The sequence below is a fragment of the Mustela lutreola genome, chromosome 9 (assembly GCF_030435805.1).
Source record: "Mustela lutreola isolate mMusLut2 chromosome 9, mMusLut2.pri, whole genome shotgun sequence".
Lineage (NCBI taxonomy): Eukaryota > Metazoa > Chordata > Mammalia > Carnivora > Mustelidae > Mustela > Mustela lutreola.
In genome coordinates this window covers 16246628-16509931 of record NC_081298.1, presented here as the reverse complement: position 1 = coordinate 16509931, position 263304 = coordinate 16246628, and the positions used below count along the sequence as shown (strand labels likewise).

The following is a 263304-nucleotide window of genomic DNA, read 5'->3' as shown; positions in this document are numbered from 1 at the left end:
TGATGTCATGCTTTTGGACCTGCTGTTCCCTCCGCCTAGAAGGCCCTTCCCTGCATCATCTCCCTGGTACTCACACTGGCCCTTAAGGCATCTCTGGGAAACTTTGGCTGAGAGCCCATTGCTGATTGGGAAAAAAAAGTGTGTGTGGGGGGTTGCTTTCCCCATCTGCCTTTCATCAGCCTGAGAAGCTGGGGAAACCTGGCCACATGCTCATCGCTGGCTCAGGGCTGAGGTCAGTGTCAGTACTGAAGAGGGGAGGCTGGGGCCTGGGGTGAGTTTGTGATGTCTGGAAATTGTGGAGTGACGCTCTGCCCTGCATCTCCTTTCAATTCCAGTGAAGAAGATGACCTCTTGTCCTCGGGATGACTTTACCCTTAGCCCCACGGGACCTTTAGGATCAGTTTCCCCATCTAAACAGTGGCTTCCATTTCAGCTCTGTTGAGGGCCAGAAGCAGTCAGACATTTTAGCTGCAAATCTCTTAATCTGAGCACAGTTTCAGGGGAAGCTTGAACCATTCAACATTCGTCCAACAAGTGAACTGGCTATGCTCAGCTTACAGTAGATGTGGTCTGCTCCCTCATGAAGTTTACAGTCTGGTGCGAATGACTGGACAAAGAGAAGAGCAGTAAAGGACCTGGAGATGCAGCAGTGGCCTCCAGCTCCCCAGCCCCTCCCTGGCCCAGAGCGGTGGGCCGTCCTCCAGTGAGGAGCAGAGAATCAGGGGGAAGACATCTTGGGCCGTGGTGTCTCACTTACCCATAGGGAAAGCCTAGTAATATAACCACTGTTTTATGCCCATCTTACACACCAAGAAACGAAGGCTCAGTGAAGGCAAAGATCCTGTGTAGGGAAGCAAGGAGGAGTGACTGCCACGTTGGAGCCTTCTGTCTTCTTGCTGTGGCACAGGATACCACTAGCCATTTATTTATTTATTTATTTATTTATTTATTTATTTACTTATTTATTTATTTATTAAAGATTTTATTTATTTATTTGACAGACAGAGATCACAAGTAGGCAGAGAGGCAGGCAGAGAGAGAGAGAGAGAGAGGGAAGCAGGCTTCCTGCAGAGCAGAGAGCCCGATGCGGGGCTCGATCCCAGGACCCTGAGATCATGACCCGAGCCGAAGGTAGCAGCCCAAACCACTGAGCCACCCAGGCGCCCCCCACTAGCCATTTAAATTTAAAATTTAAAAATTCAGGAGCACCTAGCTGGCTCAGTCAGTGGAGCATGTGACTCCTAATCTTGGGGTGGTGAGTTCAAGCCCCAAATTGGGTGTAGAGACGACTTAAAAAATCTTAAAAATAAAATAAAATTTAGAAATTCAGTCATAAGTAGCACAAACCACATTTTAGAAGCTCAGAAGCCACCTGTGACTGGCGGCTGTCATATTGGCAGATATAAACATTTCCATCATTACAGAAAGAAAATTGTTAGTGCTGCTCAAACTACAGCCCGTGAGCCAAATCTCACCCACTGCTTGTTTTTATAAATAAAGTTTTATTGGGGCACAGCCACACTACTCATTTGTGTACTGCCTATGGCTACAGTTTGCAAAAGCTCTATCAGACACCGCTGCTCTGGAGCAGGGGGTCAGCCATCTACCAACACTGGGCCAAACTCGGCCCCGACTGTTTTTTCTATAAATAAAGTTTTATTGGAACACAATCCTGCATATTTGTTTACATATTGCTTTTGACTGTTCTCTAGACTACAGAGGCAGAGTTTAGTGATTGTGACAGAGATCCTGTGGCCCACATCTGAAAATAATGACTATCCTTGCCCTTGACCGAAAAAAGTTTGCCAGCCCCTCCTGTAGAGGCATTCTCACAGCACAATCTTACAATCACTGGTCTAGAACTGGTTCTCAAATTGTGGTCTTCGGACCAGTGGGATCAGCGTCCCCTGGCAATGTGTCAGAAATGCAGAGTCTCGGGCCCTCCCCTGGACCTACCCAGTCAGAAACGGTGGAGGTGGGGCCCAGGAATCTGTGTTTGAACCAGCCTCCCAGGTGAATCTGACGCACACTCAAGTTGAAAACCACCAACCTAAAACACCCATGATAAATGTGCGGATGTGACAGGCACAGTAGAGGTGCCAGTGGGCTCTCGTGGGAACACAACCATTGGAAAGTTCTCAGCCAAATGATAGCCCTTGTGCAGCAAGGCCTTTGACGTCCCGTCGATGAGGCCACAGCAGCCGGGAGAGGGCCCCACAGTAGCCACCCATGCCAGTGTCCAGGCCCCACTGCCGGGAGGTCCACCTTCCCCCCGAGTTGTCAGCACATTTGGAGCTGTCTCTACACATAAATTCATGGGCCAGCTGTCTCTTTTAATCTGGTTGCAAGACGAAACCATTAATAGATGTCAGACACATTGGCAATGATCTCTTCATTAATAATTTCCTCCTTTCTGAAGAAAAAAAATTAGTAACAAGCAACCATCAATAATTCAAAAATACAAGTTAACCTTTCTATTAGCGAGTGGCTTTGCACACATCACGGACTCTCTCAGAGCCAGTAGTTCTGGCCTGAATAGTGTTCTATGGCACAAACATTAGTATGCGTTAATGCTGTCTGTCAAGACACGCAAATATAAACAACCCAAATGCAACTTAGAAACCATGAGTAGTTTTCAAGTGTAACCTCGTGATCCAGCCGTTTTGTTCCGTGAAAACATGCATTATCCAATAATACGGCTGTGTCCAAAAGCGGGACTTCAGGAAGGAATCGTTTTCAGCTTGAGGCACTGGTGGTTAGAAAGATTTCCCTTGAGCTGAACCAACACTCCCACTCTGTAAATCTCCTCCCTTTGCAGTTGGCTCCTCTCTCTGGGAACACATGGGAAGAGCCTGGACCCACTTCCAGGGGACTCATTTGGACGCTGGTGTGCTCTAGGTTAACATTCTCGATTCCTTACACGCGGCTGCTTCCTATATGATTACTGGTCTCCCGCCATCTGGTTCCTCTCCCTGGACATGCTGTATTTTGTGTAACACCCCTCTTTGGGGTGAGGCCTCACACCTGCCCACATTCCCCACGCCTCCGCTTACCGCCCAGGTGACCACGAACTCGTCACTCTCCCTCTCCAGTTCTGTTTCCCCATCTGTGAAATTGGGGTGATTATTCCCACCTCGCCGAGCCGAGTGAGAATTACATGAGTTAATGGATGTGAAAACATCTAGAATAGGACCTGGCCCACTCAAGAGATCATTTCCTTTCCTTTATTTCCTACTTGCAAGTCTTGAACTAACATACCACCCCAGCCTTGATTCCAGGCCAACTATTACAGACACCTGGTCGGCAACACAGCACGGACAGCCAGCTGCTTCGCCCGCGGGCCCAAACACCAGCGCACGGTCCAGACTACTGGCAAGTAGACCTACGTGCTTGGGATGCCCTGGATTTAATGCAAGGACCAAATCACTCTGTCTGCCTAAGTGGGATCTGCCAAACAGCTGTTTCTTTTAATTAAAAAATATATATACAAAACAACACTAAGTGATGTGTGCCACGTACCCACCACGGATGATTTGTCTCTAACCTGCGTCCAGCCTCATGTTGAGCAGTGGGGTGCCAAGATACCACAGCCCCTCCCACAGGAGCCCACGATCAGCCCACATGGGGAGGTCGCACCAGCCCACTGGGGACAGGGTAGTTCGTGTCAAGGTCTGGACATCGATCCTGATTAAGATATGGCTCCAGGCTTGACCTCCTCCTTCCAGCAGTGTAGTTCTCTGACGCCACAGAAAAGCCACATGCCCTGGAGCTACACAGGAGCACTAAGGTCCCCAGACTCTCAGCCCCTCCAGACACAGGTTCAGGAGGCTGCAGGCAGGGATGGGCTCACCAGGGGGAGGCGGAGCGAACCTGTTGCTTTTCTGCCCTGCCACAAGACTGACTCACATTTCAGCCAGCCCCTCTCTACATCCAGTCTCATCCTCCCAACCCACCAACACGAAGCAGCCAGAGCCACTGTTCAAGGACACCACCACCCCACTGTCTTGCCCCTCAGCAGCTTCACGCCATTCATGAATGCCCCATCACCCTCGGAATCAAGTTCAAAATCCTAAACATGGCCAACGAGACCTTCCACTGGCTGGATTTAGCCTGCCTTTCTCAGCCCACCTTAACTTTAATTCACTCGAAACTTGCCCCACATGGAGTCCTCACCAGATAGAAGAGGAAAGAAGGGCATCCTGGGTCCCAGGGACAGGGACTGCTCAGAGTTACGGAAGAGTCTACACATTCAGAGAGGTTGGGATGGGCCAAAAGGGTCAAGGTCTTAGGAGCAGTGGCTCCCTCTGTCCTAACTCCATGACATGCACCCTCTACTCCAGGCCCCTTGGGGCTTTTGTGTGTGTCATTCCTTCTCTCTGGAGTGCCAAATTCCAAATCCTAATCTTCCCGTCTCCCTATCTAGGCCTCCAAATCTTCAGCACTCAGCTTCGGGCAGGTATGTAGTGGGCAGGGAAGAATTCGTTAGCTCTGATCCCATGGCACCATTGTCAGAGCTGCCTTCTCAATGCGGGTGGCAGCATCTGGGACTCCTAGGACTGTCTTATACACGGCCGTGCCCTCCAAGCCAAGCCCTGGCATGCATACAGTAAGCACTCAATAGATGCTGGCAGAGACCAAATTTGCCTGCGAGGGTAAAAGAGGAGCTCAGGATGAGTGGTTTTCAGACACGGAGGTTCACTGGCCCATCTATCAATCTGTACAAGAAAGCTGGTCATCAGAAGAGCCGGAACAAGATTCACAGGAGCTCAAGGTGAGATGTGTCCCAGGTGACATTTCCCAACTGTCCCTGATCTTAGGAACCACTAGAGCTCTACTATTCAATCACCGCCCAACTGATGAACCCAAAACTTGAGGAAAGAGCTTGGAAGTTTTCTCTTTTATCAGGTGGTTCATGGGGTGGGGTCGCATGGAAGGTCTTCGCAAGGTCATCTGTCCCGGCCAGCATGAAAGCAGTAGGGTCTACGTGGTGGTCAGACTGCTGGTAGCACTTGGTCCAGGCTCCGAACCGCCACAGGCCTGTCACTGGCAGAAAAGATCCAGAAGTAAAGCTCTACAGGCTTGACGGGCCTGCCTGCTCACCGTCCAGAGCCTCCTCCAGATGGGGCCCAAGTCCCAGGAACAACGGATGCCAGACTTCTGAGAAAAAAAAAAAAAAAACAAAAAAAAAAACACAAAAAAAAAAAACGGCACCAAGAGTTTTGAAACAGAAAGGGTACAAAAAGAGAGTTTCATTTTTTAAAGAAATGTTTTAAACTTCCTCCAGACCTGATGTTGATGGGACGGGGTTCATCAGAAGCCTTGATTTTTAATAAACTTTCATGTTTCTCTGCATTGCCCTCCCTTAGGAGTATTCCTTATTTGCTTGTTTATTATGTTTTGTGATCATCTGGGCTGGGTAGTTTACTCTCATTCATTTCTTATTTTATCAGTGTATTTGGAGAAAGTACTCGGGACCTCCCACCCACCATCAAAACAAGGCCCCTGATGGTAGCAGAACTTCGGCCGCTGGAGTCCAGCCTTTGGGTGCTACCCCAGTCAAAGCAGGTTGGTCGGAGGGACTTTGTGGGGAGATTCCAGAGACTGGTCATTCCTGGGCTCCTACAGGACAGCCAGGTTTCTGTGGCAACGGTTCTCAATACCTCTGCCGGTTAGCATCACCTGCGGCACCTTCCTTCAGCCTTGGTGTTATTTGAACTGGAGCCAGGCAATGGTATTTTTTAAATCTCCCTAGTATTTCCACTAAGAACCACTGCCAGGGCTCCTCCCTTGGAGTCTCCCCACCCCTGGGTGGGTGAGATATGAATCATCTAAAAAAAAATTGAGGGTGGGGGACTGGGCAGGGGTGACCCAGAGCTCTACCCCCCTTCATATTCTTAAACCCTTACAAAAATGCCCCACTGTCTTGCCCATCTCGAGGAATCCCCGCACGCAAGGAAAGGATCATCACAGATGAGAGATGGGTAAGTGGACAGCACACTTCTCAACATGGGTCCCCGGGACACACCCACTCCAGAGCCACTCTGGGGAGCCATTCGTTCATTCCTCATGCAGCTGACTCAGAATCCCTTTTAATTTGCACACCAGGGGATTCTAGGGCACATGAAGCTTGTGGAAGGCTGATGCAGTGTTAGGAAGGAGGGAAGTTGAAGCCTCCAGGTACAGCTCTGAGCCTACTGAGGCTGGGTCTGCATCTTGCCCATTTTTGTGTCTCTGAAACCTATAAGAGCTTGGAGGATGAATACTGAGTCTAGAACATAAACACACATTGTATTGCAGGAAAAAACTTTTTCTTACAAATGACACATCTAGCTTAAACAAGCTTAAGAGAGGGGCACCTGGGTGGCTCAGTGGGTTAAAGCCTCTGCCTTCGGCTCAGGTCATGATCCCAGGGTCCTGGGATCAGGCCCCGCATCGGGCTCTCTGCTCAGCAGGGAGCCTGCTTCCTCCTCTCCCTCTGCCTGCTTCTCTGCCTACTTGTGATCTCTATCTATCAAATAAATAAATAAAATCTTAAAAAAAAAAAAAAAGCTTAAGAGAAAAAAGGAATCCAGTGGCTTATTGGGGTGAGCAATCCATGAGCACCTTCAGGCACAGCTGCATCCAGGTGTTCAGCTACCTCTTTGTCTCTATCTCTCAGTGGTGTTTCTGTCAGTGGGCAGTCAGGGAAACTGGGCAATAACCACTCCATATATACTCTCATGGCTAGCATCATCAGAAAAGGGGTGGCGGGAAGAACCTTCTGCAACCCTCCTACCAAACTCTAGTGAAGACCCTGGCTGATTTGGGTCACATCCATTTCCTGAAACAATTGATTTGACCAGGGAAGTGGTAAAGAGGGCGGTATTGTAATTGGCCAGCATTGGCCATTTGTCTACCCCTCCATATAGGGGATGGTCACCATAACTGACAGCCCCATGAAGACCAAACGGAGTGGGGAAGGAGTGTTTTCTCTACAGGATGTTGGGCAGTCAGGTAACCTCGGTCCACCTCCCAATGTTCATAAACCCCCTTAATAAGTGGTCTGCAGACCCAACTACTTACCCAGGGTCTGCCCTCTGCTTAACCTCCTTCTCCACTCCCTCTGACACTCCATTCAACCCCGGGTCCCCACGGAGACCCTGTGAGTTTTACACAACCTGCCCTTCTTCTGTACTAAGGCCTAAGTGTTAGCCTCAAAATATTTTCAACCAGCGAGCTACTCCACAGCCAATCCCGTGGAATAAATACTAGTTCTTTCAGTTTCAGAAAAGGACAGCTGTTGAAGAAATATTTTACTCCACTGCACAAGAAGGGATTTCACCCAAAATGATAGCCACTAACTTCAGCCCCCAGAATCCCCTCGCCACCCCTGGAACCACGCTGGGTCACGGCAGAAGACTCCCCAGCGTCCCCGAGATCTTTCGTTGGCTTGACAGGCCAGACTGCACACGTTTATTCAAGCCATTCTCATGTCAGATAAAACATTGATAAATCATTATTTCTACAAGCTTAAAAAAAATGCTAATAACTCAAGGCAGAATAAGGGTGAGTTTGTTGAGATGCACGTGAAGAATGGAGGAGACAATCTTGGAATTTAAAACCACAGAAAATACCACCTGGGAACACAGAAATCATTTGTCTTATCTGGAAGCCTGTCTCCAGAGCAGCAAATTTAGGGATTGGTTTGAGGACAGAGTGTGCCCAGTGCCTTGGGGAGGGGGCTGAAGGGCGGGGGGCCAGAGGTGCTGCTTTACCCCAAAAATACCATTTATCACTGTCTGCCTCTGAAGCTTAACAATGGATAATCTTGAGGTTTTTTTCCCCTTTGGTGTTGCTTCTGCCTTTCTGAAATGTCTGAAGGTGCATGTACCATGGGCCAAGCCCCCAGCTGAAAGTCCCCCATGCAGGATCCAAGCTACAGTTCTCATTATTCCTAATGTACAGGGGAGGAAGGTAAGGCACGAGGAGGTGTGGTGGTTCAGGATGGATGCTGGTCTGAGGCTGTGTTTTCCTCTCAACCTGTCCTGGACCCTTTTAAAATCACCGTAATCACGTCTCCAGCCGTGAACCAAGAATGTTGGAATGAGCAGGGAACACCGAGCCCAGCCATTTCTAAACCCTTTTCATTTTACAGACATTTCAACAGAGCTTGGTAGTAAACAGAAAGAAATTCCGTTTAGCCAGAAGCCGGCTCCTTTGCAGTAAGTTCCCACCTAGGTTCTCCCCAGATCACGAGAATGTGCTGTTATAGTCTGGGTTGACTTTGTTTTCTGAAGCCTTCAGGGTTTTAAAAAAATTTTTCAGGCATTACCTACCCCAAAGAGGAACTGACAGGTGATAATAGAAACAATGTAGCCTAAAAAAGTCCCCAGATTAACAAAGGCGGATCCTCCTCCGTTCTCAGGTGGGTCAGGGCCTCTGCTTTGAAAGACCAGACTTCTGCATGATTCTTGTTTCCTGTGAGAAGAATATTAAGGGCCCATGAATGTTTCAAAATAGAAATGTATGGAATTTTGTGGCCTCTCAATAATCAGATTTCTCCCTCTGATAGGATTCAAAAAAAAAAAAAAAAAATCAGGAACTGACAAATGTTAAATACTTCCTTACTGCTGGTAATGCTTCCCCCCCCTTCCTTCTCCTGTAACTCTTCGAACATGAATTTATTTTCTATTTGAAAGCCAATCTCACTGGTTATTAGATATTCTCCCTGCTGTCACTATCAGTAAATTATTAAACAGCTGACCAAGCTTTGTTTTAAAATGATCCTCTTATGAAGCCCAGTGATCTATTTGCCATGAATACTGAATGGTGTCGCGGTCTCTAAGGACACGTGAATGATTCCTACTTACTACCTTTAGCAAAACGTGTGCGCAATTAGCAGCAAGCACTTGACTTGAATCCGTTACTGGAGATGCCCGTAGTTCAGATACATGGAGCTCCCTTCACGCCTTACACTGACTGGGAGAAGCAGTTACACCTCGAGGCTGCGTCAAGAAAGAGCACCCAGACTTCCCTTTTGTCACCCCTCACCTCCTTTCTTGTCCTGCCAGCTCTGAGCCTTGACGTACCTCTAGGGCTCTCTTCCTTACTTAAAGCAGCAGCTGGTTTTGACTGGGTTTCCACGTAAAGGAAAGAAACCAGGTGGGGATAAAATTAAAGAGTCTGTGTCTCCACTCCTTCATCTATAAAACGGAGATTACGATTCTGAGTGCATGGATCCTATAGTGTACACCATGCACTAGCACTGCGCCAGGCATATAGTAATAGCCCAGGGTCTCGTAGCTACGTTTTGGCCTGTTAATGCCTGCTTGAGTCCAGACTCCCGAAGCTGTGACAGAGACCCGTCTCAAATTCACTTAAGCCAAAGAGGAGAGGCACTGGCTTACTCGATCATACCGGGATATCGGAAGACAGAACCTGCTTCAAGTATTTACAACAGAGGGAATTTAATTTAAGGAATTGGCTATAGAGGGGATGCGGGACCTGAGAAACCAACAAGGGACAGGTACTTAACTCAGAAATACACAAGAGCAAGAAGCTACTCCCACTCTTAAGGCAGAGGGACAAAGGTACTAGAAGCCTCAGATTATGGTAATGCATGGACACTGGAACCATGGCAGCTGTGTCCAGAGGAAGCTAAAAGCAAGGCGGCTGCTTCTTTGCTTCTGGCCAAACCCAGCTGAAAACCAGCAGACACAGGAGCCCAGGAAAACACAACTCCCTGATTGTCTAACCTAGACTATGTGCTTTTAACCACCATAAAATAATGTCTCCCTTGTACAACCCCATGAATACCACCCCCACTGGTCCTTCCCTCCCCAGATGCTGTAACTGGTCCTTTTCTTGGTCATGAAGTATTTAAGGGGCCCCGGTCAAGTAGTTGGCCCTTCTATTGAGTCTACTTGCTGGGAATATTCACCAGATTTCTGGAAAGCCCCCCGAATCCAGTATGAAGTTGCCAGCCTTGGCATCCTGGATCTGAGTTTCAAAACACCCATTAGGGAGACATGACCAAGATGTCGTGGGACTCCAGGGTCAGAACATTGCGTCTTAGGGCTCAGCACTGGTTATTGGCTGGGTCAAGAAGGACCAGGTAAGTAACTCAAAAAAAGCGAGCACTGTTATTCATTCTGCTGCCACAGGAGTTTTTTTTTTTTAATTGAAAAGTGGATGCTTTATTTGGAAGCCAGGCTCAGCAAGGCCCAAGTGCCGAATCTAGTTTGGAGAAGTCAATCCGATATTTTAACTAATGATCATATCTTACAGCAGGCTCTGAAGGCAAAGAATGAGATATGCTGTGTCTTGTTAAGAAATCTACGAATGAAAGGGGTTTCTGTGGAGATTATGGAGTCAAGAGTCAGTGCTATCCATCTTCAAAGGGACTGGTTCACATAACAAATGCTCCTTCCGCAACTTCTGAATCCCAAAGCCACAAGTGAAAACACTTCCTATCTGTTGGAAAAGTATTCCAGTCTGCGGGATCAGACTCTTGATAAGGCAGTAATTACTAGAGCGAATTTCACAGATACAAAGGCATTTTGAAATTATTTTAATTATTCAAAAGCCTGATTAATTATCTAGCCTAAGGATCAGAGGCTATAGAAGGAGAAAACTGTATGGAAGCACTTACCATGACTGGGGAGGGGCAATTTCAACTGCCTTCAAACAGAGAGCTATTCTCTGTGACTTCGTAGCTACATCTTGGAGCCCCACAGTGCTCATAGAGGATGGACCGCTGGACTGGCCATTAAGATACCAGGCTTCAGGTCTGCTCCCAGCACCGACCCACTGCATCCTTGGCTAATTGCCTTCCCCTTATCAGAACTCTGTAAAATTAACAGGGGAAAAGATAGAGGGGGATACTATAGCTAGTCCCCGGGCCTCTGTCAAGTGCTGTATTCTATAGCAATATGAGATTTTTTTTTTTTTTTAAGTACAAACACCACTGGAATTTTTCCTGAGACAATATAAGTCCAAGGAAACTTTATGAGCATGGAAGGGCTCTGATCATATTCGAAGCTGAGAAAACAGTCAGACACCGGCTTGGGGTATACTCGGATGGGAAGAGATTAGATTAGGAGTGGGATAGCATGAGACTTGTCAAGGAGATGGGTGTGTCCTAAATCAATGTCTGCCTTTGGATGGAAAAAAAGTCCTCCCAGCCATGGAGTGTTTATTGAGCAGCTCACAGACACCTGGGGCCCTGTATGAGGTACTGTCTTCAAGGAGTTTCCTAGGGAAAGGATGCCTTGCTTAGATGGTAGCGCACTGACGGGTCTATTTGGATGATGATGTCAGAATATTCTGGAAACAGACATTATCCACTTTTACTGACACGGTAAGTCATGCCCCAAGCCTCTCTGCAGACACACTGGTGAGATTATCGCCTCAAGCACGCGCCCTGTGTGGGCTTGATGGCTTTCCTCACCTCCAGCCTAGCTCCCAACACTCACCCCTAGCTTTTGACCAGGGGTGAGTGTTGGCGATCCCATAATGTTTCCCACAGGAGAAATTTTCAATCAGCATTGGGACAGTTGATGGAAAGCTTTCCATTTGTTCCCCTGACGGTTCCTCTGACAACCCACAGAGAGTCTCTTCTTGTCTGTTTCTGAGAACACAGCACAGGGGTGAAGAGTATGAACCCTGGAGCTAGATTATCTGGTTTGAATCCTTGCTCTGCTGTCCCCTGGCTGCATGATCTTGGGCAAGTTAGGCAACTTCTCTGTGCCTCAGTTCCCTAGGTGTAAACAAACTTATTGTGATAAAGATTAAAGTGTCTGCATGCAGCGGATGTGATACAATGATATACAGACAAAAAGCTATGTTCCATCCTACAACTCTCTTCAACTATAGGATTCAGTTATCCCGTGTCTAAAATGGGACAATAATTCTTACGTATTTATTCAACAAATATTTGCTGAGGTCCTATTAAGTGCCAGTCATTGTTGTGGGAGCTTAAAATACCACACTAAATATAACAAAGTCCCTGACCTGAAAGAGTCTGCACTTTTGTGGGTGGAGGGGGCAGTCAGGTCAACCAAAAAAATGTGTGATGTGGAAAAAAATATAAAGCAGATGAATGTGGTGGTATGCACTTTTTAAGATACACTGGTCAGGGAAGAACTTTCTGAAGTAACAACATTTGAGCAGGGATCTGAGTCAATGGAACAAGTAATCTGAGGACAGAAGGTAGACTGAAGTCCTAGGGAAGAGCAAGTGCCAAGGGCCTGAGGCAGGACCAGGCATGACACAGGCAAGGAACAGCTATGAGACCACTGTGGCTGGAGAAAAAAAGGGGAAGAGAAAAGGGTAAGTGAGCTCGCCAGGGAGAGCTTAGAGCACACAGAGCTTCATAGACCAGGTCAGAACACACAGAGTATCCTAAATGTGCCTGGAAGCCATCAGAGGAATTTGAGGGAAGGATGACAAGTTCTGACACATACACAAATTACCACTCTGCAGGACAGAATGTGATGCACTGAGAAGAGACAAGAAGTGTCCAAGAATTTAGAGGAGAGGGGTTATTTCTGACTCCAGAGAGCAAGATAAGCTTCAAGGAGCTGAGAAGATGTTAAGTGGGAGGAAGCCAGTATTTCCCATCAAGGTGAACCTGTAGCCATGATACGTGTGGGAGGAAGCTGTTAATCTGTTTGTTCCTTCACTTCTCAGTGCAGTGTCCTGTATTCAGCTCTGATGACACAGAGATGACTGCCACCCAGCTTGGGCCTGCCTTCGATGAGTGCACAGCATAGGCCCAATGGAGAGGAGAGAGGACACAGGTGTTCATTCCTCTGACGCTACTAAGACTCTGGGCTTTGGTGGCCTCCAAGACTGAATGAGGTGCTGATCATGTCCCCACACTCTAACGGACTGGCAGGTATTTTTCCCACAGGACACGACCTGATGATACTCCCCCTGGTGGAGGCAGCTCCATCGCCAAACCCATTTCACAGATAATGCAGTCATCTTCAAGAAAACCTAAAATCCATTTGGCTACCATTACAGTACCAAGCTCCTTACCACGGCTCACTGTCCCAAAGGAAAACAAACAAACAAACAAAAAACGAAAAAAACAAAAGTTAAAATCCATCCTGAGACAAAAAGTGGTCCCAAAGAACAGGCCGTGTAGCTTCAGCACTAATCAAGCTCTTGGAGGTCCCAGTGAAAACTCTGCCGAGTGTTTCACAATAATTAAGTAATCTAATCTTCGAAATGGTCTGCCACCCTGCACATCCAGACATGTCTCCCAGGGCTCGCCAGCAGGATTCAGTCCCGGCCCCCCGCAGTGGTGGCTTGCTCAGTAACTCGCTGTGTCTCGGCCAAGCTCCTTCCTGTCTTCCTTTCCCTTTCATCTACCTTTACCTCCCAACTAACTTCTTGCTCTTCAATTCATGTCTCCAGGTCTGCTCCTGATAGATGAAGATTAAGATACTGCCAAGGGAAGGAGGAATAGGAAGTACCATATTATTATCCTTATTTGGCAGCTGGGAAAACTGAAACAGAGAGGTTAAATAATCTGCCCAAGGCCACAGAGCTGGTAAGCAGCAGAAAGATCCTGGCTCAAACCCAGCCAACCAGGTTCCAAAATCTGTGCAATTACCTCTGACACGCTGCTGCTTCTTGCTGGGGGAACAACCCAGACCACTGAGCACCTGCCTCATTTACTTGATTTTGTAAGACACGCAGGTTGGTGAGCTACACAGATTCATCTATAATCTCCTCTTTGGAGATCCAGCATGTAATTTGGAAGTGTGTTTGAGAAGGTAGTTGATGTTATTTTCAATGCAGCGGCAGCCACACAGTGATCCATCTGCCAGCTCTCTTTGACAGAGAATTGATCTCCCAGGTCAGGAAGCAAACCTCAATTTACGTAGGATGCACCTGGAATGCGCCCTCTTAGTAACACACGGTAGATAAAGCAGAGTCAATGACAGTTCTTGTCAATGAGTTTGTTATGGCAAGAGGCTCTTTGGGCTGAGGACCACTGCTGACACTCCAGATGTGCGCCTTTTTTTTTTTTTTTTTTTTTTTTTGGTATGATAAACACGTTGCCTGTGCCTTTTAGCCCCACTTGTCAATTTCTTGACGTTTCCAAGTCCTCTTTTGATCCAAGCATCTCCATCCAATGGCACAAAGGCAAAATGAGCACTTACTTGGTTCCCAAGGCCATCAACCATTCTTTTTCCTTCAAACTAGATCTCTCTGATTTTTCAATTTTGTTTCATGTCTGGATGAGTAATTTCAGAACCGGGAGGTTGGTGAAGTCTGAGCTTCCTCACTCAGGATTTCTTGCCTTTGCACAAAAAGAAAAGCCCATTGTAGCAAATTGTCTGTGTGATTCATTTGTTGCAGGCACTGACGAAAAAAAATTTTTTTCTTTAAAGACATTTGTAAGATCCTGGACCATTATGGTAGGAAATAACCCCCCAGAAAGTGAGACAGGCAAGATGCAAAAAATTTAATATTAGATTTATTTTGTCATTAGAACGCTTATCCCTTCTGCTTTTTGGGCAAAGTTTGAGATAAAGAGGATGAAAAATTGAGGAATGGAAGATCTGATCAAAACCGCCTCTTCTGGCCTCAAGATTAATGTTTTCAAAACACAAATTTACTTTCTTATGGCAAAGTTTTCTGTTCTTTATTCATGCCTTTAAAAATTAAAAATCATGGGCGCCTGGGTGGCTCAGTGGGTTAAGCCGCTGCCTTCGGCTCAGGTCATGATCTCAGGGTCCTGGGATCGAGTCCCGCATCGGGCTCTCTGCTCGGCAGGGAGCCTGCTTCCTCCTCTCTCTCTCTGCCTGCCTCTCTGCCTATTTGTAATCTCTGTCTGTCAAATAAAATAAATAAAATCTTTAAAAAGTGAAAAAAAAAATTAAAAATCATGTGGCTGGTTTCTCCCTGCTTCTCATACAAGATTTTCATGCTCAACCAACAGATAGAACTAAGTTTGTTGTTGTTGTTGTTGTTTTGTTGTTGTTTTTAAAGAAAGTAGAGAGGGAAGAGGAAGGAGGGGAAATGGGAAGAGAGAGGGAGACAGGAAAGAAAAATAGTACGTGGAGGACATTCTTTCGATTCCAGCCTGTAACTACCTCATTGGCCATCCGCAATGAAAATGCAACAGACGTTATCCAATGCCTCACTTAACTTCATCTGCGTGAATTCAATCTTTTAATGCATTCATTCCATCATCTCAGCTACAGAAGGACGGTGGCTTTGGTCAAGAAAAAGAGTCTCCTAGTTGGCTTCATTCAGTATATATATACCTTGAAGCTCTTCCTCAGAGCCTCACTGAGGATGTTATAGAGCATAACGTAGCCTCACACTGCCGGACTCTTGAGAGGCTAGGTTATGCTCTATAACAACCACCCCAAGTCTCAGAGACTTGAAACAATACAACTTGATTTCTTACTTATATGATATCTACCTGCTGCAGAAATATACTAGGACCTCCAGTCTGCACTGTCCTCAGTCAGGGGCCCAGGCTGATGGAGGTTCTATTTCTGTCCTTCAATGGTTGCTAAAGCAGGAAGCAGGGTACTCCTGCACTGGCTCTTAAACATCCCACCCAGAAGGGATGCAAGTCACTCTGCTCACATTTCATTGGCCAAAACAAGTCATGTGGTCACAATTTAGTTCAAGGGGGTAGAAAAACACAGCCCTACGATGTGCCCACAAGAGAGGGCAACCCAAAATATTTCGTGAGTATCTAATGCCAACCATACATGCAACTCTTTTTTAAGCATTTTTTTAGGTTTTTATTTAAATTCCAGTTAGTTAACATACAATGTAACCTACAAGCCTTGATACGGTGGAACTCATTGTCTTTAAAGATGGTGATACCAAAACCATTTTTAAGCAGTTCCCCAGGAGAGGAACAAATTAAATGCTGCAAGTTCAAAGAAGATTGGGAAGCCAGGCCTTACAAAACAAGCAGGATTTTTACAGGTAGAGATGAGAAATGGGGCTTTTTAAAAGTGCAAAGAAGAGCAGGGCGAGGGTGAGATCACTAGAACGTGAGTTATGTCAAAAGAATGAGTGGTTTGTGTTGCTGTTAAGTAGTCTGTGTTTAGAAATTCGTAAGATCGGGGCGCCTGGGTGGCTCAGTGGGTTAAGCCGCTGCCTTCAGCTCAGGTCATGGTCTCAGGGTCCTGGGATCAAGCCCCGCATCGGGCTCTCTGCTCAGCAGGGAGCCTGCTTCCCTCTCTCTCTCTCTCTGCCTGCCTCTCCATCTACTTGTGATCTCTGTCAAATAAATAAATAAAATCTTAAAAAAAAAAAAAAAAGAAATTCTAAGATTTAAGAAAAGGGGCGGGGTCAGCTCCTGGACAAACAGCGCATCAGGCTAGCGAGGCTGAACTTCTTTCAGAAGACTGGGCTATCTAGCACACTCATTCATTCATTCACTCACTCACTCATTCATTCATTCATTCAATATGTACAAGCGACGATCATACCAGGCTCTGATGATGTAGCAGCAAGATAATGAGAATGGAAAACAGAGAATGACTTTGGTAAAGATTTTGAAAGGAGAACTGAAAGAATGGAGAAAATTGACGAAGGGTGAATTTATGAGGCTGGGAGTAGAGGCCAAAGGTGACCCTGGAGGCAGAGTACGTGTTAGAGCCAAGCACCCAGAGAACTCAGGAAGAATGGAAGTGGAGAAGATGGGGCTAATGGATCACAGGATGAGCTGGATTCGGGGTGCCAAAGAGCCACACAGAGGGGCATGCCCGCCCAGCCACGTGTCTGCCCGGCCGTGAGACAGGAGGGAGCCCTCTAGTGGACACTCTTGGAGAGCAGCCTAATTCTTTCACCCTGTTACCTGGTCTGTGGGACTCTGCCCTGGTGTTGGGTGGGGGTTTCATCCTCTGGCCTTTGCCTCTGATGGCCCGTATCTGTGACCCTCTAGAAGACTGTCTTTGGGCTCCTGGAATCACTCTGCACATGGACACACACACAGAGATGGGGTGTATGGACCCGGGTGTTTATGTCTCCCTGGAGTAGACCTCAGTCAGTGACTGGCTGGTAGAGGAGAGGAAAAGCCCAGTTTTCCGGACAGCTATGGGGCGTGCCTTCTGCTCCAGCATTCCCAATGAGATTGGGAAGAAAGCTCTCCTCTGTGGACTTTTGCCTGAAATCACATCTTAGGTCCTTCCCTGGCCCACTTCCCCTACTCTCACTGATTTCTCCTGGGAGCAGTTCCTTAATAAATCACTTCCAAAGAAATACCTGTCTCAGGGTCTGCTTCTGGAGAGCTAAGCCTACAGCTAGCACCTGTAGTGTGCTAGGCCCTTTGAATAGAACACAACCTAGGTTGTCAAAGGTCACCGTCTGCGGGGGAAGCAAGTGTCTGCATTGATGATTTCAGTACAGTGTGTGAAGGGGCTATAAGACAGAGATGCTGGGAGGCCGTGGGGAGGTATGAAAATCAAGTCAAGGAAGGCATCATAAAGGAGGTGACCCCTAGACTAGATCTTAAAGGAGGAACATAATTCTGCTAAGAGAAAAATAGGGAAGGGCAATATAAGCAGGGGGAATACTAAAACAAAGTCAGCAGGCATGAAAGGGATGGGGAAATGAGGTGTAGGGAAGCTTCCAGTGGTCTTCTGTTACTGGAGCATAAAGGACAGAAGAGACAGTGGTGGGCAGAGGCCACAGATGACCCGGGAACCACCTCGGGGGTAGGATTTAGGCAAGAGAAGCCAGTCTGGCCATTAAGAAAGTAGTCATGGAGGGAGGACACAAGGTCTTTAGGCTGTCCTCCTGGTTCATAGTGCTGTCCCAGGGGCAGCTCTCACAAAGCCTAGTCCCCATCCCAGTGGCACTTAACTGCACCCCCCAACTTCTCATCATTGATACTGTGACCTACAAAATAGGGAAAAATGGAATAAACAGAAACTACCTGGCACTTGTCTGGGAAACTTTTTTTTTTTTTTTTTTAAAGTTTAGGTTTTCTCAGATGCAGAATCAGACAAGGATTTGAGCAGCTAGAATTCATTGGGGAGGTGTAGAAAGTACCAGTAGAGGCACAGGGTAGTGAGACCGGAAAGGTGAGGCAGCCAGTACAGGGCGTGTTATCAACATGACCCCTGCGGGCAACCAGAGCCAGATTTCAGGGGAGCTCTGGGAAATGAGGCGGGACACACACCTGGGTTTTCCTACTCCAAGATCAAGGTAGCTGGGGTATTTGTACCCCCAACTCCCATTAATCCTGGCTTAAAGGCTGCTCCCAAGGAGTGTGAATTCCCTGGAAGGGAGCAAAATGCCAGCAGGCAACAAAATGCAGGTGCAGACCATTGGAAGTCAGGTCACTGTCCCCCTGACGTGGTAAGTGGCGGGCGGAGGTTGCGCAGGACACCACAGTGGGCACTGCACTCTGCGCTTCTTGCTCCCCTCCCTGGTTATGGAGGAGAAACACTCCTAGGGATCTAATTTCCCCCCTTTCTCCTCTGCATGAAGGTTAGAAGAAGAGTCAGAAAGAATCACCAGTCAAAAGGGGGACTATATCAATCCAGAAACCATTCAAGTGTCATTGTCCCTAACCTATTCGGGGCTGGCATATCTGCCAATTGGCACAGATTCATTTCCTCACTCCATAAAGCAAGTGAGCAAAAGAGAAAACTATCTCATAATAACCCTCTACAAAGTCGAAGCATAATTTGACTTTGGAATTATAAAGAATCTCCTGGTTCTTTTCACCTGAAAACGCTAGCATAAAGTTGCTTTTAACACACCACACTCTACCAGCGCAGTGACATGTACTTTTTCTTTTTTTTTTTTTTTTTAAGATTTTATTTATTTATTTGACAGAGAGAAATCACAAGTACACTGAGAGGCAGGCAGAGAGAGAGAGAGGGAAGCAGGCTCCCTGCTGAGCAGAGAGCCCGATGCGGGACTCGATCCCAGGACCCCGAGATCATGACCTGAGCCGAAGGCAGCAGCTTAACCCACTGAGCCACCCAGGCGCCCAGCGACATGTACTTTTTCAAAGGCCACTGCCATGAGGAAACCGAGACTCTCTTTTTAAGTCCATCGGTTTACAAACTGCTGTGGGGCCTAGGAGCTCTGCAAGGGTGTCTGAGGCAGAGAGGAAGTGGGGAGGAAGAGTCTGTTCCTGCTCTGTGTCCCCGTCTTCGTTTGGGTCCCCCTCTACCCTGAAGCGGAGCCTGAGACAAGGATCCAAGTTTGGGAGGCAATCCCAGGAACCACCAGCAGGGGAGTGAGGAAGGATTAAAGAGAAGGGAGTGCAGCAAATACAAGATGTTAACAATGCAGTTACCACTGTGGGCACCAGAGGCTCGCACCTCCTGGGGCACTCTGGGAGCCAGTGCAGATAACACACTCACCTGAGGAATGAGGGACCTAAGGTAAAAATACCCCGGCTCCCAACAGTCATGGGTTGAGGCCAGCTGGTGGTACGTGTTAATTTGCTAGAACATCAGAGACTCCGGCAGCCTGGGAAAGCCCTGGGGGGAAGTGGGGAGGGAAAGGTGTGCTGCCTGCTGGAACTCGGTGGAATGAACTGACCCTGTGAGGGCAAGGGAGCATGAAGGAGGCAGCAATGGCCTGGGATCCAACCATCTACTACTCTTACTTCTCTAAGAAGAAAGGCTTACACCTTACCTGTTCCTTATATCCGGGTGTTAGGCTGTTAAATGCAATTACAGAAATAAGCTAACACAAACAAGTTCTAAAACCTCGGGTCTGATCCAATGCATGTATTTTATGAACAAGGACACAGAGGCCCAGGAAAGAGTGTGCGGCTCCCCGACATGAGCGGGGACCAGACTGAGGTCTCCTGAGCCACAGACCAGGCCTCCCACCACACTGCACTAATTTCAGCCAAAGCCCATTTTGCTGCTGTTTCATTTTTCCCAATTCCATTTCTTCACATTATCCTCGCTCTCCGCGAACGCCCCTGTGACCTCGGCTGGACTGTTTCTCAGCACCAGCCACTCTGAGATCTCTGCTAGTCATATATAATGCCATTCTCTTTCCATCTTTATCCAGCTCCTTTGACAAAACCTTTTGTACATTTGCAAACAGTGACCAAAAATAGAACCAGAGCACTGATGTTGGCACAACCACTTTGGAATTAAATGTAAATACTCCGTCACTGGGGGAACATGCTGGGCTGATAAAACAGCTTCTGCAAATACAATATCAAGGGGTCTGTTTCTAATACAGCTGCCTGTTGTCTTTCATGTTTGAAGATTATTCAAAAGCCTTGGGCTGCTTCATACATTAATACGTGGATGTCTTAATTTATAAAACCATCCTGCATCCTGTTAATCTCCACATAATGAGTACCTGGAACTCTTTTCTAGCACATGATAAGTGCTCATAAACGTTTGAAAAATGAATGAAGAGTAAGAAAATCATGGGCTCCAGACGCTATGCCTTATTCTCAAACAGAAATTGAAAGACCAACTGTAGGAATTTTCATGTGAGCTCTGAATCACAGTGATATGCTACAAAACATTGATCATGGCTTCCTTGCCAGAGTTTTCTTGAAGTATACTCACAAAAAATAATAAATAAGTCATTCAGTTATTAAATACGTATTCATTCAGTGCCACTTCTTCGTTGGGCACTGGAATAGAAGAATGAGAAGTGAAGGGAGGGGTGGGAAGACTCTTCTTTCTTGAATAGTGCAGACCAGGCAGACTATTGATCAAGTAGTCACAAAAATTAAAGGAAAATTGGCAACTGTGATAAGTGATTAAGGTGGCTTTAAAAATAATGTCTGCAGGGGCCCCTGGATGGCTCAGTCAGTTAAGCATCTGACCCTTGATTTTGGCTCAGGTCATGATTTCAGGGTCATGTGATCAAGCCCCATGTTGGGCTCCACACTCAGTGTGGAGCCTGCTTAAGATTCTCTCTCTCCCTCTCCCTCTCCCCCGCCCCTCCCCACCTCCACCAGCATATGCACACACACTCTCTCTGTCCATTACTTGCTCTGGGGGAAACCAGCTGATAGAGGGAGTATCCATTTGATCCAGTACTGAAGCCTTCCAAGCAGCCATGTGAGTGATCCTGGAAGCAGATTCTCCATCTCCATTTGAGCCTTCAGATGACTGCAGCCCTGGCCAACAACCTGACTATAAACTCAGGAGACTCCTAAGCCCAAACCACCAGCTAAGCTACTCCCATATGCCTGAAGCATAGAAACTGTGAGATAAAAATGTTTGCTATTTTAAGTGCTAAAGTTGGAGTAATCTATTACATAGTACTAGGTAACTAACATGAAAGATGTGTAAGATGTACAAAGTGTGAAGTAGAAGGTAGATATCCACCTGGGAAGTCAGGAAGAGCTTCTCTTAAGAAGTGATTAAGTAAAAGAGGAGCAAGAAGGCTGGGAAGAATAACCCAGGGAAGGGCAGGGACATGTGCAAAGACCAAGAGGTAGGAAAGGACATAAGTTGGAAGGGATGGAAGAGACCAGACTAACTACAGCATGGAGATCAAATGGGAGAGTGATTTATAATGAAACTGACATGGTGGAGGGACCCATCCATGGAAAGCCTTGAGACATTTGTCAAGGACTTTGGTCTTTATCAGGACAGCAGTGGGAAGCCTTTGAATGGTTTCAAACAGGGAGATGACTTGATCAGACTTGTGTTTCTTTCATGTCCTTTCAACTGTTACTTCTTCTCATGACATTCAGCTGACAGCTTCCTCTCCCAGGACATGTTTTGATTTCCACATAGACTTTCTGCAAATAATGGAAATTATATAGGCTTAAAAAAACCTGCTCATAATTTTCAGTGCTAACTTCATGCTAACCATCATCCTATACCAGTGGGTTTAGTCAGCTCTGAGAGGGTGAAATGGAGGTCTGGCACACACAGGTAGTGGAGGGCCCCCTTCAAGGTCATTTCCAAAAATCATGTGCCATTGTTAGTGTGTAGGTGCACACGTGCCTTTTTCAGCAAAAAGATATAGGGTTTTTTTCATGCTTTCAAGGAGATCAGGGTTCCCTACAAAAGAGATTATAATAAGGATTTAGAATCAGTGAATTACTGAGCAAGGGTTCTCGGGGAAGTTTCTAAGGAGAGGCAAGGGACAAGAGCCCAGCAAGAATGCGACCTCATGTCATGAGGAGCCCTGGCCTGATCTACAGGGGGTCTCTGGAGCACAAACTGGACCACCAAGTTGTCCCCATCTTATGGCAAAGGGCAAGACTTTGGGAACCCCATGTCAGTCAGTCATTAGCTGTAGGTTGTTCCCATCAAGCAAGGATAATTGTCTGGGGAAAAGGTACAGTTTACCAGATAAAATGAAATATTCCTGTTTGCTAAATATGGCAACCTTGAGCAGGGGCAGCTGCGAGCTATTAGCAGCCAACACTTCCCGCAGCTGGGAGACGGATAAGTCAAGGGATCTTGGGAGGGTGCCCAAACAGGGTCTACCATAGTCTGTGACCCTGAAAAGATTTAGAGCTCTCCATCTGTAGGATGGCAGTGGTTGGGTGGTCAGTAATGTCCTGGGAAGCCATGATAAATCCTCACACCTAGAGGCCAGGATGGGGCCCCCAGAAACCAGGACACAGCTGCCTCCTGCTGGGATGCACATCCAACCGACTCAACTTTCCCGAGGAACACAAACCAAACCCAGAACTTGCAACTTAGCACAGCTCGGGAAGGAGCCACGGGCCTAAATCAACCACAGCATCATCAACCAAAGTTGCACATAATCCCCCAGCAGGACCTCTAGAAATTCACATGGTCAGGTCCCCCATATTCCTGTGAGTGTGGGTGGGGATACACAGTGGTGGTTAAAAGCAAAGACTCTGGAGCCTGATCATCCAGATTCAAACCCCAGTACCTGCACGTACCAACTGTGTAACTCTAGGCAAACTCCATGACCTCTCTGTAACCCAGTTTCTTCTCTGGTGAAACAGGGTGATTACAACAGTCCATCTTACAGGTCCGTACCAGGATACGATCAACTCAGTTAATTCATATAAAGTGCTTGAAACTGTGCCTGCCTCGGTGTAAGCATCAGCAAATGTTAATGATTACTGTGGTTATTTATCTATCAAAAAAAAAAGAAGGCAGAGACTTGAAAACTGAAGCTTTCCAAATCTGCTTCTTCCTCAGTTCCCAAAACATCCTTCACACAGACGGCACATGTTCTACGTGCGCCATCAATTGGTCCGCTGCCCGATGCTTGGCCATGAGCTTCCTGGGGCCAGATGTGTATCGTTTTCATCTTGGCGCAGTGCTATGGGCGCACTGTTGGGTCTGATAAATATTTGATCAGTGGATGCCGCTACTGCCAGAAATTCAACAAGGAGCCTGGCTGTCATTTGGGCCCTACCCAGACCCTTCCACTCCGCCCACCCTACAGCCCCTGGCAGGTGGGACCGCACGTTCAAAGTCCTGACTGTCACTCTCTGACCCTCAGTTTTCTAGACCATGTCCTGGGAACCAGGTGTAGAGAGAATCTCTGGCCACCATTTCTGGGTCCTCCCTCCATGCCAGGCACTGTACAGGACACTTCAACGTCACCTCCTCCTTTGGTCACCTCAACTGCTATGATCTGAGTATTTGCGTCTCTCCAAAATTCATAGGTTGAAATGCTAACCTCCCATGTGACAGGGTTAGGAGGTGGGGCCTTTGAGAGGTGCCTGGGTCATGGGGGTGGCGCCCCTGGGTCATGGGGGTGGTGCCCTTACAAAGAGGTGCCACAGGGCTTCCTGGCCCCTGCCACCATGTGAGGACACAGAGAGAAGTCAGAAGTCTGCAACCAGAGGAGGATCCCTCACTGGAACCTGACCGTGCTGGCCCCAAGCTGGCCTTGAGCATCCAGGCTCCAGAACGGAGAGAAAGAAGTGTCTGTTGTTCATAAGTCATCCAGCCCGAACAAACTAAGACAACAACCCTAGGCTCTCAATGACCCCCACCGTACGGAGGAAGAAACTATGGTTCAGCCACATAAGTAGCTGGTAGATTCTCTTAGTCCCAGGCCTGAGCCACAGCGCCTGGAGCGGGGTGAGGACCCAGAAATGGTGGCCAGAGAAAAGACACACTCTTGTCAATGCCAGCTGAGCTCCCTGAGATGTGATGGGCCAGGGAGGAAGCTGAACTCAGGAAGGGGGTGATGCCCTCGGCCAGCCACCCCCTAACTCACAGGAGAGCTCGTACTCTCCAAAGCTGGGCCCAGACTGAGAGAGGGGACAGGGCAACCCCTCAATGTCACAGGGATGCCATCCAGGGTGGTAGTAGGAGTACCAACAGTCTAACAGTGAGTACTGCTTGCAGAGTACTTGTTAAGTGCCAGGCTTGGCATGAAGCCCGTCTTGTTGGGTTCACCCAAAGTGGGTCCCGAGTCAAGGATCTGGGTGCAGGTAGTTTACTTGGGAGGTGATCCCAGGAAGCACAGTGAGAGAATAAGGAAAGAGACAGGGAAGGGAGGAAAGCCAGTTGAACAGGCACCTGGGATTCGGTCCACACTGGGGACAATTCGGGGAACTCTATGTTGCACACCTGAGAATGATTCCACTGGACAGTGAGATATATCCACCAACTCTAATCCCTCGTTGGCTGAGAGTCAATCCTGAAACATCACTCCCCTGCACTTCTCAGTGCCCTGTGTTGGAGCTAACCAGCCTCGTGTAGGAGAGGGTCTGACTGGGCAGAGAGGGTCACAGGTGCTGGAGGAAGAAGGCCACAGGCATGCTGGAACCACCCAGAAAACCTGCAGGGGGGACAAGAGGGTCAAGAGAATCACAGGAGGGCTCCAGAGTATCTGCTGCAGCACGGCCCATGGATTGCCCTGCCAGTCCAGGAGCCAGGCACCATTACTGTGCCCATTTTAGAGTTGAGACTCAACAAAATTAATGATTTTACTCAAGGTCACAGAGCTGATGGGCCAGGGCTGAATCCAGGGGACCAGTTCCAGAGACCGTGGTCTAGGGCATGATGAGACCCTGTCCCCTGGTCTGTGGACTCCCCAGCTGGTGCTCTTTTCACTCTACCTAGGAGGAAATAGCCACCTCCTTCAGCTCCAAGTCCTGAGTATTTTTCCACATACCACTCAGGTCACCAGCCTACAGTTTGGAGGGATAAAGGGCCTGGGTTTTGGTCACCCTGGAGAGGAAAGAGTTGGGGATTGACCTTTGTGCTAACCAATGCCAACTCCATTCTGCATTGCAGAAGGCCTCTTGAGTTGTTAGGGGAAGAAAAGTCTCCTCCATGTCACAAGACACCCTTGTGCATCATATCTCAGACAAAAGAATGGGATTCCCCCAGCTGCTCTCCAGCAGGAACGCAGGATATCAGTCCCCCAGCGCAGCAGAGCCACCGTAAGGCCAACAATCTCCTAGGTACACTCAACCATGCATTCTCCCAATGCCACCTTGCTTTGTAAAGTGTCAGCCACAACATGTAGACAGCTTTTCCATTTTTCTTGCCTCTTCTCTATTTATAGCATCACAAGGCACCTTAGGAGGTAGGCAGCGAAGGGGTCATAGCCACTCCCTGTACACACTCAGATCAGGACTGGCAATTAATGGCAGACACACATAGCTAAGCATGGCAGGAGGAGCCCTAAGACTAGAGTGGAGCCTCTGTTTCTTCATCTGTTAGCGGAAGCCATGCCCTTATCAAGCATACCCTTCACGGTTTGCAGAATTTTCAGGATGACCAGCAGAGTTAATGTCCCTACCTCCAGAAACTTCCTACTTGATTCCATCACATTTCCCTATTTCCTTCCCAGCACTCAACACAACTGTATTTATCCTTCTATGTGGGATGTCTATTGCCTGTCTCTTCTAGAGAATGTAAGCTCCATGATGGCAGAGTGCACATCAGACTTGTTAAGTCCGCCCCTCCCCCCACCGCCACCGCAGAGATGCAGCAGGACAGGAAGCCTGAGAGAGTCAAAGCATGAAACGTACTCAAGCCACCTTTGCTGGAGCATCCACAGGGATAACAGGAGAAGGAACGCAGCAGCTTCTAGGAGCAGAGACCAACCCTTAGCTGACAGCCAGCAAGGAAACAGAGATCTAACTCCTAGAGCGGCCAGCAACTGAATTCAGGGACAACCTGACTGAACTGGGACTTGGATTTATCCTCAGAGCCGCAGAAAGAACCACAGTCCTGCTGACATCTGGGTTTTGGCCTTGTCAACCTCTAAGCAGAAAACCCCACTGAGCCATGCTGCACCTGACTTCTGACCTACAGGACTGGGAAATCATACCTGTGTGTTCTTTTATGCTGCTAATTTTGTCACAGTTTGTTCCAGCAGCTGCCGAAATTGATGCAGGCAATGGTCATAATGCAGGCATAATAAATGTTTGGATGGATGGATGAACATAAAGGAATACACTTTTGAAGCTGAACTCAGAGGTTTTTTGATTTCTCACGTTTCGCTTCTTGTATTAGTCAGCTTCTGCCACATAACAAATAACTACAAGTATCAAGCAAACAGCAATAGGCATTTTTCTCTTGTTCACAACCAACAACTGCCCGAAGCACATTCTTTCTGGGTGAAAGGTAGGGGCACAAAAGGGCAAGATCACCCAGGTAAGCACATCTCAAGCCTCCACTGATATCACATCTCCTAACATCCCGTCAGCCAAAGCAAAGTGCATGGCCAAGCCCGAATCCTCAGAGCCAAGACCCCCAGGGAGGCACGTGGGATGCGAATATTTGTTGAACAACGATCACACTTCTGCACTGTACCATACAGAAGGGGTAATAGTAGTAGCAGTTAACATATTTCTCTAGTAATATTTGCTATAGCTGTGGAAGCATTTGGAAGGCACAATTACAGCATGGGACACAACAGTTTGAATGCCCTTTCCAGCCCTGATTAGCTCCGCAACCTTGGTCAACTACCTCCATCTCCCTGAGCTTCTGTTTTCTCATGCACACAAGGGAAATAACAGAGAGAGAGGTCCTTGGCACACAGTCAGCCCTCAAAACCATCCATTCTTCAGCCCTCCCAGAGTGCCTTCCGACTTATGCAGTAATGGGGACATACTAGGCAGGTGTGCCCTGAGATGATGTTGGTGGTGACAGATCCACCCAGGCAATGACTGAGGGTGATCTGTGATGTGTGTGTGTGTGTGTGTGTGTGTGTGTGTGAGTGTGAGAGACATGCTCCACTCAAACGCATCCCCACCCCTGCCCCATAGGCTCTTAACAAGGATTAAAAGGGATGCTGAAGAAGCCACAGAAACGTGTTATAAGCCTTGATTACAAAGAAAAAGTGATTTCCTTAAAGTATATCTTCCATCTACTGGAAAAAACCAGGCACCCAGGACGAAGGAGAAGCTCCCAGAACCGAGCGAACTGGAGTCTTCAGCACAAAGCACGCTCCTTCCCCAGCAAGCCTGATTGACAGGCCCAACAAAACCTGCCAGCAAAGTCCATCCATCGACTCACAGGGCACTCAGACCCAGTCCCAGTCACAGAGCCCACAGCCTGTCCTTGGAAATGGACGTAAATGGCGCCTTTTTGTTTAAGAGCAGTTTCTGTTATGGGCATAATACCTCCATTCGTTCCCCAGTTTGTATGTAAACATCTCAAAATAGGATTATTTTTAAAAGACCTTGGGACACAATTCTGTTTGACAGAGCTGCGGATGCCTGCTCTCCCTGGGGCAGGCTGTGCTCCCGTTTCCTTTCCAAGAGTACTCAGCAGTCATTCCAGGCAGAGAAGAGAATTTGTTCCCAAGTCGATCGGCCTGGAAGCCCAGTGACTCAGCTTCAAAGTCATGGGCCATTTGAGGGTCAGATGGCCAGTCATGTGATTTGTGACTGGGGCACCCATGGCCATTTTGCTCGTAAGGATGACTCATTTGCGGAAGCTACAAGTTTCCAAAGCCCTGGTCACTGACTTTAAGCTCATTTAATCCCGATATACTGGAGTTGGTTGTTAGAGCTCTTCAGGTGAGAAAACGTAGTCCCTGAAGTACTACAGACCTTCTCTGCCATTCCAGAACTGGTAGAGGGGACGCCCAAAGCCAGGTTCTCTGTCTTCGAACCCAGCACTCACTCTGCTACTTCCCCTAGTGACTCTCCCGGTGGGAAGTGATGCTTTCAGCACTAGACCCAGAATCAAGTGTTACCAGCCCAGAGCAGGACTTCAAGAAGTTCCTTCCTCTTGCCCTCTCCCAGAGCCTCCTCCCTCGTTTGTGTGTTTTCTTGGTTTGGTCAGTCCCCAGAAACAGACCTGAGTCGAGGATTGGAGGCAAGTAGTTCATTTGGGGAAAGGAAAAAATCCCCGTAGGAAAGCAGGGAAGAGAACTAGTGTATTAGTCATCTATCTTGGTATGCCAAATTGCCCCCAAACTTAGCAGCTTAAAAATAATAAACATTTATTGTCTTACAGTTTCTGGGGATCAGAAATCCAGGCACAGTGTGTTGGGTACCTCGGGCTTGAGATGTCTCATTTGAGGTTGCAAGTCAAGCTGTCGGCCAGGGCTGTGGTCTCCTTGAAAGACTCATCTGGGGAGGCATCTACTTCTGAGCTCCTTTGCACAGTTGCTGGCAGTCAGTTTCTCCCTGGCTGTTGGCCAGAGGTTTCCTTCAGTTTCTTGCCAGGGGGACCCCTCCACAGGGCAGCACATGACACGGCTTCCCTCACATCGAGTGAGAAAGCAAGAGAGGATATTCCCAAGCTGGAAACCAGCCTTCCTATAGCCTAATCTCAGAAGTGATGTCCATCCCTTCTGCCATATGTAAGTTGAATCCCACTTTAGAACTCCAGGAGGGGTTTCCAGAAGACTGTGAGTGCCAGGAGGTGGAGATCAGCTGGTCCTTGATGATCCTTGATCATCTCAGTCCTTGAGTAAGGTTCATTCTCCAGGGCTTGGTCCTACCTGTGAGCACAGAAGGCTTCTCTAGCTTCAGAGGATGCGCTCGGGAGAGGAGATGCAGACACTGGAGGGTGAGGCTGGGGTATTCCTATCATTGTTCCCCAGATCCCTCCCACTGCAGGTGCCGTAGAATTGGCTGCACCTTTTTTTTTTTTTAAGATTTTTTTTTTTTTTCGTTTCAGAGAGAGAGAATGCAAGTGGGGAGAGGAGCAGAGGGAAGGAACAAGCCGACTTTGCACAGAGCACAGAGCCCAACACAGGGCTTGATCTCATGACCCTGAGATCATGACCTGGGCCGAAACCGAGTAGGATGCTTAAACAACTCTGCCCCCCAGAAACCCCCTGGTGGCATCTCTTAACTAAAGGCCACAGCTATTGCCTAGTAGCCTTGCCCAGGGTGCTCCCCTCTCCAGGGATTTAAGACTTGCTTTCCCTTTTTGTGACAGACTACCAATAAAGGGCTTGTTATCAGAACACCTGCCGTATGGATTTAAGCTCCACTGAAAACCAGCATAGAACATGTTTCAGTTATCCCATGTGAGGGGAGGAGGGTCTGGGGTATTAACCAATTACCATCAATTACCATTTCCCAATTACCACTGGTCACTGACTGTGGGGGTGGGTTGTTAGCCAAGCCCAACAAAATGCAGCCTGAACCAGCCCAAATCACCCCTAATTCTAATAATCACTGCCTCCCCTTGCTCCTTCAGACCTGGGGTGAGAAGAGATCCCCCACAGTTGCTAGCTCATGAGTGCTGTACGATCTCTTCCTGGCTTCCCTGAACTATGCCTCCCAATTTGTAAACAACAGCTTCTTCATTAAACTCTCCTTAGTTGGGGCATCTGGGTGGCTCAGTGGGTTAAAGCCTCTGCATCTGATTCAGGTCATGATCCAAGGGTCTTGGGATCGAGTCCCGCATCAGGCTCTCTGCTGCTTCCCTTCTTCTCTCTCTGCCTGCCTCTCTGCCTACTTGTGATCTCTGTCAAATAAATAAATAAAATCTTTAAAACTCTTCTTAGTTAATCACGTCTGATGGAAGACTGAGCAGAGGACAACTCCGGAGACCTCTGACACATCTCCCAGCGTCACTCTGTTCATAAAGCAAAGTCTCCAAAGATTTCATTTTTGCTATTCCTGCCATGTCCCTTCACTTCATACCCTCCAAATTTTAAGATCCGGTTCTCTTGGCTCATTCCTCACGTTCCCTTCACAATCACAAAGAGAGCTAGCTCGTTTTTCACACCGCCTTCTCTATACTCCCCAAATTCTGGATCTTGATGATCCCCTTTTTGTGTGGTTTGGCATGTTTTCATCCATAATTTTTAGAAAGGCAGAGTCACTACAATATCTTTATTGCTTAAGGAAATGACCAGACCCCAATTCATCCTAACTTAAGAGAATTAAGCTAAACATGCATTCACGTCTGAAGAACTGTGCCAAAAAGAAAGAAAAGTTAAGATATGGTCACCAGCTTGGGTCAAAGTTCAGAAGCCAAGTGGTCGCTTAGCAACCAGTGCTCTGGGAAGGGAACCTGACAACTCAAACAACTTTTATTTTTGGTGTCTCTTGAATTTCACTTATCTACCAGTGCATGGAAACAGCCTCAAAATTAAGTAACCGTGGTCCCAAACAGAAGGGATATTAGAAATATTAAATAGGAAATATGGCATGGGCAGGAGCAATCAGAACAGACCCCAGGAGGTTTGCTGTACCAGGGAAACCAGCTGAATATAAACCTTGGGTCTGGATCACGTGTGTCCGACAGTCCCCAGAGCTCCCCATGAGCTCTCTTGCTGCCGGGCAATCTCTCTTCTCGGCGGGAGAGCAATCTGTTACCATCTTTGTGAAAGGCTTCATGATCTATGGGGAATTGTTTTTCTACAACTGAGGAGTAGTCTCTTGTTTCCTTCTTAGTTATAAGTAAATTTGGGTTATTTAGCCCAACATGATTTACTCCGCGAATATACTGTCACGGCGCTAAGGTTAATAATTCATTAGCAGATCTGTCTGAAATCACTTCCTTGTATTTGCTTCAATTCTAATGTGATCACAGGGCCCTCTGCTCCTTTCCCTCCCTCTCCCATCTCCAGCCCATCGAATCGCTTAGAAGATTTCTGTGTGAATGAGGCTTTGGGTCTCGAGGCCCAGGGCAGAGGGCATGGGTTGATTCCCAGGGGCTGGGGAATTTCATTTGTTCAGTCTCAGGACCCTGAGATTCCCAGGGGCTGGTCAGGGCTTAACGGAGCTAAAAATGATACCACATTTCCCAATCTTAATGCAGACAGTAAAGTGATTTTTGTTCTCACGATCTATTTTGAAAGGCCAGGTATAATTTCTATTCGATTTAGGAAACTTTTATGTGGCACTTACCAGGTGTCAGGTGTTCCTCCAAATGCATTTCAAATCTTAGCTAATTGAATCTTCCTGACACCCTCATGATGAGGTCCGTTCCTCATCTCATCTTGTAGATGGGGCACCGCGACACAGACAACTTGAGTAACCCTTAGGGTCACACAGCTGGTAAGTACAAGAGAGAATCTGAACCTGGCCTGATTCTTGAGCCTATGCTTTCTTTTCTTTTTTAAAAGATTTTATTTATTTATTTGACAGACAGAGATCACAAGTAGGCAGAGAGGCAGGCAGAGACAGAGAGAGGGGGAAGCAGGCTCCCCACTGAGCAGAGAGACCGGTGTGGGGCTCGATCCCAGGATCCTGGGGATCATGACCTGAGCTGAAGGCAGAGGCTTAACAACTGAGCCACCCAGGTGCCCCTGTAATCTTTTTTTTTTTTTTTTTAATGTTTACTTATTTTAAGTAATCTCTACACCCAAACTGGGGCTCGAGCTCACAATCCCAAGATCAAGAGTTGCAAGCTTCTCCTGGGCGCCTGGGGAGCTCAGTCAGTTAAGCGGCTGCCTTCAGCTCAGGTGGTGAGCCCTGAGTCCTGGGATGGAGCCCCAGATGGGGGTTCCTTACTCAGCGGGGTGCCTGCTTCTCCTTCTGCCTGCCCCTCCCCCTGCTTGTGCTTGCTCTCTCCCCACTCCCTGTGTCAAATAAATAAATATAATCTTAAAAAAAAAAAAAAGAGAGTTTCATACTCCTCCAACTGAGCCAGCCAGGTGCCCCATGAATATGTAACTTTCTGTCCTTATTTGTTGCTTAGTTTAATCCACTTGGGATTTATTTTGGTAAATGGTATGAATTACATTGTTATAAAACAGATATACATATAATAAAGTTTCTCCAAATGGTTAACTAATTGTCTCACATAATTGGCTGAATAATCCATTACCTCCCCTACTTTGTTCTTAAACTTTTTTTTTTAAAGATTTATTTATTGGGGCACCTGGGTGGCTCAGTGGGTTAAGCCTCTGCCTTCAGCTCAGGTCATGATCCCAGGGGCCTGGGATCGAGTCCCGCATGGGGCTCTCTGCTCAGCGGGGAGCCTGCTTCTCCTCATCTCTCTCTCTGTCTGTCTCTCTGCCTATTTGTGATCTCTCTCTCTGCCAAATAAATAAATAAAATATTTAAAAAAATAATAAAAAATAAAGATTTATTTATTTATTTATTTATTTATTTGATGGGGGAAGAGGGACAGAGGGAGAAAAATCTTCAAGCAGATTCCCTGCTGAGAGAGGAATCCAACGCAGGGCTCAACTCTCAAAGTGGGGTTCAGTCTCAGGACCCTGAGATCACCACCTGAGCCAAAATCAAGAGTCAGATGCTTAATAGACTGAGCCACCCAGGTTCCTATAGTAAGCGATTTTTAGCTTTTAATTTGAAATAATTTTTTAAAGGTTTTATTTATATTTATTTATTTGTCAGAGAGAGAGAGAGAGAGAGCACACAAGCAGGCAAAGAGGCAGGCAGGCAGAGGTAGAGAGAGAAGCAGGCTCCCCGCTGAGCAAGGAGCCTGATGCGGGACTCAATCCCAGGACTCTGACATCATGACCTGAGCCAAAGACAGCGGCTTAACCGACTGAGCCACCCAGGCATCCCTGAATTTGAAATAATTTTAAACTTTCAGAAAATTTACAGAAATAGAATTGAGAATTCCCGTATACCCTTCACCGAGTTTCCCTTAAAGTTAGGAATTTACATAACCATAGTGTAATTACTGAAACCAGAAAATTAACATCCCCACGCTACAGTTAAATACTCTTTAGACCTTATTTGATTTTCCCCAGTTTACCCACGGCTATCGTTTTTCTAGCTCAGGATCCAATCCAAGATCCTATGTTGTTATTTAGTGTTCTTCAATCCGAGGACTCTTCGGGGTTTTTTTTGTCTTTGTGATCTTGACATTTTTGAAGGATACTGTCCAGCTATTTTTGTGGCGTGTCTCTTAATTTGGGTTTGCTTGATATTTTCTCATGATTAGGCTGCGGTTATGCATTTGAGGCAGAGAAGTGATGCTGTGCATCTTCTCGGGTGGCACATGTCGACCTGTCTCATTACAGGGAGTAAGCTTGATCACCTGGGTAAGCAGGTGCTGCCAGGTTCTTCATTGTAATGTTACTACTTTTTCTACTAGTGATTAATGAGCATTTTGTGGGGGAAATGCTGTGGGACCATGCAAATAATCTGTTTCGCACCATACTTTTGCTCGCTAATTTCAGCATCGATCGATGGCACTTGCCTGCAGTAATTTTTCCTGCCATGTTTGCCTACTGGCAATTTCCTGCTTCCATCCTTCTTTCTACATGTATTAATTGAAATTCCTCCACCAGGAAGAGCTGTCCCTTCTCCCTCAATAAGTACAATGATTTGTTTTGTATGGACTCATTAGTATTTATTCCATGGATTATAATCCAAATCTTAGAGTAAATTCTAATACACCATTTTTTTTTCTTTCTGGAATTACTATCCTGCTGCAGGAATATACTATCTTAATCATTCCAATTTTATAATACACATTAGAATCCGGACACTGCATTGAAATCTCCTTGTCATTTTTATTATTTTCCCAAAACTTCCTTGACTGTTTCCCCCTATTTATCTTTCCAGATGAGTTTTTAAATAATTTTGTCAAGTTTCACAATAAATTCCCAAGGGCACTGGGTTGAAATTGCATTCAATTTACTAACTAATTGGGGGGAAATTATTTTCCTTACAATAGTAAGTCTTTCCATCCAAAAACATAATATGCCTCTCCATTTATTTTTTTAAAGATCTTACTTACTTACTTGAGAGTGAGAGAGAGAGAGAGCATGCACACACACAAATGGCGGTAGAGGGGCAGAAGGAGAGGCAGAGAGAGAAGAGGCTCCCCACTGAGCAGGGAGCCCGACTGTGATTGCGGGGCTCGATCCCAGGACCCAGGGATTGTGACCCGAGCCAAAGGCAGAGGCGTAACCCACTGAGCCACCCAGTCGTCCCACCTCTCCATTTATTTAAACAGGCTTTCATATGCACCTGTGATGTTCAGGCATTTATATCATGTAAATGCACCTTCTAATTACGGAAATTTCTAGGGTTTGTTTTGTTTTCAAGAATGTTTTTTGTTTTTGTTTTTGTTTTTGTTTTTCAGTTTTTTACTGAACTCTCTGATTGGTTCTAAATTTTTAGATTATTTATTCTTCAACAATTATTTACTGAGTACCCACCATGTGCCAGGCACTGTTGTAAAAAAGAAAAGCTAATTTATTTTGGCCCTCACAGAGCCTAAATTCCAGAAGGTCAGGTAGACAAATGACAGAGAAAAAGTAAATGTTTACAAATAGCATTGTTATTTATAATAAGGCAGTGTTAATTTTTTTTTTTTTTTTTTTACAAAAGTGGCATAAGGAAATAAAAATGAAAGGATGGAGGCATTATTTTACACAAGGCATTTGGGAAAGCCTCTCTAAAGGAATGGGATTTGGGCACAGAGCTGAATAAAACTGAAGAATGAGCCAAGAAACCATATGGGTGAAGAGCATTCCAGATGGAGATAATAGCTTGTGCAAAGGTCCTGCGGCAGGAATTAGTTTGGCACATTTGAAGCCTAGGAAGCCCAGGGTGATAGGAACAGAGTGAGAGAGTATGGAGTGGTAGGGGATGAGGACAGAGAGGTGGGCAGAGGTTAAGTCCTGCTAGATCTTAAGGCTCTGGTAAGGAGTTATACTGCATACTGAGTGTGATGAGACACATGGAAGCAGAGATTCTAATAAAAAGGGTGTAGAAGTCATCCCAGTGAGAGAAGAAGCTGGGACCAGGGCTTTAGCTGTGGAATGGTCAGAAGTCAGATTTCAGATACATTCGAAAGATAGTGCTGGCAGGACTGCTAACAGATTGAATGGGGGGAGTGAGGAAAGGAAAGAGTAGTAGAAACGTAGACCATATCACATGGGTGGGGAGAAATTTCACACATCACATAATTATCTTCAAGGATCCAGACTCAGCCAACACTTCTATATAGTGAACATATAATGTTGTAGTTAATGTTCTTTGTTATTTAAAAAAAAAAAAAAAAAACGACAGGATCTGTTTTTTGTATCCTGTCTTTGGCCATAAAATCAGTCCACACACTCCCAGAGATAATCAATATAGCAACTGAATTATATGTCAAATACACTGTGATGTAACAGAGCAAACACGCACAGGTCTAGGAGCCAGGGCTCTGGGCAAAGTCGAACCTCTCCAGCAACCTCCCTTGGCTCAGTTTCCTCAAGTAAAATATAAGAATTTAATGGGGTCCTCTTGGAGGTTTCTCCCAGTTCAGGTGTTTTAGACTCTCCATGAACTGCATTCACACAGGGAACCCGAGTCAAGGACGACAACTTAGAATGGACAAGCAGGAGAGAGCAGCCCGGTTCTTACTGTTTTGCCCCAGGACACCCTGGGACTCCCCAAAGCCCAACTCTCCACTGTGGGAGCTCAGTATACAGAAGCTGCCTCACTTTTCCAGTTAACTGAGAGTTAACAGGTACATACAGGTCCCCAGTTCTCAACTGTATCATGCTTGTCAACCAACACTCTACTGAGCACATTATATTTTATCGATGACTCAAGTACCCTTCAGGCTCTGGAAGGAGCCTGAAGGTCATGATTATAATCTCTAATTAGCTTTGTTCTGGAGCTGCGTGGGAGGGCTGGTTAACCGGAAGTTTCGGGTACATAAGTCCTGGATAAAGAATGGTTGCCTCGATGGATTAAGAACAGATTTTGTTCATTTACTGAAGTGCTTGTTAATTGTGAATAATTACTGGAGGGTGTAGTGTAGCCATCACCTACACATATAAATAACCATTTGTACCATGACTCCAGGCTATTAATACTCTCCCAGGGCTGTTCTGATATAATGCTGGGAGAAGCGTGGGGCACACATCCTCTTTGTGAATTTCTATTTAGCCTGACTTCAGAGTATGCCAGGAGGGAAAAAAAAAAAAAAGACAAACACCACTGGGATCTAAGTTAACCTGAATTAGTCAAGGTTTGAGCAACTAACATCCATAATGAAAACCGCTTAAGGATAAGGTATTTTTGGAAGCCCCCCACCAAGGACTATAAACGAATTAAACTCTGTGATGCCTCAGATTCAAAGCAAAGCCCCCTGCTGTCTTCAAAGGCTTCTGCCTCACCAGCAAGGAGAAAGGGAGAGGGTGGTCCTGGTGTTTACTGACCCCCGTCCACCCTGCCTTCTCCTTGTCAAATGTTGGGTTCTGGGGTTTGGGAGTGAGTGAGCGAGTGGTACAGAGGAATAAGCAGAGACGGAGGGGGGCAGCTCAGACCCAACTGTCTCACCAAGTGACAGATTGTACATGTTCCCCCAAGAAAGTAAATTCACCCCAGTATATCCCTTGGACCCTACCGCATCATGCCTGACCCTTATGACCGTTCTCAGCTTCCTTACATCATCTTTGGGCTCTGCCTAGAACTCCTCCATCTGTCCAATGACCTTCCACAATAATACATGTTCTTGCCTAACTGAGTCATGTGTTAGATTGAACTGTGTCCCCAAAAAAGAGACGTTCAAGTATTAACCCCAGGTACCGAGGAATGTGACTTTATTTGGAAATAAGGTCTTTGTGAAATAATTAGTTCAGATCTAAGTTCACATTGGATTAAGGGGGCCCGGAAGTCAATATGAGTAGAGGCCTTATCAGAGAGAAGAAGACACACACACACACACACACACACACACACACACACACACACTGGGAGAAGGGCAAGCGACAACAGAGACAGAGACGGACGGATGCGTCTAGAAGCCAGGTGCGCCGACAGCCTCCAGAAGTCAGGAAAAGGCAAGGAAGGATCCTTCCCTAGAGCTTTCAGAGAGAACAGGCTCCTGCCAACACCTTGATTTCAGACTTCCAGCCTCCAAAGTCATGACAAATAAATTCTGTGTTAAGCCACCCAGTTTGGGGTAATTTATAGGGCAGCCCAGGAAACCAATACACTATATGATACAGACGGGCTCAAACTTTTCTGTTCAGCGCCTTTTCTTCAAATCAAAAATGTACAAGGAGCTCAGTCAGCTATTGGAAGAACTCTGATCAATGCGATGGGGCAGGGGGGTGCACAGGAATTCAGGCCCCCTCCTCGCTGCACCTCTAACCCCCAAGCTTGGCATGACTGGCATCCCCTCGGGCTCCATAAAGCACTGTCCCACCTGAGAAACCAGAAGGAAGGCACAGCACAGGTCTCTCCCGGATTTGAAAGTCAGCTCTCCCTACTCCTAACGTGCAGCCTTAATCTTTTAGGGCCTCAGTTTCCTAATCAGCAAAATCCAGATAAACCTCCTCCTCCATTTGGTCACTACCCAGTGGAAAGGAGACCTTGTTTTTGCAACACACCCATGCTGGGCCTATGGTAGGGGCTGAGCTGTGCACACACGCGCGCACACGTGTGTGCACACACACACACACACATTCCTATGTCAATGTCCTGAGCTCCAGGACCTCAGAATGTGACTCTATTCAGAGGCAACATTTTTAAAGTGGCAATTAAGTTAAAACGAGGTCACGAGAGGGACCCAGAAGGGCCAGTCTGCAGGCCAAAAGGAGAGGCCTCAGAAGAACCAGTCCTGCCCACATCTGAAACTCTGGTCTCCAGAATGGTGAGAAAAGCAGTTTCTGTTGTCTGAGCCCCCGCAGTCTGCGGCATTTTGTTATGTGAGTCCAAGTGCACTAACACAGCCTGGCACACGGAGGGCCCGCTAACTTCTCCTCCGTCCCTCTGTGCCAGATTCATGCCAAGTGCACTCCATCTATCACATTTGATTCATTCTAGACAGGCCTCCTTTCTCCATCCTGATGCCTTGCAGGTGTGCAGCCCCCAATCTGCCGAGGGCTTGACTAGAACGAAAGGCAGGAAGGGGAGGAATTTGCTTTCTGCTTAAGCCAAGACGTCCATCTTCTCCTGCCCTTGGACCTGGGTGTTCTTGATTCTCCAGCCTTTAGACACAGAGTGGGACTTGAGCTTGGCCCTCCAAGTCTCACCTTGGGAACTGGACTGAATTCCGGCTTCTCCAGCTTATAAATGGCACATCTTGGGACTTCTCTGCCTCCACAACCATGAAAGGCAATTCCTATAACAAATCTACCAATTTAGACAGATAGAGATATTCTGTTTGTTTTGTTTCTCTTGAGAACCACGATGAATAATAGCCACTTGAGGAACAAGCGAGTCCTAGCTTTTGTCTGCAAACCTTCCCTTAATACCTCCTGGTAAATTCTAAATATCCTACCATCAAAATTCGCAGAATGGGCAGCTCGGGGGAAAAAAAATCTTGAGGGCAGAGTTGAAAGCACTCTTCAAAGAATCACGGCATCATGAACCCTCTTGGGTAGCAGAGGACAAGATTATATGGAAAAATACAGACATCAAAGACGGAGTCAAAAAGCGATTCAGAGAAATTCAACTCTGAAGGTGGAAAAGTTTTAGGAAGAGCATCACCCATTTGATTTGCTTGTATTTTCCTTTTAATGTGAACAAACATGTGACACATGATGAAATCTGTGTCTATATGAGTTTAAAAGAGATCTTTCAATACATATAAAACAAAAATTCTAATGGAATCTAGATTTGTTGGCAGTATTTTTTTCTTCATAATGCATCAAGTAAAAGTGCAACTTGCAGTTAATAGTCAGGGGCTTTGGTTTGATGGAATATAGTATTATTTTCATTGCCAGGAGAACTTTGGGCTATAGATATGGTTGTCCCCATTTTACAGATGAGAAATGGGCTGAGAGTCTAGAGCTGCCCAGAGGCAACTAGAAGCTAATCGCCACTAGCCACATCAGGCCAGGCTTGCAGCCCAGCCTTGGACCTCCAGACCCTCGGCCCTGGTTACGGGTTCCACCTTTTAGGCTCATCTCAGCGGCCAACCCCTAAACCTGAATTCCAATCCTGAATCCAGCCTCAGGCAGGAAGTTACTGCCGGGTAGTGAAATTAGTTGGTTTTTCATGCATGTATAATGAATTCTTGGCAATAAATATGCCTTTATGGATGGCAGACTTATCCATTTTTATAGTGCAAAAGAAGAACCTGCCTAGTGTGTATTTCTAACAGGCACTGCCCCTCACACCTGCATAGGTAAATCACAGCAGCGAGAGACGGCAGGCCAGGAAGACCCCAGAAACCTGCGTTTCGAGACTCATAATCTTCACAGGCTCTAGGAGCCTGCAGTGCATGTGGGCAGCATCTACACAAAGCACTGGGGTGCGGACAGTTTACTGGACACAGGGCGGCTATTGTGTGGTCATAAAGATGGTGTTTTAGAGGATTAGTGTCGTCTGCAGGACTCCAGGCATGGAGTATCTAAGTAAACACGGAGCGTGAGGCTGGGAGAGGGAGGGGGGGGGAGACGCCATTCCCAGCCTGGCTTGGATGCAAGCATCCACAGAGCACTCTGCAAGGAAGCAAAAATCCTGGAGACAAACGCTCTGCAGCAGACTCTCAGGGAGGGCTTACGGAAACACAGACTGTGTGCGGGACTCCAACCCCAGAGAGTTCGACTCAGGAGGTCTGGGCTAGGTAGCCTGAGCTAGCCCCAGGCAGCCTGGACGTTAAGAGCACAGACTCTGGAGTCTGGTTGCCTGGATAACCTCTCAGGCCTCGGCTTCCTCATCTGCCAAATGGGGGTACAAAGAGTACCCAGAGGATAAGATTGTTAGGGTGGTTAAGTTGTTACAGGTAGAGTTTTCTCTGCTCAGTAATTGTGAAACTGAGTGATGGGTTGATGAGGGCTTATTGTACTATTATTTTCATGGGATTTTTTTTTCATGTTCTGTATAAATTTTTCTATAATAAGTAGTATTTTAAAAGGCTATGATGATACTCATACCCAACTTGGGGAATATTCAGTTCTATTCTCTGTATCCCCAACCTGCCCCCCACCTGCCCTGGCAAAAAGAAACATGGTAACAGACTTTCTAGAAACAAACACGCGTTTGAGAAGTGGGCATGAACCAACATAACAACATAACATAACATAAGGTAACGTAACATAACGTAACTGTTGAAGTAACTGCTTGTTTTACTTGCTTTGCATTTTATTTACTTCGAAAAATGAAGATTAGGGGAGGTGAGAGAGGTTTGCAAATGGACAAGACCTCTTGCTCCCTCTCTGTGCTCTTCTCCTGCTCTCTTCTTCGGCGACTCTCCCCCTTCTCCCCTCTCCCCCTCCTGCCCTCTCCCCCTCCCCCCCCCCCCCCCGGCTCTCATCCTCTCCCCATCTCCCTCGTATCTGCAGCACACGTGTGTCCGTGTGCCTACAGAAGGAAGCAGAACAGTTTCAGAACAGCAACTTCAGTTTTTACCTCTTCTGTTAGCACATTACTCGCAGCGTGTGTACACACAATTATTTCTGCGATTAGTCTTGTCGGGGAGAGGAAGCGCCCAGATTTGGATCAAACCCACCTGGGTTTCCATCCTGGCTTAGCCTCTCGCCAGTGTGTGGCTCTAGGTTAAGAGCCTCCTAGAGTCCTGGTCTGCTCATCTGGAAAATGCAGGGGACCTGTCTGGGCCCCTGAAACCAGGGCCTGACGCAAGGACAAAGGTCCTTGGAGAGGCAATCTTGGGGAGCTAGCAAGACACAGAGAAGGGGAGGCCAATAAAATGCATGTTTCCCAGTTGGTGCCCGAGGCCATAGGGCTCAGCTTTGTGAGAGACTCTAGGAAAGGCACAGGATGCCTCCCAGAACTATCCACAGGAAGAACGTCAGGCATTCATCCACCAGGTTCCAGTCCCCACTGGCGGAGTCCCCCACATTCAGGACCGCACCTGTATGTGGACTGAGGAATTGTACAGCTGAAGCAGGAGAGGGGCAAGACAAGCAGGGGGCACAGGGCTGCGGGACAGTCAGCATGCATGGGGGACAGTTGGTATGCATGGGGGACAGTCGATGTGCATGGGAATGTCCGTGCCTGGGGCTGAAATCCAAGGGGAGCCAAGTGAATGGGACAAGGACCCCAAAGTGACTGGGGAAGGCTTTAACAAGTGCAGAACGAATAAGAAGGACATAAGCTAAAGCCTATGATCCAGTTGGTCCACGACAGCCTCCTTCCCTTTTCCCTGTCACCTTGCTAGCCTGGGAGCCAGGACCCTCCTGGTCTCTGTCCTCATTCCTACCCTCCCCTGACTCTGAGCTCATAGCAGTGGCTCAGTAAATCTCTTTCCCACAGGTGTTATAAAGTTCCAAAAAGGTCTTCTCTCCTAAGGATGTCTTTGGCCATCCGTTTGTTCATTCTTTTCATTCCTTCAAAACACCATGCGGCACTCTATCAAATGCCCTGTGCTTGGGATAATAAACTCGTGATGTGTTAAACTGCTGTGATATTGGGACTTATTTGTTATAGCAGCAAGCATAATTCAAACTTTCACTGGGCCCATAACACACTCCCTGCCTAGTAAGAGAGAGGAGACATGTACCCAAGCCTCCTAGTGGATACAGGAGAGACAGGAGTTTCAGACACTGTAGGAGAGTTTCTCCTGGTGGCAGCTGGCTGTTCAGCCACGTTGCAGAACTGCCAGAAGCACCAGCCCTCACTGGATTGGTGCCACCTGTCACTCTGGGATCAGAGCAGGATTTCAAGAAGAACAGGCATTGTGGCTTGAGCCTCCATAGGGTGAGTAGGAACCACACCTGCAAAGAAGGGACAAGGCATTGCAGCCGGATGAAACAAAAGGAGAAAGATCCGGTGGATGGAAAATCAGAGCTGTGTGTGGAGCCGGAAGAGCCACCAGTGTTTAGTGAGCAGGAGCCAGAGGCCAGACATGGAGCTGAGAGTGTTACATCCCTTAGCTCACTTGACATCCCACAACTCCCTCATGAGGCAGGAACTATTATCTCATTTTATAAATAAAAAAAACTGCGTTCCAGAGATGTACAGTCACTTGCCAAAGTCACAGGAAGTGGCAGAGTCAGGATGTGAATCCAGACAGCCTGGCTCCAGATCCTGGGCTTTAAACTGCCCAGGGACCCTGGCCACAAACCCTACAGTTATCACAACACTTTACAGTTTGTAAAACTCCTCTGGACTTATCTGGTTTTGCCATGGCAACAGCAGCTGTTCCCATTTTACAGATGAAGGAACAGCACTAAAGGTCCTGGGATTCAGCAGGAATCACAGAGTAAGTAAGCACAGAGGCCAGGACTCAAACCTTGTCCTCCACCCCTGCCGAGGATGCAGCAGCAAGGAGTCTGCAAAGCTGTCTCTCTCCTCCTTGCTCTGCACGGGAGGTGAGGTGTCTATATTTAGATCATTACGAGGAGCTGCTGAGAGAGTGTCCTCAGGCTAGGCATTCGGCCTTACACACACATTCAGTGCGGATCCAGGAGAAGGCCAGGGATAAACGGGTGGGAGAAGGTCCTTGATTCCAAATAGAAATCGAGATGATCAAACACAGCCCAACCACAAACGGAGGGTGCAGGAGAGAAACCAGCTTTATCTCCAACCCTGTGTACTCAGAAGATTTTCCCGGAACCCAAGTCCCACCCAGGAAACTGCCATTTCATGCATTAGTTTATTTTTCCTGTGTACTTTGCAAGGCTCCATGTTTCACTGAGTCCTTATCGTTTTGGTCCAAAAGTTGGCAAAAGTTCAAATCCATTCAGACCATTGTAGGGCCTGGCTCGCAACAGGGACAAATGCTTGTGCACAGAGCAAAGATCCCACTGCCGGCCGCACTCAGGGAGGATGGAGTGTCTGGTGAGTCTGTTTGGTAGGGACGACCTGCTGTTCACCAAAATGCACACTCTCTTTCTGTGTGTCCCAACCAGGAACTACATTTCCCAGTTACCCTTGCAGCTAAGTGAGGTCATGTGACCAGTTCTTACCAATCGAGGATGAGCAAAAGTGATCTGTGTCTCTCACTAGGCCAGGCAGTTAAGAAACAGGTGGGTTTTTTCCCCTGGATGCAGACCCTGGTGAATGGTGGAGGCACAAGGTGGAAGGAACCAGAGTATCCCTAAGGAGAAAACACTTGTATTCGGTTACTAAAATGATTAGGGTTGTTTGTTATAGCAGCAAAAATAGGCTGAACTCATGTATCTCCCTTCCTGACACCTGGCAACTTCAGCTCCCCATGGAAGAAGGGTTGGAATCCTTGCTCCCTGAGGACAGCTGTAATCTTCAACTGCTCCCTGTTGTATGCTGGCCTGACACCACCACTGAGTTCCTGCCTCAGTTTCCCTGAATAGAACAACAGATTCCCCTTAAGACAAAGCTGACTTTGATCCCAGTCCATTTGGAACCAGCTGCTCAGACTTGGTCAACATCTTCCCACCCCATCTCTGGACTGAGACATGTTCAAAATGGACTATGGCCTCATGGCATAGGTGATGCTCACCTACCTCCCAATTCATGTGACCGCGCCCAGCAGCGCTGCTACTGAATTTTGCTCCTCGTTAACTGGAGCCTACAATCTCGAGCCCTACTGGTGGCTTGATACCAGACCCTAGAGCCCAAGAGTAGCATAAGAGGAAGAGTCCAGTACAGACTCTGAAAAGCCTGAAACCAAACCATAATTTTCAGGATAAAGTTTGTATTCCTCTGTTCATCCAAAAAGCCCACCTACTCATCTCAGTCCTCCCCATCTGCTGGCTCCCAACCTGCCTCCTCCATCAGCCTAGCCCACCTCAGCTCCTCCCAATGTGTGGAAATACATAGCACCCTACAGCTGTGGAATGCTTTCCCTGCCATCCCAAATGCCCTTCTGACTTTAAATGGGATTTCAGAGCCTGGCCAGGGATCACTGCTGGGTTTTTGCCTACTCAGAATCCCTTTCTCTTCTAGAAATATAAACCCATGGCGGGGAGCCTTACTAGAGGTTAATTACAGCCCACTCCACCACCTTCCCCACCAGAGCAGCAAACAAGAAATTATGCAGGGCTAATCCAGGAAACTAAATGTTTAATACCCACAGAGATCAGGCCTCTTTTCCTTTAGAAGCTGCCTGGAAGACAGAGCCTAGGGCCTTCTCTGATCATCTTGTCCCCACCCTATTCGAGAATGGAGCCAAGAAGGAGACCTCAGGAATGGGGTGAGAGATAAGACCCCGTGTCACTGTCTGCTGGTCAGAGCCCCTCTATCAGACCAGTGTATCCATCACAGGTGCTGTCTAAAACTGCAAACAGCTCGTACTTGAACCTTCCTTTTATAGCACTGCCCTTGGCCCAAAGAGACTCATTTTGCCAAGAAATTCTGAGGAGGTTATGTTTCCCATTCCAGAAGTAGGCACAGAGCCAATGCCTGCCTAATAGGGGAGTATAAAAGGCCAAGCATCTTGCCTGAGAATGGGCCCATTCTGTGATGGTTTTCATGCTCCAGAACTCTTCATGGGATCAGGCTGCAGCTAGACTCCAGCTGAAGCCACATTCTTCATTGGCTCATGTCTTGCTTACAGATGCACTCCCTTGCCATTCCTCCTGAGAGTACTCCCTCAATAAATAACATGCACAAGAATCCCCATTGCAAGCTCTGCTTCTAGGGTATCCAACCTGAGACTCTTCTGGATCAAGCCATGTCTGAAGTCAGACCATGGACTTCTAGCTCCAAGAGCCCACAAATTCACTTAAAACAAAACAAAAACAATGTTGTTTGGAACTGAGTTTCTGACAGTTGTATTTGACCTTGGAGACCTTTTAATTTGTTGAAAAAGAAACATTCGTGTAGCAATCCTTATTCTCAACCTCACCTTCATCATTAAACCAGAATGAGGAACACTTGCAGCGTGTTGGCTCCTGGAGACCCATGTGCCTATAGCCTGTGTAGGCAGACACCCCCACTCCCCACAAACCCGTGCTGCAAACAGAAACTGTCACACTTCCCCACCCATCTTGGGAACTTTATTCAGTGTGTGATTCTAAAAAGGGTTGCCAGATCAGGCCAGATTTCAACTGCAGTATAAAGGACCAACTGCTTAGTCTCTCTTTGGGCTGTGCTGAATACACATAATGCTTGTATTTGTAATAAATGTTTAGAGAAAACCCGCTTCAGTTCTCAGCTTTAGAGAGTTGCATGCCTTTCAAGGATTCTTGCATCTGACTGTTACAATGCAGAGACTGCTGGCTATTAGGATCTGTCTTGAAATCCTCCAAGAGGTTGGCACCGTGTAGTATTAGAAAATTATGGTGTTTTGCTGTGTCGCCACAAAAAGAAAGATTAAACACAAAGCTGGGCTTAATAAATAAAGTTGAAGGTTGCTGAGCAGAACAAGGGAGCCCACTCTTCATTCCTATGGCCAATACCTTGAAAAGCCCAGAATGAATTACAGACACCCCAAACTCCAGTTCTGGTGTCTTCAAGATGGGCTGTTACAAGTGTGACAAGGTTTTACTGTGTGTTCTGGATTTCATTTGGGGTCAGTTACAAATGACAGACTTCCCATTCAGCGTTATGTGCAGTAAAGTGACAGTGCACTATCCCACCAAATTCCTACGAAGTGGTGAAATCACTATTACCACCTCCATGTCACAGAGGCGAACCCCCACACACAGAGAGGTTGAGCAATGAGCTCAAGGTCACACTGCCAGTAAGCTGCAGAGCTGAGATTTTGACAGAGGCCTCTCAGAACCCAGAAGCCTGTGTTCATGCAACTCTACTGCCTCGTGCATCAAAGAGTATCCTGTGGATTTATTCTTTCTTTTCCTTAGAAGTTTGGTAACTTTAGGGATGCCTGGGCGGCTCAGTCGCTTAAGCGGCTGCCTTCGGCTCAGGTCATGATCCCAGGGTCCTGGGATCCAGCCCCGCATCAGGCTCCCTGCTTAGCGGAGAGTCTGCTTCTCGCTCTTCCTCTGCCTGCTGCTCTGCCTACTTGCACTCTGTGCATCCAGTAAATAAATAAATAATAAAATCGTTAAAAGAAGTCTGGTAACTTTGTACCAGGCACTGTGAATAAAGGTGACTCGTAGTAAAGATTTCCTTCTGAGATGACCCTTTGGAAGTCACAGTGCCCAGAGTCTCCATGGCCCAAATCTGATTCACTCTGCGGTCCCGGGCAGGATACACACCAGGGGGTGTCCCTATACGGTGTATGCTCACAGGCCTGGGGATCAGGCCCCAGCTGCCTCAGGACCACGATGGGCATGTGAGGCCCACAGTTCCTGCCACCCCCGTGACATCCCTCTCTAAGCCCTCACTCCCTCTTTTGTAAAATGGGGATGATAAGCCTTGCCGGGAGGGTCTGTTTTAAAAGTTAAAGAACATCATAAAACCATGAGAACTTAGCATTGGGTTTGGCACATACAAGCTGCTCAGTCATGTCTGTCTCTGAATCTGAATGGGTCCAACACAGTCAGTTTACAGATGAGAGCACTGAGGCCCAGGGAGGGGCAGGCACTTGCAATGGTCCCACCTTGAGTCTGATGAGAAGCTCTGCTATCTCAATGCCCAAGGATTCTTCCCTTTCATCCTGTGCCTACCATCCTGAATCAGGGGCTGAGTGGCCCTGTGTCTCCTAGGCCTCACTACAGGGTGTGTCCATACCTCCCTGGCAAGGAGCTCCACACACAGACCTCCCGCAGCTGGGGAAGTTGAGCCAGCAGAGTGGGGCAGGGGGCCTCCATTAGCAAGCATCTCCCCGACTTCTAGGGTAGAGGCTCCAACTGCCTCCTGCCATGTGACCAGCCTTACCTAACCCCCTTCAGCCTGAGCAGAGGGTAGGCACCCACGTGGGGCAGAGGAGACCGGAAGAAGGTATCCCCCACTAGGTAGAAGGAAGAGAAGGTGGCAGGCTGACTTCTCCAAGTGGCAGGGGCCAGTCAACAGAAACAAAACAGACCGCTTCACCTTGAAGCCCCAGATGTCCCATGAGACACACAGCCCTGGGCACCTCTTCTACATCCTTTTCTCAAACTAGCTTGTCCATGGATCTGAGCCCCAAGGGAGTCCCAGCCCTCAGCCCTGGCCGCCCAAGGGATGTTCACTAAACACACACCTTCCTGCTTTAGCTACACCCGCCGCTCTGCTCACCACCCTCCCTGCTCAGACCTAATCTTATTCCTGATTAAACCTTCTCTCCCTTCCATTTGAAAGGGTGTGCAGAGATGTGAATTTTGAAGTCCCGTATAAATATGTGCTTTAGAATTAAACTGGTTCAGCAATTCTTGACAATGATTTCTCGGAAATTAAGCCCAGACAATTTGTTTGGCTGGAGCTGAGCATCTGAAACAGGCACGACAGAAACGTGGTGAGTGTGCTGGGAGCCAGGGGGCCTCAGAACGGCAGCTCCTCGGACACATGCTGCCCCCTGGCAGCACTGGGGGCTAGTGCCAGCTGGGGGACCCGAATTCCACATGCCCTCTGTCTGCTATGCCACCACCCAACTTCTGGGCACCCACCAGGCACCAGCCCCAGCCCAGGCGCACTTCCCTTCGCTCTGAGAGGAGCCTGGAGCTCCAACAGGGGTCGTAAATTTGGGAAAGGGGAAGGGAGTGGAACTGACTTCCGTCTCCCCCGTGGAGGGGGCTCCCTGCTGCAGGAGACTTAAGAGGGACGAAGTCCTGATTCATGCCAGCCTCGAGAAAACACGACGCTAAATGGAAGAAGCCAGACAGAAAGTTCGTAATATGCATGATCGCACTGATACGAAATCTTGAGAAGAGGAAAACCTGGAGAGGGAAGCAGATCAGGGGTTGTCAGGGGCTGGGGGTGCGGAGGGAGAAGTGACTGCCAGTGGGGTTTCCATTCGGGATGATGAAAAGGTTTTGGAACTAGATAGAGGTAGACTGGTACAACATCGTGTATGTACTTAATGCCACCAATTTGTACACTTCAAAATGATTCATTTTAGATGTATTTTATTATGATTTTAAAAAGAACCGCACAGATCTCAAAAAGAACAGCAAGTATCCATCTTGCCCTGACTCCCCCGCCAGCCCTTAGAGAGCCTTAACTTTCTCCAGAACCTTTCTAAGCATCCCTGGACGGTGTTCTTGGCTGTCTTGCCGTTTCTGCCAATCCCCTCTTCTGGTATCAGGCTGGATGAAATGCCTTCTGCTGCTGCCAAGAGCTTTGGCGAACCCCACCTGGCTCTGGGGGACATCTGACGTGGAGAGGGGGCTGGCATCTGTAGAGAGAACCATCTCCTTTCATGCTTAGGGCATGAAAGCTATGGACTCATAGGATTTCCTAGTGGTCTTAGTATAGAGACCTTTCCAGAAAGCTTTGGAATGGCCCATGAGTGGGACCAGGGATCTGCTTAATGGTAGACACTGTGCTGGGCTCAGAAGCTCCCCTCTGGTTTGGTCCATCACCTCCAAGCCAGACCTGTGGATCTGGAACACATCTCCCCAAGGGCTCCTAGAAACTTTGTGTTGCTAGGACTCTGGCAGGCCTATCTGCCCGCCACCCGCCCCCATCCTCTGGATACATGCATCTGGTGCTTGCTTGCTTACCTCCAGTATACGGTTTAATCCTCAGGTATACATGAAGCACAGATAATGTCCATTTCATTGCTGGTGAAACTGAGGCCCAAAGAACAAGAAGTCCACAGGAAGTCAGTGCCTGGTCTGCCCAGCTTATCCCTGGATCCCACTGTCTCTAGGAGCTGGGCTCCCATCACTCAGCAGGGGGTGGCTGAGGCAGAGCTCTGCGTCACCAGGCGCCTCTCCCACCTGCCCGGGAGCTCTGAGAGGGCAGGCGGTAGCAAGGTTCACCTGGGAGCCCAAGGTCCATCACAGATCCTCTAAGGTGGAAACAGCAGTGAGCGTTGGCTCAGGTGAACGTGGAGCAAGCCGCATGGAGGCTGAGCAACAAGAACTGGTCTGGAAAATGACCACTGACCTGAATCTTTGCCCAGAACTTGAGATAAATGATGAGTGAACACGGATTGGGCACTGGGCATCTTACCTGACCTGCTTCATCTTTCTTCCTCTCTCTTTTTCTTCCCTCCCCCTTCTACCCCTCTCTTCCTCTCTCTCTGTCTTCTCTGTTAGGCTTTGGTCCTATATCACACACACACATAAAAATCCAACTTTTCGCAGAATTGTTACAGAACAAGACATTGACCTCAGTGGTCCCCTGTGTGCTCCCCACCCACCCCAACCTTGAGCAGTCAAACTGTTCTAAAAGGGGATGAAGAGTTGCTCGAGATCCTAGGATTCAGCCTTGAACTGCTAGGATTAATTTTCTCCCACACTCGTTGAATGACAGAATCAGGCTTTAGGAAGATCTTGCCAGGTTGGAGTGGTGGGCCAAATCTAACAATGGAGTTCACAAAGGAAAAGTACAAAACCCACACGGGGTTCACACAAGAAGTGACATTCAAGTGGATGCACAGCACGCCCGGACACCCGGAGTGTCTGACTTTATGCCGGGCCACACAAACACAAACATGGTGCTAAGACGAGACCCGTGGGAGGGCCCAGCTCCCACCAAGTGTTCACAGCCTGCTGAGTCCATTCTGTACTGCAAACCAGGGTCTTTCCAGAGGGGTTAGCCCCTCACTCTCTCTGGCAAATGTACCTGTGTCTCCTTTGATCACTTCTCCGCTTCTCGTGTCCTGTCTTCAGACTCCCAAGAAAGAAACAAGAAAAGGACCCCAGCCTTGACCCTCTCCCGCCACATGCGGCATAACCAAGCTGTCAGTTCTGCCTCCTGAACACATCCACTGCCTTCCCTCTCTGTCCTGCCCATCTCTCCCTTACCAGCCCCGGGAGCCTCTTACCTGGTCCTCAACGTCTCATTGTCCTTTCTTTATATTGTGTTGAACTCCCTTGTCGCATCCTCCAAACGTCACCTTGGCCCCACTGTGCATAGGATAAAATCCTAACAGCGCAGCCCGACACTCTCCTGCCCACCCTCCAGCCACCTGTCTGCCTCACCATGGCCCAGTCTCATGCCAGGCAATCCTTCTTTCTTCTTCAGCTTTTGAAGGTGTCACTTCCTCCGACCTTCCATTTCCCAACATATCACTCCTATTCACCCTTCAAAGCAGGTTTGGCCATCCCTTCCTCCGGGAAGATGCAGGCAATGTGGTCCCTCTGTTTTCCAGGCTCAAGAGCGCCCCAAATCATCCTTATCATGCCACCCTGGCCCTATGACTATGCCTGTCTCCTCCCCTGACAGCGAGATCTCTGGGGACAGGCTCTCAGTCTCAGTCCTCTCCTGAGCCCCAGGGCTGAGCACCGAGCCTCGTGTACAGTGCTCACCAGGACAAGGAGTGACAGATGAGTGCAGGGGTGCACACGTGCATGCAGGGTTGTAAACCATGTCAGTATGACTTCAAACCACCTCTGGCAACCTCTCACCCAGTGAGCAGAGGCTCCAGAATAGGCATGCGTTGGTATGAATCTGCCATTCCTTGGCTTGGCTTGGGTCCCCTCAAGCCTTCCAAGGTGTGGACAGCTCTCCGCATGGATAGGGATCCCAGGGTTTCAGGATATGTCTTTCTTCGTGCAGGGCCCTTACACCACTGACCTAGAGGAAGACCAGCTGTGTTGGATTTACCCAGAGACATTACGTGAGTCTACACCGAGAGACCTTTCCCGGAAGTTGTAGCAGGTAGAGTCCCCAGGAAGCAGACTCAGACAGAGACCAGCAAACACTCCTGGGATTTCTCCCCGAGGAAGGCAGCAAGATTGGGCAGAGGAGAAGCTGCCCTGTGACCAAAGTGTCAGCGACTCCATGGGGTGCTCCACCCAAAGTGGGCCCTTCTGAGTTGGCCTGAGCAGGGGAAGGGGGCCTGGCTTCCATATATGCGTGTCAGTGTGGCTGCCCCGGCAGGAGACATGACTTCCATCCATCCCGTCTCCCACAGAGAGACGAGGTTCCCATCAGCCCACGCGGTGCCACGCAGAGGACTGAGAGCCAGCAGTGTCCCCAGGGAAGGAAGTCCTTCGGTCCAGTGTGGGGATCTGGACAGCACACCAGAGCACTCTCCACAGCCCATGGGATTTTCCCAGAATTTCCAGAAGCCCTGCTGGGAGCCTGCCTGCACAGTACTCAGGGCCCACACTGTGGCACTAGATCCCATGTCCCAGCACAGTGTTCCCAACTGGCTCGCCCCTGGTCCACAGCTCTGCAGTTCTCTCCCAGGACCCTGCCTGGTCTCGGTCCCCTGGGCACTGGCAGGGCTCCCACAGGCAGGGGCAACCAGGTCCTGTGGCACCTCTGGGGTATATCCCATTTCCTCCCTCACCAGGCCTGTTGAGACTTAACACTGGTGTCAGCTCTGGCCGAGAGGGAGGGAGCAGACGATCTTTGGACGAGCAGGAGGCCTTGCAGGAGGGAGGCCTCTGCATCCCCTTCAGACACAGGAGCAGGGCTGGTGGCCACTTGCACACACTCAGGTGATTCAGGGAATCTGGCACTCAAGATCAGGGTGCATCAAATCGAATGTTCCTGTCACACGCCTCACGGTCGCATTCTTCCCTAACCAGGGCCTCAACAGAGCCCAGTGGACGGAACTAGGTTTGAAATACATCTTCTTCTACTCTCAAGATGAAGTGCAGGGTCCAGCCTTGGCTTTCTCTGCCTTCAGCCTTTAGAAGATGAGAGCTCCTTCCCTTATGACTGACAAGGGCCTCTGGCTTTCACGCTTCCATTTTAACGTCCATTAATCACTCCTAGTCTTCCCCTTTCTTTTTTTCAATGTGTCAGCTTAGCAATAGCTGCCCCATCCCTCTAAGTTTACAGAGACCTTGTGCCCCACTTCTCGAATGCCTGATACCTCATGCTGCCCAATGCTTCCCAGTCTTCAGCGCACCAACCCAGCTCACCACTGGTGAAATGTTTCCCGTTTCCCCTGCTGCCCATGTCAGGAGCTCTCTGTACTTGACTTCCCACAAAGGATGCAATCCTCATGGCCAGCTGGGTGGCAAGGGATCTGGCTCCAGAGTCTCATCTTAACACTGGCTTTGTCAGATCACTCCTCAAACCCACTATCCCAGTTTGGGTATCTCAAGAAGCAGACTCAGATGGAGAGGAGGGGACGGTCCTAATCCCAGTGTTCTCTGGTCTGTCTCCAGACCCTGGGTGTATTAGTTGAGATAATACTAGCTGCCGTAAAATATTTATACATAGTAGCTCAGACCTAATATAAATGTATTTCTCTTCACATAACGATTAAAGAGGAGTCTGGGCTCAGCAGATGGCTCTCCTCCGAGTGATGATTCAGGAACCCAGGCTCCTTTTCTCTTGTGGAGAGGAGCCATCTCCAACATGTAGCTTCCAAGACCTCCGTGCTTCCCATATGGCATAGATGGAGCAAGTATGGACAACACAGCTGGGAGGCATGTAGGGGCCTGTCCTGGAAGTGACACCCCATCACTCCAAACACATTCCACCAACTAGAAGAAGCTTAGGGCCACCCCCACCTGCTGGAGAAGTTGGGAAACATGAGCTAGCTATGTGCCCAGAAAGAAGAGGAAACGGGCCTGGCCAACAGCTGGCCACTTTTGAAAACATTTGAGAAATGGCAACTTTCCACTCGGATAGAAAACTAGGGAAATGTTAGAATGTCAGTCTGAGATTCATCAACTCCGCCAATGATGCTAAAGTCACGTGAAATCATACAAAGTCATTCCAGAACTCTTGATTTTAAATCCCAGCTTTCCTCTTTGCACTCCAGACCTTCTGGAACCCACAATCTTCTCTTAAGCTTCCCCCTAAAGCCTCCCCGAGTCTGCCCATCGCATGCCTGAGCAACATCAACTACAAATAGCTTATGTGAGATTTAGAACCAATGACAGAGAAGGAAGCAGGATGAAATTTTGGCTCCAGACCCAAGAAGCATGCTTATCTCCAGGAGAAAACCACAATGGCTTATTTCTTTACCTCTTCAGTCTCTTACAGGAGCTATGACAGTTTCTTACAATTTTTTTTTAAAGATTCAAACACTCCAAGGATCAGCAGTGGACAAGTTAATGAGAAATACAATTGTTGCTGTTAGAAGTAAAGAGCTGATCGTGGTGAAATGTGAGGAAATTATTGCATTTATCTAGGGTTTGTCAGTTTAAGTACAGGAAGTTAATGTTGGGGAAACACAAATGGTCTTTGAACCAAGTGAATAATGCAGCTGCTTCTTCCTGCCATTTTTTACAACTGTTATTAAATTAAATACGCATAAGTTCAAATGCCCCCAAGATAATGCGTTTCAGAATACCTTGTGGGAATAAGAGATGCCAATCTGAGCCTACATATTTAAATCTCTTTCCTCCTTCCTACCAATAGAAATGAATAAAGAATGTCTAGAAGTTTTGAAATGAATAAAGAAGTCTAGAAGTTTGATAAAAGGGAAGACTATCTCCACATTAGAAAGCAAGGACGGGTATTCTCAACACGCCGAAGTCATGTGGAAGGCCCATGGGATGCGGTGTAGGTGGCACCAGATTGAGGACTGAGGAGAACACTGGCCCACTCACAATTCAAAATAGGCAAGGGAAGAGCCCATCCAGAAAACAGGCAGTATAGATCTCTGCTAGACCAGGGGGACTGCTTTGTCCTCCCACCAAAAAGTAGTAAAAGCTCAGAGAGTGAGGGACTGGGGGGAAAAAAAGGTGAGAGACACATGGCAAGGGGCAGATCTGAACTTCGTGAGAGGTGTGGGGACGGCAACAAGTGTCGAGGAGGCCCCGAGCCCAGAGGCTCTCAGGCCCACATGCATCTCAGCACGCATTCCCTGGATGCCAGCCTGCCCTCCGGCCACCAGCACCCGCTGAGAACTCTCTCTGACCACAGGGCCAACTCTGTGAAGTGAACCGGAAGTAGCAGGCCCCGGGAAGTAGGCTTTATAAAAAAATGTGGGGCGCCTGGGTGGCTCAGTGGGTTCAAGCCTCTGCCTTCGGCTCAGGTCATGATCCCAGGGTCCTGGGATCAAGCCCCACATCGCATCGGGCTCTCTGCTCAGCGGGGAGCCTGCTTCCTCCTCTCTCTCTGCCTGCCTCTCTGCCTACTTGTGGTTTCTGTCTGTCAAATAAACAAAATCTTTAAAAAAAAAAAAAAATGCCCCAGCTCCCTCCCGTCTGAGGTGAGATAGATCTGAGGCACCTGCTCTCCCCGGGCTCCCAGAGTTCCCTGCTGGGGAGGAGCCGCAGGTGTCCCCGGAGGCAGCCTGCCCGGGGCTGGAGACCCAGACTAAGCAGAGTTAACCCAAACATTGTGAACGTGTAGCTGGTGGGTCAAACAGAGTGGGGCCACTGCCACAGCGGGGGTATTAGAGCAGGCAGTAGAGCCCATCGGGGATGTGGGCTGTTGTCTCAGCTAAGGTCAAACTAGTATGAACATAGGGAAGGATCCACCCAGATGGGAGGACACCCCTTTAAATGCTTCCGCCCTACTACACACACACACACACACACACACACACACACGTAACTAGAGTGCCTCTCTTTGGGAAATATTTGAGCAGAGAGAGACCTTCACAATATCTGACAGAATCCATCTCAGTCTTGGGCAAACATAAATCTCTCAAAGAATAAGAAAATAAAGAACTATCACCTACCGTAAAAAAAAAAAAAAAAAAACATTTTGAGGGGGAAAAAAAACAACATCCCAATCCTACAGAGTCTCTGCCAACGTTTTCCTGCATCTGCATTTGAGAAACCTTGAGGAACTCCCTCTTGAACAGATGCAATGAGATCCAAACACACATCACAAGATGTCAGCACAGGGGAAAACCCGGGTGAAGGGTCTGTGGGAACACTCCGTAACAGCTCTGCACCTTGACTGTAAATCTAAGACTGTTCCAGAATAAAACAAAAACAAGGCAAGACTAAATAAAACGAAGACTGCATCAATGAAACAAAAAGCTCCGAAGTCAGAAGGTACTTTCAGCAGGAAAAGCAAATACGATCATCAGAATATCTAAATGTAGTGGAGGCCAAACAATGGTTTGGATGCTGCCAAAATCCAGATTAGTCATTTGGAAGATCAGTGTGAGCAGTTTCCCCCAAACTCAGAAGAAAGGGACAAAAAGATAAATATGATGAGACAAGAGAGGAGAAATATAGAATGAGTCCTGGAGGCTCCATAAGCTCCCATTTGGAATTCTAGAAAGAGTGAACAGGACAGATGGAGGAGAGGCAATAATGAAGGAAATAACAGAAGGAAAATTCCCTCAACTGTAAGCAATGGACCCGCTCCCAGGGATGGTAAGGCAAGTGCTGGCGGGGAAACCTGCAGTGAGCCGTGCTGTGGACAGGCGCCAAAGCTCAGCCCCCAAGCCACACCTGAGCCTCTTGGCATCTGCCAGGTGGACATGGCAGAGAAGAAATTCGAAGGGCACTGGCTTGTCTGGGTTGCAACACAATAATCGAAGCTGTGGAAAAGTCCAAGATTCCTGGCATCACTCCCGATGACCTAAGCATTTGCAAAAGTCCAGAGCACACGAGGAGAACGTAAAGGAATCCTGCTGAGCATGGCTGGACCACTCTGGGAAAGGAACAGAGCTCGGGCAGCCTCGGAGGGGGTTTTCTTTGGGATGAGGATGGGAGATGAGGATTAGGTAGGTCCCAATGCTGTGTTTCCTCACACCCTTAAAATCTCCTTGCCTTCCAATGCCTGCCCCCTGCCCCGCCACCCCATCACTCTCCTTATCCAGGCCACAATGCTTAGAAGACTTTGGACTCATCCTGTGACCCCTCAGGCCTACTGGCTTCCAGAAGATGACTTTTCATGATTGGAGTCTCCCTCATATCTACCCTTTCCTCTCCATTCCCACAGCCTCAACCCAAGTCCGAGCCGTTGGACTATTCAACAATAACTCATGTGGTCTTCATGCTTCCAGGCTCTGAAACCCAACAGTCGATTACTGCCAACACTTGAGTCAAACCTGATGTTGCAAACTCAGATGCCCACAGGCGATGTAAATGTGTGAATCAAGCAGGGTTCACAATAGAGAGTGGTGAGGACTGTGGTAAACTGGAAAGCAAGTGCCCTGACTAAAGGAAACAGTCACTACTCCCCTCCAGCCCCTTGTTCCCCATGGGAATGTTGACCCAGCAAGGCTGGATCTTCCAGTTTTTAAAGAAAAATGAGAAATTCAGATTTTGTTGGTTAGAAAAAAAAAATCCTGGTTCTTAAAAGTTGCCCCTAGCAACCACCATTTTACTTTGTGTCTCTATGAATTTGACTACTCTAGGTACTCTGTATGAGTGCAATCATACAGTATTTGTCTTATTTTTAATATTTTATTTATTTGACAGAGAGAAATCACAACTAGGCAGAGAGGCAGGCAGAGAGAGAGGAGGAAGCAGGCTCCCTGCCGAGCAGAGAGCCCGATGTGGGGCTCGATCCCAGGACCCTGGGATCATGACCTTAGGCGAAGGCAGAGGCTTTAACCCACTGAGCCACCCAGGTGCCCCTTGTCTTTTTATGTCTGATTATCCAACTTAACATCATGTCTTCAAGGTTTATCCATGTTGTAGCAAGTGTCAGAATTTCCTCCCTTTGTAAGGCTGAACAATATTCCATTGTGTGGCTATTCTGCATTTTGTTTATCCGATCATCTATCAATGGACATTTTGGTTGTTTCCACATCTTGGTTATTGGGAATATTGCTATGAACATTTTTGTACAAATATCTGTTCAAGTCTTTCCTTTCAGTAGTCTGGGACATATACTCCGAAGTGGGAATTCTGGGTCACGTGGTAATTTAATGTTTAATTTTTTGAGGAACTTCCACATTGTTTTCCTGAATCATATGTTTTTTAAACAGTGAATTCTATGGTATGTAGATTATATCTCAATTGCCTTTTAAAGGTTTGAGCAATAAATGATGTGAAATGCTTTGAAAGGCAACTACCCAGGGCTCTTTAAAACATCAATGTCAAGAAAAATTAAAAAATGTAAGGGAAAAGTTGCAGATCAAGAGAGAGTAAGGAGACCTAATGACTACAACAAAAATCGGTGAGGGAACGAGGTGGACACTGGAGGTTAGGTCAACTATACCGAACACCAACCCTTTCTTTCCTACCTTCCTCTGCTATAAATGCTAGAAAGGAGTGAATGAGGGTGACTCAATTTCCCAGCCTCTCTTGTAGCTTGAGGTGTACCTGTGACACAGTTCTGGCCAGTGAAATATAAATGGAAACTTACTGACAATTTCTGGGAAAGCTTTTATTTTCATATCTCCCCTTTCTTTATGCCTGAGAACCCAGAGGTGAGAATAGAAATAGAACAGCCATCTTGTAACCACAGGTTAACAAGCTCAACAACAAAAGTACCAACATGTTAAGAACAGAGGAATGGCGGGGGAGGGGGGGCGCGTGGGTGGCTTGGTGGGTTAAGTCGCTGCCTTCGGCTCAGGTCATGATCTCAGGGTCCTGGGATCAAGCTCCGCATCCAGCTCTCTGCTTAGCAGGAAGCCTGTTTCCCTTCTCTCTGCCTGCCTCTCTGCCTGCTTGTGATCTCTCTCTCTCTCTCTGTGTCAACTAAATAAATAAAATCTTAAAAAAAAAAAAAAAAAAAAAGAACAGAGGAATGGAAATTCAGACCTGAGTCCTTGATGGTACCATAGGTCTGCCACACTAGCCCTGGACTAGTGTGACCTTTGGACATCTTGTTATGTGAGATTTTAAAAAACATAATAATAATCCTTCAAGCAAGTGATACAGAGTTTCCATTATTGGCAGCCTAGTGCATTCCCGAGTGTTACAGGAAGATTTCCAGAAAGATGGCCAATTGCTTAACTTCCCTATGCCTCAGTTTCCTCACTATAAAATAAGACTAATCCTGGGGATTTGATGAAGATACATCATAGGGTTGACATGAGGATGAAAGTAGTTACAACTTGTAAAGCACTTAGACAAGAGCTTACCTATAAAAAGGCAATAGCCTAATACATGCTCGCTGTTATGGTTATTATCATTATTACTACAGTAATGTTTTTATTACATAATGAGAGAATGTTCATGAAACCCCAATCTCTGAAGCCCACTGAATTGATCAAAAGGAGCCCAAAGCAGAGACGGAGTCTCTAGTGACAAACCGAAACAACGTCTATGAACCTGTTCTAGAGATGCTGGCTCGGGAGGTAGAGCCCAGACCATAGGGAGACACTGGGAGGCAGTGGGATTTTGTGGGTCAGAGCAAGGACCCTGGAATCAACTTCACTGGATTTTACTCCTTAATCTACCGTGTATTAGACTGAAACAAAGGGTAAGTCGCATAACCTTTATGAGTGTCTTTTTTCCTCACCTGTAAAACGATGATAAGAGTCGTCCCTAACTCAGCAAGTTGTTGAGATGATCAAATGAAGTGCATAGAGCCTGGCCTCTAGTTAGCACACCATGTTAGCCACCCCGAATCCATTAGCCGCTGCTGTCGCGGTTCTTGGTCCCATCCTCTCCAGAACCTTGAAACAGGTGTTGGATAAATACTTTGGTGGAATCTCAGTAGATGAATGGATGGGTAAATAGATTAGTGAACGGACAGACAGATGGTTCAATGGACGGATGGATGGACACTGTCTCTTGAGGTCAGGGAGCTGGTATGGAGAATCCCCTGTTAGTCTGATAAGGGTTAACAACCTCAGCGCACACACAGCCCCATTCGTTATAGAACCTGTCTGGACTCCCTCCTCTGCCCCCACAGAGTAAAAAAGATATCTCTGATTCACAGCTTCAGTGTACAGAGCACCCCCTTGAAAATCACTTCTTAACAAAACTCTGAAAGAAAAATACATCTTGCCACTGCCGTGAGAATTATAGGTTGTCAGCCGCCCAGCATTAGTGCAGATCCCTAGACTTTATTTATTTTTAATAACAAAGTTGCTGGGCCCTTCAATAATGGGGGCCATGCCATCTCGGAATCTCCTGACTGCTGTCTGACAGGGAAGGGGGCCACCTATACCGCCCTACCCCGAGCCCGCAGGCCAGCTCCACGCAGACAGCTCCATAAATCATAATTAGTTGCCACCTTCCAATGTGGGTGTGGAGGGTGACGGGCAGTGAAGCCCACACCAACCTCAGGCACAGAGACAAACCTCAGCTTGATTCACTGCAAGGTAATTACAGGGACTGTCAGAAGCTGGTGTCGGCTTTACTTTCTAGTCAAAGAAGCTGCAGGAACCTAAAAACTCCACATATTCAAAATAATCACTGAATTCCCACAGCGAATTTGTGGGTCCATCACTCACCAAATAAAGACGTCTGCAAAGTACTGTTTCTTTCGAATGGAACCAAAAAAACGGAGTTACTGCCTTTTCAATGATCTGCAAGAGGCGGGGCCGGGGGGGAACCTGGGTTTATTAAGCATCTACTATGCACTGTGCTCGACATTTTAAGTGCATTTCTCCACTTCAGTTGCCCCTCTTTGTGGGGCTGGCTGTACAGTTCCTCTCTTCCAGATGAGGAGACTGAGGTTGAGGAGTTAATTGGCCCAAGGCACAATGGTGAGAAGGGGATCTGTACCCATATTTGTATGACTCCAAAGCTGGTGTGACTATCCAGAAGCCCTCACTGGTCGTCTTGGGAGTTGATGCATCCTGCAGCTAGCCTGTTCCCTGTCTGACACGGACCTGCCCTCAATGGTGTCCGTTCCTGTAGATGCTCTGCCCCAGCCAAAAACAGATGCTTACGCTGAGCTGGTCAGGGCCTTGTTGCCCACACATCCAAGTGAGAAAGCTTCCAGATCACCTGTCTACACACCACGTCTGTGACTGGCTCCTTGAACCCTGTTCTAGGGTTTCACTCCAGCAGAGCAACAGCCAGACACCTCTACCTAGTTCATACCACTCCAAACCCTCAGGGCTGTCCCAGGCCTCCCTGGGCCCCCGATTCATGACCACAACATCTTTCTTCTCATCTCCCTGAAACATATTTATTGAGTGCCCTCTCTGAATCATACCCAATGCCAAGGTCTGTGGCTCCAGCAGTAAACAAGATGGCCACAGCAATAACCCTCATGGAGCTGTTAGTCGAGGGAAGGAGACAGACACTAAATAATCAGAGACCAAACATTTCCAGAATCATCTACTCAACACGCCAACAGCCCCACTGGATCTAACAGAGGAATCAGCACTGAGCAATCATCAGCCCATGCAAAGTCTCAGTTAACCATCTACAAGGGTCTATATGTTAAGAATTAATATTATTCCCAGTTTACAGATGGAGAAACTGAGTCCTGGGGAGACTGAGTAAGCTCAAGAGCTCACAGCTGACAAGTGGAGGAGGAGCCAGGGTATGAGCCCAGGCGGGGTATTACAGAGACTACCCTTAAGGATGCCCAGTGATGTGCCCTCGGACGATGGACTCAGGTAGCCAAAACCCTCATTTGTTTAAAAACAAGTTTAAAAAATAACTCACATGGAGGCTGGCACACTCATGCTAGCCAGACAGCATCTTTTAAAACAGCTTGTTTTTAACCATTCGACAGGTGTCTGGGTGGCTCTAGGCACAAATCAGGACTCATTTCTTTGCCAGGAGTGGGGAGCAGAGGCTGAGGATAGAGGACAAGCCCTCCCGATGGCCCTTGGCAGGCCCAATCCATCTGGCTGGCTGGTGTCCCTTGTGAGAGGCCCCAGCTGATGGCCCCTCTCCTCCCAAGCAGTGAGTGGGGCTGACCACTCAGTGCAGACAGCAAGCAATTGATTTCAGATCCCTCTCCCACTCTTTCTCTCCCTCTCTCTGGATCCCAGAAACCCATCAATTACCATGCACACGCAGCCCATTCGAAGGATGGATATTACCTTCTGCGCTCACAGCAGAGCTGCGCATCCCTATCCAAGCACAGATGGAAGACAAGGGCGTGGGGTTAATTGATCAAGCAGCACGGGCTCCTAGGCAAGGGCTGGCATAAAATGACTCGTTTCACAGATGCACAGGCCCCTTGCTCGCCAGTCTCCTGTGACTAAACCAGGTCACTAACATGCTTTTGAACAAACACACTCGAACTTACACATTCAGGTACATCTTATGTCCTCCAAAGTGGTCACCTTGGAACACCCCAGTCATCTTCCTCCGTCCTGCAAACATGTGTTAAATGTGAACCAGACACAAAGCAGGCAGTAGGGCTGGAAGACGGGGCCGGGGGTGGGGATGGGGGATTGTCACATACAACTCAGTGCAACTTAATTCATTTCAATCCATATTTCTTGAGCACCTACTGGGTACAAGGCCCCAGGGTAGACAATTAGAATGTGAAGGTGTGTCCTGCTATCAGGAGTAGGATAGACAAACAAAGCAGTGTCCTGAAGATGGCAGAGTGTGAGGAGGGCAAAAACTGGGGGGAGAGTAAGGAACAGGTTGGAGGACCATACAAGACAGATGGTGCTAAACGCTAGAGGTGGTAGTGGGTGTTAAGCTCAGAAAGGCAACAAATGTCAATAATTTTATTTTCTCTAAACTGATCTCGAGTCTCAGCTTACAGAGTTAGCAGGAAATTCATACTTGGGGTTCCCTTCTTGTCCCCCTGGATCCTGTGAAGGTCAAAGATCTTACATAGAGCCAACTCTGGAGATGTCCAGTTGTCATAGGTCCACACTGGCTGCCTTTGTTAGGGATATTGTCCAAGTCCTTGAACCCCAAGGAAACTTGGAAGTTCCTTGTTGACCGATAGCAATGCTGCCTCCATGCCATGCTGGGCTCAAGAAACTGCCCAGACTGGGACCCCCAATGCCAGGGACTCAGCCTCCTTAAAACGCCTTCATAGTCATCCCCTCTTGATCCTGTTACCTCCAGGAATTCCCTTCTCCTTACAGAATCCCAAACACCATGTCTTTCCTGCTCTTTGGGGATTTTCCCTCTCTCTTCCTATCTGTCTCTCTCCCTACCCACCCACTGTCTAGTTCTGTCCACTTGGTTCTATTTTATCCTCACCAAAGGCTTCTCTCCCTCCCCACTTGGCATAACCCCCTGTACTCAGTAAGCCTAGGTTTTTCACAATAACAAAATCAGGGAAGAGGCCCTTCTTTGGGCAACTTCTTTCATCCTACAACACAAGCCTTCCTCAGCAGGAAAGACAAAAGCCTCTTCACCTTAGAATAGGGAATGCAAGAACACAACACGAATTAATGTATTAAGTTATCCCATCTGTCAAAGGAAGACTCAGAAACGGAAGTATTTAGAAAAGGAAAAAAAAAATTTTTTTCTTGCAGAGAGCACAAGAGAGTCAGGCTTCAGAAGGATTGGCTCACCAAATACAAAACACAGCAATTATTTCAAGGAAAACGACTGCAAAATCACCTAGCTCACTGGGTCTGCATTAGTTGATGCATGACGTGAAAACAGCAACTTTCTCACATGCTTATCACATTCACAAAAGTATCTTCACAGATTGCAACAGCAGGAGCCAAGGACAAAACTGTCTTTGTCAGAGGGTCCAGAGTAAGGGAAATATTCAAGGATGTATCACGTTAGAGGCCCTAATATTTTGGGTTGGTCTCACGGTTTGTGAGTCTATAACTATTGGTTCAGGGTCTTTTTCCCCAGTGTATGTGAAGGACTGGATCACACTGGAAGCCAGGAAAAGTGGTTATTGTGGCTTCTGAAGACCATACAACCTAGAGAAAAAATGCAGTGGGGATCCAAATGAGTTGATCAGAGGAGATCATAAGAGAATGAGTATGGGACCTTAGAAGTGTGGGCAACTTGGGCAACTGGAAGAGATGGAGGGCACAGACACAGCGACACATTCACCCAGACAAGAGGCTAACACTGGGTGATGGGGGCTGTGAGGCGAGGCTGGAAGAGCTGGAGGAAGGTCAGACCGAGGACGGTGGCTGGGCTTCTCTGACAGCTCCGCTGTCCAGACTGTGCCAAGGATGGCAACTCTGTGCCAGCCCCCTTAAACCCTAAAACATTAGCCTGACCCTGAGGCCATTTAGTCCAAGGTTTTCCTACAGGTGAAGGGGAACTAAGGCCAGAGAGCCTGGGTGTGTCCTTACAGTCTCTTTAGCAATAGCACATTTGGCCTTCAGGTCAGGGGATTGAGGGGTGAGGGCGGCATGGGTTTTTGGAAAGAGTAAGAAGACATTTAGAGTCAGGTGTGGTTCATTAGGCAAGGACCCAGAGGAGCCAGGCCACTTCCTGCTAACAGGTCTGTAAAGTAACCTTAAAGGATAGAGACAGGAAGGAGAACAAATTTTGACCCTGTTAACAGCCACTAAAGGCCATTCCCAGGAGAGTCCAAACACTGGGAACAGACGATCAGAGCGTGGACACAGCCTCCGAAAAGGGTCAATCCTCATTTTGGCAGTTACACTCTGGGGTCTTCTTTTTCTTCTTACGCATTGCTTACTTCAATTAAAAAATAATAATCCATGCTCACTCTGAAACATGTAGATGATAAAGAAGGAAATGGAGCAAAAAGCAAGGCCCCTTTAATAGCTAAACCCAATCCCAGCCTCCTCCCCAAAGACAAACGACCTTAGCAATTTGGTGTCTACTTTTCCAGATGTTTGCACCGATCCCCCCATCTGTATGTATACAAACTCATTTAATGGAGGGTTTGCCTAGTCAAAGGGCATTACACAATATAATCTTCGGTTCTGCTTTTTCTCTACTGAACTTGGCATCACACGCATCTTTTCTTTCCTGTCATATACTTGTCCGCTTTCTTTCAAAAAGATGGAAGTTATAATGTGTGGGTGCCGCATAACCGATGTAAGTGTTCCTAATTAATGGGCATTTCGGTTATTTTCCAGTTTCTGACTAATGTCAATGATGCCACCACGTGCATCTACATTTTTTGTATATAGATATGCCTGTGTCCTACAGCGGCGATCCCTAGAAGTGAAATGCTGAACAGTGAATCTACTTCATACTCCGGCACAAGCACAGTATGAGAGGAAGGTTCATTTGGTTCTCCCCTCACTAAATAAGGAATTCATGAGCTCTTAAGAATATTTGTCAAAGGCGCCTGGCTGGCTCAGTTGATAGAACACGTAACTCCTGAGAGCAGGGTCAGGAGTCTGAGCCCCATGCTGGGTGTAAAAATTACTTTAAAAAGCATAAAAAATAGGGGCACCCAGCTCTTGATTTTGGCTCAGGTCATCATCTTGGGGTTCTGGGGCTGAGCCCCACATGGGGCTCTGTGCTCAGAAGGGAGTCTGCCTGAGGATTTTCTCTCCCTCTCGCTCTGCCCCCCGGCCCCCACTCACGCTGGTGCTCTCGCTCTCTCTCCAAAACAAATAAATCTTTTAAAAATAATAAAAATAAAAACCTTGGGCGCCTGGGTGGCTCAGAGGGTTAAGCCTCTGCCTTCGGCTCAGGTCATGGTCTCAGGGTCCTGGGATCGAGTCCCGCATCGGGCTCTCTGCTCAGCGGGGAGTCTGCTTCCTCCTCTCTCTCTCTCTGCCTGCCTCTCTGCCTACTTGTGATCTCTGTCTGTCAAATAAATAAATAAAATCTTTAAAAAAAAAAAAAAAGAAACATTTAATAAAAAAAATAAATAAAAATAAAAAAAACCTTCCTCAGTTTGATATGGGCCAAATAGCATCACATCACAATTTGTGCTCCTTTAATTATAAGGCTGAATTGATTTTTGTTTTAATTCTAGTATAATTAGCATACAGTGTTCTATTAGGTTCAGGCAACAATATAATGATTCAATAATTCTTTACATGTGGGTCTGTCGTTGTGCACGTCGGGTCCTCTGAGAAGCAGGTGGCAGGACAGGAGGAACGAGGAAGAGCCTTGCTGGGGGAAACGCCATGTAGGACAGAGGGAGGCGGGGAGCCGGGGGAGACAGGAGAGCCTTCGGAGCCACAGACAGGTGTCCCACTTGTGAAAAGAGAGGGGGAAGGAGGATCGTGAGGGATGACTCTCAGATCACAACGCTGCTCCGAGAAAGCCTCAAGCAGACCAGTGGCGAGTTTCCAAGGTGGCCTGGGTCAAGGACCCCACTGTGTTCTGTCACTGGCTGGAAACAGCCTCGGGAAAGCATGACCCAGCATGACTGCCATGGTGGATCCAAAGATGCTCTAGCTTACGGCTGTCAATCAGCCTTTTCTCCCCCATCGGAAGTTCTCCTGAAGGGGAGACTGACCAACCCCACCTCCACGGCCGCCACTAGAGTTGTTCTTAGAAGTTACCCGGCCATACCCTTGGCCTGATTTTCTGTGGTATCTCTGTGTTTTCATTACGGATCTGCAGAAATTCTTCACATGTTTGGTATAGCAGAGCTTGGTTGAATATGCTACAAGTATTCCCTCCTATTCTTTGTTTTAAATTGGACTCTGTGTTTCACCATATAGAAGGCTTCAAGTTTTTTAAAAAATTGTATAGTAAAATCTGTTAATTTTTTCCATTAATGCACCTGTGTCTTACTTGAGAATGCTATTTTTAATTTTTTAAGATTTTATTTGAGAGCGAGCGAGCAGGAGCTGGGGGAGGGGCAGACAGAGAGGGAGAGCAGACTCCCCACAGAGTAGGGAGCCCAACACTGGGCTTGATCCCAGGACCCTGGGATCATGACCTGAGCCAAAGGCAGACACTTAACTGACTAAGCCACCCACGCACTCCTAGAATGAGGTCTTCTTCTAGTAGAAAGAGAAAATGAGAGGATGGTGCCATCACTTTATCTCATATTTTTCTGGCTCCATGGTACCTAAGGGACATAAATTTAGTATAAATGATTATATTATGCACTGACCAGGCCTTGGTTGAGTTTGCTTGTCAGAACTTCTAGTTTTTTTTCTTTTACCACCTAACTATTACAGAATATATTTCTATATTACAAAATGTTTTGGAATCAATGGGCAGGCTCTATTTATTCAAGTCAAAGTCCACTTCTGAAAGAAAATCGCTGCAACCGAAGACATGGGCAAAACTCCGCATTCGAGAGAAGAAAGTGATGCTGCTTCCATGGTGGGTTGGGCCTCATGATGTGGGAGACCGCAGCTAGGAGCAAGGTATGCGAAGGGAGAAGAGGAGCCTGTGCTCAGAGTGCCCTCCTTCTACCCTCAGCCAGCTGGAGAGCCAGTTCTGAGGATGACGACCCATTCCGCACATACCTTGATTATTCCATCCAGCCTCCTTTTGGTTTTCTCCCTAGCAGCTCTCATAAGCTCTATCTGTTACATTTATGGCCTGGAAGCAGGGGTTTCCTGACTCTTTCATGGCTCCCGGATGGTCAGGTGGTTGTGGGACATCTGCTGACCACTATCTCACTTGGAGAGGGATTTGGGGAGAAAGGGTCCAGTTTATAAAACCACAGGAAGGAGGACCTTCCACTGCGCCACACTTACCTATTCTCTCTTATCTTCCAGTATCACTGTCCTCCTTCCAGGAGCCTCGAAGGAGACAGCCCAGCACGCCCCCGGATGCCCTCTACCACACCCATACTCCCTGGGCTTCTCCCAAGGCTCCAGCACTCCCCCAAGACCACAGCAATTAGCCCCAGACAATTATCAGTGATCCGGGACTGTCTCGATCTCACATTTTTATGTCAGGATGAATTTGGATTCTGAAGTTGATCTTATTGTGAGGGTTTTATGAGGGAAAGATTAAGTCGTCCTCTGATGTGTGCTTCATTAGGCCCCAAATCCTTGAAGAGTCATTAAAGCACCTTCTCATTGAAATGCTCTCAGTCTCAGCCTGATGGATATCTGCAGGAATAACCTCTCCATTATTTGGGAACTAAACTGGGTGGGAAGCTCTGCCAGATGTGATTTTGCAGCAGTACTTTGTGTCTGGCTCCTTTGTGGCTTGTGACCCTTCAAATCCATGAGTGTAACAACACCAGAGCCTGAGCCTGTTCTGTTTTTCCCAGGAAAAAAAACATTCCTGCCCTTCCTCTAAAGGGTCATGTTTGCCCTGAGTTGGCTTCACTCTCACCATGAACCCCCAGCTGCAGGTCTAGTCTGAGGCAGGTAGGGCTTAGTCCATGGTCATGGCACAGCCTGAGACCAGGATCAGGGCTCAGTCTAGAAATAGTTTCAGGCTCAGTCTGGGACCAGAATCAAGGCTCAGTGTAGGACTAGAGTCAGGGCTCGGTCTTAGATGAGGATCAGTGCTCAGTCCATTACCAGAATCAAAGCTAAGTCTGCAATCAGGGTCAGAGCTGTGTCTGGGTCCAGGATCAGGATCCAGTCTGCAGCCAAGATCAGGGTTCAGTCTGTTGCCAGGGTCAGGGCTGAGTCTATGACCTGATTAATAGCCCAGTCTGTGGCCAAGGGCTCACTGACTGACCCTGGCCTGGCATCAACCCCATCTCAGCTCAGCCAGCATTCAAGGATTTGACATCTTATCTGTGTACTCACTCTCAGTCTCAAATATTAGCCAGACCTACTCCCAGTCAAGCTGTGCCAACAGCCACCGAGAAATTCAAGCTACCTCCAGTGAGAGAAAGCAGACAGGGGTGTCTGCAGGTGACAATCTGTATCAGAGGCAACGTGGGGAAAAGCTGAGGCAGCACTATAATGGGTCTGGAATGGTAGCAGAAAAAGCCAATGTGACACCAGGACCTCAGCCTCAGAAGTCCAAGGCAAAGGCAAAGAGATCCTGCATTATTTCCAACCCTTTCCCAGAAAAACTTACCACTCATTCATCTTTCCGATTTCAGCAGCAGAAAGAGCCAGAATCTTTATGGAAGGGTCCATGCTGATGCCAAGTCTCTTTCTGATCATGGCTAAGAGGGGAGATGTTCTGCTTGGGATGAAGTAACCAGACTTGCTGGGTGGCCTTGCGTGAATCCGTCTTCCTCTCTGGGCTTCAGGACACTCCCCTGCAAGAGGAGGAGTTGGAGTGGCTTGTCTACCATGGCCCCTCAGTTCAGCCAGATGGGGAGAGACTGGGAAGGAAGAGCACTGGAAAGGTCCTAGGCAAGACAGTGAGCTTGGCAGGTCTAAGGACCCGGACTGAGCTTAGTGTGACTGGACACAGTATAGAGAAGACAGACCAGGGATGAAGGCAGAAAGAGAGATAGCGACTAAGCCCACAGGGCCTGGGTACAATGGAAGAGGGTCTGGTTTTTATCCTACAAGCAACGAGGAGCCTGCAGGGTTTTAGAGAGGAGAGCGAGCACCACAGGGCTGCATGTTAGAGTCCTAGCTCTGGGTGCTTGCTGTGTGAAGGAGGGATCAGAGGGGACAAAGGTGGAGACAGGGAGGAGACCCTGCAGTGGTCCGGACAAGAGATGCTGGAGGTCTGGGCTAGGGAGGGGGCAGAGGAAGTGGTGGCAGAGGGACACTTGAAGAGTATTCAGTGGGCAAAATCCACAAGACTTGATGGCAAGCAGATATGGGGGTGAGGGAGGGCTCAAGGGAAACAGGTGAATTCCAAGGCTCTGGCCTGTGTGAAGGAGGGATAGTAGTGAAACCCACTGACATGGGAAGACTGGAAGAGCAGGGTTAGTGCAGGAAAATGATAGTGAATTCCAATCTAGAATTGTTGAGTTCAAGATGCTCATGGGACTTCTAAGTGGAAGCATCTAAGAATGAATGAAGGACATAGGCCAGGAGTTCAGGTGAGCAACCTGGGCTGAAGACAGGAATTTGGGAGATGTGAGCCCTTACCCAGAGATAACATATAGGGAGAGAAGAGAAGGGGACCTGGGTAGAGTGTTGGGATACCCCAACATTTAAGGAACCAGCAGAGGGAGAGAAGTCAGCAAAGAACCCTGAGAAGGCAGAAGAGGATGTAGGGAAAACAAACTTGAAGAGGCGATGTATGTCTTGGAAGCTAGAGAGAGAATGAAATTGAATATGGACAAGAGGCAGGATGTGAGAACTCAAAGGATACAGTGACCACAGAGGCAATTAGTGACTCTTCGGAGAAAGTGATTTCTGGAGCCCTTCTAGGGACAGAAGCCAAACCGATACAGTAGAAGGATTGAGTAAGTGGACGTGGAGATTGGAAGTGTAGACAACTCTTTATTTTTTTTTTTATTTTATTATTTTTTTTTTTAGATTTTTTTTTTTTTTTATGTATTTGACAGCGAGAGATCACAAGTAGGCAGAGAGGCAGGCAGAGAGAGAGGAAGGGAAGCAGGCTCCCTGCTGAGCAGAGAGCCCGACGTGGGGCTCGATCCCAGGACCCTGAGATCATGACCTGAGCCGAAAGCAGCGGCTTAACCCACTGAGCCACCCAGGCGCCCTAGACAACTCTTTAGAAAGGTTTTCTCTGGAGGGGATGAGGTAGGATCATAGCTGGGGGAAGGCGCGGAATTTAAGGCAGAGAGGCGTGTTCTAAGCACAAGGGGACTTATGTGTGTATATGCTGGTGGGAAGGACCCACGGGAGGAGGAAATTAAAGGTACAGGAAAGAGAGCTGCTGGGGGAAAGAATGGGTCATTGAATGGCACTTACCATCTTACAAGTAACTTCCTATCCACTTCTGGTATTTAATTCTGTCAACCTGCCTGTGGCATCACATAACCATGCTCACTTCCTCACAGCACTTCCCACTGTCAGTAAATTATTTTAATTATTCTTTGGCTGTTTACTGACTCTTTCCAACAGATCTCAGCTCCTAGACTTTCCAGTCCCGGTCACTTCTTTCTTACCTTGCTTGATTTTTCATCATGCCCTTTACACTGCCTGATATTATATTACTTGTTTGTTATCGGTTTGGGTAACAAACCTACCTCCCCTACCAAAAATGTAAACTCCAGGGAAGGTGGGCCTAAGCCTGCCTTGTCTCCATTACACCCCAGCACCTAGCACAGTCCCAGATCATAGCAGGTACATAATCAATGCATGGGATGAACGACTGAATGAATGAATGAACCAATGATCTAAGAAAGGGTTCTGAGAACTACAAAGTACTGTTCAAAGTGAAGGACAGGGAGAAGAGCCTGATACCCGACAGACCTGTTCCATCTACCACATCCACAGTTCCATCTGAACTTCATAGCAACTTTTTGAGGTAGGAATGATTGGCCCCTTTTCAGAAATAAAGAAGCTGGGCTCCAAAGAGATTTTAAACACTGTCTGAAATCAAACGGCTAATATGTGCTGGCACCAGAATTGAAGGCCAGAATGCTGGGTTTGGTTTATTTGCTTTTCTGGAAATCCTGAGCTCATTTTCTGGCCCCCTACCCACAGCCTCTGGGGATGATCACAGATCCCTCCTTCCACCTGCGCTCTGGACTGCAGGCCTGGGAGTGGAGGCTGATCCAGTCCCATGTGTGCTCCAGAACCAGACCCCTGCCTGTAGCCATGCAGAAGGAGGGGAGCCCTCCACAGAGGGGTAGCTGGGGCTGAGTGCAAGGACAGTCAGGAGAGAGATTTGAGAGAGAATCTGGGCAGGACCCGATGGGCGTACGGATGTGGCGGCAAGAAAGAACAAGATACCCAACCTGGACTCCCAGGCTTCAGGCTCGGGGTGTAGGTGGCAGTGCTGAGATGTGGAGAAGGCTGAGATCCAAAGAAAGAGGAGCAAGTATGGGAAGGGAGGTGGTGGGAAGGGCACGGTCAGGCCTGTGGACATCCAGGTGATGGTGTCCAGTGTAAAGCTCAAGTCCAAGTTGGGAATGCTCATGGAGCCATCATGGTAGATACCTTCATGGAGGCCACATGGTGAAAGGGAGGGCCCAGGGTGGCTGGAAGGTCTGTGAACATGCTCAGAAGAGGGAGCCGTTGGTAAAACAGGAGGAGAGTGTCCCTCCTGAACTATGTAGCTGTGGAGACAAAAGACAAGACAAATGAGCTTTGCTGTGTGTTCGCGCAACAGAATATTTTGCAGCCTCCCTGGATAAACAAGCTGTCATCTACCACCAAACCCTCTATCAGCTGAAGCAGCTCAGGGAAAAGATAACACTGCAGGTTTGGATACTCCCAGCTGCTGTGCCTAATTACTACACAAGCAAACAAACCCAGAGATTTGGAGGCCAAGAGGGGCTTGCCTGTAGGGAGGAGGGACATTTCCCTACTCCCGGGGGATGGTTGGAAGATAAGCACAGACATTTATTGAGCACCTACTGTGTGCCAGACACTTGGCAATGTCATCTTACTTAATGCAGTATAAAAGGCATCATTCCCATTTTGCAGATGGGGAAACAGAGGCTCAGAGAGACCTGGCAATGCACCTAAGTTAAGAGTTTCACCCCGGCGTCTTCCCATTGCACTTCACAGCCTCCCTGGAGAAGGTCCAGGTCTGTTCCCTCCCACTTTCCCCAGTCTTCCAGAGTCAAGTCCAAATGCCCTGCTCCTGATTTCGCAGCTCTGTTTACTATTCTTTTCAAAAGATGTCTGTTTGCAAGAAGTAAAACTGTTGGATTCAGCAGCAGAGCAACAGGTATAAAGGAAACTGCCATGAAGAGCACGGACTTCAGCTCCCAGCACTACTGTATATTCACAGCGGATTTCTAAAACATCATTTGACATAGATGGTAATTCCAAGGGAACCCGTTGGCCTCTTTCCTCCTGCCCTGCCCTGGGCACATACGCCCAAGGTCAAACCAGGAAGAGGAAAGGAGGCTAGGGAGCTGCAGAAGAACCAGACTGCCCCTCAAGGAGACGTCAGCAGTCTTCTTCTGACTCAGGAGACAGACCAGCTCTCCCGTCTGACCTGAGATGGGAGAATGAGACTCAGAGAGGAGCAGTGAACAGAGTGTGAGAGAATTAGATCCCAAACCCCACCGTGATCTTCCCAAGACAACCTGCAGCTTCATAAGAAGCCAAGAAATCCATTTACAAGGAAGTTTTATATATGTATTACTAGTAAGATTTAAATTAATTTCTTTACTTCAGAAAAGGATCCCAACATGTATCCTCAAATGCAAATGTGAAAAGACCACATTTCTATAAAAAAGAGAATGACTATCTGAAGAGCAACCAGAAAGTTCCTAGCACTATCTGTCATCATTAATTTGCAGACTCTACACCAAACTCCAACCATACTGGTGTTCCCCTCCCCCCCCAGTCCCTTGAGATGCCCAGCCTTGTTCCTATTTCAGGGCTTTTTTGGTTGTTATTCTCTCTGCCTGGAACACACATCTCTAAGCTTATATGGCTAACAATCTTGTTGCTGGGATCTCAACTCAAATGTCACCTTTTCTGAGAAGCCTTCCTTGACTACCCTACCTCAGACAACCACAGTCACTTTCTATACCAGTGGATCCCAAACTTGAGCATGCATCAAATTCACCTGGAGGGCTTGAAATACACATTGCTGTGCCCCAGTCCCCAGAGCTGCTAATTCAATGGGTTTGAGAGCGTCCTGAGAATTTCTAGTTCTCCCAAGTTTTCAGGGTGTGTTAATGCTATTAGTCTAGGAGCAATATTTCGAGAGCCACTGTTCTATAACATCACTCTGTCTTGTGGTCTTCATAGTGTTTATCATAGTCTGAAATTATCTTGGTAATCTATTCAGTTACTTTACTATGGCCTTTCATGATTGGATACACCTGGGAGGCAGGTATCTGTTTGTGTGGTTTATTACAGTACGTCCAGTACCTAGAGCAAAGCCAAGTACATGGTAGATGCTCAATGAATATTTGTTGAATAAACAAGTTAGTGGATGGGTGGATGGATGGATGAACAGACTGACGGACGGATGATGGATGATATATGGATGAGGGATGGATAGATGGACGGATGATGGGTGATGTATGATTATGGATGGAAGGGTGATGGATGATGGATGGATGGATAGATAAGATGGGTGAATGAATGCATGGATGCTCACTTCAGCCTCTGCATTCCTGCTTCAGTACACACCATCTTTGTTCTACACCAAGTCGATCCACAGGTAAAACCAATCCCATTCTCGATTTCCAAGATCCCACTGATAAACGCAAGAATATGAAACAGTTTGCCAAAGATTTTGGAAGGCCATGGCCAGAAGGCACATACTACAAAACAGCAAACAACTGAAACTCCATTTAGGCATAGCTGATTTTAAAGGTCACTACAGTTACCCTATCATACCTAATGGACCAAATGGAAGCCATCTTGAAGGCTTCTCTCTCCTACACCTCCCCTCCTTGGCCTCCTCCTCCTCCTCCTGCTTGCTCTTTCCCTCCTCAAAAGATCTAAAAAAATAATCTTTCTCATTTTCCCATGTATAGCAGTTTAACCATGATTTTGGCATTGCTTAAGGATCCCAAGCAAACCAATACACCTCCCCTATCTTTAAACATTCCTGCATCTTTGAGACTCCTTCCTCTCCTCTAAGACTCATACGATCCCTCACATCACCTGACCATGCATGTCTGTCTCTTTGGCTAGTCAAGAGATTCAGACTAAGGATCCAAGTTCCAATTTAGTCTCTTCTCTGACAAGCTTTAATTTCATGATGCACTCGGGAAAAACATCAAATGTTGAATATCATGTGTAGCCAATGCCATCACAATATTCACCCCCAAAAGCCTTGCAAACTGTACAGCGTCCTATGAATACTACCCATTATTACTCTCCCTAGTTTATAACTCCTTTGAAAGGGAGACTCATAACTTACTTGTGTTTTCATCCATCCCTCCAATGCCTTACACACTGAAAATACTTTATAAATGCCTTAAGAGTTAAATAGCCTCTCGATGTCACACTAACAAGCATTTAAAGAGGGAGCAAAACACCTCCTTTTAAAACCTTCTTCTCCCTCCCATGGTGATCTATACTCTGATTTTATTTTCTCTGTTCTGAAAGCTCCACCTTAACCCACATGCAGAAATTAATCTGTTCACAGAGAGGTGAGTGCCTCCTGATGGCCCAGCCCAGATAACCAATCAGTGAAGTGTGAGAAGGCCTTGGTGAAAAATTAAGATCTTGAAACATTGTTTTTGATGCATTCAGCAAACTAATCCAGTGCCTCTCTGTTCAGAATTTGGTTTTGGCTGCTCTTCTGAAATTATTATCCCTAATTATTCAGAGTTTCCAGATGGGGGCTTCCTCTCAGAATCCTGGTCACCCACATCCCTGCAAATCCTCCCTTTCCCACCATGGGCAGGAGCCATCACTGACCAGACCACTTTCACATCTAGGCTCAAATACTGCCTTGGGATTACTTCATTTTTATTTTTACTTTTTATTATTTTTAGGGATTCCTTTTTTTTTTTTTTTTTTTAGGGATTCCTTAATTTTAAGAGACACTGAGGTGCCTCGCCAAGGAGCTGCCACAATCTGCAAGGCCCTAAAGGATGGACCATTTGCCTGCTGGGGGAAGAAGCAAGCAGGACTAAGCCAATTCCCACCCAGGAATAGACCCCAGACAACATGAAGGCCTGGACCAGCTGAGTGACGCTATGTCTAGAAACATCACCTCTGAGTCTCCCGGGCTCACAGCCATCGCTCAGAAGGGCACTACAGCTGTGCTTTGCTGGTTTGTTGCCAGAGTGTCCAGAATAATCAGAGGGTTTAGGAGCACCCCCGGGAGACTCTAACAAAAGTCATGAAAATGGCAAAAACTACCTTCTCTTGTCCAGCAGTAGCATCAGCAAAAACTGTGCAACTCCTTAAGAAATTTTCGGGGTCCCTATGAGACTAAATGTCTCTGGGAATGCTCTGTGCTGTCTCATGCTTTCTATAACTGGATTTCCTCTATAGAATTTAAATCTTTAACAGAAATACAGAGAAACTGTAACATTATAGGGGTCCATCGCAACCTTAGAGTGAGTCAGCTTCCCACTCTCAGGAAATGCCTTGATGCCCATGCCTGTTCTCATGTGTGGGGCTCGGAGAGCCTTCATTTTATGACAGTGAGCCTCACTCGGATTCTGAATCTTATCATACGATCCTTGGGGAAAGCAGGACCATATTCTCTGAATTGTCCTCTAGGTTTCCCTACTTCTAGATGATGTAAACATCCAGCTAAGAGGTTGGACACATATGCCTCGAATGATGGGGGACTGACCCACTTCCCCTTTCCTTCAGCAGCAGACACGCACCAAGAGAATAGACACTCTCTGTCCCAGGTCTCCCAGGGCAGGAGAGAAGTTGATGGCGGAGCTGCGAACTCAGTGATCTTTGCCTACCTTGTGAAGTTCAGTGCCACTGTCAACTGTTCACACAGTGAGCAAGAAAAGCCACTCTCAGAAGTAGAACGATTTGCTTTAAGTACCTCGTGGTCTTTAGTTACCCCAGAAGGAATAGAATCGACCCTACACTGTTGAGATATATCATATTGAAAATCTCTAGAGAATGGAAAATGCAACTCTGACTGACAATTTGGGACAAGTATTGCTGCCTGAAGTTTTTTCTGTCCTCCTCAAGGAGCATCACAAAATCCATTTGACTGGGTTTAATTTAGCATATGTGGAAGCAGATCTGGCCAATTCCCCAGCTCTATACTTCTCATGCCCTTGGTAGAGAGCCTACAGCGTCCTTAATGAGCTCTGAGTAGGAATCTGGCCCTGCACCCAGCAGAGAGCCATTCTCTCAGAAGGCTGAGGAGTTCCCAAGACATTCTGCCAACACTTCCCCTCAAGGTACTGTTTCAGTCAGACCAGGGAATTGATGTAAGAAACAACCCCAGTGTTGGTGACATCAGGATACAAGACAAGTCATTTGGGAGTTGTGGAAATTTCTCCTCTGAGTAGTCATTCAGAGACCCAGGATCCTTCCCTCTTGTGGCTCCACTCTCTCCTCAGTGCTGAGAGTTCTCCCCATTTATCCAGTGGATAGTAAAAGAGAGAGAATGTTGAAAATTGCACAGGAAATTTTTATGAAGCATGCTGGGAACTGGTCCTAAATAACTTCTGCCAACAATCCATTGGTCAGAACTCAGTCATATGATCTGGTCTAATTTCAAGGGAGCCTGGGAAATGTAGTCAATCTCCATACCCAGGAAGTAAAGGAATGCTACTGACCCCCACCTTATGTTGTCATGGAGTAGGGTCAGCTTCTTCTGAGCTGTGAGCTCCTCAAAAGGAGGATCTATATTTGCCTCTTGGACTCATGAACTCCACACTCTTGTAGGCATTTGAGTCTGTAATCTCTGTCTTGTTGTGTTTTCAAGTCTTCAATCACTTATTCCCTCAGTCAGTCAGTCAATCGGTCAGTCGGTCAGTCAGCAGATGTTTGCTGACTCCTTGTTCTGAGCCAGGATAGTGAGGATGAAAACAAGAGACAGCTCTATCCTCAAAGAGCTCAAAGTCTGAGGCAAATACAGAAACACATCACTGCAAATGTACGATGTTCTGTGGATCCCAGATTTGTTAAGTTTGTGCAGATAACCGTCAGTGTTTACACACATCCCCTTGGCATTCACCATTCCTGTACAAGGTGGTGGCTTCCCTATGTGCAAGCTAGAAGTGCTGGGAATAAATGTCCCCAGGAACAGCTTTCAACCAACAACTAGCCAAAGTAGCCAACATTAGCAGATAAACACCCCACCTCTCTAACCCCTCAGGTGGGATAACCATGCTGAATGTTCTAAACTGACAACCAGAAGTTCCCAGCGGCCAATGGCAGTAACCAGCTCAGGAAGGCAGTAAGGCAGCCTATCCATTCCCTTCCCTGTCCCACTGGCTTCCTCCCAGAAAAACTACTTGCACGCACACCCTTTTCTACTTGTGGGGGACAATCTAAGACATACCAGTAAACAAATGGGGCAGACAGACTTACAGGCCTTCAGAGTCTATTAACCTGAAATAGAAATTTAAATGGAAATTTAAATTAAAATGGAAATTGACTGCTGATTTGCCTGGAATGGACCAAGGGTATGTCCAAACAATTCACTAGCTTTTCTTTTAAAATAATCATAGGGGCGCCTGGGTGGCTCAGTGGGTTGGGCATCTGCCTTCAACTCGCGTCATGATCCCAGGGGACCTGGAATCAAGGCCTGCATCGGGCTCCCTGCTCAGCGGGGAGTCTTCTTCCCCCTCTCCCTCTGTCACTCCCCCTGCTTGTGTTCTCTCTCCTTTCTCAAGTAAATAAATAAAAACCATAACAATCAGGCTTAAATGAATGAAATATAATAATACTAAACATATTAATATGACATAATTAAGAGAATCAAGAACACACTGCCTGAGCCAAGGGCAGAGTTGGTGAGTCCCAGCTGCAGGAACTACTGAGGTTGTGTCCTTGTGGCCTCGCTGCACATTAAATCAACTCATGCAGTCCCTTGTACACAGGCCCCACAGCTGCACTGAACTTCCCTTCAACTCACTCTTCAGCTTTCTCTTCTTGAAAGAAGAAAGGCCTGTGAAAATCACGCAGCAGATGAGACCTCCAGAATCTTCTGGATATAAAATTCACATTATTTCATCAGCTCCTCCAGACTGGCCTTTGAGGAAGGCCGTATCATCTACCTCCCCTGTGGAGCAAAAGGGATTCAAGGGAGTCAGGGGACCTGTCCCTAATCATGTGACCCAAATCCACATGACTGGAAACCCCAACTACCACCTTCTCTTCAGCCTGTGTGTGTGTGTGTGTGTGTGTGTTCCTGCATCTACAGACTGGGATGAGAGTGTTAAGACCCAACCTCCAGTCCTAGAGAAGGAGTCACAGCAGGAATGGTCATTCAGCCTGCAGGTTGCTGCTTCCCTTTGGTCTGGAAGCTTCCCAGAGAGAAATCAAGGCAGAGTAGGCAGTGGGATAGCAGGACCAGAATTTGGAGCAGAAGAAACAAAGAGAAATCTTTTTTTTTTTTTTTTTTCCCAATCATGAGCAAAGGCTCAGGGAGCTAGGAATACCCAGGGGCAATTTAAAGGGGGTGTTTTTTAAAGAACCTGATAGAAGCTTGTGCTAATAGTTTGCACAGACAGCGAAAACAAAATCTCTTTATGCAATCTCATTATATGGTCACAGGTAGGTGAGGCCAACAATACAGGCCCCTACCTTTCTGGGCGACAAAAGGACTAACTGGCAACACACATAAAGGGCCAGCACGGGGCCTGGCTGGTTCTCAAGAATGGCTCAATAAATGTTTCACACTCCTCATGCCTTTCCCAGTTCTAGCTAATTAGAAGGTCCCCAGCCTGATTTTTCACTGCTAATGTTTGCCTTCCAGGATCCCATACTGCCTGCTTCTATCAAGAAGCTAAACCAATATTTCCAACCCATCAACACTTAAACACGAGGCCAATTTGTCCAATACACTGTCTATTTATTTTCCAGGCTGCAATCTTTATGATGCATATTCCTGAGGCAGTTAATTTGCTCTTGAATACATCTCTTTGTGTATTGGTTACCCATTTCATTAGCTGCGATATGGAGACTGGCTGGGACATGTGGGGGATTTTTCACTGAGTGAAAGAAGGTTTTTAATAAGCCCCATCATCGCTGGCTTTATGGTGCCATTTGATGAGCAACAAATGTATTCATTTGGCAGCTGCATTCCTTAATCAGGTATTCACTGGGTAACAGCATATATAAATATGGAGAAACACAGAATTTAGGGAGCTGAGTGCAGTCATTTTCCACAGGGATTGGAGCATTGTCTGTATTCACCATCAGTTTGCAGGCAAGAGCCTCTCCTGGCTGTGCATGGAATTCTGTCTACCAGCACGCCCTGCCCAGATCTAATTCACTGCCACCTATCAAGGGCGCTCACTCTCCGAGGGGCCAGATCTTCCAGAAGAACTTGTCCCCTCTCCCACATCAAATAAGTCCCCAGCATTTGGGCTTCTTTGACTAATGGTACTAAACCCTTCCTGTGGTTCCCACTTTGCTTGTGCTCAAAATGCCCCTTGGGATGCCTGGGTGGCTCGGTCGGTCAAGCAGCTGCCTTCAGCTCAGGTCATGATCCCAGGGTCTTGGCACCAAGCCTGGGGGTGGGGGTGGGAGTGCTCAGCAGGGAGTCTTCTACTCTCTCCCCCTCTGTCCCTCTCCCCTCACTTGTGCTCTCGCTCTCTCTCAAATAAATAAATAAAATCTTTCTTTTTTTTTTTTTATTTTTTTTTTTTTTAAAGATTTTATTTATTTATTTGACAGAGAGAAATCATAAGTAGACAGAGAGGCAGGCACACAGAGAGAGCGGGAAGCAGGCTCCCTGCTGAGCAGAGAGCCTGATGCGGGACTCGATCCCAGGACCCTGAGATCATGACCTGAGCCGAAGGCAGCGGCTTAACCCACTGAGCCACCCAGGCGCCCCTAAATAAAATCTTTCTTTAAATGTCTCCAGATTTAAAAGTTTCCAAAGTGGGCTAGTTCTTTTTTTAAACAGCTTTACTGAAGTATAATTGACAAATTAAAACTGTATATATTTAAGGTGCACAACTTGATGTGCCGATACACATATACATTGTGGAACAACCCCACATTCAGCTAATTACATACACATCACTTCAGAGGGTTACCATTTTCTTCTCTTTGGTGTGTGGTGAGACCACTTAAGACCTACTTAACAAATTTCAAGTACACAATATAGTGTTGCCATAGTACTGCACATTAGATCTCCAGAACTGGGCATGACTGAAACTTTGTATCCTTTGACCAACATCTCCCCATTTCCTCCTTTCCCCACCCTTGGCAACTAGCATTCTATTTTTTACTTCTAAGAATTTGGCTATTTTATATTCCACATATAAATGAGATCATACAATATTTCTTTCTCTGTCTTGTGTATTTCACTTAGCATAATATCCTCCAGGTTCATCCATGTTGTCAAAAATGGCAGGATTTCCTTCCTTTAAAAAAAAATCTTAAATCTTTTTTTAATTAACATATAACGTATTATTGGGGCACCTGGGTGGCTCAGTGGGTTAAGCCGCTGCCTTCGGCTCAGGTCATGATCCCAGGGTCCTGGGATCGAGTCCCACATCGGGCTCTCTGCTCAGCGGGGAGCCTGCTTCCCTCTCTCTCTCTCTGCCTGCCTCTCTGTCTACTTGTGATCTCTCTCTGTCAAATAAATAAATAAAATCTTTAAAAAAAAAAAACATATAACGTATTATTTGTTTCAGGGGTACAGGTCTGTGATTCATCAGTCTTTTTTTTTTTTTAAAGATTTTATTTATTTATTTGACAGAGAGAAATTACAAGTACACTGAGAGGCAGGCAGAGAGAGAGAGAAGGAAGCAGGCTCCCTGCTGAGCAGAGAGCCCGATGCGGGACTCGATCCCAGGACCCTGAGATCATGACCTGAGCCAAAGGCAGCGAGCGGCTTAACCCACTGAGCCACCCAGGTGCCCCTGTGATTCATCAGTCTTACACAATTCATAGTACTCACCATAACACATACCCTCCCCAATGTCCACCACCCAGTCACCCTATCCCTCCCACCACCCTCCCCTCCAGCAAGCCTCAGTTTGTTTCCTGAGAGTAAGAGTCTCTTATGGTTTGTCTCCCTCTCTGGTTTCATCTTGTTTCATTTCTCCCTCCCTTCCCCATGATCCTCTGTCTTGTTTCTCAAATTCCTTGTATCAGTGAGATCATATGATAATTGTCTTTTTCTGATTGACTTATTTCATTCAGCATAATACCCTCTAGTTCTCTCCATGTTGCTGCAAATGGAAAGATTTCAGTTTTTGTGATGATCTCCTTCCTTTTTAAGGCTGAAAACATAAATATATATATATCTATATACATATGTATGCATACATACACACACACTATTGGTATATACAAATGGAGAGAGAGAGAGAGAAAAGAGATCTCACAGCTTCTTTATCCATTCAGCCTCTGGCAGATATTAGCCTGTTTTCATATCTTGGCTACTGTGAATAATAATACAATAAATCTGGGAGTGAAGTTACCTCTTCGAGATCTTGATTTCAATTCCTTTGGATATATACCCAGAGGTGGGATTACTGGATCATATGCTGGTTCTACTTATATTTACAAAAAAAAATTTTTTTTGAGGAACCTCCCTGTTTTTCATGGTGTCTGCATCAATTTTCATTCCCACCAAGAGTATACACACAAGGGTTCCCTTCTTTACGCATCCTTATCAACACTTCTTGTTTCTTATCTTTTTTATAGTAGCCATGCTAACAGGCATGAGGTGTGTTTCTAGGAATTTCCTTTACTTTCCTTGGACCTGAGACAAAGGCCACTGGGTCACTCAGGAGGCTGAAGATCAGAAGAATGTGTATGTGTTGGGTGCCCCATTGATAAGGAAAGATAAGAGGCCCAGCTAGATTGTCGGGTTAGGACAACAACCCCCATTTGTGTGCTGTGTGTGTGGCACCTAGAACAGGGTCTGGCACTTATGCATTCTTAGCATAAGTTAAGGAAAGGATTAATCAATTAAGGGACTGTTCTGTGTCGTTACTTCCAGACTGTAAGTGAAATCTCCCAGATAGGCCAACCCAAGATGGCTTAGCAACCAGCAGACTTCCCTCCCCCTATTCAGGCCAACAGCAGCCTGAGACAACACCTTCACTCTGTGATCCCTGAGGGGAAAAGAGGGGTAAAGAAAGGCGAATGGAAAAGCCAAACGGAGCAGATGGAAGAAACCTACCTAAGCTGCTGGCAGCCAATGAATAAGGAAAACCAATCTCAGTTTGGAAAGGGGAATGTTTGTAAGGACTTGGCCAGGACTATAATGAAAGGAGGAATTGCATTAAATGTTGTGGAAATAATACAGATTTTTTTTCCTAGTATCTCGAACTGCCTGAACCTCTCATTACAGCCACGGGGTCAAAACAGGCTCCAGGGCGCCTGGGTGGCTCAGTGGGTTAAGCCGCTGCCTTCGGCTCAGGTCATGATCTCAGGGTCCTGGGATCGAGTCCCGCATCGGGCTCTCTGCTCGGCAGGGAGCCTGCTTCCTCCTCTCTCTGCCTGTTTCTCTGCCTACTTGTGATCTGTCTCTGTCAAAGAAATAAATAAAATAAATAAATAAATAAAAATAAAAATAAAAATAAATAATAATAAAATAAAAATTAAAAAAAAAAAAAAACAGGCTCCAGATCAGGGACAAGAAGGCTAGGATCTCTAACACATAGGTAGCTAGGAGACTCAAGGTGAGGCTAAGGGCTACAATAGGCTCAGCTGTGGATAGTCTTATGAAGAAGCCGGAGAACCTGCACTCTACACAGAAGTCAGAGAGCAGACAACAGGAGGGAAGATGTCACAACAGCACTGGGATTCTAGTGCATGGTCCTTGCTTAAAAAAGCAGGAAGGTAGGAATCAGGAAGTATCTATGTGGAGTGATAGACTAACAGCTCATCTCTTCCAAGGAAACTTCCCTGACATCCTCTCCAGAAATGAGTGCCCCTCACCAGCCTCCACAAGCCCTACACTTAGCTCTTCCTCACAACTGACAGCTTTCCTGGCCGCCTCAACCACTGAGATCTCCTTATGGGCAGGAACTACATCTCAAGGGATGTACAAAATAAAAGTGAAAAGGGAAGAGCCTGCCATTCAGGTTTTCTGTTTGGGGAAGGAAAAAAAAAAAATCACTCTGGAACCAAAGGACCAACTAGAGACCCACTGCTCAAAGTCGTGCTATTCCGAAGCCCAGCAGCACGGGTTACCTGGACCTGTTATAAGGCAGCATCTCAGGCTCTGCCCAGACCTCCTGAATCAGAGTCTGTGCAAGAACAAGATCCCCTGATGACTTAGATCTCATTATAACTGAAAAGCAATGGGCTAAAGAGCTGAAACTTGGGTCTTTGGGACTCTAAACTCATACCTCTCTGAACTCCCACATTTCCATGTTGCTTTGAAAGTCATACTGATATATGATATATATTGTCTGGTATCATTTCTCTTTATGCTCCCCCTGAATTGATGTGAACAAGGGAGGAAGAAAGTATTGTGAAGGAAAAGGGAAGTCATTAACAGGGTGCCCACTCCAAGCCCATCACAATGTTGGCAGCTGCCATGTGCATTCTCTTATTATATCACCAAAGCAAGCACAGAAGTCATAAGAATCATGGGTATCATTTTCCTGATGGAGTGAAATTGAGAATGGTTGAGCAACTTTACCAAGTTCACACAATTTGGACTTGTTTTGCTGCAAGAAGCAGACACCTCATGTTAACTCAAGCAAAGAGGAGTTATTATAAAGAAAGTAGATTACCCAGCATGCTAGGATAGAAAACACACCAAAACTAAATCTTATGGACAACAGTTCAGAGCGAGAGTATCTGTCTTTGTTTCTTGGGAACCCATCTTGCCCTTGAGATGGGGATTTTTGTGCAAGTGACTTGTTGAGGTGGCCCTCAGGAGAAAAAGAGAGAAGGAAGCAGGACAAGGAAGAATAAAGAAGAAAGCTAAGCAAGGATGTCATCTTAGGTGGAGACCAGCTTCAGCCTAATCTCTGAGGGAGCTCAACAGCATGAATGGAAAACACAAAGTTGGTTCCCTCTTGAGTAAAGGAAGCTGGCTTTTTTGACCCCATGTAAGTCAGTCATTGGCAGCTGGTGGCTGGGGGTGGAGAACTCGACTCTAGTATAAGGTTCTCTTTGCCCTATTCCATTCTCTCTGGCTCTGAAAGCATTCCTCCATTTGCCTACAAGTGCCCTCCACTGCCTTCTAACTCTGGTGTGTATATGACCTAAAAGGACCATTTTAGACCAAAAATGCCTTTTGACCAAAGGTTTCAGGTCCCATCCTCACTGCTCAAGCCTCTTAGCCAAATGTCTGAGAATGCAATCTGACCAGCCATCCAAGTCATGGGTCCCAGCCGACACATGGGGCACCCTTAAGTCACATGTCCACCCCAGCCCAATCAGCGGAGGCCTGGAATGACATAACCAAATGTGATCAAGAAAACTGGGGGATGAATGAATCTGTTCTTCTCAGAAAAGTTACAGATGAAACAGGCAGCAATGGAAATTTCTACAGCCTATTAGCTGGGATCCAAGTTCACATTTCTCAAGTTTGTAGTCCTGCCACATTACTTCCTTTTCACAGTGTAGCTATTCAGAACACTATTCAGCTATTCAGCTCCACCCAGCTTCAAATCCAAGCTCTACCACATGCTCATCATGAAATCTCGGGCAAGTTATTTAACTTCTCTGTGCCTCTGTTTCCTCATCTAGGAGGTAATAATAGGTTGTTAGGAGGATTAAATGAGTTAATATTTGTAAAATGCCCAGAGTAATTCTGGCACTTCATGAGTGTAACAGTAGTGGTTGCTAAATAAATGGGTATAATAAATGAATTTTTCAAACTCTTACAAGGAGGGAGAAGGAGCTGAACAGGAGTGGCCCTGTAGGGGAGAAGCTGGCCAGCGCTGCAGAGACTGTTGTCACATTGAAGTGTCTAGGATGGAGCCCTGGGAGACAGACAGGAATGTCACCATCATGGCTCAGACAAGAAAGACCTCGCTGTCCCCTTTCCAAGACATCAGTGCCATGGCAACTGGAGATGGCCTGGGGCAGGATGACTTGTCAAAGCTCACAAAGATCCTGGCGATAATAATGACCAATATTTCCAGCATCCTACTGTAGATGCTAGAGGTGCATGCTCCAGACTGAGTCTGTCCTTCCCTCCAAAACTCGTATGCCAAAGTCCTAAGCCCCAACTACCTTAGAATATGACCTTATTTGGAAACAGCGTCTTCACAGAAGTAATCCAGGTGAGATGCAGTCTTTCAGCTGGGTCTCAACCCAATAGGACCGGTGTCCTTCTAAGAAGGGGACATCTGAACACAGAGGCACAGAGGGAAGACAATCAGAAGAGCCACAGCGAGAAGGCAGGCATCCCCACACCAAGGGAGAGAGACCTGGAATAGATTCTCCCTCACAGACTCAGAAGAAACCAATCCTGCTGACACCTTGATCTCAGGCTTCCAGCCCTCAGAGCTGTGAGACACGCTGATGTTTAAATCACCCAAGTTGTGGTCCTTTCTTAGGCGCCCCAACAAACTAATCCAGTGTCTTCGTCTGCACTAAACACAGGCTAGGCACTTCCTCAGCCTCAGCTCAGTTAATCCTCTTATCCATTCTGTGAGGGAGAGGTTGTACTGTCCCACTTCCCAGGTGAGGAAACCAAAGCATGGGGCTCCAATCACCAGTTCATAAAAGGCAAACTCCTATCAGCCAGAACAACGCCGGGCACACAGGAGGCCCTCCCTGGGTTTTGTGGAGTCTTGTGACATGGTCATTAAACCAAAGGCCAAGCTGACAACTAATCCAACAAAGCTTTGAGGAGGAGTCAGTACTGTCCCCACTCTTGGGAAAATCAGCTATGAAGCCAGACCCCAGGGAGAAGCAGGTCTTGCCTAAACCCCTCACGTCACAGGCTCCAGGAAGCAGGAAGGCCATGAAGCCTCCTAGTGCTTCCTACTTCCTGGTTCCTGCCCCATCCTCCACTCTTTGCTTAACACTCCCTTTCTCGCCCATCCCGTGCAAAAGCCCTTGCTTTCTGAGAACCAGAGAATGCTCTTCCTTATCCCCCTGAAGGAGAAAGACATGTTGGAGGCTGCCTGTATTCCTGGCAGAAAGCTGCCTGCATCACACTAAAATAAACTCACTGACAACCCACTCTGGGCTTTCCTACATGGGTCACAGAATAGACGATGCCATCCCTTTGCCTGAGAAATGAGAAATCCATCAACAAAAGAGGCCCAGCAGAGGAAAGTCAGAGAAGAAAGGAGAGGTGGCTGCAGACACAAAACACACGCTGCTTTGTCTCCTAAATTACTTCTTTTAAGGTATACATGGGGAGTTCTTCTGATTATGGGGGGGGGGGAGTTAACTCGTAGAAAATTGGGAGAATACAATAAAAGCACAAAGAAGAAAATTTAAATCATCTACAATCCCAGCTCTTGAAGATAACCACTGTTTATGTAGAGGGAGAAAGGAATTGTTTGTATGAGTACACTGCTCCTGTTTTGCTTCCTGCTTTCTCATTTTCTATGTTGTAAAAATGTTTTCTGTGCTGAGTCAAAAGGTGCTATGTGTTCTCCAATATCCACTCTGCCATTCTCCTTTTATGAATGGAATCCTCCAAACTTTTTTTTAAGTTTTATTTTCACTTAAGTAATCTCACATCCAACATGGGGCTTAAACTCATGACCCCAAGAGATCAAGAGTCGCATGTTCCTCCAACTAAGCCAGCCAGGCACTCCCTTTTTTTTTTTTTTTTTTTTGTCCTTCAAACTTTTTAATGATTATCAGTATTTGTTTTAAGTTTTTATTTATTTACTTGACACAGAGAGAGAGAGAGAGCACATGCAGGGGGGGCAGCAGGCAGATGGAGAAGGAGGTTCCCTGTTGAGCAGAGAGCCCAACATAAGGCTCAAACCCAGGACCTGGGATCATGACCTGAGCCAAAGGCAGATCCTTAACAGACTAAGCTACACAGGTGCCCCTGATTGTCAGTAATTTTTTTATTTTATTTATTTTTTAAAAAATTTTAAAAATATTTATTTATTTGAGAGAGAGAGAGAGCATGAGAGGGGAGAAAGTCAGAGGGAGAAGCAGACTCCCCATGGAGCTGGGAGTCCCATGCGGGACCCAATCCCAGGACTCCAGGATCATGACCCAAGCCGAATGCCGTCGCTCAACCAACTGAGCCACCCAGGCGCCCAAGTCAGTAATTTTTTTAAACTACATTTCCCAGACTCCCTTGCAGCTAGAGGTAGCAATGTGACTGAGTTCTAGCCAATGGAAGGGATGCATATACTATTCCCAAATGTAGCACAGAAAGGGACATGCCCTCCATTGCTCTCTTTTGTCACTTTGACCTACTTCTCAGAGAATAAGGGTGACATGTGGACTGCCTTGGACCATATCTAGAGAGGGCAGAACAACAAGATAGAGGAAGGCTGGGTCCCTTACTGGCCTCACAGAGCAGAGCCACTGCAAAACCTGGACTAATCATCTCCAGACTACTACATGAAAGAGAAACTTCCATCTTATTTAATGCACTGTTAATTTGGGTGTGAATCTATATGCTAGTACATGTCTCTAGATCTTCCTCCACAGTATAGTTTAAATGGCTGCATGTTTTTCTACCATATGAATGTTCAGCATCAAAATTTATTGAATTAAAACAAAAGTTACTGAATTGAACTAATTATAAATTGTTGGGTCATTTGTGTTGCTTTCCAACTTTTCTTTGTATTAAATACCACTGCAATAAATATCCTTGTACAAAATATTCTTTGGGCATATTACTGATTATTTCTTAGGACATGATGATAGAGGCAGAACTCCTAAGTTAAATAATAAAAACTTAAAAAAATTTTTTTTTCTTTCAAGATTATTATGTATTTGTTGTAGGAAGATAACTTGATTGAACTTCTACATTAACTTCCTCTTATACAAATTTTATTTACACAGATCTGCAAGATTCACCCCATAGCTACTTTTAATTTTATCGCCCTCTCCCTCCAGTATATATAGGAAGGAGTACAAGCTCTGGAGTCAGGTTTCCTGGGTTCATGTGTGTATAATCTTGGGAGAATTACTTAATTTCTCTATATTCATGTTCCTCATTTTTGAAATAGAGTTTCTAAAAATGCCCACATTGTAAAGATATGAGAATTAAATGAATTAATATGGGGGACCATTTAGTGCCTGCCATATAGGAAGTAGGTCACTTACCATTAACTATTATTATTTTCATTCTTTCTAGAGTTCTTTATGACATTTGCTTTTCATTTAAAGATATATCTAGGGGCTTCTGAGTCAGCTTAGTCAGCTGAACATCCCACTTTTGATATAGGCTCATCAGGACATGATCTCAGGGTCATGGGATCAAACCCCTATTCAGGCTCTGCACTCAGCTCAGAGTCTGCTTCTCCCTCTCCCCCTGTTCTCACTCATTCTCTCTCTCTCTCTCTCAAATAAATAAATAAAATCTTTTTTAAAAGATATATTTAGATTTACGCAAGGTTTAAACTTTCCTATGGCCCACCAGTGAGAGCCCGAACTTTCCATTCTTTCATTTTTTAAAAGATTTTCTTTTTTGACAGAGAGATAGAGAGCACAAATAGGCAAAGAAGCAGGCAGAGGGAGAGGGAGAAGCAGGCTCCCCACTGAGCAGGGCGCCTGAGGTGGGGCTCAATCCCAAGACCCTGGGATCATGGCCTGAGCCAAAGGCAGATGCTTAATTGACTGGGGTACCTAGGCACCCCATTACTAGCTGTTGAATTTTCCATTCTTAAGGTGTTTGCTTCATACCTTGATATTTTGAAATGTATTTTCCAGCCTTTTTCCCCCAGAAAAGAAATATACAAGTAGTATAATCTCTGTCTCTGCATACCTAACAATATCTCTAAATTGTCTTCCAATACAAATGACCTCTTGCCTGGGCACAGAATTTTGGGGTAACTTCCTTCAAGGCTTTGACTCTGATTTTTTTCTCCTGCATGTAATTCTTTGAAGAAATTTGCAGTCAAGTCAGTCTGATTTTTCTCCCTTCATTTCTTTTTAAAATGTTTACCTTCAAGTATGCTTGTAAGATTGTTTCTTTATCCTTGAAATTTAAAATCTCTCCTGGCAGTGACTATGGGATGGCTTCTTTTTCTTATTTATATAGGAAGGCTTTCTATCTGTAGATTTAAATCTCCCTTTAGCTCTGTGGAGTTTCCTGTAACTGTACCTTTAGATACTGCTGCTATTGTGTGTCTTGCCGAAAAATAACAATGTTCTGTGTTTCCAATCTCTCTTTCATACCCTCCATATCCTTCATAGGCCCTCTGATCTCTTTCAACTCCTTGTGTTCTGGGAGGCTTCCCAGCCTCAAGGTCCATTGATTCCCTCTCCTAAATATTTCTTCAATCTGTCTACCTCTCTCCATCCCAACTACTCCCACACAATCAGATCTCTCTGCTTCTAGCCTGTACCTCTACAATTCATTCTCTAAGGAGCAGGGGAAAAACAAAAACAAAACCACAAGCATGTCTTTTAAAATATAAGTTAAATCATTCTTCCCTCTGCTTGTAACATCCTTCAGTGGACTGCACTTAGAATAAAATCCAGCCACCTCATGGCCTCCAACACACTGCATGATTTGGCTGTGTGGATTCTAAGGGCTGTCCACTAGCCTATCCAACTCTGATCTGTTGGGGTTGACAGCATTCTAGAATAGAGCTTGGAGTGTTGGCAGATGCTAAGAAGGTGGAACTTCTCTTATGGAATATGTCCAAGGCACAGCTATCGGGATGAAGATAAGAAATGGTGAAGATGCAGGACATGAGAACACAGTATGGAGGAATAAGGAGTCACAGTTTTGAAGGGCCAATAGGTCCTAATAAAGAGCATATTTATTGAGCACCTACTATAGACAAATACTGTTCTCTATATGGCCCATTTAATTTTTGCATCTTTATTAATTATGCCCTGTTTTGATATAGAAACAGAAGCTCAAAGGGGTGCCTGGGTGACTCAGCCAGTTAAGCAGCCAACTCTTCATCTCAGCCTAGGTCTCAATCTCAGGGTCCTGAGTTCGAGTCCTGTATTGGGCTCCACACTAGGCATGGAGCCTACTTTCAAAAATTCATTAATTAAAAAAGAAACAGAGGCTCTGAGAAGGTAAATAATTTGCCGGAGATCCCACGGCTAAGAAAACATGAGGCAAAGATAAAATTCAGGTCTGTGTGATTTCAAGGTTTCTGATGTTTCCCCATAACTTGTGGCCTCCCTAAAAGATGCATTCTAACACGGCCTCCGGAGATGGAGCCATGTGGAAGTGGAAGGCTTTAATAGGTCCTTGGTAATCATCCCCTTGCTCTGCTCCAGAGATCATCAGTCTTCATATTCAACTAGGCTAAATTTGGCTGAAGTAATAAACAGACCTCAAGATGGATGTATCAATCCTGGCTAGTGACTAGCTTCTTCCCTTGTCCCTTCCTATGCATCCACCACGCTTGTCACCAACTGTCCACCTAGCAGAAGGAGGCCTTTTGTCATCTGTTCTTTATGATTCCTGGAGATGGAAAAGCCAAGAGATGAAAGGAGCCTGAATTCCTCAATCATCACATGGGATCTCACCTATCAAATGCCCAACTGCTCTATGTCATAAGCAAAAACCAAAACTTTTATTGTTGAAAAGTCACTGAGATTTTGGAGTTGTTTGTTATAGCAACCAGCATTAATTACACTGACTAATACAAATAATAGCCCAAGTTTAAAAACTGAGGCTCCAAGAACCATGGTTGGTATTCAAGTCTGCCTCGTATCAAGTTCAAGACTCCCACCCCTATGGGCACCAGCCCCTAGTAACCTGGAGCTTCTCCCGGCTCAGGTTCCAGCTCTCTGGGGAACTCTAAGAAAGTCACTTCTTCTCTCTGGGCCTCAATTTTGCCATCTACAGAATGAAAGCTTCATCCTGGATGGTGGCATAGGGCACTTTGAAGGTAATTCTTCTTGTTGCCCACAGCCCAAATGCATCATTCCCCAAGGACTCTATGTAGAGTCACCACCCACAGTTTTTGGGTTCATTGCAAGAGGAGGTCAGAACTTTTTATTCTCCAAAAGAGTTATTCCAGCTGATTATGTAATCATCTACATTTAGAATGCCTTTACAGTAACCATGGCAACAATGGCATATGTGTATGTTTCAAACTTTGTTCCAAATCTGCTGATGAGGATAGAGAAATGGCTCTTTGTGTGGACCTTACAGAACCAAGCTGGTTCTGCTCCCTCCTCTGTGGGACTTAGCTTGGCTGTCGGCTGTGAGGAGCCAAGACCAGGAAGGGAAGGGCTTTCCTAATGGAGGTGACTAACAGCTAAGCTGAATTTTGCCAGATGATCTGAGGTGTTCCAGGCACAGAAGAAAGAGAGGGAACTCTGGTTGGAAGGTAGAGCATTTGCAAAGGCCTAGGGGATTGAAGTGCTTTGCTGTGTCCAGGAAACAAGAATATGGGTATTTCTCAGGCATACATAAGAAAAGAAGACAGTGGCAGAGGCTGGGAGATGGACCATTAAGGATTTTGTATGCCACGTTCAGGAATTTAGACTTGATTCTCAACCCACTCTCTCCCCACCCCATATCACCTCTAGACCTTTTGAGCCAGCATCTCCCAGGGTGGACCCAGGCATCCACAATTCTTAAGGCCTTTCCAACAGTATGGCCATCCCTCAAAAAATTAAAAATAGAATGACCATGTGATCCAAAAATCCTACTTGTGGGTATATATCCCAAACAATTGAATGCAGGGTCTCAAAGAGACATTTACACACTCATGCTCATAGCATTATTCACAACACCCAAGAAGCAGAAGCCACCTAAGTGTCCACTAAAGAATGGAAGGATATCATGACAACATGATCTATACATACAGTGGAATATTATTCAGCCTTAAAAAGGAAAGAAATTCTGACACAGGCTCCAACATGGATGAAAATATCCATCTGGAGGATAGGATGTTAAAATAAGTAACATACTTAGCAAAATTATTAAAATAAGTAACATAACCCAGTCACAGAAACACAAATATGGTATATTTCCACTTATATGAGGTAGTTAAAAGTAATCAGATTCACAGAGAAAGAAAGCAGAATGTGGCTGCTAGGGTCTGGGGAGGGGGACTAGAGAGTTGTTTAATGTTCACAGTTTTGGCTTCTCAAGATGAGAAAGTTCTGTATTTATACTGCACAACAATGTAAATATAATTAACATTATGAACTGTATACTTAAAAATGGTTAAGATGCTAAATTTTATCTTATGTGTTTTTAACACAATTTTAAAAAAATAAAAATTTTCCCAGCAAATCTGATGGCCAGCTGCTGGGAGCCTGGGGAAACACTGAGGGATTATGATTACGGGTGTTATGAGATCAAATCTACATTTCAGAAGGAGCAACCTGGCTGAAAACTGCAAAAGGGAGTCAGTCATACAAGCTAAAAGATGAAGGTAGAAGATATTGGGCCAAGAGAGACCCAGGTTCTGAAGTTCTGAATTGGGCCAGGAGTGGAGGGGAGAGCTGAGCGATGCCTTGTTTAATCAGGTTTCATTAACCCTATTTTACAGGTGAGAAAATGAGGTGCAAAATATTTACCTTGCAGCAGGTCAAGTAGAGAGGATTCATTTCTAGCTAAGTCTTGTTGGAAGCTCCTCTCCTATCCAAGAGGCACATCAAAAGGTGTATGTAAACTTCAGGAAAGAGAGACTCTCTTGCTGTAGGAAATGGCTGAAAGACCTCAAGGCCATGCCACCGGGACTTAGGCCAAGCCCCAAATGGGGAATATAGCCCTGAAAGTGAAAGATTTCTTGTGTCTAAAAGGCCCCTGGCGCCTGGAAGGCTGTTGCAAGCTTCAGGGATCACAGCTGCCTCCGATCTTGGCCAGAAGAGGCAACAAATGACAACAGGAACTCAGCCTCCCCTCAGGCCTCAAAGATATTTCACTCTCCCCTCTTACCTCAGGGCCTTTGCACCTACTCTTTTTCTGCAGGGAAATTCCTTTTATCTCCCACTTTCTTACATCTGCCTAACACTTATTCCTCTTCCCGATCTCAATTTTAATTGCAAAGAAGCATTCCTTCACACACACACACACACACACACACACACACACACAAAACCCAGATCAAGCCAGTGGTCCCCTCAGTCCCTTCTCATATTACCCTGTACTCCTACCATCCTAGTCAGTCCCTGTGGAGAAACATGGCACAGCTGGGCTAGGTAACCCAAGATTTTAAAGAGATCATTGACAAAGACAGGCCAAGGGGAAGGAAACATAGAGGCGCATGCAGTGTTACAAATCCAAAAACGGTGGAGTATCATTAACACCATGGCCTCCTGGGGAGGAAGCTGTACCAGAACCTGAGAGGTGAGTGGAGAGCTATGCCATTCAATAATGACACAGCCAAATCCCAGAGATGTGGGGGAAAAAATACCCCATTTCCCTCCCTCTAGTCTCTAGCCAGGCCCCTGTTGGCGGAGCCTCTAAAAGCAGACAACAGAAGAGCCAGAAATGCAATGATCAGCCTCCGGGGCACAGAGGAGGGTGGAGGGAAGAAGGTGGAGCATGGATCTGGAGAGGCAAATGGAAAGCATCCAGCACACCTGGTTCCACCTTATAATTAGGGGGATATGTACATATGATTATTGAAAACCAGACTGTCCCATTCAACCTTGAACTCCATGAGGGATTAGGTCACAACTATATTCCTAGCAGCTAGCATAGCACATGCACATAGAAGTCATCCACTAAGTATTTACAGGGTATGTGAATGAAAAAGTAAAGCTGAATGAATGAGTAAACTCCTCAGTATGAATATCAGACATTCAGTCACAGAGGGAAGGCCTTAGGATGGCTCAAGACCAGCCATTCCCCCTCAGACCCAGAAAGCTGGGGAGGAATGGTCATCACGGAGCTGCAGACATGACCTTCAGCTCCTTGTCACCCAGCCTAGGTTTAGCCCAATTTAAGGGCAGGGCCTGGAGTAGATCAGCTGCCCTAATGTACTATATTCTCCCCCAACTAACTCAGACCTAGACCCTACTATCCCAGATCCAGTGTGGGACCCCAGGGAAACCCAGTCCTATTGTTCACCAACTCCTCTGGCAGACCCTGTCCATCCCTCTGCCACATCTGACCCCTGCATTGTCCAACCGGATCGTCCTCAAGTCAACATGTCTCCTCCAATAGTGTAATTAGGAAAGGTTGCCTAAAACTGCTACCAACTGCCCACAACTTAGTCCTGTGGCCAGATTCTACCCCACCCCACCCCAACCCCAGGCCTTACCTAGACCAATCCCACTATCTTCCCTCTGGCTACTGTTAGAGTCAAATAATTTCAGATGGCAATTTCTACATAACATCTAACCAGTTAAGGTGGCCTGGGAGAGGAAGGCATCTGTAGGCTTTGCTCATAAGAGACGTTTCATGCCAGTGAGGTCTGGTTCTGCCTTCCTGTCATCTCCCTCTATATGGATAAGGATACCAAGTCCGCTATGTATGGATGTAAAAGTTGTTCACTGCACAAAGGTGCTCGGCTGAATGGAACAGTGAGCACTGAAATCCAGCCCATACTTCATTGGCCAAGATATGTACCTGGCATAAGCTGGGTCTACCCAAAGTAAGGAGGGCCTATTTCTAATTTGAACAAAAATGCCTATGGGCCAGGGGGCCACCCTGAAACAGATCCTATACAAAATCTAGGCAAAAGAGCTTGTACTCAACACATCTGGGGCCTGGAATAATCTCTATATATCTCTGAATTTCAGGAAGTCAGATGGCTTCAAGGCCAGTCCTTCCTATGGAAATTCATTACACAAAAAAGACCTTCTGGAGTAACAAAAGATATCATTGCAATTACATTTATCAAAAAAAAAAGCATGGCAATCAATGTCTCATGCACAGACTGTATTTCAAATGCCCTTAATCAATGGCTGTGCTAATTACACATTTATTGCAATTAATTTCATTTCAATTATGCCTTAATTACTAACCTTGAGTGAGATTGGGCAGCTCAGAGAATTCATGTCACCACAGAGCTAGGACCCAGAGATAAGTTGCCATCATCCTTCGATTGAAAGATGCTGTTCCGTTAAAAGTTGGTTTATTGGATCAAGGCCTTCTTTGGCGAAGGAGGGGGTGGTTTCTCCAGGGAGGCAATTCATAATGTGAGTCTGAAATTGAATGCAGGAAAGCAAGCAGCTGTGCTTACTAATTAACTGGAGCTGGTGTTTAATTTGCTTCTTATTGATGCCTGTTCCTCACTGGCTCGTTGGCTGTGGTCAGAGGATAAATGCCTTCAGAGTTCATGCTTTCGTGGGGTCCTCAGCCTCTGGCTCAATCCCACTTTCTTCTTCTCTTCCCTCCAAAGGGGGGCTCTTTCTTGCACCCCCCTCATATCTACAGGCTCAGCTCTACATTCCTGAGGCAGGGTGGAAGGCTGGGGCCCCTTGGCATCGATGGCCTGCCCATGGACCCCCAAGAAGAACACCATTCCAACAACCCAGATGGGGGTATTGGGAAGGAACTTGCCCTGTGGCAGAGCAGAAGCAGAACTCAGGCTCTGGAATCCCGTAGTCCTGGGTTCAAGTCTAGTTCTGATCATTCCCAGCTCTGTGGTCTTAAACAAACCATTTAATCTCTTGGGTCAAGGAAATGAAAAATCAAAGTGCCCAAAACACTTGGTAGGGGCTCGGAAATGTCAACTGCCTTCCACAATCAACCCATCTCTAGGGCTTAGAGCAAACCCACCTCTGGGACATTTGTTTCTAGGAGAGCAGATAGTTCCACAAAACATCTTTTTTAACCAGCTCAGGAGAAGGAACTGTGGAAATCTGCTAGTCTAGACCTTCATCTTAATGAGGGGGAAACTGAGAACAAAGAGGGGAAGCCAGAAGTCACACTGTGAGTGGATGCCAGAATTAGACTAGAACAAGGTTCACCTGATTCCCAATCTTAGAACTTCCCTACCACATGACAAGATAGCCTCTTCAGAAAGCCATCTGTCAGTATCTGGTAAAGACTGAGACCTAAATATCCTGTGTCTGTGCTCAAGGAGAGAGGTATAAAGATGTTTACTGCAGCTTTGTTTGTCTCCAGAAACACAAGTATGGACAACCTAAATATCCCTCAGTAGAGAAACGTGTGACAAAGTCACAGGCTGGGATACCGCAGCGCTGTTAAAATGTATGCACTTGGCCTATGTCATCCGCATGGATGAATTTCTAAAACTAAATGTTTAGATTTCTAAAAGATTTTATGTATTCATTTGAGAGTGAGAGCACAAGCAATGGGAGGGGCAGAGGGAGAGGGGGAGGCAGGCTCCCCACTGAGCAGGGAGCCCAACCTGGGGCTCAGTCCCAAGACCCTGAGATCATGACCAGAGCCGAAAGCAGACGTTTAACTAACTGAGCCACCCAGATGCCCCCAATGTTTGAATTTTTAAATTAAGCTTCAAAATATTTACAGCATGGTATCACTCATGTTAATTTTTTAAATTCACAAAGGCAAAGAGATATTAAAACATCAACAGGAGGGCACCTGGGTGGCTCAGTGGGTTAAGCCGCTGCCTTCGGCTCAGGTCATGATCTCAGGGTCCTGGGATCGAGTCCCGCATCGGGCTCTCTGCTCAGCAGGGAGCCTGCTTCCCCCTCTCTCTGCCTGCCTCTCTGCCTACTTGTGATCTCTCTCTCTGTCAAATAAATAAATAAATAAATAAAATTTTTTTAAAAAGAAAAATTTAAAGCAGGGCGCCTAGGTGGCTCAGTCAGTTAAGCGTCTGACTCTTCTTCAGCTCAGATTGTGATCTCAGGGTCATGAGATCACGCCCTGCAGGCTCTGTGCTGGGCAAGGAGCCTGCTTGGGATTTTCTCTCTCCCTTTACCTCTGGCCCCTACACTTGTGTACACATGTGCTCTCTCTCAAAAAAAAAAAAAAATATATATATATATATATGTGTGTGTGTGTGTGTGTGTGTGTGTACGTGTGTGTGTGTGTGTGCGTGTGTGTGTATGTGTTTGTGTGTGGCGGCTTGGTGGCTTGGTGGCTCAGGTCATGATCCCAGAGTCCTGGGATCAAGTCCCACATCAGGCTCCCTGCTCAATGGGGAGTCTGCTTCTCCCTCTCCCACTCCCCTCTACTCATGTACTCTGTCTCTCTCTCTCTCTCTCTCAAAAGAAATAAATAAAAACCTTAAAATATATACATGTATATATAAAATGATCAAATATTCAAGTGTGTTAATCTGAGGTGGTAGTTTCTTGTTTTTCTTACTTTCCAAATCCTTCATCCTGTTTTAAATATTTCATCACTACACTGAGAAAGTAAAATGATTTATGCTTTGATTATCACCCTTTACTAAGAACGGAGGCACTGAAATTTGTGATGGCTGCAGATTAACACTTAATGCCACCAGAGACAGGGTGATCATATGTCCCAGGAGGACAGGCTCCAAAAAGAGCTTGTAGGACATTGAAGGTATTCAACAAATATTAAGTGAATTGATTAATTCAAGAATTAAACTGTAGTGGCTACTCAACATTGCATTTTTCTCTCCTTTGCTTATAAAGGGTCATGGGAAAATCAGTACAATGGGCAGAGGGAGACAGAGATCAGTGACAAGCTCACTGCAGTTACTCAGAATCTAAACACTTGGAGAGGGATGATGGCGGCTGGAATCAGGGAGTGGTTAGTGGACACAGAGAGAAGCAGATTTCAAAGATGATTAGGAGGAAAAACTGGTAGGATGCACAGATGGAATATTTATGGGGCTGAGTTCCATCTTGGACACAATGCATTCAAGGAGCAACCCAACCTTCAAAGGGTACCATGCACTTTCAGTTCTCCTCCAGTTGAACTGGAGGGTGGTGGGCTCAGCCCTGCAGCAGGGCAGTGTAAATTGGCTTGATGCGCCAGAGGGCTCCCTGCCATCCATTCCTGGGTTTTCAGGAAGCCTCCAGTGACTCAAATATTAGTGTGCAGGCAGTCAGATGGGCAACAAGTTGGGCGGCAAGTTGGCCTAAGCACAGAGAGAGGAAGGTCTCTCCCTCTCACCTCTGCATTGTCAAACTTCTGACAATTTAAGTGGTCCCCTTAAGAATGTTCCCCAACTTCACCACTAGGCTTCCATCCTGACTGGGTCCCTAAGGACCCTGTCCATCATCTGCAGGACAGGGGTTGGTGCCAATTACATAAAAATATCGAAAGGGTTCCTGGCCCCTGAGCTCCTGAGGAAACGCTCTGCTCTGGCAGCACTGGCATCCAACTGACAGCCAACGTCTGCCTTCCTATCCCCTAAAAAGGAACATAGAGGAAAGCCCTTCTGTGAGTGGAAGCTTTGACAGTGCCAGTGAAAATTATGCAAAAAAATGATTATCATAATCAAAATCTTTGTGGGTCATGCTGGAAATGCCTTTTCTTAAAACATTAGCCTTGCTCTTGGGTCTCGTCCATTCTTTTTCTGTCTTCAAAAGTGTGGAAATTTCGGCTTTGTCCAGATGGACTCACGAACTCTGGGTGGCTACAAATGGATTTCCCAAAGGCTGTGCACAGTTGGTTTTCTTTCAGCTTTTCTTAATTTTCATTTATTTTTCTTCCATCCTCACCCTGGCATTGGGCCAGTGCTTTTGGGTTGAATAAATTTAAATGTCATTACTGATAATAGGAAAATCATGCCCACCTTTGAGCCATGTCACACAATACAGCTTTCCAGAAGAGGGGATGATAGGCCATTAACACCCCCCATCCTACTTATCGATAAATCCACCAGGCACCAGTACACCAAGTCCCAGTTCAAGTTGTGCACAACTCCAGGGTACCTCTCATCATCTCAATGACTCTTGCAAACTTCTCAAAAGTTTCTCAAAATGAATTGAATTTTCATTCAGTATCCAATTAAAAATAAGCTCATATCATGCATGAATTTGAAGCAGGAATTCTTTGCCTGGGTTCTACAGGTCGATGGAGAGAATTCAGTGATTTATGAACTTATTACTTTTTCTCCCACTAACCTCTGAAGTTTAATATTTTCTTCCATTTATGAATATAGGCAACAAGCCATAGTAGTATTAGAAGGACCTGGGATTTCACCAATTAAAACCATGGATTTTTTTCATATCACCTAACAGTCGCTATGTATTTCAGGTATTTTGAAATACTTACATCCAACACTACTTTAAACTCTCCACTAGGTTGATAGGTGAAGTGTTAATAGAGAATGCTTATCAAAAAATGGTTTTCTTAATAATTAGGTAACTATCTTTCTTTCTAAGTAGGCTCCCCACCCAGCGTGGAGCTTAATGTGGAGCTTAAATTTACAGCCCTGAGATCATGACCCAAGCTGAGATCAAGAGTCAGATACTTAGCTGACTGAACCACCCAGGCGCCCCTAGATAACTATCTTTCAATATAATTGGTTTCCTTTGGAATCCTGTGTATTTGTTATGCATTTAAAAACTCTTTTTTACTGAGCAGAGGTCCATAGGTCTCACCTGACTGTTGCCCGGGAGAGATCCAGAGCAAAGAACAAGTCTTGGAACTCTGCTTTGGAGGAGGAGAATAAGGAACAGGAGGGGAAAGTGTACGAACCCTGGATGGAGAAGCTGTTAATATGCCATCTTTTCCAGAGCTTACCCAAAGAAAAAGACATCTCAGGATCAAAGCAACAAGATGCCACCTCCCTTCGACCCTTCTTCCTAACACACTTCTCAAACTTCAGTCTCATGTGGTAAAGAATTTAGCTTTGGCCAAGGAGAGATCCTGGCCTCTGTTCCTGGCTCCTAGAAAATAACCTTCAAATCCTCAAAATTTCCTGAGAGACAGGAGTGAGAACTGGGGGGTGATTTGTTACGCGGCAACAGCTGACTGACATACCTCTGGATACTAGTGCATAACCCACTTGGCGGAACTTCCTACGTTCCCATCTTCTCTAAGTCAGCTCCCCAAAACTCAGCCCATGGCAGAAGCAAAGCTTGGGCCAGTTCCCAGTCCTCCCGCCTCCACCTTCCCTGTTTCTGTTTTGATTCTCATTAGCTGTGTGAGCTTGTGAAAAATATTTAATTCTGCTGAGCTTCACTTCTGTAGGGTTGTTGGGAATGCCGGGAACACAAACACACCTTCCTGCTTAAATGCTCTCTAGGACAATTCTCAGCATGTGGAGGGTGTTCAACAAATGGTAGTGGATCAGCCATTCCAAATAGATTCCTGAGAACTAGTATGAGCATCACTCAACCGAGGTGCTACAGAATGAGCCCAAAGCCAGGATGGATAGATGAAGGATATACAGGGATCTCACTGATGGATGGACGGATGGAGGGATGGATGAGTGGACAGACAGCTAAATGAGGATGTCTGTACCTCTGGAAGGATATGTAAATAGATGGCTGAATCATTTATGGACAAAGAATGGAGGCCCTCATCTCTGTGGACACCCAGCTACCTCACACTTGCTTCTTTTCCTCTCCCCCCCCCGCCCAGCTCCCACTCATTCCTCTCCTTCACAATCAACTCCTGGGTTTATTTTAAGTGTCCTATTGAACAAATCACAAAACCTAAATTGGCCGGTTGAGGGTTTCTAGCATTCTAATTGTGAAGCATGCTTCTGAATGACTTAGGAGCCGAGGGGAGCTTGAAAAAAGCCCAAGATCCTGAGAGAAAATGAGAAACATGACATTTTGAAAAGGAAGCCAATTTTCTTTAACTAAAACTGTTGCCTCTGTAAACCATATTATAAATCCAATAAATTCACATAATGCTATGGTAAGTCCTTTACAAAAGAGAGAGAGGGGAGGGGAGAGGAAGGAAGAGGATAAAAGATAGGAAATATATTGCAGAGATTTCCAAAGCCTGCCTCCCTCTAAAAACAATTGCTTTGAACCTTATCATAATTATTAAGAGTTAAACTACCTGGACTCAAACACAGGCTCCACCAATTCCAAGTGGTGTAACCTTGGGTAAATCACTTAGCCTCTCCATGCCTCGATTCCTTCATTTATAAAATGCAGATGATAATAATACCTGCTCCATTGGGTAGTTGTGAGGATTACAGAGAAAACATGGGTAAAGCTTTTAGAAATCTTACGGGTATGTGGTAAGTTCATGGCAAATGTGAGCAAATATTATTACTATGACTCCCACATACAATGGTCAAGCATACAGCAGCAGGCAGAACCTGGGTGACCTAGAGGCCTGCAGGAATACAAATAGGTTTAGTGCTGCTCTGAAGAGTCCTGGCACCCCCCACAGCTTCACATACTGACATTCTCTGTCCTGAGCACTGCCCCCATCCATGATCCTGACATTGGCTGCTCACAGGTCCAATCCCACGTGCCATGTAACCCAAGTACAGATGTGGGCTATCTGGTCCACTCTCCGCAGTGTCCTAGTGAAAGAAACAGTCCAGCAACCCAAAAAGTAATGTAAAGTACTTCAAGTATTTACTCAGCCTCTCTAAGAACTTCAAAAGGAGACATGTATTCTTAATCGATAACCACCATCTTCAAAACCTCCTTTTTACTGCCGCTTTCAATATCTCCCACGTAGCATCTCCCTGAAACTCACTCTCTTTCCTTCACTCACTCTCAACCTCCAGACCATGAGGCTTTTCTATTTCTTGCCCCTTCCATGTGTTCCCATATTAGCTCTTTACTGAGTCAACCACCTTAACCCTCTCACAGTTTTAGTGCCTTCTGTCCATTTCCTACTTCACCTGGATTCTAAACAACAAAGGTGAACTCAGGAGCTGACCAAGCAGGCCAGAATTCTTCCCTGTAAAATCAGGGAAAGTTAAAAATTACTGGCTCGGGGCACCTGGGTGGCTCAGTGGGTTAAAGCCTCTGCCTTCGGCTCAGGTCATGATCCCAGGGTCCTGGGATCGAGCCCCATATCAGGCTCTCTGCTCAGCAGGGAGCCTGCTTCCTCCATTCTCTCTGTCTGCCTCTCTTGCCTACTTGTGATCTCTGTCTGTCAAATAAATAAATAAAATATTTTTTAAAAATTACTGGCTCATAACCATTGTCTCTGCTACACCAAGTTTTCTGATATCTCCCTGCCTTTGCTCAAGCTATTTCCTCTGCCTAAAAGGCACATCACTTTTGAGATTTGGTTGGACTGGGATCTATGTTATGGGAGTGGGGGGAGTGGAGGCAAAAGGGGTGTGAGGTCCAGTTTGGACAGTTGGACTCACCTCTGGTCTGGTTTGGAAATGCAGAATGTGCTCCCATCTAGACTGGGTGACCTCTGAGCATCAGGTCCAGTGGACATAATGGCTAGTAAAGAGCAGGACTAACTGACCCAAAAAACTTAGATCTTATGCCATTTGGGACAAAAGAGCCCCACAGTGGGAACAGAAAGGAGGGCTGGGAAGTAGGCCAGCATTCACCCTAAATGTTGATAACTATCAACTGCCACTCACGAGTCTCTAGGAAGCAAGAACTCCAGACTCACAAGGGAGCACAAGATTCTCCAGACCAGCAGATCCTGGTAGTATCTCTGTACCCCAACTTCCACCCTGCAATGTGGGACATGGAACCCCTAGGCCAGACCTTTGGGAAAAAAACAAACCCTTAGATATCTCTTCTTACCCAGCAGTTTACAATTTTCAATGGACTTTTACCTTCGTCCGCATGACCCCATGAGACCATCAGGGGCGGAATCCCAGCTCTCACCGTAGCTCCAATGACTTTGAGCATGTCACCTCCCCTCTCTGAGGCTCCGTTTTCTTACCTGAAAAAAATGGGAGTATATTAGTCATGATCCACGAAGCTTTGCTGCATAAGAAACAAAATGCTCAAAAACCAATACCTTTACACCACACAATTTTCTTTCTTGTTCATAATAGCCAAGATAAGCCTGTGAGGAGCTCTGCTCAACACAGTCACACAGACTGACAGAGTCTCTACCATCTTGTAGCTGCACCATCTGGGACATGGGCATCTGTATTCGTATGGCAAGGGAAGAACTAGACCACTACCTCAGAAGTGACACGCATGACTCCCACTCATATTTTATTGGCTAGAACTAGTCACCTGGCTCTACCTAACCCCAAAGAAGCCAAGAAATACAAGAAAACAAATGGAGGGGCGCCTGGGTGGCTCGGTCCGTTAACGTCTGCCTTCAGCTCAGGTCATGATCCTGGAGTCCTGGGACGGAGTCCCATGTTGGGTTCCCTGCTCTGCAGAAAATCTGCTTCTTCCTCTCCCACTCCCCCTGCTTGTGTTCCCCCTCTAGCTGGCTCTCTGTCAAATAAATAAATAATACTAAAAAAAAAAAAAAAAAAAAAGAAGGGGGCGCCTGGGTGGCTCAGTGGGTTAAGCCGCTGCCTTCGGCTCAGGTCATGATCTCAGAGTCTTGGGATCGAGTCCCGCATCGGGCTCTCTGCTCAGCAGGGAGCCTGTTTCCTCCTCTCTCTCTCTGCCTGCCTCTCTGCCTACTTGTGATCTCTGTCAAATAAATAAATAAAATCTTAAAAAAAAAAAAAAAAAAAGAAGAAGAAGAAGAAGAAAGAAAACAAATGGAATGGAATGGAATCTTTGGTAACCAATACTGTCTCTGCCACAAAGTACAATACTAATCCCTCCCTCCCAAGGTGACCCACAGGATTAGATGAACAATTATATTGCAAAAGGACTTTTAACACTTAAACCCCGGGAAGACATGTATTGTGCAGCTTCTATCCGCTAGGTCTGGTGCTAAGTGCTGAGAATACCCTCATGGAGCTTACAGTCTAATGCATGAGACAGACAAAAATCAGAGAGCCACACCCGTGAGAGTGTAATGAAGCACTGAGACAGATGCCCTGAGAGAGGGATGCATAGTGATGTAACAGGGAGCCTGGAAGCATCCAGGGGCCCAGGGAGCGTTCTCTGAGGTCATTCTTGAGTTAATATCTGAAGCTGGAGCAGCCAACAGGTAGACAAGTAGTTAAAGAGAAGGTGGCTCAAAGAGCATTGTTAGCAGAAGGAGCAGTACAGACAAAGGCCCAGTGGCAGGAAAATCCCAGTATGCTTGGAAGACGAGAAAAAGCCCAAGAGGATTGAGTCCTGAGACCAAAGGGCAGGTCGGCATGAGGGGAAATCACTGAGTTCAGCAGAGGCCAGACCCTGCAGGCTGGGACAAGGATTTATTTATCCTCTATCACCAGATCGAAGTGTGGTAACAGTTATTATGCTCATCATTGTTACTTTGCAGAAGTAGAAACTGAAGCCCAGAGAGGCCAGGAGACCCAGTGGGAGTCCCGTGGCCATCAGAGGAAGAGCTAGAACTTTGATTCAAGTCCTAGCTAAAGTGTGGCCTCCCCCAAAGGCCTCAGAGCAATTCAGGACTAAAATCCTTCTCACCAGGGTTCCTGGGTGGCTCAGTGGGTTTAAGCCTCTGTTTTCAGCTCAGGTCATGATCCCAGGGTCCTGGGATCAAGCCCCACATCGGGCTCTCTGCTCCGCAGAGAGCATGCTTTCTCCTCTCTCTCCCTGCCTGCCTCTCTTGCCTACTTGTAATCTCCGTCTGTCAAATAAATAAATAAAATCTTTTTTAAAATAAATAAATAAATAAATAAATAAATAAAAAATCCTTCCCACCCATCATGAATAACACCAGTTCCCTCCTGGGGCTTATTCAACCTCCCAGTGTGGCACTGGCCAGGGCCTGGCCAGCCCCATGAAGGGCAGCTAGGTTGAGGCCAAGAGTTGGGCAAGAGGTTGCAGAGACCTCTGGCACTTTCCTTCTATCTCAGTTATACTGTTATTCCACCATGGGGCCTTGGGCAAGCAATGCTCCCTTTCCAGCCCTCAGTCCCCAGTCTCTGAAATGAAAACATTAAACCAGATGGTCTCTGAGGTCCCTTCCAGCAACAGGAGGCTTAGGTGTGTTTTCCAGTTTGGTAATGAAGGGGGAAAGTGAATAGGCTCCAAACCAGTCTTTATCTGGAGAACCGCAATTTGCCAAACAAGAAAATCAAAGGGAAATTGCAAAGATGATGAGGGATGAACCTTTTTTAGGAACAACAACCTAATCACAAGTCACTGCTAGAGAAGAAATGTCACAAAAACCTTGATTTGCAGTTTTAGGGAGCAGCGTGCCATGGGAGACAGGCAATTAACAACGTGAGAAGCTTCTCAGAGGCACAGATGAATCATGGAAGGCAGCGTCTATAGGCTGGAAAGGATGCCAGACAGCATGTGATCAAAATCCTAGTCTGATTCATAAAGTCCTTGTGGAGCTGCTCCACCAAGAAGCCAGTGCGAATCTTCCTGGACCACCTCTTGTAATGGGGATCTTCATACCCACTCCCCTTTTGGACAGTGTCCAGCATAATTCAATGCATGCAGCAAGAGCTCAGTATGTAATTCTGAATGAAAGCGTGAATGAATAGCTCTGGTGCTGCTCTAATATTGCTTCTGGTACTTTCACTGAGGAGTCCTGGTGTTACTCTCTGGAGCTCCCTTGGCCTCATGACTGCCCATCTTAGGAAGGGATCCCCCAAAGCAGATCCTGATTCTGGAGTGCTACTAAGAACCTCTAGTTGAAGAGTGGGGAATTGAGATAGAGAAAGGAAAGAAACTAATATGGGACATTAATTGACAGGTTAACACCGTGGGAAATTTTTGCTTAATCCTTCCAGGGAACCTCTAGGAGACAGTAGGGAACAGTGTGTGGGTGGATACACTCGCCACGTGGAGCTACCCAGGACTTGAAATGTGGCCCGTCCAAACAGAGATGTAGAGTAGATATAAAATACACACTGGATTTTAAAGACCTAGTATTTTATTTTTTTTTATTTAAAAAAAAAACTCATTTATTTAAAGACCAAATACTACTTGGACATAAAAATACCATCTTTTTTTTAATAAACATATAATATATTTTTATCCCCAGGGGCACAGGTCTGTGAATCGCCAGGTTTACACACTTCACAGCACTCACCAAAACACATACCCTCCCCAATGTCCATAACCCCACCCTCCTTTTTCCAACCCCCCTCCCCCCAGCAACCCTCAGTTTGTTTTGTGAGATTAAGAGTCACTTACGGTTTGTCTCCCTCCCAATCCCATCTTGTTTCTTTTTTTTTCTTTTTTTTTTTTTTTTAAATATTTTATTTATTTATTTGACAGACAGAGATCACAAGCAGGCAGAGAGGCAGGCAGAGAGAGAAGTGGAAGCAAGCTCCCTGCTGAGCAGAGAGCCCGATGTGGGGCTCGATCCCAGGACCCTGGGATCATGACCTGAGCCGAAAGCAGAGGCTTTAACCCACTGAGCCACCCAGGCACCCCCCATCTTGTTTCATTTATTCTTCTCCTACCCACTTAAGCCCCCATGTTGCATCACCACTTCCTCATATCAGGAAGATCATATGATAGTTGAAAGACCTAGTATTTTAAAAAGTAAAATACCTCATTAATGATTTTTATATCACTTACATATTGAAATGACAATATTTTGGATATATTGGGTTAAAATATAGTATTAAAATTGACCTTTCCTGTTTCTGTTTGCCTTAAAAGAACATATGTGGCTCACTCAGTTATGGTTCCCATTCTATTTCTATTATTCAATGCTGACGTGGAACATACCTTAGAGCTATTCCACTCTAGGGGTGAAGGAGCTCAAGTTCTACCCAACAATTTCCACGCATCATTGGTTGAGTGCTGCTTCCAAGGGTGTAATTTTCCCAGCGTTACCACTTACTCCATGCACCAAGCTTCTGCAGCCAGCAAAAGCCCTCCGGCGGAGTTGCAGGACCCTGCCATAGGAAGCCATCAGCATGCTCAAGGGTCTCGAGTACAGAGGACGCAGGCAGAAGACCAGCAGCCCCCACTGTGCAGCACCTTTCATCATAACTAATCTACACCCATAGGGAGCAATAAGCCAAGTTCCCTATTACACAGTTATTACTCCCTCTTGTTCATTCATTCATTCATTCATTCACTGAGAAGAGAAGCATCTGAGATATGGGGATGCTGGCACACCAAGCCTGCCCCCTCCTCACCAAGGTCTGATTTTATCAGTGCCTCTGAAGAGAAGAGAGGAGGAGACCCTCTGGATTGCTAGCAGAGCTCATTGAGGTGCTCAACCTTGTGCCTGGGATCAGGAAGGAGCAGAAAATGACCACAGAGGTGAGAGCAGGAGGGCTTGTCCCCAGATGGTGCCCTCCAACCCAGCCAAAGGGGAACCTGGTCTGACCAGCTCAAAGGTTTAACTGAATGAAACCAAAACATGTTCCATTCTCCAGAGAGCCTGGCATGATAGTGGTCAGGCATGGCTGGGGAGAGTGTGGCTTAACCTCCCTGTTGGTAGGGGATATACTGCTACTGCCAGGTTATGGGGATGGACGGCCAAACCCACAGCACTTGACATCAGGCGGATGTGACTGATGGCTGTTTGCTGACCATATATGCTCCCAGCCCAGGTGAGGAAGACACTGCATGCCATACTGGCTCATGGGCACCATACTGTGGAGCACAGTGAGCCCCTGAGGGCCGTGGGAGGCAGGCCTTTAATAGCAATGGAGTGAGGATGCCATTGGTTTCTTTGAATAATTCCACCATCTGGCAGGGGACTGAAACCTGCGACTCAGGGATAAGCAGGGACTGCACCCGGTCTCCTTGAAAAGGAGGGCTGTTCCGCAAAGGGACCCTACCTGTGGAAGCCGAGTGGAAAGGGGGATTTGCCATTAGGCCAGGCAAAGCTTCCCAGTTTCACCAGATGTGAAGACAACACACCACACTGTGCCTTAATCTTAGATGTTCTACCACAGAACGCACCCCAGGGATGATGACAGCAGAGGCCACAGAACTCATCTGGTCTGAATCTCAGAACCCTGCTCGTTAATACTCAGTGCTGCCCAAAGTGGGCTCACAGCTGTGCTTCGTCCAGCCTGAGGGGTGAGTGATGGAGACACCCATTCACTGCTGACCCTCCCGCCACCCCCTGAATCACCCAGCCCCAGCCAGGTCGAACATCCCTTCCCGCAGCTATCTGAATTCATCACTCTCCTTCCTATCTCCCGTATTTGATACAGACAGACATTAACACATCTGCCCTTTGCTCCTGGAAGAAAACAGACTCTGCAACCAAGACAATTAGTTTTGCCCTAAAGCACTGAACATGGAAGGAAGCTTGCTGTCAGTAATAAGGGTTCAACCTGGGACCCTCGCTTCCAGACCCCCACCTCCCATCCTTCGGTCTTGTTTGCTCCCGGTGACCTCACTCAGCCAATCAGAGGGCCGTGTCTGCTTTCTGCACTGGCCTTTCTCAACTTCTATAATCAATGCCTGGCTTGAGAGACCAGCTAGAGTGAAGCCACAGAGAGATGAACTTTGTTCCGCTCTTAATGTAGCTCAGGCATCCGGCTAATAATGAGCTTCAGCGCACTGCACCGCAGAGCAATGAGCCCCGGGAGGGCACGTGCGAGACCCTATGTGGTGACTGCTCTGCTTGGGTGGGAACTCCAAGCTGCCAGGGCTTGAAACTCACTCCAGCTCCCTCCTTCTAGCGGCATTCTGAAGGGCAGGTCCCACCCAGACCCTCAGGCCACAGTCCAGTGCTGATGGAGAGTGATGTCTGGGAGCCATCATCCACCCCTGAACCCCAAGCATCTGGAAGCATTCCTAGAGCATGACCAAATCCATGTTGTTTACCGGAATGCCCCTGCTGGTGAGCCTTATTAGATCCAATTTCCATCAGAAACTAGCAGTTAAGTCAGAGCTGCTGCTCTGGGCACCTGGGGACAATAACCCCACAGTCCAGAGGGGTTGAGAGAATCTATAAACAAGACACTAAAATTAGGATTCAGGTTCCTGGAGAAGCAAAGGATACTGCCAAAGCTTTGCCAGGAGTTATCTAGTGGGCAGGCAGCCTGCTGGGAACTTAGACCATGCTTTTGTCTCTGGGTTTGGGGTTTTTTCTGCCTCAGTCAGAAGTCACCTTCTCTTTGCTGGGCAGGTGGGAGGTGGGGGCAGTGCAGAGAGTGACCCAGCTGGCAGATGGGGGGACATTCTGATGACTAGTGTGAGGGCTGCCAAAGACTGGGTGCCTCAAACACAAATTGATTTCCTCCCATTTTGGAAAGTAGGAGTCCAAGATCAAGGTGTCAGCAAGGTTGATTTCTGCAGAGGCCTCTCTCCTTTGCTTGCAGACAGCCTCCTTCTCTCTCCCTCCGTGTGTGTGCATATCTGTGTCCTAATCTGTTAAGGACCAGTCCTAGCAGATTAAGGCCTCCGCCTATGACCTCATTTTTACCTTAATTGCCATTTTAAGGATCCTATCTCCAAATACAGTCAAATTCAGCATATAAATTGGGGACAGGAGGTACAATTCAGCCCATAAATGACCCATTCCCTTTCAAAGTCAGCAAGGTCAGTGTGCCTCGTATAGGGCAGGGTTTCCTTTTCCTAGGGACCAACAGCCCCCACCGTGGAGTAAAGAATCAAAAGAAGGGCCTCTGTGAAAACAGCCTAGAGAAGGAAGGGCAGCACCCAGAGAAGTAGAATGGGTACAGGGGAAGAGGAGGGGGCATTGGGATGGGGGTCACCAGGTCTTAACACGGATGTCACTTTATTTCCTTGGCAGTGTGCCCAGGAAGGAAGGACAGGCTATGAAGAAGCTTGCAAGGTAGCAGGATATTTAGTTTTAAGAAGAAAGGACAGGATCTCTTCGTCACCTCCCTGCAAAAGGAGGGAGGTGGCCCAAAGGAAACACTGGACATGTGGGTATAAAGCAGACAGAGGCATCTTTCAGGCACAGGGAAATGAAAACATTGTAGGCACTGAAGTCTTGGAGTAACCTGCGAGCGCAAGTAGCGACCTCCCTCAAAGTGTTCCATTTGGGCTGGACAAAAACTTAGAGAAGTTTTCCTGCTACTCTCAACTCCTGTGATGTATCAAATAAGAGACTTAGACTACATAATTGATCTCGCAGCCTGCCCTGTGGTCCTTCAGGCTTCTGTAACACCAGGCTGTCTCTTTCCACACTAGATGAATTTAGAGTAGCTAATGACACATAATTCTGGCATGGAATTCGTGACATCCATCCAAAATGTCCGAGCTACCTACTATATATTCGTAGTAGCTACTACTTCTGTAAATCAACAGATCTTTGTACACACGCACATTCACATGGACACACATACACATACGCTTACATGTATGCACAGACAGGCACACACACACAACAGCAGGACAGTTTATCTAAAAAGTATAAGAGAGGGGCGCCTGGGTGGCTCAGTTAAGTCTCTGCCTTCAGCTCAGGTCATGATCCCAGGGTCCTGGGATCAAGCCCTACATCGGGCTCTCTGCTCAGCAGGGAACCTGCTTCCTCCTCTCTCTGTGCCTGCCTCTCTGCCTACTTGTGATCTCTCTATCAAATAAATAAATCTTTTAAAAAATTGTTTTAAATAAAATAAAATAAAAATAAAAAGCGTAAAAGAACTTCTGAGCGCTGTCAAGAAATTAAGCCTCTTGGAAGAATTTGGCTCTTGGTCTATTAGGTCAGGAATAGGATATCACTCTATAACGGCGGGGTAGGCAGCATAATGCTCTCCCCTCCCCAACCCCCAAATGATCTCCACACCCTAATCCCCAGGCCCTATGAATATATATTCTCTGCTGAGGTAAGATTCACAGAACACAAAATTAACCCTTTCACAGTACACCGGTCAGTGGCATCGAGTGCATTCATGATCTTGTGTCCCCACCACTTGTAACTAGCTCCAAAACCACTCTGTCATCCAAACACAAACCCCGAGCCCATTAAGGCTCTCTTCACTCCTCACAGCCCCCAGCCCCACGCAGCCACTGATCTGCTTTCTGTCTCTATGGATTTACCTCCTTCTGGATATTTCACAGGAGTGAAATCAGGCAATGTGTGACCTTTCATGTCTGCTTTTTCTACTTAGGGCAGTGTTTCTGAGGTCCATCTACGTTGGGGCCCACAACAGTATTCCATTCCTTTATATGGCTGAGTAATATTCCATTGTACTGAAATCTTGAGTAAGAGGCTTCTCTTTCTCACTTTGAAGTGGGCTCTGAAATTATGAAACTGGTCTTAACTGGCTCTGATGGGGGTGTGGGAGCTAGTTGTGTTCAATGAGACTGCTGCCTGCCTCCCGCTCCAGCCCTGCACCCTCTGCCATGCAGCCGAAAGGACCTTCGTTGGGGGCAGCCCCTCTCCACCAGGAAGGCCCTCCCTCCACTGCCCCCACTTCCCTCCCAAATTGATGCCAATCCTGTAACTCCATGATTCTAGGGTCCTCGTGCTCAAAAATGAGGCAAAAGTGGTGGAAGGGCTGTGAGATCAGTGGTGACAAAGCTGCAATTTGCCTCAAGGCTGACCTTCCAGGAAGACAGGCTGAGAAATTGATGAGTCCATTTAAGCTTTCACACTGACACTTTTGGGGATCATAGCGCTTACTTACGAGGGAACTTATGTAACCAATGAGATATAAATAAGCACATTAAAGTATTCCTGCTCCAGCCCAGCTTAATGGCCAAGAAACTAATTGTCAGAAATTGGAAAGGCTCTGAAATAAATACGGCACTTCATGTCAAGTAGGGAACCTGGCCAAAGATGTCAGATTAAACGCAGGGATGCTGAGAGGATGCTTCCAGACAGCCAGTGAGCAGTTTTTTTCATTTCAGTCATTAGCTTTTCCACTTTCTCACATCCACCATTACTGAACAGTAACCAGCACCAGCATGATTTTGCCTCTGTCCAAGAGCAAGGAGGGGGAGTCAGAAACCCCAGGGTCCAGAGCTCATCCACCTGGCTTGTCCTCCCAGGGGCCAACGCCTCTATGGACAGGGGCATCTGACACCAGAACGTCATCCTCAAACACGGGTGTCACAGGCCAGCATTTGTAGGCTGGGTCCCCAGCTGTCAAGGCCAGCACCGGCCACCTCAGTCTTCCCCTCTCCTCCCCTGGCCCTGGGTCACCAGCCCCCTGGGCTCACTCCACCAGGGCAGCCCTCTCCTATCTTCAGTTTCCCCCCCTCCACAGATTCCTTCGTGCCACCATTCAGATGTGCTCATGCCCCCATCCAGACAGAAGCCCCCTGCCCTGGCTCTGCCTGTCCCCAAGCCACCATGCCCTCTCACCCCTTCCCCCACCACCAGTGGTCCGCATCTGATGCCCAGCTGTCCTGTCCTCCTCTAGGACCCCCAGCCTCTGGCTTCTGGTCATGCATCGCTCCTCCACAGAAAGATCTTTCTAAAGCACAACAGAACCCAACACCCTTCCCCTAAACCTTCCAATAGGCTCTAATCCCCAAGAGGAGGCCACGTCTCAAGCTGGGCATTCGAGGACCATCCGGACGTGGCCCTGCCCCCTTCATCTCTCAGCCAGCACACACCCTGCAGCACCTATGCCCACCCTTCTCAGGCTCCTCACCTGCTCACCCTCCCCAAACTGTCTCTCTCCCCCACTCACGCCCCTTCCCCTATTTCCTGCCTTCCCCCCTCCGAGCCTTGGCTTCCCTATCTGTAAAGGGGTGGGTTTGAACAAGCTAGTCCCCGAGGTGCCTCCCTCCTAGTTCTAAAAGGAAAATGCAGCACACACACCACTTACTCTTTGTTCTGAGTACCCAAGTGCTTTCCATGGAACACTCCAGAATAGTCAGAAAGGATCCCAACAGAAGCAGCAGGCATTCTCTCTCTCATGCTTTTTTCCCTCCATTACTTTCCATGTATTTCACCACCTCACGAACAAAAATAACCTGATTTGATTCCCTAAGGAAAAAACAGGCAGCTGAGAGTCAAATTAGTGTCCACTCTCAGAAAATCAGAACAAAAAGTAGAAAGGGCATGAAACAAAGTGTAGGAGACATCAGACCCAGAGATTGACAAGATAACTTAGCTCCTAGCTAAGTTATGGGGCCAGAGGGACTGGGGAAGTTGAGGCAGGAAGAAAGGTTTGCCCAAGTTTCACTATTGGGATCCTGTTCACAGGTATCATGAATCATATATTTTTAATTTTTTATTTTTTTTTAAAGATTTTGTATATTTATTTGGCAGACAGAGATCACAATCAGGCAGAGAGACAGGCAGAGACAGAGAGGAGGAAGTAGGCTTCCCGCTGAGCAAAGAGCCTGATACAGACCTCGATCCCAGGACCCTGGGATCATGACCTGAGCCAAAGGCAGAGGCTTTAACCCACTGAGCCACCCAGGCACCCCCACATATTTTTTAAAGCAACATAGATGCCTGTCGGTTCAATTCAGACATGCAACCACTCGTTCTTACTTACAGGCAAGAGTTCACCTGCCAGTGGGTGCTCTAATCCTCAAAATGTAAAGTGTTCAAGTCTTTATATTGGGGGAAGTGGTCCATTTACCTTATCTCTTGTTTGATCTTCAAATCAACACTGCTGGATGTCTGGGCCTTCTGGGGAGGAAGACGGATAAGAAGGTGTGCCTTGGGATCACCGAGGACAGGGACCCTAGCTTTTACCTCTGGGTAGTGAAAAGGACTTTTATTTCATCCTTTTGTCATATCTTAATTATCTGATTCTGTTTCAAACAACATACTCTAAAGTTGGCTTGAGCGTTTTGTTTTCTTTTGTTTTTTAACATACCCAGCGATGACAGAAGTTTTATTCCGCTGGCTGTTCGAGAAAACAAACCAACTCTGGAAGGCCAAATTACCTGTGGGTCATCGCCAGTGTGTTAAACTGTCTTTTATAACAACATCTACAAACTACGGCACACGAGCCAAATCCAGCCTACCATTTGTTTTTGTCAAGCCCACAAGCTTAGAATGCATCTATCTATCTATCATCTCTCTATTTATAAGTAGGCTCCACACCCAGCATGGGGCCCAACACAGGGCTTGAACTCACAACCCTGAGATCAAGCCCTGAGCTGAGATCAAGAGTTGGGCACTAAACCCACTGAGCCGTGCAGATGCCCCACTTTTTAGATTTTTTTAATGATGTTTTCAAATCCAAAGAAGACTGTTTAGTGACAGGTGAAAATTATATGAAATAGAAATTTTGGTGTTCACAAATAAAGTTTTATTGGAACACATCCATGCACAGGAGCTTACATAATGCCTATGGCTCCTTTTGCATTCCAACAGGAGTCTACATGGCCAGCGAAGCCAAATGGCGCTTTACAGAGCTTGTCAGCTCTAGCTCTAGGTTCCCACCTCCTGTGGTTTCAAGTATTCAAGAGTTAAGATTATATTAGAAAATGAAATTTTAATCAAACATCTGTGGAACCCTGAGTATATTCTTGAGGAACACTCTTTGAAAACATACTTAAGGATTTCATACAGTAATGTGGGCTTTTTAAAATCTTTTCCTCTTTAATTTTTTCGCTATGGAAAATTATAAACATATTCAACAGTACACAGAAAACATAATGAGCCCCCAAAGTGCCCACCACCCAGCTTCAACAATTATTGATTTATGGCTGATCTGGTTTCCACTATATCCCACCCACCTGCCCCTCCTGCATTATTTTGAAGCAAATCCCAAAGAGTATATAATTTCATCTGTAAGTATTATGTCACACACACTGTTTTAAAATTAAATTTTACAAGCAGGGAGACCACAACTAGCTGCATATAGTAAGGAGTTTGCTGCTAAAGAGTCATAAGTCTATGGGGGACTGAGAGAGGAGACACACTGTTTAATTGATTGAGAAATGTTTATCACTACCTGATCTTCCAACCAAACTCCGGGCTGGGTGACAGTCACCAGCCATCAGGAGAGGGCAGCTCCTCCTTCCCCCATCTATCATGATCAAGGGAAATAAACCGGACAGAGCTAGGGGCAAGGAAAGGGGGCTGCTTAATGTAATTCAAGACTGCAAAGGAGACAGACACGCTTTCAGCTTAATGAGTTTAGGGAAACCATGTGAGGACTGGCACAAGATGTACCCAGGCAGTGGGTAACATCTGGCTTCTCTTTCTCTTTAATAACCAGGGTCCACAAGACCTGGCCCATCATGCAACTAGACCCTTCCTTTCGTCTTCTTCCCCTCTGCCACCACCAGAACCCCAAAGACATCCCCCCTCCAAATTCCCCTATCCATATGAAGAAAGAGGAGAGCCACGTAGGGTGTCAGGAACGGAGGGGAGAGGCAGAGGTGTGAGTAGGAAGCTTCCCCAGGGGTCAGACCCAGCCGGTCAGTGTACCTGTATCCATGGGGACAAGTGAGCTGGATTAGGGATGTCACACTCGGACAGCCAGCTTTATATGTCGACTTGGCTTGGCTCAAATACCCAGTTTATTCAATCCATCACTAATCTAGATGTTGCTGTGGACGTGTTTTGTAGATGTGGTTAACATCTACCACCAGGTGACTTTCAGTAAAGGAGACTGTCCTGATGTGAGTGGGCCTCATCTAATCAACTGAGAGGCCTTCAGAGCAAAACTGAGGCTTCTCTGGGGAAAAAAGACATTCTGCCTTAAGACTGTGGCATGAGAGCACCTCGGTGGCTCAGTGGGTTAAAGCCTCTGCCTTCGGCTCAGGTCGTGATCCCAGGGTCCTGGGATCAAGCCCGAGTAGGGCTCTCTGCTCAGCAGGAAGCCTGCTTCTACCTCTCTCTCTGCCTGCCTCTCTGCCTATTTGTGATCTCTGTCTGTCAAACAAATTTAAAAAAAAAAAAAAAAAAAAAAAAAAAACAGACTGTGGCATGAGCTCCTGCCTGAGTCCCCAGCCTGCTGGCCTGTCACCCAGGTGCCTGACATGCTAGCCCCTGTGCTCATGTGCGCCAATTCCTTGAAATACATTTACACACATAAATATGCCTCTGGATGTAAGGATGAAGTGTTAGCTCATTTAAGCCTCACAACAACCCCAAGAGAATAGGTACTATTATTCCCACTGTACATGTACAGGTGAAGACGCTAAAATCCAGAGAGGCTGGGGTCACTGTGAACTTATAGAAAGAGCTGATGGAGCCTGGGAGCAAAGCTGAAGGAGGCATTTGTCGCTTCCTTGCAGACTTCCCTGAGGTAGAGTCCAGTTCACTCCACTGGACGCACTTGGAAAGGGGTGGACAAGAAGAAAACACCGAAAGCCAAAGCAGGTTGCACTTTCTGATGCTACTGCAGCAGCAGCAACAAAGCCCGGAGCAACCCCAATAAACTATCCCCTCGCAATTCCGTGTCGCCACAATAAACATTCTAATACAGCCCATCTTTCTATTTTCTCATTTACACAGTCCATCCCGATGTATCTTATTTACTCTGTGCTTCAGGACTTACTAATCCAATCGAAGATACCTGGATCAAGCCCTATGGCTGGGGGAGAGGGAGAGACGGTGCTCAAGACGTCCATAGAAGCGGGCAGATATTCCACGACACCCAGGGAATCTTTGAGGAGCCACATCCGATGGCCCTGAGACACGGTGGTTCCTCCCTGGACGGTCATCCGGCCTGCTTCTCCACTCCAGCTCCAGTCTGGGGCCCCCCAGCCATGCCCACGGATGCTTCCCCCTCCTCTCCCTTGAAACATGCTTGACTGTTTCTGTGATCCAAACACAAGCAGCCTGACAAGGTGCCGACCTGCCCTGAAATGCACGCAGCAAACCCACAGAGACAAGTCAGAGGAAGGAATCCTTGAGCAAGGCCAGCGGACGGAAGAGGATGGGGGTGGGGGTTGTTTTTCTAAATACCGGCCTGCCTGCTGGAGAGCCTCTGGAAGACATTCCAGCTTTCCAGAAACTAGAAGAGCTGGACGCCCTGGAAGAGAAGGAACTTGCTTCCTCAAGGGGAAGCCTCACCCACACATGATCTTCTAGCTCATAAGAAAAGCCCAGTTTAGGGGACACCCGGGGAACCCTAGCATGACACAGGTCACGGCGAACAATGGGAACGCAGCCCAGTAAGCCGAGGGCTCTCCTATTGGAGGGCTCTCCTGTTGGTGAGCTCACACGGGGGTGAGCATTGGTGAGCCGGCCACTGCCTCCCCACTAAGTGCTCACGTGGCCCTCACACCAGGAGGACTCCGGGAATCCTGGGACAACTGTCTCCTCAGCAGCCTTCTCTCTGGCTCCAGCTCTGCCTCCAAGCCCTCCCCACGGTCCACTTCCACCATGCCCTCTCTTCCGACCCACCCGGCATCCTCCTCTCTTGGACTGGACTCCCGCAACCCCCTGGATGGGCCCATCACAGCAATGGCCTCACATGGGTCTGTCAGCGGGAGGGTGTCCCAGGGAACCGGCACCTCCCTGGGCTCCCACCCCAGGCAAGCTGCACCTGAGGTCCTCCCTCCTCCTCCCTTCCTCTCTCCTCTTCACCCCCCCCCCACACCCCACATACACACACTCACAGGGTTTATTCTATCCCAGGCACCGCTCTAAGTGCAGGAGAAACAGGAATGAACAAGACAGACCCGGTCCAGACCCTTCGGACGATTCCAGTCTATTCATCCGTTCAGTCATCAAATACCGACAGAAAACCCACTACGCACGGAGCCCCGTCCTGGCGTTGGGGGTACAGAAGTGAACAAACACAACGGAAGCCCCTGCCCCCCTGGAGTTTACACTCTCGGTAAAACACTAAATAAATATTTACACAAATTACGACTTACAAATGTGTAGCTGCTGCAGGGCAGAGCTCAGGATGCTAAGAGAGCGTACAAAGACCTAACCTGCGGCCACTGGAGTGGCTCAGCCGGTGAATTGTCTGGCTCTTGGTTTCAGCGGAGGTCCTGATCTCATGGCCTGTGTGGAGCAGAGCATGGAGCCTGCTTGAAATTCCCTCTCACTTGGGTCCTCCCCTCCACTTCCGCCTTTCCTGCTCGCGCATGTGCGCAGGCGCCAATGCATGCGCATGCGCTCTCAGGAAGGAAGGAAGGAAGGAAGGAAGGAAGGAAGGAAGGAAGGAAGGAAGGAAGGAAGGAAGGAAGGAAGGAATCTAAACTGGTGACCCCTTAGGAACCACATTAACTGAGGCCTCATGGAGAAAGGGGACTCAGCTGGAAGGGTGAGGGTTAAGGAAGGGCATTCTCAGCAGAGATTGCAGAGATGCAATAAAGGCTAATTCAGAACCCAAGAAGACCAGGGTGAGGGAGAGAAGAGGCACACGGTAAAGCTCAAGGAGGGCAAGCCTCAGCTACCACCGAGGGCCTTGTGACTGGGGATCTGAGTCTACCCAGAGGGCCACAGGGAGCCACGGGGGAATCTGGAGCTTGATCAGATGTCTGTTTCTAAAACATGAGGCTGGCAGCTGGGCAGGAGGGTCAGATTGAAGGCGGAGAGGCAAGGGAGGAGCTACTGTGAGGCATGCAGGGGGATGGGGGTGAGGTGGGGAGGAGAAGGGTTAGGGTTCCAGGGAAGGCTGTGGAGGTAGAGGGGATGGACTGAGAGAAGCTGGGGAGGTAGGGTCCAGCAGAGAGAAAGAGGACTATATTCCCTGCTGGGTCTGCTGTGAAAAAGGACCACAGACCAGATAGTTCAAACCACAGAAGATCATCATCTCAGCTCTGGAGGCTGGAAGCCTAAATCGGGTGGTGGCCGATGTGGTGCCTTCTGAGGCTGTGAGGAACGCACCTGTTTCAGATCACGCTTCTCGGTCTGTGGATGGCCGTCCCAAGTTCACGTGACCTGTCTCCAAGTGTCCCCTTTTTATAAGGACATGGGACATACTGGATTAAGACCCACCCTAACGACTTCATTTTAGCTGTGTTAAAAAAACAAAATTCAAACAAGTCCATTTGAAGATCTAATTGGCTTTATTAAGAGCTTCATGAACCAGGCAGCATCCCACCTCCCAAGCAAAGAGAAACTCCAGGTTGTACAAAATAGAAGGTTTTTTTTTAAAGAAGGAGAGCAAAAGAAAAGAAAGAAGTGTTCCAGGCCAGGACATCATCTTTTCTTGGAGAAGGGAACCATGGTTTTTGTCTTGCAGATGACCTCAATGGTGCCCATCAGGAAATTTTAGATTGACAGCTAAATGGTCACATTACAAGGATCCACTGAAATTATGATTAAGTCTCGGTTTTCTGTCCTGGCGGGCCAAGGACTCCACTTGGGGCTTGTTTTCCTTTCTGAACCTAATTACTTTTCTCAAGACCCTATCCCAAATAAGGTCGCATTTTGCGGTAATGGAGAGTAGGACTTCAACATGAATTTCAGGAAGACCATTCAGCCCATAACCCTAAGAACAGTCTGGTAGGGAGTGAGTTTTCATGGCCTTTCATGTTTTTAGAGAGACTCAGGTTAAGGCAACTTTTGTTGTATATCTTTCAACTGTTTAGACTTGGTCTGATTGTTTGTTCATCTGAGGCCATGCTTTACAGAGAGAGGACCACGTGGTCTGAGAACCCCAGTCTCCAATGATGAAAATCCAACCCCACAGACATTCCTGCCCAACACCTCAGACAAGGGAGGAGCTAAAGGTTTGTTTGGGTTTTTTTTAAGATTTTATTTATTTATTTGATAGACAGAGATCACAAGTAGGCAGAGAGGCAGGCAGAGAGAGACAGAGAAGTAGAGCCCGACTCGGGACTCTATCCCAGGACCCTGGGATCATGACCTGAGAAGGCAGAGGCTTTAACCCACTGATCCACCCAGGCGCCTGGAGCTAAGGGTTTTTTCCACAAAATCAGGTTCACCTTTTGGTGGGTGTCAACCGAAAAGACAACAAACAAGCCAAAGATTAGGGAAAGGAATTTACTTGTCACAAGTAAAGGAGAACACGAGGGCTATTTCCCAAAGCAGTGTCTCCTTAACAACAAAACTGGAGAAGTTTTATGGTGGGGTGTATCCATATTCATGAAGGGGGTTGCCCAGGGGAGATTTCAGCAAAAGCCATCTTAAGGGGACAGAGTCCTGGTCAAAGTCATGAGCCTTGGCAAGGGTCAGTATCATCGATTCTCTGACTTTATCGGTATGTATCCGAATGCTCACATGGGGCTTACATCCTGCAAAGATGACTTGAGAGCATGCACTAGGTCATATTCTTGACTAGGTCTTGACTTCCGAGCCAGCACTGGAAGTTCCACCACTGACTTAGTGCCCCAGATATGATTAGGCTCTCTCTTGGCCTGATAGTGGTTGTTTGCTTTTAAACATTCTTTTGTTCCCCTAAAATCATTATCTTACTGGGGTTTATTCCTCTGTAATTTCAACATATCCCAGGAATTTTTGCAAGAAATGTGCTTTGGACAAGTTGTGCCGATCAGGCATCAATTACAAGATAGGCAGGGAGCTACAATGACTTTTTTTTTTTTTATGTCTTGAAAGCTTTCTCTTTCCAGGGACCTCCTAGCTCCTTCTGCTTACAGGCCAGGCTGGCTATGAAGCATGAAGCATGGACTATCTAAGCAGGGCGATGAGGAAGGCTAAGGAAGCACAGGAGATTGTCCATTTCTCCTGTCAGTTTTCCAGAATGTCTGAAACTTTACCTACAAGTCTGACTGTCTCCCCTCAGAGGTCCCCAAATCTGAGCCACTGTAATCCAGGGGACCTGCAAAAATACAGATTGTCTGGTCCTGCTCTTGGCGATTCTGTGGCAGGACCCCAGGACTGTATTTTTATCATGTGCCCCAGGAGACTTGGGTCTCTAATAGATGTGAAAGCTGCTGCCACACAGGCCCCTTCTTCCACTGAGCCTGAAGATAAACATGTACTCAGGGCTCTGTGGAACCCAGCGGTGTTGATCTGTGGGGGACTGGCAGAATTCCTAGCCCTTGATTATCCCACTAAATTGTCTCAAGACGGATTCTGATTTCCATTTCTATTCCTGCCTCTCAGCTCTGATTACTTCAGCAAGAGACTTTCAATTGCCCCATTCTTTTCTTTCTAAAAGAACAGCCTCTAACTTCAATTTAAATATATATATATATATATATATATATATATATATATATATATATATATATATGTCAGCTATTTCCTACGTTCTGGAAGCTTTGTGATTCCTACCTCAGGGAAGGGTTTAGGAAAAGATTTTATTTCTCCTCCTTTTGATTTCTTTAAGTCAACAGAGACAGCCTTCCATCACACTGATTGAAACTTTTTAATGTAGTTAGTTAGAGATGGCCACTGGTGAGTTACTCAGCCACCAATTTGGATTGGCCCCATGGTTGATGCTGGTGGTTCCCTGACTATGGACCTCCACACACCAAAGGCTTGGGGCAAGCCCTCCCAACTCCCCTCCTCTGGCTGAGGGTATAGGCAAGACCAGTGAGCAGAGCAAACCAGAAGTCCCAAGGAGGTCATATCCCCAGAAGGAGCCCTCAGCCAAGTGGCAGACCAGGGAATCAGAGGGCCAAAGTGCCATCTTTTCTCTTCTCCACTTGGATAACTCCAGGGTGTTTTCTACACTGGATCCTAGAGTTCCCCAGCTGAACTGAGTTCTGGTGGCTCACAGCGGTAACCTGCTTGAGGACACACCCCTTACTGACTTCCTTCCCTTGCCTGTCTCACTGCCTCTTACGAAGGGATTTCCTGGGCTCACCTCCCAAGAAAATGACTTGCACTCAAATCTTTGTCTCAGCCTTTCACCAAAAGGAACACAAAGCAAGATGGGCACTATCCTAAACTGTTCGCCCAGTGCTAGATCACGCTCTGCCTCAAGAACTCAAATCCTAGACTGCACTCTGTTCTGAATTTTATTACAGGATAAACATAATAGACCATAGCAGGTCTTTTCTGGCTGTGCTGAGTTCAATCCTGTAATTCGATCTGCGTGTTCCTCTGAGACATCAGACCAAATGGGACTTAAAGCTCAAATAAATGGTCAGCACCTGCAAACCGATTTCAACCAACGAAGACCAAAACAGAGCTTCTGGAGATGGGATTGTGAAGTGGTGTAAAATAGTCTGGCAGTTCCTGCAGAGATCAAAGTTACCCTATGAGCCAGCAGTTCCAGCCCAAGGTGTATACCCAAGAGAACTGAAAAGATATGTCCATATAAAACGTGTACACGAATGTTCATGGTGGTGATATTCATAATAGCCAAGAAGTAGAAACAACCCAAATACCCATCAACTCAGGTGATGAATGAGTAATATATGGTCTGCCCATACAATGGGATGAATGCCAGTCATCCAAAGAGGAGTGAAGTACTGGTCCATGCTACAATATGTATGAACCTTGCAAACATGGTGCTAGAGGAAAGCTAGAGTCACAAAAGTAAAAAAAAAAAAAAAAAAAATGGAATTTCATTCCATTTCTATGAAATGTCCAAAAGAAGCAGAGTCACAGAAAGGAAATGAGTAGTTACCAAAGCTGTATGAGAAGCAACTGCTAACAGGTACAGGGTTTCTTTGAGAAGTGATGAACATGTTCTAAAATTAGACAGTAGTGACAGTTGCACAACCGTTCTGTGAAAATGCTAAAAACCACTGAATTGTTTTACAAGCTGAATCTTTATTTTATGTGAATTATAATTAATAGAGTGATTATTTATTTAAGAAGGAGGTGTGTATTTCTGAAGTCCCTGTGAGTCTGGACTTCTATTTTTTTTTTTTTTACAACTTTCTAATTTTCCAGAAATATCTTTTCAAAGCCATATTACAACCTCAGAAGAACACGAAACTAAAAATCTGATTGTGAGTCTTGGGGTTGCAAAAGCTAAATTCCAAGCAGAGGCTGGATCTGTGAGCACTGGCAGGCAACAGCAGAAAGGACATGGGGCAGACACCTGCTGCTTCTGTGACCTCGGCAGGTGGTGCCTGATACAGGGTTTCAAAACATTAAATGCGACACCTTTATAGGAAATGACATCTCAGTGAGGCAGAAATGAGTCTTCCTAAAGTAACATTTGTGGGAGGAAGGTCGCTCACCCATTTGCTCATTCAAGGCATCTGAACCTAATTAAAATGTAATTAATTTCTACATCATGATGTTTAACCAACACTAAGTCTGTAAGATTTTCCCCATTTCAGAGAAGAGAAATAGTCTTAGAGAAATCAAATGAGTGACTCCAGGTCACTCAAAGAGAACCTGTATTGCTGGGGTTTGAACCCACACCTCCACCTGTACACCACGTGCACAGACAGAAGTCAGGCAACCTTCTGGCTGTGCTGATTGAATTGTAGGATTGAATTCAGCACGGCCAGTCAAGCTGGGATCAGCCCAAGGAATTCAAGGGAGCAAGGATGAGAGAAAAGTCAGGCCCCATCCAAAGCTGCTTCCTCCACCAGCAAGGGAGTGAGCATGGCCATCCAAGATAACCCTTGGAGGGAAGCGTAGAATGACTAAACATTCAGATTGGGATCAAAGAGCCCGACAGTTTCCCCCAGAATGCACACAATAGTCCTGCTCTGCAGGGATCATAAGTGTGTGCAGATGACATGACATGACTCACGAAGGCATACAGCTAGTATCTTGGAGGCGCAGGGGGCAGAATTCAAACCCAGGCCTATATGACTACAAGTCCTATGCCCTTTGCCCCTTGTTACCTATTTGGTAAACAACTTATAACAAAAAATTTTGTTGAATTTAGATGGGGATGGAAAGGACTAGAGCGTGGCCCCAAAGCTAGCAGTTGCTTTCCTTTCTTTTTTTTTTTTTATTATGTGAGTCACCATACAGTACATCATTAGTTTTTGATGTCGTGTTCCATGATTCATCGTTTGCATATAACACCCAGTGCTCCATGCAATACATGCCCTCCTTAATACCCATCACTGGGCTAACCCGTTCCCCCCACCCTCTGTTCTAAAACCCACAGTTTGTTTCCTGGAGTCCATAGTCTCTCATGGTTCATCTCCCCCTGTGGTTCCCGCCCTTCATTTTCCCCTTCCTTCTCCTAATGTCCTCCATGTTATTCCTTATGCTCCACAAATAAGTGAAACCATATGATAATTGACTCTCTCTGCTTGACATATTTTGCTTAGCAAAATCTCCTCCAATTCCATCCATGTCCATGCAAGTGGTGGGTATTCTTCCTTTCTGATGGCTGAGTACTATTCCATTGTATATATGGACCATATCCTTATCCATTCATCTGTCGAAGGGCATCTTGGCTCCTTCCACAGTCTGGCCATTGTGGACATTGCTGCTATGAACACTGGGGTGCATATGGCCCTTCTTTTCACCACATCTGTATCTTTGGGGTAAATACCCAGTAGTACAATTGCTAGGTCCTAGGGTAGCTCTATCTTTAACTTTTTGAGGAATTTCCACACTAGTTGCTTTTCAATCTGCAACTTCTGTTCTTAGCTATAAGGTGGAAATAAAACCCATGCCATTGAGCTACTATAAAGAGTAATGGGTTGACTGACCAACCTAAAGCACCTGACAGGTGCTTGGCACATAATAGGTAGCCTAAATGTTGACTCTTTCTCTTCCATAGGAAGGTTGGTGGTCTGAGGTCAACAGCCTCCCTCTCAGTATAAACAAAAAGAGAGGCATAGTTGGAGTGCTCATAAATGACAAGACAGGGTGGGTAGGGCCTTGGGGAATATCCAATCCTATCCAGTAGATGACAGCTTGGGAAACTGAGGCTCAGAGAGAGGCAAAAATTTGCCCATGGTAGTCCACCAAGATAGCTTAGTCAGTCGGAGGAAGAGCTATTCCATATTCCCAAGTTTTTTCCCTCAACTATGGTGAACAAAACTAATTTCTCCTCCAGTAATCCTTAGCAACACTTAATAAAAACACTTCCCTGGCATAAATGTTAAAATTGCCTAAATATGGCTAACTCTTGGATAATGCTGGTTAATCCTGGCTAATGTTAGATTCTCTAAAGCATCTTTTCCCATCAATAAACTTTTTTGTGGGAAACTCTCATTTGCCTTGTGTTTCTTATGGAAATGTGATTTGTACATACATCCTTTCTGCATAAATATTTAGCTCATCATTGTGCTGCACAAATTCCCTGCAAATTAGGTGGAAATCAGCCTCAGCTGACAGAAGCATCTATACTAATCCAGCAGAAAATCATTATTATTTAGAACTTATTAAGCCCCGGCAGTAAGTACTGGATGGGCCTAGGAACTTCAATAAATATTGAATGCAAATGTAAGCCAAATGCTTGGTCTGAGATTATTCTTGTAATTTCTACCTACCAGGTAACAGCAAAGGTTGAGGAAAGAAAACGGGCTGCAGCTTGGCTCTGTTCAATGCAAGCTATTTCAGCAAGAGCAAATCACTAAGTATACCTCCTCATCTATAAAATGGGTCCAACCATCCCTGTCTCATGGGGTTTTTTATTATAAAGACTACATGAGATATTATGCATCAAGTACCCTGCATGAGGCCTGGCACATAACAGATGTTCAATAAATGCTCATTTCTGACAAACTAATGAACCCCAAGTGGGTGAGATATGGAATAGCTCAGAAATGGGTAACTCACAAGTTGCTTACAATTGTACCCCGGCTCTGCACTACAAACATAATTGCTCCAATCTGAACTATTTGAAGGTTGCAGCTAATTCCACCAACATAATATAAAACTAAGTAGAGGACCAATTTCTAGATAGCTTGTAATATTTATACAAAGTGCATGCTTAGATTTTGTAGCCAATGCTGTCCCTGTCCTGTCCATACCCCTTGGATGTTTCATTGTGCCCCAGTGACTTCTATCTGTCTGTATCTCTGTGCCTGAGGGCTCTGGTTCCAGCATGGGGCAGGCCAGATGTGCCAAGGAATGGATATGCCCAGGAGCTGCCCTGAGCCAATGACTAGAGAAGGTGTATCAATACCCCAGATCCTTCACCTCTGTCATGGGAGTCACTGTGAGGCTTGTGTGCCCCCACGTAAACCATCACAGTTGAAGGCTCAGTAACACTGTATTGACTTTCCTTCCCTGCTTCACTCCCCCACCTGTGTGACCTCTACTTCCCAAGGAATGTTTCTTCACCTGAATCTTGTCTTACAGTCTAGAACTCTGAAGGAGTTTAAGACATGCCATCCCAAAATATGCTGCTCTGCCATATTGATGACTTTGAACACTTCTTATCAGACTTAGGATAAAGCCCCCAACTCCTTGCTTGAGCCCTTCACGGCCTTGAATAATCTGCCCCCCCACACACTTTGCTCTGCTGTTCCATCTCTCACAATTTCCTCTGATGGATTGAATCCTAAAAGTTCTCTTCTTGACCAATAATTTTTTAACAACTTCGGGGTCAGTTTTCTGTTCTTATTTTTCTATGGAGAACAGGTACAGATGAATGCAGTCAACAATTCATTAAAGCAGTGAAAGCAGATTTTATTCAGTACCCACAGACAGGAGCAGAAAGTGCTAAGCTCTATTCTGATTTGTGCAGAGGTGACTGGACATTACAAAGGGAGAATGAAAAAAGAAGGGGAGGGGGGAATGGTTGTGAAAACTTACAAAAAGTGGGAAGGGGATGTTGGTCCATGTGAAACCCACCTGAGTTTGCTAACCGGTGCCTACCAAAGTCAGCCTCCTGCTCTCCCACACAGGATGGGAGACAGGGGCCCTATCTTCAGAGATTGGCTGGAACAAACAGCAAATTTATTTGGCAGCCTTGGTTTTTCTCAGGCAGCCACTTTAAGGGGTCTAGGGTCATCCTAGGGATGTGGCCTTCAGGTGTTAGAAATTATGTTAGTGTTTGTTCAAATCTTTATGGGCCAAGGTTGAGGCCTAGTCAAGAAAAGGTCTCAAAGGAGTTTGGTTGGAACATGGTCAAGGAGAGAATCTTTGTCCATGACATTGAATGTCCATCTGTGCCAATCCTCCATTCCCACCCCAACTGTCCACATCTACCCCAACTCCCACCCTTCATCTTCCCAGGCCCTGGTCCAAAGCCTTCTCCATCAGGAGGAAGTCCTTCCCCCTCCAGGCCTCACTGGGGCACCTACAATGATAAGTATGAGATTAAGGGCAGTTCTTTTTATCTTTTTTAATAATCCGTAGGTTCTTGGGAACTAGAACTCTCTCCCACCCCCTGCAAGGCCTGGTGCACAACCCAACACACAGTAGGTACTCAGTGAATGTTTGTTGAGTTAATTAATGAAGCCCTCCAGTCTTAATCACAAATACATGGGATGCTTCCTTCAAACCACCACCCCCTCCCCCAGGGACCTGTGGTTGATTGGACAATTACTCCAGTGCTGGAACAAATCACCCTCAGGCGTTCGATAAAACTATTCAATGAATGTTGCTGACAAAGATGCTGATTGTGCTGCTTTGACCCCGAAAGTAATTACATGCACCAGCATCCATCTGCCGGTGAGGTGGCCTGGAAGGGGGTTCTAAATAAACTCAAAAGAGCACACATTGTCACCTCCCCAGGTTCACTATCACTTGTTAAAAATCAAACAGAGGGCAAGTCAGAGGTGAGATCTGCAAAGCAATCATCTCTCCAGGCCCCAGCCATGCACCCTCGATCACGTCCATCTCAGATACCGAACCCCACGAACCCCCTGCCCTCTGAGAAGTAAGCAGGCCAGTCCTGATCAAAAACTGCTCTACCCTGAGCCCATCACTATCACCTCCACACGCCAGGCACGCCAAGAAGCTGGAAGTCAGCCTTGATGCTTGTCTCTCTTCACCTACCCATCCATCATCCTCTTGTTCCACAAGCACCTGTTGCTCCTAATCGTGGAGAACTATTTGTGCTGGGTTTACACTAATGAACAAGACAGGCCTGGCCCCAGCCTTCATGGAGCTCACAGTCTGGAGAAGGAAATGGAAATTCACCAAATAGACACACAAATGTTCAATTTAAATTTAAATTAAACACACCTATTATTTGCAGGGTTCTTTGCCAGGGCCTAAAGGGGAGGAAGTTAGCATGGGGTGGGACGTTACTGACCAAGATACCTCATTGTTCCCCTTAGCTTGACTACACTCTAGACAGTCTCTTCCTGACTAGAGGTCCCTGACCTCTCTTTTCTCAAAGAGCGATGACTTGAGAAACCTTGCAATTGTAAGTTCTTTCCCTGCCCTTTTGGGATGTAAATCTTCTCCCAGACTCTTGCCAGTTTTACAACCCTGAAATATCTTTCTCAAGGACCTGGGTGCCATCCCTCAGAAATGAAATCATAAAGAAAGATAACGGCCCCGTCTCCCAGTCTCTGCGGGAGGACAGGAGACTAACACCAATGAGCAAACACAAATAAACCACTGCCCTCCACTACTGCTCCATTAGCTTAAAAACCCTCCTGTCTTTTGTTTCAGTTGACTTGAAGTCAGTCTCTCTCCCCTACTGCAATAGTCTTCAATAGGTCTTCCTTATCTCTTTAACTCCGTCCAGGGCTGTTTCTTTGGCATCATAGAGAAATGAATAAAATGCGGGTCCTTCCCCCAAAGAATTTAAGGTCTGATTAGGAAGAGAAGTCAAAATTTCCAAAATTGGGGCAAATTCTATAAAAGAAAAGCAGAGGAAGCCATGAGAGGTTGCAACAAGGGACAAGAATTCTAAGAAGGAGGGGAATCGAGAAAGAATTCTCTGAGTAGCGATATTTAAGCTGGGACACATGTTCTAGGCAAGGGGGATGAAGACACACCAAGGCCTTTGGATTAAACACTCAGCTGCAGATACACTGGGTCCCTGCCCCCATCAAGTCCTGTTGTATTTCCAAAGCACAGCTCTGACTGTGGGCTCCGTGAATCCCCAGAACCACCTGAAGGAAGTCCAGAGCTCTGAACTTCCCCAGCCTTGGGGCCAGCCGGCTTGACCTGGCTCCTCCTACCCCTCCAGCCACAGGAACAGAAGCTTCTCGGAGTTGACAGAGGAAGGGGCCTCTTACAGAGGCACCCTGACAACAACGCACAGCAGCGACAAGACTCTGTTCACACAGTTGGAAGTTCCAGTAGGAGGAAAAACTGTCCTCTCCTAGTGTACAAAAACCCAGTTATTTCACCTTATTCTGTGACACGGGACCTTACACAAGCAGAAAACACAAGATCAGTCACTGCTGAGTGTATTTCTGGAGTAGAAGACGTTCCTGGTACATGGCTGTGCCCTGGGACTTCACTAGCCCTCCAGCCCCTTCCTCCCCACCAGCCCCACTGCTCCTCCAACTCTTCTGATGGGGAAGGAGCATAAAGTTTCCCTCACCCTTGGGATAGAACTACAGTCTTAATGCTACCGCATTTGGACCCCCATGATCGCCTGACTTCTGCCTCTCCCCAGGACTCTTCAGGGAGCCCTCCTCAGAGAAGTCACCAAACAGGACACACCATGTTCTGCTGAGATGAGCTGGGCCCGTGCCCAGTTCACACAGCACAGAATTCCAAGGACCCGAGGCTAGAGCCCAGAGCTTGGGCTCATGTCTGGTGGTGACTGTACCTCCCTTAAATCTCCAGGAGCAGGGGGCTGGCTGGGAGGGCTGACTGGCCTGGAAGCTCCTCTGCAGGAAGGAAGGGGTGACTGATGTGCACAGCCCTTGTGACCTCCTGCACAGGTCCCCATGTCCCAGTCACTGTCGTGGACCGTCACCTATCAGATGGTCACCTCCTCCTTCTCCCTGGGGGCAACAAGAGACCTCTCGACCCCCCTGATCCTCCTTTTCCAGCTCTCTCACCCTCCCGGCCCTGAGCACAGGACTGTCTCGGTCAGACCTCCTTCCTGGGCCATGCTCTCCAACCCAGACCCAAAGCCTTAGCTCTTCATCCCCCAAATACCCTCCTTTCTTCACCTCTAGACCCAGTGCCTGCTTATGGCTCTGAGCTCTAGGCAAGGGCCCAAGCATTCAGCTCCTTCCCTGTCCAGGAGCTTCCTAAAGCCAGGCCAGAAGGCCCACAAGTGTCTTGGCAGAGACTCTTGCTTCTGTGATGAGCTCTATCTGCATCCCATCAAGGGCGATGTTACTGCAGAGATGGGAGCAGGGCTTTTTTCTTTGATCCAATTAAGCCACATGCTGACTATGATCCTTTCTTCACTATCTAAGGCAGCAGGTACCTTTCCAATTACTTCCCCTCTGCGGCAGCGGCTGCAGGCCAGCCACCAGCCAGGAGTGTCTGCGAGACAGAGATGAGACTGTGCAATCACAAGGGCCATGTGATGGGGGAGGGGATGGGCCCAGGAGGCAGAGCACTGACCAGGGAGCTCCAGAGATGAAGATCTTGCCAGGGGTGTGCAGCACAAGGTGGCCCAGGGCAAAGCGCCTCAGGGAGCCAGCTGAGATGTGATTTTATAACCCCTGGAACCTGAGAGAGTGAACTTAACTGGAAAAAAAAAAAAAAGATCTTTGTCCATATAATTACGCATCTTGAGATGAGATCATCCTGGATTACCCAGGGTGACCCTAAATCCAATGACAAGTATCCTTTTAAGAGGCTCACAGAGAGGAAAGGAAAAGGCCATGTGAAGTCAGAGGCGGAAGCTAGAAGGATGCAGCCATGGGCCAAGGAACACCAGCAGCCACCAGGAGCTGGGAGAGTCCAGGAAGGACGCCCCCCTGGAAACTTCAGAGGGAGCAAGGCCCTGCGGTACCTTGATTTCAGACTTCTGGCCTCGAGAACCATGAGACAAGAAATTTCTGTATTTTAAGCTACCCAATGTGTGATCGTTTGTTACAGCTACCCCCGGACACTGACATAGCCACCAACTCCCATCCCTTCTTGGCTAAGTGTTCCTCCTGGGGCCAAATCCCCAGCTTTTCCAGTCTTCACCACTAGGAGCAACCAGAGAAAGCCCTGCAGCCAGAGAAAGCCCTTGGGCTGAGAGACCCCTGTGCTTACAGTAGGAGGCCATCCTCAGAGCAGGAATTGCCTGCTGAAATGACAGGTGACTTCTCGGGTAGAGAGGGGTTGGGGTAAGGAGACGGGACACTGAGAGCCCCCGCACACGTGGCTGGATTTCGATCAGGGCCACCTTCTGGTCCACGTAACTGTTCTCCAAGGGGACCTCCCTCAGGAAGCAGGCTCCTCCTCAGAATCAGACCCACAGGTGGGAAAAGAAATTCACATGAGGATGTGTCCCCTGGGTGCCTACATCACATCACCTCCTTCCAATACAGAGGGCAGAATAATGGCCCCCAAAGATGTATGGTCCCAATCCCCAATATCACCATGAATTATGTGACCTCACATGGCCAGAGGGACTTTGCAGACGTGGTTACCTTGAGGGTCACAAAATGGAAGACTATCCCGGATTGCCAGGTGGGACCAGTGCAATCACAGGGTCCTTGCAAGTGAAAGAGGGAGGCAGGGGCAGGGGATTCAGAATCAGAAAGAGAAATGAAGATAATATCTTGCTGGCTCGGAAGGCACAGGACGGGGCAGGAGCCAAGAACTGCAGGCAGCCTCTAGCAGCTGGAACAGGCCAGAGAAAACTGTCTCTCCTACGACTTCTTCACACCTTGGTTTTAGCCCAGTGAGACCCATCTCTGACTTCTGGCCTCCAGACATGCAAGATCACAGCAGGTTGGAGCCAGTATCAGAGACGGGGCAGGAGCCAAGAACCGCAGGCAGCCTCTCCTAGCCCCTAGGAGCCTAGTCTGCTGGGCATCCCGCGTGTGATGCCCCAGACTCGGCAGGACACCCTTTCTGAGCTGTTGCTCTCCGCTGTGTCTCAGCATCTAGCAGAGTCCTCGGTGCATGGCGGGACACAGTCATTGCTTGCCTCTTTGGACGGAATTGTGTTGCATTGCTCTGTACACTTCATCATACCTCACAGTGTTCTGAACGGACTAATTGTTTTAAAATACTTGTCAGTTAAATGCTTGGTCAGTCGATAGGTTTTCAATTGAGTGAAACAAAACTGTTGCTCCTCGTGATTCACTTTGCTTCCTTCTGCCGAGTCAAGCCACCCACCTCTGAGCCCATTGCCTGAGAGAGGACACAGGATGTCCTGCCAGGTGAGCAGGGACAGAGACCCCTGCCTGGTCTGGGTCTCTACAAACCTGGCCCTTGGGGACAGAAACAAAATGTTTGAAAGGAACCTGGCCCAAATGTCCTTCTCCTCCCCACCTGCCAACAAGATAACTTCCCCTGGGACTGAGAGAGGGAAGACTGGCCAGATCCAGCAGGAGAAGGGTCCTGCTCCCCAGGGAGGCAGCAGGAGCCTGGGAAAGGAAGCCTGGAGGCGAGACCAGGCAGGAGCCCCTACGAGCCTAGTCTGCTGGGCATCCCGCGTGTGATGCGGTATTTAAGACAGAACAAGGCACACTTTGGGGAACATGCTGAGTGCTGTTGCGATTCTCATCAGAGCTGGGGACCAGACCAAACCCCAGGGGTGGAGGTTCCCTGAAGGGCAGAGGCATCTCCAGCATGACCCCAAAGCAGGAAATGAGGGGGTACACTAGGCCACCAAAGGCAGTCCTCTCCTGTTAAGGCTAAGGAGAAAATCTGGCTGGGATTCCAAGCCATATGGACACCTAGAGGGGCCAGCTGCTGGGGGCCGAAATGACCCCGCCCTGCAGGGACCAGCCACAAGCACCTAGCTGTCTCTAAGGTGGCACTTGGGTCAACGGACTGCAGGAACACCTGCTCTCATGGAAACCTCAGCCCCATGTCCTCAGACAAGGGAGTGAGGGGGAGGGGGCCCAGGAGGGAAGGAGGGGGAGCAGTGGTCATCAGCCACAAGCACATCCGGGCCTCCGGCTTCTCATGAAGGTCCCTGGCAGCAGCGCAGCCACAGTGACAAGGGTCTTGCCACACCCCTCCCCCCACACACAAGATGGCAGCAGAAGAGAAGAGGAGCCTTTGGAAAAAACAGAGGGACAATTTAGAGGGGCCTTGTTTTCAGCAGGAGGGACACTTGAGAGGGGCTTTGTTTTCAGCAGGAGGCCAAGAAAGGGCCTATGTCAGAATGATTTCCTTATCTGTGGGAGGGGTGATCTCATTTCACAGCACTGGAGAGAGGCTTTTGGGTTACAATTGGGATAAACCATCTTATGGGGGAGAAAAAAATGAGACTGAGTTTGAAGGTAAGAATAAGAAATATTTTTAAGTCAGGTATCATTAGCAAAACTGCACCAACTCAAAACACAGGAAAAATGAGCCCTCCCTCCCAGGGCCAACTGGTGTATTAAATGAGATATTGTGTACAAGGGACCCCCCCCACACACACACACACCCAGAGCCTTTTATACAGTCAGTATAACTAACAGGAGAGCATCATTTTTTTCACACACACCCCTTCACTCTATGGCCAAATTATTTCTGGTAATAATTGCGGAATAACCACTAATAGTCCTTACTTCCCTGACTTGTCCTTTAGTTTTAAAATCACTAACCACTGTCAACTTCCATAGAAAGGAAACATTGTGATGGTACATACGTTATTCAAATTCCGTTAAATATTTATTGTAGAAATTAAAATTTGCACTTGCCACGCAAAAATCTTCCCACTCACAGGGCACACCCCGTTTCCTCATTCTAAATCTTTTTTTTTTTTTTTTTTAGATTTTTATTTATTTATTTATTTCACAGAGATCACAAGCAGGCAGAGAGGCAAGGAAGAGAGAGAGAGGAGGAAACAGGCTCCCTGACAAGCAGAAAGCCCGATGTGGGGCTCAATACCAGGACCCTGAGATCACGACCCGAGCAGAAGGCAGAGGCTTTAACCACCTGAGCCACCCAGGCACCCCTCCTCATTCTAAATCTTAAACACGAATAAAAGCTCCCAGCGGTCCTACAGAATAGAAGAACCAGAGTCACTGAAGAACGTTTCATCATTTCATTACTAGGCTATCACTGCCGATAGTAAGCCAGCTGTTTAAATGCAAGAATGTGCATACCACAGGCATCAGAGGCCTGAACTGAGCCCAAAGCAAACTTCGATGATTCCGGGTCTTTGGAACTTAACCTCAAGAATGGATGCATGCAGGTGAGCCCATGGAAGTAGAGACATGACTATAACAGGGGCTTAATTGAATTGGCATCCTTGGCAAGCACAGTATTTAGGAAAGGGTGATTGAAACATGCTATTTGAAATGTACATGTACATTATTAAAACCCAACAGTGAGCAGAGCCATTGAGACAGTAGATCAACTGAGTATTTCAAGGTGAAGGAGAGCTTCACCATCACTACGACTTAGAATCCATTATCGTTGTTATCTTCACTACAGATAACACTGCCCGTTACTGCCCATACCCGGGGCAGCACAAATTTCATCCACTGTCAGTGGATGGAGCCCCCTTCATTCTTCGGAGAATTTCGTACTTCAAAAAGTGAAAATCTTCCCCATTTATTAAGTGTCTGCCCTTGCTTTAAGAGCTTGACATGTATCAACTCACTAACTATAAGCTGTCATATTCCCATTTTACAGACAACAACACTGAGGCGCTCAGAGGCTGAGCTATGGCATGTGGGAGTGCTTTGCATGCTGTAAGTGCTGGGGAAATAAGACTAGGGTTGGCAGTCAGAATAGTGAAGTTTTCATGCCTTTGGTCATGACGGTGGACCAAAAATATCAGGGAGAAAAAAGAAGGTAGATGTTTATGAGGCTGTTAACAACCTGGACAAAATTCCACAGCCGGATTCAACAGTGCCAACATTCTGTTACCAAAAGGGAGCCTGTGAAGACAGCAAACGGCGAGACCATGTTTCCCGATGCCAAGCAGCGAGCTGCCAGAGAAGCAGCTCAGCTCACAATCGGGGCAATTGTGAAGCTGCAGAGAAGTGGCCTCCGTGTTCCCCAGGCCCCCCGAAGCCCCACACCCCAGAGCAGGTTGCACAGGGATCGTTGGCTCTGTAGCATAGCCAGAGGAGGGAACTGTGAACAGCACGCGACCACAAAGCCGTCCACGGAGATGACAAACACAACCCCTGGGCTAAGTACAAGGTGATCTGGAAAATCCATGAGCCTCTCAATAGAGGCAGAGAAACAGAATAAAGCCGTTCTTTACGAAAGCACATTCCGTGCACACGTAGAGTGGGGCCTGGATGCTTCCATCTTGTCCCTCGTTGGCTTTCATTTATTGAATGCCAGGCCCCTACAGCCACTCTTTTCTGCCCACAGTGAGTACTGTGTAGAAGGCAGTTCCCCAGCACGACTGGGGTGCGGTGAGAGGCAGCCACAATGAGGACCAGAGCTGGGGGGCCCCGGGGTACCCACTGCTGACCCTGGGAGCAGCTGGATAGTCCTGGGGGTGGGGGTGGGGGTGGGGCCTCATCCTGGAAGGTCCCACAGACCACTCTTCCATCCAGCACTAGACTGGTCCCGAAACCTCTGCTTGCATCCTCCAAGGACAAGGCATTCGCTGCTGCTCAAGACAGCCCACGGACATCTCAGAAGGTGAGAAAACGCAGACTATTGCCCGAGTGCCCTCTGCTGCCCCCTGCCTCCATAGGCAAGCCACGCCTCTGCCTGGGAAGGTCTTTCCAAGGACGTCCTTGCTGAAGCAGCCTGTCACCCACCACCACCCATTCCCCCCCCAGTCAGAAAGAATCCTCCTTCTTCTGCGTGGTCCAACCTCCGTTCTCAGCACACACAGCTGTCTGCGTTCCAGCCTGTTTTACAACCATCTGCCTCCTCCATTTGACTATGAGGTCCTGGAAGGCAGAAACCTAGTTTTTCCCTTGACTCTTGACCCAAATAGATGCTTAAAAATCCATTTGTTAGGGGCGCCTGGGCGGCTCAGTGGGTTAAGCCTAGGTCATGATCTCGGGGTCCTGGGATGAAGCCCTGCATCGGGCTCTCTGCTCGGCAGGGAGCCTGCTTCCTGCTCTCTCTCTCTGCCTGTTTGTGACCTCTTTGGCACATAAATAAATAAAATCTTTTTAAAAATAAAAGAATAAAAAATAAAATTTAAAAAATAAAAATCCATTTGTTAAAAAATGCAGTTCTTTAACAACAATCACCCAGTTCCCTTGGCTTACTTGTACTTGCTCACACTCTCTCTCCTTCTCTCTCCCTCTCTCTCAGCTGCGTGAGGAAACCAGAAAGAGGGCCCTCACTTCTGTGCTGGACACGCCACCCCCCCACCCCCCCCACCCTGGGCAGCAGTCACCTCTCCCCTGCCACACCCTCATCCCAATCCCACTTCCAGTTTCCCTTGACCCCCCAGAGAAGGGGAGCTCAAAGCAACAGTTTTGGGATCTCAAGTCAGCTTTCCAACGTAATCCTCTGTTCCTTGGTTCTCAAACCTGACCATGCATTAGAATGCTCTGGGGGGCTGGTCATATCACAGATTGCTGGACCCCACCTTCAGAGTCTCCAGTGCCGTGGGTCTGGGACAGGACTTGAGAACTTGCCCTTCTAACAGGTCTTCAGACGCTGCTGATGCTGCTGGCCCAGGGATCTCACTTAGATTATAAGACTGTATCAGGGCGCCTGGGTGGCTCAGTGGGTTAAAGCCTCTGCCTTCAGCTCGGGTCATGATCCCACAGGGTCCTGGGATCGAGCCCCACATCAGGCTCTCTGCTCAACAGGGAGCCTGCTTCCTCCTCCGTCTCTCTCTCTGCCTGCCTCTCTGCCTACTTGTGATCTCTGTCTGTCAAATAAATAAAAAAAATCTTAAAAAAAAAAAAAAAGAACATCTCTTTCTTCACAAATGATGGTTATTTAAAAAAAAAAAAAAAAGACTGTATCATACGCATACCATTTCCACTCATCTAACCTTTCCACTTTAGCTAACCTGCTTGGATACCTCCAGCAACAAGATGCTCACTACTTGTCAAGTTCGACTACCCTATCTTTAGTTATTTCTTACACTGAGTGACTTGTCACCTCCTACCTGGGGTTGCCAAATAAAATAAAGGATGCCCAGTTAAATTTGAATTTCTGATAAACTATGGGTAACTTTTTAGTACAAGTTAAGTCCCATTCAAATACAGTTTTTTGGGGTTTGTTTGTTTGTTTGTTTTTGCTGGATCTGGCAACCCTATCCTCCTACCCATCAGATCTCCAGGTGCCTGCGCCAAATGCCTGGCAATCCTGAAGCAGCCCGATGAGCTCAATCTCAGGTGAATCCACTTCCTCCACTTCTCAAACACCGTTAAGCCAAAGCCAAAAGCAAACAGAGTCAGCCTCAGGAAATAACACCTGGCCAGAGCTGCGTTTGGAGCCTGGATCTTACAGCTGGTCCAGGGTCGGGTTGCTGTCAGGGGAATGACCTTCCACATGGGCTCCCCGCGTGGGGGTCTCCTTGCCTTTTTTTAAATATAATTTATTTTTGTTAACATATAATATATTATTTGTTTCGGGGGTACAGGTCTGTGATTCATCAGTCTTACACAGTTCATAGCACTCACCATAGCACATACGCTCCCCAATGCCCATCACCCAGCCACCCCATCCCTGCCACCCCATCCACTCCAGCAACCCTCAGTCTGTTGCCTGAGATTAAGAGTCTCTTACGGTTTGTCTCGCTCTCTGGTTTTGTCTTATTTCATCTTTTCCTCTCTTCCCCTATGATCCTCTGCCTTGTTTCTCAAATCCCACATTTGAAGCAGTTAGACCTTCATCCCGGAGCCTGAGCAGATTTCCAATACTGGGTCATCCATCCACAGCTACACTGTAGGCAAACATTCCAGCCTAGACTAAAACCTGCTCCTTCTGACTTCCAGGAGGCAGACTTCTCACTAATTCAAGAATCATTTACCCTGGGCGCCTGGGTGGCTCAGTGGGTTAAGCCGCTGCCTTCGGCTCAGGTCATGATCTCAGGGTCCTGGGATCGAGTCCCGCATAGGGCTCTCTGCTCAGCAGGGAGCCTGCTTCTCTCTCTCTCTCTCTCTCTCTGCCTGCCTCTCTGTCTACTTGTGATCTCTCTGTCAAATAAATAAATAAATCTTTAAAAAAAAAAAAAAAGAATCATTTACCCTGAGGTCACCCCAGGATCTAGCACAGGTGCTAGGTGGCAGAGGGGTCTTCCTGTGCTGTGCAAGTCTTACTACTTCAAAACCTCAAATGCCACGGATCAGAAGAGTCCTGCCCACTCTGAGATATCCCTCTTAGAGACCATCCAGGCCAGCGGCCTCAGAAGACACCAGAGAGAGAAAGAGAAGCACCCGAGCTCAAATCCAAGTTGACAGCAGAGCCAGAAAAGAATCTAAGCCTCCTGATCTCAGCTTGTCCTACCCTGCCAGGACTCCCTCCAACCAAAAGGGAGCTACTGGCAAATGAAAACCGCAGAGGTAGACCATTTTTCTCCCATGGAGCCAGCAACAATAAAAAATTCTGACAATATCAAGCGTTGGAGAGGATGTGGAAAAAATTGTACTCCCCTACACCGCTGGTGGGAATGTAAATCGTTAGGGCGACTTTGGAGAGCGATTGGCAATACCTAGGAAAATGGAAAGTGCACTTACTGTACAACATAATGATTCCACGGCTTGTGACATGCCCCAAAGAAACACTGCCACGTGTGCGGGCTGAGACCCAGGGCCTGGGTGCTTACTGTTGCGCTGTTTGTTACAGTGAAAAATTGAAAACAATCTAAATATGCAGCAAGGCGAAAAGAGAAACAAAACACAGCCTATCCACGTGACAGCATACCTTGCAGCAGTCAGAATGAATGGACTAGAGATAAATTTATCAACGAGAATAGAGGTCAAAAGTGCCCTTATGTGAAAAAAGCCAAGTGTAAAAGGACCCAGAGCAAATTTATGTAAATATTGAAATGCATTTGCACAAAATAACACCATGTATCTATTATTTATAATACATTATATATGTATATAAAAATAATGTTTCAAAACAATGTCTTTTAAAAGGCTTGCCCAGAAGGAAACACAGCTATTCATGAAAGCCAAGATAGAGGTGGCTTCTGGGAAAGGGACAAAGGACAAAATTTGAGGATGTCAATCAATGGCTGCTTCAACTTTGTAATGCTTTATCTTTTATTAAAAATACACTTGAAGTAAATATAACAAGATGTTCACAGCTATTATCCCAGCAGTGAGCACGCCAATTCATTACTTTCGTATTTTATTTTGTTCTAACATCTCAAAGAAAAATAAAACACTATTCTGAGGCAATGCTCTCTGCCCCCCACTCCCAGCCTACGAGAATGACCAAATTCAAGTTTCTCAGATTTCAATAATTCATGGCCTGAAGCAGGGCGTGAGTGCAGAACGGCTCCATCCTTAAGGGAAAACAGAAGAATGCATTCAGTGTGGGCTAAAATCTCCCTCCCTCCATCCTGACTAGAGATGACCTTGGTTGGGCCTGAGTGAAAGGGGAGAGGGTTTGATGTACTGGATGCTTCTCCCCATCTACTTTAGGGAGATGGAAGGAAACCCTCACCTGGTTCAATAATTTATCAGAACCTAAGCATGACGAAATGAAGAACCTTTCACGGACGGCATGAGCCCAGCAGCAGGTCTGTGAGACCACCATCTGGTGCGTGGGGGTAGGGGGCTCATGGCAGCTTGAAGATGGAAAACGGGAACCTGATCCTCAGTGATGGGAGGGATAAAACCCCAGGGAGCACACAAGATCACATGGGGAGCCCCTTACACATAGATCAGGTAGGTCTTGGGGGAGGGAAGGCAGGGACCTGGGCGGGGGGAGGGGGAAGGGGAGGGGAGTCCTGGGATGTTGCATTTCTATCAAGATCCCCATGTTACTGGTGTGGCTGGTCCACAGACCACACCTGGAATAGCGACATGTTGGTCACGCCAGCAAAACCCCACTTGGAAGACAAATTCACGGTTATGGAAATGAGAAAGTGGTTCTCTCTGGGATGGAGGAATGGAGCCTTGGGCTCGGCTACCAGCTGGCTACCACCTGCCCCCACTCAGGTCACCCCTGGCCATTGGACCACAATCACTGGCTCTTTGGGGCCTGGGTCCCAAACAGCTCTTGTTATTCTTATCCAAAAGAACTAATGCCTTCTCTGGCAAAGAGTTTCTGAAGGAAGCTGGGGAGACATAAGGGGAAGAGAATCTTTCCTGGAATGGGAAAGACTGGCCTGAGTTTCTAGCAGAGCCAGGTGGGAGCTATGTGACCCAAGGCCAACTAATTCATCCTTTGGGTCTCAGCGTCCTCATCTGTGAAATGGGGATAAAACGGCCACCTTTAAGAAGGAGGTGAAGATTAAATGAGCTCATATGAAGGAAGAGCAAGCCCAGCTCCCAGATGGGCACCCTTTGGTCTCTGCTTCCCAACTCCTCTACCCCATGGGGTGCGGTGGCACAGAGGGGGACAGACGTGAGTGATAACGCTTTCTCGTCGGGACTCTTCCTCCAGCTTCCATCTTCATGCTTTTGCTGCCCTTCTGCTTCCAGGAGAAGTGTGAAGGTCTCAAGTCCTATCAGCTGTTCTCGTGAGTCAGCCTTGGGCAGTGAGTGCAGAAATATCACAGGCAGAGCCTGTTCTGGTGACATTTCAAATCCACAGTATCTCTCACATCCCCTCACACGCTGTGTCTGGTCAGCATCCGTTGCTCAAAAACTTCATGGGGCATTTCTGTCTCTTTTTCAAGGGTTCTTACTCACTCCACTTCCCGTGGGATGGTGCTTGATGGTGGACAGAGCACTGGCCCATGCCTAATCATATTTAATCCCTCAGCAACCCTGCCAAGAGGGAAACTAATGCTCAAAAAGGTCAAATCGATTGCCCAAACGTACCCAGCTGGTTTATGGCAGTGACAGGATTTGAACCCAGACCTCTTGGGTCATGAGGAATTTAACTGACCACGTGAGTCACATAATGGTCACCACCCCCCCACTCCTGGCTTTCCCTGGCCTGACCTACCTTCCCTCTCTCCCAGACCTTTTCCCTGTGACCTCAGGAACCCCTCTTCAAAGCAAAGAAACTCAGCCCCATGCTCAACCACTCAGCAATAGCCCCTTTTGTCTCGGCTGAAGTTCTCTGTCCCCCAGAACTGCACATGCCCTGCAGCCCTCTCCCCTCCCCCACGTACACACACTTTAGGGTCCGAATCTGTGGTAAGCATCCTCGCTTCGCCTCACTGCCACTTCTGGGCCAGGCTTTCCCGCCCCAGGTAAAGCTGTTTCCTCAAGCTCTCTTTGCCCCTCCTTAACGCCATCCCTCATCCTGAAGACTCCCCCCCCCCAACCTCCTGACTCAGTCTCCCTCTCCACCCTAAGTCCTGGTCCCTTCTAGGGAAGAGTTTCTCATCCTTGGCACTATTGATCTTTGCAGCCAGAAAACTCTTCATTGTGGAGACAGCCCTGCAGGAAGTTTAGCTGCATCCCTGGCCTCTACCCACTTGATACTATAACATGCCCCCCCCAGTTATGACAACCAAAAATGTCTCTAGATATTGTCCAATGTCCTCCAGGGGGACAAAGTCACCCCCCAAGTGAGAACCACTGGTCTAGAGCAACACCAGCCTCTGGACCTCAGGTCCCGTGCCTGTGACCACTCCAATCCAAGCAACAGCCCTTTCACTCTGTTTCGTTCCTCTCCTGGCGCAGTCACCTGCCTTCTCCACTGCCCAGGACCACCCCGGGAAGCAAGGGCCCAGTGTGAGGATTGACCCGTCCATACCAACTCCAGTGAGGCTGCCTCCTTCCTAGCGCTTTCCCCCGATCTGTCATGAACTGCGATTTGTTCATCTCTCTTCCCATTGCCCACTAGGATACAAATTCCTTGAAAGCAAGAACCACCCTATTCTCTTCACTGTTCTATTCCTGACACCGGCAGAGGGACAGGTCCAGAAAACATTTATAGGGGGAAGAAGGAAGGAGTGGAAAGGAGAAAAGCTGGAGAAGAACGGAGGGAATCCCAAAGGGGAAAACACTGCAGAAGGCGGGAGGTATTGATCCGATATAGCAACAAGAGGCAAACGTGACATCTGCTCCTTGAAACAATCTGTAGCTAATAAAAGGGATAATGTATCTCTAGATTCACTGAGATGGAAATATCCCTAATAAAGCTGACTATTTATATGCCCATCTGTGTATTTATGCCCAGAGAAATAGTGGAAAGAATGCTCACCAAAAGGTTGAACATTTTTTTCTCTGAGTCGCGAGATTTCAGGGGGAATTTTGTTTTCCCTTTTACTTCAATTTCCTACAGTAAGAATTATCCTTAAAAAAAAAAAAAAAAGAATTAGTCTTCCCAGCAGAAAATTTAATAAATCATGTTTTCAAAGAATGTATTTTAAGATGGGAAAAATCTCCTGATAAAAGTTTAGGTGGGAACTGAGATATACAAAGAAATTGCTTACTGTACATCATCTACAGCCCAATCAGAACAGTTTTAATTTTTATATGGAAAGTACTAAAAAAAAAAGATCAGGAGGAACTCCACCATATTCCAACAATAGTGGTTCTGAAGTATAGGTGGCAGGAATAAGATCCCTTTATCATTTCTCCTTTATGTACATCTTTATTTTCCAAACCCTGTAGAGCAGTGCTGTGCAATATGGTAGGAAGTAATTATTGGCACTTGAAATGTGTCATGCATGATATGACTCAGGTCCTGAATTTTCTTTTTGACTTTATTAATTGGTATTAATTTTGCCAAAGCCTCACATGCCTAGTAGCTACTGTATTTGAGAGCCGAGCTTTAATGTGAGCAAATGTGTTTAATACTTAGAAAAAAGAGCACAAGATGTGACTCCCAGATTAATAAATAAAAACTCAGAACAGAAAATCCAAATGCTGCCCCAGTGTCTGGCCCAGTTCCAGCGGAATGCGGTGTTCTGCATCTGTTTATTATAAGATCTGAATGCCCCATCCAAACTTTCTTGGCAGATGTATCATTTTTTTACACTTTTTTAAAAAAACCGAAGGATGATTTCTTCATTTCTTATTCAGTATTTGAAAGTGAGGCAGAGTCAATGAACTCACACATATTGCAGAAACTGACTTCCTTAGACCTTAACAGAAGGTACTTAAGTGCACAGATGTTTGCTGGTTTTAAAAAGAGGCCTTTGCTGCGTCTGAGAAAACATTCTCCCTAATTTTTCGCTCAATTTGTTTTAAGTTGGTAATGAAATCTGTGAATCTGCGCTCCCTTTCTTCAGGAAAAATGGAATTTTGATCTCTTTTAAAAATCAGAACGCAAAGGGATAATGGAGAAATCAGTCTCAATGGCACATTTCATGTTCGTTTCAGAGCCGTGATGTAAACATGATGATGCTACGCTTTTGGGGTCTTTGAGATTTTTGCCACAAGCCTATAGCGGCTCAGGTGGATGGCTGCCTAATGCACGATTCTTGGGTAGACTTTTGTTAACAAATTGCATGTCTGCTCCTTTGAAATAAACTCATGAAGTTGTTAACGTCTTTGTACAAAGACTGCACCATTCTGCCTGCCCTGGGGAGAAAGACTTTGAACTCATCTCCCCGTGCTCTCCTGCAGTAAAGAGGAGAAGGAGGGACAGAAAGCTCCTATCAATGGTGCTTTCACCGTCCGCTAACTAGTCACAAGCCAGAGAGGGTCAAATAAGTGTCTCCTCATAGGGGCCGGAGTAGAGAACAGAGGAAGTGCTGCCTGGCCTCTAGTTTCACAAAATAAATAATAAAATAAAGCCCTGAACATTTGAGTTGCATTCACCATCTTAATGCATGGATTTCTGTAGATTTTGCATTCAAAGATGCAGGACAGGCTATTGAACAGCCAAAAAAAAAAAAAAAAGGTCCCCCAAATCTCACCACCCAGAGACAAAAACCATTCGCTTTTAGAAAGCATTCTTCCACATCTCTACTCCAACAGTCCCCAACTGGGGGCAGTTTTGTCCCCCAGGGGACATTTGGCAGCATCTAGAGACATATTTGGTTTTCATGACTAGGAGGGAGTGTTCTGGCATTTAGCGGGCAGAGGCCAGAGATGCTGCTAAACATCCTACAATGCATAGGACAGCCCCCCCCCCCTTTCACTCCACACAAAGAATTTTCCAGCTCAAATGTCAGTAGCACCAAGGCAGAGAAACCCTGCTATACGTGTACGGATGTGTAGCCCTGTGATCATTACATAATTGAGTTCACACTCTGCCGGCTATTTGCCATCCTGCAAGAACAGATGCATTGCTTGTGGTCAAGCACTGTCCATTCCCTAGAGAGGAACTCGTTTAATTTTTTACCAGAACTCTGTAAGAGAAGGGAATATTACAGATTTTATAGCTGGAGAGACTGAAGCTCAGATAGGTGAAGTGTCTTGCCCAAGGTTGCACAGCAGTTAGTCCTGGTGCTGAGTCACAAGTCCAGGACTAAGAGATTCCAAACCCCTCTTTTCCCACCAGCTACAGAATTATTCCCTTTTTCACCCCAGGATCCAGTTTACAAAGGACAACGAAGGATCTGAGAGTGAGACCCTTGAAACTCCCTTGCAGAGCCTAAGGAAGACAGGGCTTTAGTCTTCATGCATGCCATTCAAGTGATTATTATTTAAGTCCTCTCAGTAGTCTGGTTTGTATTTTCATCAATATGATCTGTCAAGAATTAGTGATCCGAAGGGGCACGTGCACCCAAATGTTTATAACAGCAATGTCTACAATAGCCAAACTATGGAAAGAACCTAGATGTCCATCAACAGATGAATGGATAAAGAAGATGTAGTATATATACACAATGGAATACTATGCAGCCATCAAAAGAAATGAAATCTTGCCATTTGCGACGACGTGGATGGAACTAGAGGGTATCATGCTTAGCGAAGTAAGTCAATCGGAGAGAGACAACTATCATATGATCTCCCTGATGTGAGGAAGTGGAGAGGCAACATGGGGGGTTAAGGGGGTAGGAGAAGAATAAATGAAACAAGATGGGATTGGGAGGGAGACAAATCATAAGTGACTCTTAATCTCACAAAACAAACTGAGGGTTGCTGGGGGGGAGGGGGGTTGGGAGAGGTGGGTGGGGTTATGGACATTGGGGAGGGTATGTGCTATGGTGAGTGCTGTTGAAGTGTTGAACCTGGCGATTAACAGACCTGTACCCCTGGGGATAAAAATATATTATATGTTTATAAAAAATAAAAAATTTTTTCGGGCGCCTGGGTGGCTCAGTGGGTTAAGCCTCTGCCTTCGGCTCAGGTCATGATCTCAGAGTTCTGGGATCAAGTCTCGCATCGGACTCTCTGCTCTGCAGGGAGCCTGCTTCCTCCTCCTCTCTCTCTCTCTCTCTCTCTACTCTTTCTCTCTCTCTCTCTGTGCCTACTTGTGCTCTCTCTCTGTCAAATAAATAAAATCTTTTTAAAAAAATTAAAAAATTTAAAAAAAAAGAACACTTTCAAGTTTCTCAATAACTGCTTTTCTGTTGCAGTTTCTGGTTGGCATTGCAACTTTGTTTCTGTATTTATTTATAAGCTACATTCCATCCATAGCTATTATTATCTTGGTTGTGGATTAAACCCTCCATCAGTTTATCAAGTGACCTTAGTCTCATTGTATTTCCCTTCTTCCTTTTTTTTTTCTTTTTGAGAGACAGAGAGAATGGGCAGGGGCAAGCAGGGTGGAGTAGGGCAGAACAAGGGAGAGAAAGAATCTTAAGCAGGTTCCACACCCAGCACAGAGCCTGATGCGGGACTCTGTCTCCCAACCCTGAGATCATAACCCAAGCCAAAATCAAGAGTCGGATGCTTAACTGACTGAGCCACCCAGAAGCCCCGAATTTCCTTCTTCTAATGGCAGTGTTGTGACCCCTGTCTTCTTTTTTGTCTGCATTCGGCTGGTGTATCTGTAATTATTGTACCTTATTTAATTTCAGGTATGTGCTTTGACATTGTATATGGTCAAATTCGGGTTGGGTTTACCCAATCGGAGAGTCATTGCCTTTTAATGTATGGAATCTTTTTTAATTTATAGGTACTTTTGTAACGGGTATCTTTGGTCTTAATTCCATTTTCTTGTTTTATATTTTATATGTTTCTGCTGCATCTCTTTTTTTCCTCCTTTTTCCTACTTCTAATTATTTTGGTAAACAGAATATTTGTAGTTTGCTGTGGTATGAGTGTTTGTGTCCCCTCAAAATTTATATATTGAAATCCTAATACCCGATGTGATGGCATTAGGAAGTAGGGCCAGCAGGGTAGAACCCCAGGGAATGGGATCAGCGCCCTGATAAAAGAGACTCCCCCACCATGTGAGGACACAGCAAGAAGTCTGCGTGCTCACAATCCAGAAGAGGCCCCTCACCAGAACCCAACCCTGCTGGCACCCTGATCTTGAACTTCACTTTCAGAACTTTAAGAAATAAATGTCTGTTGTTTATAAGCCATCCAGTCTGTGGCCTTTTGTTATAGCAGCCGGAACAGACTAAGACTCATCTTCTAATCTTTCCTACCTCCTGCTAATTTGATAAACAGAATGTTTTTAGTTCTGCTGGTGATTATTTTTATATCTTTAAATAACACGCTTTAACTTCCATGTCTGAAGATACTAAATTCAGAAACGAAAAAAATAGCAATTGACTCCCTTTCTGAGAGATTAGAAAATCCGTTTCCTCGTGTGTCCTCACTCTCTCTTCATGCCCCACTTCTGGTCTTCAGGGCTATGTTCTAGGTTGCCTCCTCTAGCACACTTACGGGGTTATTTTGTTAGGTACATTGTTTAAAAATTATAATAGCTACATTCTTATCAAAGTGTACTTAAAATTATATTTTATAGGGATGCCTGGGTGGCTTAGTCAGTTAATTGTCTGCCTTCGGCTCAGGTCATGATCCTAGGGTCAGGGGATCGAGTCCCGCATCTGGCTCCTTGCTCAGTGGGAAGCCTGTTTATCCCTCTCCCTCTGCCTGTAGGCCCCCTACTTGTGCTCCCTTTCTCTCTCAAATAAACAAAACCTTAAAAATATACATTTTATAAAATTATAAAATTTTCATAATTGTTCCACAGTCAATTAAATTTTACATAGAAATAGTTACCGAATATTACTACCAAACAATGCAACAGCTTTCCTTTCCAGGAATATACTATATGCTTTTCTCTCAAGTTCTTTGTTTCAATTCAACTCCTGGTTGTCCAAAGAACACTTTCAAGTATTTGCTTCCCACTCCCTCCCCACCCCCAACAAGGATATACAGATGATATACTTCCTAAACCCTTGCATATCTGAGTCACATGTAAATATCCACTGCCACGGGGCATTTCTGGCACCATCTATTTTTCTTTCAGTTGCTTTTAGTGCTTCATCTTCTTCCAGATTCTGGAACCCATTATCAGAGTTGAAGAGCTAAGGCCATCAGATTTTTGTTTTCTTTGAAGACTGCCTGCTTCTTCTGCCTGAATCTTTATTAGAGTTTTTCTTTATCCCCGAAATGCAACAGTTTCATCCCAATATGTGTCTATTGGGATTTTTTTATTCCCATTCAGTTTACTTAGCAACACCTTTTTTTAGTTGAAAATACCGATCTACCTTTGCTTTCAGAATGTTTTCTTCTATTTCCTTTTTAAATATTGTTTCAATGACACTTATTCTATTTCTTGCTGTCCAGGAGCACAAATGTCCCTATATCAGCTGTAGATTTCCTTCTCCAGATCTCATTGTGTGGGTCGGGATCAGGTCAGGAGATAAGAACCATGCCCATTACACAATGATAAACTCAAAATGGATGAAAGACCTTGATGTGAGACAGGAACCCATCAAAATCCTAGAGGGGAGCACATAGGCAGTAACCTCTTCAACATCTGCCACAATAACTTTTTTCAAGACACTTCTCTAAAGGCAAGGGAAACAAAAGCAAAAATGAACTTTTGGGACTTCATCAAGATCAAAAGCTTTTGCACAGCAAAGGAAACAGTCAACAAAACCAAGGGACAACCCACAGAATGGGAGAAAATATTTGCAAATGACATTACAGATAAAAGGCTGATATCCAAGATCTGTAAAGAACTTCTCAAACCAACACTGAAAAAACAAATAACCCAATCAAAAAATGGGCAGAACACTTGAAGAGATGCTTCTCCAAAGAAGATATACAAATGGCTAACAGACACATGAAAAAATGTTCAACATCACTAGCCATCACGGAAGTACAAATCAAAATCACAATGAGATACCACTTTATACCAGTTAGAATGGCAAAAATTAACAAAATATGAAACAAATAATGTTGGCAAGGATGTGGAGAAAGGAGAACCCTCTTACACTGTTGGTGGGAATGCTGGTACAAGCTGGTACAGCCACTCTGGAAAACAGTACAGAGGTTCCTCAAGATGTTAAAAATAGAGCTACCCTATGACCCAGAAATTGCTGGGTATTTACCTACTAGGTATTTACCCCAAAGATACAGATTTAGTGAAAATAAGGGGCACATGGACCCCCAGTGTTCAAAGTAGCAATGTCCACAATAGCCAAACTGTGGAAGGAGTTGAAATGCCCTTCAACAGATGAATGGATAAAGAAAATGTGGTCCATATATACAGTGGAATATTACACAGCATCAGAAAGGATGGAATACCCACCATTTGCACTGACATGGATGGAACTAGAGGGGATTATGTTAAGGGAAGTAAGTCAAGCAGAGAAGGATAATTATTATATGGTTTCACTCATATGTGAATCACAAGAAATAGCATGGAGAACAATAAGGGAAGGGAAGGAAATCTGAAGGAGGAGAAATCGGAGAAGGAGATGAACCATGAGACACTATGGACCCTGAGAAGCAAACTGAGGGTTTCAGATGGGAGGGGGGTTGAGGGATGGGATAATAGGGTGATGATGGGTATTAAGAAGAGCATGTGTTGTGATGAGCACTGGGTGTTATATACAAGGAATGAATCATGGAACACTACATCAAAAGCTAATGATGTTGCCATCACGATCAAAATTCCACCACATTTTTCAAAGAGCTGAAACAAACAATCCTAAAATTTGTATGGAACCAGAAGAGACCCCAAATTGCTAAGGAAATGTTGAAGAAGAAAAACAAAACTGGGGGTATCACATTGCCTAATTTCAAGCTTTACTGCAAAGCTGTGATCACCAAGACAGCATGGTACTGGCACAAAAACAGACACATAAACCAGTGGAACAGAGTAGAGAGCCCAGATATGGACCCTCAACTCTATGGTCAAATAATCTTCGACAAAGCAGGAAAAAAATATACAGTGGAAAAAAGACAGTCTTTTCAATAAATGGTGTTGGGAAAATTGGACAGCTAAGTGTAGAAGAATGAAACTCGACCATTCTCTTACACCATACACAAAAATAAACTCAAAATGGACAAAAGACCTCAACATCAGGCAGGAATCTATCAAAAGCCTAGAGGAGAACATGGGCAGTAATCTCTTCAACACTGGCCACAGCAATGCCTTTCAAGATACGTCTCCAAAGGCAAAGGAAACAAAAGCGAAAATGAAATTTTGGGACTTCATAAGGTAAAAATCTTCTGCACAGCAAAGGAAACAGTCGACAAAACAAAGAGGCAACCCACAGAACAGGAGAAGATATTCACAAATGACACTGCAGACAAAGGGCTGATATCCAAGATCTATGAAGAACAACTCAAACTCAACACACACAAAACAGATAATCACATCAAAAAATGGGCTGAAGACATGAACAGACACTTCTCCAAAGAAGACATACAAATGGCTAACAGACACATGAAAAAATGTTCATCATCATTAGCGATCAGAGAGATTCAAATCAAAACCACATTGAGATATCACCTTACACCAGTTAGAATGGCCAAAATTAATAAGAGAGTAAACAACATGTGTTGGAGAGGATGTGGAGAAAGGGGAACCCTCTTACACTGTTGGTGGGAATGCAAGTTGGTGCAACCACTTTGGAAAACAGTGTGGAGATTCCTTAAGAAATTAAAAATAGAGCTACCCTATGACCCTGCAATTGCACTACTGGGTATTTACCCCAAAGATACAGATGTAGTGCCCCAATGTTTATAGCAGCAATGGCCACAGTCACCAAACTGTGGAAAGAACCAAGATGCCCTTCATCAGACAAATGGATAAAGAAGATATGGTCCATATATACAATGGAGTATTATGCCTCCATCAGAAAGAATGAATACCCAACTTTTGTATCAACAGGGACGGGACTGGAAAAGATTATGCTGAGTGAAATAGGTCAAGCAGGGAGAGTCAATTATCATATGGTTTGTGGAGCATAAGGAATAACACAGAGGACATTGGGAGAAGGAAAGGAAAAGTGAATTGGGGGAAATCAGAGGGGGAGACAAACCATGAGAGACTGTGCACTCTGAGAAACAAACAGGGTTTTAGGGGGTTTTGGGTGAGCCTAGTGGTGGGTATTATGGAGGGCACATATTGCATGGAACACTGAGTGTGGTGTGTAAACAATGAATGCTGGAACACTGAAAAGAAATAAAATAAAATGAAATGAAAAATAAAAACCAATGATGTACTATATAGTGGCTAACTGAACATAATAAAAATTTTAAATAAATAAATAAAAAGAGTTATGCCTATTGCTTTAAGTAACTTAAAGTAAATAATTGTTAACTGATGTAAAAGAACTAACTACTTGAAAAGGCAAAAAGAGAATATTATATGCCTAGCAACTCTAGGGAGCAGCTACCAACCCGAGGGCTGGGGAAACAAAGGGAAGAAGTTGATATTATTAAAACTCGGAAGTTTAGAGGAAGGGCTCCACACAGCTGAAAATCAGCTCTCTGAGGAGCTGCCCCCCCTGGGCTGTGCTGGTATCTCTGAGCTCAGAGATGGAGCCCCTTGATGCTGGGACCAGACCTTATGTTTCCTGTGCTCTAACCCAAGCATGTGATGTCTCCTGCCAAGGCCTGGAACCGTGACAGGTCCCATGCAGGACACTTCGAGGCCTTGGTTCCCAACTTTGGTACACACTGAAATCATCTGGGGAATATTAAAAAGCACTGATGCATGGATCCTATCCCCTGAAATTCTGCATAATCAGGTCCAGGTGCTGCTGAGAATTGAGTTTTTAAAGCTCCCCAGATGATTCTAATGTGTAGCCAAAGTTGAGGACCAGTGGCCTAGAATTATCTACGCATAGTACCTATTACTGCCTCCGAGGAAAAGGATAAGACTCATGTTCACAGCACTGGTTTTATCACATCATGATAATCACCAAAGAAAGCTTTTTTAAACTGGCAATGCTCCTCTTCCCTGCCCCCGCCAGAGGTACTGATTTAATTAATTTGAGTTGGAGTCCACATTGGAATTTTTAAATCTCTAGGAGTTCTAATGTGCAGCCAGGATTTAGGTAGAAGAAAGACCCATCGTGCTTATTTCTCCTGAAGGGAGTTTTGATGGCTGGATAAGATATCATAATTTCTAACATCATGTAAGCATTGAGAATGCTAGGTTGGTGGGAGAAGTCTAACAATTAGATGACTATAATAGGGAACGTCTCCACCATGACAAGTCAGAAAGAGGGACAAACCCACACACATGCGCGCACACACAGTGGATAGGACAGCGTAGGAGATAATTATGAATGTAGGATGAAAAGATAAAAAGATAAGTCTCAACTTCCTTTAATGTAATTGTCAGTTAGCTTTGGCCCACGTTGCCCTGGGTCAGTGGTTCCTGGAGCAGTGGCAACAGCGTCACTTGCTATCTTTGTAGTTTCTGACTCTACTGAGTCAGAAACTGGAGGTAGGGCCTGGCCCTACTTTAATAAGACTTCTAGATGATTATCATTTCTCAAATTGGAGGTCCACTTTCCAAAGCAGTGACATCTGGAAGAGTCACTCAAGAAAAAACCAAAATGCCAAAAGGCTTGTGTCCTCCTATGTCCCAGGACCCCCTTCAGTAGACAACTACAGAGAGTAGCCCACCCTCTGTCTGATAGACCAACCGTATCACCATAGCAACATGGATGCTCCTGGTGGGTCTCAGACATTCACCATGAGAACAGTTTTTCTTAATAAACTGAAGAATTTGTACATAAAATCGGATTCCTGTGCCCTTTGTCCCTTTGCCTGCCTATGACAACTGGTGCTAGCTCTTCGGCTTTTCCTTTGGCATGCTGAGGACTTATTTTTATCTAATCCCACCTTATCCTCTCAAACTAGTTCAGAGTCCTTCCAGATTTTGACAACAGATCAGCTGATGGTCCTAGCTTTTGCCTACTGTTGTGAATTTTGTTCCTTTAGCAATGCTTTCATTAATGCCTCTGTCAAATTTGGATTTTAGAGGGCCACCTCAAACTGTTGACACTAATTGAGCTCAGAATAAAATAAAGCCCCTTATTTATTTTCCATGGGTAATTCTAAGACACATCTTCTCTGTGCATTTCAGCTGTTGGTACTTTATTTTTCTTTTAAGATTTTATTTGTTTATTTGATAGAGAGAGAGAGATCACAAGAAGGCAGAGAGGCAGGCAGAGAGAGAGGAGGAAGCAGACTCCCTGATGAGCAGAGACCCAGATGTGGGGCTCGGCCCCAGGACCCTGAGATCATGACCTGAGCCAAAGGCAGAGGCTGAACCCACTGAGCCACCCAGGCGCCCCCAGCTGTTGGTACTTTAGATCCAGGGATACAATCTCATAACATCTCAAGAGCTATTAGTATGTCATTATTTCTTGATTCAATTGTGATCAGCTACCAGACACTGTTCATGTTGGGGTGAGCCACTGTCCTGGTTTGCCTGGGATGGAGGAGTTTCCCAGGAAGCAGAACTTTCAGGACTAAACCCAGGAGAACCTCCCTGGAGCAGATTTCAACCAGTAAAAATAGGATCTGATGAATAAACCAGCAAACTTGTTTCTTGGTGGGTATGATAGGCAGCCTCCAAGATGGCTCCCAATGCCCCCACCTTTGGTATTCAGACCCTTGTGTGAGCTCCTCCCTTTGAGATCTAAAAGCCTGTTAAATAACGAATAGGTTACAAAAAGACTGAGACTTCCAACTTGCTGGCTTTCTCTCATTTTCTTCCTTGCTGTCTCTAAGAGAAGTCAATTGCCCTGCTAAAATGTACCCTATAAACAGGTCCACATGGCAAGGAACTTATGTCTCTAGACAATTGTTATGGATTGAATTGTACCTCCCCAGAAGATATGTTGAAGTCCTAATCTCTAGTACCTAAGAATGTGATTTTATTTGGAAATAGGGTCATTACAGATGTGATTAATTAGATGAGGTCATACTGGAGTAGGGGAGGTTCTTAATCCAATAGGACTGATGTCCTTATAAGAGAAAGGACACAAAAACAAAGACACACAAGAGGAGAAAATCATGTGAAGGTAGAGACAGGCTGTGGCTGTAAGCCAAGAAATACCAAGGCTTGCCAGCTATCACCAGAAGCATTACCATGTTATGTCAACTATATCGTGGATTTTTGTAACCTTCATTGGGTCCTTTGCACAAGCAATGCCTCTCACTATGTGTCCTCTCCATCATTGTCCCCCTCTACCCATTAATCCTTCAATTTCTCCTGGGTGACCAAACATCTAGGTTTACCTAGGCACAGGGGTTTCCTGAGACACAAAACTTTCAGCATTAAAACAGAGCAATCTCAAGCAAACTGGGATCAGTCAGTCACCCCAGCTGAGATGCCATTTTTCCCCAACAGCTGCTCAGAATCCAAGGACAACAGTCAAACATTAAACCTAGGAAGGCTCTTCCTGTTTCATTCTGCAGTATCTCTGCACTTTCTACCTCCATCAGCTTGTCACTGAGAGCTACAGTTAGTTAACAATGTATTGTAGACCAGAACTAATTGCAATCAATATTTTATTAATTCTCAAACAAAAGGTTGCCTTCAATTAACCAAGTGTGAAAAAAGTTGATTACAGTGGTTTGCACATATGCCCATAGTCACCATCACCAATTAGCAGGCTTGTGCCCCAAAAGCGCTCATTAGTGCATGGAATGATAACAGATCAACAAAAATAAACAGCCATGGTGCTGTGGCATGGTTTTTCTAAATTCCATCAGGGACAGGGAAAGAAACAGTATTATTTATGCAAGATTGTGAAAGCAAGCTTTACACATTATGACATGAAACACAACTACATTTTCAAGGTGTTTGCCAACTGTGCAATCCCCTATAGGAGACGTACCTTACCTGAGATGTTACCGTGTTTTACGTGCAGATGGTACACCATAAATGCTTGTTAAATAAAGTTGTTGAACCTTAGAGCTACAAAGGGTCTTGGAACTAATTCTGTGTGATCACAAGGCTCAGAAAAATGAAGTGACTTTGCCGGGGTAGCACAGCTGTGAAGTAGAACTAAAACCAGGGATTTATTCTAGAACAGGGGTTCTCAACCTCAGCACCGCTGACAGTTTGGGTTGGATAGTTCTTTTGTTTTTTAGACTTACTTATTCATTTACTTACTTGCTTATGAGAGAGAGAGGGAGAGGAGGTGCAGAGGGGGAGGGAGACAATCTCAAGCAGACTTCCCACTGGAACCCAATGCGGGGCTCAATCCCAGGACCCTGAGATCATGACCTGAGCCAAAATTAAAAGTTGGACCCTTAACTGAGCCACCCAGGTGCCCTGGGCTGGATAATTCTTTGTTGTGGGGAGCTGTCCTGGGCATTATGGGATGTTTAGCATCCTTGGCCTCCACCCACGAGATGCCCGTAGCAGCACCTCACCCAATCATGACAAACTGGATTATCTCCAGATATTGTTCCCTGGTTGGGGTGAGGGTGGGGGGAAAAGGGGAACAGAAATGCCCATATTCAAGGGGCGCCTGGGTGGCTCAGTGGGTTAAGCCGCTGCCTTCAGCTCAGGTCATGATCCCAGAATCCTGGGATCAAGCCCCTCATCGGGCTCTCTGCTCAGCAGGGAGCCCGCTTTCCCTTCTCTCTCTCTCTGCCTGCCTCTCTGCCTACTTGTGATCTTTCTCTGTCAAATAAATAAATAAAATCTTTAAAAAAAAAAAAAAAAAAAACCTCTGGCTTCGTCTCCCGCCATGATCCCAGGGTCCTGGGATTGAGCCCCGCATCAGGCTCTCTGCTCAGCAGGCAAACTGCTTCCCCCTCTCTCTGCCTGCCTCTCTGCCTACTTGTGATCTCTGCTTGTCAAATAAATAAATAAGATCTTAGAAAAGAAAGAAATGCCCTTATTTGAGAACCACTGTAAATGCAGACCTGTGGTTCTCAAAGTGGGATCCCCAAAGACTAGCATCAGCATCACTGGGAGCTTGTTAAAAATACAAATTTTGGGGTGCCTGGGTGGCTCAGTGGGTTAAGTCTCTGCCTTCGACTCAGGTCATGATCCCAGAGTCCTGGGATCAAGCCCCTCATTGGGCTCTCTGCTCAGGAGGGAGCCCGCTTCCCCTTCTCTCTCTGACTGCCTCTCTGCCTACTTGTGATCTCTCTGGGTGTCAAATAAATAAATAAAATCTTTTTAAAAATACAAATTTTGGGAGGCCACACTCTAGACCCACTGCATCTGAAACTCTGGGGGTGGGTCCCAGTAATAAGGCCTTCAGGTGGCTCTGATGCTCCCTCAAGATTGAGACAGTGGTGTCAAATGTGTTTGTCCCTATTTCATAGACAAGGAAACTGAGGGTGAAGAACTCCCATGCCTTGCCCAAGTTCTGATTTAGTCCTAACTTAGTAACAGCAAAAAGAGACTTGAACATCACTCAGTAAGGACATCAGGGACCACTGTTTCTGCTCCACTGCATCTCCTTAAAGACGGGCAGCAGGGGATGAGACTGGATTGGGACCCAGTCTGTCTCTTTCAGACCACGGACACCGCAAACTCAGGTCACCAGCCCCAGGCCCCTTTGTGGTGACTGTGGCCTTTGGGATCCGAGGCAACGAAGACAAGCGTCAGAGCCTGGAGAAGTGTATCAAACCTGACTAACTGTTCCCAGATCAAACTGAGCACCTGGGGAGCAAAGGCACTGACCAACATCTCCAGATCCTCTCTCCAGTGAGCATTCTGAACAAACTCTTAATGAAAAAATATTTCACCAACCCAGCTCACCCACAGTCTTTTGTGGGAGCCTTTACCCCATTCCTCTGGCTATTACAGAAGCAACCATTGCTTCTGTGACCTCACTCATCTTGCCCCAGCTGGGTACTTGACCTAAGTGGAATCCTTCCTTGGGACTGAGAATTGAACCCATCACTCCCCGATGGTTGAAACAGTGATATTTCAAGTTCTGGAGATATCAGGTTCCCTGTGTTCTACTACTACTACTATTACCAGCACAGAAGTGTCTTTCATTTACAACCAAAGAGACCTAACTCAAATAAGCAAGACTTAAAAACAAAAGAGAAAGTCCCTTTCACCACCAGGACTAACCCAGGGGAGGGTAACATTATGAACATTGTTCATAATATTCAGCATCACTGGGAGCTGAAAAACCAGAGCCATGCCAAAACCCTTGTCTCCAAAAGTTATCCTTGGACCTCACCCACACGCCCTGCAACAATAGCTCAGACTGACAGCAAAATTTCACATAGGAAGGAGGAAGGGAAAATACGAGTCAGTAGGACTAGAAGTTACAAAAGGATGGAGGCTCGTTCAATAGATGAGGAGGTGCAGGAGTGATGGAGAAATCAGAGGCAAAATATTTTTTGCAACAGCCACGACTCCAGACCTCCCTACTTCACTGGGGAACCCAAACTCACCCTACACACACACTTGATATGCACCTTTGTATAGCCAACAACAAAAAGTATTTGTGGCAGAGACATGACATCAATATTTTTTTTTTTTCTGGATGGCAGGACGAAGGAATGGATGGTGGGTGGATGGATGGATGGATGACAGACAAATGCTGAATGAGAGCATGTAAGTCCTCTAGAGTCAGAATTAGGAACACCCAGTTGAGGTGAGGCAATACCTCAGGCTGGTAGATCTATTAGCTGAGTGGAACAAGTGACTTTGAGTGGTGTAGAGAGAATACTGCTCGGGGAGACAAAAGCTCACCTTTCCCCTGATCTGCTGTGTGACTCTGACCCACTCCCTGCATCTCACCAAGCCTCATTTCCACATGTTCACATATACATAGGGCCATCCTAGCTCTCCCTCTTTCTGGTTCCTTCCATCTCCTAGATGTGAGGAATCTTCATGAGGTTGGGTGTCCCCAAACTGTTAAAGCAGAGCCATGTTCCAGGCCCTCTGCAGAGCAGGTTTCACTGCCCATCTGCCAGTCCTGTTTACAGAGTGACACCAAGATGGGTGGGCAGTTGGGAGGTCTCCAACTTCTCTGAGAACATCTCTGCAGATGCTTCTGTAAAGGGTGAGACGTGGGCCTTGTAGCAAGTGAGAAGTTTGGAGTGCTGCCATGCCATCCTGCCTGTCCCCACGCTCACCAGACAGGCACCATCCCCTGAATGCAAAGAACCAATAATTCCCCATGGGGGTTCTGGGTCCTTCCATGAGATGAGGGAGCCCTGTCCTGCCTTGGTGTCAAAGGATACATTCCTGGAACCATTGGAATGATGATGTCGATGGAAATGGTGCAACGCTACAGCCTCTGGGGTAGTGGTTCCCCTTTGCCCCATTTTGGGTGCTTCCTGCTGCTCACCGCCCAGGGCACTGTCAACTCTCCTTTTCCAAGAGGTTCCTGAGTCCCCATGTAACCAACAGGCTGACAGAAATGTATACTGAGGGGCTCAACATTCTACGTTCTCCCCTAAACCCAGCCAAGACGTCTTGGTGAAGATCATTAACAAACAATTTCCTTTTATCATCAGGCACTATGGCATAGGTGTTGTGCCAGGGTTCTTCCATTTAACACTCACAGTGACCATGCAGGAGGCAGTTTCTCTCCAATATAATACTGATGAGTAAACTGAGGCTCCGAGAGGGTGTTCACCGGCCCAAACCACATCGTGAGCCAGTGGCAGGACTGAGATGAGAATTTTAGTCCATACACAGAGCTTGTACCCTAATCACCGGGCCACACTGCTTCTCAGCATAGCCCGGATCTTAACACCAGAGACTCTCTGGCTGCTACCTCACCACACCCGCTGCAGTTCCGGGTCTCCATATCCCTCTGTTCACACCATTTCGTCTCCCGTAAATGCTCCAGGCTCTACTCTACTCATGGGTCCCCTCTGCCGTGAAGAGAGTCTAACCCTTCCAAGCCCCCAAGGTAAAGTGAACCCATCCATCCCACTTGCCCCCATCGACCCTGTAGGTCCTCTATCACCGGAAACACTCCCGCCAAGGTGTAGATGCCGATCTCAGCTTTCCGGCTCCTGGTTTCCAGGAAATAGGGTCCTTGTCTTACTCATTTCTATTTGCCCAGGATCTAGCTCAGTGTTTGGCACATGGACCCTCTCAGCAAATACTGAATGGAGAACCAAATGGACTGAAAAGCCTCATCAGAAATCCAATTTCGAGCTAGTCTGGAGAGCAAGCTCCTAGGGCAGGGGTGCCTGGCACACAGCATGTGCTTGCTTATGAAAACTTACCTCGTGATGAAGAAAAGGAAGGAAGGAATGATGAGCACAGCGGAGCATTTACGCACTGATTCATTGAATGTCTTCCTAAGCAACCGGATGCAATCATAGGATCTAGAAACGGAAACATCAGGTACTTCCTAGTAAACTGACCATTAACGCTAAGGTCCCTGTTACAGGCTGAATGTCTGAAACCCACCCCACCTCCAAATCAAATATGTTGAAATTCTAATCCCAATGTGATGGCATTTGGAACTGGGAGCCTTTGGGAGATGATTTGATCATGAGGGTGGAGATCTCATGAATAGAATTAGTGTCCTTGTAAGAAGAGAGCAGATTGCTAGCTAGTTCTTCTTCCACCACAAGAGGATACAGTGAGAAGTTGGCAGTCTTTGACCCAGAAGAGGCCCCTCACCAGAGCCTGACCGAGTTGGCACCGTGATCTCAGACTTCTCAGCCTCCACAACTGTGAGAAATAATTTCTGTTGTTTATACGCCACTCAGACTATGGCCCTTCATTACGGCAGCCCAAATGGACTGAACGGTCTCAGAGTAACTTTTTAAATCTTAAACCATCCTTCTGAGACAAGAGACCTTCAAAACGCAATAAGAAACTAAGCCTCAATTCAAAACCGAGACAATAAAAGGATATTAGTCCCTCACATTGCAAACAGGCTTGGCCTAATACTGGAGGGCTAATGAAATCCTCAAAATAAAATTTTAATATAGAAAGTCTTTTTAGAGTTGAGTTCTCCCAGACGGGGACCCTGAGACAAAGGTTTAAGTGCAAGCATTTTATTTGGGAGGCAACCCCAGGAGGCATCAGCAGGGGAGGGGGGCAGGAGGAAGGATGGAGGCCAATTAACAGTGGTTATCGGTCCAGTTACTACCGTGGCCAACTACAGCTTGATCCTACAGGGGACTCTGGGAGATAGTACAGACCCACTGAAGGGCAAAGGGAGCTGGGATAGTTATTGCCCAATCTCCATCTGCCAAGCCTGCTCCCAGGGGCATTAACTCCCCAGTGTTTCCACCCTGCCCGCGCATGCACCGGGGCTGAGGGATAGCCCCTGAGTAGGGAGCGGCCAGTTCCTGCAGGAGACAGCCCTCAGCGTACTCAGGAATGGCGAGCACCGAATGGGTGGGAATGAGTCACCGACAGTGTCTGTTACAAAGCCCAAGGGAAGAACTGAGCAAAGCAGCAGCATTGGTCTCCAACTGACTAAGAGGTATCAGAACCTAATGTAAACTAAGCCAGAAAAGTGGGGCCCTGAGACAAAAGCAAGCTCTGGGCAGAGGAGACGCTAGAACCTTCCATCTGTCTCTTCTCCTCTCTTTGGAAGATATATGTCTGCCTTTCATCTGGTCTCCCTCCCCAACCTGGAATCTATTTTCTTCTCAGTCTGAGCCTTTCTTCCTCTTCCCCCTCAATATCGTCCACCCACCCCTCCTGTCCCTATTTTTCCCATCTCTTAAGAGCCCATAACATGAAAGCAAAGTATCTTGCTTAATATTTGTTTACTTAGGAACAGTGAGTTTTATGTACACTGTTCTTAATTAAAATCTCAGCAAGTTTCTATTTGTGGATGGAGAGGCATTCTTCCCAAGAAGGGGGGCTTTCAAATCTTGGCATCTTCTTACCAAGGCACCCCCAGCACTTGGAATGAACACTTGGGATTCAGCCTTTCATTTGGGGCCCATGAAGCTATTCACGTTCTCAGCAACACCAATTATTGGCAATTTCACTGTGTGAGGGAAGTGAATTTCCTTCCAGACATGCTGTACTGGTGCTCCATCACTGCTTCATCTGTGTGGGTGGCCTGCGAGATAAATGCTCATCCAAAGTGTCAGGCAGGGTATCTACAGTAAAGCACTTGGTCTCCACCCAAACCATCGTCTGGAGTAACAGCTCTCCCCTGTCACTTTTGGGGGAGGGGGTCCCCTCTAAATGACTGCATCAAGAAAGAAAGTTTCCCATTGTCTTCCAGACCATCTTCTTCCCTTCCAATTCATTCTCTAGCTTTCTCTCCTCAAGATCACTCTGGTGTCATCACCTCCAAGAAGCCTTCCCTGGCTTCCTCAAGCTGGCAGGCATTCTCTCCTCTGTGCTCCCTGAACTTGGGACCACTTGCTTATGTGGCATGCCTCTGATGGTTTTGTCTGCTCACCAGGCTATGGACCCATAAAAGACAAGGGTCCCCATCCTGGTCAACTAGTCTCACTGGAAATTCAGCAGAGAGTACAAGTTTGGTAAATGTTGAATGGATGGATGGATGGATGAAATGAATGCTGGGACTTACTAGAGCCTGAGACCAACTGGCAGGAACTCTTGGGCTTATAGCCAGTGACCAATGTAAGGAATCCAGAGGTCAGGAAGCCCAGGGGATGGGTCAGGGGGCCAGAGGACTAAACCTCACCTATATGGAACCAGAATGTGCCCCTCCTGTTGATTTTACATATTGGGCTTCTGGAAATGGAGGTCCACTTCTTCAAAAAGTTGGAGAACTATGACTCTATAGTTCCAACCGCTGCTTTTTTTTAGAGGGAGGGTAGTTTAGAGCCTAGATTTACTGACTTCTGGTCCAGTGCTCACTCAGCTCAATACCACAGCCAAGTCCACCCAAAGATGGGGGTCTGCTCCCTAAGAGGGGAGTCTGGGATGAGGACATGGGGGTTAGGCAGCTATGGGGGTGTGGAGCAGCAGGACTGATGCTTCCCACCTAGAGTGAGAGTAGGAATGTGGCCTCCAGGTGTGGGGGAGCGCTAGAGGGGATGGGCTAGGGACCTGAGATCAAGTGGCGCTCAGGAGCCTCTACTAGGTAGGGTGCAGCGGATCCGAGGCCAGGAGAAGACCCCTCCACTTTCCTAGGCAGGTGGATCAGGATAGCCACAGCCCTGATGGGTGGAGGTAAGGAGCGGCCTGGAACATGCAGTGGAAGAGGAAAATCCCCGCTGGACCCAGGTCCCACCCTACCCACATCCCACCTTGTATGGAAGAGCAGAAAGGCCAACAGCCTCTGGGAGGCTGGGGAGATTGGGGGGGGGGGGGGTCCCAGTGGCTCGCTGCCCTGGAGCCCCAGCCAAGAAGCAGAGGGGTGGCGGCGCCACCTCCCGGCGCCTTCGGGGAGTGCAGCTCACGCCCAAAGAGCCTCAGGCCCTAAGCAGTAGGGGTTGAGGGTTCTGAGGAAAGGCAGGGTCCAGAAAAGCAGATGAACCATTTACTATTCCTTCTCCTGCGTGTTATCATGGACAACTTCGAACATAATCAAAAGTAGCGAGAATTTTCACGAACTCCCAGGTACCCATCACTCTAGTTGGCCCATTAGTGCACAGCTGATCTTGCTTCCTCTTTACCCTTTCTCCACCTTACCCCTTCCAAATTATTTCAAAGCGAGTCCCACACAACACGCCATTTCACCCCAAGTGTGTTCTTATGTTTAAGAACTTTTACAATGTAACCACAATACCATTATCCCACCAAAAAATAAAATTCCTTAATATTAAATTTCCAATTGTCCCACGAATTCATACATGTATTTCTATAGTGTATTCAACAGAATCCTAATCAAGTCTACATATTGTAACTGGTTCAATATCTTCTGAGTCTGTCCCCGCCGCAAACATCAGCCATTTATTATCACTCTTTGGGTTTTGACTGGGCGGCTCTTCTGCCCCATATGGTGTATTCAGCTGCGTACCTGGTTTCTCTTCACTTGGGCCTCTCCATATGGCTTCCCTCTTTAGGAGCGTAGAGAGTGGGAGGTTTTTCTTCATCTATAAGTTTCTCCTCCATTTGGTTTTTTTTGGGGGGGTGGGGGTGGGGTGGTTTTTTCATTGGCTTATTTTATTGGAAGCTCATCTGTTGAAAGAACCTACTGATTTGTCCGACATTTCCCACAGTTGGGATTTTTGTTGGCTTCACACCTGCAGTGTCATTTAATATGTTCCTCAGATTTCTGAGTTGTAAATTCTGTCAGTTGGAGTTGAATCCAGAGGTTTACTCAGAATCTGTCTTGATCACTTGTTCAGGAGGCAGGTGATATCAACTGACCTTTTCTTGTGATGTCAGTGACCACCGTGGTCACTACCTACATCTGTTACTTCACTGGGGATTGGAGAACCCCAGTATTCTAATTCCATCACTCACTGTTTACTTTTTTTTTTTTTAAGATTTTATTTATTTATTTGACAGACAGAAATCACAAGTAGGCAGAGAGGCAGGCAGAGAGAGAGGGGGAAGCAGGCTCCCTGTTGAGCAGAGAGCCTGATGCGGGGCTCAATCCCAGGACCCTGGGATCATGACCTGAGCCGAAGGCAGAGGCTTTAATCCACTGAGCCACCCAGGTGCCCCTCACTGTTTATTTTTAAACCCAAGATTCATTATAGATTCAGAATTACTTCCCACAACAAAACGGGCCCCTTGGAAGAAAATCTGCTCCTCGACCCGGGACAAGTCCTCCCCCTCTTCCAGAACTGTGCGTAGCCACTACCCACACGTGGCTATGGAACACGTGGAAGGTAGCCAGTCCAAATTTAAGATGAGCTGCATGCGTACAATATGTTATACAAAAGTAATGTTAATATCTCATTCACAACTTTTATATGATTTGCATGTTGAACTAATATTTTGAATAGATTGGGTTGAATGAAACACACTATTAAAAAATTAATTTTACCTGTTCCTTTTTACTTTCTGAATGAGGCTACTAGAAAATTTTAAATTATATACGCAGCTCACATTTATGGCTCACATTCTATTTCTGTTGACAGCGCTGGTCTAGGATCTAGTTGTCTCAGTGAATTCATTAACTCTTCCTAGAGCTCTGCCCATGTGACAGGCAGGGCTCAGAAAATACAGCAGTGAACAAAATAGACAAAGCCCCTACCCTCATGGGGCTTGGATTCCAGAAAGAAGAGACATACAATTCGCAAATCTCAAGTACATCAGGCAGTGAAAAAGTGTTGAGGACGGGGAGAGATTAAGGAGGAACCTCTGGTAAGGAAAGCTCTGATCAGGAAACCAAAAGAGGCAAAGTGTGGCCTCTGTACATATATGGATGAACAAGTGAAAACAGGCATCAAAGGAGAGAGGACAGGTCTTGCAAAACCCATGGAAGGACTTCGGTAGGGTTGTATCTTTTTTTTTTTTTTAAAGTGGGATATGATTTACACATGGTAAAACCCACCTTTCTGAAGTACACATTTTTATGAATTTTGACAAATACATAGAATCGTGAAACCATGACCAAAATCAAGACTCAGAATATTTCCATCATCCAAAAACATTCCCCTTGCACTTTCAAGTCAACCTCTCCTCCTACCCCTGTGCTTGAACAACTACTTATGTCCTTTCTGTCCTTATAATTTGGTCTTTTCCAGAATGTCATATAAATGGAAACTATGAGTCTGGCTTCTTCCACTTAATACAAGGCTTTTAAAAGTTGCCTGGTTGGGCGCCTGGGTGGCTCAGTGGGTTAAGCCGCTGCCTTCGGCTCGGGTCATGACCTCAGGGTCCTGGGATCAAGTCCCGCATCGGGCTCTCTGCTCGGCGGGGAGCCTGCTTCCTCCTCTCTCTCTCTGCCTGCCTCTCTGCCTACTTGTAATCTCTCTCTGCCAAATAAATAAATAAATCTTTAAAAAAAAAAAAGTTGCCTGGTTATTGCATTTGTCAGTAGTTTGTTCCTTTTTATGGTTGAATAGTATTCCACTGTATGGATGTGCCACTGGTTATTTATTCACCAGCTGATGGACAAAAGAAAATTAGAAAGCAATAAAAGAGAAAACAAAAAGAAAGCATACTAAATGGAAAATATGAAATAAGAGCAAAAATGAGGCCTAATATAATACTATTTATAATAAAGATAAATGAGTAGAGGCGCCTGGGTGGCTCAGTGGGTTAAAGCCTCTGCCTTCGGCTCAGGTCATGATCTCAGGGTCCTGGGATCAAGCCCCACGTGGGGCTTTCTGCTCAGCAGGGAGCCCACTTCCCCCTCTCTCTCTCTGCCTGCCCCTCTGCCTGCTTATGATCTCTCTCTCTCTGTCAAATAAATAAATAAATAATCTTTAAAAAAAAAAAGATAAATGGGTAGAAGTCATCAGTCAAAGGTAGAGAATCTAAGATTGGGTAAGCAAAACAAGATCCAGGAGTATGCTATTTACAAGCAAACACTTAAAGGATACATAGATTAAAGAGAAAATAATTTAAAAGTATATATCAGAAAATATGAACCAAAAGAATATTACAGTAATCTTAATAGCAGCAGTCCTAAGATCTGACAAACAGAATCCAGTGGAAACCATAGTAGCATAAGAAAGAATAACAGGGGGCGCCTGGGTGGCTCAGTGGTTTAAGCCGCTGCCTTCAGCTCGGGTCATGATCTCAGGGTCCTGGGATCGAGTCCTGCATCGGGCTCTCTGCTCAGCAGGGAGCCTGCTTCCCTCTCTCTCTCTCTGCCTCCCTCTCCATCTACTTGTGATTTCTCTCTGTCAAATAAATAAATAAAATCTTAAAAAAAAAAAAAAAGAAAGAATAACAGATTTTCAAATAACCACCCAGGAGCATATATTTTCATTAAAAAAATGTAACTTCAAAATACATGAAATGCCAACTTGCAAAATTAGAGAAATAAATAAATTATTTTTTTAATTTAATTTATCTGTCCCAGAAACCAATCAAACAGACAATCAGCAAGCTGATACAGGAATACAGAACTCCTAATCTTACAATCAGCCAACACTCTTTCTGAGCACACACAGGATATTTATAAAAATTGACCATTAAAATAAATGAAAATAAATTTCAAAAGATCAGTATCAATCTCTTTTTTGGACAATATGCAATAAAATCAACAAAGATAAGTGATAAATTCTCTTCTATCTGGAAACTAATATATTACTCAGTAACCTATGAATTAATAACAAAATTATAAGAACTAAGCAACTAAGTACTACACGTCAAAATTTGGGAGAACACAAATAAAATCTTTATTTTTTTTATTAACATTTAATGTATTATTAGCCCCAGGGGTACAGGTCTATGAATCACCAGGTTTACACATTTCACAGCACTCACCATAGCACATACCTTCCCCAATGTCCATAACCCCACCATCCTCTCCCTACCACAAATAAAATCTTAAAAAAAAAATGGGGCAGAATAGATGAAAGCAATATCTAGAGGGAAATGCATAGGTTAAAAAGTATTTATCAGGGGCGCCTGGGTGGCTCAGTGGGTTAAAGCCTCTGCCTTCGGCTCAGGTCACGATCTCAGGGTCCTGGGATCGAGCCCCGCATTGGGCTCTCCACTCAGCGGGGAGCCTGCTTCCTTCTTTCTCTCTGTCTGCCTCTCTGCCTGCTTGTGATCTCTCTCTGTCAAATAAATAAATAAAATTTAAAAAAAAATTTTAAAAAAAGTATTTATCAGAAGCAAAACAAACAATAATAGAGGGGGGAAAAAGAGAGAGGCAAACAAAGAAACAGACTCTTAACTCTAGAGAACACACAGTGGTTAATAGACGGGAGGAGGTGGGGGATGGGTGAAATAGGTGAGGGAATTAAGGAGGACACCTGTTATGATGAGCACCAGTGTTGTATATAAGTGTTGAATCACTAATTTGTATACCTGAAACTAAATTACACTGTATGTTAACCAGAATTAAAATAAAAATTTTAAAAAGGAGGAAAAAGAAAAGTACTTATCATAAAATCAGAAAGATTTAATGCAAACAAGTTAAATGTTCAATAAGGAAGATGAAAAAGAGCAAGAAAGATGATAAGAGCTTGAACCAGAGTAACAGAGATGAATATTTGGGATTTTTTCAAAAACTGAGTGAATAGGATGGATGTATGAATCTGGAACTCAGTGGGATAGTCATTTGTGGACAGATAAACTTGGAAACCATCAGTATATTTAAAGCCATAGTCAGAGAACTAAGTGTAAATAGAGAAGAGCATAGGACCTCGGTGAGTTCACCAGAGCCTTAATTCTGAGTCTAAGCTGGTTAAATTTTATTGGAATTCCCAGGATACGCTAGGTGCAGAGACGCTGCCTCAGACCAGTAAGTCACCAGAGCCTAGCATGTAAACAAGAATACCCAACAAGGAATGTAACTATCAGGTAGACCAGATGTTTTCACCATCATCATCATCACCATCATCACCACCATCACCATCATTATCATCATCACCATCACCATCATTATCATCTTCACCATCACCATCTTCACCATCATTATCATCACCATCATTATCATCACCATCATAACCATCATCATCACTACCACCATCACCACCATCACCATCATCACCACTACATCATTATCACCATCATCATCACCACCATCATCACCATCACTGCCATCGTCATCATTACTACTACCATCACTATCATCACCATCACCATCACCATCATCACCACCATCAACATATCAGATCGGGCGCGTTCAGGGTGGTATGGCCGTAGACGCCTACCATCAACATATCAAAAACACCATCATCACTACCATCATCACCATCAAGATAACCACCATCATCACCACCATCATCATCATCAACACCATCATCACCACCACCATCGTCATCACCATCATCATCACCATGGTCACCACCATTATCATCACCACCATCACCACCATCATCACCATCATGATTACCACCATCATCATCACCACCACCATCACCATCATCAACCATCAACATCCTCATCACCGCTACCATCACCATCATTTATTCAATCTCTCATATTCAGATGGTATTATTACTCTGTTATGTGAATGAAGGAGATTTTGAGGTTTAGCAAACTTTAGTAACTTTGTTCACAACAATGGTAGGATTCTAGTCCAGACCTCAAGTACTACATTGCCAGGACCAGAATGCTCACGGCCATACTGTTTACAACAGCAAAACTGAACACAACCCAAACTGCGATCACTGAGGGAACATTCAAACAATTACATGTATGAGGTACAGACTGATACATCTAAGATCTACTCTAAATTCCATAATAGGTAGAGAAGCAGGAGCACTGCACATCGGTGTCCACTGTTGGGACTCAACCCTCCTATACCACTGATAGTTGTGTGGCCTGCGGCAAGTCGCATCACCTCTCTGAGCCCCAGTCTCCTCATCCATTCAGTGGAGGAAAGGCTCCCTTTCCCCGTGAGCTCACAGGTCTGTGGTAAGCCAAACAGAATCAGATGTGAGAGATTTTCATGTCAACAGAGGCCTTTGTAAACATGGGGGGAGGATGGCCGATGCTTCCAGAATGGTGAACAGGCCTGGCTCCACGCAGAGGATTCCTAGAGCTTGGGGAGGCCCTGTCCTGCCAGCAGTGTGACAGGATCAGATTTCAGGACGTCCATGCCTCTCAAGCTTTGCACACACACACACACACACACACACACACAGAATTACCCTTAGACTCTAACAACCAAGACCTCCCTGCTTTGTACTCCTACTTTATCTTTTTAAAGATTGTATATATGTATGTATGTATGTATGTACTGAGAGAGAAAGAGCAAGACAGGGGAGGAGCAGAGGGAGAGGGAGAGGATTTCAAGCAGACTCCACTCTGAGTGCAGAGCTCAACACAGGGCTTGATCTCACGACCCTGAGATCATGACCTGAGCCAAAATCAAGAGTCAGATGCTTAACTGATGGAGTTACCCAGGTGCCCCTTGTACCCCTATTTTATTTCCTTTAAAGATTCTATTTATTCATTTGACAGAGAGAGCGCACAAGAAGGCAGAGTGGCAGGCAGAGAGGAAAGGAGAAGCAGGCTCCTCGCTGAGCAGAGAGCCAGATTCAGGACTTGATCCCAGGACTCTGGAACCACGAACAAAGCCAAAGGCAGACGCCCACACAACTGAGCCACCCAGGTGCCCCTAGAGGGACATTTTCTGGCCTTCTGATGACTCCCCTCACAGGGGGCCCCCCTTCCTAAATCATAAATGTAAATCAGGCTGCAGTTCCCCCATGGCCCCAGAACTCCCTGCCTAAATGTCTGCTACTGGGAACCACTGCAATCCTTCTCTGGGTCCTTCCCCCTAGGGGTGGGCAGTCCCCAGTGTGCGCACCCCTACCTCAAAGGGCCAAAAGGAGGCCATTTGCAGGAGGAGGAGGAGGAGGGGAGGGTTGGGACATAGAAAGTGGAGTAATTGCCCGCACGGAGGGAGATGCCTCATGGTACAGGACAAAGCAGGTGCCATGAGGAGAAGAGGAGGCTCCAGACCAGAGCCTCCATTTGTACTCCGCCCCAGACCTCTCAAATACTGGGCTCGCACATGAACATCATAACACTTGATCTTTCCCCTCCCCTTCCCCTGCGAGGCTGGTGATAAAACATGGGGAGCAAAAACAATCATTGCTGGAGGCCTAATTATGGAGAGCAGCCTGGTAGTGCTGTATATAGACTCCGCTTTGGGGGAAATGTGCTGATTTATGCAGTTCCCAACATTTAAAGGTGGAGACCAGACTGTAGCTGAATCAGATCTGATCGCTCTCCGGGACAAATCGCACTCCTGAGCCGCTGAGCACAAGTCGGTGAAGCGTCGTCTCTCTCGCCTTCCCCTGGTCTATGTTGGCTTCGCCTGGGGTTCTCTGGGTTCCCTGCGCCCACGCCTCAAGACGGCGCCACAGGTAGGAAAGGGAAGTCAGTCCTCACTGAGCACCTGCTTTGGGCCAGGGTCTGGGGAAACTGAAGCACATCAAACCAAGGCCTCTGGGAGTTAGTTCCCAGCCTAGTGAGCTCAGACCCTCTCGGCCTGAAGGCCGCCCACCCGTGAAAGATGTAAAAATGGCACCCAATCCCCTTCACATCTCCCACTGGCACCTTCTTGTGTGTTACTTTGAATGCCTTTCCACTCTGACGCTGGGCTCAGTCAGGTGACTTGTTCTGGCCAATAGGATGTCAGCAAATATGATGTCAACGAAGGTTTGAAAAGTTCTCTGGCCCTGGGGCTTGTCTTCTTTGGCAGCTCTTGGGAGCTACCATGCGAAGAACGCATGCCAGAGAGTGAGAGGCAGCCCGGAGCCATGTGGAGAGAGCGTCCTGGTGTCATCTCAGACGTCCCAGATGAGGCCATAATAAGCCAGCCCTGGTCACACACACACACACACACACACATACACACACACACACATCTGACACACTACAAACCACAAGTGAGCCCAGCCCAGTCCAGAAGACCCACCCAGCGGAGCTCTGCCTGCATTGCCAAACTGCAGACCTCGAGCTCAAGGGATGGGTGTTGTTTCCAGCCGTCCACAGCAAAGGAGAGGGCTGAGCCAGACAGTGCAGGATTAGTGGACAAAGGAGGAAAGATACACCCGGCAGAGGGAACAGCATAAGCAAAGTCATGTGAGCAAGAAGGACTCTGTTTTCAGAGAAAGGAGTCACCCAAGATAACTAAGCACAGCATCTCTGGACAGACAGGGCTGGAGAGTTAGGCAGAGGCCTTGGCACGGGGACCTCCGTGCCAAGTGTGGGAGTTTGAACTTAATCCAGTGAACCAAAAGATACCAGTTTCCAGAAATCAATTTCCATGTCTGAGACAATAGCAGTGCTGTGTCCAGGCCAGTGACAGGCATGCTAGAGTCTCGGAGCCAGTGACAAGGGGGGACAGTTGTGGACAATGAGAAAACAGCTGCACAAAACCATCCCTTTTTGGAGTTGGATGGAACCTCCAGGGCCAGCTGGCCCAGCCCCCTCCAAAGTAGGTCCTCATCATACACCCTTTGTTACATACCTTCAGTGCCAGGGTACCTGGCACCCTGCCCAAAGTTCTTCGTCACAAGCTAATTATTGGCTCATGCCTCCTGCCTCTGCCCACAGTAGTCTTCAGAGGTGACCAGATGCCTACCAAAACCACCTCTTGTCTCTTCTCTAGCCTGTACACAATTCTCGAGTGACTGGACTTGCAGAGAATGGGAAGAGGCAGCACTTCCTTTATTCCCCAAACCAAATTTCTACACGTGTAGCCTGAAGAAGCTTCCACGGCAACTCCCATCAGTCCCGCCCCTGCACCACCTCCAGGATCCCCTCTGCAGGTAAGGGGGTGCTTTGTACACCCTTCTGTTATAGCTGAACCGTAATTGGCTAGATGATTAAAAAACAGACCCGAGGCGCCTGGTGGCTCAGTGGGTTAAGCCACTGCCTTCGGTGCAGATCATGGTCTCAGGGTCCTGGGATCGAGTCCCACATCGGGCTCTCTGCTCAGCAGGGAGCCTGCTTCCTCCTCTCTCTCTCTGCCTGCCTCTCTGCCTGCTTGTGATCTCTCTCTGTCAAATAAATAAAATCTTTAAAACAACAACACCAAAGACCAGACCCGAGCACCAATTCTTCTCTGTCCCTTCCCCACCACACCCAGCCACAGCACGAGGTCTGTGGTAGGGTGGCAGCCCATGGAACGTCGTCCGCTGGAATGACTGGGCCTCTTCTCTAGAGAGTAAGGGCTGTCGGATGGAGCCTCCTGGGGGAAACAGCCTAGTACCAAGCATACAGGCTCAGGAGTTAGACTGCTTGGGTTCAAGTCCACTGGCCCTCTCCCCACTTAGGCAAACACACAGGGGTAACACGGATTCTCATACACACTAGAGAGAAACGCAGCGATGTGTGGTGGACACCCACAGACGACAGCTCATAGTGGTCACATCTCAACATCTTTCATTTTTTCCAAATGGCTATTAAGCTGTTACAATATAGCTATTTTTTAATTGTTTAGACCTAACAACCTAATAAACAAGACTACTAGGTATTTCTTTTGGTCTCTGGGCACTTGAAAAAATTACTAAAATACTACAGATACTGGAAACAGAGAAATTGTAGGACTCTCCATTTCAGGCATTTGACTTCACCTCTCTGGTCCTCAGTTTTCCTAAGGATATATGGGGGACCACAGTAATATATCATAACATTGTTATTAGGATTAATTGAGGATATATGCTGTATTTAGAATAGTACCTGGTACGTAATAACTGCTGTATACATGTTATTATTACACAGAAAGCCACATCAGTAGTTGGCAAGATTATAGGGGAAATGTCCAGAACTCAGCAGAAATCTGATTTCTGACATTCTCTTCTTTGGGGGCGCCTGGTGGTTCAGCCAGTTGGGCTTCTGACTCTTGATTTCAGCTCAGGTCATGATCTCAGGGTCATGAGATCGAGCCCCACATGGGGTTCCACACTGGTCATGGAGCCTGCTTGAGATTCTCTTCCCTCTACCACTCCCTCTCCTTCTCTCCTTCTCTAACAACACACACAAAAAATTATCTTTTCTTTTTTTAACATGCTTATTAATAACTACATACCATGTGCTTTGACATGTGTTGCAGAGAGCACTGGACTGGGAGTCAGAAGATGTGTTCTAGTGACAGTGCAGCTTTGAAACCTTGAGCAAGGCACTCCTCCCTAAGCCCCAGTTTCCTCCTCTGTAGGTTACTGGTGCAGTGGTGACCCTGGAGATGAGGGGAGGGAGTTAAGACACTTTCTTCAAGTGTCTTCTGGTCCCCTAAGGGGACCAGACCACAGATGGAATCACACCTCTTGTACAATAAACAGTGCAAATATCAGGAAGTGGGTGATTAACAGTGTGCAATTGATATGCTAATTACAAACCATCCTTATTAGCATGTTGCTGCAAATTCCCCCAGGCTTTGGAGGCCACAATCTGAAAGAATGAGTTTCTCAGCTTAGTCTGAGTTGAAGGTAATTAAGCACGTCAGAGCTACAAAACCACATGCTTCAAACTGATTCAGACCTTTCACTAAATTAGACCATCTCAGAATGTGTAGGAACAGTGAGGTTTTGCCAGCTGTATAATCAGTTCCGTATTCAATTCCTTAAATAGAGATTTATTGATTAGCCAACCTACTGTTTTTAAAATGTAGTTTTGTCTTTGAAAAAAAAATAAATAAAGCTTTCCTTTAAAAAAGATCTCAGTTTTCATCAGATCAAATTTCCTTTGCCTTTTGCCTCTAGGGTTCCTTGGGATTCTAATTTTTTTTTTTCGAATGTTAAGTTATTCCTTTATTAGATAGTCATTGAAATCGACCTCATTCCCATAGAGGGATGATTATGGGCACAGAAAATGCATTCATTCCTTTTACAAGGCTGGTGGCTGACAGAAGTGATTCTGCTGGTGGCTTCAATGGAAATGTTGTGCTTCATAAAACTAGCACCGAGATTGTTATAAAGCTGATTTTGGCATGTGTTCCTAAATTAAAAAAAAAAAAAAAATGAAAATAGAAAAATGGTTTCTCTTGGATGAGGACTCTACTTGCAGAGATAGGACTTAGAGATCTAAACACCCCCCCCTGCCGATCTGCCCTGCTCCCCAGCTAATGAAGAAGATGGGTGTCACTTCCTGACTTCACCCCCCTGTTAACTAGGCCACTCAGGTCCGTCTCTGAGCCTGGAGGAGAAAGCAGAGCTACCCATGGTTCCCAGATCCTCCCTATGAGCACAAGGCATTTAGATATCATAACCCAAGAATGTTTAGACTCAACAAAACAAACGATTACCTTTTTGGCTTTTAAAAAATTGCTTTACCGCATCCTTGAGACTGACCCCGTGAGCTCACACACACCATGGTAGAAGGGAAGTCCTCCCACAATTAGAGAGGGGTGGAGTCAGAACCAAAATCACCCTTACCATAGGCTGCTAGAGTCAGACAGCCCAAACCATGCTCTGTCACTTACCAGCTGTGTGACCCTCTCAGAAAGTCACCTACCCTTTCTGTGCTTTGCTTTTCTCATCTGCCCAGTGGAAGTAACAGTTGAGAATCAAATCACTTAACACTGGTCAAGAGCTTAGAAAAGGGGCTGGCATACATTATTTGATGAAAGCAAGCTGCTGGGATTTTGTCTTGTGTCTGGCCAACAGATGGCCTCCTGTACTCCTGAGCCTCCTGCATTCCTGCGCCTCCTGCATTCCTGTGCCTCCTGCACACCTGTGCCTCCTGCACACCTGCGCCTCCTGCACACTTGCACCTCCAGCACACCTGCACCTCCAGCACACCTGCACCTCCAGCACACCTGCACCTGCAGCACACCTGTGCCTCCTCCACTCCTGTGCCTCCTGCACTCCTGCACACCTGTGTCTCCTGCACACCTGTGTCTCATGCATTCCTGTGCCCCCTACGCACCTGTGCCCCCTGCACACCTGTGCCTCCTGCACTCCTGCACCTCCTGCATACCTGTGCCTCCTACACACCTGCACACCTGCGTCTCCTACACACCTGTGCCTCCAGCACACCTGTGCCTCAGGATAGTCTACTTCCCTGGTAAGCTCACTGCTCACTTTCTAACTTCTGGCCTCTCCTGCCTTCCAATCCAGACAAAAGTGTGTCAGGCCTTGACATTGCTCAAAAAGCTCTAACTTGTTCTCGTCTGTCCTCTTACCTTTTCCACAACGACTGTTTCAGACCTGCCTCTTTCAACAAACTTCAGGCCCTCACTCTGTCTTTCTCCTTCTTTGCAATTAAAATAATGCCATCAAATAGAACCCCCTCAGCCTCCTTCCATACCCCTCATTCTGTCCTGCTCCCAGACGCATGCCCTCACTCTCCCACCCACCCTCTTCCCTGCCAAACTGGAGAAGATCCCATCATTTATCCATCAGAGGTTGGTTGGTTCTCATCCCTGGTAGGACCTGATAGTGCCGTCACATGGGTTGTGCACTGCACAAAAGCCGTTAGTCAAGGTGCCAGGAGGAACTAAAATCCAACCTATCTTTCCTTTCCAAGTCCTATACCCTGGCATAAGACGTCCAGATATGCAGGGCTTTTCTAATTCATCCACCCAAAGTGGCCCATTTTTCAAACGTGGACAAAAAAAATATCACAGGCAAGTGAGAACCTTGGCCCCTGAGCTCAAAACTTCAGGTGTTCCTGCTATTTTGGAGCCCTTTCTCACTCAATCACCTCTTTTTTTTTTTTTTTTTTTTTTTAACAGAGAGAGCTTTTATTAAAAATTTTATTTATTTATTTGACAGGAAGAGAGAGAGAGAGCACAAGCATGCAGAGGGAGAGGGAGAAGCAGGCTCCCTGCAGAGTAAGGAGCCTGACATGGGGCTTGATCCCAGGACCCTGGGATCATGACCTAAGTTGAAGGCAGTAGCTTAACCAGCTGAGCCACCCAGAAGCCCCCTTCCTTTTTTTTGTTTTTTTTTAAGATTTTATTTATTTATCTGACAGGCAAAGATCACAAGCAGGCAGAGAGCCCGACCGGGGCTCAATCCCAGGACCCTGAGATCATGACCGAGCTTAAGGCAGAGGCTTAAGCTGAGCCACCCAGGCGCCCCAATTGCCTCTTTATTAGCCTCTCCTTCTCTACCAGGTTCTACTGTTGGTTCCAGAGCTGTCATGATCCTAGGGTAATGTTACAAAAAAAAAAAAAAAAATTGGCCAACACTTGGAAATGGGGCAATGAAATTGACTGTGTTTCTTCAGTGCTGGGTGTAGCCAGGCAGTTTCCCCCACCTCTCATTATCTGATTTTCTAGGGACTATGCTGTCCAATACAGTAGCCATTAGCTACATGTGGCTCCTGAGCACTTGAAAAGTGGCTAGTCTGAATTGAGATGTGCTATGAAGTGTCAAATACATACCGGATTTCAATGACTTAGGGCCAGAAGAAAATTTCCTTGGTCCATTTTTATCAGGAAGATACAAAAATTACAATTACACCTAATATTAGAGCTTCGAAATGTGTAAAACAAAAATTAACAAAATCTAACATTCCTCTCAGTTACTGATAGAGCTGAATTGTCCAGGTCATGGTCTCAGGGCCCTGGGATCGAGCCCTGCGTCTGGATCCTTGCTTAGCGGGGAGCCTGCTTCTCCCTCTCCCTGCATCTGCTTACTTGTAATCTCTATCTCTCTGTCAAATAAATAAATAAAATCTTAAAAAAAAAAGAAAGAAAGAAAGAAAAGAAAACAGATGTAAAATAAATGACCTAAGTTTCCACCTCAAGAAGCTAGAAAAAGAAAAACAAAGTTAGCAGAAATAGATTTTTTTTTTTTAAACAAAGCAGAAATCATCAAAATAGAAAATGAGCAACAGAGGAAAATTAACAAAACCAAAAGCTGTTTCTTTGAAGATTAATAAAACTAATAAACCTTAGGGGTGCCCGGCTGATCAGTCGGTGGAGCATGGGGCGCTTGATCTCAGTGTTATGAGTTCAAACCTCACATTAGGTGTAGAGACGGCTTAAAAATAAAATCTTTTTAAAAAAATTCAGGGCGCCTGGATGTCTCAGTGGGTTGGGCTTCTGCCTTCAGCTTAGGTCATGATCCTGGAGTCCTGGGATCGAGCCCCACATTAGGCTCCCTGATCCTCAGGGGGCCTGCTTCTCCCTCTCCCTCTGCTGCTCCTCACTGCTTGTGCTCTCTCTCTGTCTCTGTCAAATAGATAAATAAAACCTTAAAAAAAATTAAAAATAATCATAAAAGTGGCCATCATAAAAGAAAAAATTTGTAAATTAGACTTATCACAATTTTAAAACTTCTGCTCATCAAAAGATTTCTCTAAGAAAATGAATATGCAATTCTGTGAAGAAAAAATGAGTAAAACAGAGATATCTGACAAATAGAATGTATTGAGAATACATTCTTTAAAAAAAACTCTTACATTGGGGTGCCTGGGTGGCTCAGCTGGTTAAGCGTCTGCTTTCAGTACAGGTCATGATCCCAGGGTCCTGGGATCAAGTCCCACATCGGGCTCTTTGCTCAGTGGGAAGTCTGCTTCTCCCTCTCCCACCCCCATGCTTGTGTTCTCTCCATCTGTCAAATAAATAAATACAATCTTAAAAAAAATAAATAATTTAAAACTCCTACAATTCAATAATTTTAAATTAAAAATTGTCACAGTTTAACAAACTGTTCAAATTTAAAATTATTAAAATTTAGAATAATTAAAAAATGGTGACAGTTTAACAAACCCTTCACAAGAGAAAATAGATGAGTGACCCATATACACATGAGAAAGTGTTCAACATCATCAGTCATCAGAGAAAAGCAAACTAAAATCACAATGGTAAATATCCCTATTTACCAAAATGGCTACACTGTAAAACCAACAACACAAATTTTCATTAAGACGTAGCATAACTAACTACTGGGGATTTACCCCAAAGATACAGATGTAGTGAAAAGAAGGACCATCTGTACCCCAATGTTCATAGCAGCAATGGCCACAGTCGCCAAACTGTGGAAAGAACCAAGATGCCCTTCAACGGATGAATGGATAAAGAAGATGCAGTCCATATATACAAAGGATGAATACCCAACTTTTGCAGCAACATGGACTGGACTGGAGGAGATTATGCTGAGTGAAATAAGTCAAGCAGAGAAAGTCAATTATCATATGGTTTCACTTACTTGGGGAATATAAGGAATAACATGGAGGATACTAACCAAAGAAAAGGAAAAGGGAAGGGTGGGAAATCAGAGGGGGAGATGAACTATGAGAGACTGTGGACTCTGAGAAACAAACTGAGGGTTTTGGAAGGGAGGGGGTGGGGGAATGGGTGAGCCTGCTGGTGGGTATTAAGGAGGGCACAGATTGCATGGAGCCCTGGGTGTTGTACATAAACCATGAATCTTGGAACACTGTGTCAAAAACTAATGATGTGGGGCACCTGGGTGGCTCAGTGGGTTAAACCTCTGCCTTCAGCTCAGGTCATGATCCCAAGGTTCTGGGATCGAGCCCCGCATCGGGCTCTCTGCTCGGCGGGGAGCCTGCTTCCCTCCACCTTTCTCTCTGACTGCCTCTCTGCCTGCTTGTGATCTCTGTCAAATAAATAAAATAAAATATTTTTTTAAAAAAACTAATGATGTACTGTATGGTGACTAACGTAACACAATAAAAAAAGTTATATCTGAAATCTATAAGCAAATATTAAACTAAAGTTAATAACATGCATGCTAAAGTATTTAGAGGTGAAGTGTACAGATACCCATAACTTCCTTTGAAATGCACCAAAAATAAGATGGGCAATATGTTAAAAGATGAATTAGCAAATGATAGGCAAATACAGCAAAAGGTTCATTGTAAATACAGGTGACGGGTATATCAATGTTGAATGTGTAACTCTTTCAGCTTGTCCATACATTTGAAATTTTCTATAATAAAATTTTAGGGGAAAGACTCCATATATTCTTCAACTCAACAATTTCATTCCTGGGAATCTATCCCATAGAAATAAAGTACTATTCTCTATGTATAAGAATGTTTATTGCAGTGTTGTTCCTAGTGAACAAGAAATGAAAGCAAAATGAATATCCATCAGTACGGGTTCACTTAAATAAAGTGTGGCACATCCACACCATGGACTATTACATGGCCATTAAAAGGAATGAATCACGGCGCCTGGGTGGCTCAGTCAGTTAAGCGTCTGCCTTTGGCTCGGGTCATGATCCCAGGGTCCTGAGATCGAGTCCTACATTGGGGTCCCTGCTCAGCACGGAGTCTGCTTCTCCCTCTCCGTCTACACCACCCCCACTTGTGCTCTCTCTCTCTCTCTCACTAACTCTCTCTCTCAAATAATAAAATCTTCTTAGAAAAGGAAAGAAAAGAAAAGGAAAAAGAATGAATCAGGGCTCATCATGATAGTGTAGAGGAATTTCACCAAGATACAGCTGAGGGAGAAAAGCAGGTGTGAAAATGATCTTTTTCTTTTTAAAGGTAATCGCACACATGGGTGCATGTGCACGTGTGTACACACACACACACACACACACACACACACACGCACACACACCTTGCATGGGATTATACACATAAAAAGAAAAAAATGGAAGAACATATATTAAATAGTTAACACAACTTATGGGAAAGGCTAAAATAAGAGTGGAGTGCTAAAATTAAAAAAAAAAAGAGTGGAGTGCTGATTTGGGGCTAGAGGGGGGAAATCTATAGTAAAAACAACATGTATGTGATGCCATTGAAGTTCAAGTTCCTATATGCACGCAGTGTGTGGGACCTAAAGAGATGCAGAGAAGGCTGGGTGCCACAGTGCTAACAGTGGTCATCTCAGGGTGGTAGGACTCCAGAGGACTCTTCTTTCCTTCTTTTTGTTGGAAGGAAGCAAGGCAGGGAGGGAAGGAGAAGGTTGTTGTCCACGCTATTGCCACATCCTTACCTCTCATTCACTCCTCGAGCCATGCCAACCCCGCCTCTTGCCAGGTTCCTGTCTTACGTGACCTCTCTCCAGCATTTAACACTGTTGACCCTGGCTCCTTTCCAGGGTCCCTCCTCACTCCCTTCCATCAACTTCCATGGCACGCTTCTCCCCACCCCTCCCTCTTTGGTCATTACTCCTCTGTCAATTTCGTGAAATTTTCCTTGCTTTTCCCATCTTTCCTGCCATCCTCCTCTGAATATTGTCCTCAGACCCCTCCTTTTCTCAATTTAACTGCCATCTATGTGACAATATTTCCCAAGTGTCTTGTGCTCTGACCAGACATCTCTATTTGGATGTCGCATAGGTTCATCAGACTCAGCATGGCCAAAACTAACGTTATCATCTTTTCCCCAAAACCTAATGCTTCTCATTCTGCAGGCGGATCTCAGGAAACGGCAGACATGGCTGCCCACACAGTTGCTTAAGCCATAAGCTTGGGTATTACTCACTCTCTCTCACCCCCACGGTCGATCAATCGCCAAGTGCTATCAAGTCTATCTCTGGGGTCTCTATCACATCCATCCTCTTGTATGCCCCTCCACTTGGTCCAGGTACCATTCATCTCTCTTCTAAATGGCTGAAGCGGCCTGTTAACTCATCTTTCTGTCTACTGCCTCCCATTCATTCCCCAGAAAAGCCAAAGAGATCTTTCTGAACCACAAATCTGATCCTATCACTTCCACACGGCTTTCCACTTAAGACAACTCGAGGGCTTCCAATCTGCTCTCAAGACCAAGCTCAAACTGAGTTATGACATATTGGCTTAAAGTATATGTTCAGCTTCCACCAACACACGTCCCCTCCAGCCCCTTGACTCTGTTGTCACCCAACAGCTAAGGAAGGAAGAGTATTGCTGCTGGTCAAGCTCAAGGTGTAGGGGACGAAGCTAGTAGATGGCACAGACTGCAGGCCTGGAACACTTGTGATGAAGTCCCAGAACCTAAGTCAGGTTCGGTGGGGTGAGGTTCGGAGCTGATGACTAAAGAAAGAATTCTTAAGACATCTTTGGTGCAAAATGGCGGTTTACTAAAGCACGGGGACAGGACCCGTGGGCAGGAAGAGCTGCTGCTGCCCCGGGTTGTTAGGAGTGGTTGGTTATATACACAGGAGTTGGGTAGGTGAGGACAAAGGGGTGTTCAGAAGGGCTATTGGGGCAAAGATCACATTAGATCAATCAGGAGGAAACCTCACACGGGAGTCTTAAGATTGGCAGCCGTCCTGGTGACTTAGGTGGCTGTCCCGTGCCCAAGAGAGACAACTTTCTATAAGAACAGGAATAAAGAGAGGCCATCAAGTTTCTGGGTCTTATTGCCATTCCGGCCAGGGTACTAGCTTACAGCCAAAAGGCAGACGCTCTCCTCCCCATAGAGTAGCCATGGGCTAGAGGATTACAGCCTGAGCAATTGACATGCAAGTGTTCCAATAAGACCATACTCCTTGAAAAGCCCTGGAATGAGAGTACAGGAAAAGGAGAGAAAGTACTCACCAATTTTGCACCGAAGCTCAGAGTCCAAATGTAAAGACTCACAAATCTCCTGGCTGGCTCACCAAAAATGATGAAGTCCCAGAACCTAAGTCAGGTTCGGTGGGGTGAGGTTCGGAGCTGATGACTAAAGAAAGAATTCTTAAGACGTCTTTGGTGCAAAATGGTGGTTTATTAAAGCACAGGGACAGGACCTGTGGGCAGGAAGAGCTGCTGCTGCCCCGGGTTGTTAGGAGTGGTTGGTTATATACACAGGAGTTGGGTAGGTGAGGACAAAGGGGTGTTCAGAAGGGCTATTGGGGCAAAGAATACTATCAGGATATTGAAGGCTTAGTTGCTATCAAGTAAAGACAATTGAGAGTCTCCTGGTGGAATGTTACATTCCTGCTATCAAGCATCCTTGTTAATGAGATTTAGGTTTAGAAGAAATTTAACTTTATTTACTTTTCCTTCTACCTCCACCTCCTTCGGTTTTTTATGGAGGGGAGGGTGACATTAGGCTTGAGGAACTGAGTTCTGTGTCTTTGGAAATTGGGCTATTGATAAGGTAACTTCTTTGTTGTAATCTCAAGGAAATTTGAAAACCAAGGGAGACTCCTGTTTTGCAGGATTGCGATCTCAGCAAGTTAACTGTTTATCATTTTATGGCAGTCAGGGGTGCCTGAGGAATGCTACACATATGGAGGGGAGCGGATGAAGGGGGGGGGGGCGTGCAAGGCGTCAGCTCTTGCTTTGTCCTCAGCCAGCCTCCTGCTCCCTCATCACTTGGGAGAGGTGAGGATGCCTTTCCCTCCTCAGAAAACGATTTGCTAGATGGCTAAAGGAAGTAAGAGGCTGCTTCTCCTAGGGTGACAGCCTGCCCTCTCTCGTGCATGCCTCTGACTCTGTCACTCCCAAAAGGTCAGGGGTTGGGCGGAGATTGCGCTTCTGATCACAGTGAAGAAAAGCGCGGGAGAAGCCAGATTTTCCTTTAGCTTTCAGGAGACGTCTCCGCCCAGCCTTCTTACTAGCATCCTCCTTTTTAATTCCTAACTCCTCACTATCAGCTTGGGACCAAGCCAGAGGGTTCCTTTGCTAGGGACTCTCCTCTACACATACACAGCACAGTAACTGTTCAATTAAATCTTATCAGTAAAATGTACAATGTACATTTCCCCGTTAGATCCGAGCTCACAAGCCAGCAGATCAGCCTGAACCGGCTGCAAAAACTGAAGTTAAGGGGAAGGGAGAGGGTGAGGCGGGTCGGAGGGGCCTCCTCCCCTTACAGGTACCCCATAAAGTGGTGATACCTCTGGGGTCCACCTGTGGCTTTAGGTACTGACCCTGTTCATCACTCACTGTGTGACCTTGGCCTCAGTCTCCTCCCGCGTGAAGGCAAGAAGACCTGCAAAGCCGCAATGGGCATTACAGAGCTGGGGGGTGAAGCTAGCTTTCCAGAAGGGTCCCAACTTGAATGCTTCCTAAAGAACAGTAGGCCATTCTCTTTCTTTTGCTAACTTCTACATTTACATATAAATTGCTACCTAATGGCTCTGCCCTCCTTTATCTTAGCTCCAGGTTCTAATGAGCTGGAAAAATGGTCCTGTGTGAGGAATAATGAAGCTTCCTGGCTGAGGAAGGAAGACAGTGGTTCTCGCCTCGCGGTGCAGTAGGGAAGGCAAGGAGGGAAGGAAGGGGGTACACGATGCCCCTTCCCCATTGGAACCCATGTCCCAATGTCCCAGAGAAAGGGGAAAAAGCATTTTTGTATCAGTTTGGAACGTGGTAGAAAACCGAGCATGAAAATATGTGACATCTACAACACAGTTAGTGAACAGTGAGTCATAATTTTATTTGTTCTGCCCGGCGTGCACATCGCAAATTTTTCATCCAGGCAGAAACTAAAAATAAAAAATGAGCCAGGAGCGCCATCTGGGGTGAGGTCTGTTACTACTGATGAGGGAGCAGGAGGCTGGCTGAGAATGGAGCAGGGGCTGGCACCTTGCACCCCCTCTCCACCCACTCCCCTTGGTAATATGTGTGACATTTCACAGGCACCCCTGACTGCCCTAAGAGAAGAGCAAATGGTTATCTTGCAGAGATCACAATCCTGCAAGGCAGGAGTCTCTCTTGGTTTACAAATGTCCTTGAGATTTACAACAAAGAAGTTGCCTTATCAATAGCCCAATTTCCAAAGATACATAACTCAGTTCCTCAAGCCCTAATGTCACCCTCCCCTCCATAAAAAAAACCGAAGAAGATGGAGGTAGAAGGAAAAGTAAATAAAGTTAAATTTCTTTTAAGACCTAAATCTCACTAACAAGGACGTTTGATAGCAGGAATGTAACATTCCACCAGGAGACTCCCAATTGTCTTTATGTTAGTGCCTCATTAGAGGGAAAGTGGCCTTGGCTTGATAGTAACCAGGCCTTCCATATCTTGACAGTCTTCTTTATCCCAATAGCCCTTCTGAACAACCCTTTGTCCTCACCTACCCAACTCCTGTGTATATAACCAGCCACTCCTCACAACCCGGGGCAGCATCTCCGTCTGCCCACGGGTCCTGTCCCCGTGCTTTAATAAACCACCATTTTGCACCAAAGATGTCTTAAGAATTCTTTCTTTAGTCATCAGCTCCGAACCTCATCCCACCGAACCTGACTTAGGTTCTGGGACTTCATCACTACCTCTGCTGCCCGAATTCAGAGATCTCTGCAGAGCCGTGGGGATGTGGAAGAGATGGTGTGAAGTCCCTCCGCCCCAACACACAGGCACACACCTGTGCGCACCCTTACACACACGCACGGACTTGCACGCACCCAACACCCACTACTAGGTGCTCCGCCCCCTCTTAAAGCCATTTCTGCTGAATCTCCACAACCTGTGAAGTTCAGATTCCCATTCGGAGATTGAAGAAACACAGACTTCTCCAGCTAAGCAGCTAGCAGATTTGGGATTCAAAATCAGGTCTTTGTGATTCTAAGTCCCAGGCTCACTTAGGTTTCACCACTGAATGTGTCCCCTGGAGCAGAAGTTCTTAACTGAGGCCAGTGAATAGAATGCAGGGGCTCCACTCCCATCTTTATGGTCTCCCACTTCTAACTGAAACTCTGCAGATCTGAACATGTGCAACGAATTAGGACCTGTGACTTTGTCACTCATGGAATCACAGATATTTTCATATCTTTCATATGTTGCTGCTATCTCAAAACGTCACTTAGGTTTATCACAATTTGAACATGTCAGTGGTTGTTAGACCTACTACAAGATCTTGTCATTTCATGTGTTAACAAAGAAGCACTGTGGTTGCCAGGTGGCTCCCGCAAAAGCAAGCTCTATTGCACAGCATTTGCTAATTCCCACGGTGTAAATATTCCTACCACTGCCAGTTTCAAGGATGGCGATGTTTAACAACTGGTTTGCAAATTTCCTGAAAATTTAACAATCAGTGCTTAATAGCGGGGACAAGATGGCTTCAGCACACCACGGGCGATGGAGAGAATTTACCTGGGTTTGTCCCCCTCCCTATAGGTACCTGTCTTTCCTAAAACTCCCTTGGCCTTCAGTATAGTGATGTTAATAATAACAATCATAGATTTGAAATAAATATATTAAATCCTTACTCTAAGTACTTAACATAACCCATATCATTCGGTCCATCAACCACCCTTTAAGACAGATCTTATCGAAGTGACTCAGTGGAGGCAGGGAGATGTGATTGTACCCCTCTGGGACATTTGGCAATATCTGAAGACATTCTTGTCATAACTGGGTTCACTACTGGCATCTAGTGGGTAGATGCTGCTAGACATCCTACAATGCACAGGATACACACACCACTCAAGAAAGAATTATCTGGCTCAAAATGTCATTAGTGCTAGAGTTAAGAAATGTTGCATTACTGTTAGTCCCATTTTTGAGATGGGGAAACTGTAGCCCATAGAAATTAATGTGCCCAGGGGCACCTGGGTAGCTCAGTGAGTTAAGCCTCTGCCTTCAGCTCAGGTCATGATCCCAGGGTCCTGGGATTGAGCCCCGCATCCGGTTCTCTACTCAGTAGGGAGCCTGCTTCCCTCCTCTCTCTGTCTGCCTCTCTGCCTACTTGTGATATCTCTCTCTGTGTCAAATAAAAGGAAAGAAAAAAGGTAGGTAGGTAGGTATGTAGGTGCCCAAGCTCACAGAACTGTCATGTAATAAGTTTTCTGCAAAAACTAGTTCCTACTCCTTGACTCCCTCACTAGATATGGAGAAAGGAGCTTACTAGAAAGAAAGCAGCCTGCTGGGGTTAGTCTGGCAATGGGTGTCTCAGAGAGGCTCAGGCATGACATGCTAGAGCATCTAAGACCAGCTGCTTAGTGAGAAGACTTGACCCCAGAAATGATTCCCAAGGTGGGTCAACCAGATGGCACATTGGGCTGTCAAGTTCATTTAAGATAAAAAAAAAAAAAATGGACAGGGTTAGTGAGAGTTGCTCTGCCACAAAAAATAAGCATCTACCATGTGCCTACACTACTGTAGGTGTTGAGAATAGCATAGGGAACAAAATAAGAGTGGTGGCTCTTGATCTTGTAGAGTGTATAATCTGGTAGAAGAAACAGAAAAGCAAATTTTAAACTGGGTTAAAAAAATTACAGTTCATGAAAGATGCTTTGAAGGAAGCAAGTGAGGTACTATGATAAAAAATTTTAGGAGGACTTCCTTTAGAGAGGGTGGTCAAGGAAGACTTCCCTGAAGAGGTGACGTGTGAGCTAAGACCTGAAGGATGAGAAGCCGGCCATGGGAAGAGAGCATAAATTCAAAGGGATTATAGCAGGACAGGTGATAGGACTGAGGAGGGAAATAGGTTGACGCGTTCTAGTCATCAAAAGGAGGTCACTGTGACTGGGACACAGAGAACAGAGGGGAGGGGCAATTCAGGACCTAAGAGTAGGAGGTCAGCAGGGTCCACCCACCTTTCTGTGCAGAGGACTCAGAACAGGTGTGAGAAAGCCAGCCCCAAGCTCTGAGGGCTCAGCAAGTGAGTAGACCTGGGATGTGTGGGAGGGGAAACTGGAGGTACCTAGACCAGCTTCTGGCACATTCTAAGGGCTCTCCCACCCAACTTTCTTAACCCAACACTTCTGCTAAACCAAAATTCCCAGATGCCAGGACCCGGGATCCAAAACACATGAGTGTATATATGTGTGTGTATGTGTATGTGCGTAGAATAAAGATGGTCACCAAACAGTCAAACAGCATTGGGGAAATCTTCAGCTCCAACGTCAATCCCAGAATAGACGCCAACACACCTGGCTCTCTGCTAAGACTAATTAATGACTAATAATTAGTCATTTGTGGGGCGCCTGGGAGGCTCAGTTCATTGAGCATCTGACTCTTGGTCTTGGCTCAAGTCTTGATCTCACGTCTGTGAGTCTGAGCCTCAAGTGGGGCTCCATGCGGAGCCTACTTAAGAAAAAAAGTATTCATTTGTGTAGCCACAAGCCCACTTATGCCTAATCATCAGGCTGTTCAACAGCAGCAGGATGGGCTGGTGCTCTAGAGCTGAATGCACTTTGCTGAGCAAGTTCACAAATCCGGTATTAAGCTCTGTGTACAGAAGCCCAGAATTCTGGAATAGGGAGGCTCAGCTCAGAGGACAGGCGCGGGCAGGAGGCTGAGGAGGCAGGGCAGCGGAGAAAGAGGGGAGGAAACAGGCAGAGTGGGTACGTGGTCCATGCCAGCTGCTCCGCAAAACTTCACTGCATGTGGAATCCTTGCGACAACCCCTGTGGGGGTACAGGTTCCCCCATTTTCCACTCGGGGACTTTAGACGCAGGCCTAGGAGTGGGACTCAGAGCCCCCACTTCCTCACTGAAGTTCCCACAGAAGGTGGGATTTCACTGCCAGGGATTCAAGGAACTTCTTTATCTCCCTCAGAACTTAGATAAATGAGCAGAGTGGTTGTGGATGTCTGAGGCAAATGTGGCCTGATGTGGGGAGGTAATGTGAAACACAACTTGCCAAAACTCTCCAGAAATAGTGCGTGCCCAGGAGGTGAGCAAAGTTATTGGGAACTGGAGGCCCACCTGACTCTACAAAGGGGAAAATGTTTTTGAAATTATCAAATGTATCCAACTATTTTGTACCTTCAGGGACCATGACGTTCTGTGTCCCCACCACTCCCCGACCTGCGTATTACCTTAAGAGGACATTTGTTACCTTAAGAGGAGTGCAGACACCACCTGAAATCAAAAAATCGTAGTTTAGCTTTGAGTCTCTACAGAGTCAGTAGTCTTAAAACCTGGCCTGGGAAAAAAGAGAGAGAGTTTCCTCAATTCCACAACTAACCCTACAAATTAAGGGCAAAATGTGGAGGTCTGAGCCTGAAGCTTAGGACAAGCAGTCACGCAACGGGATTCCGGAAATGAGGTCGGGACGTGCCCACCCCATTGGATGGTAGTTTCTTCCAGGCCTGGGGTGAAACCAAGGAAGAAGGAGACTCAGAGAGAATGTGAATTGGAGAAAGACACTGCCTGGTCTCGGGAACTCATGCCGCCACCTCCCTCGGCCTTGGCCCCAAAGTGGGAAGGTAAGAAAGTGTTACTCCCAGTAGGTGAGTGGGAAGGAACAATCAGAGGGGTCACCGCTACACTGAAGCTCAAAAAAAACACTATGCCTTCTGGTGCCACCGTGCCCACACAGAGCAGCCAAGATAGTGAAGAAACAAGCAGAAGGCCTGGGGTACCTGTCAGGACTTAGTCACAAAAGCAGGGCATCTTCAAGAACTACAGGAATAAGGCATTTCCTATTGGAAGGAGAGCTTACATGGGTGTGGGAGGACCTGGGGAAGGGGAGGAAGTGAGAGGGCCAGAGAAACAGCCACGATCTTGTAGGCCAGAGCACTGACCTGAGTGGCCACGTCAGAGCTCGCAGGGAAATGCAAGAAGCCACTTGTGACTGCAAAGGGAGACCACGAAGGTGGACCTCCTTTGTAGAGGAGTCATGGAAGGAAGATGGAGAAAAGAGAGCAGATTTGAAAGCTGCATGGGGAGGTTCTGAAAGATCATAATGGTGCAGCTGGGAGGGTGCCAGGAGGAGCCACAGGGGACCCCAGATTCCTGGCTAGAGCAGCTGAGTGGATTAAGAGCAATCCACCAAGATGGGGAAGACAGATGGGCAGGGGAGGGTGCAGGGCAAGGACCAGGCTAAGATGAATGAAGCGCTTGCCTCAGGCACCAAACACAAGGGTGTACTAAAACCCCCCAGTAATCAAGATAAATAATGTCTTAATGCACCTTTTTCTTTTAAATCAAAATTAATGCAAAAAAAAAAATCCATGATGAACACGATCGGTATTACTGATTTTTCCTTTTGCTTTGGGCTTCAGTATGGCTCAGCTTGCCACCATTACTGATCCTGTTTTGATTTAAAATTCGGATATTTTGTTCATCATGGATTTTTTTTTTGCCTTTGCTTCTTTTTTTTCTTTAAATATTGCATTAAAATATTATTTGACGGCTGTGGGCTTTGGTGCCCTCTCAAATGTTGTACTAGGAACAAGGGCTTCATCTCCTCTAGTCTCAGCCCTGAGGAGAAGAGGAGGTCAATGAAGGCGCCATCTTGGATGTATGCCAAAATTAAAGCAATGGCCGATGTTAAGTGCCTGGACCCGAGTAGATCTCTGATGCATGTTGTAATGGACCCACCGGTGCCTGGCTTGAATCCCCCAAGGCCTTACCATTTCAGGGCATGCCAGCTGCCAACACCTGCACTTCCTGCTTGAGGACCGTCCTGGCTCCCGAGTGAGATAGAAGGCCCTGCTAATGAACACGCCTACAGTCGCCCTCAACCAACCATCCACCAGAGCCAGTGTGTCAATATTCCAGCTCCCTCGCCTCTCGGATGGGGCCATCTTGAGGTATATATGTAACGCCATTTCCGCCAAGTCTCCAGGTGAGATTAAACTCCATTACCTACAGTGTACCTGGGTTGATAACACACCTCTAAGCTCTGTCCCTTCCCCCCACCTCCCTTCCCTACCCTCTTACCCACATTTTCTGGGATCGCCTCCCAGGTAAACGTCACATACTACCATCTTTTTTCTCAGGCCCTGCATCTAGGGCAACCAAACCAAGACAAATATGTGTCTTTCCCTCCCTTGCCCTCTTCTCTGTGGAAACACAGAGCGTTCTGCACATGCTTGGAAGTCTGGGCATGCCCTCAAAAGAGAGACCCCTGATTCTAGCACTCTCCTGGGGCACGGGGGGAGTTAGTAAAGGGAGGCCCGGATCTAGGATGGGCTGGCTGTGTTTCTGTAATCTCTGCACTTAGAGTTGAAAAATAATTGGCAGACACCTTTCCTGGCCATTAATTCTTTACAGCAGACACTGAGCCCTTGGGGCAAAACCTGATAGTCTGCAGTTCCTGCCAGCCTGTCCCTGCATGCAGAACAAGGAGCACGACTTTCCCCTCACCCTCTCTACAGACAACCAGGCTTCTCCTTCCTTCTCCTCCTCTACCCGCCCCAGAGCCCGAGAATGGCCAGAAAAGCTGTTTGTACACATTGGAGAAGACGAGAACTAGCCCTCCATCCAGAGGGATGGGGCTAAGAGTTGAAAGCTCTGGTGAAAATCATGAAACGTAGAGACGTGATTCATGCTTTCTCTTTAGAGAATAGTTGTCCCCACGATCACCAGTAACCCCTGCAATGATCTCACGCAGCAAGTTTTATTTCTGTGCCCATTTTATAAGCCCAGAAGCTCAGAGAGGGCAAGTGGCTTAGCTTAAGTGACAAAGAGCCTCTCCTTGTCCAAACTGCAACCAGGCTCCTCTAAACCCTCTTCCCAACAAAGCCCTGACTTCAGGGATTCTGTGTTCGCCCCCCGCTGATACATACCGTATTAGCAAGAACCCTGCTAAGTCAGTTGAGCCAAGACCCCCCACCCTTAATATCTGATCCTCCTTGATGTCCAACCACGTACCTCGTTCTCCACCACCTACGCCAGGTTTAGCCACCCGGGCTTGCCTTCAGCAAGAACCCTGTGAGGTCACTTCAACCAGAATCCCTCTTACTCCTGATGTTGCCTCTTAGTAATATCCTACCCACCAACCACCCCTGGCTCCTCAGCTATAATTTACTTGTCCTTGTTGTGTTAGGAGGTGAGCTTAATCTCTGTCCCCTACCACAAACCCCGTAACAGTCACCTCTATACCCATGCCCACGCACTCCCTAAATTAAGTCTGCTTAGCGGTTCTTCACAAGCGTCATCATGAACAATGTTCCCTTTAAATCGATCACATGGAGAAGATGTTGACCCAGGTCTAATGTCAAAGGCCTTTCTCTTCCCTATGTCATATGTTGTTTTTCTTCCTTCATTAAACATTTCCTGAGCACCTGCTATGTGCTGGGCCCTATGCTGAGCTCAGAGAACACAAAGATGAGTAAGAAATATTTCTTTCTGGGGCAGCTGGGTGGCTCAATTGGTTGAGTGTCTGCCTTTAGCTCAGGTCATGATCTCAGAGTCCTGGAATCGAGCTCAAGCCCTACTAAGCAGGGAACCTGCTCATCCCTCTGCCTCTGTCTGCCACTCCCCCCTCTCTCTCAAATAAAATTTAAAAAATTATATATATATATATATTTATATGTATGTATGTGTACGTGTGTATATATATATATATATATACACACATATATATGTATATATATATATACATACATATGTATACAGATACGTGTGTGTGTCTGTATATAAAATTTCTTTCCTGTAAGAGGGAAGAATAAAATCTTTCCCATTCTGCCCATTTCCAGCCCAGGGGTCCAGGCCTGTATTTACAGTATTTACAGATACCCACAGGGGCTTGAGCTACAAGGGCAGAATGGAACAGGTGCCCACAAAGCCAGAGTACTGACAGCCTGACCCTTTGCAGAAAAAGGCTGTCACCCCTGGTCTATACCACACTGGGCACTGAAGAAACACCGTCTTAGTTGCTCCTCAATTTGACTCTATGAGCTGCGATTGATGACACCCATTTTACAGGTGAGAAATGAGGCTCGGGGACATTGGGGGACTTGTCACATTGCTGGAAAAGTATAAAGCTGGATAATCCCAAAGCCCACCACCCTCCCCTTCTAGATGTCCCTTCACTGCCCCAAACCCTGTCTAAAACACTGGTGGCCAAAGTTTTGAAACACTGACACTGACACTTGAAACAACCCACAGCTTCTGCCAGGAGTGGGCCACTGGGCCACTGGACTCTGCCAGGCGGGTTTGATTGCTGAAGCTGGTCTGATCTCCTGCAAAGCACGTTTTCCTCCAGCTGGATCAAGAGGCCTTTCACGTAAACAGGCATTCACCTGCTAATCTGCAAACTGATGGGGAGTAGTTATTTCTGTTGGTTTTATTATTGAACCTTCATGGGAAGGGCAGGGTGACAACCACAGGGGGAAGATGACTGGGGGGGGGGGGTGCAGCTGTTGTGTGGGGTGTGCACTGTAACAAAAGCATCCTGGATTAGTTCACTAGAAGCCACCATCCATACATTCTGATGGGGGAGGGGGTAGGTGCTCTGCAAACAGAGTTGCAAAGGGAGGTGGGTTGAGCTGAGTTGCTGCTCTGTTATCTCAGCACTCTCCTCCACAATCAAAAGTTGAACACCTCGCTGGGAACACCGGCATCTCTCTGCCCAGGGCTTGATTTCTAGCTGTGGGAGACCTTGGCCACAGAATGAACACTCTTGGAGGTGGCCCTCGACCAACGCAGCTGGCCAGCTGATAGCCTCCTCACCCCTTGGTCTGAGGGGTGTTCTGCTGGCTCCCAGAGTCCCCAGGTGGAATTCAGCTGCAGGTGTCACCACTGTCATCAGCCCAAGAATGCGCCCTTTCCTGGCTTTCTTCCCTTCCCTGCCACGTCCTCCTCTCCCCAGAGACAGGGAAGTTTCCTGGGATCACCTCCCAAATTAACTACTTGCACTTTCTTTTTTTTTTTTTAAAGATTTTATTTATTTATTTATTTGACAGAGAGAGAGATCACAAGTAGGCAGAGAGGCAGGCAGAGAGAGAGAGAGAGAGAGGAGGAAGCAGGCTCCCTGCTGAGCAGAGAGCCTGATGTGGGACTCGATCCCAGGACTCTGAGATCATGACCTGAGCCGAAGGCAGTGGCTTAACCCACTGAGCCACCCAGGTGCCCCTTGCACTTTCATCTTATCTTAGATCTCCTTCCAGAGGAATCCAAGCTGAGGTAAGTAAGTAAGGCCCAGGAGCTCGTCACGCCTTCTCACCTGATCTCTACCTCAGCTGTGGCAGCCACGATCATCCTGATTTTTTAGAGGTAGAGACTGAGGTGCACATGAAGTATAGGCAGTCAGAACCCCAACAAGCCAGAGATCAGCAAGAGCCAGAGGCTCAAAAAAGGTTCCTGATGGGAGGAGATTTAAGCCTGTCTTCTTTTTTTTTTTTTTTTTTTTTTAAAGATTTTATTTATTTATTTGACAGAGAGAGATCACAAGTAGGCAGAGAGGCAGGCAGAGAGAGAGGAGGAAGCAGGCTCCCTGCCGAGCAGAGAGCCCGATGCGGGACTCGATCCCGGGACCCCGAGATCATGACCCGAGCCGAAGGCAGCGGCTTAACCCACTGAGCCACCCAGGCGCCCCTAAGCCTGTCTTCTTGACCCAGACTGAAACTGTCCCAGACCCAGGCTGAGCCCCAAATTCACACTCATTCTGCTCCAGCTCCTGTTTTCCTCTCCCCGATGGCCTTCACCACCACCCCCCCCCGAATCCTCCATTAGTGAAGACAGCTGGAACGGGGTCAGAGGTTATTTCTAGAATCAACCTGTCATGAAAGATGGAGAACTAAAAGTTCTTAGCTTGTAACAATCCCATAAAAATGATCGCCGCGGGTACACGGAGGGGAACATGGCATCGAGGAACTTTGCATTTATTAAACAGTAATAGCCAAAACCTAGTTAGTGCCTACTGTGGTGTCTCTCCCAAACAGATGGGGGCCCCCAAACGTGGGGCGTGGGCAGTGAAAGCCACCCATGGCAGAACAAAGGAGATGGGTGTTTATTGAACACACTGCGGGGGGGGCGGCAGAAGAGCAGAGGAGAGGCTGTCTGCGAGGAAAGGTAGATGCGGGCTGTGTTTAAAGGCAGAAGGTCAGGAGGTATGGGAATGTATGGAATCCTCCCTTTTTGGTAACTGTGTCTGGTTGTAAGTAGCCCATTGGTCAGTTAGGGCCTATGGATATTTTGAGCTGGGTCACCTGATGGGCCTGTCTGGATTCAGCTGGCGGGGGGGGGGGGGGGGGGGGGGGCAGGGCTCCTAGCCCTTTGGCCCTGCTCTACGTTCCATTGCTCTACGTTCCATTGCTCAAGCCTGTTTCCTTACAGTGGCCTCTACATCTGTGTAGTAATTTCTGGGCACTATTCTAAAAGCTTTTTTTTTAAACAGAGGTGGATCTATGTACTTTTTTAAAAAAAGATTTTATTTATTTATTTGACAGAGAGATATCACAAGTAGATGGAGAGGCAGGCAGAGAGAGAGAGAGGGAAGCAGGCTCCCTGCTGAGCAGAGAGCCCGATGCGGGACTCGATCCCAGGACCCTGAGATCATGACCTGAGCCGAAGGCAGCAGACTAACCCAGCCTGGGTGGCGCCCCTATTCTAAAAGCTTTATAACAAAATACTTCTTTAAAATGCTCACTCTGGGGACACCTGGGTGGCTCAGTCAGTTAAGCGTCTGCCTTCAGCTCAGGTCATGATTTCAGGCGTCCTGGGGTCAAGTCCCACATGAGGCTCCCTGCTCAGCAGAGAGCCTGCTTGTCCTTCTGCCTATCTCTCCCAAATAAATAAATAAAATTTAAAAATAAATAAATGAAATACTCAATTTGGGAGCACCTCGATGGCTCACTTGGTTAAGGACCTACCTTCGGCTCAGGTGGTGATTTTGGGGTCCTGGGATGGAGCCCCATGTTGGGTTCCCTGCTCATCAAGGAGTCTGCTTCTCCCTCAGCCTGCCGCTCTCCCTGCTTGTGCACACGCTCTCAAATAAATAAATAAAACCTTTAAAAATAAATAAAAAATAAAATGCTCACTCTCTGAAATAGGTACTATCACTTTTCCCATTTTATGAACAAGGAAACCGAGGCTCGAAGAAATTAAGAAATGTGCCCAAGGTCACACAGCTAGCAGATGACGGAACTGGAAACAGAACCCAAGCAATCTGGCTCCAGATATATGCTTTTAATCCTTATTTTTAAAAAAGATGAATGAATGTAGAAACTAATACAACATTGTAGTGTATGTTAATTATACTTCCATTAAAAAAAAAAAAGTTAAAAAATGAAGGAAGGCATATGAACAATTTTAAGAGTTTGAGTAAAAGCCTATTTGACTCTGGCAGCATTAAACCAACAATGGTTGGGGCACGCCTCCCATGGGGTTAGGTGTAAAAACATACAGAGAAGGTAGGGAAACCAAGAACAGAAATTACTTGGTGGACTGTAGCTTAAAGCCTGGTCGGCTCTCTGGGGCTGACTGACCCTAGTGTTTGCCTGATTTGGGAAAGCCTACTTGACTGGGATTGGTTATCCTCGCTGGGTTTTGGTTTGCTTACATGAGCCACCAAAGCCTTAGAGACACTTCCCCCTTGTGTGTTCCTGTTGAACTGATTTACCACCACCTTCACCACCCCGTGCCCATGGCAGAAAGTGAGGGTACAGACTGCTCCTTTGCCTTCTGAGTAATATTCCATTTTGCAAATATGCTACCTTTGGTTTATCCAATGACCTGGTGATAGACACGTAGGCTGTTTTCCAATTTGGGATTATTATCGGTAGAACATTCCTGTCCAAGATTTTCCTGGTTTATGTAGGATTTCATTAATCAATTAATTAATTTTTTAAATTCAGATTCAGGGGTGCCTGGGTGGCCCAGTGGGTTAAGCCTCTGCCTTCAGCCCTGGTCAGGATCTCAGGGTCCTGGGATCAAGCCCTGCATCAGGCTCTCTGCTCAGCGGGGAGCCTGCTTCCCCCTCTCTCACTGCCTGCCTCTCTGCCTGCTTGTGATCTCTCTCTGTGTCAAATAAATAAATAAATCTTTAAAAAACCCTGAATTTATATATATGTGTGTATATATATTCAGATTCAGAAGGCTTAGGTGAGCCCAGGAGACTTCATTATTTTTTAAAGATTTTTATCTATTTATTTATATGAGAGAGCAAGCACAAGCAGGGTGAGTGGAAGGCAGAGGAAGAGGGAGAAGCAGACTCTCTGCCGAGCAAGAAGCCTGATCTGGGGCTCAATCCCAGGACCCTGGGATCATGACTTGAGCCAAAGACGGACACTGAACCAACTGGGCCACCCAGGTACCCCTCATTAATTTATATTTAATTACCAAGCAATACATGAATGCATTCTTTCTCTTTTCAAAAGGATGCAGAAGGCAAAAGGCAAGATTCCCTCATACCTTGCACTGGCAACACTGCTCAAACTTTATAACGTGCACACAAATCTGCCTGGGAATCTTGTTTAAATGCCCATTATGATTCAATGGGTCTGGGGTGGAGCCGGAGATTCTGTGTGTCTCACAAGCTCCCAGGGGTCGCGGACATGGGTGGGGGCTCCACAGACGACACTTGGAGTAGGAGAATTTCTCAAAGCATGGTGCTCTGACCATCTGCGTCACAGTCCCACTGGAGGACATGGAACAGGCCCATTCCGAGGCCCCGCCCTGCACCCAGTGACTCCACCCTGAAAGGATGGGGTCTGATATATTCTTATTTAAATGGAGCTCACTCACCAATGTCTGAGGACCACTCCTTTGGGTCTGTAATTTCTGGAAGGGCTGACTGGGTCTGTCTTGTTCCTGGTTATGCCCCCAATGCCTAGCACGGTGCCTGGGCCACGCAAAGTGCTTTTGAAAAAGACTTATTTTCTCTCCCTCTGCTAGGGCGTGGGTTCTGTATCCGGGGCACACCCTCCGGTGCTCTCCGGAATGTTGCAGTTCCTCAGGACTCTCCTGTCCTATGACATCAAAGAACCACCACTGGATGCCGCATTTGCCCCCAGAATAAGGGCTGTAGTGAGAAGCAACAGCATGTGCAAAGCACTCAGGACTATGTCTCAGCCTGAACTTGTCAAACAATAGCATGGAGAACTGATGATGCGCAAAACGTCTGCAAGCCGCAGCCCAGGGTCTGGCAGAAGAATGGAAACCTACATGCATCAGCTCAGGGACCATGTGGGAGGACAGCCCAGCACTGCCTCCTGGGGGACTTTGACAGTGGGGGAGACCATGGTATCCCGAAAGTAGGCTGTGGGTTCTGCAGTTAATGTCTTCAGAGTTTCCTCATGGCCTCATGCTCCTCACCTGACACATAGTCTACTAGGATTTCCTCATCTCAGCTCTGTCTCCCGGCTGCCCCAGGAACAGAGACTCCCTGCCAATAAGCACTGTTTTTCCATTCTGCTGTCATGCCTTCTTCCATTCTCAAGACAAACACTGTTTGCTAGAAATGGGCTAGTCCGACCCCAGTTTGGTTCCATGCAGCAGAAGAGGTAGGGCTGAGTGAGGAATTAGACACCAACTACCAACAGCTCTTAACAACCTGCCTGGAGAACAATAATGGCCACTGCCGCAGCATTGGACAAGTGCAGGCAAGTCAGGGGGCCACACCTGAAGAGGGCCGCAAAGGAGTCGGAGTCCAGACTGGTCAGCAGCCAGGGTGACAAACAAACTTGGAAGCCGGCCCCAGGAGAGACTAGGGGACTGTGGGCATTCAGCCAGAAGGGAGGACTTGAACAGAGGGTCTGAGGGCTGCCCCCAAACATCTGGAAGACCAAGGTGTGGGAAACAGATGTGGTTATTTGAATAGCCTCAGGGACATAACCAGGACCAGTGGCTAGACAATTCAAGAATTTACTCAAAATGAGAGATGTCTAAGAAGGGACTCAGCTGTCTGGTTAGGCAGTGAACGCTCCACCACGGGAGATATTCAAGTAAGAGCCAGAAAACCTCTGGGTGAATAAGGTCTTGACAATGAGAAGATTTAGATTCAGGAACCTTCAAAGACCTCCCTCTCCCTGAGCTTCATTGAGACCAGGATGCGGCATCTAGTGAATTCATCTACCGCTGTAATCATACCAGTGGCCACCAGATGGCCACAGAGCCCCATCTCCCCAGTCAAGCAGCAATTCGTTTACAGAAACTAATTGGAAAACAAAAACCAAAATAGTTCTGATTCAGACAAAATGACATTCATGGGCAAAGATTATGAATCAAATCCTCAGGAGCTTTAGTCCCCAGCACAATCCACAGGGTTCCAGGTCAAGTAAATCATAAAAATTTTTGAGATAATCCTTTCTCGAAAAAAAATTTTCCGTTGGGGCACCTGGGTGGCTCAGTGGGTTAGGACTCTGCCTTTGGCTCAGGTCATGATCTCAGGGTGTTGGGATCGAGCCCCACATCGGGCTCTCTGCTCAACAGGGAGCCTGCTTCCCCCTCTCTCTCTACCTGCCTCTCTGCCTACTTGTAATCTCTGTCTGTCAAATAAAATCTTAAAAAATATTTTTTTCCATTGAAGTACAACATACATATAGCAAGGTACACGAATCATAAGCATATAGCTCAGTGAGTTCTTGCAAACGGGGCCCACCTGTGTAACAAGAAACAAAATATGACCAGAATTCCAGAAGCCCCCAACCTCGTCACCACCCCCCCGTCCTGACCTCTAACGCCACAGACTAGTTTGGCTGTTTTTCTCCCTGCAGGGAATCAGGTGGTATGGATTCCTTTGTGCCCTGCTTAGATGGTTATGCCATGAGGTCCGCTGATTTTGCTGTGTGCTATCAATCAGTCTTCTTGCCATGTAGTAGTGTGTGGTGTGAATAAACCGCAACTGATTTCTCCATTCTCTTGTTATCCGAGAGCTCATATGCAGGCTACTAGTCAAGGGCTACTACGTGTAATGCTGCTGTGAATTTCTAGTGGATTCCTTACGGAGAGCATGTATACAAATTTACTTACAGAAATGCTAGGTTGCAGTGGTAGATGCTAGCTAGCCCTTTGAGCCTTAGTAAACAGTCTAGTGGACATTACCACACAATTTCCAAAGTGACTGCACCAAGTGACATTCCCACGGACAATGTGTGAGAACATCTGGGGCTGTCTGGCCACACCAGAATCCTCTGTCTGGATAAGTTTCAGTGAAAGAAACGTGGGATCATGGAGCATCCCTACAGAAGGTCTGAGGGTCCAGGCCGCGTGAGCGAGTGGGCTTGAACCAGAAGGAAGAAGAATCCATCCCACCAGCACGCCCTGATAAGCCCTTCAGCAATGGTATCTGCAGAATGGACAGCCTCACTTCATGAGCTCTGAACAATATTGCTAGAGCGGCGCTACTCTCACCGAGCGCTCGCCGCATGCCTGGCACTCTCCTCGGTGCTGGGGATAGAGAGGAAGCGGACATCATCCCTGTGCAAATGAAGCTCATGTTCTAGTGTCAGTGGGCATGGACAGTAAATCAATGTATGTCAAGTGGTGAAAGTTCTGTAAAGAAAAAACGGAACAGTGGGTGCCTGGGTGGCTCAGTGGGTTAAAGAAAAAACGGAACAGGGTAAGAAGATGTAGAGTGCAGAGAGAAGTGCTATTTGAAACTGTGGGCTAGGGGGTGCCTGGGTGGCTCAGGCAAGTTAAAGCTTCTGCCTTCGGCTCAGGTCATGATCTCAGGGTCCTGGGATTGAGCCCCACATCGGGCTCTCTGCTCAGCGGGGAGCCTGCTTCCTCCTCTCTCTGCCTGCCTCTCTGCCTACTTATGATCTCTTTCTGTCAAATAAATAAAATCTTATTAAAAAAAAAAAAAAGAAAATGTGGGCTATGATGAGCTGTCACCTCACACCTGTCACTATTTATGTATCTGACTGTTGTCTGAGAGACCAGAGGCAACAAGCATTGGCGAGGCCAAAAGGGGACCCTGTGCACTGTTGCTGGGAATGCAAATTTGTGCGGCGCTGTGGAAAACACTGCGGGGGTTTCTCAAAAAATTAAACATAGAACTACCATATGATCCTGCAATCCCACTTCTGGGAGTATACTCAAAGGAAATGGAAAGCATTGTTTCAAAAAGAGATCAGCACTCCCACAGTTGTTTGAGCATTATTCACAATAGCCAAGGTATGGAAATAACTGAAGTGTCCATTGCCAGAAAAATAAATAAAGAAAACGAATATATACAGAATGTTATTGAAATTCTATATGGAATACTCAGGCATTAAAAAAAAAAAAATCCTGCCTTGGGGTGCCTGGGTGGCTCAGTGGGTTAAGCCTCTCCCTTTGGCTTGGGTCATGATCTCAGGGTCCTGGGATCAAGCCCCACATCGGGCTCCCTGCTCAGCTAGGAGCCTGCTTCCCCCTCTCTCTGCCTCTGCTCTGCCTACCTGTGATATCTCTCTCTCTCTCTCTCTCTGTGTGTCAAGTAAATAAATACAATCTTTAAAAAAAAAAAAATCCTGGGGCGCCTGGGTGGCTCAGTGGGTTAAGCCGCTGCCTTCGGCTCAGGTCATGATCTCAGGGTCCTGGGATCGAGTCCCGCATCGGGCTCTCTGCTCAGCGGGGAGCCTGCTTCCTCCTCTCTCTCTGCCTGCCTCTCCGTCTACTTGTGATTTCTGTTTGTCAAATAAATAAATAAAATCTTTTTTTTTATTTTGGGGCGCCTGGGTGGCTCAGTGGGTTAAGCCGCTGCCTTCAGCTCAGGTCATGATCTCAGGGTCCTGGGATCGAGTCCCGCATCGGGCTCTCTGCTCAGCGGGGAGCCTGCTTCCTCCTCTCTCTCTGCCTGCCTCTCTGCCTACTTGTGATCTCTGTCAAATAAAATAAATAAAAAAATCTTTAAAAAAATAAAATCTTTTTTTTTTTTTAAGATTTTATTTATTTATTTGACAGAGAGAAATCACAAGTAGATGGAGAGGCAGGCAGAGAGAGAGAGAGAGGGAAGCAGGCTCCCCGCTGAGCAGAGAGCCCGATGCGGGACTCGATCCCAGGACCCTGAGATCATGACCTGAGCCGAAGGCAGCGGCTTAACCCACTGAGCCACCCAGGCGCCCTAAATAAATAAAATCTTAAAAAAAAAAAAAAAATCCTGCCTTTTGTGACAGTATGGATGGATCTTAAAGGCATTGTGTGCTAGGTGAAATGAGTCGGACAGAGAAAGACAAATGCCACATGTTCTGCCTTATATACAGAATCTTAAAAAGCTGAGCTTGTCAAAACAGAGCAGAATGGTGGCTGCCAGAGGCTGGAGAGGGGGTGGGAAAATGGGAAGACATTGGCCAAAGGGTACAAATGCCCAGCTGTAAGATTAGTAAATTCTAGGGGCCTAATGCACAACATGGTGACTAGGATTAACAATCAACAACACTGTATTAACAACTGGGAAAATGCCGGGAGTGGACCTCAAGTGTTCTCATCCCACAGGCAACGATGGTGATGACGTGAGGGGCTGGAGGTGGTGACCAGCCTGATTGTTGCGACCAACTTGCATTCGCTGAACTGTTGTGTGTTGAATCAGCACACATTCTACCATGAGCTTAACCATGTTGTGTGTTGATAACATCTCAATAAATCTGGGGAAAAATAAAATATGAAAGAATTAAAAAAATAATAAGTGGTTAGAGGAATGATAAGGTGACTTTGAATCAAAACCAGAGATGGGGAAAGAAACCATAGGAAAAAAGAGCTCCAGAATCAGGGAGCCATTCAATGCAAAGGCCCTGTGGTGCGTGTGTGCTTGGTACATTCAAGGCACAGTGAGAAGCAAGTAGAAGGAGGAGTAAGGAATGCTGGGAGAAAGTTAGTAAGGCCATGATTATGTAGGACCTGCCCTCACTGATGCTCGAAGATAACTATAAACCCAACCCAACACACACATACATACTCAAAGTGTTGGGGCTTGAAGGCTTGGGGCACCCACTGCTATTTATAAAAATGCAATCATGTGTATATTAACACTGGCCTTTCTCACTTAACAACGTACCATGGGCATCTTTTTAAAGTTCATAGCAAGAATTGAGGCAGGCAAACTTTTTCTCTGAAGACCCTGCTCGTATATACTTGAGCCTCTGTGGGCAGACAGCATCCGTGGCTGTTGCTCAATCCTGCTCTCGTCCACTCCAGAGCAGATACAGACCACATGTGAGAGGGTGGGTATGGCTGTATTCCAACAGAACTTAACTTACAAAATGGGTGACAGGCCAGGAAACCACCTAAGGTGGTGGCTTCCATACCCTGACATGCAGCTTCCGTGTTATATTCCCAATGCCAAGAGTAGTGCCTGGCACATAGTAGGCACACAAAAAATATTTGTTAAATGAATAAATTTAATGTTTTTTTAAGTGGTTACAGAGTATTCCATTGCTAGAATATCATCCTAGGGCCTGAGGTTTTACAAATTAATCCTCTTATCAAGATTTCCAGGAGTAAGGTGGTTGGGTCAAAGCCTCATGAACTTTCAGCTTATCGGTTGGTGGCTCACTGCCTCCTTGAATCCCTTTGTTCTCTTGGCTTCTGTGACACTACGGTTTATTTCCCTACCTCTCTTCCCCGTCTCTTTTCCTACACTGAAGTTCCCAGAGTCTTCCTGGCAGGCAGAATAAGGCCCCCCACCGAAGATGTCTACGTCCTCCTCCCCAGAATGCAAGATGTTACCTTACATGGCCAAAGGGACTTTGCAGAAGTGAGCGGCTCAGTTGGTTAAGCAGCTGCCTTCAGCGCAGATCATGATCTCGGGGTCCTGGGATGAGTCCCTCATCAGGCTCCATGCTCAGTGGAGAGCCTGCTTCTCCCTCTGTCTGCTTCTCTCCCGGCTTGTGCTCTCTCTCTCTCTCTCTCAGTGACAAATGGATACACAAAATCTTAGGACAGAAAAAAAGAAAAAAAGAAGAAGAAGAAGAGATTAGGTCAAGGATGTTGAGATGGAGAGTGTATCCCAAATTATCCAGGTGGGCCCAATGTAATCATGGGGGTGGGGTGGGAGTAGGGTCTCCTAAAAGGCAGGCAGGAAGCTCAGCATCAGGAGATTTGACAATGGAAGCAGGGGTCAGGGTCAAAGTAACTGGATGCAAGGAGATCTCAACCAAAATTCATGGCTTTGGAGATGGAGGAAGGGGCCACAAGCCAAAGAATCCAGTCTCTAGAAGCTGGAAAATGCAAAGGAACATAAAACCCTCCTGGAGCCTCCAGAAGGAATACAGCCCTGCTGAAACCTGTTTTAACCCAGTGAACCATTTTGGACTCCCGACCTCCCAAACTGTAAGCTAATAAATCTGTGTTGCTTTAAACCATGGAGTTGGTGGTAATTTTTAGAGCCACCATTCGCTTTATATATAGGAATTAATACAGTTCCCCAGAGTGTAGTTCTGAATTTTCTTCTGCTCTCCATCTAAATGTACTCTTTTGGGGTTTCCATCCAGTTTGTGACTCACAGATTTATATCTCTGGGCCACTGTGTGCATTTTTTTTCCCACTTGACACTAATAGATTTTATTTGTTTATAGGTTCTTAATGCATGTTTTACTGGGCATGGGCTTGGATGCTGTTGGCCCAAACTCATGTACTCAGAAAAGAAAAAAAAAAAAACCTGCACATTCACAGTTAATCATAATTGGATGATTACATTTCCTTATCATATTGCTCGGATGACAGCAGATATTTAAATAGTTTAGTATATCCCATTGCCTTGAGTGATGAAACCTTGTTATCCTGCCACTTCTGGTGAGAATTCGGGTTAATCCTTGAACACTTTGAATGCAGAAGCAGCCCATTCTCAGTGCCATACATGCCCTCACTGTCACAAGCAATACCTCAGGGGGCAATTCTGTGTCTCAGCAGACATTTGTCAACATGTCAAGACACTTTCGTTGACCCCCAACATTGGCAATATTTAATCTAATACTGCATTTGGAAAATACCTTTAATCTCATCCCTTCTGAGGTTCTTTCAATCATGTACTTCCCATCTCTTTCAAACTATGTCCCTGGGGTGCCTGGGTGGCTCAGTGGTTAAAGCCTCTGCCTTTGGCTCAGGTCATGATCTCAGGGTCCCTGGGATCAAGCCCCGCATCAGGCTCCCTGCTCAGGGAGGCTGCTTCCCCCCCCACCCCACCACCTGCCTCTATGCCTACTTGTGATCTTAGTCTGTCAAATAAATTAATTAAATTAAATTAAAAAAAAAAAAAAACTATGTCCATGACAATTTCCATTACTGAATTCCATTTCTGCAACAACTCCTGCTACATTTGCTTCACTCCAAGTAAACATACTTGAGTTGCCATGGTTCACACCAAATCCACTCAGGATGACAGCTTCTGGGATGCTAATATTTTCAGACATCATAGAGCAAAACCGACCAGAATCCAGCTTACACACACTTCCAATCAGATGGCATTGGGATTGAAAACCACAATGTAGGCTCTAAACTGTTCAATCTGGGAAATTATGGATTCAAAGTTATTAACACACTCTCTCTCAATGACAGATTTCAGCAGTTTTCTCCACAATTTTAGAATTAGCAACAAAGTGATCTTTATTTGCTGCAATTGTAGGTATCTAAAGAAATGGAACTCCTGTGCTGTATATCTATGATTTCTCCTTTGAGTTGTTCTTTCGAAATATCAACAGAGGTGAGTTAGATCATTAAGACTCCACAGAATGCTGAGGACCCAACACTCCCTTTAATGATGATATTTGAGACTGTGTCTTTGTCTGTAGCTGGTGCGTTAGTAGTTTTTTTTTTTTTTTTTTGTAAGAGTAGCCATTGTGGGGCACCTGGCTGGCTCAGTCCATAGAGTGTGTGGCTCTTGATCTCAGGGTGATGAGTTTGAGCCCCACGCTGGGTACAGAGATTATTTATTAAAAAAAAAAAAAAAAAAAAAAAGGAGGGGGGTTGCCATTGAGCTCTGGGGAAAGAGAGGTGAGAGGAAGCACAGGATGACACCGCTGCACCTTTCTCTTTAGACAAATGAACTGCAAAAAGAGGCAGCAACACCCCATTTCCTGTACATATCCTTTAGTAAGGATATTACCCCATTACCTTCCCAAAAGGAATGTTCAGTACAACCAACACTGTATCGGTGCTTTTCTTGATTCACCTCTTGCCCATAATGAATTTTAACGAGTTTTTAAATATTGACAATTTGATGAGTGTGAAAATGTCTCAGCGTTGAATTCTCTTTTCCCTAATTAATATAGCCCACGAATTTTTAAAGATCTAACTTGTACTGTATTTACCTAACTTTAACCACAGGCTGTTTAGCCTTTACCACTAGATGCCAGTATTAACACTGCTCCCCCTGTTCCTGCAACCAGCTTGCCTCTAGACTTTGCCACAAGTCCTCTGGAGGGCAAAATCGCCCTCTTTCAACCCTCTGAAGAATATTGAGGTAGGACCACTCAAAAAGAGCTGGAGTATTCGGAGATACTTGAACAGCAAGTGGTATCTCACTGATACGGTTTCCTCTCTTGGCTTCTGTGACCCTGTGCTCTCCGGGTGTTCCCCGTCTCTCTGCTCCCTCATTCCCAGTCTGTTTTGCTGTAGTCAAGTTTCGAGAGTACACCAGGGCCTTCTGCTCTCCACTGAAACCTACTTCTTCGGGGTTTTCATACAGTTCCCCAGCTTTAAAAGGTATCTCTATAAATGCACTTTAAAAAGTGTATATTTCTGCCACATTTAGAAAAGGTGCCTTCCAACCTGGTGGGGGAAGAGAGGGCGCTGGGACACCCGGGGGCAGCGCACCTCTGCAAGAGGGCTGTCAGGTCTCGCTCGACTTTCTTGGGCCAGGGGCTCCCTTTGCGAGCGCCCACCGCGAGCGTGGAATGACCAGGTACACAGCAATCTACAGGTGACTCCAGCTGCCGCGGCTTCCAGAAAGGCCCACGGAGGGAGAGGGGGGATGTGCCGCGAGGCGGTCAAGGCTGACGATGGCTGGGAGTGAGACCACCAGGGACAGAGACCAGTAGGGCTGGGCGCTCACAACGCGATCGGGCCACAGCGACTTTGGAGCTCAAGCCGAGAAAGCGGTGAAATGAGTTAATCATCCGCGCCCCGCGCGCCGGGCCACAGCGACTTTGGAGCTCAAGCCGAGAAAGCGGTGAAATGAGTTAATCATCCGCGCCCCGCGCGCCGGTTCCCCGCCAAGGGGACCGTGAGCGCACCAGCGGCAGAAACAAGCAGCCTCGCTTTCAGGAGCCAATCAGAGACCACGGAGGCCTAGTGTGACAACCTCGAGAACCAATGAAAAGCCGGAATCATCCCGGCCGGCCTCCCGAGCGACTGTCCCGGGAGAGTCACCGAGAGGAAGTTTTGTAGAAAGTACAAATTAGAAAACAAGTCTGTGGCTCGACAACGGGACACTGCGCTTACAGTGCACTGCGTGCAGAAAACAGTGTGAGCGAACAGAACCTCACCTCACAGAAACCTCGCGGACGGGGGACCTGCCAGTCACCCCCTAGCCCAGGGCTCCAGCGCGGGAGGGTACGCGCTGCGCGCTGACGTCACGCGCCGGCCCCGCCCCCCAGCCCACCCGCCCTTATAGCGTAACCCTGGCGCGCGCGCACCATTGTGTGGCTGGACTCGGCCGCCGCTGCGGTGTGAGGCGCGTGTACAGGCTCTCGCCGTCCCCGCACCCGCACCGCGGCTTTTGACTTGCGGTCCGCTGTTCGATAGCCAGCCTTCGGGGCCCCTGCCCGCCACGGACATGCCGCGCGTCTACATAGGACGCCTTAGCTACAACGTCCGGGAGAAGGACATTCAGCGCTTTTTCAGTGGCTATGGCCGCCTCCTCGAAATAGACCTCAAAAATGGGTGAGTCGGGACTGGGCGCCCGCGTCCTCCCGCAACGCCCCGGGTCTGGCGGCGGCGGGGCTCTGCCGGACGGAAGAGGGCCAAGGCCGCGGCGCCGCGTGGCAGGGCCTCCAAGATGGCGGCGGCGCGGGGGCGCGGGAGCGCGCGCGGGTAGTGGGAGCGCGCGCGTGCGCGTCCTCGGCCTAACGACGCCTGCCGGTTCCCGGCCCTCGCGCCGCCCCCAGGTACGGCTTCGTGGAGTTCGAGGACTCCCGCGACGCCGACGACGCCGTTTACGAGCTGAACGGCAAAGAGCTCTGCGGCGAGCGCGTGATCGTGGAGCACGCTCGGGGTCCGCGCCGCGATCGCGACGGCTACAGCTACGGAAGCCGCAGTGAGTCCCACCCCCGCGCGCTCCGCGTCCTTGGGACCCTGGGGGCGGGGCTTAGGGTGGGCGCAGGCTTAGGGTGGGCGGAGTGGGGCCTCCCAGCCCGGGCAGGCGCGGTGGCAGGGGTCCATTGATTACAGTGTCCCCGGGCTTTGCTGCCTTCGCGCCTGCCCGGGGCAGCCACGGGACGCCGGAGCGCGGGGACTGGGTTGTGGGTTTTGCTTAGCCAGGGTTGGGGTGTTTGGGGAGGGGGCGGGTTAAATTTTCTTATTTTTGGTTATTTGCTAAGTTGGGAGGGGGGTGGTTTGGGCCCCTGTCAGCACTGTCGTGGGCTCTGCCCACGGAGGAAGTGAGGGATGGCTGTATTTGTTATATTCCCCTTGCTTACCTGACAGTGCTTTAGCTAGAAATGGGAATGTGTTAGTGTAGAAGTTTGAGGGCAGGCTGGGTGGCGGTGGGGGGTGGGGACGGGGTCAGGGGAAGGGTGTTAAGTTTAGATCTTAGATTTAATTAAATTGGCGGGGGCCAAAGAAAATGCTGTTTTGAAGTAATGTGGTATAGTACCACAAAGTAGACTTAAATGAGCTTCATGCTATATTCGAACTAGTTGGGGCATGTTATTGGGAGGAGGTGGGAGGGGTTTGGTTATGTTAAATGTTGATGTTGAAATTGTTGCATGTTGAATTCAAACTTTTTAACAAGTCCTTGATGTTTCAATTTGAAAGTGACCAATGGGGCTGAGGCTGTGTCCACTGAGGCTAAGATGACTGCCTTTCCTGATTGGCCTTGGCTTTTCCATACATTGTGTGACCCTTGCCCTATGACCCTTTGGCTGACCTTACCGGAAGCCATGACGACAGCAGCCTTTTGCCATTAGACGCAGGGTGATGGTGAGGATTCCAAGGGTTAGACAAAACTGGTTAATCTGAACTAGGTGACTGTTACCTTGCGTGTTTTGTGGCCAAACCACCACCAAAAACCTCACACTGTGATGTAAGTACTTAGTGTAACTAGTAAACATTTTTGTAAAATGTAGAAATGCATGTAATCAGTTAAGTTTTATATTTTACAATGTTCTGTAAAATAAAACTTAGCGAGGTAAATTGAATAAAGGAGCAGTCACTCTCTAACAGATTGTAGGAGAAGTTTAGTTGGATTTAGTCTATTTGACTTGCCCTTAATTTAATTTATGGCAAATCACAACTGTATCGAAGGTTTAGCAATATAATAGCAAAGTCCTACTCCAGTAAATAAAAGTTGATATGTTTGTACTAACTTTCAAGAAAACATGCATCCCTATCATTACAAAGCATCTAATTATTCTCTTCATGTGATAAAGGTGGTGGAGGTGGATACAGCAGTCGGAGAACCTCTGGCAGAGACAAATACGGACCACCTGTTCGTACAGAATTCAGGCTTATTGTAGAAAACCTTTCTAGTCGTTGCAGTTGGCAAGATTTAAAGGTATGTGTTATAATTTGAGATAAAAATAATATGACTAATGTTGAAAAGGTAGGCTTTTCTTTCATTTTACTTCTGAGAATTGAGTACGGTATGTAGATCTTTTTCTTTACGTTTCTAGGTTTGACCAGTCTTGTTGCTTTCTTAGGATTTCATGAGACAAGCAGGTGAAGTAACCTATGCGGATGCTCACAAAGAACGCACAAATGAAGGCGTGATTGAGTTCCGTTCCTACTCTGACATGAAGCGTGCTCTGGATAAACTGGATGGTACAGAAATAAATGGCAGGAATATTAGGCTCATTGAGGATAAACCACGAACGAGCCATAGGCGATCTTACTCTGGAAGCAGATCAAGGTAATTTGTTGAAAGAGGGGAAAGGAGAGGAAACAATACTTGCCAAGAGTAGAGGAAAATCAAATGGCAGTACTTGAATTGGAACTTAATTGAAACAAGTTCAGTATTTGGTGTCCTTTTTATTGTGCATTATTGGGTTCTTTTCCAGGGTGCTTTCAGGTGGATTTAATTTGTAGTAAACGATTACGTTTTGTTTGCGTATTATTTTTTTGTAAATGACCCAAAAGTTCGTTTTGAGATGTATTGAGATTAAGATTTTTATTGTGTTTCTGGTTATAGGTCACGGTCTAGAAGAAGGTCACGAAGTAGGAGTCGCAGGAGCAGCCGCAGTAGATCTCGAAGTATCTCAAAAAGCCGCTCCCGGTAAATAATAAGCTGTTTAGTTTTTTTTCTGATTGTTACTGTGCTTGTGTGTTCTGGCAAGGTACTGAAAAAAAAAATCGACTCTTCTTGTCCAGATCCAGGTCTCGGAGCAAAGGTCGATCACGTTCTCGATCAAAAGGCAGGAAATCTAGATCAAAAAGCAAATCAAAGCCCAAGTCTGATCGGGGCTCCCGTTCGCGCTCTCGAAGCAGATCTAAGGAGTATGAGAAATCTCGAAGCAGGTCTCGTTCTCGATCTCGTTCCCCCAAAGAAAATGGAAAAGGTGATATAAAGTCAAAATCTAGATCAAGAAGCCAGTCTCGTTCCAATTCACCCCTACCTGCCCCACCCTCAAAGGCACGATCCGTGTCCCCTCCACCAAAAAGAGCCTCAAGATCCCGCTCTAGATCTCATTCAAAGTCAAGATCACGGTCCAGATCGAGTTCCAGAGATTAACCTAGAACTCTATATTCTTTGCACACTATTATGGAACACTTTCCTACTTGCTTAGGCAGTTACTCTTCCATGTTTGTACTTGGCCTCTTCTGCAAGAGGAATCTCCTGAAAATGGGGCACACAGAAATTTAATTTGTGGCCAAATTTGATGAAAAAAAAATGAGGTTCTAAAGAAATGGTGGCATGAAGTCAAAGACGCTCTCCCTTCTTTGTAGAATTAAGATAACTTTGATTTTATAGCTTTTGAGCTAAAATAACTTTTGTAAAGATTAAGCTCATTTAGATTTTTTTTTTAAAGTATTTCAGCAGGATCTGCTGCAGGGATTTTGTTGTTTTGTTTGCTTTTAAATTAACCGTTTCAAGCTTTGAATACCTAAGGCTTTAGAGGGAGATCCCGATTTTCAATTATGTTGGCTTTTTATAAAGCTTGAGTTATGTAAGATTTCAATAAAAATTTGCTACCAAGTTGATTGCCTTACTGAATAGGTCACTTAAGTTCCTTTAAATATTGATAATTTGTTCTTTGTGAAACAGTGTAAATTCTACATAAGTGTAAAAGAAGGCAAGTCTCAGACCAGCAATAAATTATTCCATTTGGATAACATTTGTGCTGTTAATCAAATTTGCCAAAGTCTATCTGCCCCTTTGAGTTAAGTTAAAAATAAAAGGTATTTTGTAGTCAGTTACATGATTTTGCCTAAATTAGTAGGTTTTAAATAATGAAACTTTTTAAACTTAAGTTTGCTCAAACTCTTGGAAGAAGTAGTTCTTAACACTTGGGATCCCATTTAGCCTAGTAATTCTATTTTCTGGAAGTGGTCAGTGTAATTAGTGTTTTGTTAGAGTATGGTTCTGTGGTTTTCAATGTTTGTTACATAAAAATGGAAGTAGCCTTTCTTTGATTGGAAATTTAGTATATTCTTGTTCAAAGTAGAAAAGCAAATACTGCATTTTCTGCTGGAAGATCATTACATTTAACAGGCACTTAACAGGTTGCTTGGTAAAATCAGTTGCTTATTAAAGTAAAATTCTACCCAACAGTCAGTCCTCCTTAGAGTTGATGAGGTTATGTAATAATGGGTTAGATCATCCCTGTAACTTTAGGACATAATGGTTGATTTGAAAAGGATTTACATAGATAAACCCTAACCTTTCTGTACTTTATTATGAAGTGTAATATGCTATGGAAGCCAAATTATACTGCAAATTTCTAGGAGGTACTGGGTAACCAGTTCCTGTATTTGTAGACCTAATTAGTTGAAATTGCAGTTTGAGAAATGAATGACCTTAGATCTTTTTGTTCAGGTACTTTTCAATGAAATTAAAGCACTCATTAACCTTGGTTTGGAACTGAGATGTAGGTTATTTGACTCAGCTTTTCTATCTTTCAGGAGCTGTCACTGTAGGTATCAAGGGCTGGGTTGTACTATATAAATAGGGCATGATGGTACGGTGCTCATGGCGCAAGTATGACTAGAAAGCATGATAATCTAGAGTTGGTTTATAGGTTCATATAATCCAGAAGGCATACCTGATAAAATGAGGTACTTTAAAAAAAAAAGGAGTCAAAAGATTTTAGGCATCAAAATCAGAGTAGCTGGGAGTACTTGATAATGAGTAAAAAGACTTGTTATTGAGAAATTTCTGGGCTTCCTGTTACAAAATCTTAGAACCTACTCTTAGGAATATAGTGCCCCAAAAGATTGATGCTTCTTCCATAACCTTATTTTCTTTATGTTCTTACTTCCTAAAATTTAGATATTCATATGAAATGGGTTTTTTTTTCCAGTATAAACTTCAGGATTTCAGAGAAGACACTGGTGTCTGCAGTCGTAGTTCATTATTTTGCCTACTTGAAAGAACAGAAATTACAACTCTTACATGAAGAGGCACATCTCCAGCTGCCTTTCAAAATTTGGTTTAAGAATTGGCTTTGACCAAAGGTCTCTTGTTTTCAGGGAAAAAACAAAAGCTTTTAAAACCACAGCCTTTTAAAAAGGAAGGGGAGGGAATATAAAAATGTGAAATTTGACTTTGTAAAGTCATCCTTCAACTGGGCTTTCTTGTTTTAGTGTAACATCACATGGTAATAGGTTTTGTGTACGTTGTTAGCTGCCCCCAAAATGGGTAATTGGAAGGTAAATGCCTATACCCATAAGTTTCTGGTACTAGTAAAGACCAACTTAGTGAAAACCTAGTCCTAGTCCATACCTGTGGACCTATACATCATTGGATATGCTGAAGCCCCGGAACACTGACCCACTTAAGAGCAGAGTTAACTGAAATGTTTAGTTCCTTGCTAACTTATAAGTAGAATCTGAGAGTCTACAACATGCCATGTGTACATCTGTGGCTGGATAGAGAATTTAAACAGCAAAAACAGAAATGAGCAACATGAGGATTCCCCTTTCTTTTACCTGATAATGTTGTTTGATACGCCATAGTGCCTTTAAGGCCAGTTTGAGTCCTACCAGTTCCTGTGATTACGTTCCAGTCCTGTGTTGTTACTACCTTCATCTTGGTATCTTCTTTTTCCCACTTTGTTAACCCACTTTATGCTTTATCTCAATAAAATGCTTACTGAGGGAAAGGCTCGTTTTGAATTTATTTGTATTCCCACTTAGTGCCAAACATTTGGCACATGGTTTTTTGAACTAGAGTTGGCCATTGGCAAGCCATTCCTGACTTGAGTAGGAGAAAAGGGCCTTGTTTTCAGTCCCCCAGAGACCTGCGTTTAGAATCAACATAGTGTATGGCTTATCTTGGGGGAAGGTCTTTACCAGTCAGTCTTGAATGTTATGGGTGAAATGGTAAGCATAAGTCATGAGTTGTGAAGATAGGTTAATATCTAGGGTGTCTGGCTGGCTTGGTGGAGCATGTGACTCGATCTCAAGGTTGTAGGTTTGAGCCCCATGTTGGGTATAGAGATTGCTTTAAAATCTTTAAAAACAAAGGTTAGGAATGCCTGGGCGACTCAGTTAAAGGGTCTACTTTCCACTCAGCTCGAGATCCCAGAGGCGTGGCATTGAGCCCCATGTAGCGTTCTCTGCTCAACAGTCTGCTTTCTCCCACTGCCTGCCATTTCCCTTGCTTATGTGCTCGCTCGCACTGTCAAATAAAAATCTTTAAAAATAAAGGTTAGTAAGAGGGAAGTGTTTAGTACCATAATGAGTACTATCTGCTACTGTGAAGAATTAAGCATACGAAACCTTTTCTATATTGTCTTGCCTTATTTTCACATGAAATTTACTTGTTACCTTGTAGTGATTGAACATTTTCCATAATAATTATTTCTCAGGAAAACTAGGAAGCTTTTAATCACCTTTTCCAAAGTCCTTAATCTAATTTCCTTCATTTAGGACTTGGAGCACTCTAAACTTTGGCAGTTTACATTTAGGAAACTTCACATTGTTAATTACCTTGTGTTCAGAAAGTGTTTTGTCACTATTCAATTTCAGTCCTGTGGCACTTGAATGATTTTAAGGGTTTTTTTTTTTGTTTTGTTTTGTTTTGTTTAAGATTTTATTTATTTATTTGACAGATCACAAGTAGGCAGAGAGCTGGGGGGGAGGGTTCGGAAGCAGACTCCCTGCTGAGCAGAAGAGCCGGATATGGGCTCCATCCCAGGACCCTGAGATCATGACTTGAGCCAAAGAGGCTTAACCCCCTGAGCCACCAAGGCGCCCCAAATGTTCTTAAATTTTGACTTAATTTTAATTACAAAAGTATACGTACTGAGGAACATAAAGTGTCTTTCCTTAGAGCCCTTTGTCTAAGGTAGCTGCTATTAACAATATGTCTGTGCCTAGATTTTGGTCCTAAAATCTGTTCCAACAAGCTGTTCTTACCATGAGTGGTATCCTACAACTTGTTTTTACTTAGAGATCTGCTATTTTAAATGACTGACAAGTATATTCCTGAATGTATAAACATACTTTTTCAGTACCAACATTGTTTTATTGAAGTAATCCCTTGGCTTGTGTGGCAGGAATGAAAAATACTACTTTTAACATTAAATATCAAAGAATGAGAATATAGAGAGTTTTAACATAGTTTAGTACCTGGTAAATTTACGAACATTAAAGTTTGAACTTTTTAAAGCAGTACCACTTCCGGAATAAGATGGATATATGTATGTTTAATACCATGTATGCTTCTGTGTGCTGAAGGGATGAGTTGATGGGATTATGTAATTGATGTAGGTCCTCAATAGCTTGTTTAGATTGTCTTGGCTGTGTAACAGCAGCCCACAGATGGGCCCACAGTGTAGTACTTAATAAATGGTTAACTTTTTTTTTTTAGATTTACTTATTTATTGTAGAGAGAGCACACGAGTGGAAGAGAGGAAATCCCCAGACAGACTCCCCACTGAGCTCAAGAGCCTGACTGGGTGCTCTGTCCCAGGAGCCTGAGATTGTGACTAAGTGGAAATGAAGAGTCAGATGCTTAACCAATTGAGCCATGCAGGTGCCCTAGTGATTAAGTTTTTATACTTGAGCAGGAAGGAATTGTGGTTCCTTCAGAAGTTGGAAGAGAAGCATAAGAGTTAATACCAGCAAATTCCACCTTTGACCCTTTGGAGGAAGCCAGGATTGCTAGTTTTTTGTGTATCCTTCTGGAAATGCAAATCTAGAAAAATTGATAGTCCCCAGATAGTTTATCATAGGTCACTGGAATTTTACAAAGACAAGTAACATAAGTATTGGAGCTCAAACACTAAGAAACTACTTGTAATTAAATTTTTACTGTTAACATCCATCTATTTATACCTATTACCAGTATCATTTCTAAGGAAGTCCTAGAATTACGATTTATAAGCAGAGGTAGGATTTAAAGCCTAGTTCAGTTCCTAACAGCCTTGAAGCATTAGAAAAAAATGTGTGTCAGATAATTCCTAGTGAAAAGCACTTAAGAAATTAGATTGAGGAAGGCTCAGAAAGTACAGAATGCACATGCTTTCAAGCAGAATTATTCTGGTAAATAGGAAAACTCTACGAAAAACTGCCCTTTTCAAATTCATTAATTATACTTTGTTTCATTTACATGGGTTTTTTGGTTTTTTCCCTCCTGATTCCTAGGAAAGTAGAGACATCTTGCTGTTGTATCCCTAAAAACTATTTCCTAGTAATGGGACACTGTCTATGTAACTACAGTGCGTACCAAAAATAGCATCAGTAGTTTCTACTCCACGGTCCATAGTTCTGTTTCATTAGTGGCCTGCTAATAACCTTTACATTAGTCAGGATCATTTGCCACATTTTGTTGTCCTGGTTCTTTGGTCTCTTCTAATCTAGACCAGGTCCTCTTGACATTGTCATTTTTGAAGAGTAGAGGACAGTTAACTTTGTAGAATTTTCCCTCAATTTGGGTTTATCTGATACGTACTCGTGATTGCATTTTTAGCAGGAATGTCACAAGAATGAGACTGTGCTCAGTGCACCATATCTAGTCATTTTGTAATAATAACCTGTAAGTCACTATTTCTGTGAAAAGTTAAAAGAAAGGGTGCCTGGGTGGCTCAGTGGGTTAAAGCTTCTGCCTTCAGCTCGGGTCATGATCTCGGGGTCCTGGGATCAAGCCCCACATTGGGCTCTCTGCTCCACAGGGGGCCTGCTTCCTCCTCTCTCTGCCTGCCTCTCTGCCTACTTGTGATCTCTGTCTGTAAAATAAATAAAACCTTAAAAAGAAAAAGTTAAAAGAAGGAGTTTTTGGTTTTAAGGAGGGAGCCAGTCATTTTCAAATTTAAGAGCTGCTGAAGGGAGAGCTTTATTGGCAGCAGATAATACCCCATTACCTGAAAGCAGGAGAGTGATTCTAGCCCAGGGCCAAAAAGGAGCAGAAGGCCACTTTAAATAGATGAGAGATGGCAAAGATGAACTGGAAAATAAGCTGCGGCCTCACATAGAAAATAGTGCCCTCTAGTGTTGTGGGGGTAAATGCTGTTACCTAAGCACTCTTGGCAGATCCTTAAAAATTAGCTGCTCTTACTAAAACATTCTGTAAATAGTCAAACTTTAACATTTCTAGCCAATGGAGGAGAAGGTAGGCAAAGCAGAGTTGCTGAATATGGTGCCCAAGTATGAGAGTCATTGACCACTACTACTTTCTAGCTATCCTAAACAGCTTTGAGCGTGCTATTTAAATATATTGCTTTTCTTTTGATTTTAGAAGATTGCAGACACCAAATAGAGAATAGTGATGAAACTTGGGTAGTTACTCGGCTTTAACAATATAGATCTGTCTGCTTCCTCCCCAGATAATTTTGAAGGAAATCCTAGACATTCCAGCTGAGGGTAGTTCACTGTATACCTCTAAAAAACATCTTAAGTCACCTCAGTTTCTTCTTTGTAGTATATTTGTTCATGGTCACTGTTGAGTAGTTTCTAAGTCTTGATTTTGCTGACTGCATTCTCATGGTATCATCTAGCATGTTCTGGACCTAAGAACAGTGGTTCTCAAAGTGTGCATGGACCAGTAATATCGGCAGCATCCTCTGGGAATTTGTTTAAAATGCATTTTCTCAAGCCCCACCCTAGATCACTGAATCAGAAACTAAATTGTAGCCCAGCCATAGTGGTGTTATAATAAGCCTTCCAAATGATTCTGGTCCATGCTCAAGTTGGAGATCCATTATTCTAGAGGCTTTGTCAGATTCTGGTGGGGGGTTTTTTCCTTCCCAAAACTACTTGGATATCTCTTGTCGTTGGGAGGCATTGATGATCTTTGCCTAGGCTCATTAAACCATGAATTCATGAGCTTTTTTTCAATCCATGGCAGTTCTCCTTACTGGTGTGGCCTTTTTCTATCTTTAGTCAGTGAAAGTCAACTCAGGTTGCCTCCTGAGTTCAAAGCAGCCCTAGTAATCTTACCAGTTTCCTTGCTTTCTAATATGGTGGGATTTCTAAACTTTCTAGTCCCAGATGTGGAAGCAGCCATTTCTCTAATGAACCCAGGTTATCTTTATTTGGAAACGGTATTTAGCAAGCACAACCTGGGCCCTTGGGTGTTATTTGCTTCTTACTGGATCTCTGCTCTTGTGAAGGTCCTCTCCTGCAGGCTAAACATCCCCTCAGCTGTCTCAGTGTGGCAGTTTTAAAGCCCCTAACCATCTCTGTTGTCTCCTTATATTCTGGGTGGTTAGGTCCCTCTTACAGAGCGGGGCCTGCTAGTTAGAGACAGCACTCCAGATTTGCTTTAACCTACTCAGAGCAGGGGTGCCTGGGTGGCTCAGTTGGTTAAGTGTCTGCTTGCAGCTTGGATCCTGATCCTGGGGTCCTGGGATGGAGAGTTTATTTTTGCTTCTGTCCCCCCCCCCCCCCCGCCACTGGCTTGTGCATGTGTGCACACGTGCTCTAACTCTCGAATGAATGAATACCAATTTTAAAATCATGAATAAACTACTCAGAACGAGCACGTAGTATGTGGACACCTTGCCCTAATAGATGCTTAGCTTAATTCTGGGTCAGTTCTGGCAAAGGAGTGAGGAAACTTTTTAATATCCCTACAGAATATCTTCCACAGGGCACCTGGGTGGCTCAGTGGGTTAAAGCCTCTGCTTTCAGCTCAGGTCATGATCCCAGGGTCCTGGGATCGAGTCCCGCATTGGGCTCTCTGCTTAGCAGGGAGCCTGCTTCCTCCTCTCTCTCTCTGCCTGTATTATCTCTCCTACTTGTGATCTCTGTCTGTCAAATAAATAAATAAAATTAAAAAACAAACAAAAAAAATATCTTCTGCTCCTTCAGAGTGTTTAAGCAAATACTGTGTTCTCCTGCTCTGGGTAACAGGAATAGGGGGAGAAGGAAATTCAGAGCATGAATTTCAGTGTGGTTGTAGAGTACACAACAGCATTGTAATTGGAATGAGTAAAATCTTAAAGTTAAACCTTTGCTATAGATGACATACCTCTGCAGACCCAGCATCGATAACTGTGGCTGTGATTGTAGTAAGCTGATCGGTGTAATATCCTGAGTCATAATGGTCCAAACTCAGTAAACACTTGTAAGAGCCTTGCCAGATTTGTTCATAGATCTACATATATTTCTATAAATCTTCCCCCCCGCCCCCTGCTTTATGAGCAGAATACCACCTGTCCCTTGATTTTGGCCAGTGGATTTTTGGCAGGCATAACATGTTAAATAGACCAGATGTTACCCTTCTCTTCCCCAAAGATGCCTGCCTTCTAATCCTGTAAACCTATCACTATGTTACCTTACGTGAAAAAGGAACTTCGTAAATGTGATTAAAGTCTGGAAATGAGAAGATTATCCTTGATTATCCAAGTGGCTCCAGTGTAATTACAATAGGAAGGTTGAAAGTAAAAAGATCAGAAAAGGTTGATGTGAAAACAAGCAAAGTGAGAGATTTGAAGATGCTACACTACCGGCCTTGAAGATGAAAGGGACCACTAGGCAAGAAAACTAAATTGTCTACAGCCTCTGGACGGAGTACAGGCCTACCCACAGCTAGACTCTGAAGGTCCTCTCCAGGCTAAACAGGCCCTTCAACTTATTTTGGACTTCTGATCTCTACAACTCTAAGGTAACACATTTTTCTTTTAAGCCACCAAAGTTGTAGTTACTGCAGCACAAGGAAAGGCTTAAGCAGCACTTGTACAAATGGGCTTGGTCTTAGGCATCTCAGTCATCACCATGACAGTAATACCCTTTGTAAGCCTGCTGGTAAGAGATGAGACCAGTGGGGCCAAGCTGTCAGTTAGCCTCAGCCACCTATAGCTTGAAACAACAGCCCAGCCTAAATCCACCAACCTGCAGACGAATGAAAAGGGAAAACTTAGGGGGTTATTTCACTTTGCCTAAAGAGATACTTGACTTTTTTTTTCTTTTTTTTAAGATTGGAGTACTTCCAACAGCTCCCTCCCTGTAGAGTTTAGGTTGGAAGTGGTTGGAGTTTAGGTTGGTGGCCCTCATCGGAAGGACATACTGTCTTCTACATACAGCCCTCTTTTTACAAGTCCTGATAACCACTGTCACATTTTCCTAGCCCCAGTGATCTTTTGCTAACAGTTGTGAATTTCCAGCAACTGACGTATACCTTTAAAAACAGACCCTTTATTAAATTCTCTTCAAATTTACTTAGAGTGTATGCCGTGTTTCCTGACCCTAACAGAAAAAAGTAAATATTTCCTATTTCAATAAAGTATAAAACATCGCACGCACTTGATGAAGTTTGCTTTTTTCATTTGCAATCCAAAGCCAGGAAAAGTTCTCTTAACAAGTACACCAAGGAACTTTATTCTTAGCTCTCAGTAGATAAGCTTTTCTGAGGGACATACCCACCCACTCTGCCACCCTCATATCTGGCTAACATTGTCCAAGTACCTGGCTTGTACCAGAAAGCCAGTGTGTTTTGTTCCTTGAGTGGAAGAAGTTCCAAATAGCTGATTGTGTGTTGGGAAGTGCGATGGACTCTGTATCTCTCCACAAAATTCATGTGGCAGCCTAATCCCGATGTGATGATACAGCAAGGTGATGGCTGTTTGTGAAGCCAGGAAAACTTCACTAGACATGAAATTTGCAGCGCCTTGGATGTTCCAGCATCCAGAACTGGGAGAAATAGGTTTCTGTTGTTGTAAGCCATAGTCTTGTCTGGTGTTCTGTCCTAGTAGCCCGAGTGCACTAGGACATGAAGGTATCTGAAAAATGAAATCAGAAGATGGCCTGGAGCAGATAGAGCCAGAAGAAAGCAACATACTGCCTTGTACAGAGACCAGGATCTTGGATCACCTTTCCTAAGTGGTATTTGTCCCCACTGACAAGCAATTCTTTGGGAAGAAAGTCCTTGAGAGCCAGTAAGAACCAGTTTGGGCTTCTGATCTCCCGAACTACAGGGTAATTTGTGCTTTTCTAAGCCACTAATTTGTTCCACAAAAGTAAATAAGCCTTGATTGAGTGATTCTTTTTTGTTGGCACCTCAGTGTCCTAAGACAGGAATTCTATCGGTATGTTGAGAACAAGGTTCAAATGTTTAGCAGGATGGGGGTAAGGGAAATAGCTGAGGCTCTGGCCCTCACCGAAACAAGTTCTAGCAATTACAAACATAAGCTTCCATTCCCAAAGCCAAATAAAATTTTATCAATGAAGTTCTGAGTAACAAAGCCATGCGTCGGGGAGAGCAAGACCTGAAGCTGATCATGTTTGGGAACTTGGGTCTCCCTTGCCTTTCCCACTATGGACCCACAAATACGTAGTCTGTGTATGAGAAGTGTCCAGTCCTTAACGCTGGTTTCAGTTCATACTACTCCCAGTATTGGCTAGACCTAAGATCCCATCTCCTGCCATTAAGTGTGTGATGAAACCCAAGTCCCTAGCAGCTGGTCCCCATCTCTAATCAATAACCACCTCCAGGACAGGAGAGACACCAGGGCACCCCCACCTCCATGGCTCTGTTTCCCTCTTTTGTTTCTGGCTCTTCCTGTTACCCTTTTCAGCCATGAATTTACTCTTCTTCCTCCTCTGTTTGCTTTTTTTCTTGTAATATTTTACCCACGAATCTGGGGTGTTTATGCTAGAAAAGTCTCCCTATTAGTAAAGTCTGTCAGGTTGTAACCAGAAGGATGTTCACATTGAACAAAAAGGGCACATTTTAATGATTTTCCTAAATAGACTGCCTCAATGGTGAATTCTGTAGAAACAGATGTGGGCTTAACAATTTTCCCAGTGCTTCTGTTAACATTTCAAACAAATTTGGGTCCATTCTTTGGTAGAAGTTCAACTTGGAGTAGACAGTGGAGGTTTTTGACTTGTACAAGAGGGCTCTGTCACTTGAGGGAAGGACAGGACTTGCTTCCTTGCTCCTAAAGGCATACTGGAACAGCGGAACAAAGGGTGGCCTTAGGAGAAGCCACCATCCCCAAATCCCATCAGCTTGGGAGGAGCTCTCCATCCCTGAAGATGTTCAACAAAGCGAGACTACTGAAAGTGCTAGGACCACCTGTTAAGACTGTTAATGGGCAGAACAATGATGTCTCAGCAATTCCTGTTGGTTCCTGCATCCTGCTAGCTCAGATTCCACTTGTCTGTCTGAATCACTGTAAGACACATTTGTAATTGAGAAGCCATGTGTTTGTGTAGTTTCATCACTTTCTTATAATCCAATACCTAAAATAAATCTTTTGGAAAATCTAGAACAAGCAGTCTGGATAGAGAGGAGAGAAAAAGAGGATGGCTGTGTGTGTATTGGTGTGTATGAAGAGACCACTATTGTTATGGCAACCAGCATCCTCAACTATGCTATTCTGTTCCCAATAATATGAGATGTGATTAAAAATTGACATTGCAGCAAGGAAGAACACATGTAATGCGTTGGTGTAGCAACCAGAATAAAGTCTGCATAAATTTAAACCCGATGATCACAATTTGGGGAATTTGTCTACGATTAATTAGGAATTCTTTTCTCATCTGGACTGAAGTCAGGAGTCTGGAGGTCTGACCTGTGTCCATGACCTTAGGCCAAAGGGACCTCCATGTCCTCTTCTGTAAAATAAGGTATTAGGTTTAATCCTTTTGTGTGGGAGGGGGGCCCCCAGCTCTAGGCTATACCAAGAGTTTCCCTGTTATCTGCATGCAGCGTATTACTAGCAAATATTTATTGAGCACCCACTCAGTATCCAGTTTAGTGCTAAGGATACAAGAAAATGTCTCTTAAAGCTTGCAGTCTCTTTTTTTTTTTTTTTAAGATTTTATTTATTTGAAGGACAGAGATCACAAGTCGGCAGAGAGGCAGGCAGAGAGAGAAGGGGAAGCTGGCTCCCCGCTGAGCAGAGAGCTGATGGGGCACTCAATCCCAGGACTCTGGGATCATGACCTGACCCGAAGGCAGAGGCTTAACCCATTGAGCCACCTAGGCGTCCCGAGCTTGCAGTCTCTTAACCTCTCTAATTACACAAATCTATGTGAAGCTACAGCTGTGTTAAGTGTGAAAGGAGGTATTTTGTGCTATAAGAACCAACAACAGAGATGTAACTAGTTAGATCAAGGATATTTAAGCACAGAGCGGCAGTGACTTGTTCAAGGTAACACCGCAGCGGGAACGATATGCCATGAAGCAGTGAGTCTTTACAAATGGAGAAATGAAGTACCAGGAGGATAAGGTGAGGTCCTCCAGGTCACACTAGAAGCCATGGCAATAGGTCATCTAAACGCAGGCGCGGCTAATGAGGCCCTGTATGCCTGTCAGGGGCTGAATCGGAACCCGCTGCCCTGGGCCTCCTATCCTCTGGCCCCAAAGCCCTTCGCCCCCTCTGGGACCGTTTTCGGACGCTCCCTGGCTCCACTTCTCAAGGGAGGGGATGGAGCTGTCGCGGTGGGAAGGCACTGGACAGCTCAGCGACCCAGCCGGCGTGCGTGCGGGAGCGCAACCCCGTCTTTTGTCACTGACCACTCAGCGGGGGGCCGGCAGGCTCGCTCTTCGGCTCGGCGGGCCCCGCGCCCCCTGCTCGCTGCTGGCCGTGACGCGGACGGCGGAGGGCAGGATGAATCCCCACCCGCCTCGCCTGCGCAGCCCTCTGGTCGCGGCGGGGAGAAGCCACCAGGCCCACGCGGCCGGGCCCGCGCGCCCCGATCCCGCTCTGCGCGCGCTCCGCGCCCCGCGTCCTGCAGGGAGGCGAGCCCGCCCCCTGTGCGCGCAGGCGCGCGCGGCGCGGGTCTCGGACGGCAGCTCGGCGCTGGGCGGCCACGGGCGGGCCTCGCAGGTAGGGAGCCCTCGGCGGGGGCTCGGCCCGGGATGTGGGGCGCCGCCCGCCCTGCCGCCAGTGCCCGGTGCGCGGCCCCAGCGCGCGGCCCATGGCGAACGCCGCCGGCGGGGGGCGCGGGCTGGGGAGGAGAGCAGGGGAGCGGAGCGGAAGGGGTCCGGGCAGAGTGCGGCGGGGCGGGAGCAACGGCAGCGGGGCTGGGGGCCGCGACCGCGAGCGGGGGAGGCGGCGGCTCCGATTTTTAGCGAAATGCAGTCAATTAAGAGTTTTCCATTAATACGACGGAGGGTGTAGAGGGCGGGCTTTGAGGTTTCTTAGGAAATGGGTCATTTGGCAAACTTTCTTTTTCCTACCATTGATTTCCGATTTTTATAACGGGAAATGGGATTATTACTATTTTGCCATAAAGAGAAAGAATAAAAAGAATTCCGCCATTTTGGCGTCTTAAAAAGTAACCGTTGCGCGGAATTGACGGGTCAGTGGCCGCCCCACCCGCAGCCCTGTGTGCTGGTTCCCCGAGGGCTCGCGGGCGGTGGTCCCGACCCGGAGCGGCTTGCCCCGCCTCCCGCGTCCCGGCCGCAGCTGCGGGGGGGGGGGGTTGGCCCCAAGTTTGCGGCGCTCTGTCAGACCCGGGCTCTGAGTGTGTGTCGCTCCCCATCCCCAACCCCTATAGCCAGGGCTTTTATTGAGCGTCTGTTGTATACGAGGCCTTGAAGGGCAGGCGGTTGGGAGGAACCTTAGCAGAGAGACGACGAGAAAATAAACAGGGACATCCTCATGCAATAAATATTTATTGAACATATGCTATGGGCCGGACACCGCTCTGGCCCGGGGACCCAAATGGGTATTTTGGGTTAGGTTCCTTGGAACCAGACTCCCAGAGGGAGATGTGAGCGCAGGTTTACTGGAGTGCCCTTGCGAATATCACCTGTAGGACAGGGAAGACAGCAAGGTGGTGGGCAGAAGTTAAACAGCCAATGGCCTGGGACAGGCCCCAGCCTGTCCCAGGGGAAGCTCTGGAGTGGACAAGGGAGGGCGCTGCTGACATAATCTCAAATTGAGGCTAGGGGGCGAGGTCTTCATTCCCCTTATCAGCTGGTCTAACAGGATGGCTGCTTCCAGGAGAGGGCACTTGGGCGAGGCAGCTCCCCTGGCTAAGGGCAGTTCCCAGAGAAGCTGAGGACTGCCCCCTGACAACCTGCAGGGCAGCTGGGACCTCCCACTTTATCCCCTCCTCCCGGAGTCCCTGAACAGCTTGGGGAGGGGTGGATCGAATTCCAGCCCCTAAGGCAAGAATGGCTAAACCTTTTATGAATTTCAGTACCATTGTTTCTTACACTGTTGACCACTTTTTACTCCCAGCTCTCTGATTCATTCATGCACTGCCGATTTGAGCGGGCCTGTCAGGCTTTTCGCACATCGGCAGCTTTGTTCCATCCCTGGGGGAGACAGACAAGTTAATGCATAGTTAGACTGTGGTGGAGTGGAGTACAGCCGAGGGGATGATTAACTTTGTTTGGGGGTGGATTCTGGGAAAGCTCAGAGAAGAGGTGTCACTCAAGCTGGATCTGGGAGGCTGCTTGAGATATTTCCAGACCTATGGGATGTGGAGAGGTGTGTGCAGAGGACAGAGGAGTGGGGTTCTGAGGGTGTGATCAGGCCGTAGGGTAGGAGTAGATGGCTTCCTAGCACGTGGCTGGGGCCTGGGAGCCATTGCAGACTGGTTGTGCTGCTGTATGTACCGAGTGAGACGATGTTTATGAAAATGCTGCATGAGCTGCAAACACAAGGGGTGGCAGCGGGAGAGGAAGAGTGAATTCAGATCACAGAGAAGGCAGGTACGGGCCTCAGAAAAACTCATGGTCTAGCTGGGGAGGATGGACACGGAAGCAGTGGGTGCCGCGAGCCAGGAGGCCACAAGTAGGTGTGATGGGTCCCAACAGCTCAGATGCACCAGCTCCTCTTTCCTCCTGCATATTTAAGGACTTGTCTTCTAGAATTATTCTTTTCCCCTTCACTGACCGTTTTTTCCTCTCTGTAGGCTCATTTTCATCAAATACAAACATGCTCTAATATCTCCTATTTAAACAAACCAGGGGCGCCTGTGTGGCTCAGTCTGTTAAGCCTCTGCCTTTGGCTCAGTTCATGATCCCAGAGTCCTCGGATGGAGTCCCCGCTTTGCTCTTTGATCAGTGGGGAGCCTGCTTCTCTTTCTGCCTCTGCTTGCCACTCTGCCTGCTTGTGTGCGCTCTCTCTCTCTCTCTAACAAATAAATAAATAAAATCTTTAAAAAACAACAACAAACACACCACGCCCCTTCCTTGAGACCACATCACTCTCCAAACAGCCGTCCCCCAATTCCATGCATTCCTCTTGATATCACAGCTCACTTCCCTATCTTTCATTCTTCTGTGAGGCGCAAACTTTATTATCAGTTTTCTCCACTAGAATGTAGAGTCTGTGGCAGAGGGCAGAGGTTTTTGTCTGTTTTGTTCAGTGACAAATCTGCATTGCCTAGAACAGTAACTGGTGCATAGTAGGTGTTCAGTAAACATTGAGCTAATCCAGGATCCCTCTCTAGAACCCACTCCAATTTGGTTTATGTGTCCACAGCTCCTCCGAAGTGACTCCTTTGGTCAGTGGTCAGATCTCAAGATCTGACTTGATCTGTCAGGGGCATTTCACACTGAGCAGTCCCACGGTCCTGAAACTTTCCTCCTGTGTCCTCCAGAAGTTCAGACTCTTCTGGATTCCCTCTGACTTGAAGGCAGGCTCTTTTACCAGATCTTCCTCTTCCCAACCTATAAATCTTGGTGAGCTCCAAAGCTCCTACCTGTTTCTTTATACTCAGTTCTGTGCTTTTCAATGCCAGCTATCCACAACGCCTGTCCAGTTTACATCTCCAACCCAACTTCACCCCTTATTTCTACAATATGTTTCGTGAGAGCACTTTTGTCTGGTTTGAGACTGTATTCCCAGAGCACAGAATGGAGCTGACACCTAGTTGCCCTCCAGTGTTTGCTGAAACAACGACAACAACCCTGAGCAGAAGGCCATTCCCCTGGCCTCCCTTTCTGGACATCCCCAAAACATGTGAGAGGTTCTGAAACAGGAACAGAGTTCTTCCAGGAGTAACCACATGCACTCTCAGTGACTGCCAAGGTTTTGAATAAAAAGATTGACTCTATCTAAAAGAACTTAAAAGTGGTCCAAGTACATCATCTGTGAAAAGCAAAATAATTAGAATTGAAATTCAGGGAATTCTATTTTACAATCTTAACAAAGGGAAACACACCTTGGTTTGAGTATTGCCTTCATTAATCAGGTTATATATCTAGTCTTCACCTACCTGATGATATAATACAGAGGATGGACTCTCTGTTTTAGAGAGGAAAAGCTGGAAAGTAAACGAGTGCACAGGAACAGCAGGTGGGAGGAGGTGGGAGAGAGAGCAGCCCCCTCTGCTAGCAGGCAGCTTCTATGTTACCAGAAGTGACCCAGCTCCCTGGAATTTCTTTTTTTTTAAAGATTTTTATTTATTTATTTGACAGAGATCACAAGTAGAGTGAGAGGTAGGCAGAGAGAGGTTGGGGAAGCAGGCTCCCTGCTGAGCAGAGAGCCCGATGCGGGGCTCGATGTGGGGACTCGATCCCAGGACCCTGAGACCATGACCTGAGCCAAAGGCAGAGCCTTAACCCACTGAGCCACCCAGGCACCCCTGGGATTTCTGTTAAAAGGGAGTGAATTGGTGTTTGTTGAAGACCTGCTGCTACCAAGACTTTACCTGTTTTTTACATGTGATATTCACTAGAACCCTTTGAGACAGATATCATTTCTGTATTTATTTTACACACGAGGAAACTGAGGCTTCAGTCAGGTAAGTTTCTTACTCAGAGCCCCATGAGTTAAGCTCTGGAGCTGTTTCTTTTTCTTTCTTTCTTTCTTTTTTTTTTTTTTTAAGATTTTATTTGTTTGACAGAAATCACAAGTAGGCGGGGGGGGGGGGGGGGGCGGGGGGCGGGGAAGCAGGCTCCCTGCTGAGCAAAGAGCCCTATGCGGGGCTCCATCCCAGGACCCTGAGATGATGACCTGAGCCGAAACCAGAGGCTTAACCCACAGAGCCACCCAGGCACCCCTGGAGCTGAGTTTCACACTGTCTTAAGTCTGTCTTGAGCTGAGGCCATGTTTTCCTTTAACTTAATGCCACAAGCCATTGTTAAGGACTGTCAACACCTTAAAGCAACCAGGAATCAATCACACACCCAGAGCTTTTTATTAACACGTTGAAATTACTGAAATCCAACACAGATTTATTTAGCACCTACTGTGTGTAGGCATTGTTCCAGGGGCTGGCTCTATAGCAGGGAACAAGACGGATTAAAGTCTTTGCCTTCATGGAACTTAGATTTCTATAGGGATGACTAATGACACACAAATAAGTAAATGAAGATCATTACTGATTATAATGAAGGATGCAAAGGAAAGAAACACAATAATGGGATGAGCAGTAGTGGCATGGGTGAGGGGTGTGCTGCTTAAACTGAGTGGCCAGGAAAGACCTCTTCTGAGGAGATGACCACTGAGCTGAGGCCTGGAGCATGGAAAGCAGGTAGCCAAGCAGAGAGCTTGGGGAGGAGCATTCTAAGCAGAGTTTAGAACAAGGATCAAGGGCTCTGCAGTGAACATGTTTATTAGTGAGTAGAAGGAAACCAATATTTGTCAGGGGTGGAGAACAGGTGGTGGACGATGAGGTCAGAGGAACACAGGGGTCAGATTCTATAGGGTAAACCTCTTTGATTTTATTCTAAGGGCAGTGGAGAACCATGGAAGAATTTTAGGTAGGGAAATTATGTGATTTGGTTTACATCTTTTTTTCTTTTAAGATTTTTATTTATTTTTTTGACAAAGAGAGAGAGAGAGAGACAGTGAGAGAGGGAACACAAGCAGGGGGAGTGGGAGAAGAAGAAGCTTCCTGCTCAGCAGGGAGCCCGACGTGGGGCTCCATCCCAGGACCCTGGGATCATGACCTGAGCAGAAGGCAGATGCTTAACCACTGAGCCACGCCCCTGTTTTACGTTTTTAAAGCTTTCTCCTACTGGAGAATAAACTGTAGGAGGCAGGAGGCAGTTTCTGAAGTCCAAGGAGGGCTGATGGGAGTTGGGACTTGCAAGGCAGCAAGGAGATGGAGAGAAGTCAGACTCTGAGAGGTGTTTTGCAAATAGAGGCGACAGGCCAATTATATTATCTATAAAGTTTTGCTGTCCAGTACAGTAACTATGGCCACTGTGACTATTTAAATTTTAATTTGAATCAAGATTTAAAAAATTCAGTTCTTCATTCACACTAGCCACATTGCAGGTGCTCAGGAACCACATGTGGCTAGTGGCTACTAGTGTGTTGGACAATGTAGGCATAAGACATTTACATCATCACAGAAAATTCTCCTGGACTGGTAAGCCACTAGGGCAGTGGCCAATACGTTTTAGGAGTTAAGTAAATGATAGGTATTTATTAAGTATAGTTGTTACATCATTAGGTCTTTTTTCCCCATATATTTACTTATCCACCCACCTCTTTATTAAATACTTTCTTGCCCTTGCTTTATTATATGGAAGAGTCATGCACTATCTGGGTTCTCCAAGAGCACGTCTTTGCTTTTCACATGTGTGCGTTTGTTCAGCGGACCTTCTAGTGCTCACTCTGTGCTTAGGGTTGGAAGGATTGTGGCCAGGGGGCATCAAAGAATGTGATTGGGAAAATGACCTCCCAGGAAAATGGACCTTAAGAGTGAGAGTGAGTTTGGTACTTGAGGGCTCTAAGTCCCCACAGGAAGAAGAGTCTAGTGGGGCTGGAGGTGGGGCTTGAGAAGAGGGGAGTTTGGACTTAGCCTGAGCTCTGCATTGACGCTGGCCAGACAGAACCTTGGCCTGAGACCTACTCCCAGAGTCAGTGGTGCACCTGTACATCACAGTTTACAAAGCACCCTCACACATGCCCATCTTCCCGTCCGGGGGAGAGGCAGGGCCTGGCCAGAGCCCTCACCTGGGTGACCTGGTTAGAACCAGGAGCCAGACTTAGTGTTGGTCTCCTAAGAAACCGTGCTCTCCTCAGGGCTGAGGCTTTTCTCTACAGGGTGACCAGCTCCTCCTCAAAGAAGGCTCTTCCCTCCCTGATCACCGTGGGGGTCGTGTTCAGCTTGTAGGCCTACCAGGATGGAGGGGAATGCCGAAATGGAGATGCTGAGGACACTGAAGGGGCCCTCCACAGGAGAGGTCAACGTGCACCTGGTGGCCAGAGACAGCCCAGGTTCCAGCTCTCACCTGCCCGCTACCGCCTTCATCATCCCAGGTGGGCCAAGCCAGGGGCCTGGGGGGAGGAGCAGCCCCACACCTGCCTAAGCAGGTGTGGATCCCGCGAAGGACATACTTTCACCTGCCTACACACACGCATGGGCCAGGGCCGCCAGGCTCACCTGTGTCATGTCTGTGTATTTGTTCGTAGCCGGCTCGGCCACCCTTGGCCTGCCCAGCAGTGCCCTGGATGTTTCCTGTTTTCCACGGGAGCCCATCCATGTGGGCACTCCGGAGCGAGTGGCGGGCAGCGTACCTGTCACGGCCACCGTTCTGCCGCAGTTAAGCCCCGGGCCTGCGGCCAGCTCCGGTGCCACCTCAGTGCGGCTCCTGGAGTGGACGGAGGCCGCGGCCCCGCCTCCTGGGAGCGGCCTTCGGGTCAGTGTCTGTGGGGATTGGCGGAGGGGCCGGTGAGGGGCACTTGTGGGGCGGGGCCAGCGGGCAGCAGGCGGGGCCCGAGGGGAGGGAGGAGGAAGGAGCCCGCGATGGAGGGTTCTGGGGTGCGGCTTTGACAGAGGGACTCTAGGGGCATGGCTTGGGTGGAGGCGCTGGGAGTCTGGCGGGCTGCCGGGGGCGTGGCTTGGAGCGAGGCTCCCGGAGCCGAGCCTTGCGGAGTAAGGCGGCGGGAGAGGACCTTGCGGGTCGGAGGTGGGTCGAGGGCGTGCGGGAGTCCCGTCCTCAGACCCTCCCACGCTGCAGTTCCGGATAAGCGAGTACGCACCGCTGAACATGGTAGGAGCGGAGCAGCCCCCGAGCCCAGAGCTACGGCCCGAAGGTGTGGCCGAATATGAAGATGGCGAGGCCCCGGCGGGAGGTGGCGATGTGGGCACCCAACAGCCGGGTAGGAACCCCCAGTCCCCAGGCTGGGGCCCTGCCCGGGTGGGGCATGGCCCGAGCTCCCTAAGGAGTATTCATGGGGCTGCAGGGGGAGGTTGGGGTGGGTGACCTGGGTTCTGCCGGTGCACCCAGAGGTTGGTCCTGAGATGGCAAAAACTGTTGGGGGGAAGGTCCCGGGGAGCCTGAGGGGGCGTGAGCTCCGAGGTGGGCGGAGCCCGAGTGTGGTTGTGATGGATGGGCGGCCTGAGGCCCCTTTGGCCTCCACAGCGGACCTCCCCCAGGATCCTCCAGAAGATTCCCCACAGGATCCCCCAGAAGATGATGGCACCTGTCAGTGCCAGGAGTGTGGACCTCAGCAAAGCGCGGTTCCAGATCCTGCTGGTTCCTCCAATGATGACTGCCCGCCGCTGTTCCAAGAGCGGTAAGGGGGAGGGGATTGCACCCCTACTTGCTCTGCTTTAGGGATCCCATTCCCCCTGTTCTGGGCTTAGGAGAGGGACTGGGTGGTGTAGGGTGGGTGGTTCTTTCTCTCAGGCCATCTGTCCCTCAGGTCAGTCATAGTGGAGAACTCCTCCGGTCAGAACTCCTGCACCAGCGCTTCTGAGCTTCTCAAACCCATGAAGAAGAGGAAGCGCAGGGAATACCACAGCCCATCAGACGAGGAGTCAGAGCCTGAGACCTTGGTAGGAAGAGGGCTGTGGGGAGGGGAAGGGGAGGCTAGAGGCTACACGTCTATTCCCACTATCCTCTCCATCAATCAAGGCTGTGGGGCAGGGCCAGAGAAGACACATGATGACTCACTCATCCTATTTTGGGGTCCCGTTTTTAACTCAGGTCCTGTACAGGGTTAGAGGAAAATGATTAAATCACCTTCCCGCTTTTCTGGAGCTCCCATCTCAGTCTAGCGTCAGGGCTAAGTCACATTCACATACACCAGCACCCAAGGAGATGAGTAGGCAGATGGAAAGCTCCATCACTGGAACCCCGTCACGAAGCCAGAGGCAGAGAAGCTGGAAGAGACAGAGCATGAAAATTCCAGTGGACAAGTAAGATCAACACACAGCTGGTCTGAGGAATGGAGGGGACTGTAGTCAGACTGTGTAACCAGGGGCTGTATGGTCATGTGAGTTTGTGCCCACGTGGTAGGGGGTTGCTCACTGGAGCCATGCTCCTGCTGGTAATCTAGAAGAGATTCCACTTGTTTGGGGGCAGAATACCATGTGACCAGAGAGCCAGGCGGGGGCCTGGAATAAGTCTGGGGCTTCACTCCAACCCGTGAGGACAGGAATGAGGCTTGCCTTCCACAGGAGAAGCAAGAAGAAGGAAAGGATCCAGAGGGACAGCCGGCTGCTAGCACCCCAGAGAGTGAGGAGTGGAACAACAGCCAGTCTGGTACGGTGGTCTCCGTGTGTGTCTGCATTGCTGTAATGTGTGTATACGTCTTTGGAGGTGTGAGGCTGGAAGTATGGGTTACGTATGTGGTGGCGTGTTGTACATATAGAGATAAGTAGAAATTAGTGTATGTGTGAGGGAAAGAGAGAAAAATGAGACACGATGTTTCTGGTTTACACGTTAGTATATGTGTTTGCAGACGAATTGTATCATGTGCTAGCCAGTCGTGAATAGGCCTCACAGCCAGGCTCGGAACCCAAAGACTTAAGCAGCTTTTAATGGCATCACATGGCATGGCTTCCCCTTGGTGGTGTGAGCAAGTTTGTGCTGGCCGTTGGTCTGTCCTTGCTATCTGAGCCCCCATTCTGGCCTTCTGGTTCTTAAAAAAAGGGGGAAAGAAAGGCCATTTATAGTCATCTCTGGCCCTCAGGCCTTCTCCATTTCCACGTGACAGCAGTCAGCTGGAGCTGAGTAACATTCATCACACTTGTAATCACATAGGTACTGTATATCAGCTTGTTTAATGTCTATCTTCCTCCCTCAAAACTGAATTTATTTGATTAATCATTGTATCCCCGGTGCTTAGCTCAGCGACTGGTATTACGTAGACTCTCAGTGTTTGCTCGGTTCAGGAATGCATGAGGTATGTGTTGGTGATTCCGCTCGGACTGTGGCGTAGTTGCCTGAGTGACTGTCCTTCCTGTCTCAGGAGAGCCAGAGGATGAGGTGAGTTCTTAGGACATTCTGCCTTGATGGATCCAGTACCAGCCAGAGGAACCCAGTCTATGTCCTGGGCTCCGAACTCTGCAGTGCCTGTTAGAAGTTCTGCGCACTGCAAGCAAACCACATTTTCACTGTTGTCTCTCAACCCAAGGCTCTCACATCAGAAGCCGAAAACATAGCTCTCGTTGGTTTATGGCTTCTTAAGTCTTACCTAGAAGAAGGAGACAGTCCAACCACCCAAGACAGTGGCTCAGCTGCTCTTACTTAGGGAATCCATTCATTAATCAGCATTCTTTTAGTTGGGTCCTGTTGGCCAGTATGGTTATCTTTTGATTCATACCTCTTGCCATCTCAACGGTAAATAAACTTTGGTGTGGCATTGATTTCTGGATACTTTCCTCCTTGTGTCTTTTTTCCTTTGTCCAAGGGAAGCTACTCTATCAGTTGGCAGGAGTTTGCATGTATGGCTCAGTTTTTTTCCAGTTGTTTTTGGGGTCTTTTGGCAGAAGAATCTGGCATGAGGGGTAGGGGTAGCAGGGTTGTTTGAGTGTCCTGTGTGTGTGGAGAATTCACGTTATAGCTACACTCTGGCAGTTGGATGGCGAGCTCCTGGGTTCATGCTGAACGGCCTGATGTGTCTAGTCCTGACAGAATGTTCCAGTAGTTCATGAGTTAGAGCCTTGTAACTCATGTATGCACTTGGACTCTCTCTCTCTCTCATGTATCCACATTACGTTTTCAACGGCTGCTTCGTGTAAGGAATCTTTCCAACACACCGTGGTTAAAGTCTTCACAATATAAGTCGTTATTAATAGCTATTTTGATATTCTTGCGTCATCTCTCATTCTGCTGACGTCCAGATCAGGTATCTGTGGTGGCGTTCTTTGGAGTCAACCTGTTACAGCCTTTTCAGATTCAGAGCAGCCCCCCAAAATTCCTGTTCTGTCTCCCTTTAGTTACCTCAGACATATGTTTTTGCCCATTCTTTTTTTTTTTTTTTTTAAGATTTATTTATTTTTTTTCGAGAGGTGGAGGGGCAAAGGGAGAGGATGAGAGAGAATCTCAGGCAGATTCCCTGCTGAGCACGGAGCCCAGTGCAGGGCTCGATCTCACAACCCCGAGCATGACCTGAGCCAAAATCCAGAGCTGGACGTTTAACCAACGGAGCCACCCGGGCACCCCACATTTTTATCCATTCTGAATTGGGTTGTTTATCTTCTTCCTATTCTTTATATATTCAGCATATAAGTCCTTTGTCATATGTATATGTTACAAATATTTTCTCCCACTCTGTGGCTTGTTTTTTCCTTTCTAAATGATGGTTTTTGAGGAACTGAATGTTTTCATTTTGATGATGTCGACTTTATCCATTTTAAGCAGTTAGTGCTTCATACATAACTTTACAAAGTAGTGTCGAACAGCTTTATTGAGATGGAATTCACATACCATGTAATTCACCCATTTGACTTATACAAATTCAGTGTTTTTAGTGTATCCATGGAGTTGTGCAACCATCACCACATTCAGTTTTAAAGCATTTTCATCATTCCAAAAAGAAGCCCTGTACCCATGAGCTGTCATTCCCCCCAAACCACCATCCTCCTGTAGTCCTAGGCAACCCCAAGTTCATTTTCTGTGGATATGATTTGCCTGTTCTGGACATTTCACATAAGTGGGATCATCTAATACATGGCCGTGTGTGACAGGCTTCTTTCACTTAGCCCCGTGTTTGTTGTTGTTGTTGTTTGTTGTTTTTTCTTTTATTTGACAGACAGAGATCACAGGTAGGCAGAGAGGCAGGCAGAGAGAGAGGAAGAGAAGCAGGCTCCCTGCTGAGCAGAGAGCCCAATGCGGGGCTCGATCCCAGGACCCTGGGATCATGACCTGAGTCGAAGGCAGAGGCTTTAACCCACTGAGCCACCCAGGCGCCCCTTAGCCCTGTGTTTTAAAGGTTTATCCACATTGTAGCATGCATCAGTATCTCATCCCTTTTTACTGCTGAAGGATAGTCCATTGTATGGTTGTATCACACTTTATTTGTCAATCGATGGGTATATGGGTTCCTTCCACTTCAGGGCTATCATGAGTAATGCTGTGTACAAGTTTTTGTTTGTTTGTTTTTAATTTTTTTTATTTCTTTATTTGACAGAGAGAGATCACAAGTAGGCAGAGAGCCAGGCAGAGAGAGAGGAGGAAGCAGGCTCCCTGCCGAGCAGAGAGCCTGATGCGGGGCTCGATCCCAGGACCCCGGGATCATGACCTGAGCCAAAGGCAGAGGCTTGAACCCACTGAGCCACCCAGGCGCCCCTGTGTACAAGTTTTTGTGTGGATATGTTTTCATTTTTCTTGGGTATGCACCCAGGACTGAATTGCTGGGTCATGTGGTAACTCTACGTTTAGCTTTTTTTTTTTACGTTTAGCCTTTCAAGGAGCTGCTAGGCTGTTTCCCAAAGTGGCTGTGCCGTTTTCTCTCCCCCACCCCAGCAGCATATGAGGGTCCTTTTATTCACACCCTCATCAGTGCTTGCTGTTGTCTTTTTTTTTTTTTTCTAAGATTTTATTTTTTATTTATTTATTTGACAGTCAGAGATCACAAGTAGGCAGAGAGAGAGGAGGAAGCAGGCTCCCTGCTGAGCAGAGAGCGGGATGCGGGGCTCAATCCCAGGACCCTGAGATCATGACCTGAGCCACCCAGGCGCCCTTATCTTTTTTTATTATAGCCATCCGGGTGGGTGTGAAGGGGTAGCTCACTGTGGTTTTGATTTGCATTTCCCTGATGACTAATGGTGGTGAGCATCTTTTCATGTGCTTATTAGCCATGTATATATTTTCTTTGGAGAAAGAAAGTTTATTCAGAGCCATGCCATTTTTTAATGACATAGAAGAAACATATTTTTTTAATCAAAATACAAGGAATCCCTTACAGAGCTGGGGAACAAATTGGGAATGAGCGTGGGATTTAGTATAAGTCATTAATCAGTATGACTCTTCTAGATGCTTTTTAACTGAGGTCCCTAGTCCAAATTTACATGCAAAATTCTGTGAATTGTTGTTTATTTTTCTGGGGAGATGGTCCATGGCTTTCATTAGGTTTTCAGAAGGTCCATTTATATTTACTGGAAACTGAAGGCCAGGTAAAAAGTAAACCATATCATTTTGGAGCTCACGCTCTTCAGTTCTGTGTTACCAGTGGAAAGTCTGGCTAGAACCATTTGTGAATTCTCTCTATGTTTTTCCTTTTCTTTCTTTCTCTTTTTTTAAATGTTTTTTCTTTTTAAAATTTTCTTTATTTATTTGTGGGGCACCTGGTGGCTCAGATGGTTAAGTGTCTGCCTTCGGCTCAGGTCATGATCTCAGGGTCCTGGGATTGAGCCCCGCATTGGGGTCTCTGCTCAATGGAGAGCCTGTTTTCCCCTCTCTCTCTGCCTGCCTCTGCCTACATGTGATCTCCCTCTCTCTGTGTCAAATAAATAAATTTTTAAAAACCTCTTCGTAAAAAAAGATTTTATTTATTTGAGAATGAGAGAGAGAAAGCATGAGAGGGTGAGGGTCAGAGGGAGAAGCAGACTACCTGCTGAGCAGGAAGCCTGATGTGCAACTCGATCCCAGGACTCCAGAATCATGACCTGAGCTGAAGGCAGTTGCTCAACCAACTGAGCCACCCAGGTGCCCCAACAAATTCTCTCTACTTAAATGACTGAAGAAGTGCCAAAGAAGCTTCCTAAGAGATTGAGCAGAAAGAGAGAAAATCAGGGGGAATTACTGTATTTCGAGGGATCCACCATTGAGGAGCAGGGTTGGGGTCAGAGACAGAAGAACCACTAATGGCAAAAGAAGAGGAGGAAGATATAGCTAAGAGAGCACGGCAAGAAGGAAATGCGCAGATGGAAGGGGTGTTGGTAGCACATGGAGTTCAAGAGAGTTGAGGAATGAGAAAAAGTCACTGGACTGTGGCTCTGGTGACTTGAGAACAACTTCACTAGTGCGCAGAGGTGGGCCTGAGACTGGGTGATGCAGGAGGAAGTGTGTCAGAAGGATGTAAAGTTGTTCATAATACCCTCTTATCTTTTAAAGTCTGCAGGATATGTGGTGATATCCCTTTTTTTTATTTCTCTTAATACTATGCATGCCTTCTCCCTTTGTTTCTTTTTTTCCCCCAGCTCTATTGAGATAGAAGAGTTCAGACTAAGCAAAACACAGTACTAGCACTTAGAAAACTTGTAGTCTGATGTCAGGGTGAGATGTATGAACAGGTAGTTACCATGCAATGGTAGAGTAAGTGTTGTGTTTGAGATGTGTAGGTACGAAGGACCGTCACAGAACAAACTGCCTCATATAGTCAAGGAGGGCTTCATGGGGTAGGTAGGTGGGGTGACATTCCATCTCTGCATCCATCTGTCCACGCATCCAAGCATCCATGCATTCAGTCATCCGTACATCCATGTATGCATATATCCACCCTTCTGGTCATCCATTTAACAAACATTCGGTGATCATCTTTCTGTGTAAAACCCTGTGCTAGGTGCCAGAGCTATGGCTGGGTCTTGAAGGATGAGAAGAAGATGGGATGGGACAGGATCTGTGGTAAAGGGATAGGATGGGCGGGATCTATGAGGGCGAGAGATTAGGGTGCGCACATCCGCAGAAGCACCCAGGGTCATGGAAACGCATGATCAGGCTAGTTCACAGAGAGCTCCGTATGCTGCAGAAAGATGTCTGGATTTTTTAAATTTTTTTTGGTTGTAAATCAAAAGCCATCATGGACTTTAAAGCAAAGAAATAAACTGGTTTTATTTTAGAGCTTTTCTGGTAATAGACTGAATCTAAGGCAGAGAGATCAATCCAGAGGCTCTTGGACCAGGTTCAAAGCCAGACGAACAGTGAGCACGGAGAGGTGGGGATAGTTGGAGAGCCAGGTAGAGCTGGAGTCAACAGGTCTCAGGGACTGAAGGATACTTGGGGGTGAAAAGAGAGACCTGGGGGCGCCTGGGTGGCTCAGTGGGGTAAGACTCTGACTTTGACTCAGGTCATGATCCCAGGGTCCTGGGATCGAGCCCCGCATCGGGTTCTCTGCTCAGCATGGACCCTGCTTCTCCCCCTCTCTCTGCCTGCCTCTCTGCCTACTTCTGCCTATTTGTGATTTCTTTCTCTCTGTCAAATAAATAAATAATCTTTAAAAAAAAAAAAAAAGAAAAAAGAAAAGAAAAGAGAGACCTGAAGGATCCCTCCCAAGTCCGTGCCTTATGTGGCTGGTTGAACGGATGCCACGGACTGAAATAGACTGCACCAAGAAGGCCAGAGAAGCAACGAGCTTAGTTTTGGACAGCCTGGGCTAGCCAAAGAAAGTGCTAGCCGAGAGCGCTAAGGTCTAAGGAAGCAGGAGTAAGCAAAGGAGCATTTCTGGAAGTCAAGAGAGGATCAGGACCATAGGGAGTCTGTACCATACCTTGGGACACCTCGTAAAAAGTGCGCTTTCTGAGCAGACCCAATTAGAAAAAGGCAACCTGAGTAGACAGCAACACGGCTCCGCAAGGAACCCCAGTTGAATGTCAGCCCACATTTACCCTCCTGGCTGGGTGTCTGTGTGCAGCACACAGACCGCACACCCATACCCAGGAGCTTTGGGACTTCTCTGGTCTGGAGGTTGTACCTAATAGCTCAGCCCATTGTTCACCATGGAAGACAGATGCAGGCAACTGGAGGAGGCTGAGGTTTTGGTCAGGGAGGGGAGGTCTAATCAGGACTGAAAGGTTTAGTAATCAGGCCCCTTTTCTAATGGATTCTGGATAATTTCTTTTCTTTTCTTTTCTTTTTTTTTTTTAAGATTTTTATTTATTTATTTGACAGACAGAAATCACAGGTAGACAGAGAGGCAGGCGGGGGGGGGGGGGAAGCAGGCTCCCCGCCGAGCAGAGAGCCTGATGTGGGACTCGATCCCAGGACCCTGAGATCATGACCCGAGCCGAAGGCAGCGGCTTAACCCACTGAGCCACCCAGGTGCCCCTGGATAATTTCTTTTCTCATCTGTGAAAAGGATTACTATGAATCCTACCTTTTTCCTCAAGGCATTGTATGAGGAATAAAGGGGTCCGTGGATGTGAAGTCGCTGAGGCATCCCTGTACCCCTGGTTTCTGGCACCAGCCCTGTCACACAGGAGGTCCCACTCAGTGGTAAAGGAATGGTTAAGGTTAATGGAAGTGGCATTTGAGAACAAACTGCGCCGTCTGTATACTTATTATGCATCATGACTAGTGAGAGAATCCAGATAATTAAAGAGCCAATGACAAGGTTGGGGGTTGGGAGGCCAAGGGACAGAAGATGAAGTCAGAGGCCTCTGCTGTAGCACGGGGGTCTTTGGACTCAGCCACTTTGGGGTACGGCCAACAGACAATGAACTTGGGAGTTCGGACCAAGGAGGGGCAGAGGTGCCTGAGGGGAGAAATCATACAAGTGGCTCATGTTAGGGTGAGGAAAAGAGTAGAGAAGAATGTCATCTCATCTCTAGAGAGAAAGGGATGGGTGCTGGGAAGGGCTAGTGATAGAAGTGGCGATTTGGAAAAAGTGGGGAGATATTATCCAGGATGATGTGGAACTAGTGGCGAGAGACAGAGAAACTGTCCCGAAGACTGGGGTCCCGAAGCCTGCTCTCTCCCCTGGCATGTTCAGGAAGTCTGGAGAAAGGCCAAGTGGAAGAAGCAAGGCTTTCTTGATGGAGCACAGTAGGTGATGTGTTCTTGGAACAATCTAGATTTCACTCAGGACAGAGGATGTGCTCTGTCTGGTGTGTCCCTGTGGGTGTCTGAGAGTTTGATGATGAAGAAAATCCTTGCTCTGGCCCAGCTGGGTCAGGCTCAGCCCAGTGACCCCAGACCTTAGGTAGCTCCCGGGGAGGAGCTTCTAGCCACCTAGGTTCCAACTAAAGAAAAAAGCGTCTTTGTGAGTGACAGAGCCCTCCATATCTGAATGACCCAGGGCAGTTGCCAAATGGGCCAGAGCATGGCAGAGCTAGAATCCAGGTCAGACAGACCAGGGGGGCCCTGGGAATCCAGAAACTCAAGACCAGATTTTGCATTTCGTGAGGATCTTTTATTCCCAGCATCTCATTTACTCCTCCCAACGACTCCCTGTGGTAGATGAAGTCGTTTGCATATTGCAGATGACAAAATGGGGGGGGGCAGAGAAGTTACTAGAAGAAGCTGGAGCTGTTTACCCAAGGGACATGAATTGATTTTTGCAAGTAGTTGCCTCTTTCATTGTCCGTGGCCTTCAGTTGAAGGCAGCCCAGGCTGACCTCGTGAGCCTACCTCACAAGTTGCCAGCTGTTCTAGTCTCTAAAGGATGTTTCTCTTCCCTGCTGCTGGCCAGGTCCCCACCACAGGCTAACCTGAAGTTCCTTCAGGGGACTTGGTCTCCCCTCGCACTCCCCAGGACCTGGAGCTCTGAGGGCTGTAGGCCCGGGCTGTAGCGTGCGTGCATGTGCTTGGGGGGGGGGGGTGCGCGTGCACATACAGCGTGTGTATGTCTGGGAGGGCCATACAATCTGTCTCTATTCTGTGGGCACGCCAGACACATGGATAAGTATTTGTGTCTCTGTGTGTACCTCTGTGTTCAGAAGAAGGATGGAAATATGAGTTTCTCATTTCCCTGTGATCTTGCTCCTCTGTTTCTTCTTCCTTCCATGTTTTCTCTTTCCTTTCTCTCTTCCTCTTTTCTCCCATGAGCTTAGGCAATGAAGTCCTCTGGCTCATGACTTGCCACTCAGCTTTGTCAGAGAGCAGGGTCCCTCTGTGACTGAGACTTTGTAACCTCAGTTACGTGCTCTATAGTCCAAAGTACTTTTCCTGACAGTGGCCGGGGGATAGGGCGGACAGAATTTGGCGTAGCCCCACTGGAGATTAGGCTCACCTAAAGTCTGAGCCCCTGGGTCTGGGGCCATCATGGCTGGGAGGGCCCAGAGGGCGGCACACAGCCATAGACAAGGGTTTGTTTTGGAGGTAAGGTAAAGTTGATTCGGGGGAAACTGAGAAGAAGAATCTGTTAGGAGCAGTCCAGGGGTCAGTCTGTCTGTCTCCTGTTCACAGCATCAGGGGAGAAGAAAGAAGGCTGGTCATGGGAGTCCTACCTCGAGGAGCAGAAGGCTGTCACTGCCCCTGTCAGCCTCTTCCAGGACGTGAGTCGGATAATTTCTACCTGGGAAGAGCTTGTATGCCCAGGCCAGGAACTCACTACCAAACTGAGACCTTCTGGTGTATTGTGTGTCTGATATCCCTCAAAAAAACCTGGCAGAATAGAAGGGGGAGAGACTGTTCACGGTCCCAGAATAGAAAAGGGACTCACCGTGAGAGGCTTTCAGGGTAGGAGAAAGTAGAGGGGTGGGACCCAGGCTTGCCCATCCTGCACCTGTGGACTCTGCAACCCTCGCACCTTCTACCCAGTTCTGTGCGCTCATCTTCCCATGGCGTGGGTAAGGGGGAGCCCTTTAGACCAGCCCTGACTTAGACATTTTTCAGAGGACTCAGGAGCTGGTCTGTCCTGCTCCTTGCACTGAAGATCCCCAAATAAGTTACCCTTTGGTAACACAAGGCGGGTGGGGCCTAAAGGCCGCTCCTTCACCCCAAGCCCACTAGGCAAGGATAAGGCTGGATGGAGGCTGGGTCCTCCCCAATCTGTGCGTTGACAGTACCAGGCCGTCACTCATAATAAGAATGGCTTCAGACCGGGCATGAAGTTGGAAGGCATCGACCCTCAACACCCGTCCATGTACTTCATCCTCACCGTGGCGGAGGTGAGCTGAGGCAGGCACCCACATTCTGGCGATGTCTCTTTGGGTAGACCGACGGGGACTGCTGGGGGCACGGAGGGCCTGGTTTGGATGAGGGAAATGCTGACCTGCCCTCAGAAAGCACAATCTTTAGGGGCTTATGGTGGAACACACAGAAAGCTAAGAAAGGAACAAACACCAGAGTATTGGGCATGGTGACGTTACTGAATGGTGTGTCCTTCCATGCAGGGGCGGGGGGCAGCCCGAGGAGGAGAGGGGCTGAGAGCAGGGATGTGTGTGTGTGTCCAACCAAGGTCCTGTCCTCTGGGAGCTTGTGGTGTGGGAATCAGTGAGAGAAACACAGCAACGTGCGGCACAGGCGGGCAGGGGCGGCGGGGATGAGAGTGGAGCAACTGAGGTTGCGCAGGGCAGCACCGAGGGGGCAGAAGGGGTTTCATAGAGGAAAGCCCTCCTGCTGAGCCTTGAGGGATAAGTTGTGAATGAGTAAGGTGTTCCTGGCAGAAGTAGCAAAGGAACAAAAGTACTGGGGCATGGACAAGGGTGTCACGTTCAAGGAGCTGCCATCAGCTTGGTGAGGTCAGAGCAGTGTGTGAGCAGAGAGCAGGGAGACATGGTAGCAGAAGGCAAGGCTGTCAGCGGCCCTGAACAGGCCTGAGCCTTGGTAGGTGCCCGTGGGGTTCTGTCCAGGGCTCCAAAGGGCAAGAGGATGTCCTAGACTCCGCCTGTCACACCCAGAGCTCAGGGCTCATGAGTACCTGATCTGTCCTCAACGTGGGATGAGAGAGCTCGGAGCCATGTTTGGGATCGGGGGAAGAGTGGTGGGGTGGGGAATCTGCTAGCATTTGAGACCCTTGAGACCACCAGCCTGGGCTAGGAGAGGTGAGGGGGAGGGAGTGGGTGTCTGCTGGCGTCAGAGTCCCTGTGATTTCCCCATCATGGGGCTAGGTGTGTGGCTACCGCCTACGTCTGCACTTTGATGGGTATTCCGAGTGCCATGACTTCTGGATCAATGCCAACTCCCCTGACATTCACCCTGCCGGCTGGTTCGAGAAGACTGGACACAAGTTGCAGCCCCCCAAAGGTAAGGCCTGGCTGGGTTGCTTACAGTGACCTCCCCTTGTTGCCCGTCAGTCGCCCTTCCTTACTCCCCATTCCACAGCTGGCCTTCATGCAGTCCCACTATGACTAGGAACCCAGGCTTCTGCTTTGCGCTTGCCCCTTGGGTGTCTACCCAGGTCACATCCTGCCTCAGCAGGGTTTCCCGGGTGGGCTCTTGAGGGTTGGGAGGTCCTTGGGCTTTCCTTATTCTGGTGCTTGGGTACGGGCCACCCTTGCTGCGGCCTAGCCTCTGTCTGCACGGCCCTCTCTTCTTCCCCCACTGAGGGGCCCAGGTTACAAGGAGGAGGAGTTCAGCTGGGGCCAGTACCTGCGCAGCACACGAGCTCAGGCCGCCCCCAAGCACCTGTTCGTGAGCCAGAGCCACGTGAGTGCCCCTGGGGCAAGAGTGGACACCACCCTCTGGGACAGAGTCCCTGCCTCGGGCCTGGCTGTCCGGACTCCTCCAGGAGAAAGTGCTCCTACCAGTGCTCTCAGCTTTGTTCTGGTCCCTCCCACCCAGCAGGCGGGGCCTCTGGGCTGGCCCAGGGCCAGAGGGGGAGTTGGTTATAGGTTCCACCCAGTTTTCCCCTCCGCCCTGCTTTCCCCTCCACCCCACTGCAGAAGCCCTCTCCTCCTAGCACCCCCTGCGAGTCCCTGGCCACCAGCTTGGCCCAGGCCCAGGGATGTCACTGTGCTGGTTTCTTGCTCTGGTTTGCTCTGTAGGTCTTGGTGTTAAGGACCAAGCCTCTGTTCTGGAAGCTGCTTTTTCCTTCCCTTTGACCCATACCGCAGCTCTCCCACTTAGTCCCAACACTCGCTCCTTGCCTTCTTCTCTGTTCAAGGCGGCTGGCAGCTTTATCCAGCAGTTAAAGTAGCTCCTGACCCCCAGCCAAAGGTCCGAGAGACTTCGGGAACCCCCGTTAAAGTTGTCACTATATCAAAAGGGCAGGGTCCCGTGCCAGGCAGACAGGGACCCTTACTCCCCCACCGTGGTCTGGCCCCAGGATCCCAGGTGACTGGGGGCATTCTACCCACTATGAGGACAGGGAATCCAGACTTTTAAGTCAAACTGTTTAAATCCTGGTCCCACCATTGACTAGCATTGTGGTTCTGGGCAAGTTATTTACCTTCTGAAATGGAGATGATCGTACCTGTCTCCATGGGGTTGTGATAAAGGTCAACAGGGAGGTGACAGTTTTGGAAGCTTATGCCTGACAGATGCCCTCCCTTCCCTCTCCCCCGTCATGTCATTTCCTCCCTCCCCAGTGCCCTGGTGTTGACCCAGACGCCCCAGCTGGCAGCAGTGCAAGCTTGGCCAGGCTTGCCTGGGGAGGAGAGGCTGTGCTCACCCTGACGGACTCTAGGGGAATGTGTAACTTCCTGCCTGTCCCTCCGCGTCCAGCTCAGTGAGGCTGCCTGTTAGCGCCCCTTGGAGAGCAGAAGCTCCCGAGTGGCTCAGGGCTGGGGATTAGGATTCTGCCCTGGGGGACACTCTTTCTCAGCTGATTTCTCTCCTGCTCCCCACCCCACCCCAGGGATGACTCCTAGAGAACTTCCTCCTTCCTGGGCCAGGGGGTTCTGGGTTCATGCTGGCCAGCCTGGGGCTGGCCATGGCAGCCCCTCTTCTTGCCCCCAGAGCCCCCCACCCCTGGGCTTCCAGGTGGGCATGAAGCTGGAGGCAGTGGACCGCATGAACCCGTCCCTCGTCTGTGTGGCCAGCGTGACCGACGTGGTGGACAGCCGCTTCCTAGTGCATTTTGACAACTGGGATGATACTTACGACTACTGGTAGTGAGAGGGCCCAGACTTGGCCTTGGGTTGGGGGGTGGGAGGCTGGGGCCCAAGGCAGGGCTTTCAGACCTTAGGCCCCATGTGGCCCCTGCCTGGTCCTGACATTGATATTTGCTCTGGGGCTCACTGACTGTCCTGTGGCTTTGATCTGTTGTATCCTCAGCAACCCGGTGTAATATCAGATGTTTCATCTAAAAATACCAAGGTTAGGATGAGCAAGCTGCTGTGTTTCATGGTTTTCCCTGCGATATTATGGTTTATTATAGTTTGTAGTTAATGCTGCAGTTTTCTGACTTTTTTACCAGCCATCTGTGTAGCTGTCGCCAAGCAGCAAAATGAGGATGGGCACTGAGGCCGTGCTGTCCTCGTCCTGAGTGGCCCTTGGGACAGTGAAGTATTCTCGGTTTCAGGTGTGACCCCAGCAGCCCCTACATCCACCCGGTGGGCTGGTGCCAGAAGCAAGGAAAGCCCCTCACCCCTCCACAAGGTGACCCTGCTGTCCGAGAAGATACCCCCTCCCAGGCCTGGCCCCACAGCCCTCTCCTCTGCCAACCCCTTCACAGGGCCTCAGTAGCAGGGCCTTTAGGATCTGGGTCCTAGAGCCTCATCTTTTTGGCTTGGGAATTGAGAAGTCTTTGATGTCAAGAGAGACCTGTCAGCCCCCGATTCTGTTGAGGTTTAAGGAAGAAAGTTAAATGACTCCCTCCCCAGCCCCAGCAGGAATCCAAAGCAAAGAAAGTTTCCCATGGGGGCTGGGGCTAGGGCTGCAGCAGTAGGGCTGGGGAGGGGGGAAGATAGCCCAGGAACCCACAGTGAACTGTGGGGTGGTGATGTGTTTAGTTCTGGTTAGTGCCCCTCTGCCTCAGGAGCCCCTGCCTGGAGCTGGTGCTGGTGGTGCTGGGGGTGAGGGGGATTGTACCCCTTCTGAGCTCCTGGTCCTGTTTTGGGGAGAGAGAGCTCCCCTGGTGTGCAGGGATGCCGAGACATTGTTCTCATCCTCTCCTCCAGACTACCCAGACCCTGATAGCTTCTGTTGGGAGAAGTATCTGGAAGAAACCGGGGCATCTGCTGTGCCCACCTGGGCCTTCAAGGTGGTGAGTCAGCTCTCTCTGCTCTCAGAGTTGACCTCTGGGAAGGCATGGAACACTCAGCCAGCCCAATGGAAGGCTGCCCCTTTGGCACACCATGATTTCCAAGGCACAGGACTTGGCCTCTGTCCTTGGGGCCTCGGCCCCCCTGAGCTGGGCGTTGGCCTGAAGGCTGCTGTCCCCCTGCAGCGACCCCCACACAGCTTTCTGGTCAACATGAAACTGGAGGCCGTGGACCGCAGGAACCCAGCCCTGGTGCGCGTGGCCAGTGTGGAGGACGTGGAGGACCATCGGATAAAGGTGGCTCTGGGCCCCTTGAATTGGGGAGTGCACAGGCTGTCTGGGCAGGAATTCTTGACAGCTTTGCGGTCAAGGGCATGGCAGGAGCCAAACGTAAGGGAGGCTGCAGGTTGTAGGGAGGAGAGCTCTATACTCAAGGTTGAAGATCCTGGGTCTCGCTCTGCCCTCGTCCGTGAGTGATCTTGATGAGCTGGGACCAGTCCTTTACCCTCTCTGAGCCTTCCACGTGGGTCTGATGACCCTTGTCCTGTGCCTAGATTGATGGAAGATGCCAGTAACTTAATGAAGGATGCCCTTGGAAAATGTGGTGGTGGAGGCGGGTTACTGTGAGGTTGGCTGCTTGGTCCTTCCAATCCAGGATGTCGCTTCTGACAGACCCGGGGGACAGAGAGAACCTCCTGGAGCTTGGAGGATCTCCTGGCTGAGCTGGGCTGCTCAAGGAACGCCTGACCGCCAATGGCCTTTCCTCCACAGCTCCACTTCGATGGCTGGAGTCACGCCTATGACTTCTGGATTGACGCCGACCACCCAGACATCCACCCTGCGGGCTGGTGCTCCAAGACAGGACATCCCTTGCAGCCTCCTCTCCGTGCGTACACTTAGGACACTCGGACCCTTTCCTACTAAGAAGTCCCAACCCCATGAGCTCTGACCGTCCCCCTCCTGTAGAATCCAGGGGATTCTGACCGTCATGCACAGGTGGGCTCCAGTGCCCACAGTAAGTTCTGGGTCCCCCATCCTCCCTGTATCAGGGGTCTCTGCTACACTGAGCTGTGCTTCTGGCTTCCCTGGCTGTTGGGTTTAGGCTGCTTCAGTGTGCCTAGGAGAGGGAGCTCTGCACCCTGGGGGTTCCCTCAGCACCCAGCAGAGCCACACAGAGCACACATTATGTTTGCTGAGGAAGCTGGGTTCCCTTAAATAAGAACCTGGTCCCTGCGGGTGGCTTGGGAGGTCAGGTCATTGGACTACTTAACCCCAAGACACATGCGGTGTTGATCCTTCTCGATTTTTCTCCAAATACGAGTAGGGCCTAAAGAAAGTTACCAGAGTCTCAAGAACGAAACAGGGAAGCAAACAGGGTAACATAATTGTGCCTGATGTGGCTTCTAAGCTACCGCTGTGCCCACACCAGCTTGGAGTTGATTTTCTCCCATAGGGATCTCCTCTCATAGACAATGGACATGGCCTGGGGTTTTGACAAAGCGTATAAGAGCCAAGCCCTCATTCCCCAAGGAGGGGCGCTACTCATTAGTAGGAAATGATGTCACAGTCTACGTTAGGGCCCCTTAGGTGGGCGCTAGCTCCTAGTGCTGACCTTCCCCAGAGAAACTGTTCCTTCCCTGCTCTCCATCCCCCACCCCACCCCCAGTCCAGGACCTCATGCTAACTCTCTTTTCTTCCTGCTCCCCCAGGACCCAGAGAGCCCAGCTCTGCCTCCCCCGGGGGCTGTCCCCCTCTCAGCTGTCGGAGCCTGCCACACACTCGGACCTCCAAGTACAGCTTTCACCACCGGTGAGCGAAGGGCTTCTGCTTAGAGACTCTCAGGCATTGTTCAGAGAGGGGTCCTCTATACCTCCTCTGTGAGGCCCATCAGGGTTCCCCAAAACACTCTCTGAAGGGGACCAGCCTGGGGAAGGGCTCAGTGGGGACAAGTGGATTCAGCCCAATGTAAGCCTTCTCCTTCTAACTCTTCCCCAGGAAGTGCCCCACTCCTGGTTGTGATGGTTCCGGACACGTCACAGGCAAGTTCACAGCTCACCATTGCCTCTCGGGCTGCCCGCTGGCTGAGAGGAACCAGAGTCGGCTGAAGGCGGAGTTATCCGACACAGAGGCCTCGGCCCGTAAGAGGAACCTCTCGGGCTTCTCCCTAAGGAAGAAGCCTCGCCATCATGGCCGGTGCGGAGGGCAAGGGTACAGGGCCTCGTGTCCTCTGGGGCCAGGCCAGGCCCTGATGCCCTGCCACGGACCGGGTCCCTCTCTCTCCAGGATTGGACGCCCTCCTAAATACCGGAAGATCCCGCAGGAAGATTTTCCAAGTAAGTCCAGAGTCCTCTACTGCCATGCCCTCCACACCGTGTTCGCAGTGAGTGCTTAGTGATTGGTGGGATGAGTCACGAGGGGACCCAGAGGGGAAGTGGAAGGGAGGCCGCCTCTTCCTTTCACGCCCCGCAGAGCACAGAGCAGAGGCCAGAGCTCAGGAGGCCCTTCAGGCTCCAGCCCCACTTCACCGGAGACCCTGTTGTGAGTCTCTGGGCCTCAGGCTCCCCACTGTGCAGCAGGCGGAGGCCCCCAGCTCTGCTCCTCCTGGGAGGGAGGCCTGGCTTGCACTGTCTAGCTGCGTGACCCTAAGCAAGTCACTTAATATCTCCGAGTCTCAGCCTCATTTGAAGACATGACTAATACTTCTTTCGGGCATCCAGTACCTGGAATAACTACTTAGTGATGCTGTTTACTGAGTACCTACTGTGGGCCCAGCACTGTCACAGGCGCTCTACATACACGGTCGCTGACCCTCACAGGCATCCTATAACATGGACACCATTCTCTTCTGCTGAGAGAAGAGGACTGGGAGGCTCAGAGGGCGAAGTCAATCAACTTGTAGGGGGTAGAGCTGGGATTCCGACTCGGGTCTGACTTCTGCCCTTGCCACTGGTGTAACAGTGTGGAAGCACCTAGCCAGATGTCAGTTACCCCTCCAGCTCCTTTGTTTTAGCTTTGGTGCCATGACCAAGTACCACAGACTTAGCCACTTAACCCACAGAAATTTATTTTCTTACACTTCCAGAGGCTCAGAGTCCCAGATCAAGGTATCCACAGGGTGGGTTTCTTCTGAGACCTTGCCCCTGGCTTGCACATGACCGCTTTCTCACTGTGTCCTCCCGCAGTCTGCCCCCTGTGCGTGTGTGCTCCCGGTGTCTCTCTGCGCGTGTCCAAAACTGCTCTTGTTGTCAGGACACCAGATTGGATGAGAACCCACCCTGATGCCCTCATTTGAACTTAGTCATCTGCTGAAAGACGCTGTCTCCCAGTACAGCTGACCCTTGAACAAAGGGGTTTGAACTATGCATGTCCACTTACATGTGAATTTTTTTTTTTTTAAGATTTTATTTTTACTCATTTGACAGATAGAGATCACAAGTAGGCAGAGAGGCGGGCAGAAAGGCGGGCAGAGAGAGGAAGGGAAGCAGGCTCCCTTGCTGAGCAGAGAGCCCGATGCGGGGCTCGATCCCAGGACTCTGGGATCCGGAACTGAGCTGAAGGCAGAGGCTTTAACCCACTGAACCACCCAGGCGCCCCACATGTGAATTTTTTATAGCACAGTACTGCCAATATATTTTTTGGGGGACTTTCTTAAAAACGTTTTGTGTTTTTAAGATTTTATTTATTTATTTGACAGATCACAAGTAGGCAGAGAGGCAGGCAGAGAGAGAGGGGGAAGCAGGCTCTCTGCTGAGCAGAGAGCCTGATACGGGACTCGATCCCAGGACCCTGGGATCATGACCTGAGCCAAAGGCAGAGGCTATAACCCACTGAGCCACCCAGGCGCCCCTTAATAACGTTTTCTTGTCTAGCTTCCTTTATTGAAAGAATACAGTATATAGGGACGCCTGGGTGGCTCAGTGGGTTAAGCCGCTGCCTTTGGCTCAGGTCATGATTCCAGGGTCCTGGAATCGAGTCCCACATCGGGCTCTCTGCTCAGCAGGGGGCCTGCTTCCCTTCCTCTCTCTCTGCCTGCCTCTCTGCCTACATGTGATATCTCTCTGTCAAATAAATAAATAAAATCTTAAAAAAAAAAAAAAAAAGAATACAGTATATAATCCATATAACATAGAAAACCTATGGTAATGTATATGATGTTGGTAAGGCTCCCAGTCAACAGTGGGGTGTTAGCAGCAAAGTTTTGGGGGAAGTCAAAGTTCTACGTGGACTTGACTGTATGGTCATGACTGACTTGACCCCTCCCACACTGGTCAAGGATTAACTGTATAGTCCCATTCAGGGGCATTGGGGGTTAGGTCTTCACCATGTGAATTTGAGGGGAACACAGTGAACCCCATGGCACGTTCCAAAGGGAGGGACAGGGTGACTGAGCCTCCCGTTGGGTGACAGATTGACCTCACAGCTTCAGGCACTGACACAGGGCCTGACACACAGCAGGCATGCTGGGGATCTCACCTCAGTCGAGTGGAATGCCCTTGTCTTTGAGGCCAGAAGAGTGGGTAGGAGAGCATCTAGTTCATGCCTAGTTGGTGGGCAGCGCTTAAGCTATTCCAGTTCTTCAGGAATAGTCTCTGCAACCTGGACAGTATCTAGGATGGTGGTTAAAAGCACAGCCCTGGAGTCAGATGGCCTTTTACAGGCTGTGAGACCTCGGGCAGGTGACCCCCTCTCTGAGCCTCGGCTGGCTCATTTGTGCAATGCTGTTAGTACGCCCCACCTCAGAAGGCAGTAGGGGGCTTAAATGAAAAGGTCAAGTAAAGGGCTTAACACCAGTCCCTACTGGTATTATTAGCCCTGAGTGTGGCTGACCTCCTCGTGCTGCCGGTCCATACTCTTCTTGGTGGAAGCAGAAGGCACGTCGTGCAGCTTCAGGCTTGAGTGAGGAGGGGCTTGGCCAGCCTCTCAGGCCCCAGGGTGAGGACTTCTGGGGATGGGACTGTAGTGGGCACCTTTTCTAGCCGTCTGTGGGACGGACACCTGGCCAGCTTGCCATCCAGAGCCATGTTCTGACCACCAGAGGGCGTGTGCCTGTGTGTTCATTCCAGAAGCATCCTGAGAACTTAAGTCTCTTCAGACGGAGGCTGCAGCCCAGAGAGGGTGAAGAAGGGCTTATCCAATAATATGATAATAATAATAACAACAACAACAATAATGCTATGGACTGAATGTTTGTGTCCCCCCACAAATTCATATGTGAAACTGAATCCCCAGTGTGACCGTATTAGGAGGTGGGGCCTTGGGGAGGTGATTAGGTCATAGGGGTGGAGCCCTCACAAATGGGATCCGTGCTCTTATAAAAGAGACTTCAGAGGTTCCAGTGCTCCTGCGAAATGACACCCCGTGAGAAACTGGCAATCTGTTAGCCAGGAAGTGGGCGTTCGCCGTATACCAAATCTGCTGGTGCCTTGATCTTGGACTTCCCAGCTGCCATGACTGTCAGGAATATGTTTCCGTTGTTTATAAGGCCAAAAAAAAACAAACCCCAAAACAAAAAACAAACTTAAGCAGGTTCTGACCGGCTCCAAGGCAGTTTGCAGTTCGGTAAGACACCCCGACGGCGAGTGAGAGCTCCTGTCCTGTGATATCTTTCTGGGGAAGAAAGATAAGGAGCAAAGCTCCCTACAGCCTCTTGGCCTTGTCCCCCAGGACTCCTCCACCAGTACCTGGAGAACCAGAAACAGGACCTCAAAGGCAGGAGGCCAGACCTGTGGCCAGGGAACAAAGCGCTGGGGCGGAAGCGGGCAGGGGAGAGGCTGCCGGGGTGGCAGCTGCCTCGTGGTGCCCAAGGCAGGGCTCTCTGGAGCCGATGAGCAGGGATGGCAGGAGGAGCTGCAGAGTACGGCACATGGAGCTGCCGATAGGATCCCAGAGGCTCGGGGGGTGGCTGCAAGGTGCAGAGTTGAGGTGAAAGGCTGAAGCTTAGGGGCCGAAGGTCAGGGAAGGACAGTCTGATGAGCAGGGGAGGCCCCATGGGAAGGGGGTGGTGGCGAGCTGCAGCCGCGTGTCCAGAACCAATGCCCCGTGAACAGGAAAGAGGCAGCTCTCTTGGACTGTTAGAGGCAGGGCAAGCCCCGTGGGACAGTGACCGCGTGGCTCCAGGCCTGCCGAGGCTGGTGAGAGAGGCAGGGGCCAGGCTTGTCAGAGCGGCCAAAGGTAACTGAAGTCCAGGCAGGCAGGCGCCAGGCCTGGCCAAGAAGGAGGCCCAGCAGAGCGGAGTCCCACAGGAGACCCTGTAGCAGCCGAGGCTGGAGGCCAGGAGCTGGGACTGCAGGCAGAGCGGCGGGTGGCAGGTAGCGTGGAGGTGGCGAGCAGGTCCACGTAGGCAGCGGGCAAACCGGACCGGGCTCAGGTGAGCACAGAGACGAGGACGGGAGCCGGAGGCGATGGCCGCGGCTTCCAGGCCCGGTTCCCGCACAGAATCTCCCTCGCCCCCCGCCAGTGGTTCGGGGCCCCGGAGGTCTCAAGAAGAGGAGGGCAGACCGAATGGGCTTCTGCTGCCGGGGCTGAGGTCCTTGGCGGGTAGAGGCCGTTCTGCTGCAGGGCATCTAGAGAACAGTCAGGAATGCTACAGCATCTCCTCGTGGGGCCCAGGGTGATGGAGCCTCAGAGACAGGGGGCTGGGGTCGTTCCTGACAGCTGAGCCCCAGAAGTCTGTGAAGTGAGGAGCGTACCTGGCCAGAGGGAGCGAGCTGGGCGTGAGGGGTCCCATCGCCCTCCCTCTTGGCTCTGTAAGACTCTCAGAAAGGGGCCGCGGTCCTCCCAAGGGGCAGGGGTACGAGCGGGCCCTGGGGACCAGCTTCGTCCTCAGAGTCAGCCTGCTGGCCTCGGCCTCTGCCTCCGCCTGCAGCGCTAGCCGCGGACGCCATGCACCAGTCCCTCTTCATGTCAGCCCTGTCGGCCCACCCGGACCGCTCGCTGTCTGTGTGCTGGGAACAGCACTGCAAGCTCCTGCCGGGAGTGGCGGGCATCTCCGCCTCTGCAGTTGCCAAGTGGACCATTAATGAGGTGAGAGCGAGGACCCATCCCCGTTCCTCTCCCTTACTGTGCCCTCCCCAAAGCCTGGCGGGAGGGCTCAGGAAAGGCCCCGGGCAGGCAGAAGCGGACTCGGCTCCTGGCAGCATCTGCTGCTCCTGTCTCCTGTCCGTGGTCCCTCTGGGTGGGTGCCCAGCGGGGGCCGATCGATGGTTCAGCAGGCCTCCCCTGGCCGGTGGGGGCGCCCCGCACTTCTAGTCCCCAGGCAAGTCCAGCGGGAGAGACACTTCCCCTGGGCCCCGGCTCGCTCACCCAGCAGCAGGGACACAAGCATCCTCGCAGGCTAATAAGGAAAAATGACATTGTCAAAGCCCCGAGAGCAGCCAGTGCACGTGGGACCGCCTCTCCCTTGCGCTCCCAGGCCCCATCCCCTTGGCAACAGGTGCTTCTCTGGTTTCCAAGGTCTTCAGCTTCGTTCAGACCCTGACCGGCTGTGAGGACCAGGCACGACTCTTCAAAGATGAGGTGAGGTACAAGTGCAGAGTGGGGCAGAAGGGTCGGTCACTGAGACGACAGGGAGCAGATGCCCTCAGCAGCGCTGCCCCCTGCCAGGAAGGGCCCTCTGTTGTCCTGCCTGTGGGGACTCTGGGAAAAATCCAGTACGGACCGTGGCCCAGCTTGTAAACCCTCTGTGTTCAGATCACCGCAGGAAGGAGAATGCCTCTCGGAGACGGGGCTCCATTCGCTCCTCTGCTCTCCTTGCGGCCTGCCTTCCAAACCCAGCTCACTAGGGACAGTAAGTTCAAGTGGGTCCTGAAAGGCATAGGTCTGCCTCTTTCGCCAGGGTCCTAACACATACGTAGTACCAAGACCCGAAAGCTTACCAAGGACAAGAAGCAGTAAGTCGTACATAAAAGAACCATAGCTTTACAGACAGGGTGAGTGTGAATCCCAGTTCTGCCAGTTGGAGCTCTTTACTGTGTGTGACTGCATCTTCTTATCTATAAAATGAGTTAAAACACGGATAATGCGGCCATAACGGTGACAACCTCACAGGGCTGTCCTGAACAATGGCCATGATGAATGGATCGTGATACCAGAATGTCTAGTATAATTATATCGCTCGCCTGCTATAGAGTAATACACAAATCCTATCACTATAACAGAATGCCTGGTACTGGGGTGGGGGAGGGGGGCTCAGTGGTGGTTTCAACTCTGAATAGTCGTCCTTAAGTCCTCAAGTGAAGATTTTTATCGTGATTCCGAATTCACACAGTTTGAAACTGGAAGGGTAGCTTGGAGTTTGTTTAGATCTCCCCTCCCAAGAATACACGCGTCCATACCCCTTCATCCAGGAAAGCATAGTCTCAGCTCCCCATAAGTGGGAAAGGCGCCCATAGGAAAGAAGTCTCTTCCTCTTCCCCGAGAAGACTCACTCCCTCTAGACCCAGCATAGCCGGTTCTTCATAGTAACCTCGTGCGGGGGAGCCCACAGATGCCACCCCACTCCGGGTGCTTGCCTCCTGGGCTGGTGGTCTCACTCTGACATATGTGTTCAGGGCTGTACCCCGGTGTCAGATGCTTTCTGACCAGCACAGAACACACCGGTTGAGTTCTCCCGTACATGCTTTCTGGTTTTGTTTTTAAAAGGGCTTTATCTTTACAGAGCAGTTTTAGATTGATAGCAAAATGGAGAGGAAAGTACAGAGATTCCCCATCCAGCCCCCACCCTGATACCCCCACCTGTCACCAGGCACAGCCGCCCCCCTTAACAGCTGCACTCACCGCAGGGGCACACTTGTTAGAATCCTTGAACCGACCCCCAGATGTTTCTTAATGGAGTTAAAAATGTACATGGAACAAAATCCACGCACCTTAGAAGTACAGTTCCACGAGTTTTGTGAGACGAACACACCTGAACCCAGAACTTCAGCCAAGATCTAGAACGTTCCCATCATACCAGGGAGTTCTTACAGTCTTTCTTGGCCCCTTTGTCAGTCCCTGCCCTCATCAGTGGCCACTGTTCTAATTTCTAGCACCGTAAGTTAGTTATACCTGTTCTCAGACATCACATAAAGGGGGGTGCAGCTTTTATCCTTTGGTGTCTGTCTCTTTTCACTCAGTGTGACGTTTCTCAGGCTCATCCGTGTTACCGTGTATAACCAGTGGTCTGTCCATTCGTATTGCTCAGTACCGCTCCATTTTATGAAGAGCCCATGCTTCTCCTGTTACTGGATATTTGGGTTGTTTTCTCTTCCCCTAGACGCAAACCCTATATAATTTTTTCTTTTCTTTTTCTTTTTTTTTTTAAGCAAAAATTAAGTTTGCACTAGCTTCATTATAGCCACATCAGACCAGCTTGGAGGTCACAAAAGTCCCCAAGTGCCGTTTATTATATCAATTTCCATTATATTCTAACCACATTTTCCAGTTTGTTACTTGTACCACTGTTCTTTTTTTTATTAACCTAATGTACAACTTTACATTTATCCCTATTAAATGTTATTTTGTTGGTTTCATAGTCTCATTGTTTTAAATCTTGATCCTGTCATCTCTAATACCAGTAAGCCTTTCCAGTGTCATACACCTTGTCATTTGGTGACTCAGCCACACCTTTACCACACCTGTTTCACGAGATAGAAGCATGTGGCACTGGTTAGAGGTCTCCCTCTGTGACGACAGTCATAACTCCTTGCTGAGTGTAGTCATTCAGGCAGCCACAGAGCCACACGAAAGTTAGGTGCTACAACATCCTCCCCTTGTCAGAAGAAGGGCTCTCTCCCACCCTGAGCACCTGCTGGGTGTCTCAGTTCGTCATGGTCTGGGACACAAAAGCAGTGGCCAGAAGGGGCAAAGGGTGGACGGCCAGCATCAGATGGGGTCTCAGTGGGAAGCAGGACGCCTGTGAGAGCTGAAGATGACCCTTCCCAGGATCTGGTCCGTGGCATCACCCCCCACCCCCCAGGATCTGGACCACGCTCCAGGGAGTGGCCGTGGTTGGGCTGAAATGGTCCACTCAGACACACACAACGTCAAGATTCTCTCTGGCTGGGACACAGACCAGTCATTAGCGTGAGAAATTAGGGCAAAGCAGACTGACGGTCTCATGGGTAGTCTGTCCAGTCTGGCGGTTGGCCCAGCCCAGATTCAGACGAAATCACTCTCCCATCCTCTCTCCCCACAAACCCCCAGCAAGAAGAGCTCATAGGTGACACCGTGCACATCCCACTGCATCCCCTGTGCACGCCCCCTGCGCCTGCGTGTTGACCTGCCAGCAGCAGGGACACTAACCTGGGGCAGGTGTTTTGAGGCCACTGGCCGGGAGGACTCAGAAGACATTACGCACACACACTGACCTCAGACCAGGCAGCAGAAAGAAAGAGAAAGAGTATGTGGGTGAACGTGGGGGAGCCAGTGGAGATCTCTGTCCTTCTCTGTCCCCATGGCGATCTTCCTTTTTTCCTTTCTCCCTCCCTCGTTTCTCCTTTTCCTTCCTCTTCCCATCTCTGTCCCCCCCTCCCCTCCCCCATCCCTGACTCCGTTTCTCTTTCTCCCCCGCCCGCTCCCTACGCATCCCCCGCCCACCTCCCCGCCACTCCTTCCCGCGGCCCTCTCCCTCCACCCTCTCCGCTTTCCGCCTCCCTCCCCCGACCCCTCAGATGATTGACGGCGAGGCCTTCCTTTTGCTGACACAGGCGGACATTGTGAAGATCATGAGCGTCAAGCTGGGTCCGGCCTTGAAGATCTATAACGCCATTCTCATGTTCAAAAACGCCGATGACACCTTAAAGTGAGTGGCTCGGGGCCGGGCTCACCTCCAGCCCAAGCTGGGCCTCCCTCCGCAGCCAACGCTTCCTTCCCAACTCGAGTTCCTCGTATCCCACCCCCACCCCCACCCCCCTCTACGACTTACCAGGGGTTGGTGCTCCTTCTCTCTGGGGCTGCTTCCTACAGGATACCTGGGAGTCCTAGCCCCCGAGTCCTGGGGCTCATCTGCCAGCAGGCACACCAGTGAGGGTGTGACTGGGCTGGGGGAACATTACCGGTGGAGTAGACCGGAGGGGCCCTGCCTCTGGCCGCCCCACATCTCTAGCTGACTTGTGTGATCACCAAAGGGTCTTTATCTTAGCGGTTAAGGACAATCTATTAGAAGGGGAATCCTCGGGTCAGAGGCTAATTTCTCTTGGGCCTCTCTCCATGCTTTTCTTGCCTTGGCTCCAGCCAGGAAGTGACCCAGCCACAAACATACGTACTTGCTCCGCTGTCTGGTTTCCTGGGCAGGGCCCACCCAGACCCCACTGGCTCTTCCCCCGTGGATGGGTGAGCTTTGGAAACAGGTTGTCCTAGGATACACTGGGCGTCTCTGGCTGCTTTTCTCGGGATGCCAAGCCCAGATGCCTTTCTGAGCATGCTGTTCTGATGAGCTGGCATTGTGGTGGCCCACGCCAAACCCTGTTTCCAGCAGAGTGGATGGTTAGGACCTGTTTCACTTGTGCGGAAGAGTTTAAGGCTCCACATGGGTTCCCCATATACCCTTCCTGTATCAGGTGTGGGGAAGAGGCAAGCACAAGGGTATGTCAGACAATCTCGGGTCTTTGCTCCCCAGAGGGGCATCTCCAGCAAGCATGATGGTCCCAGAAGCTGGGCCTACCATCCTTCCCTGCAGGCATGGATCTCAGCCAGGGTACTGGTCCTGGGGTGAGGACCCCATGCCTGCCAGGCCTCCTGCCGTGGGGATGTGCCGCTCGGTCTAGCGCGCATACCTCACAACATCACATTCGACCTGTCCCGTCAATGTCTTGCTCTTGAGGTCTTACAAAGCCCCCTTGAAGTTGGGAGTTGGGAAGGTGAATTCTTCTGTCTTTGAATTCTCTGTGTTCCGTAAGCCTTTCTTACCACTCTCCATCTGTCTTGCACTGCCAGCCGGGTGTCTGCTGGGGCTCGGGGACTTCAACCTTTCTGTCCAAGTGGGGGCTGAGCCTCCACCGAGCCGCTGCCAAACCAACCAGGGTGGGGCAGGGGCAGAGGGCCCGGAGCAGCTGGCCCCACAGGGAGGTGAGGGGCAACCGCCAAGCTCCCGTGGCCCCAGGTGCTGCGATGGGCCTGCGGGGTGCAGAGCCCGACCCTTCCCTCAGTCACGTGGTATGTGTGTGCACATCAGCGCCCCCCCAGAAGTGTTTGACAGGTGCATCTGTGAGGCTCAGTGTTGGGAAAATGTCAAGGGCTATTATTGTTAAAATATGAAGCTTTATCTTTCCCATAGAAGTGGGATACCCAAAGCTCTGTTGATTTCCTGCCACAGCCCAGTAGGGGACTCTCCCTCCTGTGGGCCCAGACAGCTCTGGGCCGGGGCAGCCATTCAGCCGCCCCGCTGAACTCCCACAGGACTTCTAATGTTCCTGCCCTTTCGGCCCTTAGAGGCAGCTCTGAGCACAGCCTTCCTGAGAAGAAAGTGGGTAGGCCCTGCCTCTGGCTGAGGCTCAGGCTCCCAGAGGTTGCATTGGTGCCCCACTTTGGCCAAGAGGCAGGAGGGGCCAGTCCGAGCCTCTCTCCCTTGGTTCGCTTGGGTGGTGGCAGAACTCTCTAGCAACTTGGCCTGGTCGGCTTCTCTTTGAAACTGAGGAGAAGCTGGCTTTGTGGTGTGAGGAGAAGGCGGCAAGGATGCACGGCTGTGCCGTGGGAGCTCCCCACTCCCGAGGAGCAGGACTGGGACAGCTCTGCCACGCGGATCTGCCGGCCACACTCGCAGTCGACGGGAGAGGCAGGCTGGACTACCAAGGGCCTTGAGGAGAGGGGCCCCAGGCCTCCGAACTTGGAGACCTCAGCACTTTCTGCACCAACGTCAAACTCTTCAGAAAGAAACCATAAGAAAGGGGGAAAGCAGTCGGCCCTCTGGCCCCTTCACCCACATCTTGTCCCTAGAGGAGATCCTCCCACGTTGACGGGGATGCAGGTGATGCGCCAGCGCCCTGCTCTGGGCAGCAGACACGGCTCACACTCTGGCCCCCAACAGCTGCACCCAGCCCCCGGCCCGGCCCTGGCTTAGGTCAGTGAGGACCTTTCTGTTAAATTTCTGAAGCAGAGAGAACGGACCCAGAGTTTGAAAACGAAGCCTGTTTGCACTTTCATTCACATGCACTTTGGTGGGATTGTTTTTGTATCTTCCGTGTGTGTGTGTGCACGCGTGTGCGTGTGTGTGTGTTCTTTAAGAGCATCTTCTGGTTTAAGATAAAATGACTCTTGGCTCTTGAGGGAGAAAAATTTACAAGCTGTGGTGTGATGTCAGTGTATTGAAACAACATAAATAAACTTTGAACGTTGGGTGATACACAGTCAGAGTCTGTTTCTATTTTCATGGTAAAACATCCAGAAAACACCAAAATGAATATCAATAGCGCCATTATTGAAGAGAATAAAGCATTCCCTTTATTGTTAGGGGGTCCTTATTCTATTTTAAAGGTAAGGAACAAAGGGTAAAGATAAACCAGTCTACTTGTCTACACAGAGAAACGTAAACAATGGGAACCTCCAGAAACAGTGGACAGGGATGGAAAATTCAGCGAAGCCCTACAGTTTTTAAAATAATATCAAACTGGGACCCCTGGGTGGCTCAGTCGTTAAGCGTCTGCCTTCGGCTCAGGTCAAGATCCCAGGGTCCTGGGACCGAGTCTCACTTTGCTTCGGGCTCCTTGCTGAGCGGGGAGTCTGCTTCTCCCTCTGCTTGCCGCTCCTCTGGCTTGTGTGTGCGCGTGTTCTCTCTCTCTCTCTCTCTGATAGATAAATAAATAAATGAAATCTTTAAAAAAAAAAAAAAAAAAAAAAGGTAACATCAAACTTTCAGGTGGAAAATGTCAAGCTAAACCGTCAAACTTCATTAAGTTTCCCAGAGACCGTGAGCAAACAAAAGCAGCAGACATGCCCTGTCCAATCCCATCAACCCCTTTGTTGTCAATATCCTCGATTTCTTGGCCCCACTGCTCTTCCAGACTGCTCGGCTAGAACACCAACCACGGAGCTGTCCACGCCCATCTTCTCCACACCTTTACCCGGAGCTAATCTGACTAAGCCCACTGGTGCCATGGTTGACTGATGGTCTCCAGCTTCAGTGTGGACCCTCAGGGCTGCCCAGGAAGCAGCTGGGTTTTTGAACAGTGTATTACCTTTGATTTCCCTTTTCACTGTCTTCAAACCTCCTGCCCTGTTAACTTCCCTTGTCGTCTCAATATATGTGCTCATTGTCATGCTCATTCACAGAGAAAATGGAAGTCATCAGAAGGAATACCCCCACCTTCCTGCCGCCTCATCTGCCAGTCTTCTTCCACCCATATCCCTCCTTCCTTCTCCCCTACTCATCACAGAAGAAGAACTGATCCTTCCCCTTGTGGAAGTTCTCCCTCTACCAGCCATGGCTGCTATCCCAGAAAAAGAAACATTGAGAGGCAAGAAAGGACTTTGGGAAATTTAAAACTGATGGCAGGGATGATTCAACACACGGGTTGAAAGATAAAGTTGATAGTGCCCAGAAAGTAGAAGAAAAAGCAAGGCGGCGCCTGGGTGGCTCAGTTGGTTAAGCGACTGCCTTTGACTCAGGTCATGATCCTGGAGTCCCAGGATTGAGTTCCGCATCGGGCTGCCTGCTCGGTGGGGGATCTGCTTCTCCCTCTGGTCCTCCCCCTTCTCATGTTCTCTCTCTCTCTCTCTCTCTCTCTCTCAAATAAATAAATAAAATCTTGGGGAAAAAAGAAGAAAAAGACAAGGAAAGAAAAAGGGGAAAGAACTTTAAAAATTAGAGGACTGGGGGCACCTGGATGGCTCAGTGGGTTAAAGCCTCTACCTTCAGCTCAGGCCATGGTCCCAGATTCCTGGGATCGAGCCCCACATCGGGCTCTCTGCTCAGCGGGGAGCCTGCTTTCCCCTCTCTTTCTGCCCGCTTGTGATCTCTCTCTCTCTGTGTCATATGAATAAATAAAACCTTTAAAAGAAAAAAGAGGAACAGAGAAATTACATATTTTTTTAAAACTTTTTTTTTTAAAGTAACGTTCACAGAGTTGAAAGGTAGTAGTGGCCAAACTAAAACGTTACACTGAATGCCCAACACAATGGATGTAAAAGGAATGACACTAAGCTACATTAGTGCAAAATATCAGAATAATGAGAACAAAGAGAAGATTTAAAAGCTTCCAGAGGGAATAAGACAGGTCTCATCCAAAGGAACATGAATCAATAACATCGAACCCAGTGGCAATGCTGGAAGCAAGGAAGTGGAGCAACATCTGCACAATTCCAAAGGAAAGTTATTTCCTCCCTAGAGTTCTGTACCTAGCCAAGTTGTCAGTTAAATCTGAAGGCATACAAAGTTTCAAACTTTAATCTCCTATAAACCTTTCCTCAGAACCCCCCTGGAGGATTGCTCCATCAAAGTGAGAGTATAACGGTCCTGGGATAGATTCTTCCTGGACTCCCTGCTTAAAGGGGAGTCTCCTTATTCCTCTCTCCTCTCTGCCATTCATGCTAGCTTGCTCACTCTCTCGCAAAATAAATACAGTCTTTTTTAAAAGACTGTTTTTATTTCTTTGACAGAGAGAGAACACAAGCAGGCAGAGCAGCAGGCAGAGGGAGAGGAAGAAGCAAGCTCCGCACTTAACAGACAGCCTGATGCGGGGCTTGATCCCAGGACTATAGGATCATGACCTGAGCCGAAGGCAGACACTTAACTGGCTGAGCCACCCAGGTATCCCAAATGAAATCTTTTTTTAAAAATGTGAGAGTCGGGGCGCCTGGGTGGCTCAGTGGGTTAAGCTTCTGCCTTCGGCTCTGGTCATGATCCCAGGGTCCTGGGATTGAGCCCCACATCGGGCTCTCTGCTCAGTGGGGAGTCTGCTTCCTCCTCTCTCTCTCTGCCTGCCTCTCCGCCTACTTGTGATCTCTCTCTGTCAAATAAATAAATAAAATCTTAAAAAAAAAAAAAAATGAGAGTAGGGTGCCTGGGTGGCTCAGTGGGTTGAGCCTCTGCCTTTGGCTCAGGTCATGATCTCAGGGTCCTGGTATCCAGCCCCGCATCAGGCTCTCTGCTCAGTGGGGAGCCTGCTTCCCCTTCTCTCTCTCTACCTACCTCTCTGCCTACTTGTGATCTCTCTCTCTCTCTGTCAAATACATAAATAAAATCTTTAAAAAATAAAAAATAAAATAAAAATGAAAGAATAAGTCAAAAAAGAGATAGATTCCAAAAATGCAAGGGTAGTTCAAGTCTATATAATCACCAGTCTATGTAAAACACCACATAACTAGAATGAAAGGGGAAAAAAACATGATCATCTCAATTGATGCAGGAAAGGCATTAATGAAAACCCACCACCATTTCACAGTTAAAGCAGAAAACTGGGGGATAGAAGGGAACTTTCTCAACATGATCAAAGGCATCTACAAAAAACACCACAACTAATATCATACTCAATGGTAAAAGCCTTTTTTCCTAAGATTAGAACAAGACATGGAAACCCACTTTCACCACTGCTTTTCCGTATTGTACTAGACGTTCTCACCAGAGCAATTAGATAAGAGAAATGAGGGGTGCCTGGTGGTCCAGTCAGTTAAAGCCTCTGCCTTCTGCTGAGGTCATGATCTCAGGGTCCTGGGATCGAGCCCCGCATCGGGCTCTCTGCTCAGCAGGGAGCCTGCTTCCCCCTCTCTCTCTACCTGCCTCTCTGCCTACTTGTGATCCCTGTCTGTCAAATAAATAAATAAAAATCTTAAAAATATATGTTTATAAAAAAAAAAAAAAAAAAAAAAAAAAAAAGAAAGATGCCATGAAAAATCTTTTTTTAAAAAGGGAAATAAATAAAGGGCACCTAAATTGGAATAAGTAAAATTATTTCTATTCATGGATGACATGATCTTATATACCAAAAAATCAACAAGCAATCCGCTAAAGCCAAAAATTTATGCAAAGGTGCAGGGTATAAGATTAACACAAAAAAATCAAGTCACTTGTGTTTCTATAACAAACAATCCAAAAAGGAAAGGAAGAAAGAAATTCCCCTTGCAACAGCATCTAAAGGAATAAAATACCTAGGAATAAATTTAAAGGAGGTGAAAGGCTTATATACTAAAAGCGACAAACCCTTGCTGAAAGAAATTGAAGAAGACCTGATTAAATGGAAAGACATCTGTGCTCATGTTTAGGAAGACTTAAGATTGTCAACATGTCACCACTACCCGAAGTGACCAACAGGTTCAAACCCTATCAAAATGTCAATGGCCTTCATTGTAGGAACAGAAAAGCCAAACCTCATATCCATGTGGAAGAGCAAGAGGACCCTAAAGGCCAAAACAGTCTTGAAAAAGAACAAAGTAGGAGGACTCTGATTTTCTGATTTCAAAACTTGCTGCAAATATAATCAAGACAGTGTGATACCGGCATAAGAACAGACATAGAGACGAACTGGAGAGAACTAAGAGTACAAAAATACCCCCAAACATCTACAGCCAATTGATTTTTTAAAAAAGATTATGTATTTGTTTATTTATTTATTTGACAGAGAGAGAGATCACAAGTAGGCAGAGAGGCAGGCAGAGAGAGAGGAAGGGAAGCAGGCTCCCCGCCGAGCAGGGAGTCCAATGTGCGCTTCGATCCCAGGACCCTTGGATCATGACCTAAGACAAAAGCAGAGGCTTTAATCCACTGAGCCACCCAGGCACCCCTACGGCCAACTGATTTTTGAAAAGAGTGTTCGTTCATTCAATGGGGAAAGAACAGTCTCTCCATCAGAGGGTGTTGGGACAACTGGATCTCCGCACGTGAAAAACATGCAGTTAGATGCCTACCTATACCATATAAAAATGGAACTCAAATGGGCCAATGACCTAAATATAGGAGCTAAGACCATAAAATCCTTAGAACAAAACCCAGAGGTAAATTGTTATGATTTCAGAATTGACAGTGAGGTCTAGATGTGACACCAAAAGCACAAGCAACAAAAGAAGAAACAGTTGAAGTTCATCAAAGTGAAAAACTTCTGTGCATCAAAGGACTTTGTCAAGAAAGTGAAAAGACAATCTATAGACCAGGAGGAAATACTCACAAATTGTCCATCTGTCAAGGGTTCAATATCCAGAATATATAGAGAACCCCTAACACTAAACAACAAAAAGACAAACAACCCGAATAAAAAATGAGCAGAGGTCTTGCCTAGACCTTTCTCCAAAGATGTGCAAATGCCAACAAACACATGAAGAGATGCTCCACCGCTTTGTCATTAGAGAAATGCCCATGAAAACCAACATGAGCTACCACTTCACACCCACCAGGATGGCTGTCATCACAAAATTGGAAAATAATAATTGTTGGCAAGGGTGTGGGGAAACCATTGGTTGGAGTATACTAGGTTGGAAAACAGGCTGGCTGCTTGAGGAGGGGTTTGCCTTCTCAAAAAGCTAAACCTAGAATTATCACATTACTCAGAAATTCCACTCCTAAGTAGACACCTGAAAAATCTGAAAACAGATACTTGTTGCCAGTAATCACTTTAGCCTTACTCACAGCAGCCTAGAGGTGGAAAGAACCCGAGTGTCTGTTCATAGATGAGTGGGTAGACAAAACGTAGTCTACCCGTACAACAGAATATTATAAAGAAGGATTTAACAACATGGAAAAACCCTGAAGACATGATGCTACATGGAATAAGCCAGGCACAAAAGGACAAATATTCCGTGAGTCCCTTATAAGAAATATCTAGAATAGGCAGGTCCATAGAGACGGAAAGTAGATTAGAGGTTACCAGAGGCTGGAAGGAGGGAAAGGGATGATTATTGCTTAATGGTTACAGAGTCTCTCTTCGAAGCGATGTCTTGTAAATAGGTGATGGTGGTTGTACAACGTTGTGAACGTACCTAATGCTGCTGAATTGTTCACGTAAAGATGGTTGAAATGGGGGCACCTGGGTGGCTCAGTCGGTTAAGTATCTGCCTTTGGTCATGATCTCAGGGTCCTGAGATAGAGCCTCGTGGGGCTCCTTGCTCAGCGGGAAGCCTGCTTCTGCCCCTGCCTCTGCCCTTCTTCCCCTGGGTGGCGCCTGGGTGGCTCAGTGGGTTAAAGCCTCTGCTTTCAGCTCAGGCCATGATCCCAGGGTCCTGGGATCAAGCCCCACATCGGGCTCTCTGCTCAGCGGGGAGCCTGCTTCCTCCTCTCTCTCTGCCTGCCTCTCTGCCTACTTGTGATCTCTGCCTGTCAAATAAATTTTTTAAAAAATTAATTGATTTAAAAAAAAAGATGGTTGAAACGGCAAACTTTGTTAAATAGATTTACCCACAATTTGAAATTAAGAAAGAAGAAAGAAGGAAGGAAGGAAGGGAAGGAAGAAAGAGACAGAGGATCCAAGAAACAGGACCTCCAACAAGGAGAGAGACTTGCAGGGAACTTGCAGAGGGATGAGAAGGGAGGGGCCAGGTTGACAACTGAGCCGCTGTCCAAGTGAGAAGAGAAGAATGTGAGAGGCTCCAGGAAGGATGAAATACAAAACAAACAAAGGAACCAAAACTATTTTATCATTGTATGAAGAGAATATGTCCTGCTCTGACAGAGTTTAAGAGAGAATTGTCGTGTGTGTGTGTGTGTGTGTGTGTGTGTGTGTGTGTGTGTTCAATGTTTCAAACCCTCAAAGGAGGAAGTATTAACTTTAGGAAAAGCGGAGTGTGTATTTGGATGGGTGAGATCTGGAGTCCAACAGTAGAAAGGAACCCGCTTGATAACGCTCAAAACCAAAAGAGGAAGGAATAACAGGATGGTCATGCGATTTAGACAAATGGAAATAAACACCGAAGGAAGCAGCTTTTTTTTTTTTTTTTAAGATTTTATTCATTTATTTGACAGGCAGAGATCACAAGTAGGCAGAGAGGCAGGCAGAGAGGGGGGGGGAAGCAGGCTTGCCGCCGAGCAGAGAGCCTAATGTGGGGCTCGACCCCAGGACCCTGGGATCACGACCCGAGCCGAAGGCAGAGGGGTCTGAGGCCTCCCAGGCGCCCCTCTCTATTTGATTTTTTAAATTCTTGTACATTGATACATTTGTAAAAAAAAAAAAATTTTTCTGAAAGAAACCTGGGGCCCATCAATGGCCTATGTGTGGACTCCATTGGCTCAAAGGTCCTGCTTCCAGCTTGTGTGGGTGTAGGGTCCTTACAGATCCTAGGCCCCTTATTCCCTCTGCCTGTGGCTGAACCTGCAGGCGTGAGAGGAGGAGGGTGTGTGCAGGTGGGGGAAGCCCTGGGAGTGTGGGCGGGACACCCGACAAAGCACAAAGCGCGGGAAGTGGGCTGAATGTCAAGGCGGAGGGAATATTCATGGAGTTGGGTGCACGTTGGTTGAGGTTCTGGCTCCCCTTCTCTTCCCTGAGAACATGTCTTTGGTCTTCGTGCCCACACCACAGAGTCCAGCCAGCCTCTGGGAGGAAGGGACAGGAAGGGTGGCCGGGGGTGGGGAGGCAGAGGAGGACAGGGAGGAGGTGCACCTCTGCCGGAGGGGCCTCACTGTTTTCTGGGGCCTCGTGGAGGGGAAGGGCCAGTTTAAGTACCGCTGATAGCCATGTCATTTGGTCCCACTGTCTACAGTAATTTGGTAGATAGGTCAGAATTAACCCAGCCCTCCCCCCATAGGAGTTTATCAGACAGAAACAGGAGCGCCAGGCCACAAGCTATTAGCACCACGGGTTTCTCTAAAGCCTCGTTAGAATTCCTGTGAAATTGGTAGCAGCCTAAACGTCCAACAAAGAAACAGGAACCAGGGAACAGGGACAGGGAAATTAATCCCACATTATACAATGTGATGCAGATGATTAAAAAAAAAAAAAAGTTGACTCTGTGTTGACGGGGAAAGAAAGAGTGTGAGAGAAAGTGAGCTCCTGAACCATGTGTGTGGTGTGGCCCGTTTTTTTTCTGGAAAAATCATTTGAGATACGGAGATTAGGTTGCAGACAAAGGTCTGGAAGGGTGGTCCCCGTTTAGTTCTCAGCGGTTACTTCTGGAAATGAGAATGAAGATGGGGTCGAGGAGAAGCTTTCACTTTTTATTCCACATTCTTCTGTACACTGGACTTTTTCAATACAGTTTATGCAACTCCATCGGGGTGGGGGGGGGGGTGTTTGAAAACTCGTTCTGGGAAGGCAGGGGAGGAGGAGCCCAGTGGAGCTGACACGGGAAGGCTCTGGAAAGGGCCAGGACCCAGGGCTTGGCCCCAATCTGCTCCGCGCAGTTGGGCCAGCCGTGGCCCCTCTCCAGGCAGAGGCCAAGTATTTGCTCCTGTGTGTGTTGGTGGAGGTGGGGGATAGGGCATGCCCGGCTTCTCCGGGGGCACACTAGAAAGATTAAGAAGTTGCTGAGGTCTTGGGGTGCCTGGGTGGCTCAGAGGATTAAAGCCTCTGCCTTCGGCTCAGGTCATGATTCCAGGGTCCTGGGATTGAGCCCCGCATCGGGCTCTCTGCTCAACGGGGAGCCTGCTTCCCCCTCTCTCTCTGTCTACTTGTGATCTCTGTCCGTCAAATAAATAAAATAATAAAATAAATAAAATAATAAAATCTTAAAAAAAAAAAAAAAAAAGTTGCTGAGATCCTAATGAAAAGGCAGTGAGGAGGCAGCATGATAGCCAGACCCTGTGCAGCCCGCCAGTCCCGGCCCCTGCCCTGAGTTGGAACCCTCAGTCTGGGCAGCTTCAGATTGACCAGGAGCTAGCCTTCCTTCGGTGCAAGCTAGGGAGTGCTGAGCCCTGGTTCCTGAGCCCCAGGTCACTGAAGGGCAGAGCAGAGCATGGGGCTCCGCTCAGCCATGGTTCTCTTCCCGAGGTGGTTCCCCAAG

General features: G+C 47.2%; 2 protein-coding genes and 2 long non-coding RNA genes across 12 annotated transcripts; 3 read left to right on the top strand and 1 right to left on the bottom strand.

Annotated features, from left to right (window-relative positions):
- Positions 1-5341: 5341 nt before the first annotated feature.
- On the top strand, positions 5342-14303 carry LOC131808133 (uncharacterized). The gene is made up of 3 exons (XR_009344690.1): positions 5342-5565; positions 12670-12877; positions 13402-14303. It is a non-coding gene; the product is annotated as an uncharacterized LOC131808133 (long non-coding RNA).
- A 51027-nt stretch (positions 14304-65330) lies between these two features.
- On the bottom strand, positions 65331-203388 carry LOC131807606 (uncharacterized). The gene is made up of 5 exons (XR_009344553.1): positions 203299-203388; positions 199549-199749; positions 101882-101991; positions 67681-67867; positions 65331-65749 (listed from the first exon to the last, which is right to left on the bottom strand). It is a non-coding gene; the product is annotated as an uncharacterized LOC131807606 (long non-coding RNA).
- A 48-nt stretch (positions 203389-203436) lies between these two features.
- On the top strand, positions 203437-208041 carry SRSF6 (serine and arginine rich splicing factor 6). Of its 2 annotated transcripts, XM_059133119.1 has the most exons (6): positions 203437-203695; positions 203920-204068; positions 205402-205526; positions 205672-205880; positions 206160-206243; positions 206339-208041. In XM_059133119.1, exons 1-6 carry the CDS (start codon positions 203589-203591, stop codon positions 206697-206699), a joined length of 1035 nt encoding a protein of 344 aa, XP_058989102.1. In that variant the 5' UTR covers positions 203437-203588; the 3' UTR covers positions 206700-208041. The 2 variants fall into 2 exon arrangements, with proteins under 2 accessions (XP_058989102.1, XP_058989103.1); XM_059133120.1 differs by lacking the exons at positions 206160-206243; positions 206339-208041 and adding an exon at positions 204788-205055 and having other exon boundaries at positions 205672-205687.
- Positions 208042-218473: 10432 nt separating this feature from the next.
- On the top strand, positions 218474-254795 carry L3MBTL1 (L3MBTL histone methyl-lysine binding protein 1). Of its 8 annotated transcripts, none has more exons than XM_059133112.1 (22): positions 218474-219408; positions 225604-225756; positions 225910-226136; positions 226458-226599; positions 226863-227016; positions 227146-227278; positions 227903-227987; positions 236793-236881; positions 237392-237496; positions 238439-238574; positions 238885-238976; positions 240228-240379; positions 240793-240869; positions 241391-241476; positions 241660-241770; positions 242245-242359; positions 243183-243282; positions 243469-243666; positions 243757-243806; positions 248339-248496; positions 248926-248988; positions 251656-252091. In XM_059133112.1, exons 1-22 carry the CDS (start codon positions 218838-218840, stop codon positions 251728-251730), a joined length of 3072 nt encoding a protein of 1023 aa, XP_058989095.1. In that variant the 5' UTR covers positions 218474-218837; the 3' UTR covers positions 251731-252091. The 8 variants fall into 8 exon arrangements, with proteins under 8 accessions (XP_058989095.1, XP_058989093.1, XP_058989096.1 ...); XM_059133110.1 differs by lacking the exon at positions 251656-252091 and adding an exon at positions 252123-254795 and having other exon boundaries at positions 218475-219408; XM_059133113.1 differs by lacking the exon at positions 251656-252091 and adding an exon at positions 250776-250984 and having other exon boundaries at positions 218475-219408.
- Positions 254796-263304: the final 8509 nt, after the last annotated feature.

Bases quoted from the DNA above. Each gene is read 5' to 3' on its own strand.
- SRSF6 (XM_059133119.1), top strand. From the start codon at position 203,589: ATGCCGCGCGTCTACATAGGACGCCTTAGCTACAACGTCCGGGAGAAG. The intron at 204,069-205,401 runs GTGAGTCCCACC...CATGTGATAAAG, and splicing joins CTACAGCTACGGAAGCCGCA to GTGGTGGAGGTGGATACAGC. The intron at 205,527-205,671 runs GTATGTGTTATA...TTGCTTTCTTAG, and splicing joins GCAGTTGGCAAGATTTAAAG to GATTTCATGAGACAAGCAGG.
- L3MBTL1 (XM_059133110.1), top strand. From the start codon at position 218,838: ATGGCAATAGGTCATCTAAACGCAGGCGCGGCTAATGAGGCCCTGTAT. The intron at 227,988-236,792 runs GTACGGTGGTCT...TCCTGTTCACAG, and splicing joins GTGGAACAACAGCCAGTCTG to CATCAGGGGAGAAGAAAGAA. The intron at 240,380-240,792 runs GTAGTGAGAGGG...TCTCGGTTTCAG, and splicing joins GATGATACTTACGACTACTG to GTGTGACCCCAGCAGCCCCT.